This window comes from Copadichromis virginalis, linkage group LG3 (genome assembly GCF_057382275.1).
Source record: "Copadichromis virginalis isolate Kocher_CV1m ecotype Utaka linkage group LG3, C_Virginalis_male_GT1.1, whole genome shotgun sequence".
NCBI classification, from domain to species: domain Eukaryota; kingdom Metazoa; phylum Chordata; class Actinopteri; order Cichliformes; family Cichlidae; genus Copadichromis; species Copadichromis virginalis.
The window spans coordinates 35,524,258-35,807,474 of NC_140620.1; the positions used below are offsets into that span (position 1 = coordinate 35,524,258).

The 283,217-nt window shown below is 40.9% G+C and overlaps 18 protein-coding genes and 3 long non-coding RNA genes across 36 annotated transcripts; 1 reads left to right on the forward strand and 20 right to left on the reverse strand.

The window, feature by feature from the left end:
• Positions 1-4,745: 4,745 nt before the first annotated feature.
• LOC146714358 (uncharacterized) lies at positions 4,746-7,385 on the reverse strand. Of its 2 annotated transcripts, XR_014918804.1 has the most exons (4): positions 7,315-7,385; positions 7,068-7,184; positions 6,425-6,614; positions 4,746-6,003 (listed from the first exon to the last, which is right to left on the reverse strand). It is a non-coding gene; the product is annotated as an uncharacterized LOC146714358 (long non-coding RNA). The 2 variants fall into 2 exon arrangements; XR_014918805.1 differs by lacking the exon at positions 7,068-7,184.
• Positions 7,386-10,458: 3,073 nt separating this feature from the next.
• LOC146714359 (uncharacterized) lies at positions 10,459-13,006 on the forward strand. The gene is made up of 3 exons (XR_014918806.1): positions 10,459-10,516; positions 12,277-12,396; positions 12,479-13,006. It is a non-coding gene; the product is annotated as an uncharacterized LOC146714359 (long non-coding RNA).
• A 3,300-nt stretch (positions 13,007-16,306) lies between these two features.
• LOC146714360 (uncharacterized) lies at positions 16,307-18,258 on the reverse strand. The gene is made up of 4 exons (XR_014918807.1): positions 17,983-18,258; positions 17,574-17,589; positions 16,991-17,180; positions 16,307-16,731 (listed from the first exon to the last, which is right to left on the reverse strand). It is a non-coding gene; the product is annotated as an uncharacterized LOC146714360 (long non-coding RNA).
• Positions 18,259-20,454: 2,196 nt separating this feature from the next.
• On the reverse strand, positions 20,455-38,455 carry LOC146714361 (uncharacterized). Of its 3 annotated transcripts, none has more exons than XM_085450837.1 (9): positions 37,170-38,455; positions 31,501-31,730; positions 30,709-31,073; positions 30,202-30,297; positions 30,013-30,116; positions 29,764-29,872; positions 29,458-29,602; positions 29,351-29,377; positions 20,455-22,920 (listed from the first exon to the last, which is right to left on the reverse strand). In XM_085450837.1, exons 2-9 carry the CDS (start codon positions 31,700-31,702, stop codon positions 22,376-22,378), a joined length of 1,593 nt encoding a protein of 530 aa, XP_085306963.1. In that variant the 5' UTR covers positions 31,703-31,730; positions 37,170-38,455; the 3' UTR covers positions 20,455-22,375. The 3 variants fall into 3 exon arrangements, with proteins under 3 accessions (XP_085306963.1, XP_085306962.1, XP_085306961.1); XM_085450836.1 differs by lacking the exon at positions 37,170-38,455 and adding an exon at positions 33,428-33,865; XM_085450835.1 differs by lacking the exon at positions 37,170-38,455 and adding an exon at positions 32,821-33,209.
• A 5,790-nt stretch (positions 38,456-44,245) lies between these two features.
• On the reverse strand, positions 44,246-48,099 carry LOC146714362 (C-type mannose receptor 2-like). 2 transcript variants are annotated; one of them, XM_085450847.1, is made up of 5 exons: positions 48,045-48,099; positions 47,628-47,737; positions 46,857-47,225; positions 46,365-46,715; positions 44,246-45,649 (listed from the first exon to the last, which is right to left on the reverse strand). In XM_085450847.1, the coding sequence occupies exons 2-5, from the start codon at positions 47,659-47,661 to the stop codon at positions 45,306-45,308; spliced, it is 1,098 nt and encodes a 365-aa protein (XP_085306973.1). In that variant the 5' UTR covers positions 47,662-47,737; positions 48,045-48,099; the 3' UTR covers positions 44,246-45,305. The 2 variants fall into 2 exon arrangements, with proteins under 2 accessions (XP_085306973.1, XP_085306974.1); XM_085450848.1 differs by having other exon boundaries at positions 47,628-47,668; positions 48,045-48,093.
• An 11,431-nt stretch (positions 48,100-59,530) lies between these two features.
• On the reverse strand, positions 59,531-62,849 carry LOC146714363 (macrophage mannose receptor 1-like). 2 transcript variants are annotated; one of them, XM_085450845.1, is made up of 5 exons: positions 62,803-62,849; positions 62,387-62,496; positions 61,856-62,242; positions 61,347-61,697; positions 59,531-60,862 (listed from the first exon to the last, which is right to left on the reverse strand). In XM_085450845.1, the coding sequence occupies exons 2-5, from the start codon at positions 62,418-62,420 to the stop codon at positions 60,519-60,521; spliced, it is 1,116 nt and encodes a 371-aa protein (XP_085306971.1). In that variant the 5' UTR covers positions 62,421-62,496; positions 62,803-62,849; the 3' UTR covers positions 59,531-60,518. The 2 variants fall into 2 exon arrangements, with proteins under 2 accessions (XP_085306971.1, XP_085306972.1); XM_085450846.1 differs by lacking the exon at positions 62,803-62,849 and having other exon boundaries at positions 62,387-62,699.
• A 6,813-nt stretch (positions 62,850-69,662) lies between these two features.
• On the reverse strand, positions 69,663-81,696 carry cbln8 (cerebellin 8). The gene is made up of 4 exons (XM_085439821.1): positions 81,581-81,696; positions 71,214-71,401; positions 70,414-70,545; positions 69,663-70,140 (listed from the first exon to the last, which is right to left on the reverse strand). The coding sequence occupies exons 1-4, from the start codon at positions 81,694-81,696 to the stop codon at positions 69,863-69,865; spliced, it is 714 nt and encodes a 237-aa protein (XP_085295947.1). The 3' UTR covers positions 69,663-69,862.
• A 1,774-nt stretch (positions 81,697-83,470) lies between these two features.
• Positions 83,471-85,484, reverse strand: LOC146714365 (uncharacterized). Its single transcript, XM_085450853.1, has 2 exons — positions 85,305-85,484; positions 83,471-84,471 (listed from the first exon to the last, which is right to left on the reverse strand). The coding sequence occupies exons 1-2, from the start codon at positions 85,457-85,459 to the stop codon at positions 84,165-84,167; spliced, it is 462 nt and encodes a 153-aa protein (XP_085306979.1). The 5' UTR covers positions 85,460-85,484; the 3' UTR covers positions 83,471-84,164.
• A 5,012-nt stretch (positions 85,485-90,496) lies between these two features.
• On the reverse strand, positions 90,497-92,678 carry LOC146714366 (C-type mannose receptor 2-like). Its single transcript, XM_085450852.1, has 4 exons — positions 92,639-92,678; positions 91,847-92,221; positions 91,338-91,688; positions 90,497-90,840 (listed from the first exon to the last, which is right to left on the reverse strand). The coding sequence occupies exons 1-4, from the start codon at positions 92,670-92,672 to the stop codon at positions 90,497-90,499; spliced, it is 1,104 nt and encodes a 367-aa protein (XP_085306978.1). The 5' UTR covers positions 92,673-92,678.
• A 3,066-nt stretch (positions 92,679-95,744) lies between these two features.
• LOC146714367 (E3 ubiquitin-protein ligase TRIM62-like) lies at positions 95,745-104,897 on the reverse strand. 2 transcript variants are annotated; one of them, XM_085450834.1, is made up of 14 exons: positions 104,849-104,897; positions 101,729-101,957; positions 101,351-101,538; positions 101,189-101,270; positions 101,017-101,099; positions 100,834-100,921; positions 100,668-100,756; positions 100,419-100,535; positions 99,797-99,892; positions 99,616-99,719; positions 99,414-99,522; positions 99,129-99,267; positions 99,019-99,045; positions 95,745-97,757 (listed from the first exon to the last, which is right to left on the reverse strand). In XM_085450834.1, the coding sequence occupies exons 2-14, from the start codon at positions 101,937-101,939 to the stop codon at positions 97,213-97,215; spliced, it is 1,878 nt and encodes a 625-aa protein (XP_085306960.1). In that variant the 5' UTR covers positions 101,940-101,957; positions 104,849-104,897; the 3' UTR covers positions 95,745-97,212. The 2 variants fall into 2 exon arrangements, with proteins under 2 accessions (XP_085306960.1, XP_085306959.1); XM_085450833.1 differs by having other exon boundaries at positions 101,189-101,273.
• Positions 104,898-109,204: 4,307 nt separating this feature from the next.
• Positions 109,205-117,953, reverse strand: LOC146714368 (E3 ubiquitin-protein ligase TRIM21-like). 3 transcript variants are annotated; one of them, XR_014918802.1, is made up of 12 exons: positions 117,755-117,953; positions 115,475-115,693; positions 115,288-115,379; positions 114,405-114,624; positions 114,097-114,188; positions 112,892-112,987; positions 112,691-112,794; positions 112,430-112,550; positions 112,150-112,291; positions 112,042-112,068; positions 110,747-111,483; positions 109,205-110,364 (listed from the first exon to the last, which is right to left on the reverse strand). XR_014918802.1 is itself a non-coding variant. In XM_085450842.1 (11 exons), exons 2-11 carry the CDS (start codon positions 115,674-115,676, stop codon positions 110,939-110,941), a joined length of 1,629 nt encoding a protein of 542 aa, XP_085306968.1. In that variant the 5' UTR covers positions 115,677-115,693; positions 117,755-117,953; the 3' UTR covers positions 109,205-110,938. The 3 variants fall into 3 exon arrangements, 2 of the variants coding, with proteins under 2 accessions (XP_085306968.1, XP_085306967.1); XM_085450842.1 differs by having other exon boundaries at positions 109,205-111,483; positions 112,442-112,550; XM_085450841.1 differs by having other exon boundaries at positions 109,205-111,483.
• A 594-nt stretch (positions 117,954-118,547) lies between these two features.
• LOC146714369 (uncharacterized) lies at positions 118,548-130,096 on the reverse strand. Of its 3 annotated transcripts, none has more exons than XM_085450828.1 (33): positions 130,010-130,096; positions 129,544-129,635; positions 128,904-129,118; positions 128,085-128,299; positions 127,660-127,738; positions 127,490-127,572; positions 127,296-127,391; positions 127,113-127,209; positions 126,924-127,000; positions 126,724-126,807; positions 126,388-126,483; positions 126,216-126,312; positions 126,071-126,126; positions 125,891-125,947; positions 125,452-125,527; positions 125,296-125,375; positions 125,128-125,223; positions 124,952-125,048; positions 124,779-124,852; positions 124,565-124,654; positions 124,383-124,463; positions 123,925-124,092; positions 123,649-123,730; positions 123,341-123,381; positions 123,156-123,242; positions 122,269-122,364; positions 121,505-121,592; positions 121,371-121,414; positions 121,109-121,207; positions 119,853-119,945; positions 119,421-119,437; positions 119,274-119,347; positions 118,548-119,169 (listed from the first exon to the last, which is right to left on the reverse strand). In XM_085450828.1, the coding sequence occupies exons 3-32, from the start codon at positions 129,103-129,105 to the stop codon at positions 119,341-119,343; spliced, it is 2,655 nt and encodes an 884-aa protein (XP_085306954.1). In that variant the 5' UTR covers positions 129,106-129,118; positions 129,544-129,635; positions 130,010-130,096; the 3' UTR covers positions 118,548-119,169; positions 119,274-119,340. The 3 variants fall into 3 exon arrangements, with proteins under 3 accessions (XP_085306954.1, XP_085306953.1, XP_085306955.1); XM_085450827.1 differs by having other exon boundaries at positions 125,296-125,378; XM_085450829.1 differs by lacking the exons at positions 119,274-119,347; positions 119,421-119,437 and having other exon boundaries at positions 125,296-125,378.
• Positions 130,097-130,284: 188 nt separating this feature from the next.
• Positions 130,285-139,695, reverse strand: LOC146714370 (zinc finger protein RFP-like). The gene is made up of 10 exons (XM_085450844.1): positions 139,599-139,695; positions 137,239-137,374; positions 136,957-137,021; positions 136,346-136,450; positions 135,485-135,580; positions 135,288-135,391; positions 135,042-135,150; positions 134,748-134,889; positions 134,640-134,666; positions 130,285-134,521 (listed from the first exon to the last, which is right to left on the reverse strand). The coding sequence occupies exons 2-10, from the start codon at positions 137,354-137,356 to the stop codon at positions 133,977-133,979; spliced, it is 1,311 nt and encodes a 436-aa protein (XP_085306970.1). The 5' UTR covers positions 137,357-137,374; positions 139,599-139,695; the 3' UTR covers positions 130,285-133,976.
• Positions 139,696-143,504: 3,809 nt separating this feature from the next.
• Positions 143,505-151,557, reverse strand: LOC146714371 (uncharacterized). The gene is made up of 20 exons (XM_085450843.1): positions 151,502-151,557; positions 151,313-151,389; positions 151,113-151,196; positions 150,777-150,872; positions 150,605-150,701; positions 150,460-150,515; positions 150,280-150,336; positions 149,841-149,916; positions 149,685-149,767; positions 149,517-149,612; positions 149,341-149,437; positions 149,168-149,241; positions 148,954-149,043; positions 148,772-148,852; positions 148,314-148,481; positions 148,038-148,119; positions 147,730-147,770; positions 147,545-147,631; positions 145,732-145,827; positions 143,505-145,050 (listed from the first exon to the last, which is right to left on the reverse strand). The coding sequence occupies exons 3-20, from the start codon at positions 151,140-151,142 to the stop codon at positions 144,931-144,933; spliced, it is 1,527 nt and encodes a 508-aa protein (XP_085306969.1). The 5' UTR covers positions 151,143-151,196; positions 151,313-151,389; positions 151,502-151,557; the 3' UTR covers positions 143,505-144,930.
• Positions 151,558-151,561: 4 nt separating this feature from the next.
• LOC146714372 (uncharacterized) lies at positions 151,562-154,017 on the reverse strand (the record flags this gene model as incomplete). Its single annotated transcript, XM_085439834.1, has 7 exons — positions 153,932-154,017; positions 153,291-153,505; positions 152,464-152,678; positions 152,039-152,117; positions 151,869-151,951; positions 151,675-151,770; positions 151,562-151,588 (listed from the first exon to the last, which is right to left on the reverse strand). Coding segments are annotated over exons 2-7 (702 nt in total), but the record flags the coding sequence as incomplete, so codon positions are not given.
• A 656-nt stretch (positions 154,018-154,673) lies between these two features.
• On the reverse strand, positions 154,674-160,097 carry LOC146714373 (E3 ubiquitin-protein ligase TRIM21-like). Of its 3 annotated transcripts, none has more exons than XR_014918801.1 (7): positions 159,918-160,097; positions 158,050-158,603; positions 157,780-157,875; positions 157,074-157,307; positions 156,796-156,943; positions 154,993-156,712; positions 154,674-154,959 (listed from the first exon to the last, which is right to left on the reverse strand). XR_014918801.1 is itself a non-coding variant. In XM_085450839.1 (7 exons), the coding sequence occupies exons 2-7, from the start codon at positions 158,599-158,601 to the stop codon at positions 156,051-156,053; spliced, it is 1,608 nt and encodes a 535-aa protein (XP_085306965.1). In that variant the 5' UTR covers positions 158,602-158,603; positions 159,918-160,097; the 3' UTR covers positions 154,674-156,050. The 3 variants fall into 3 exon arrangements, 2 of the variants coding, with proteins under 2 accessions (XP_085306965.1, XP_085306964.1); XM_085450839.1 differs by having other exon boundaries at positions 154,674-156,601; positions 156,686-156,712; XM_085450838.1 differs by having other exon boundaries at positions 154,674-156,712.
• A 64-nt stretch (positions 160,098-160,161) lies between these two features.
• On the reverse strand, positions 160,162-162,249 carry LOC146714374 (E3 ubiquitin-protein ligase TRIM47-like). 2 transcript variants are annotated; one of them, XM_085450850.1, is made up of 3 exons: positions 161,731-162,249; positions 160,978-161,205; positions 160,780-160,879 (listed from the first exon to the last, which is right to left on the reverse strand). In XM_085450850.1, the coding sequence occupies exons 1-3, from the start codon at positions 162,244-162,246 to the stop codon at positions 160,856-160,858; spliced, it is 768 nt and encodes a 255-aa protein (XP_085306976.1). In that variant the 5' UTR covers positions 162,247-162,249; the 3' UTR covers positions 160,780-160,855. The 2 variants fall into 2 exon arrangements, with proteins under 2 accessions (XP_085306975.1, XP_085306976.1); XM_085450849.1 differs by having other exon boundaries at positions 160,162-161,205.
• Positions 162,250-166,156: 3,907 nt separating this feature from the next.
• On the reverse strand, positions 166,157-170,335 carry LOC146714375 (E3 ubiquitin-protein ligase TRIM39-like). Its single transcript, XM_085450851.1, has 6 exons — positions 169,757-170,335; positions 169,552-169,647; positions 169,210-169,443; positions 168,869-169,016; positions 167,307-167,333; positions 166,157-167,203 (listed from the first exon to the last, which is right to left on the reverse strand). Exons 1-6 carry the CDS (start codon positions 170,333-170,335, stop codon positions 166,671-166,673), a joined length of 1,617 nt encoding a protein of 538 aa, XP_085306977.1. The 3' UTR covers positions 166,157-166,670.
• An 11,644-nt stretch (positions 170,336-181,979) lies between these two features.
• On the reverse strand, positions 181,980-189,929 carry LOC146714376 (E3 ubiquitin-protein ligase TRIM39). 3 transcript variants are annotated; one of them, XM_085450832.1, is made up of 7 exons: positions 189,848-189,916; positions 187,878-188,821; positions 185,388-185,483; positions 185,075-185,305; positions 184,387-184,534; positions 184,237-184,263; positions 181,980-184,148 (listed from the first exon to the last, which is right to left on the reverse strand). In XM_085450832.1, exons 1-7 carry the CDS (start codon positions 189,885-189,887, stop codon positions 183,595-183,597), a joined length of 2,040 nt encoding a protein of 679 aa, XP_085306958.1. In that variant the 5' UTR covers positions 189,888-189,916; the 3' UTR covers positions 181,980-183,594. The 3 variants fall into 3 exon arrangements, with proteins under 3 accessions (XP_085306958.1, XP_085306957.1, XP_085306956.1); XM_085450831.1 differs by having other exon boundaries at positions 181,981-184,148; positions 187,878-188,889; positions 189,848-189,929; XM_085450830.1 differs by having other exon boundaries at positions 181,981-184,148; positions 187,878-188,952; positions 189,848-189,908.
• Positions 189,930-192,229: 2,300 nt separating this feature from the next.
• On the reverse strand, positions 192,230-202,582 carry LOC146714377 (zinc-binding protein A33-like). The gene is made up of 8 exons (XM_085450840.1): positions 202,508-202,582; positions 200,357-200,799; positions 200,052-200,243; positions 199,846-199,941; positions 196,432-196,665; positions 195,393-195,540; positions 193,400-193,426; positions 192,230-193,054 (listed from the first exon to the last, which is right to left on the reverse strand). The coding sequence occupies exons 1-8, from the start codon at positions 202,509-202,511 to the stop codon at positions 192,516-192,518; spliced, it is 1,683 nt and encodes a 560-aa protein (XP_085306966.1). The 5' UTR covers positions 202,512-202,582; the 3' UTR covers positions 192,230-192,515.
• Positions 202,583-259,958: 57,376 nt separating this feature from the next.
• znf219 (zinc finger protein 219) lies at positions 259,959-282,233 on the reverse strand. The gene is made up of 5 exons (XM_085450855.1): positions 282,086-282,233; positions 272,202-272,286; positions 269,648-271,970; positions 269,340-269,486; positions 259,959-266,380 (listed from the first exon to the last, which is right to left on the reverse strand). Exons 2-5 carry the CDS (start codon positions 272,205-272,207, stop codon positions 265,206-265,208), a joined length of 3,651 nt encoding a protein of 1,216 aa, XP_085306981.1. The 5' UTR covers positions 272,208-272,286; positions 282,086-282,233; the 3' UTR covers positions 259,959-265,205.
• Between the last annotated feature and the right edge of the window lie 984 nt (positions 282,234-283,217).

Genomic DNA, 283,217 nt, shown 5'->3' on the forward strand with positions numbered 1-283,217 from the left:
GCTGTGGAAAGCTATTCTACCACAATACTGAAAATATTTGCAGGACTGTAGGGTATATTGCTTGGGGTTTGGTTCTCATATTTTTGAAAATGAACAGGGAGTTAGAGAGACAGAGACCGATGAACAGGTACAGGTGCTCTAGTCTGTTAGAATTTCTGCACTAAGATTTTCTGTCTTCCTCAGTTAGTATTTTAATTAAGACTAATAATCTTCTCCCAGATGAAAAAACACAATAAAGCTAGTCCAAAATCAAGGCAAGATTTTCTGGGTCAACAATGATCATGTTAACACGATGCACATTCCTGAGGTATGGAAGTCTGGTCACAGAGCACAGCATTACCAACACTGTGAGGCAAGGGCTTGGGTGTGTAGTTGGTAGAATGAAAAGTGGGATTCAGAGGAGAAGGTGATGATTTTGACTTTTTTTCTTGGTATTCGTTCGATTGAAAATTTTGTATTTCATATTGTAGTGATTGATATAAAGATAATATAAGTCATTTCTTAACATAAGGCTTGTTTTGCTAAAAACTATGTAAATAGTTGTCGATACTGTTTTTACTCGGTAGCTGTAGGGGTGAGAAGCCATTTTTCTTTGGGAACCTTTTCTCCTGTTTTTGGTTAGGGAGGCAGGTAAGACACCTATAATTTTCGTTTGGGGTTTTCTGTGAAGGTAAGCCAGCTGCATTTCATTTCTAGAGTTTTTGTTTGTTGTTTTGGCCATGCTCACCCTGATGCCTGCTACCTTTTGGGACTCAATAAACTGACTGGCTGTTGTGAAATCCGTGGTAGCTGTTTTTTGTTGGTTCGTCCTCCTTGAGAGCAGGGAGTGTGGGGGCATTTTTCCTTATTTTTATTTTCCTTATGTCGCACGCCGGTTCCCTGGGCTGGGGTGTAACATAAATGGGGGCTCGTCCGGGATCCCGGGATTAGGCTGGAGGGTCCGAGGGACCGCTTCAGCCTTCGTCTGTCTTCGCTGGAGGGTCCGGGGGACCGCTTCAGCCTTCGTCTGTCTTCGCTGGAGGGTCCGAGGGACCGCTTCAGCCTTCCGTCTCCGCTCGAGGGTCCAAGGGGCCCGTCCGGCCTTCGTCCGTCTTCGCTGGAGGGTCCGAGGGACCGCTTCAGCCTTCCGTCTTCGCTGGAGGGTCCGAGGGGCCCATCCGGCCTTCGTCTGTCTTTGCTGGAGGGTCCGAGGGACCGCTTCAGCCTTCCATTCAGCTGGGGTGTCCAAGGCCCCGTCCGGCCTTCGTCTGTCTTCGCTGGAGGGTCCGAGGGACCACTTCAACCTTTCGTCTCCGCTGGAGGGTCCGTGGGACCGCTTCAGCCTTCCGTCTTCGCTGGAGGGTCCGAGGGGCCCGTCCGGCCTTCGTCCGTCTTTGCTGGAGAGTCCAAGGGACCGCTTCAGCCTTTGTCTGTCTTCGCTGGAGGGTCCGAGGGACCGCTTCAGCCTTCCGTCTCCACTGGAGGGTCCAAGGGGCCCGTCCGGCCTTCATCTGTCTTCGCTGGAGGGTCCAAGGGACCGCTTCAGCCTTCTGTCTTCGCTGGAGGGTCCGAGGGACCGCTTCAGCCTTCGTCTGTCTTCGCCGGAGGGTCCGAGGGACCGCTTCAGCCTTCGTCCGTCTTCGCTGGAGGGTCCGAGGGACCGCTTCAGCCTTCGTCTGTCTTCGCCGGAGGGTCCGAGGGACCGCTTCAGCCTTCGTCCGTCTTCGCTGGAGGGTCCGAGGGACCGCTTCAGCCTTCCGTCTTTGCTGGAGGGTCCATGGGGCCCGTCCGGTCTTCGTCTGTGTGAATCAAACATTTCACTTGGGGGTAAATGTTTGATTTTTGGGTGGGGGGAAATGTTACGATTCGATGTTGTCAGTGTTTTGTTTTACGCGTGTGTGTGCTGGTGTTAACATTAACCTTGGGACTCAAAACCCTGCCCGATAATGTGCTCACAGAAACCTCGGAGAACTGTGTCAAAGTAACTCCGTGAGGGGACGCTACATGGTCATTAATAGTGGAATTGTATCCCCTGGTCTCAGACTCAATCCTCTGAGTAGAGGCGGCAGGGATGGAGGTAAACAGTCCAAAAACACCCTGCTCACGACTGTGGGGAAAACAGAATTTAGGTGGGGACATTTTGCAGTTCGTGTTACCCTGATTAGAATCCCTGTTGTCACCTTTAAGTCCCAACATGAGGTCATGACCAGCATTCTTATTTTTAAGTTCATTGGACACAGAAGCAGCAGGCAAAACATGATCACACCTCGTCTCACCCTCCGTTCTTATATGCTCTGCGACATGACCCTCCTCTAAAAAGTCCTCACTCGCTGTGAAAGCACAAGTGTCTACTTTAAGCACCTCGTAGGTGAGCAGAGCAGACTCAGGAAGGGAGGCGTTAGCCACAGGCAACTCAGCTTTAGATGGAGCCCCAGGCGAAGCAACGGACAATGGAGGAAATTCCTCCCCCCCTCTTGTCACACAATTAGCTTTCAGGTCTGTGGAGGTCTCCCTCCCTCTAAGTATTATACCAGAGGTCCCTGCCAAATCACTAGGTCTGTCTACGGGTGTCTTCGGGGCAAAATCTCTGGGCGGCGGCCCGGTTAGCGCTGTATTACTCAGTTCACAGTTAGCACTGGCTGTCTCTGAAATAATGTCATTGTTTTCGCTGCAAGAAAAACACGGAACAGGGGATTCCCCGGTCGGCTCAGAGGCTGGACCGTCAAACTCCTGTTCCGGTGGCGGTGACGAGAACACAGGCTGAGGTTCTCCAGTGCTGGGATTTACAGTCTGTGTGGGTCTTACTCCCTGTTCATGGAAGCCAGACGAACTGACCACATCAGTCACAGTACTGGAGTCCGCCGCCTCCACACTATGTGTCTCCTTTAATGGCGACCCTTGGATCTGTAAACTTGAATCTAGTTCCTCTTCTACGGCTTCAACGAAGGCTGGTGATGGGAGAGTGCGTTCACTCACCTCCGGTTGTCGCGCAGCGCGACGGGGACGCGAACGCCGTTTCTGCTTGACTGCAGCTCCCGATGAACCAGACAACGGCGCTTCATGCGCGCCGGGCGGCGTCGCAGAGGCTGGTGAACTGGGTGCTGATGGAGCGGTAGATGAGAGTTCCTGGAAGCTCAGGGGACCCCCGAGAGCCAGGCGGGTTCCCCGGAAGATCTCCTCATAGTCAGGAGCTAGCCACGGCTTCCACCGGAGCTCTTCATCCAGTTGATCGCATGCTGCACGCTGCCGCTCCTCCAGGTCGAAATCCATGACCTCCCCCGCATCCTCGTGTGGCTCGTTGGAGGGCGAAACATGCTGTAGCGCTGGGCGACGGCGACGCGAACGCCGCTTCCTCTTTGAGGTGGTCGTGGATGAAACTTCGATTTCTGTGGCGACCGGCTCCTCGTCTTCTGACCACATCCGTGCCAGATAGGAAGCGGAAGACGGGTAGGTCGGTCGAGGCGGTGAGGGTGAACGACTGAGCTGCGACAGCGAAGTGGAAACCGGCGAGTAGAGGGACGGCGCCAGCGTAGAGGAGTGTGGTGCCGTGGCGAACCTCAGCGTGCCGACTTGTATGCTCACAGCAGGCGGAGGGGAGGCTGCGCGGCCACGGGGCTGTGGTGACGCAGTCCGCACACCGGACCGCTGGTTCTGCCGAGGGCAGGCTGGGAGGATGGTGCGGAGGAAGTCCGAGATCAGAGGGGGTAGCGCCTCCCATAACCAGGGAAAAACCGTGACGCTTGTCCCCAACGAGGAAAGTAACTCCTCCCTCTCCTCCTCACTAGAGCTTCGGCTCCACTGGTAGCATAACGACTCCACCGCTTGTATTACGTCTCTGCCAGGAGTCGCTGGGTCCATATCGTGGTCGCGTTCTTCTGTCATGTTTCGGCCGTGTGGCAGGCAGAATGAGGACCCAAATTGCAAACTCACAGACACGGGGGATAAACTCAAAATGCAGCTTTATTGCTGATAAGTGATAAACAATAACGATGATACAAAAGCAATACAAAACTACACTAAACTGGGAAAAGCTAAAGTAACATATACCGGAAGACACGGGGAGAACCACACACGGCATGAGGGAGAACGCGACGCCGAACAGAGGAAGACGCAGACAGAAATACACAGAGGGTTAACGAGGAAAGTGGGAACACACGGGGAACACAGGTGACACAGATAACCATAACGAGACAGGGCGGGGTGAACATAACGCTGACGGGTACAGGCACAGAGGTTCAGACAGGAGGAGAGAGAGCACGGGGAGAACGCAGACATAACGGGCTGGGGAAAACATAGAATAAGGCACAAAGAGAGACGAGGGCTCATAAATACACAGAGGGGCACACAGGGGGTAAGAGTCACGAAGGGAAAACACATAAGGAACAACGTAACAGATCAACCCAGGAAGCATGGCCTAAATAAAGAACAAAATACAAAAATACATGAAAACTAAGAATACTGGGCCCACATGGCCCAGGACCATGACAGTGTGTGTATGTTTCATCAACCATTTCCCTTGTAAAAATGTAAGATGGTAGGGTTAACTTAAAAGTAACACTTCCTCTATGTGTTGAATATACTTCTGTATTTTATGTTTAGTCAGCCAGTTAAGAATATGATACTGATCTCATCTCACTGCTACTGTGTCTTGTGCAAAAATACGACAAACATTTTAACTGCATTTTCCTTCCTTTTTGCATTCAAAGATAACCATAGCTTTTAATGAGCATTAGTGGACAGAAAAAACAACACTGCACCACACCAGATTACACAAGTTTCTGATATGTTTATTTGTGGAACTGTAAGGATATCAGAAGTTCCTGGTAATGTAATGGTAATGAGGGTTTTATATTTAATTGAAATAAAAGCTGGAGAGTCAGAAGAGCTGATGAACATTTTACCAAGAGAAGAATACGTGCCTAAAGTTTAATTAAAAAAAAAAAAAGGAAGTTCAGAGGACGGTCAGAGTAGCTATAGCAAGAAACAGCCTTTAAAACAGAAACTGATTCACAGTAATGTCAAATCCCCAGCCTCAAAACATATGAGCCAAGGCCTGGTCTCGTCTGGTTGTGCTAACTTATTTAACTGACAAACGCTGAAACTTAAATACACCTCATGTATATGTTTCAATTTTCACAAACCAAAATCAACAGTGTACAAATTAAAAATAAATTGGCTGAGGACATAGTGACCACAAACATTTGCATGCGTACGTCTAACAGCAAATATACCGTTTCCTGTTACACTTCTTTCTTTAATAAACAGGAAGAAAGGGAACTCAAAGTTACACAATTCTGTTTCGAGGATACAAAAAAAAAAATCCCTCAGTTTTTCTTACAAGTGGGAGTGGTCATACAGTCAAAAACACAAGTACAAACCAAGTAGCTCCAAAATCCAAATATTAGACAGCTAGTTAGAAGTGCTCATCAATCAGATGTTTCTTTCATAGATTAAATATTAGAAATGTGGAATCAGCATTTGTTATTGAAATCTGTGTGATTATTATTTCAATAATGGACCAAAAAGAAAACTAAATTCATTATTAGCACTAACACCATCCAAAGTCACTGAATTTAGAAATGTATCTTAACTCATCATGAAATTTTAATAATCAGTATAGCAACAAGCAAAGTTTGTCACAGAATCATTGGTCTGACTGTGGAAAGCTATTCTACCACAATACTGAAATTCCTTGCAGGACTGCAGGGTATATTGCTTGCTCTCTGCTGTTCATATTTCTGAAAATGAACAGGGAGACATTGGTTTCCAACCTTGTTGCATGCCACAATCACAACCCTTTTCTTTGCACCAACTGTAATTTTACAATCCTTGTTGCTTTTTGTGGATATGACTTCATATATCAGCATTTCTGAGTTGCTGATGCACAAGTTCCCTGCATAGTTATCCGTCTTGCTTAAGCGTCGACCGTCTTTGCTGCAGATTCTGATCACGTTCTCCAGATCACTTTTATTGAGGAACGATTGCACTGTAGTTCTGCACCAGAGGTGTTCTTTTTTCAAATACCTGCGTTAATAGATCAATAATTCAGTACATATTATCACATCATGGATAGTACGCCAGTTTTCAGCTTGCTAAACAACTTCTGCTTAGTTTTCAATATTTTCTAATGTTCCCAGTGTTACAATTCCTCTAATAGGTAACAATATGCACTCATAAACACTAAGCCTCGATGTGGAGCAGGATACAGAAATCTGTTCGCTTATTTGTAACACAATTCCTCCACAACATTATTACTTTAAACCTTCTAGTTTCTAGACACATAAAATGCTGAGTTTAATGACATCACATGAAGATGCTCATAAAGCAGCACCGTGTGGTGTAGCAGCATGTAACCCTCTGGAGCCTGTAAGCTGTTACTTTAAAGGTTGTTTCCTACTGCACACAATAAAACTAAACTTTTTTGAATGATGTACTTTTAATTTACCTTTTCCAAGCATCTAGGGAATTTCTGTCAAATTCCTCTTGAAGGATGTGTCTGCTGAGAAATTCTTTATAATGACTTTTGGGGCTTTTGTCCTGACACGGTGATGAAGGCTCTGCAATCATACTGCTGCCTCCACCAATAAGGGCTACAGTGACAATGATGGTGATCAAGACAATGAATCTCATTTTATCTGCAGTGAAAAGAGAGAAGGCGACAATCTAATGAGGCTGAAAAGAAGGCAACAGGACTTGGAAGATGTTTCACCTCACTGAAGAGGCTTCTTCAGTTACATGTTTGTTCCATGATAGGGTGAGACAAGGTCTCACAGTGGCTCATTTAGTGATGCACATGATTAAAAGTGGGTCAACAACCCTCTGAAATCCACACCCCTTTACTTTTGTAATAGTCTTTATTTAAGTGTCAGTCTGTCATCGGTTAGCTGACTGCAGCTGGTCCAAAACACTGCAGCATGGTTACTAACTGAACACATGCAAGTGAGATTACATATGTTCCAAACTAACATCCTTACACTGACTGCCAGTCAGTTTTTGCATTAACTTTATGATTCTATGATATTATTATTATTATTATTATTATTATTATTATTATTATTATTATTATTATTATATTAGCACACTCATACCTTTTGAACTGGTCCTGCAAGATCAATGAGGTCTGTGGACCAAATGCTCCTCGCTTTCCCAAGGTCCAGATTAGTGAAGAGAGGAGTGAAGAAGCCTTTTCTGTGACTGCTCCTAAACTGTGGAACAAACTTCGCGTTCAAATCATGACTTCCTTAACATTAGACAGCTTCACAACCAACCAAATCACAACCAAATCAAGAAAAAAGTATCAAGAAAGTATGAGCCAGGAGACATTAGTCATCTTACCTTTCTTTGTTGTTGTGCTGTGGAGAACTGATAATCCTGTTGCTCTACTGTGTTAGAATTACTGCAGACGTCTTTACCCACTTCCTCTTTTTATCTTTTAGTCAACAGGAATCAAAATAGTCGAAAGGCAAAGAAAAGGAAGCAAAAACAGTGCATCATCAAAAAGTACTGCAGTGCAAATGGAGTGATTTCAGGTTATGAGTATATGAAACTGAACCTGTTTAATTTTCTCACATTACTACTGTACCAGACCTCGAGGAGACTAACTAACTGTATTATAGGCATACCAATGTGGGTGTACATATGTAGTTCACCAGTACTGGGATGCGATGTCTCTTCATGCTGGTTCTGCTGGTTTATCAAAACTCTGAAACATATCATTAGTCTGGCTGTGGAAAGCTATTCTACCACAATACTGAAAATATTTACAGGACTGTAGGGTATATTGCTTGGGGTTTGGTTCTCATATTTTTGAAAATGAACAGGGAGTTAGAGAGACAGAGACCGATGAACAGGTACAGGTGCTCTAGTCTGTTAGAATTTCTGCACTAAGATTTTCTGTCTTCCTCAGTTAGTATTTTAATTAAGACTAATAATCTTCTCCCAGATGAAAAAACACAATAAAGCTAGTCCAAAATCAAGGCAAGATTTTCTGGGTCAACAATGATGCACATTCCTGAGGTATGGAAGTCTGGTCACAGAGCACAGCATTACCAACACTGTGAGGCAAGGGCTTGGGTGTGTAGTTGGTAGAATGAAAAGTGGGATTCAGAGGAGAAGGTGATGATTTTGACTTTTTTTCTTGGTATTCGTTCGATTGAAAATTTTGTATTTCATATTGTAGTGATTGATATAAAGATAATCTAAGTCATTTCTTAACATAAGGCTTGTTTTGCTAAACAAGTCTAACAAAGACGTCAAGGTGACTTCAAGAGAAATATCAAGCTGACATCGAGGTCACATCTCATGCTTGGGACAACTTTCATTTTGGAACAATTTTTCAGACATAACAAAACCTCTTCACAAATCAATATGTTATCTTGGTGGAGGGGTTTGTACAATGGTTTGCAAAAGTATTCGGCCCCCTTGAACTTTCCCACATTTTGTCACATTACAGCCACAAACATGAATCAATTTATTGGAATTCCACGTGAAAGACCAATACAAAGTGGTGTACACGTGAGAAGTGGAACGAAAATCATACATGATTCCAAACATTTTTTACAAATAAATAACTGCAAAGTGGGGTGTGCGTAAGTATTCAGGCCCTTTTGGTCTGAGTGCAGTCAGTTGCCCATAGATATTGCCTGATGAGTGCTAATGACTAAACAGAGTGCACCTGTGTGTAATCTAATATCAGGACAAATACAGCTGCTCTGTGACGGCCTCAGAGGTTGTCTAAGAGAATATTGGGAGCAACAACACCATGAAGTCCAAAGAACACACCAGACAGGTCAGGGATAAAGTTATTGAGAAATGTAAAGCAGGCTTAGGCTACAAAAAGATTTCCCAAGCCTTGAACATCCCACGGAGCACTGTTCAAGCAATCATTCAGAAATGGAAGGAGTAGTCAAGTCAAGTCAAGTCAAGTTGGCTTTATTGTCACTTCAACCATATACAGTTTAACAGTACACAGTGAGGCGAAACAACGTTCCTCCAGGAACCAAGGTGCTACATGCAACATAAATTTACAACATAAATTAACAGAAAACACTAAACTAGCTAACTAAGAGGCCTAGTTAGCTGGCTAGCAGAGACAAGACAGACTGACCTAACATAAATGACAACATAAATTAACCCTTTACAGCCGATCGGAGCGGGCACGCTCTGTTTTGCGTAACTATTTTTAAATCCCGGTAGCACTGCAACCACGTAAGCTAGCGCAAAAATTTTTTTTGCATATGAAACCGGAGGAGTTGTACTTACATCTTATGCCATCAGCTTGTCCTAGGTCACGGTTTCCTTCCACATAAAGCTTTGCAAAAACTGCATAAAAAGCGCTTGCAGGAACAAAAACATAATATTCCAGAAACACGCTTTACCGATCTGATCAGCTGTTCATAACACTTCCTATGTTAGAATAGACGTCAGCGCGAACTTTTGCATTTCCGCCATTACCTGCCCGAAACCGGAAGTGACGTCATTTTCGCGGAAATGTAGTCTTTTTTTACTATCAGGGCCTCAGGGCCTATACTCGTCTTTTTAAAAGTTATCTTTGACTTTATGACTTTCTGTGTCGTTTCTGGGATGCTTAGGACTCATATTGCACTGCTGGAAATAGTTTATTTTGATGCATATGCTGCTTTTTTGCAAATTTGCAGTATAATATTTATTTTCGTTTTTCCTGCAGTGTATAAAAATTGGTGTATTTCAAAAATAAAACTATGAAGACACTCAAAATAAATTTCCTGTGGTGGGAAACTATTTTGTGCAACTTTTTTGTATTTACAGTTTTGAGGGATAAGCCTCTTAAATTTCTCTAACTACAAATATATGTTAAAAAAGCAAAAACGATTTTCAATTTTTTTGTAGTTTATTGCACTTTTTTGCAATTTATGTAATTACTATGCACTTAATGAATACATATTATTAAAATCTGGGCTATAATGGTTGTATTGATGTATAGCAACTTGAAATGCTCCCAAAAATGGCACCACAGCAGGTAAAAATATAATATAAGCTCTGGTGGACTTGGTTCTATGGTAGGTCTTAAAGGGTTAACAAAAAAAAAAAAAAAAAAAAACCTAACTGTGTATGGCACAACTGTAAACCTACCAAGACAAGGCCGTCCACCTAAACTCACAGGCCGAACAAGGAGAGCGCTGATCACACTGTAAAAAATCAAACTTGCAGTTGTTGAGCTTACAGTCATTTCTTTCACAATTCAACAATAAAAGTTCAGTTGGCCCATAAACTCAAATACATTAAGGGTTTCAACTAATCATTTAACGTTTTGGAGCAAAAGTTGGTCTCAGATGAAATTTATTGCTGGCAAAATGAATGAATTCAAGTTTTACATGAGTTGAAGCTATTGGCGCCTTTCTGTGCCTGAGTACGCATGCGCATCTCATATTTTTGGATGCTACGGGGTCAACTTTGCGCTTTTGCAAGGACTGAAAGCCACCTGGCCGTCTGCCTTAATGAGAACGTGAGGCTTTTTATACCAGGAGCTGGATAGATCGTTCATCTCAAGTTTCTAAAGGCAAGTAATGTTTCTTTTATTATATCAGACAGTATATGTTTGAACAGTCTCAATTTGTCTTTTAGAAATATCACAACTGAAGTTTTTCGTATTTTTCCGAAACTTAGCATAGCATTACTTTCTTGGCTAAGAGGCCTTGTGGCTTATGGGTATGTGTTTACTATATCATTTAAGATTCCATGTCACAAACTACGTGCCATGTCACAAAACAATGAAAATCCGACAAACTTCGCTACTAAAGAGGCGCGCTCATATCTGACAAGCCTCCGCGACACCCCCTATGCGTATTTCATGAAGTGCAGTCTGTGGCCGCCATACCACCGAACGAAACAAAATAGGCTGGCTCACTCATGACCAACGGCAGCAACCCCCCGCCGCTATTTAAATAAAATAAAATAAAATAAAATCCGGGGCGCCTGCTGCTATGTCTTAATTTGTTCGAATCACATTTAGCCAATAAAATGTGTGCTTTAGTTTCTGTGTGAACGGGGTGGTGGAGTCCTCATGGCCAGCGAGCTCCACTAAATGAACTAAATGAAATATGAGATGTGACAATATCGTTTATATCGATATAGTCTATGTTACATTATAATTATACTCGTGGAGCCGCAAGTTTGCCTCTCTTTCGTCCACTTTTGTCTCTACGCTGTGTTACTCCGCCTCTCTCCTTCACTGAACACAACTCCCCCTCCCCCATCGCTTCACCTGCAGGCAACGACAAGATGGACACGGCAGCTATCAAAGAGGAGCTGGTCGGTAAAAAGAAAACATTTGAAGATTACTATTTTAGTGCTGTCAGCGTAAAGTTAATGCCATAACTGCATTAACGGGGCAAATCTCCGTTAACTAGTTACCGCGGATCACCCCGTGCGTGGGGCTGGGTGGCGTTAGTGAGCTAACCGGGCTAACGCGTTGACGCACGGCCTAAAATCCTTTCATCTCAAAAATCGACAGTCTGCCTTATGTATGAATTCTGGTTGTGCTTACTGACCTCGAACCAATTTTATGTGGTACACAGCTTAAAAAAATATGTCAAATGTTTTGGTACGACTTTGGTAAGCTATGAAGCTGCACTGCTTGATGGATTGTTGGAGCATTACGGCTACCAAGGAGCCTCGCAGAGTGATACGTACTCTGCTTCAACGTAATATTACCATATTATGTGTGTAAGGACCATAAATGGCACCTGTAAGAGACACGGTTACAAAGAGGATTTCAAACTCCAGGCTGTCAGTTGCGCAGTAGAACTTGGAAACAGAGCAGCTGCAAAATCTGTCTTTGTTATTATGCTCAGCATCTTTTATTTTACATTTTGACTGCACAATTGTGAGCTCTTTGTTATGCACAAAACAACATTGTTTTGGTTTATTTATGGAGCACCATTAATAAATGCACTGATAATTTAAACAGATGCTTCAGGAGTTTTATCCCACTCATACTCTCAATCCAATGTTTGTCATTCTAAGTTGTAAAACCAATCACACAAAATTATCCTTTGCTTACATAATACATCCCAGTATACTGTTGGTGCATTCCATGTAGAATACAATTTGTTAATAATAAATTAAATAAATTAAACATTTGATGTAATGTATGTTTTGTAAATTATTTGTTTTACTGTGTTTCACATGGCATTTTACAAGGCAGAATCAGCTCACTTTAGTGAGCCAAAAAAATTAGGACAGGAGAAAAAAATTCTTAAGTAATGTCAGGAAGCTGGCATTTTATTTTAAAACTAATTGCTATTTTTATTTATTTAGAGAATTAAAAGCCAACTCCAGACCACTGCTTGTCCTGATTTATGAGGGACTGATGAGGAGTTGGTAAGGAGAGGAATCAGAACAGGAGTGCCTGCCCCCCCGCCCCAAACACATTATCAGGTAATGTAACTTTGGTAATTTGAGATTAATTCAGGTTTCTTTTGAATTGTTGACACTGTCCTCTCCTCTCTTCTCATTATAGCTTTTGTATGCAGTGCCAGTTCTGCTCTTTTGTCTGTTCAAGCCAAGAAGTACTCTTAAGACATCACCAGCTACGACATAGAAGAGGATTTCATTTGCCCTGTGTTTACAGTGACTGTGTCTGTTCGTTCAGGACACGAGGGGCATTGAAGTCTCACCTCAGCAGATCACACAACAGGGCTAAGAAACCAGATAGAAGTTGTTCACATCCTGCCATCTGATGTTTTGAATCTGTTTGTTAGTGACTATCTATCAAGATAGGTTTGATATTCTGTCTGACAACACCACCTTTAAAATTGGATGAGTAACATTTGTTACAAAAATTTTTTTGTGTTTTTGGAAGGACTTTATTTGTGGCTGAATGTTGTCAGTATGTTAAAAATGGCTGATCTCAAAAGTCAACATTGTCAGTGGTGCAGTTGTGTTTGAACACAAAGTTATTTGAAAATCAACTGTGTAAACATTCATTGGTACAACAGGGAGCACCTCATGAAAACTATGAAAGATACTTTTTCTAAACTTTAGGAAATTGATTGGCAAAACAAAAAAATATGTTGTGTAAACTTTAGGAAATACGTTGCCGAAACTAAAACTAATACCTTGTGTAAACTTTAGGAAATACGTTGCAAAAACAATAAAATATGAGTTGAGAAAAAGGACAATTATTAATTTTGTCAACACAAAAACATTAGCTAAAGCAACTTATCTCCTAAACTTGAAATTATAAGTTATCCATCAGAACCTAAAAACGTAAATGCAGTCGGTTGCCTTGAGTTTTTAAGTTTTAGCAACGTTTTTTTTTTTACAGTGCAGAAATGCAGCCAAGAGGCCCATGGTGACTCTGGACAAGCTGCAGAGATCTACAGCTCAGGTGGGGGAATCTGTCCATAGGACAACTATTAGTCGTGCACTGCACAAAGTTGGCCTTTATGGAAGAGTGGCAAGAAGAAAGCCATTGCTAACAGAAAACCATAAGAAGTCCCGTTTGCAGTTTGCCACAAGCCACGTGGGGGACACAGCAAACATGTGGAAGAAGGTGCTCTGGTCAGATGAGACCAAAATGGAACTTTTTGGCCAAAATGCAAAACGCTATGTGTGGCAGAAAACTAACACTGCACATCACTCTGAACACACCATCCCCACTGTCAAATATGGTGGTGGCAGCATCATGCTCTGGGGGTGCTTCTCTTCAGTAGGGACAGGAAGCTGGTCAGAGTTGATGGGAAGATGGATGGAGCCAAATACAGGGCAATCTTGGAAGGAAACCTCTTGGAGTCTGCAAAAGACTTGAGACTGGGGCGGAGGTTCACCTTCCAGCAGCACAACGACCCTAAACATAAAGCCAGGGCAACAATGGGATGGTTTAAAACAAAACATATCCATGTGTTAGACTGGCCCAGTCAAAGTCCAGATCTAAATCCAATCGAGAATCTGTGGCAAGATCTGAAAACTGCTGTTCACAAACGCTGTCCATCTAATCTGACTGAGCTCGAGCTGTTTTGCAAAGAAGAATGGGAAAGGATTTCAGTCTCTAAATGTGCAAAGCTGGTAGAGACATACCCTAAAAGACTGGCAGCTGTAATTGCAGCAAAAGGTGATTCTACAAAGTATTGACTCAGGGGGCTGAATAACTACGCACACCCCACTTTGCAGTTATTTATTTGTAAAAAATATTTGGAATCATGTATGATTTTCGTTCCACTTCTCACGTGTACACCACTTTGTGTTGGTCTTTCACGTGGAATTCCAATAAAATTGATTTATGTTTGTGGCTGTAATGTGACAAAATGTGGAAAAGTTCAAGGGGGCCGAATACTTTTGCTGTCCACTGTATGTCCCAGGGATCCTAGAAGCAATGTTGTCTGTGGGCTTTTGCCTGGGATAGGGTTACCAGGGCTCCGCCCTGGAGCCAGGCCCAGGGAGGGTGCCCGAGAGCGAGCGTCTGGTGGACGGGCCTTAGTCCATGGGGCCCAGCTGGGCACAGCCTGAAATAGGGACATGGGGCCATCTTCCTGCAAGCCCACCACCCGGAGGAGGCACCTTAGGGGTCCGGTGCATTGCGAGCTGGGCGGCGGCCAGGTGCAGAGGTCCTGGCAGACCAATCCCCAGCTACCAAGACTGGCAATTGTGACATGGAATGTCACCTCTCTGGTGGGGAAGGAGCCTGAGTTAATGCGTGAGGTTGAGGTGAAAGGTACCGGCTTGATATAGTCAGGCTCACCTCAACGCACGCCTTGGGCTCTTGAAACAGTCTCCTGGAGAGGGGCTGGACTCTGTCTCAGTCTGGAGTTGAGGCGGCGGGCTGGGTATTCTGGTATCCCCTTGGCTTGCTGCCTGTATGTTAGGGTTTCTCCGGATCGGGGAGCGGGTCCTGACCGTCGTCTGTGCTTATGCGCTTAGTGGCAGTTCAGAGTACCCAGCCTCAAAGAGATTCTGCCTCGAAGAGATTCTGGCAAACCACCAGGCAACTCAGGAGGGGATTGAAGGTTTTTCAGGGAGTTTTCAGTACAGTAACAGTAACAGCCTCGAGAGGGCAACAAAAAACAAAACAAAATAACTTTCTTATTCGTTCATTACCAGTAAATTAGTGTGAAGGGAAACATATGACCATTTCCTAACACAAGTTGACTGCGGCCAACATCCCAAGTGTTATTTGTGTATTTGAAGAAGTACACTCTTGTACTATATGTGTACTATATGTGTGTGACATTTAAAATCTGGGTCACTGTGGCTGAAGCATAATGCAGAAAAATAGGAAGCACAGCAGACATCAGCTGGTCTTTTGCTTACCATGAAGTAGTCCACACAAATGCCCAATAACATAAAACACTTTATAACTTTTATGACTTAAACATACAAGAGAAGATTGTAACTATGTTTTTTTTTCAAGTACTTATTGCCACTAAAGTAGAGTTTTGTGATTATAAACAAATATGGATGTAAATTAAGTTTAATTAAGCAAACCAAAATCAAGACTGTGTTGCTGTGCTACACTACTTTATCTAATAAACAGGAACAAGGTTACACCATTCTGTTTTTGTGGATACAAATAAAAAAAACATCAGTTTTTATTTTGAATGATACAAGTGGGAGTGGTCTTACTATCAAAAACACAACTACAAACTAAGTAGTTCTAAAATCCAAATATTATACAGCTAGTTAGAAGTACTCATTAAACAGATGTTTCTTACACAGATTAAATACTAGAAATTTGGATGCTGCATTTGTTTTCAAACTCTCTATGATTCTTTTTTCAATAATGTATCAAAAGAAAACTAAAGAAAAATTCATTAACCCTTTATTCACCATTAGCCAGCTGACAGGCCCATTTTCCAAGCTCTGTTTAAATGACTGTAACTATCTCGTCGTTTATGCTAGGGAAAAATGTGAATGGTTTCAAAAAAAGACAAGCTGATGCTAATGCTAATGCTATCTGAACACAGAAAGAAAACTCAACTCTGCCTAGAATTTATCACGTGAGCTTTGTACTACTGTAACTCATCAACTCTTTGAGCTTGAGGGAAGTGATCTAGGTGTAAACACTTTTTTATACATTATATTTAGTACAGTTCATATTTAAACTTGATGTTGTGTTACATTTTGTTCGTGTTGAATATCACTTAACTCGAGATCTGATCCTTTTTTAATTTATTTTTTCCCCACGTAAACTGTTGTTGCATTGCCATAACAATACAGTGATGTAGAATGACTGCCAGATATTGAAAGTTGAGGTTATTCTGAAAAAAAAGAATGGCAAAAGCATTCACATATAATATAGTATGATTTAAGACCCCTTTACAGACAAAATTACCAAATAAGTTACTACTTGGTAAATAAAGGGTTAAAGCACTAACACGATGCAAAGTTGCTGAATTTAGAAATTAATCAGTGGAAAGCTATTCTACCACAATACCGAAATTCCTTGCAGGACTGCAGGGTATATTGCTTGCTCTCTGGTGTTCATATTTCTGAAAATGAACAGGGAGACATTGGTTTCCAACCTTGTCGCATGCCACAATCACAACCCTTTTCCTTGCACCAATTTTAATTTTACAATCCTTGTTCCTTTTCCTGGATGCGATGTCATATATCAGCATTTCTGAGTTGCTGATGCACAAGTTCCCTGCATAGTTATCCGTCTTGCTTAAGCGTCGCCCGTCTTTGCTGCAGATTCTGTTCACGGTCTCCAGATCACTTTTATTGAGGAACGATTGCACTGTAGTTCTGCACCAGAGGTGTTCTTTTTTCAAATACCTGCATTAATAGATCAATATTTCAGTACATAGAGATAATAATATAATAATAATATTATTATTTGTTCTCTTATTTGTAAAACAATTCCACACACATAAAATGCTGAGTTTAATGACATCACATGAAGATGCTCATAAAGCAGCACCGTGTGGTGTAGCAGCACGTAACCCTCTGAAGCCTGTAAGCTTTTACTTTAAAGGTTGTTTCCTATTGCACACAATAAAACTAACCGTTTTTGAATTATTTACTTTTAATTTACCTTTTCCAAGCATCTAGGGAATTTCTGTCAAATTCCTCTTGAAGGATGTGTCTGCTTACAAATTCTTCATAATGACTTTTGGGACTTTTGTCCTGACACGGTGATGAAGGCCCCGCGGTCATGCTGCTGCCCCCATCAATAAGGGCTACAGTGACGATGATGGTGATCAAGACAATGAATCTCATTTTATCTGCAGTTAAAAGGAGAGACGGCAACAGTCTTATGAGGTTGAAAAGAAGGCAACGGGACTTGGACTTGGAAGATATGTCACCCTCAGAGGCTTCTTCAGTTACAAGTTTGTCCCAAAATGCACTGTAAAATAAATCTGAAAAAATACAGTATAGTTTTTATTTTTAACATGACTTAATATTTGCATTTTATTTAATATTACAATTATTTTCTGCTATGATATCACTAGTTTAACCCTCCTATGCTTTCAACTTTTTTGATTATTTTAAATTTATGGCACCTGTAAACAGTTGTTTTTTTTATATATGTGCTTTATAAATACATTTGACTTTGACTTCAAGAAACTTAAAGACGTCCAGTTGCCTTTAATTGAAGGTACTTCCGCTGCACTGACCTGGATGACTCCGAACCTACACAGACAGAGAAGGCAATACTGATTAGCTAACATATTTTAAAAAGGATACACTCAACAAATCATTTAAAATAATGAATATGCTGTGCATTCAAATAAAAAAAAAAAAACAGCATCCAGAAACAAAATCAACATATCATATACGTTTTAACATCACATTGCAATATTGTACATTAGTGTTTGGTAACTCTTATATTACTGTAGGGTAGGATCATGTGCAGAGTGCCACTAATCTGTGTTATTCCTTTAACATCTCAATACGACTCTTATATCAAGAAAAAACGTGAGTACACAAGATTGCAAAATTACACAATTTCATCTGATAAATGAAATTTCAATATCATTAACTGTATAGGAAAATACGAGCCAGGAGACAGAAAAGTCATCTTACCTTTCCTTGTTGCTGTGGAGGACTGATATCACCTGGTGCTCTGGTGGGTTAGAAGCACTGCAACATCCTTTACTTGCTTCCTCTTTTTATCTTTTAGTTATAACCAATCATCTTTCTCCAAATAACAGGAATCAAAACAGTCAAAGGCAAAGAAAAGGGAAGCATAAAAAAAGTGCATCATCAAAAAGAAGTGCAGTGCAGATGGAGTGATTTCAGGTTATGAATAAATGAACCTGAACCTGTTTGATTTTTCTCAGATTACTACTGCACCAGACCTCGAGGAGACTAACTAATAGTATTGTAGACATACCAGTGCTGACATATTTAACCAAACTGACTAAGAATAATAATAATTCATGTTTATCTTTATTAAAAAATGCACAAAAAGAGTGTAAAAAATAATCCAAACTTTCTGAGGACTATAAACATTTACAAGCATTAAATGACAAATCAGCTGGCTGGTCCCTTTTACACGAAATATGTAAACACATTTCAAGAAACTGTGGTTCAGTTTTTCAAAACTCTACAAAACACAACTGAAAAGAGTAAACCACTTTATCAAAAAAAGCACAAAAAACACTCAACAACACTCAAAATCTCATTTTCTCATCTCAAAACTGATTCCATGTCACAAATTCCAGTGTGTGCAAATATCCCATTTCTCCGTTTAGTGTAGAGTTGTTTACCTGCATAGCATTTGCAGTACTACATGTAAGTGCAACACAAATCGTTCTATAGTAAAACTCAGTATTTTCACCTGAAGTGTAGGTGTAAGTGTAAGACTACAAAGTAAATGTGTGCTCAGATACAAAAAAATGAAACAATATTTATTTGGGAAAGGGAAATTACATCTAAACCTCATCTTATTCTCTCTCTCTCTTCTTCTTTGTTGGTGTTGCTTCATCTTCTTGCCTAACACCTGCAAAAGTTATTCTTGGTCTCTTTTATATTCTGACACATGACTGTATTCTCTTTCCAACTGAGTTTGCACATGTTTGCATGTTATATGCTTTGTCTCTTTGCTTAGTTACTTTTTGTGTTATTTTGGTAGTCCTTAGTTTTGCTTCCTTTGTCTCGCTTTGCCACCTGTTGCCTCTCAACCAGCTGCCTCCACTTCCTCTCATTAGTCTCGGTGTGTGCAAATGCCTCGCCTTTACGTTTAAATATATTACATTTATACAATACAATTATATTATGTCTACACTCTGCTCCCGTTGCTCTTGTGGACTTTTTTGATGTCTTCAGATTTTTGGATTTCCAGTCAACATTCAAAGCTCACCTTGAGTTAAGACTCTATCTTAGTGTCCTTTCACTCACTGGTCATTAAATAAAAACTACTAGTGTAAATAGAAATGACCTAAAGGATCCAAATGCAAATCCACCTCTTGTTACTGGTGGTTTTCTGGTTGTCTTGCCATTTTTAAGGAGATACTTCAAAGTTTCCCTTCAGGCATATCCTTCACTAATAACAGTTTTTATAATAATTATAAATGTAATGAGTCTTTGCTGATAATGTAAGATATGCTTACATAACCACTTCTAACACTAAGCATACGGTGCACTCTGAGGTGTAGTTAAAACAAACAAACAAACCTTGTGATCTATTGATTCTGTGGTCAAATCACAAATGTCTCCGAAACACTGAGGAAAGCCACCGACTGAAACATCAGTTTCTTCCTGCTGGTATAAAAAGTATAACTGTGGATTCTGATCTCTAAATCTGAGGTGCCAACAACTGTTATGCTTCATGATTTATGTGGTTTAGGTCAGCTTTTTTAATCATACTGGCCCTGTCATTAACCCAATTTCTGCTTTGAAAATGTGTAAGAGGAGCGCTCAACTGCCATGCTGAAAGAGGAGAGTTTGGAGGGGTCAGTTACCCAGGCATGAGCAGGACACACAGCAGACCTGCTAAAACTTTTTATTTTAATTTCAATATAGTGGATGCTGATGTTGCACACATCTGAGGCAAAATGATTATAATAACACAGAGCTCAGCAGCACCTTCTGTATTGGTCTCACAGCACTACAGTGACTAAGAATGTGGAGCTAATGTCACTGTAAGGCAGAGCTTCACAGAAAAATATAGCATTAATGTTACTAGTCTAAAATTTTCTCTTAACATTAGTGAGTGCTAAAAAGTGTCTGGCCAATTCACTTTCACAGGAAGTGTTTTCTAAACTTTGCTTGCATGGGTGAAATGAAGAAATGAAACAGATTGTAGGGTTCCTCACTGTTATTCTAAGAAAGAGTCAAGCTCCAAAAAAAATCTGAAAAATCAGGTGGCCTTTAAAGCCTTTTGAATTCAGACATAGCTAAACCACAGTGTGCTGTAGCTTATTAACTTTTATTGCACTTAAAAATCTAGCTAATGTAAAATGTATTTTTTTTTTTACTAATGTCAGCTACAAACTTGCTTCTCTAAAATCCCTGCACTCCTAGGGCTGAAGGAAGAGTAAAGAAGACAATATACAGCTGGTTTCATTAAGGTTTGGATTTATTCAAATTACAAAATAAATAAAACTAAAATCTTAAACATATTTCATTCTTTTATCATTACAAACACAGTTAAAATATTAAAAAATATTCCCTAGATAGAAGTTTGTTTGTTTCTTGTGTATATCTGTGTAAAACATATTGCTTATATGCTGTAAATGGATTATTTAAAGTGACTCATGTAGACTACAGTTTACAGGATCTAAACTGCCCAGTGAGACAAATTGTTCAACAGATGTGTGGAGTAACAAGGAGGGTCTGTAGAATTAAGCATCTTGTAGACTAAATGCTTGAGGTAGTGGTTAAAATCAGCTTTTCCCAACCACGGAACATAAGTATGCCATTAGAAATCATCAAGTGTGCCGTGGAAGATTATCCAATTTCACCTGATTGGTACTCTTAGCAAGTGGCGTGTTGTGACAGGCAGAACAATTACATTCTGTAGTAGCGGCCGGTAATAAACCAGTCCTCATAAAGGAACAGTGCTCTTTAATGAATTCAGCACAGACTTTACATCGTAGAGGTAACAGGAAGACACAACAAGTTAACAGTTAGCCGTCTAACTATACTCTAACTCTAAAACTTTACCAACTCCACTTTACTCTTATTTCATGACACCACCCTCTAGTGGTGCAATATGGTACGATCATTACAGGACACAACACATTCTCATCCACCAGATCCACTTAATTGTACTGCCCTTACCACCAGCAAGATGAAGATGAAGAAGAAATACAAAAGTACAAAGTCGAGCTGCGAGTGAGACAAAACTGCAGGGAATAGCGATTACTAAATAACTGAAAACAAAAACCGTCAATCTGGCCTGGGTCCTAGAGAGAATTCCAACCCAGATGGCCCTAGCAATAATAGTGGAAGAAAGCAAAAGAAAAAGTAAAATCATGACAATACAGTTAACATTATCTTGCCTTTGGATTCTCATACACTGGAGAACCAACTGAGCCCATTCTGCTACGCCTGGTTCCAAGCAAACTTAAACACCATCTCCAGACAAAACACCCATCACTTCAAGCGTGTACAGACTGAGACGCAGGCAGCTTTAATGAGGAAAACCACCAATAAGAGCAATAAAGCACTTAAAGCTAACAAGTTGCTGAATTGCAAAAATGCATACATGTTTGCACCGATGGAGCAGCTGCCATGCTCGGGCACACTAAAGGATTTGTAAACGGAGTGAAAGAGCAACATCTAGATGTCATTACAATGCATTATATTCTGCACCGGGAAGTACTTGTTGCCAAGACTGCAAGAATCAAGAACTTAAAGTGTTTTTCACAAATCAGAAGGACGTCAAGTTACTCTCAAGGGACCAGTGGTGTACAAGACTGCTGTATCTGGCAGATATATTTGAACATTTGATTGACCTGAACACACAAATATAAGGCTGAAATAACAAATTGCTCACAAGTAAAATATACGGGATTTGGTTGAAAGGTGCAGCTCTGGAAACAACATGCTTAACGTGCCAACCTTAACATGTTGACACACACCTAGATATGGCAGGGTGTCAATAGTGGTGGATCTTGTGATTTTTCTAATGTGAAATATGTGCTGTGGTTCCAAAGGGTTGGGAAACACTGGTTTGTATGAACACAACCAATAACAAGAGAAGAATCCTTAGTAAATCATCCCTTTGCACATAATCATAATTAACAGTATTTAGAGTGCATCCCCATAATATGTATACATTTGCATTGCTAGCATTGCTATATAGTGCATAAAAGAAAACTCTAAAACCATGCCTTTATTGTACCTTCATTGATTCATGTTATCATTATAAGAAAAGAACATGGAAACCCAGGCAATCAAATTCCCACTTTAATATATATAATGCCTATAACTGATGCATTCACTGCTCCAAAACCAGTGCATGTGATTACTACTGCTTTTCCATAGCAGATATAATCAAAGGATCGCTGTTTTTCTCATCTGGTTTCAGATGGAGACTGAAGTATGGGAGGATCTCACCACCAAACGAACACTCAGTAAATGAGTAGATGTGAGACTGAGACATCACATCATAAAAGGACACGAGACCTTCTTCATAATCTACATACACCCCGACTTTCCGAGGTTTCCCTTTAAATGGAAGGTGCACGGGCGGTGTTGTCCGGGCTGCATATTTTTTGTCTCCATAAAAGACAATAACCCAGTAACCTTTGTCAGGGGTCACTAAAAATTTCCCCTTGCGGTAAGCATCACATCTGGCCACACCCACATCCCACCCAGTCTTGTTGCTGACCTCCACCTCCCAGTATGATTTCCCTGATTTCAGCCTGTTGAGCCCCAGGACACTTCCAAATATATCAGACCTCTGGGGAGAATTAGGATCTTTTGCTGTTTTTCCACCTTTTCTCACTTCTTTCCCATTATCAGAAATTACAAGACTTGAGTGTGCAGAAGTCGGGTCCAGCTTCACGTCCACTACAGTCAAAAGAATACACTTAATTAAAAAAACTGAACCATGTGGTAAGTAGATCTATAAACATCACACATAGGTCAACACATAAAAATCACTCTTTATTCCTTTTTTTAATCAACATTTTTGTTAAAGGGCTCCATCACACCAAGGCACTAAGTATTGATGGAGTCCAATCAGACTGACCTTTCCAGACCTCACCGTAACAGAGAAGACTTACTAAATAAAACGGGTTGCTTAGCCAGCTAGGGCTTTAATTTGTTTTATTGTTAATGTTTTTTAATGTTATTTGTCTAATATCTGTGCTAGATTTCAATTCTCACATTATTCAAATGCAACAAATTCATTTTGTTGAATTTTAGGAAAAAGATGGATGGGTTGCCCACCCAGTTCAGAAACAACATACTTGTGTTATATGGTTTCTCTATATCACCAGCTCTCGGTATCAACAGGATAACAAGTGAAAAATAATAAATAAATTCTGGATAATATTAAACTGATCTTTGCCATTATTTTCTAAACAAACGCAGAAAATTACATGAGAAAATAATATCCAGATTGGGGAAGTGCATACTAAATTGTGCTTAGAAATTACTTAACTTTAGCAAAAGAACAAATTCAACTCTAGAAATTAAAAACATGTTTAAAACTGAAATCAAAGGCTTTTATTCTGAAAACTGACTTACTGTATCAAACTGATGTCTAATTTTGAACATGTCATTATTATTTTATAAGCATATTGGTTTTCCTTTAAAAGGAAAATTTAAAATAAAACAGGGCTTTTATGTTGAAAATCTGGTGCACTGTCATGGTCCTGGGTCATTTGACCAAGTGTTTTTTGTTTTCTATTATTATAATATATTCTGGTTGTGGTTTCTAGCTCATTGGTTTTGGTTTGGTTCTTCTTCAGTTTAGTGTTAGTCATCCCTACCTGTGTGTTTCCCTCTGTGTAAAGTCTGTGTTTCTTTATATGTGTGAGTTCCTGTTTTATTTTGAAGGTCAGTGTCTCAGGTTATTGTATTCTGTTTTCATATCTCTCAGTCTCGTCAGCTCCAATTTTCCCCAGCTGTGTCTCCTCCCGTTTCTCATTTCCTGATTGCCTCTTTGTGTATATAACTCCTGTGTTTTCTGGTGTGCGTAGCTGGTTCGTCTTTGTATTTCCCAAGTCGTGTCACGGCCGGGCGGATCGCACACAGTAATTCGGCGTGCCCGTGTGGCGTGCTGGCTAGACCCAAGCGCGGCGAAGGCTAGCGGTGGGTTTGGAGCAGACACGCAGTTATTCTAGTAATGACCTGAGCACGAAGCGTGGCTTCGGAACGGTCGTTACAGACAGAGAGCGAGCGGAGCCGGGAAGAGGAAAAGGATTGAAAGGGGTTGTAACTCACAGTTGCTGGATCAGGCGGAGACTGATGTCGCAGAGTTTCGGAGCTCGTGACACGAGGATACTGATGTCTGAGCGGCGAACAGGTGGGTGGCGTCTCTCTTTTAACCCCGGCCCCGTGATCAGCTGATCACAGCCGATCACCGGCTGACAGGACCCCCCCCCCCGAGGACCGGCACCCGACGGGCCAGGACGGCGGCGACGGAAATCCGAGATGAGGGAAGGATCCAAGATGAAGCGGGACGGCACCCAGGAGCGCTCATCAGGGCCGTAGCCAGCCCAGTCCACCAAATACTGGACCCCCCGGCCCCGGGGACGGGAGTCCAAGATCCGACGGACAGTGTAGACAGGACCCCCATCGACGATCCTGGGCGGGGGCGGGGCCCGGGAGGGGGGCGCCAGTGGGGAAGCGACGTGCCGCTTAAGCTGCGAGACGTGGAAAACCGGATGGACCTTCATGGCGGGCGGAAGCCGGAGACGGTAAGCCACGGGGTTGAGCCGGGCGGTGACTTCGTACGGGCCGACGAACCGGGGAGCGAGCTTCTTGGACTCGCCGCGCAGCCGTAGGTGCTTAGTGGAGAGCCAGACGCGGTCCCCCGGCTGGAAGGGGTGACCCGGGCGGTGGCGGCGACGATGCTGCCGGGTGTACAGAGCGTTGGCCCGGGAAATGGCAGCCCGCGCCTTGATCCAGGCCTGGCGACAGCGGCGGACCATCCGTTCAGCAGCCGGCACGTCGACCTCCGCTTCCTGATGGCTGAAGATAGGAGGTTGAAATCCATAACAGACCTCAAAGGGCGAGAGACCGGTGGCGGAAGAGATGTGAAGGTTATGAGACAACTCAGCCCACACCAGGTAACGAGGCCATAGCGACGGTTGGGCGGAGACGAAGCACCGTAAGAAGCGCCCCAACTGTTGATTGGTCCGTTCAACCTGCCCGTTGGTCTGAGGGTGATAGCCGGACGAGAGGCTGGGAGACGCTCCAATCAGGCGGCAGAAGGCCTTCCAGAACCTGGCGGTGAACTGTGGCCCCCGATCGGAGACTATGTCCTTGGGGAATCCGTGAAGCCGGACGACATGGTCCAGGAGGAGCTCGGCCGTCCGTTTGGCGGAGGGGAGGCCGGCCAGGGCGACCAGGTGCACCGCCTTAGAAAACCGGTCCACAAAGGTGAGGATGGTGTCAAGACCGTCCACAGATGGAAGGCCGGTAACAAAGTCAAGGCCGACATGGGACCAGGGACGTCTCGGCACCGGGAGAGGGTGAAGGTCGCCAGCGGGTGGCTGGGTGGAGGACTTGGCCCGAGCACAGGTGTCACAGGCGGAAACGAAGTCCCGGGCGTCCCGAGTCATGGAGGGCCACCAGAAGGCACGACGGAGGAGCTGGAGGGTTCTGTCGGGCCCTGGGTGACCAGAGAGCGGGGAGGAGTGAGCCCAGAGCAAGGCCTCCTGACGGCACCGGGATGGCACGTAGAGCCGCCCAGCTGGGGTCTCCGGCGGAGGCGGTTCGGCGGTCAGGGCGTCCCGGATAGAGTCCTCCAAGGGCCACCGAAGGGGGGCAGCGAAACAATGAGACGGTAGGATAGGTCCAGGGTCTGACGTGAAGTCGTCCTGGGTGAACTGCCGGGAGAGGGCGTCTGCCTTGGTGTTCTTGGAGCCAGGGCGGTAGGCGAGGTGGAAGTTGTACGGTTCGAAGAATAAGGCCCAACGGGCCTGCCTTGGGTTGAGCTGCTTGGCAGAACGAATATGGATCAGGTTCTGGTGATCAGTCCAGATCAGAAACGGTTCTTTCGCTCCCAGGAGCCAATGCCGCCATTCTTCCAAGGCCCACTTGATGGCCAGGAGTTCCCGGTCGCCGACACCATACCGTCGCTGCGTGTCAGAGAACTTCCTTGAAAAATAGCAGCACGGGTGAAGTTTTCCATCCGGGCCGTGTTGAGAGAGGACGGCGCCAGCGCCAACATCGGAGGCATCCACCTCCACCACAAAATCTCCGGCAGGATCAGGGTGGAGCAGGACGGGAGCTGTAGCAAACCGACGGATAAGGTCTCGGAAGGCTAGTTTCGCACCAGGGGGGAGGCAGAAGGGCCTGGGCAGGTTAGCTGGTTTAGTGAGGGATGTCAGTGGCGCGACAATGGTGCTGAAATTGCGGATAAAGCGCCGATAAAAATTGGCAAAGCCCAGGAAGCTCTGTAGCTGCTTAAGGCTGGAAGGCTGAGGCCACTGGGTCACGGCTTGGAGCTTTTGCGGGTCCATGGTCAGGCCATTGGAGGAGATGGTGAAGCCCAGGAAGGTAGTGGACCGTTGATGGAAGGCACACTTTTCCAGTTTGCAGAACAGCTGGTACTCGAGCAGCCTGCTTAGCACGGCCCGCACATGGCGAATATGGTCCACTTCGGTGCGGGAGTAGATCAGGATGTCATCCAGATAGGCAAACACCCATCGGCCCAGCATGTCCCGCAAGACATCGTTGATCAGGTGTTGGAAGACAGCAGGGCTGTTGCAGAGGCCGAAGGGCATCACCAGATACTCCCAGTGCCCGTTAGGGGTGATGAAGGCCGTCTTCCATTCGTCCCCTTCTCTAATCCGCACCAAATTGTAAGCGCTGCGTAGGTCTAGTTTGGTGAAGATGCAGGCCTGGGAGAGGGAATCGAGCGCGGTGGATAGCAGAGGAAGAGGATGGCGGTTCTTAACAGTGATTTTATTCAAGCCTCGGTAGTCTATACAGGGGCGAAGCCCGCCGTCTTTCTTCTTTACAAAGAAGAACCCCGCAGCTGCAGGGGAGGTAGAAGGGCGAATGAAGCCCTGTTGGAGAGCCTCAGCGACGTACTCCTCCATGGCTTTGTTCTCTGCGGTTGACAGCGAGAACAGGCGACCACGAGGAGGGACTGCTCCCGGGAGGAGCTCGATGGCCATGTCGTAGGAGCGATGAGGAGGGAGAGCGGAGGCTCGCCTCTTACTGAAGACCTCGGACAGGTCATGGTAAGCCGGAGGGATCCTATCCAGATCGACGGGCTCCGGGGGTGACGCCTCTTCTGACTTTGAGTCCTGTCCAGTCCGGAGGAGAAGGCAGCGGCGTGAACACTGGGGACCCCAGTCCAGGATCTGGCAGGAAGACCAGGAGACGTGGGGGTCATGTCGACGGAACCAGGGGTATCCGAGGATGAGAGGAGAGGAAGAGGCCGAGACTACTAGGAACCGGATCTCCTCCTGATGATCCCCGACAGACATGCGGACTGGCTGGGTCTGGAACTGGACCGGGTAGGGTTGGAGTGGTCGCCCGTCTACTGAGGTCACCGGGAGAAATCGGTCGACGGAAGTCAATGGGATGCGGAGCCGAGAGGCTAGTTTTTGGTCGATGAAGTTCTCGGCGGCTCCGGTGTCCAGGAGGGCTTCGGATGAGAGCTGTTGGTGTTTCAGGTGAAATGTGACCGGTAACAGAAAACGAGAGGGATCAGAGGAGTGGGAAGGGCCAGGTGGGACACCCCCGCAGTCTACCTGGCGTCGTCGTTTCCCGGCCGTAGCGGGCACTGGGGACGGCGGTGTCGAGCTGATCCACAGTAGGCGCAGAGGCCCTCACGCCAGCGTCTCTCTTTCTCCTCTTTGGGGAGTCCACCCAGCTGCATGGGCTCCTCGCTGGATGTGCTGCTTGGGCTAGCCGTGGCTCCATCAGAGGGGGGAGGAGGTCGCGACGACGTGGTCCGCTGAGGCTGGAAGGGTTTTAAGGCCCGAGGGGCATGGCGAGGCCGCGACATCACGCGTTGGTCGATCTTCAGGGCAAGGTCCACGGCCTCATCCAAGGTCTTTGGGGCCTCACGGCCGGCCATCTCGTCTCTGATGTAATCAGCCAGCCCCTCTAGAAAGATGGAGCGCAGAGAAGCATCTCCCCATTGAAGCTTAGCAGCCAGGGTGCGGAATCGGGAGGCGAAGTAACAGACTGGTCGGCCGCCCTGGCGTAGATGAAGCAGCTGTGACTCCACTTCCACTTCACTGCTGGGGGGAACGAAAGTCTTTTTTAACTCCTCCACAAACAGAGCATAGTCATTACACGCTGCAGACTTATTGTTGTAGAGAGCCGCGGCCCATTCCTGAGCCTGGCCAGACAAGAGAGAGGTGAGCATCGCCACTTTTGCACGGGCAGTGACGTATTTAGTGGGTTGACATTCAAACATCATGTCTAAGGTGGCGAGCAGTCCATCAGGCCGGCCGTCTACTCCGTTCCACTTGTCGGGTAGTCCGATCCGGGGTTCAGCGCTCACCGGCGCTGGCTGACGTTGCAGCGAGGTGACGGAAGAGGAAAGCTGGAGGACAGTTTCGGTGAGAGACTCCATCTTTGTGCTCATCCGATCCACCACACCGCGGAGATATAACACTTCGGCTTTCAGCCGTTCGAATTCCGCTGGGTCTACATGCGGCTCAGACATCCTGTCACGGCCGGGCGGATCGCACACAGTAATTCGGCGTGCCCGTGTGGCGTGCTGGCTAGACCCAAGCGCGGCGAAGGCTAGCGGTGGGTTTGGAGCAGACACGCAGTTATTCTAGTAATGACCTGAGCACGAAGCGTGGCTTCGGAACGGTCGTTACAGACAGAGAGCGAGCGGAGCCGGGAAGAGGAAAAGGATTGAAAGGGGTTGTAACTCACAGTTGCTGGATCAGGCGGAGACTGATGTCGCAGAGTTTCGGAGCTCGTGACACGAGGATACTGATGTCTGAGCGGCGAACAGGTGGGTGGCGTCTCTCTTTTAACCCCGGCCCCGTGATCAGCTGATCACAGCCGATCACCGGCTGACAAGTCGTTTCCCTGAATCTCCCTGCATCTCCACTTCTGGTTTGTTTCTGTTAGATTTCCAAGTTTAGGTTTTGCTTAGTTTCCATGGTCACCCTTGTCATATCTGTTTGTATCACAAACTCACTTGCATCTGAGCTGCCTGCCTAAAGGGTCCTTTAATAATTTACGCACGGCTTGCCCAGCAAACTGTGACATGCACACCTGTTCCCTGTTTTTACTCACTGTTAACATTGTTTTTATACTGCTGTAATTTTTTTTTTTAAATACACACCTGCAAATGTAGAAATCCTCTCGAGGTCTGTGGAAACACACATTTGAGTAAGCTGCAGTATGTCTAAAGTTAAATTAATACAAGTCACGAGAGACCAAAAGACTTACCTTTGGATGCGAGTTTTTCTATTTCCTGGCCAATTTGCTTCATCATGGCTGAAGTCGTACCTCGCAGTGTCCCGAAGAAGAGTGAAGTGTTGTCACATAAAGTTTTCCAGTTATCAGATTCTTTCAGGCCTGTTACAGGAGAAAGCTGTGCATGTGTGCAAAGGTAAAAGTTAGCTTACAGCAGGCACGATTAAATTGAATGAATCAGAAATAACACTGAAAATGCACAGATGTTGTAAATGAAATTTTTCCTCTTTTAAGGGAATTTATGCTCCAGTAGATGGATCTCAGATCCTTGAGGTTCACCTCCAAGTCTGGGTTGTTGTCTAGGTCATCAGTGGCTTTTTTGAGCACATCAATTTCTCTTTGCAGCTTGTGGGTGAGATCTTGTGCTTCTCTTTTCACTTTCCGTCTCCTAAAGATAACAGAGAGGGCACGTGGGAATCCATTTTATTAAAACATAATGCACCAAAGGAGCACAAAGAATCCTTGCGATGTTAAAATGTTCTTCAACGATGCTGACAGACTAACTTCTATATGCCTCACAGGACCAACCTGTCGTCCACAGTCTGGCATGCTTTCTCTTTAGCATCCTCCGCAATTTTCATCACCTCTGAGAAGAAACTGTTGATCTCCAGCCATTCGGCATCCAAGCTACCCTGAATAGCCATAAGAGAGTAACGGCGTCAAAGCAATATCAAAATAAAGGATTTTCTTTTTTTTTTAAAATGTTGCGGTCTTTACATTGCAGTTTATTTCAGATGATTTGACCTCGGCCATCTTGTGGTCTCGGGAATCAATTTTCTGCCGTAAATCAGCTTTCATCTTTTCTTGTCTTTCCTTGAAAAGGGACAATGGAAAATGTTAAAATACTCAAAGTTTATACAGGTTATAAGTCTTATACTAGCAGTCATGTCAGCAGCTCTATGAGTCACTGCGTAGTTTGGATTTGCCAGTACTAGAGTCACACATTTTTCAGGTTTGTCATAAAAAAGCATTAGTTACCTGAGCCATGTCACAAATGTTAACCTCCTGGTGAAGCTAGACAAACAGCCAGTTCATTACCTAACTGTTAATGTGTTTATTTCAGGCTTTACCTCAAGTAATCTGAGTATTTGAACTCCACCTCTGTGCTTTTTCTAATGGAATTATCAGACAGGATTGTCTGTGAGGTACTACCTTGTGCTTCAGTTTTGGAGGATGAAACTGGTAATGAATGACTGTATATTCACTGTGTTGAAACTGCAGTACCTTTTGTCGCCTTTTAGCCTTCTCTCTCTCCCGTTCTCTCTCCCTTTCCCTCTCTAGTTCTCTCTCTCGTTCTTCTCTCTCTCTTTCTTGTCTCTCTCGTTCTTGTCTTGCTCGTTCTCTCTCTCGTTCTTGTCTCTCCCGTTCTTGTCTCTCTCGTTCTTGTCTCTCTCGTTCTTGTCTCTCCCGTTCTTGTCTCTCTCGTTCTTGTCTTGCTCGTTCTCTCTCTCGCTCTTCTCTCTCTCGTTCTTGTATCTCCCGTTCTTGTCTGTCTCGCTCTTCTCTCTCTCGCTCTTCTCTCTCTCGTTCTTGTCTCTCTCGTTCTTGTCTTGCTCGTTCTCTCTCTCGGTCTTGTCTCTCTTGAGCCCCTGTAAGAAAAGAAGATCAATGTTATCATGTTGTTCTTCAGAGTCTTGTTCCTGTCATGAACTAACTTAAACATCTAACTCTGCATATTACTGTGGTTGTCTGACTGGAGGATCAGACAATCCTCCAGTGATCAGTTATCAGCTATGTGTTTTTGTCTTTGTTTTTTCAGTGCAGAAACTGTAAAAACCAAGCCATAGTACATATTAAATATCGTAGGAGATGGCAAAAAAGAAATCATGTTTGATGAAACTGTAGATTTAATTGATGTAAGTTTGACAAATATGGGGCAAATATTCTAAAAAAAAGTAATTATCTAAAACATGAAAATAGATTATCACTGTAAACCAGTGAGTTTTAGTTAGATAGTCACTCCCCGACCCTGTAGCAACACAAACTGACCACTGGTAGACACATTGGTAGACTCACTATAATCCAGACTCATACACATGCCCATCGAAGGCTCTCGTCTAATTAGAGATCCCATAAAGGCCGGCATAGGATGGAAACTAGATTGCCCACTTTCAGGGATCCTCATTCCCTTTGGTGTGCAGCCCTTCTTTCCCTGGTGAACTCTCAGGCCATGGTAAGTTGTGAAAGACCGGCCGCAGTGACAGAAGTGTTGCTCCATGTTGGATGAGTTGAGTATCTGTAGGGGACTGATAAGGTACAAACAAGCAGGTATAAAGACATGCACTGTCCAGAAAATGTGATCAGTAGATTTTGACTTACAGTGTATTATTTTTCGTTGTGCATTATTTTTTCAATCTTAATGGAGGAAGAATTAAATAAGCAATCTGTGATCCACCCATGAGGGTGATTCAATACAAATTCATATAATAAAAAAAAAAAATGAGCTAGAACTAAAGTTTTATGTCTTGGGGAATTTTGAGTTTTGAGGATTTTTTTTAATTACAGCTATTGTAAAATGTCTGAATTTAAATCTCTAAATCACTTATATTGTAGTCATGGAGTATTTGATGTCAATCTGGAGATGTGTGGACAGTGATTAGGCACCCTCTAGTGTTACAGATTACATGTTACAGTCTTGCACACAGAGCCAGATGAAAACAGGAATTTAAATAGGGAAAGTTCTGTTTCTGTAACATTATAGCTTCAAACAGTTTTCAGTAATAAACTAATAAATGCCTAGTAAAATAAAATTAAAAGCAACAATCAAAATAACTTGTGGTTTTATAGTAATCCAAATCAACTTGAAGTAGCTAACAGCATATTTAGACTACATTTAGCTATATAATGTTATAACACAATGTTTATTAAGCATATATGCAGAATTTGTTTTTTAATTAAGTTGAGTTACTGATTGAATCATCACAGTTCTAATACACACTATACTCACAGTGTCTGCATAATCTATTTTTAGAGTTCGACAATGGATATTATTATATTTTATTTGAGTCAACCCAAGTTCATTTCTCTACACACCTACACACATAACTCATGCATAGCTGTGCACATACCCTATACCCTGGATCAGGATCAATGATAACAACTTGCTGTTCTACAACTTGTGAAACACTAGACATGCAGTCTAAAGTTATGAATTTTAATTTACGTGACTTTAGATAACATCTAAGCAAGGCCCAAGGCACAATGATTTTTCTTTTAAACACATTCTTAAACACATATATACCACTGCAGCATGTCATTCACTTGTCTTTTCTTTTGCAGCCTGTGTTTTGTCCTGTCTTACGCTCTCTTTCTATTTTCCTTTCACTTTCTCCTCACCTCTCCAACTGGTTGAGGCACTTCTTGCCAGGAGGACTGGTTCTGCCGGAGGTTTGTCCTGTGGAAAGGGAGCTTTTATTTCCCACCATTGCAGTAGTGCTTACAAATGGGGAATTTCTGGATTATTGAGGTTTTCTCAAGAATATCAAAGTCTTTACCTCACATTGTAAAATGAATTCTTATTTATTTATTATTAATTCTTTAGTTTATGCAGGAATAAAAGTGAGTTAACAAGCAATTAATGTGATGATTAAAAAGTTGCTGATTTACTCGATATTTCTTTGTTCTGTTTTATGAGTGAAACTTGAATCAATGATTAAAATCCTAGGAAATGTTGTCTTAAATGAAACTCCAAGTTTTCATGTGTCAAGATGCATCACAGATTTTTTTTTTTTTTTAAATTCAATCTAGTGTCAAATGCTTGAATTTTAATCTCTAAGTCACTTATATTTTACTAACGGAAAAATAAACCTGGATGTTTTTATAATTTGTTATATAATATGTATATATATATATATATATATATATTTTTTTTTTTTAAAGAACAAAAAAAAAACAAATATTAAATTAAAGACGCTTAAACACACTTATCTGCCCAGCAGCCTACCTGTGCTCCTGACAGCGGTGCTCCACTGTGTGACCTGTCACCTGTTGTTGCATCTTTTTAATGCATTGTCAGTTTTTCAGTTTCATTTCAGTCAAACCCGAAACTTTTCCACCAATGCACAAAGGTGGAGCTACAATACATTTCTCTGATATACTTCTGTGTTTTGGAAACACCATTAAAAGTAAAGCTGTAATACAGAAAAAACTGAACATCTTTATTAAAACTTTTAAAAGTGACATACAAATAGTAGCAGTGAATATACATTTTGTTTCCTCAAATTTTACTCTACTTGTACTTAAAAGAACTAAAAATATCACAATTCAAAACTTATCCAAATCCAATGCAACCTGTTAGATGACATCAATCAAAGCGCACGATCTGATATCGTCATGTTGGTGTTGTTCCCAGATCAACATAGTAAATGTTGTTCCAGGATCAAAATTGCAAGTGACCAATCAGAATGTCATAATTTTGCGACTTCGGAAAAAATCGCCGTAAAACAAGAATCTGTACTTAAGCTGCGAGAAACCGCCTCTGTCCGCCGATCAATGGACCCTGACCCTAACCCTTTAATAAACGCTAAGCAGAATTGATATTGTCCTTGCAACATTGGAATTTCATAAATGCACGAATGGCTTGGCGCGCCAAAGAATAACGTCACAACAATGTGATTGGTCACTTGCAATGTTGATCCCGAAACAACATTTACTATGTTGTTCCAGAAACAACACCAGCATGACGATATCAGATCATCCAGTCAAAGCTATTCAATGGTCACTAAAAATATCTGACAGATTTAGTCAGCCACTCTGTGGAATCTGAAGCTAAATTCCTTTTTGTCACATGAATGGAGGTCATCAAACACGCAAGGCTTGGTGTGCAGACACTCCTTATTTTTTGAGCGTGACAGGAGGTTCATATTCTCTGGTCCAATTAAACGTTGAACACAAAAGTGTGCTGTGTGTAACACTGTGTGAAAATGGTCTCTGAGAACAGACTGGACATTAAGATGCACACTGAAATAGCAGTAGAGTTCCCGAACAAAGTAAAGTGAAGTAAGACTTAACAAACAAACAGTAATTGTTAGAAATGAGTCTGAACTGTGATATTGTAGAGTGACACAAAACTTCCACATTAAAACTAAAATGAAATAAATAAAACCTACGACGCCACAATAGAACAAAACATAGCAAATGTTTAAACTGAGAAAATGTACCATACCAAGACAAATATTGGCTCATTTTAAGTTTGATGACATGAACAAGCCTCAGAAAAGTAGGGACAGGGCCGTGTTTACCACTGTGTAGCATCCCATCCTCCTTTAACAACAGTCTGTAAATGTGTGGGACTGAGAAAATATGATATAAATATGATATAGGATTCTAGCTGCTCAAGAGTCCTCGGTCTTCGTTGTTGCATTTATTGTTTCATGATGCTCCAAACCTTTTTAGGAGGTAAAGGGTCTGGACTGCATGCATGTCGGTTCAGAACTCAGACTTCTACTCTAGTCGTGCTGGTGTAGCTTATGTGTAAGTTCGATGAGGAAGATCTGAAGTCTACATCTGTCTGCTTTCCCAGGTGTTGACAACTAATCTAAGCTTTAAGTCACTTTCACTTTCCAATGCTGTCAAGCTAATTGTGACATCACCGATCTAGTCCAATCATCTTTCTGCCAGCTTTCTTCAGCCCAATCAGCCTTCACTCCGCCTACTTTAAATCTCACTTTCACATGACATCTGACATTCTCCCTTGCAGATGCCTTCGTGCAACCCAGCTCCTCTTCGTCACTGCCTCTCCCTCATCACTCAGGCTTCATCCAAGCCTCCATAAAAATTCCTTCATGCTCTAAAACCTGTATATACCTTTCCACATTAATAGTGCCTTTCCAAAACAGGCTGGTAACAAACAAGGCGGGATAACAAAAAGAATGCTTTCTCTAATCAGGGTGAGTAGAAACACCTTGGAAAAAATAAAAGTTGAAAATAATTGAAGGTAATGAGGGAGGATGCAATTCTAAAGACAAAGCACAAAGGACACATAGCTAATAAAATGAAAGAGAGAAAATCTAAAAAGGGAAACGTCTAACGCAGAAAGTAAAATGTGATAAAAACAAAAGGACTTTGGAGAGGAGACTGATCCATGAAAAATGGTAGAAACAAAAGGTAAAAAATCAACACTACTACCAAATGCAGCTATAATCATATAACAATACCAAAATCCAACTTCGTAGTTCAAAACTAACAATGAATACTGTGAGGAGAAATTGTAGAAGGCAAAGGAACTCAGACTCAAGATATCTTTTACATGTGCACACATGGACGATCCCCCCCCTCATCGCCCGATCCATCCTGCAGCAACATGTGCAGGACAGATGTGACAGAGAGGAAAGACCGCCCAGGGCATCCAAAATGTCCTTTATTTATACTTAAAGCAAGTTTCCACAGCAGTAGGAGTGGCATGTATGGAACTGATAATTTTCCTTAAAAGGAGAAACTGTTCGCTTGTCAGCTGAAACAGGAGATAACTTGGTATGTATAGAAATGCAGACATTCCCATAAAAGGAGAGAAAGAGAGGGAGAGCGCCAGTCTGTCTGTTTAAAACCGGATGTCACCGCATTCCTCTTACACATATGGCTTCAATCTCTCTTCCTGTGTTGGCTCCAATTCACAACCTCTTCTTCCTTTAAATGAAGCTACAACTAAGCATAATCACAAAATTAAAAATCTTTCATCAAATACCAATGAAAGCCAAATAAAAACAGATATCATTACAGCAAAGTGTTGCAGCTTTAAGGCAGGGATGACTCCGGGAGTTGCTTTCTCACTGCATATGCTTTATTTCACAAGCAGATCCATGACAAAAACTTACAGCAGCTTCTCTCCAACTCCTAGCCCTTGGCTGCGGTGGAAAAAGAAACGACTCCAATCCCTTTCAAGGAACATATGTACAAAAAAGTTTTCCTGACACACCAATGGGGCGTTCAATGCCATCTTGTAAATATGAGTACTCTGGCAGAATAACAGTTCAAATGAAAAATACACCAGAACAAACAAGCAAACAAAAAAGATGTGTGGGGTACCTTTGAACCAATGAACAAAGTATAACAATTTATACTTTTTAACATAACCCGACCCCGTCAATATGTGTATCTCTCACAAAAGCTTAAAATGAAAACTATGTTTATATGGTCTTATTTATGATGGTATCATGATGAGGTTTCATGTATTTTTCTCTTTGTATAGCTGCAAATAAACTGTAGCTGAAAGTGCATTTAGAAGAAATGTAACTGTTCCTTTTACATGTGGATTACATTTAGGGACCAGTTGATCAAATCCATAATTCCTCATTTAGGTTTTAGAGGACTGTGATACAGTGTTCCAGGGAAAAGTAATACAAAAAACACGAGACTAGACAAGGAGATAAGAGGCTAAGCAGGGAAGCTAAGGGAGAGGAGGAGGAGGAGGAGGAGGAGAGGAGAAAAGTGCGACTGCCTTCGTCAAGAGCAAGAGACGAAGCAATGTTGAATATTATTACACAGGAAATAAACAACTGCACGTAAAATAATCACACCGTGACACCTCTGCCTTTCTAAATGGAGGGACAGTAACTGCGTGTGTGTGTAAGTGTGTAAAACCTGCAAATAGTCATAGTAACAGTATTTTGTCTCTATCTGCCATTCTGCAATTCATCTCATGTAAACAATAACGTGGCGCACAGCGTGACGTGAAAAAAGGCACATACCTTTGACGTTGCGTGATAAACTCTGTGTTCCTAATTGAAGGAAAAAAATGTCCATCCCGGTTTTCCCTCCAAGGCACGAGCGATAAGCAGAGTTCTGTCCTTTCCTTCTAAGATTCCTAATTATTTAAAGTAACACTCAGGTATGCCATTCAGCGTGTTAGTACGAGCTCGGGAGCAGCTTGGGAGAACAAGAAAACAGAGACTGCTTTAGGTTGCCTTCCCAATCGACTCAAAGGTTTATTAAGTATACAACAGCTTATATAGAGAAAAAAAGGTTCGTGTGTCAGCAAGTTCCGGTACAGACCAAATAAGGAAACGTCTTCCTGCCTTGTGAGCAAAGAAGTATCCTGTGTGTAGTTTATCAGTTCAGCTACAATTTATGATCATCCCAGCAAAATACACTCCTAGACATAGAATACAGAGTTCTTTCATTAGTGAATTCTGAAACAAACCACCTGGCCTTTAACGAGCCTTTTTCTAAGAGATAAAGAAAAAGGGAGGATGGGAGTAAGGAAGTGGTCTCGTCTCTGTGGTGTTTTCGACCTTGGGGTACCAGCCTGTGAGTCTTACACATCAATTCTTGGGTCAGAGAGAAAGAGAAAAACAACTATTAAATGGGCCTTATTGAGTAACTCTTTTCTGTATAATATCACAATAAAACAATATCCTGTAAATGCTACCATGGTATCAAAATATCACAACACTCGTTATTAAGATATTCATTGTGTGTACTCATGTTGTACAGTGTTTAACTGCATTATGGTTACTGTGGTTTAACAGAGACAGTATTTTAGTTGTCACCACAAGGAGGCACTGTTTCATTGTAAGAGCACGGATGCTGCGTCATCACGCCCCTAAAAAAAAAAAAAGTAGACCACAACGAAAATGGCACCCATGAGAAAAGTTTTGCCGCGTGTTGATGAGGAATAAAGTTCCCAAAATATTAAGGACATTTTTGCCTCCGTCGTCATTTTCCTTCGAGTTGATCGCTGTCGATGCTGCAATACTCAACAGTTTATGGGCCCAGGGCCGACTCGAAGAAGAGTTTTTTCTCATGAAGATCCGGAGCCACAACGGATAGCGGGCTAACGGCTAAATAGCAACATGGATCAACGAGGAGCAAGCAGGCTGCCTCGACTCATGTTTGACGGAGATGAGACCAGATATGAACTTTGGGAAACTAAGGTGCTAGGATATTTGCACTTGTTGGGATTAAAAGCCACTGTTCTGAAGGAACCGAACAGTGAGGCTGAAGTAGCAGCAGACGGTAAGAAGAACGCTGACGCTTACGCCGAGTTAATCCAATTTTTGGACGATAAAAGCCTCTCACTGATTATGAGAGATGCCCCTGATAATGGGAGAAGAGCATTAGAAATATTAAGGGACTACTACGCTGAGAAGGGGAAGCCCCGAATCATCAACCTGTACACCATCACTTCAGAAAAAGAGGGAAGAGACTGTCACAGACTATGTCATTAGAGCAGAGGCCGCCATTACAGCACTGCGCAATGCGGGTGAGACTTTAGGTGATGGATTATTGATTGCTATGGTTTTAAAAGGACTACCTGAAAGTTTTAAGCCATTTGCAATACACGTTACTCACGATAAAGACGATATGACATTTGCCGAGTTCAAAACAAAGCTACGGAGTTTCGAAGACACTGAAAAGTCAAGCGCTTCGGGGTGTAGCGACAACGTAATGAAAACAGGAGGAAGCACCGGGCGTGAGCACACGAGATCCAGCGCACAATGCAGATACAAGAGCGATGTGGACATTGTGTGTTTCAAGTGTGGACTAAAAGGCCACCGAGCAAAAGTGTGCAGATGGAGGACGTGGTGCAGTCATTGCAAAAGCAGCACACACAGTGATACCACATGTAGACATAAAGACAAACAAGATGGCGCGCGGAAGGTCGCAGATGAGAGCGGCAACGGATCCAAAGCAGAAACGCCAGATTATGCCTTCAGGATTAAGGGCGTAGACATCAAAGTCCAGCAGTCAGCGTACAGCATTGAGGAGAAAGGCCTGTTGGTGGACACTGGGGCTACCTCACACATCATTAACAGCATCGCCAAGTTCAAGAGCTTCGACGACGCGTTCAGACCGGAGTCACACAGCGTAGAACTGGCAGACGGTACCCAGTGCAGAGGCGTCGCCCAACAGAGGGGGGACGCAGAGGTGTTCCTGATTGACAGTACAGGCCAGCGACGCAAAGCAACGCTGAAAGATGCGCTGTTTATTCCATCATACCCCCAGAACATATTCTCTGTAAAGTCAGCTATTGCATTAGGAGCAACAGTCACCTTTAAACAAGGGTAGGACATGTTGACCCACAAAGACGGTACTAACTTTAACATTCATGTGTATGGCAAGTTGTACTATTTGCAGACTGAAGTTGAGGGTAATGATAAGTGTAACACCTGTCACAACATACAGGCATGGCATGAGATATTAGGTCATTGCAACTATGAAGATGTAGCAAGATTGCAAGGTGTGGTTAACGGTATGCAGATTAAGGGGAGAACCGATAGACCTGAAAAGGAATGTGAAGTGTGTATCCAGGGAAAGTTTGCACAAACCCGAAACAGAGATCCTAATACAAGAGCAAAGGCTCTATCCCACAACTTAGACATTCACATTATTCACACTCTCATTACACATACATATAGGATCTTGGGGGTGGGCACAATCACGGAGTCCAAATCACCATCAGGGTGTATACCTCACCCCTGACGTCGTTGCCCACCTCTCAATTTTAAATACACTTAGTCATTGAGGGCTAGCAGGAGGGACTATGCGCTTACCTGCTGCTCCTTGGCAGGTAGCTCCATGCCCTCCTGGGTTTTAAATGCACCTTAGAACACATATGCATCAACATTACAATGAGCGGGTGGAGGGAGGTTTGGAGTCTTCTCCCACCCCCATTCTCTGCGGCCTGCTGGAGCGGGAGGGCTAGTAGGAGGAGTTGGCCGTCCGACTGCGGTCTGGGGTGTGGGGCCTCCCTGCTGCTGCGGAGTCGGGGCGGTCTGCCTCTCCCCACCGCAGGGAAAAGGGTAACACCACCTGGGTCTGGGTGCAATTCCCCCCTCCAGGGGCAAGGGTACCTAGACCCGGTTTGTAGAGTACGCTTGGGGAGTGTGATCGTGTGTACAGCGTCTCTTTATGTCTGTCTCCACGTTGGTTGAGTGTGGAGTGAGTGCATATGAGAGCATGAGGGTGGGAATGGATGTTTGTGTCTGTGTGTGCCTGTATGTCTGTGTCTATATGTCAGGTTGGGTATCAGACGCCACCTCTCTGGGGACACCTCAGGCCCTCCAAGGTTTGGAGGCCTATCTCCACCCACCACCACTTCCCCTGCCGGTGGCGGACTCCCTCAGGTGTCGGTGTGTTGGTGGTTCTTTGTGTCTGGGGGTGGGCGTCCGGGTACACACCGGCTCACTCCTTGGCGGCCGCTTGTCGGGGCCTGGGGCCTGGGGCTCGCTCGGGCCCCTTTGGAGGTGGGGTGCCCCCGGCCTCTCGGCCTGGGGCTCGGTCACTCAGGCACAGCTGGGGGCCGGCGGAGCTCACGGGCGCGTCACTGCAACTCCCCCTGACTTCTGCTCCGCGGCTGCTGGGCGAGCCCTCATCTGGGACTCTCCTCAGCTCTTACTGGGACAGTGGCGCGGCTGCCCCTCTGTTGGTCTTCCATGGTCTCTTGTGTTCTGGGGGCCTCTGGATGTCTGGAGTTTTGATCTCCTCCATACCTGCTTCATGCCCTGGAGGACGGGGCTGTGGCCCCCCCACACTCCCTAGCAGATCATTACATGGAGAAACCTTTGGAATGCAAGCATGCTGATCCACACAGGTATGCACACATGGGTATTCACAGACGCGGACTAAAGCTTTCTTGGCTGCTGCCTCAAAGCACACTGTGCGCTGTCTATCTTGCGTGCTGCACAATATCGTTTATTATTTAGTAAATATTGATATCTATGACTAGCTAGTTTATTGTGATGGTGCTTTGTTTTCTCTATTATTATGTTACTCTTTGTTGTTTGCTGTCTCCTCTGTTTGTTTTTTTTGTTTGTTTGTTTTTTTTTTCTCCATACAGGTGACCCAGGAGTTCTTTTTTTTTTTTTCTCTCTCTTCCCCCCCCTTCTCACCGTCTCTTCTCCCCTTTGGTTTTCTTTCTTTCTCTCCCCCTCTTTCTCTCATTCATTCCCCCTGTCCTATTTATTAAAAAAAAAAAAAAAAAAAAAAAAAAATGACAAAGGATGAACTGAAGCTCTGCCATCACGTAATGTCGCATACTGCTGTTTCTGATGTCATTTAAAAAAAAAAAAAAAAAAAAAAAAAGAACAAAGGCTCCTTTACAAATGGTACACACAGATTTAGCAGGTCCGATAGCCACTGAATCTATTGATGGGTACAAATATGTCCAGTCATTCACTGATAATTATTCAAACTCAGTGTTTGTATATTTCTTGAAGACGAAAACTGATACAGTGCAGGCAACAGAGAAATTTCTAGCGGCTGTTGCACCATATGGCAATGTAAAATGCATTAGATCAGACAATGGGACAGAGTTCACATGCAGAGATTTCCAAACCCTGTTAAGGAAAAATGGCATTAAGCATGAGATATCAGCCCCGTACTCACCCCATCAGAACGGTACAGCCGAGAGGGGGTGGCGTACTCTTTTCGAGATGGGCAAGTGCATGCTAATTGAGAGTCAGCTACCGAAATTGTGGCGCCCTGAGTATTTTGAGCATTAAGAACAAGTCTCAGATGTGTTCCTTATGTGTTCGTGCCCACCCCCCATCATCTTTTTTTGCTATTTGTTGTGACAATAGTTTGCATCATAACACAGAGTGAAAAGCTCATTTGCTCCCACCTGATGTGATGTTAGGGCGATATTTAGTTTCGCCAGTAGATGGCAGTGGCAGCTCAGCCAAACAGGTAACTGGCAAAATAATCCTTCACAAAAGTAACGCAGGCCAGTTATTACAATGGAAGCCGCCAGTAACGAATAAGGGAGTTGTTTCACGTTATCTGTGGGTAATGCTAATAACATTTGTGCGCTAGCTAAGTCATGTTAGCCTCCTGCATTAATCTCTGTAACCGTGTTGTTCCATCAGTAAGGTGAAAGGAAACTGTTAGCTGGTTTCAGTTAAAGTTATGGGAAATGGACCAGCCAGTACATGTTATGTTGTCTATTGTTTACTGGTCATTTTCTCTGTGTGTTAAGGGCTGATTAATACATGGCCAGTGGGAGACTGCGGCACCCACGGTGTGGGACGGAGAGATTTCGCAGGTCTTTCCTCCCCACTGCTGTCAGACTCCACAACAAAGACTTTAACTGAACAAACACACACATCCACACATGTGCAATAACACTAAGTGCAATAATCTTTTCTGGCATCGTTGTATTTTTACTCAGTTGTATATAGCATTCGTATTCTATTTTTATCTTATTGTATATTTTTATTCTATTTTATTCTACTGTATATAGTATATTATTTTATTCTATTCTGTACAGCTGTGTACTGTATTTATTCTTATTGTAGTCTAATTTTTGCGTCATAACTTTTGCACTGTCCACTTCCTGCTGTGACAAAACAAATTTCCCACGTGTGGGACTAATAAAGGTTATCTTATCTTATCTTATCTTATTACACGTAATGCTACAAAAGTAACGCAGGCCAGTTATTACAATGGAAGCCGCCAGTAACACTGAATTGTTTTGCTGTGTTTCAGCGCAATAAATCTTCATGTGCACCTGAATGAACCCTGTCGTCCTTCAGTGTGTAACAAAATGCCTATGGAACTATGCCATTCAAACTGCTGCTGTAACACGGAACAGATGCTTTAATAAGCGAACAGGGAAAACACCCTGGACATTAAATATCATTTTGTAAGGAACATTGTAAATGAAGAGAAAATGTGTCTGTTATATTGCACCACTGAATAAATGGTTGCAGATGTTATGACCAAACCTGTTTCTAAGCTAAAACTTGCTAAGTTTGCTAACGTTATGTTTGGTGCTTAAAAGAAAAAAGAGAGAAAAAGAAAAAAGGAAGTGTGGTTGAGATTGTACAACTTTTCTTTAGATTCCAGCAACCTGAGTACAAGAGGGGGTGTTAAGATATTCATTGTGTGTACTCATGTTGTACAGTGTTTAACTGCATTATGGTTACTGTGGTTTAACAGAGACAGTATTTTAGTTGTCACCACAAGGAGGCACTGTTTCATTGTAAGAGCACGGATGCTGCGTCATCACGCCCCTAAAAAAAAAAAAAAAGTAGACCACAACGAAAATGGCACCCATGAGAAAAGTTTTGCCGCGTGTTGATGAGGAATAAAGTTCCCAAAATATTAAGGACATTTTTGCCTCCGTCATTTTCCTTCGAGTTGATCGCTGTCGATGCTGCAATACTCAACACTCGTCCACACGTAAACGCAAAAAAAGAGTTTCAAAAATCTCAGTTTTCGGTGATTCGAAACACGGTTTACGTGTGGACGAAACAGCTGCGTTTTTCAAAAATACCCGTGTAGGTGCGTAAAAGAGTTAGTAGTTTATTTTATTACTACCTGTAATTTATTGCAGATTACTTGTATTTGCTTAATTGTTTACTAAATGTTTGAGGTGTGAAAAAAACCGCAATGGAGCAAAATATGTGTGTGTGTGGTTGGAGGATGTGTTTGTGCGCGCGAACATTTTTCTTGTAAAACAAAGGGGGGCCCAGCAAAAAAAAAAAAGTTTGGGAACCGCTGATCTAAGTGCATGATGATAATGCTTGACATGTGACACTCAGAGGTTTAGGCTTCAAATTTCCTCATGATGTACACAAAGGAAATCATTCAAATTTCATCAGGCACAGATGAGTGGGTCTCTTCTGCTCTATCTTGGACTGTAAGGACATTTTTAATTGCAAGTTGGAGACTGATCACTTGGATAATGCCAAGAGTTCTCAGGTCAATGAAGCAGTTTTTGAGAATATGACTTTTTTTTCATTAGGGTCGAACTATAAAGAATTTCCTGTATAAATAAATGTACCAAGAACTCTTGTAAGGAGTGTAGACTGTTACACTTGCAACTGAGTATTTATTTATAATGACAGGCAGATCATCGGTTTACAGCATGTCACTTTAAACAGGAGATCATTATGACAAAAAGTAGTTACATGGTTTTTGTGACAGTTTACAATATAAATGATAGGTTTGTAGCATAAACCTATTCGCTGGAACGTTAAGGACAATTTAATTACACAGCAAAGCAAGACACGAGTAGGCAAAGTTCTTCATGTTTCTCGTGCACGGGAGAGAACCGGACAAACGCCGTTCCTTCGCTTGACCCCAGTTGTTCTCGCCCGCTCCCCCGTAACACTGCTCTTTTATTGAGGTTACATGAATATGCATAGGTTCATTAACATATGACGTCTACATACAAACAAAGAGTACCTTGCCTGTGTGTGTGTGCGTGTATGTGTGTGTGTGTGTGTGTGTGTGACCCCATAAAGACTTCCCTAACCCTGCTGGTCTGGAAGTCCAGCAGTTCATTTAAACAAAAGGCACTTAGACTAAAACAGATATAGCTACATTTATCCTACCGTAAAACAATAAGACAAGGTACGACCTCTCCCATGCTCCCAGAGTGCTCTGGAATGCACACAAAGTTTGCAGACTATTAAGGATCAAACCTCTACCAATCTAAACTAATTATAAAACTCTAAGCATATATGACAATCAACAATACAAATCTAACAATAAATGCTCTGGTTTGTTGGATTAGATTTTAATATTTAGAAATATTATCATTAAGACCAGTTTATAAGTGTAAGTGCACAAAGACAAAAATATTGCAAAGATAAAAAATAAACAGCAAATATGAAAACCAAAACTAACATCGTTTCTGACATCCAACAACAAAAGTGCAACAATGGAGTAATGAAGCAATAATAAAGAAAGTAAGTAAATATGATATCACTGAATCAGGCAGTCAAAAGGAAACTATATTTACTTTAGTGAATATCAGATATTGCCAATTTTTTGCTGGTTACAACAATGTTTGTTTGTTTTTTTTGTTTGTTGTTTTTCTATTAGTTGAACTTTTGCCAGTAAAAAAAAAAAAGAGCCAGTGACACACATCAGAAATCTTATTTAAAACAAACAAAATTATATGTCTCATTGTCTCTCTGACTGACCCACTCATACTGTCCTCCACTCTGCATGCCCACAGCCCTGCCACAATCCTCAGTCTTTCCCTCTCTGCTCCACTTCTCATAGCAGACCAGCTTGTCATTGACCCAGAACCACAGATCCAGAGTGCAGGAGTAGCGCAGGCCGAGCCAGACAAAAGGACTCGAGGCATTCTTGGCTTTGTCTTGGACCCATCCCTGCTCTTGAAGGTTAGTGATGGAGACCAGTCCCCTGTGAGACTCTCTGCAGTAATCCAAGGCCTCCTCCCAGGTCTTGTTTTCTTTGATCAGGATCAGTTTATCTGCCATAAAGAAAAAACAACACATTCAGTTGAATCTAGTGAGCTGTAAACATGAGAAACTCTCTGTGCTGTTTATTTTGTTCCAATTAAAAAAAAAAAAACCTAGAAAAAGCGTGTGTGTTACTCTGCCCTCAGTAGAAACCAGTATAATAACAATAATGAACTTTGTGCAGACAGGTCGACAACATCCTGAAATATTTGTGTTTTTAAACTTTTAGGAATCCAAAACAACTTCTCTCCATATTTACAGACAACAGAGACTTTAAAACGTTGGTTGAACATAAAAGTAGCTCAAAGTTATCCCACAGATATTTAAAGTCATCTGACTGTCAACTAAGTGTGTTCATGTTTATGAGATTAATTCAGCAAACATGCAGATGTAGGAGGAGGAAAACTATACAACATGTTCAGCTGGATCTTGTCAGTGATTCCAGTGATCCTCCTTTTAGAGCAGGGGTGCCCAATCCCAGTCCTCGAGAGCTACCGTCCTGCAGCTTTTAGATGCATCCTTGTTCCCACACACCTGAATCAAATGAATGGCTTGTTATCAGGCCTTTGCCAAACATGATGGCATGCTGAAGAGATCAAACCATTTGATTCAGCTGTGTTGGAGTAGGGATGCATCTAAAAGCTGCAGGACGGTAGCTCTCGAGGACCGGGATTGGGCACCCCTGTTTTAGAGAAACCAATCAGACACATGTTGATAAAAACTCACCATCATAACAGAAGAAGGGTTTTTCTTTGTCACATTCATCAGAGCTCCAGTTTCCTGATCTGTTTAACAGAGTCATAGCACATTTCTTGTTGCTTTGTTCATCATTGAATAACTGCATATCCCAGTATCTGAAAGAGAAATTACTCCCATCTGACCACCTCCAGCTGTCTCTGAACAGACCCATCCACACACTCATGCTACGGCCAATGAACAGGGCCTTCATTTCTTCTCCATCTACCTGATCGAGTCCACTGGCCAAGTCAGTGTGATGGTATCTGCAGTAGCTCTGAGCCTCTGTCCAGTTCATAGGTGTTTCAATCAAATACAATTTTTTATTGTCTTTCTTCTTTTCTGTGAAACAAACAGAAAAACACACAAAGACATCCCCCAATAATTTGTTTGTCTTTTTTCTCAATTTACAATTATGTGATTCAATTATATTTTTATATCATGATTTTATAATATTATTTAATATTATGTACATCTCCTCACCATCATAGCAGATGAACCACATAGTACTGTCACATGAAACATCTACCAGCTTGTCTCTTATCCTCCCACAGTTTCCAGGCAGTTCTCTAGTAGTTCTTCCTTTCAGATTCCAGCTGCTGTCATTATGAATGTATTCCACTCCTGGCAGAGACCAACGCCACATCCTGTTTCCACCTGTGTTGTTCAGTCCAACCCAGGCTTCTCCTTGATTCTGTGCGGAGTTACGGAGTCTGCTCATGTCTGTCATGTCAAACACTTTGGCCAGGTCTGTATATTTCTCTCTGCAGTATCTCTGTGCTTCATACCAGCTCTTGTTTTCTTTAATAAAGTGGTACTCATACAGGCGGCATGTAAAGAAGCAACACTGACCTGAAATACAGAAATATGATAAACAAAAAAGTCACATTAGCAAATCAAACATAAGGTTGAAACTGTCACATAAATGAGACTCTGACTGCAGTGATTGTGCACATATGAGAAGACTGAGTGAATCTAAGCTAAAGTCCTTTATTTGCCCCTTTCATACATACAATAGGTCCAGGTACATTGGAAATCTTATGCAGAACTGAGAGTAACAGTCAAATAAGTACAAATACACACATACATATAAGGTATAAAACAAAGTGCCTGCAGAGGTATTATATAAGATTTTTTTTAAAACAGAAATTAAAAAAAAAACATGTCAAGTAGTAATCAGTAGTAATTAAGTAGTAATCTACAGTCATTTTATTTAAATTAAAAACCGTATATTTGACTAAACAATCCACTTACCCATCAGAATAAGCAGATACAGACTCCACTGCATCTTTGATCTGACAGATGAAAGTGATGTTTTATTACTCAAGGAAACAAAGATTTGAACAGAACTTCTTCGATGCACACTTTACGTCAGGAAAGAAAAGATGGATTAAACAGAAAGCTAGATAAAGAAAAATAGTGTGAACATTATGAACCAGAACAGAAATGAATTCATTTTTAATAATTCAGCAGCTCATGGAGAAGGTAATGAAACCATTAATGTTACTCATCTTGGAAGTTCTTGTTATTTTAAGCTCACAAGTCTTTTCAGTAAAAGTTGTGCAAGATAAAAGTTTCTTTTTTGTAACACATCACAAATTATTTTAAATATTCTCTACACATCACCTCTGTATCACAATCATGAAATGATATTACAGTTTTTAAACTTACATGTGATAATTTCTTCTCTATCCGATGTGTTCATAAAGACAGCTCTCAGGTAAATATTGAAATACAGTATAGAGAGCTCTTTTTGTCCTGGTCAGGATTTGAATATTAAAATAAAAGTCTGACTTTCCCTCTGAATGAATGATCCACTGATGTGAGGGATTTTTATATTCCAGTTATGAAAGATGTCATTTACATTATGAGAAAGAGAGACAGAGACAGATTCATCATGTGCTTGGTGAAATGATGCAGGACTGTTGGATTACCAGGATAAAGTTTCTGCTTCCTACATTTGAGTCATTTTAATAAATTTGACTATTAAGGCACACCGAGTAGCTAACTCTACTTCTGCTTTCGCTCATAAACAAATTCTGTGCTGTGAGTGGGATCCAAACATCATGCTCAGTGAAATGATGTCTATTTTTGTGTAAGGCATACAGACTTTAACACGTGACCATCAGGCAGTGTCATAGAGGCTGAGATCTCTCGGCTCAACTCTGGCCAGAAGTGAAGTGAAAAGATGTTTTATCTCTGTTGTGGGCCGTGCTATCCTCTATGCTGTTGCATGCTGGGGCAGCAGGTTGAGGGTCAGAGATGCCAACAGACTAAATTAACTGATCCACAAGGCCAGTAAATTTGTGGGGATGGAGCTGGACTCCATTAAGGTGGTGTCTGACAGGCAGATGTTGTCCAAGAAAAAGACAATGTTGGATAATACCTCCCACCCACTCCATGACGCACTGGCTAGTCACAGGAGCACATTCAGTGAGAGACTGAGATTACCAAAAAGCACCACAGAACGACACAGGAAATCATTCCTGCCTGTGGCCATCTCCCTGTACAACTCCTCCATCTAACACACTGTAAACACTGCAATAGTTACACCCTGGCCACTTTCTCATTACTTTCATTGCATTACATCCTGCAACACCTCGACCGCCCGGGAACTTATGCCAGGGTCCTGTTTGTGGACTTTAGTTCGGCTTTTAACACCATCGTGCCTGAACTTCTCTCCTCCAAACTCTCCCAGCTCAGCATGTCACCAGCTACCTGTCAGTGGATCACCAGCTTCCTGACAGATAGAAAGCAACAAGTGAGGCTGGGGGAGATCACCTCTGAAACTCGGTCCTTCAGTATTGGTGCCCCTCAAGGATGTGTCCTCTCACCACTACTCTTCTCCCTCTACACTAACTGTCATGAATCGCTGTGCGGCAGGCAGGAGTTGGACCCAAAAGGCAGGCACTCAGGCACGAAGTTTAAACACAAAGAACTCAGCTTTATTCGCTGGCAGGAGAAAGTCAAACAAAGCAAACTAAACTGGAAACTCACAAACTAAACCCACAGAGAGACACAGGGAGATCCACACAGCATGAGGGACGACGCGACACTGACTCAGAGAAACACAGGGTTAAAATACACTGGGAAGTAACGAGGGGAATGAGACACAGAAGGAGGGCACAGCTGGGAGAAATCAGGACTGACGAGACAAGCAAAGCAGGACACATTCACATAAGACACGGACCTTCAAGGTAAAACAGGAAGTATCACACAGAGACGCAAACTTGACACAGTGGAGACAGCAACTAAGAAACACAGAGACATAAACCATAAGGCAGAGGACTCTAAGAACCGAGAGACACAGAGGGGAACTCAAACATGCAGACACAGACTTACACAGAACAGAGGGGACACAGAGAAACATGAAGGGCAAGGGATCGAAACTAGAAACCATAGAATAAATCACACAAGTACAATAATACAAACATCACAAGGAACTAAAAATGCTGGGTCAGGAGACCCAGGACCGTGACAGTACCCCCCCTAGTAAGGGCTGGCTCCAGACAGCCCAAAACCAGAAAAACAAAACCAAACAGAAAACAACCCAGGGCGGGCGGCGGGGGTCCAGGACGGAGGGCTCGGAACAGAAAACAAAAGCAGAGCACAGCAAACACCGGGCAGTTCAGGGGGCCGACCATGCGGACGGCAACGGCGGCGGGGAAACAGTTCAGGGGGCCGGCCGCGCGGAAGGCAGCGGTGGCGGCGAAGGAGACGACGGAGCAGTTCAGGGGGCCGGCCGCGCAGAAGGCAGCGGCGGCGGCGAAGGAGATGGAGCTGTTCAGGAGGCCGGCCGCATGGAAAGCGGCGGCGGCTCTCAAGTGTCAGGCGTACTGGCCGAGGCTCGGTGGGCACAGGACCAGTCGAGGCAGGACCAGACGGGAATGAAGACTCGGAGGAGGCCGGACCAGACGAGGATGAAGACTCTGAGGCTGCAGCTGGCGAGGATGAAGACTCTGAGGCTGCAGCTGGCGAGGATGATGACGCTGGTGGAGCGACAGGAGGCTGAACGGGCCCCTCGGACCCTCCAGCGGAGACGGGAGGCTGAACGGGCCCCTCGGACCCTCCAGCGGACGAGGCGGGTGGCGGCGCGGGAGCCGCGGAGTGCTGGATGGACTCCTCTGAGCTTCCAGCAGGGGCTGATGTAGAGCCAGAGGGTATTGGGACCCCTGGCTGAATGTTAAGCTGACCAGAAGACTGTACTGCTATCGGGGACTGGGCCAATGGTTCAGGTGCGAGCTGAGCTACTGGAAACACGGGGAGCTGAGCTACTGGTGGAGGTGAAGCAGATGACTGCACGGGAGACTGATTTGAGGGCGTCTGTACTGATGTCTGTAGTAACGGTGGTGGTGAGAGTGGAGTGGGTGGTGGAGTCGATAACTTCACAGGGGAATAAACTAGAGGTAGTGGGGACGGTTGTGGTGCTGGTGGTTGAGTGGATGACTGTGCTAAGGGAGGCTGCACTGGGGACACTGGAGACTGCACTGGGGAAAGCTGAGCTGCAGGAGACTGCACTAGAGACTGCAGTGACGGTTGTGGTGAGAGTGGAGTTGGTGGTTGAGTAGACGACTGAGCTAAAGGCAACTGAGGAGGTAACTGAGTGGCAGACTGAACTGAGGGAGACTGAAGTGATGGTAGGGGTGAAAACGGAGCTTGTGGTGGAGTTAACGACTGTGCTAGCGGGGACACAGGAGACGGAGCTAGCGCTTCTGGCTGGGCAGCTAAGTGAAAAAACACAGCCCCGGAATAAACAGTCCCAGAGTCAGGAAACTCCTGATTGTCCCTTCCACTCACCACAGCTGGCAACTCAGAAGTCTCGGGGTCCGGCTGTGGCGGTGGGTGTCGGCGGCGGGAACGCCGTTTCTTTTTTGATGATGGCTCTGACGGGCCGAGCAGCTCCACGTCCGGCCCTTCAGGCAGGTGGGCAGTAGCAGCTGGGGGATGAAGGTGGAGCTCATTTTGGATTAAATCCTGTTCGAGTGGGTGGAGCGCACTGAGTAGCCAAGGAAGACCAGAGATTAAACGCTGTAGTCTGGTTTCCACAGCACGGCGAAATTCCCTCCCCTCATGTTCGAGCCACAGATGCAGGAGTCTTTCCACGGAGTAGATTATGTCCAGACGCAGTTCTTCTGGTGGGTTGAGTGCTGCTGGGTCCATGTCTGGTCGCGTCGTACTGTCATGAATCGCTGTGCGGCAGGCAGGAGTTGGACCCAAAAGGCAGGCACGAAGTTTAAATACAAAGAACTCAGCTTTATTCGCTGGCAGGAGAAAGTACACAGAACAGAGGGGGACACAGAGAAACAACCATAGAATAACTCACACAAGTACAATAATACAAACATCACAAGGAACTAAAAACGCTGGGTCAGGAGACCCAGGACCGTGACACTAACGACTGCACCTCCAAGAACTCAGCTGTTAAACTCCTAAAGTTTGCAGATGACACCACTGTCATTGGCCTCATTCAGGATGGTGATGAGTCTGCATACCAGCAGGAAGTTGAGCAGCTGGTACTCTGGTGCAGTCAGCACAATCTGGAGCTGAACACTCTTAAAACTGTAGAGATGACAGTGGACTTCAGGAGACATCCCTCAACTCCCCCCCTCACCATATCAGACAGCCCTGTGTCAACTGTGAAGACCTTCAAGTTCCTGGGTACAACCATCTCCCAGGACCTGAAGTGGGAGACCAACATCAACTCCATCCTCAAAAAGACCCAGCAGAGGATGTACTTCCTGAGACAACTGGGGAAGTACAGTCTTCCACAGGAGCTGCTGATCCAGTTCTACACTGCAGTCATTGAGTCTGTCCTTTGCTCCTCCATCACGGTCTGGTATGGTGCAGCCACTAAACAGGACAGGAGCAGACTGCAGTGGTCTGTACGGGCAGTAGAAAAGATCATTGGCGCCCCCCCCCCCCCCCCCCCCTGCCCTCCATCCAGGATCTGTACCTCTCAAGAACCAGGAAACGGGAAAATCATAACAGACCCCTCACACTCTGGACACAGACTTTTTGACCTGCTGCCCTCTGGCAGACGGTACAGAAGCCTGGAGACCAGGACCACCCAAAATAGGAACAGTTTCTTTCCCCTTGCCATCTCCCTCCTAAACAGTTGACCTGTCACACTGCTCCCACTGCCAGACTGCAGCTGCACCTTATGTACATTCTGTAGTATTCATTCCACCTCATTTCTGTATTCTATGCATATAAGTTTAGATTGGTTATTTATAGTTTGTTTACACAGCTTTGTGTATGTATGTGTATGCATGTGTAATGTATATATAGACACGTGTGCGTGTGTGTGTGTGTGTGTGTGTGTGTGTGTGTGTGTGTGTGTGTGTGTGTGTGTGTGTGAGATTTACATTGCTGTGCTTGAGAGCCTCCATCTACCGGAACCAAATTCCTTGTATGTGTCTGCACATATACTTGGCCAATAAACACGATTCTGATTCTGATTCTGATTCATATATTGTTTTAGTAAGTATCCAAAACATACAAGTTTCATTTATATAATTTTTCAAGGAATCTTATATCTGTTTTCACTCTTGTATGCTTTTCATACAAGTTTCACACAAGACAGATACAAACTTAATAAGATTTATATACATCTTTTCCATATGGGTGTGTAGCTAGCACATCATTTAATACCAGCTAGCCCAACTACAGTAAACCTACAAAAGCCACTGCTATTATGTTTTCTGTCTTCGTTTATGCCGGAAGTGATAGCAGAGCTCAGGCACGTGCAGAGGGGGGGGCTAGAGGGGCTTGAGCACCCGCCCCTTTCCTGATGGGTGCCCAAAGTGCCCTTTTGTTGAGGCAACTTTTTAAAAAAAAAAATTATTATTATTATTTTTTTTATGTGTGTGTGCGTGCGGAGTCCTGTCTGTGCCCCTCAACAATAATATTTAACTATTAATCACAGTTTTGCTAAATAAAAGGATCTGGCTTGCATCAGTCACATGATCACTATTAACCAATGATCGCCCTTGACGGCAGAACGCGCTGGTTACGAGCCGGGAACGAGCTCACAAAGAGCACGCGCATTTGTTGCGGTCCGGAGCTGTAGGAGAAACACAAGTTAACTCAGAGACACAGACTGATGTGACAAAACCAGTAAGTAGGTGTACAGCGTACACTGTAGTGTGTAGCACCAAGGAGTATTGGCTTATTACGTACACGTTGGTAAGCTGTCTTGTTGCAACTGACGAACTGAAACAAACGAGCGTGCTGTGTGTGCAACAGCGCGACAAACATTACCTGTCCTTTTATTAACTGCACAAGTAGTGCTGGTCATAGCTGCTGGCTACCTGTGTAAGGCTGTCATGGGTCTGTAGCTCTGTCACCGTTTTAGGGAACATATTTAGTTTTAAAGTATTTAGAAACATATTTAGTTTTAAAGTAAGTTTCCGGGCTTTTCCTGCCTTTCTGAGGGGATTATATTTCACTAAAAAACGATCTAATATGCATGTCCACATAATTATGCATTATTATAATTATAATATTTTAAAAAACACACGCTGTATTTTAAAAAACATACATTAAGAAGCAGATTATATTAGATTTATATTTTAAATAAGACAAAAGTTGGATTTTACAGCAGTAAAATTATTGTATCTCTACAGTTTAAAAATGTAAACGGTGGCGCCAGTGTCCGGCAGCCTCGCCTCTGTCAGTGCGCCCCAGGGTGGCTGTGGCTACAATGTAGCTTGCTATCGCCTGTGTGTGAATGGGTGGATGACTGAATGTAGTGTAAAGTGCTTAGGGGTCCTTAAGGACTAGAAAAGCGCTATACAAATGCAGGCCATTTACCATGTACCCATCAGGTAAAACATTGGCGACGTTTGCTTTGCCTTGTTGCCCATATTAGATTCTTGATGAATGTGTGTTGTTGTTATTCAGCCTGGTTCAATGTGCCCCTTTTTAACTTTGAGCACCCGCCCCTTTTAACCTCTCTGCACGGCCCTGGCAGAGCTGTACGTTTTAATTTTTGCTGTGGCGGTTAAGATGTCGGATTTTTGGCTTCACGACCCTCCTTTGTGGTTCGTACATGTCGAAACTCAGTTTGCTTTTCGTGGCGTTTCGGCCAACGACACGAAATACCACCATGTGGTTGCCTTGCTGGATCCACTGTCCACCCGCCATGTGATGACCCTCATCTGGGATCTCAAGGGAAATACACCGCTGTCAAGGTGCTGCAGCGTTGCTACTCCCTCTCTGATGCAGAGCGGGCCAAGAAACTCCTCTCTCTCCCAGGCCTGGGTGATGGTACCACTCTCGAGGTCATGGAGAGCATACTGTCCTTGCTAGGAATGGATGACGGCAGATTCCTCTTCACTCAAGAATTCCTCCAACATTTGGTGGTGCAAGCTGGTAAGCCTGGTACTTTTCCCATGAAGTATTTGTTAGTGCTCATTACAAGGCAAATGAGTCAATGTAAAGGTTTCTTTGACACAAACTGATACCAGATGTTACTGTTGTTTTAAATCAGGGATGTCGAACTCCAGGCCTGAAGAGCCAACAAGTTTAATATGAACAACGGAATTTTTTTCAGCAGTATCACTCAGATGTGTACAAGTGTCATAAAATAGCAGATTCACTCATTGCACTCCTTTGTATGCTTACATATAAATATAATATAAAAATAATATAAATAATATAAATATAAATGAAGAAGTTCACTCTTGTGAAGTTTTCATTGTTTACACACAATGGGTGTAAAACAATAAAACTGAAGTACAAAAAACAGAAAAGAAAACAAAGAGCACCAGTCACGGAGCTAAAATATGTCACTGCACTGTCAGGTATCACCTTTATTAATAATTCATTATATTTCACATCATTGATCATTAATAAAATAATCACAAATATGCAATCAATAAATAAAATATAGTTGAAGTATTTTTCCCTTGTACAGCATTCACACTGAGTTACTAAGTTTAATGTGAACAACTGTCTGTGAAGGTCCTCAGTCATCCAGGTCATGGTAGTCTAAGGAGCTTGGAGAGAAAAGCGTCTGGACTTCTTTAAGTTGTTTGAATATGTGAACAACTGAATTTTTTTTCAACGGTATCATGAAATAATACACACTCACGCATATGTGTACAAATGTCATAAAATAGCAAATTCACTCAGTGCACTCATTTCTACACTTTACATATAAAAATAACTTTCTTCTCTTTCTACAGGAACTAAATTCTTCTCATGACTGATGTGTGACAGAGTCATTGTGGTAGCTACAAACTTGCAGCCACTTGCGGCCCACGTCACCTCTACTTGATGTGAAGAAATATAATGCAATTTGGCCCTTGAAGTTTTTTTTGTTGTCGAGTGCGATGTTAAAATAAGTTCTTTAACCCTTTAAGACCTACCATAGAACCAAGTCCGCCAGAGCTTATATTATATTTTTACATGCTGTGGAGCCATTTTTGGGAGCATTTCAAGTTGATATACATCAATACAACCATTATAGCCCAAATTTTAATAATATGTATGCATTAAGTGCATAGTAATTACATAAATTGCAAAAAAGTGCAATAAACTACAAAAAAATTGAAAATCGTTTTTGTTTTTTTTAACATATATTTCTAGTTAGAGAAATTTAAGAGGCTTATCCCTCAAAACTCTAAATACAAAAAAGTTGCACAAAATAGTTTCCCACCACAGGAAATTTATTTTGAGTGTCTTCATAGTTTTATTTTTGAAATACACCAATTTTTATATGCTGCAGGAAAAACGAAAATAAATATTATACTGCAAATTTGCAAAAAAAACCCAAACAGAATATGCATCACAATAAACTATTTCCAACAGTGCAATATGAGTCCTAAGCATCCCAGAAACAACACAGAAAGTCATAAAGTCAAAGATAACTTTTAAAAACACCAGTATAGGCTCATGAGGCCCTGATGGTAAAAAACTACATTTCCACGAAAATGACGTCACTTCCGGTTTAGCTGATCAGATCGGCAAAGCGTGTTTCTGGAATATTGTGTTTTTGTTCCTGCAAGCGCTTTTTATGCTGTTTTTGCAAAGCTATATGTGGAAGGAAACTGTGACCTAGGACAAGCTGATGGCATAAGATGTAAGTACAACTCCTCTGGTTTCATATGCAAAAAAAATTATTGCGCTACCTTACGTGGTTGCAGTGCTACTGGGATTTAAAAATAGTTACGCAAAACAGAGCGCTCCCGCTCCGACCGGTTTTAAAAGGTTAAAACCCCAAAAATGATTTCATATATAGGCAATATGTCACAATGTTTGAAACGGACTCACGTGCAGACCAGGTATCCTTGATAAAGAGAAAGTGCGTTTATTTACAGTGAGACAACAGGTGAGAATATATATACAGTGTGGCGGGGGAAAGGGTCCGGGGCTCCAGGGTCCAGGGGGAAGCAGGGATTAATCCAATAAACGCTCTCAAAACAATAGCAGAAGTGCTGCCACGTGTCTGCCAGAAAGAGAGGACCAATTTGTTTATTTGATAGTTCAATGAAAGGCTTCAGTTAGTTAAGAGTTAGGAAAAAACAATTTGCATTCATGTTTGCAGTTTTGTCTTGTTATACAATATTTCAATTTTAAAAAACAAACAAAACACTGTTTACGGAAATGTTTGTGGGTGTTTTCTTGTTTGTTTGTTTTGTACACAAAAAAAGAAAAAAAAAAGAAAAAGAAAAACACTAAAGTGGCCCTCCAATGAGATGACAGTGCCAGCAGTGGCTCACACCTCATTAAAGTTTGAGACCCCTGGTCATGTTATTGAAATCACACAGTAAAGTGATCTTTGCTTACTTTTTGATGTTTTGATCATTTTATTTGCCTTGAAGTTCTCTTTCAAATCAAGCACCTGGGGCAGATTCTTCTCATATTTTGCAAAGCATCGCCTCATCATGACACTGACACACATTTTTATATAAACCTGGAAAATACTGAAGGTTTTAGGATTTAGAAACAAAGCAAGGTATGATATGCAAAGTTGGAAACTCATTTTAATAACTGTCTAGTCAAAGGGTTTGAGAAATGTCAAAAGAAAAACAAATAAAAATAAAGTGATTGTGGTTAAGGCTGCTAGCACATTAGCAGAAGTAAAGAACTGTAGTTCATGCAGTTATTTGTAAATACAAAACAAGCTTTTTGTATCTGTGAACAGAGGGTAGCTTTGTAGATTGTGATCCTTCACTGCCAAGTAACTTCTGCTTTATTATTTATATATTTTATGAAGGAAGATTAAAGTGATCTTTGCTTACCTTTTTTTTTGTTTTGTTTTTTAAATGAATTCTGTTACACTATTAGAGATGTGTTTTAAATCCAAAACCTCGAGCAGATTCTTCCCATATGCTACAACATTGTATCTTTATTACACTGAAACATAATCTATGTTATTTTTATATAAACCTGGAAATAATCTGAAACTCTTAGAATTTAAAAACAAACTTTTTACTCTCTGCAGATTTTCTCATATCTACAGTGGAATTATTTTAACCTGCACAGTGTTTTCCTTTAACTTTACAGTAGTCAGTGTGTGCACACAGGAAACACAGACCAGTTGTGTGCATTGTAACTCATTAAAAGTGACAGCCCTCAGCCAAGCAAGTCATTTCTTCAGATCGACTTTAAAAATGTGCTTAATTTAAAGATAGCTTTTCATATGAATTAAAAAGAAACATGTTGACCCTCACTAAGAGTTCTGCCTTGTGGTTTGTGGGAAAAACTTCATAATGCAGCAGAATAATGAACCCAGTCACACCTTACACAGCTTTACATGTTTAAAAGCAAACAGTGCTGACTGTGATGGACTCATTACTGACTTCCCTTACAGTTAACTGAACTCAGCAACACTGATTATTCACAGGGGTGCAGAGAAAGGCAGCACCATTCTCACATACATGACTCACAGTATCAGGTCTGCACAAACTCGTGGGGTCCATGCATCGAGAGTGTTGCTGTCAGTACCGTAAAAGTGGGAGTGGGGTCAGGGTGGGTGTTTGGAGTGGGTACTTTATCTGACTTTATATAATGAAAGTAACATGAACATCCCATTCATTATCCAGAACTTTCTTCCATATAGCACAAAGTGACACACGTTGGAGAAAGTGTGCAGCAGGAAGAAAGTCAAACACACTGGCAACATCTAGAGGACAAATAAGGAATAACAGTCTGAAAAACTACAACATCAAATACATTTTACTCTTTTAGGCTACGTTCACACTGCAGGTCTTAATGCTCAATTCCGATTTTTTGATCAAATCTGATTTTTTTTGTCTGCTTGTTCACACTACAGATAAAATGTGACAGCAAACGCGCTCTAGTGTGAACGCTCAAAGCAGCCCGCATGCTCAACAGAAGATGTCACACACAACGCGCTCTGTTTAGACCCAGAGCAAACAGTATTGTTTGACTGATGGCCCTTAATATAAAGACTTCGGACTTCACCTTTCCCAATTTTTGCTGTAAGTTATTTTGTTATTTACATAATAATGTAGATAACCTAATAATGATCCTTATTGCTGTTTTAGAGGAGCGGTGCTTCAAAGGACAGTTGCAGATTTCTGTCAGAATTTGCAGATTATGCAGTACAAATAAAATGTTCACGTTTCTCCAACGTTGTCTTCCCAGCAGTTTCACCGGATGGCCAGGAAGCGTTCACGATGTCTTCTCGGGCGCTTCTCCGGCGCTGATAATTGGCGTCTGTCTTGTGTCAGTGACGTAAAAGACGGATTTAATGCGATTTGACCGTTCACACAGCAGTCGCTTTCTAAAACATCAGCTATGTATCGGATTCAGTGCCACATAGAAGGTTAGTAGATCGGTCAAATCTGTGTGTCAAAGTATCTTTGGGCAGGTGCTGAGCACTGAGTTGCCCCCAGTGCTCCCACTGGAGGGTGAATGTCAGGTTAAAAGAGCTTAGGCAAGAAAAAAAAACAAAACACTTTTGTCAATGAATGAATGAGGCTTGTAGTAAGAAAGTGCTTTTTGTCAGTAAGTCACACGTGTAAGGATTTTAAGGGTTTTCTGTAGAAATAAATGTACCAAGAACTACTGTAAGGAGTGTTGATTGTTACACTTGCAACTGAGTATTTATTTACCTTGACACACACAGATTGTCAGAGGTTGTGTGTGGAGGCGTGGAAGAGATGACCCAAATGCAAGACTCACGGTGCAGAAATGATGAGGATTTATTGGAGTGGGTGAATGAACAACGCAGGAACGGCAGAACTGACAAGCTGACTGAAAGACTGAGTGGCTGGCTGAATAACTGAGCACTAACGGGAACGACTACATAACATCACACAAACATCAATGACACGACAAGGGCTGAAGGGAAGAGAGGGCTTATAATGACAATGATTGGAGACAGGTGAGTGAACAGCTGAACCTAATGAACTAATGATAAATGGGAAGAGGACTGAACATAATGGACACAGACCAAGGCTAACACAATAAAACAGGAAGTGGAACAGGCAGTACATAAACAGTGAACGTGAACTGAAAATACTGGGTCAACGACCCAGAAACCCTGACACAGATCACTAGTTTACAGCACATCACTTTAAATAGTCATATGAAAAAAATAGTTACCTTGGTGAAAGTTTACAATATAAATGCTCTGGTTTGTCGCATTAGTTTTAATATTTACTAACCATTAAAGATTAGAAATATTATCACTAAGACCAGTTTATAAGTGCACAAAGACAAAAAGATTACAAAGATAATAAAAATAAAATAAACAGCAAATATGAAAACTGAAACTAACTTTGTTTCTGACGTCCAATAAGAAAAGTGTAATAATAGAGTAATGTAGCAAAATGAAGCAAGTAAGTATAATATCGCTGAATCCGACAGTCAAGAGGAAAATAATAAACCATATTACTTCAGTGCAGATCAGACTTTATCAGTGTTGAGCCATTTACAGCTAAAGATTTGATTTTTGCTTCTAGCTGAAATTTTGTCATCACCAAAAAAATCAGGCATCATGACTGAATCAGGCAGTCAAAAGGAAACTATATTTACTTTACTGAATATCAGATATTGCCAATTTTGTGCTGGTTAAAACAATGTTTGTTTTTTTTTGTTTGTTGTTTTGCTATTAGTTGAACTTTTGCCAGTAAAAAAAAAAAAAAGAGCCAGTGACACACATCAGAAATCTTATTTAAAACAAACAAAATTATATGTCTCATTGTCTCTCTGACTGACCCACTCGTACTGTCCTCCACTCTGCATGCCCACAGCCCTGCCACAATCCTCAGTCTTTCCCTCTCTGCTCCACTTCTCATAACAGACCAGCTTGTCATTGACCCAGAACCACAGATCCAGAGTGCAGGAGTAGCGCAGGCCGAGCCAGACAAAAGGACTCGAGGCATTCTTGGCTCTCACCTCTGCCCATCTCTGTTGGTAAGGGTTAGTGATGGAGACCAGTCCCCTGTGAGACTCTCTGCAGTAATCCAAGGCCTCCTCCCAGGTCTTGTTTTCTTTGATCAGGATCAGTTTATCTGCCATAAAGAAAAAACAACACATTCAGTTGAATCTAGTGAGCTGTAAACATGAGAAACTCTCTGTGCTGTTTATTTTGTTCCAATTAAAAAAAAAAAAACCTAGAAAAAGCGTGTGTGTTGCTCTGCCCTCAGTAGAAACCAGTATAATAACAATAATGAACTTTGTGCAGACAGGTCGACAACATCCTGAAATATTTATGTTTTTAAACTATTAGGAATCCAAAACAACTTCTCTCCATATTTACAGACAACAGAGACTTTAAAACGTTGGTTGAACCTACCAGTAGCTCAAAGTTATCCCACAGATATTTAAAGTCATCTGACTGTCAACTAAGTGTGTTCATGTTTATGAGATTAATTCAGCAAACATGCAGATGTAGGAGGAGGAAAAATACACAACATGTTCAGTTGGATCTTGTCAGTGATTCCAGTGATCCTCCTTTTAGAGAAACCAGTCAGACACATGTTGATAAAAACTCACCATCATAACAGAAGAAGGGTTTTTCTTTGTCACATTCATCAGAGCTCCATTTTCCTGATCTGTTTAACAGAGTCATAGCACATGTCTTGTTGCTTTGTTTATCATTGAATAACTGCATATCCCAGTATCTGAAAGAGAAATCACTCCCATCTGACCACCTCCAGCTGTCTCTGAACAGACCGACCCATGCACTAAAGGTATAGTCGTTAAACAGGGCCTTCATTTCTTCTCCATCTACCTGATCGAGTCCACTGGCCAAGTCAGTGTAAATTGATCTGCAGTAGCTCTGAGCCTGTGTCCAGCTCATAAATAACGTTATCAAATTCAATGTTTTCTTGTCTTTCTTCATTTCTGTGAAATCAACAGAAAAACACACAAAGACATCCCTCAATAAATTTTCTTGTGAAGTTCTGTCTGTCTCTATCTTCTTAAGTTAGTATTATGATATTCCATTATATTTTTATATCATGATATTATAATAATATTTAATATTATTCACATCTCCTCACCATTGTAGCAGATGAACCACATAGTACGGTCACATGAAACATCTGCCAGCTTTTTATCTCCTTTATCGTATCTTTTCCTCCCACAGTTTCCAGGCAGTTCTCTACCAGTTCTTCCTTTCAGATTCCAGCTGCTGTCATTATGAATGTATTCCACTCCTGGCAGAGACCAATGCCACGTCCTGTTTCCACCTGTGTTGTTGTTCAGTCCAATCCAGGCTTCTCCTTGATTCTGTGCAGAGTTACGGAGTCTGCTCATGTCTGTCATGTCAAACACTTTGGCCAGGTCTGTATATTTCTCTCTGCAGTATCTCTGTGCTTCATACCAGCTCTTGTTTTCTTTAATAAAGTGGTACTCATACAGGCGGCATGTAAAGAGGCAACACTGACCTAATATACAGAAATATGATATCGAGATTATATGAGATTATTGAATTCACTTAAAAAAGTAAAAAACAACAACAACAACAAAACGTGTGAGGTCATAATCTGCATTAATTTTAATTTTAAACAAACAATAAACAATCCACTTACCCATCAGAATAAGCAGAAACAGATTCCACTGCATCTTTGATCTGACAGATGAAAGTGATGTTTTATTACTCAAGGAAACAAAGATTTGAACAGAACTTCTTCGATGCACACTTTATGTCAGGAAAGAAAAGATGGATTAAACAGAAAGCAAGATAAAGAAAAATAGTGTGAACATTTTGAACCAGAACAGAAATTAATTCATTTTTAATAATTCAGCAGCTCATGGAGAAGGTAATGAAACCATTAATGTTACTCATCTTGGAAGTTCTTGTTATTTTAAGCTCACAAGTCTTTTCAGTAAAAGTTGTGCAAGATAAAAGTTTCTTTTTTGTAACACATCACAAATTATTTTCAATATTCTCTACACATCACCTCTGTACTACATACATTAAATATATTACAGTTTTTAAACTTACATGTGATAATTTCTTCTCTATCCGATGTGTTCATGAAGACAGCTCTCAGGTAAATATTGAAACACAGTATAGAGAGCTCTTTTTGTCCTGGTCAGGATTTGAATATTAAAATAAAAGTCTGACTTTCCCTCTGAATGAATGATCCACTGATGTGAGGGATTTTTATATTCCAGTTATGAAAGATGTCATTTACATTATGAGAAAGAGAGACAGAGACAGATTCATCATGTGCTTGGTGAAATGATGCAGGACTGTTGGCCTACCAGGATAAAATTTCTGCTTCCTACATTTGAGTCATTTGAATAAATTTGTGTATCGAGTCACACCATATTGAGTAGTGTCGCGAAATCGATCAATGTAGAGCAGTGTCACAAACCACGGAGGCCCCAGAACAGTGCAATCAAACGTTGAGTTTATTAACAGCCCGGAGAAAACATCAACATATGTCTTCTGACCAAAATACATGTTGTGGACACTTATAAAGCAGTGGGGTACACGCCCATGGCGTCAATGACAGATTAAAATAGGTTCCAGACATTAGTCACAGTTAATCGTACATCTTGTACATCTTTAATAGCTATAACCAGACATAGAACTTCTCATTTTGATAACACCTTCAAGGTAATAATAAATAATAAAGGTAATAATCTTAAGCCCAAGGGCTGGTTATAACCTCCAGTCATCTGTTACCAAGTAGAATAAAATGCAACAGGTTTGCAACAAGAAGCTGGAAACATTTGGGCCTCTGCTCAGGCCTATTCCTAGTTTATATGTATTATATGTACTGTAAGCATGCATTGCAGTTATCCTTCTATGTTCTAGTTTCCCTCAGCATGTATCACCTGGACAGTTACGCCAGTGAAGCTTAAGACCCTTAATGAACCGAACATCAACTCAAAATAGGCACAGATATGCAATGTGTATAAAATACTTCTAACCATACTTGTAATAAAAGTTAACAAAATGGAAGGATCCTCAAATGGACATCTTCAATAAACAACTGTAATGCAGTATCAATACTGTGAGAAATATTATTAGATGAAATAATGCTGTAAAGAATGTTATTAATGCAGGTATAATGATGCAGATTATATGGCAGCAATAAAAGAATTTCTGTATCTCCACAGTAGCTAACTCTACTTCTGCTTTCGCTCATAAACAAATTCTGTGCTGTGAGTGGGATCCAAACATCATGCTCAGTGAAATGATGTCTATGTTTGTGTAAGGCATACAGACTTTAACATGAGACCATCAGGCAGTGTCATAGAGGCTGAGATCTCTCGGCTCGACTCTGGCCAGAAATGAAGTGAAAAGATCAACATCCAGTCTTATATGTGATTTATAGATTATATAGATTAAGGAAATTGTGATTGACAGACCCAAAGTTTTAAAGAGATAGTAATGTCAAAGTGCAAAGTGACGTGCAGAGTGATGTCCTTTACAGCATATCTCATTTTTGGGGGTTCAACTGTGGTCCACAGATGGGGGAGAACTTTTTTTGACTCTACTTAATCTCTTGTGCATTATAACATCAGTGTTGTCATCTGTAGACCTCCATGGGGTCATTGTGGACGTCAAACTTTGACTCATTTTGGATGTTGTTTGTATACTGCCTCTGTAGGCTCTGTATTCACATGTTTCCAGAGGGTGGAGGACATGTTTTCTACATGCTAAGAGTTCATTTTTCTGTAGCTTTGTTTACATCTTTTTATGCGTCCCCAGTTATCATATGTGGCTGAGACAAACAAATGAAGTCATTGGAGAATGATCTGGAACAGCATGGCACAGTACGAAATGGGCTAGATTACAACAGTTATGTGTGAAGGAATGCAGAGAGATCAGCGGACATCTACAAGGTAGCGCAGACTCTTGACACTAAGACAAAAGTGAGCAGCTGCTCGGTGGATTTCGCAGACATGTCAAGTTTCTCACAGACAGTTTGTAAAATGTGCGGATCAACAAAGACTGTTGAGCAGACAGTTCAGCAGACGTGCACAAACCTCACAACCACATTCGTTTCCTCTTACAATCATCAGCTCTCCACAATAAATCAGGAAACTTGTAAAGATGAATCATATATAATTACTATATCTCTTAAACTTATTAAACACATTGTGCTCCTTTTAAAAGCAATTTCAAGAATTTTCTAAACACTTTAATTATTCTCATTTTACATTTTAATGGATTTTAACATTTTTAATATTTCAGTGCATTTTAATTTGTTATGGTCCTTAGTGTTTTCCCGTTTTGTATTATTTATCTTTGACTTCATTGTTACTGCCTAGGGTTTTGGAACATACGAGGCAACATGTTTTCCTCCAGGCAAATCCAAGTGTGTCAGCCCTCGTAGGTGATTGGCCAGCTTGAGCCCTGTGGAAAACCGGGAAGCAATGAGTGGCTGATTGAGCTCACCTGCGTCTATAAAAGACTGATGATCTGTGATTCGGCGTGGCTGCTTTAGACTGAGAGCACAGTCCGCCATTTCGGCCCACTTTGTGTTAAACCGTGTGTGTAAAGCCGAGCACTGTCCATTCCCTCTTGCTTGTTCTGGGGAGGTTAGCTGAGTAGGGTTTATTGTATTGGGTGAACCTGGGACCATTTTGTGGCCTTTGCGTTTTTTAATTTCACACTATTTTCACTGTGTTGAATGGAATATAGCCAAAGTTCCTTAAATGAGCTTAAACGGCTGAGATACAGACATACATCCTTTGTCGAACTTCATGGTCGATTTCTGCCCCATTGAAAACCATTATAAACGCTATTTTTCATTGCACAATTATTATTATTATTATTATTTGTTGTTGTTTTTGTCCCGTTTGGATCTTTAGCCATCAGAATTGTTGTCTTAAGGCCAAGAAAGATGCCAAGCGGATTTATTTTACCAAGTGGATCATCATGGCCTTGCCATATTGGTCCATTTGATTGACCTTTATTATAATTATGTATTTATTTTATTTTCGGTTGCTACAAACGGGACAGACATGACTGGGGGATAGGACAGGGGGAAAGAATGAAAGAAAGAGAGGGAGAGAAAGAAAACCAAAGGGGAGAAGAGACGGTGAGAAAGGGGGGAGGAAAAAAGAAAAACAAACAAAACACCTTGATCACCTGTATGGAGAAAAAAAAACAGAAGAGAAAGCAAACAACAAAGAGCAACATAATAAAAAAACAGCACCATCACAATAAACTAGCTAGCAGTAGATATCAGTAGATACTAAATATTAAACGATATTGTGCAGCACGCAAGATAGACAGCGCACAATGTGCTTTGAGGCAGCAGCCAAGAAAGGTGTAGTCCGCGTCTGTGAACACCCGTGTGTACACCTGTGTGCACACCTGTGTGGATCAGCATGCTTGTATTCCAAAGGTTTCTCCATGTAACGATCTGCTAGGGAGTGTGGGGAGCCATAGCCCTGTCCCCCAGGGCATGAAGCAGGTATGGAGGAGATCCAGGCCCCAGACATCCTGAGGCCCCAGAGTACGAGGACCCGAGGAGGACCACCAAAAGGGGGGGAACCGTGCCACCCTCCTGGGAAGAGCTGAGTAGAGCTCCAAACGAGAGGTCACCCAGCAGCTACAGAGCAGAGACCAGAGGGGGTTGCAGTGGCGTGCCCGTGGGCTGTGCCAGAGAGGACCGAGCTTCAGGCCCTGAGACCAGAGGCCTGAGGGCACCCCAACCCCCGGAAGGGGCCCAGCTGGGCCATAGGTGCCCGGCCTTGCCAATTGGCCACCAGGAGTGAGCCGGTACATACATGAGCGCCCAGCCCCAGTCGACAAGGACCACCAACACACCAACGTCTGAGGGCATCAGCCACCAGCAGGGAGTGTAGTGAGGGGAGATAGGCCTCCGTACTTTGGAGGGCCTGAGACCCAACCTGACATATTGCACAATTATTTTAACTAGGGTTAATGCAATTCTCTAAGTGAGGGTGACAGTCCGGGCCTTACAATCTTAAGGCCCAGAGGCGCAAAACAAAGAAGCGCCGGGGGAAACGTGCCGGCGTTCTGAACTTTTTTGATACATTTCACTGTGTGTTGTACTTGTACAACTATGCATGTGACAAAAAAAACAAAAAAAATGAATCTTGAATCTTATTATTCACATGTGCTATGTGACCTGTCATGCCAAATTAGACAGAACATGTTTCCACTGGGTTGGGATTATTCACGAGGTGTGGTGTCTTTGTTTCGTGAGAAACAGAAAGAGTGAAAAATTAGTGTTGTTACATTCAGTGTGAAGGCTACAACAAAGAATTATATATTTGTTTTCACATGGTATTGTATGTCTTGTGTTGGGAACACTGACACTGGGACCCAAACACTATCCCACCGCTGGAGCCGCTGGCAGCAGCCGGTGGAGCTACTGGCAACGGCCGCCGGACACCGGCAGCGGAAATCACAACTTTCCCCGATTCCCAGCAACATAAATGTTCATGTTCATCCTTCTAAAATAAATATTTTTCTGGTTCAAAGTGATCTTGTATTGTTATTTAGACAATTTTTCTTTTCTTTTCTTTTAGAACACAACAATAACAAACGTTTAGTGTAAGCAAAAAGTGAAAAACATGATATAGCACAACATTACATTTAGTGTGCTTCTGCAAAAAAAATAGTATTTGATCAAAATGAATATTGGTGCCAATCTTTGGACCATCTAAAGGCCTACTTATAATAACAATCAAATATTACTTCACCACTCTCACATACATGACTCACAGTATCAGGTCTGCACAAACTCGTGGGGTCCATGCAGCGACAGTGTTGCTGTCAGTACAGTAAAAGTGTGAGTGGGGTCAGGGTGGGTAATTAGAGTGGATACTTAATCTGACTTCATATAATGAAAGTAACATGAACATCCCATTCATTATCCAGAACTCTCTTCCATATAGCACAAAGTGACAGTAAATGGAAAAAGTGTGCAGCAGGAAAAAAGTCAAACACACTGGTAACATTTAGTGGACAAATTAGGAAAAAAGGTCTGGAAAAACTACAGCATCAAAGATGTTTTATTGTTTTATTTGTACCAACATCCTGACAAGTTTCCAAAAGATCCCTAAATTACGGTTTCATTTATTTACATTCATCTAATCTGAGCTTTCCTCTTGCTGTGTTCTTGTTGCGCCATCTTCTTGTCTAACACCTGTATAAGTGATCCCAGGCATCTTTTATACTTGGACACATGACTGAATCGTTCTTTGAATTGTTGGACATTGTTGAATCTATGCCATGAAAAATGAAGGCATTTCTGAAGGCAAAAGCGGGTTTAACTTTGTACTAGCAAGTCTGGACACTTAAGGTAGAAGTTAAGTCTATTGTTTTTTTGTTTTGTTTTGTTTTTTTCTTTTGGGGGGGGGTTGGAGTGACCAATAAACCTGTTTACTTCTATATTCATTTGTACCCCAACAATGAGTTAGTCTACATCATGTTGACAATTCTGTCAAAAATAGTGGAACAATGACGGCAGGAAAGTACTATCATATCTTAATCCATAATACGTCATGCACAATTCCAGATGCTGTCTATCCAGAAAGCATCTGCTTGCGAAAGTGTTATGGGTCAGAAATTTGATTTGTTTCTGGGCTGTGCATTTCTGTTCCTTGTATTTTGTGGTATGTCTTCATTTTTTGCTTTGTTTGTTGTTTTGCCTTATGAGATATTTAGCCACAACGGAAAAAAGTTTCCTTCAATCTGTTTCCATAGATTTCACTTTTTCTGTCATGGCCCTAAAATCTTTCAGGAGGTTACACATGTCAGGATAATATTAATTTGTTTCAGTAACTTATCACCACTGTGGCCCATAAATTGTTAAAATTCATTTTCTAAGCTGTTTCAGCACCACTCACTCTCCAGACCTCCCATTAATATGATCAAACTGGCTGTTTGATGCTGTTTAATAATAAACTGTTCTCTTGTCTGCATCTCTGTATCGCCTATCTATCTGTATCTATCTGTACCAGTTGAACTCAGCATGAGAGCAATGAGGAAACAGTAATACATTTGCTAGCAAAAGAATTCCAGTGTTGCTGTCAATGTATAAGCTCAGACACTAAAAATACACTATTAAAAAACAACTGTGCCATCATATCATTGAAACAGCTCTGGCACATGAAGGCACAATTAGCAGAAAAGAGGTGAAGTGAGACTCTGTTTTGCTATTTCCTCAAAAAGAGGCTTCATTGGTGGACAGCTCAAGATCTTGAACATTGTTAGGTAGGCTGTAAAAGTAAAGTTTATTTGAATGGCATAAATACCCTGCAAAGCACAAAAACTATGACAAGGCTGGAACTTTTCATCTCCTTTTCATTTTATGCCCTGGCCCCTAGACAGGTCATAACATGAATATAAAGATCCTCTGTTTTTCTTGTATTTCTCTTCTATGTTCACTAATTCATTCTGTGCTTATAATTCAAAGTTATATAATGTTGACAGGCTCGAAACAGAGGGACCTCCACATAGGTGTAAATACATGGCTCCTTTTGAGAAACGTGGCATTTTTTCAGGTATCAGTTTGTTGACGAATGCAGTTTAAATGCCCCAGTTTATCCTCCTCACTCCTAAAAATGCTTATAAGTTACTCCTATTTATTTGCACCCCAACAATTATTTAGTATACATTGTCAACACATAATTGTGAAGTAGGAATGGAGGTGATCCCTGTATGCTTCAAAAGTCATACATTATGGTACGTAAATTATTTACTTCAATTTTATTCATTGAGCTCACATTTTGATATTCACGATCAAGCAGAAAAAAAGCAAAACAACGTTGTTTATAAGGCAATAAACTTGAACACAGAGCTCATTCAAACTATCTTACTAAAGATTTTTTAAAACGCTATCAAAATGCAGTTAATAATAGGCAATGCAATGAAACTCAAATCAATTAAATTAACATGAACATACATTTTAAAATTATATCAAATTCAAGAGTGATAATAAAATTAAAGCACAAAATTCTTAAGCACATTTGAATGTTACAGAAATTGGTTTGATTTGTGTGAAGCATCATATTTAAAAGAAGCTCTGGCCTCTCATCCTAAGCAGACATACATTTACTTTTTCTTACGTTTCCGTGACCAAAAAGCCACTAAAAGTTGTGTGGTCGTCTCCCTCAACATATGTGTTTGCAGCCATGCTCACATACACTTGGTCTCTTTGCTGCAGCTGCAGGAACACAGCGTTTCCTCCATTATCAGCTCCGTCGCTTTCTGTCTTATGATCAGCTGTAAAGACCGTCAACTCATTATTCTTGAAAATACGCAGATAATGTGGGTAGCTTCTTCCACCGTGATAGAAGATGGTAAAGTAATAAACACCTGCAAGAGGTGCTGTAAAGACACCTGAAGAATAAAAGAGTGTTGGTCACATCAAAAAGAAAAGGAAAAAGTAAGGGAGATTTGATCATTACGTCTCATCCTTTAACTACATATAAATGTCAGATTTGTAAATTGCTGTTGAAATTTTTAATAATTAAGTTTAGTACATTTAATTTTACAATAACAATAAATATAATTTTCCAAAACTGAATTGCAAACATGTTTTTGTCTTGCACTTATATCTCTTTTACTTTGTGAAATAAAACAAATGAGCATACAGGAGGCTGTAAATCTTACCTGTGACTGGACTGTAGGCACTGCCAAAGTTTGTAATTACTTTCTTATAGTCTATAATTATGTCTGTGTTGAAGGGTCCGATGTGTGCATTGCCTCTTCCTGCTGTTGCACTGAATATTATTTTGGTTCTTTCTGTGAAAATCAAATCATAAACATAAAATTGTTGTATGTAGGTTCCACACTGACTGATATTGTGACTTATCTGTAAGGACACACAGACGATCAGGTGTATCAGATTTCTTTGTATCAGCAGATAAATGTGACATTTAGCTTTTAATTTGGATAATTACTATGGTATTATTAATGAGCTTTCAGATAACATGGACATTATCCGGTCTTCAAAATGTCATTGTTTTAAGCTTTTCATCTTTAATTAGACAAACAGTGTAATTAATTTTGCATTCTAATATGACAATGTAGGGTGGTCCTACCAAATTTCCACGTTGTTAGAGAGGCATAAACTCTTTGTTTTTTACTCAGTACACGATTTCCCGATACACAATGTTTATACATTTTAATAAATCATTCCAGCTTTTTCCAATTTTTGTAAAAATAGAAACAAGGCGTAGCTCAAGATTCTTTTATTTTATTTTTTTTACAGCACTGAATTTCAGGGAGTTGATGCTCTATTGTCAGGTTTGAAAACATCAAATAAGAGCAACAACACCTTCCATCTTCCTTCCTATACTAATATTTTTGAAGATTGTTAAAGTTGAGTCAAATTAATTGTGAGTATTCAGCCACAATGAAAAAAATGCTTAACAGTTTAATCAATGAAATCTCACTTGATTTTGTTTTACCTTTGCTTTGCAGCTCCAAAATTTGGTTTTCGCTGTCTTTCAGCTTGGTTACAGCCTCCTTTAGGCAGATTTCAGTTTCCTTCAGTCTTGTTTCCATAGATTTCACTTTTTCTGTCATGGCCCCAAAGTCTTTCAGGAGGTTACACATGTCAGGATGGTATGGATTTGTTTCAGTGGTATTAGCACCACTGTGTGCCAAAGTCAAGCCACAAAACAAGAAAATAGATCGTAAAATGTTAAAATTCATTTTCCAATTTGTTTCAGCACCACTCACTCTCCAGACTCTCTGATGATTATGATCAAACTGGCTGTTTTGATGTTGTTTAATAATAAACTGTTCTCTTGTCTGCATCTTTATATCTCTTATCTGTTTGTACCAGTTGGACTCTGCAAAGCACAATGGGGAAATTGTTTTTCTACTTCCTGACACAGAGGCTTGATTGGTGGACAGTTCAAGACCTTGAACATTGTTAGGTAGGCTGTAAAAGTAACGTTTATTTGAATGGCAGAAATAACCTGCAGAGCACAAAAGCTATGACAGGGCTTTAAGTGGTGTTTAGGAACTTTTAATCACTATAAGGTTAATCTGCTTTTTGCAACACTACAGAATTCAACAAATCTGGTCTACATAAAATATATCACATATTATCTTATTCTCACTCTTTGGGTAATCTAGGAAGGTCAGACTCAGTTTTAGATTTATTGTTTTATGAGGTTATTTGTGTTCCTTGGAGCTCAGTTCTGTGTTGTTTGTTGTTTTGTTCGGCTAATTTACACCATTAAGCCCTGGGCCCTATTTCAGGAAGCCAGTTTAGTGCAAACTCTGAGTAAGTATACCCTGAGTTAACGAAAACTCTGGGTTTTCGGTTTCACAAAGCGAGTTTAGATTAATTCTGAGTGAGTTACTATGACGACACACTCCGTGAAGCTAACCTGCCCCCTAGCAGGTTTACTTCAACTAACCCTGACTTTCTCCGCCTCTTTGTCGGAAACCTGACTGTAGGAAGTGTCAGACATGGCGTGCTCCTTCCTCGAAGAGCCAGTAGATGTTGAAGCCCAAATTCTCCGCAGAGCTCTCCGCCGGGAGAGAGTGATTAGAGCGCGTTTGGACATTTTATCATTTCCTGATGATTTTCTGTGTGAACGTCACCGTTTTTCAGCACAATCTATAATTTATTTGAATAACATCCTCAGGCCTAATATTGCTCATGTGACACATCGCGGACATCCTCTCAGTTCTGTACATATTATTTGTATTGCACTTCGGTTTCTTGCAAACGGGAGCTTTCTGTATAATATTGGTGACGCTGAGCACGTTTCCAAGGCTACCGTCTGTCGGGCAGTCAGGAATGTTACAGTTGCACTGAAACGTCTCCTGTACTCGTTTGTGGTGTTCCCCGGTCACAGACCCACAAGATTCATCAAAGAGGGATTCCACAAAATTGCAGGTATCAGGATGAACGAAACTTAATCCATGATGTGGTGATACTTGAACTACTACTTAAATGTTACATTTATTCTCACGGTTCCCAGGCGTGATTGGCTGTATAGATGGCACTCACATTCCAATCATTGCTCCTTCAGTAAATGAAGGAGACCATGTGAACAGGAAGTCTTTCCACAGCATTAATGTACAGGTACATAGTTCCCTGTAGCATTTCAAACTAACAAATTATTTCATTATTAGTAATGGATGCTAATTTGTGTTCTCTGCACTGTGAAGATCATATGTGATGCTGCCCACATTATCACAAATGTGGAAGCCAACTGCTCAGCCTCTGTGAGTGGTGGTGGTGGAGGACCCCCACCTGTTTTTCGGGCCTCCGCTTTTTTTTCTGTTGGCTATAACGGGTCACATTTGAGCATACAGAGTAAGCAAATATGTACTTGTAATGTGCTCAGATAATTTCAATAAGTGCTTACAGAGGGGAAATTAATGTAGCCTCTAACTGCAATTGATTTACATGGGACAAACAGACCAAGCACTATGGCTCATAATACAATTACACCTCACCTGTTTGGACTATATTTTTATATTTCATTTTTACTTGCTGCCAGGAACGTTTGGGGCCTGTTGGGTTGCACCTGCGCTCAAATCATGTCACAAAATAAAATGTATGAAATAAAAAAGAAAATAAAATATAATAAAATAACGTGTTAAATGGGTGGAAATCCCTAGATCAATGTTTAAATTAACACTCACGCATTGACTCTGTCGGCTATGTTTTGCCATGCATGCTCCCTTTCTTTTGCAGCTGAGGCTGTGTTACTTTTTTTCCGCAAAATTTGCATGTTATCGGCATATGCTGCCATCAGAATTTCGGCCTCAAGCGCTGTAAGATACATTGACCCCGCCTTCTTTCCCTCCGTCTCCATGGTGACTCGCTTAATCTGTGCTCCACTAATCAGGGCTTTATGTATCCTCGTGCGCGCGCTTAACTTGGGGTTAAAGCAACTCCGCGTTGACTGAACTAATTGTTATCAGCCTTTCTGAAACCGAATATTCCGAGTTGGACAGTTCGGGGTTACTCAACCCTGAGTATCGTTTTTCACTCTGAGTTTTCTAAACCGGCTTCCTGACATAGGGCCCTCCTCTCAAAAACTGGCAAGGGTGTAACTCTGTCTGTGAAACTGGATTTAAGAAGTAACTGTTATAGGTCCTGTGTCTTATTAAACACCATTAATTCTGTTATCAACCCTTCACCTACCCCACACTTACCAGTGTCTCCAGCCACCTGTGAAACCTTTTTACAGTTTCTTGTTAAAGATAAGATAAGCCTTTATTAGTTCCACATGTGAGAAATGTGTTGTGTCACAGCAGAAAGTGGACAGTGCAGAGTTACAGTAGCAACAATTAAGAAAAACACTGGAATAGAACAAGAGAAAAAAGAATACCATATGTCACAACCCGGCTCAAAGGATGTGACAAGTAAGTGGGAGACCGCACACAGGCTTTTAAATGCTGTCAGATATTTTAATGAAATAAAGTAAAGAAACTCAAACACAGGTGAAATTATACAACCGTCATAACTGAACATAACCAAATGAGCATAATGAGCCCCAGATGAAGAGAGACAGAGAGACAGAGGTTCAGTCAAGGTAGCTTTATAACTGGGACTGGCCTTCTCAGGTGTGCTGTATCTATAATTGGGTCAGCTCCACCAACCACATATCTGAAAGAGACAGTCAACAAGAAATCAAGGCCAGCCCACTGACACATGCTATATGCAACAGAATAAAATGCTACGTTGTTTGAAAAAAAATGCACTTAGTGTTATTGCACATAATAATAATAATAATAATAATGGATTGGATTTATATAGCGCTTTTCAAGGCACCCAAAGCGCTTTACAATGCCACTATTCACTCACACACTGGTGGAGGTAAACTACGGTTGAAGCCACAGCTGCCCTGGGGCAGACTGAAAGAAGTGAGGCTGCCATATCGCGCCATCGGCCCCTCTGGCCAACACCAGTAGGCAGTAGGGTAAAGTGTTTCGCCCAAGGACACAACGACCAGGACAGAGAACCCGGGGATCGAACCGGTGACCTTCCGGTTACAGATACGCTTCCATGTGTAGATGTGTGTGTTTGGTCATCTGCAAAGTCTTTGTACTGGCAGCAGTAGGAAGGAAATACCTGCAGAGTCTCTGTGCCGCAGCCTGCCACTGAAGGTGCTGCTCAGTGCTGTCAGAGTCTCCTGCATGAGGTGGGAGATGTTGTCCAACAGAGATGACAGCTTAGCCACCATTCTCCTGTCACTCACCACCTCCACTGTATCCAGAGGGCATCCTAGAACAGAGCTGGCCCTCCGGATCAGCCTGTTCAGTCTCTTCCTGTCCCCCAGCCAAGTTGCTGCCACCCCAGCAGACCACACGTTAAAACATGGCTGAGGCCACCACAGAGTCATAGAAGGTCTTCAGGAGTGGGTCCTTCACTCCAAAAGACCTGAGTCGCTGCAGCAGGTACAGGAAAGGGCTGAGTCCAGTCCAGTTTATTGTTCAGTTAAACACCAAGGTACCTGTAGCTGTCCACAGCCTCAATGTCTATACCTTGGATGTTTGTGCCTGCGGAAGTCTACCACCAGCTCCTTTGTTTTTCCAGTATTGATCTGGAGGTAATCCTACTGGCACCAGTCCACAAAGCAGAGGCGGAGCCAGACATCTGAAACACCCGGGGCTTAGCCCAAAAGGGTGGTATGCATGTGGGATTTTCTTTTCTTTTTTTTCTTTTTTTTTTGGGGGGGGGGGGGGGGGGGGGGGGTAGAAATGACTAAAAGATTAATTGTCTCTGTTTTGAGTTTTGTTCAAAAAAGAGTGACTTCATATAGGGAAAAATATATATCACATGTGCAGGACACCTTAAACTAGTTTTTTAATTAAGCAGCAAGGCAGAACAAGGTCAGGGCTGTATCAAGACATGAGGACTAAACCCCAATTCAACCAGACCCAAAACTGATCCAGAATTAAAACAGGACTACAACAGTTCAAAATCAGGACTACTTAGGATTTAACCAAGACAGAACCACAATCAGAACTAGATGATAGGAGCACTAAAAATCATCATAGACCTGCACTATCTTCTACCAAAGTACAATATTTAGACTGAGAAAAGTTTATATAATTATTTAGCCTTGTTGTGCAAACAAGCCTGCATAACTTAATAAATACAGAATTTGAAAAATAACAAAACAAAAGTTTACTCTAAATTGATGTTGTACAGTAAAAATGTTTTATGTTTTCTCCCTAAAGTGTAAATATCTGGTTACAAATGTGAATATCCTGCTGTGTACTGAAATCCCTCTTGTTTTGCATACAAATATACTGAACAACATACAAAGCATAATATATAAAATAACATTTACCTGAGTTTTTTCTTTGAAAGAACCCTCTAATGTCCATTCTTATATTTCAGTACATAACTGAAACCGATTTAGTCGGGGAGGGTAAAAACTGAAAATATGAAATAAACACACGTAAGCTAAGACTCTCTAAAAAAATAGCATTGTTGTTGTTCGGCTTTTCATTTCGCCATTTGTTGATTCACTTGAAGAGCAAGTAACGTAATATTGGTCAAGTGATCAGTTTCATATCAATCTTTGGTGATGCACCGTCATATTTACATTATTTGTACCGTATGAATGATTTGCTTTGGTACCTGGTCAAACTTAAGCTCTCCTTAGTATGGCTGGCTCCGTTTCTCCAACAGCGCACTCACAAGCAGCAGCTGCCCCGCCCTCTCGCTCAGTCGCTTAGTGCCTGAGCTCGGATCATACCAATATCAGGGGGGATTCACGCACAGTCGTAAATTCCCACAGTGTGCACTATGTGCTTCGAATATTGTGTGTACTTTTTGTTTTATACAGTTGTCAGCCAGGCATCTAACTATGAAAAAATTACACTCCAAAAGACCCCGGGCTTCTGACAAAACAACCCGGGCTTAAGCCCAGTAAGCCACCCCCACGCCCCGCCCCTGCCACAAAGTCTTGCGTCAGTTCTCTGTACTCCCTGTCATCCATGTCAGTGATGAGGCCGACTATTGCAGAGTCATCAGAGAACTTCGGGAGGAAGCATCATCCTCTCCAATGGATGGTAGGCAAACTGAAGTGGGTCCAGTGATGAGCTCACCAGGGGCTGAAGCTTATGATCCTTCTGTTCCCGCGTTTTCCTCAGCTGTTTTTGATCACTTTGAGCCTGTTTCACTGTGCACTTTGGCTGAAGTAGGGCTCTCTGGAAAAGTCCAGAACTCCCATTGCAAAAAAAAATCTGTGAGTGTTCTTTGATGGCAATTTTTCATTTGACAAACAAACAAATAAATCCTGTTGTAAAAGCCAGCTTCTTCCAACTATGGGCCCTTGCAAAAATTAAGAACATGTTGTCATTTGCTGACTTCAAGAAAGTGATTTATCTATTAATTTCATCCTGGCTTGATTAGTGTAATAATCTTTATTTTGGTATCAGCCAGGCTCTGCTCTCTTCTTCAGCTTGTTCAGAATGAGGTTAGGGTTAGACAGGCACTCGTGAATGAGACCATATTTCCCCAGTCTTGGCTCGTTCACACTGGCTTCCAGTACGTTATAGAATTGATTTTAAGATTTTATTGCTTGTTTTTAAGTCTCTAAATTGATTAGCTTCCCTATACCTCTCTGATCTTGTAACTAAAAATACTCCAAATAGAACTCTTAGGTCAGCTGATAAGTTGTTTCTGATTGTTCCTAGCAGCAAACTAAAACCCAGAGGAGACGAGGACTTTGTGATTGCTGCGCCTAAACTTGAATAGACTGCTTCTTCAAATTAGGACCTCTCCAAAACTCGACATTTGTAAATCTCATCTAGAAACACATCTTTACTCCCTAGCTTTTAATTGTGACTGTGTCTTGTTTTGTTCTTTTTGTGTGTATTTGTTTTCCTTTTTACTAAGTACAGCAGCTTGGTCGACCTGTGTTGTTGTTAAATGTGTTTATAAATAAACAGATTGATTGAAAGTGACCATCATGAGAGTATTCCAAAGTGGAGTGGATATTTCTCTGATTTGTGTGTGGACATGAAGTATTTACTTTAATTTTCCATTCATTATCCAGAACGTTCTTCTACATAACAGAAAACAACAATGGGTGGGGACATGAGAACATGAGAATGTGTTCATCAGGATGGAGATAAAACACACTAGTGGCATCTAGTGGACAAATAAGATATGACAGTCTGGAAGTAATTTCTATATCATTATTATTATTAATGATAATAATTGATATTATATGTGTTATTTATATTTTAAAATCTATCTACAGATTTAAAATATATATAAATATATATATAAATATATATATATATATATATATATATATATATATATATATATATATATATATATATATATATATATATATATATTTATATATATATATATATATATATATATTTGTGGTAACATCATGACAAAAAATGCACAAAATTATTTTTTTCCCTAAATGACAATTTTATTCATTTCTGTCCTTTTGATGTCATAAATATATTACACACATTATTAAATGGCATATGGTGACTCCTGAAGACCACAATATAAGAAGCCTGAGTAGCAAACAGATGGAGATGGTTACAAAAAGGATCTGTAAAACAGAGCTACAGAGAGAAGTAAACATTTTGTTGATACAGTAAGTGATGGAGAATGAACAAGACACAACAAACAAGCAGAACCCGTAATTCATCCTGTGGTATACAGTTATAGCAAACAGCATTTATAGTCAGAGCTGTGGGAAGGGAGTGCTGAAGTGTCTGTGTTTGTGTGTGTGTCTGCACAGGGGTGGAGGGGACTACCACACTCCTCTGTGCACAGCAGACAAGAATCAGCAGACAAAAAAATGTCACAGATACAGAGAGTTCAAGTATTCCCGTCTTGCAACTCTTAGGACAGCAGTCAAGACATATAATTTAAGCATATTCACACAAAGTTAACTTAATATTTTAAAGTCCTGTGTGGCTTAGTGGGTAGAGCAGCCCATCTGCTAATGGCAAGGTTGGTGGTTTGATCCATGGCTCCCCTTAAACTGTGTGTCATAGATCCTGAGCCCTAAATGACCTCCTTATCCCCCAAGGCTTGAAGTATAAGAGGCAATCTGCTCAAAATGAGTAGAAAAGCACATACATACACTTATATTATTTTCTTAAGGATTAATAAAGTATTCTGATTCTGATCCATACATACACCAGTCCATGCACAACAAAGTCAAGTTCCCTGTTGCAGCCAAGGGATTAATGTCAAACTACTTCTTAAAGTTACTTTCATCTAGGTGCAAGATTTTAATGCTCCCAAAAATTGGCTAAAAGCTGATTTTGAATAATGCACAACCTCCAGCTGCTGGTGATCAGTACGTAACATCTAGGGGTGCAACGATATTCGTATCGATATTGAACCGTTCGATACAGTGCTTTCGGTTCGGTACGCATATGTATCGAACAATACAACATTTGTAATTTATTTTATCAATTTTCCTTCTGACGATGCTGTCTGTGTTGAGCGCTCAGTGAATCTGTGTTCGACTACTCCGCCTAGGCTGCACTGTCGAGCGCAGGTCCACTGAGCGCTCAACACAGACAGCATAGTCAGAAGGAAGAGCGCAGGGCAAGCTAGCGAGACAGAAGTTAAGCTCCCCTTGCAACATGGACCTCCCCCACTCTCATTCAGATCTGGCGTTTGGAATTATTTTGGTTTTCATGTGACGTATGACCCTGAAGGTAAGCGAGTCATGGACTAAAGTAAAACAGTATGTTGGATGTGCCATGCAATGCTCAATTACATTGGTGTGAACTAGTGTGTTAGCGCAGTTAGCTCGTTAACGTGTTGGCCGTCTAGCCCCATGCACGGAGCGATCGGCGGTAGCTTGTTAACGGAGATTTGCCATGTTGTGGCGTTAAGGTCATTTCAACGAGATTAACCTGAAAGCACTAGTGGGAACACAACGAATATGACTGCACATTTACGCCGACATCATCCTAGTGCAAAGACAAGTGGAAGCAGACAAAAAAAAGCAAGCATGCTACTAACTTTAGCCGAGTCATTTAGACAGCTGTTAGCACATGATTCTCCTTATGCTGCTGAGAATATAGCCCAGAAGAAGCGGATAGTATAGCTTTTATTTTGGAAAGAGCCATTTCTCTGTAATAAACTCTCTTTTCCAAAGATCAGTGATTCCTCAATCAGATACAGGGCTTGCAATATCGCTAGCCCGACGTCCCGGAGCTAGCGATTTTTTTCAGTCGGGCTACCAAAATCTTTCTCTTCCCTGCCCGTCGGGCTATTGTAGGAAAAATATATGTCAATGCTTTTGCATTTTTTCAGAAATGTAGCTGGGTAATTATGTCATTGGCATCGGTGAGCCACTGTCAATATGTGACATATTGAAGTCGCGTTTGAATTTGCGCTTGTTTTTTTGCTTTCACTTTGCAATCGCGCGAACTGTGTATAGAGAGCGACAGCACTGATCTGTGAGTGATGATAATTTGTGCACCAATTCCTCTGACATCGTCTTATTAATCGTTAGCTTACTATGCAAACATGACAAGTGAAATCTCCCGCAGCTTAAACATGTGAGAGGTTGATCGCGCAGAGAATCGCTGAGCTTATGTGAGTGCGTGTGTAAAAGCAGCAGGATATATATTTCAGTTCTGCTGAGCCAAATAAGACAGGTCAGGGTGAAGAAGTGACAGCCAAAGAAAAGCTTACCACAAAACGGAGAAGTTATGACAAATCAGACTATAAGGCAAAAAGAAAGTGCAGCTTTATGGTTTCATGGACAAAAGAATTTCTGTGGCTGCGATATGACGAGCTAAATAACCAGGGCTGCACATAAGTGGTCCGCAGGTGCGCATTCGCTGTCAAAATAAAAAACACGCACAAGGGTTAGGGTTAAATTTAAAAACTGTACTTTTGAGTTAAAATATATATTTATAATTTTAATAAATGACAAATTAAAAATGCATGAACATTTTTTTGTATCGAAAAAATATCGAACCGTGACACCAAAGTATCGAACCGAACCGAACCGTGAATTTTGTGTATCGTTGCACCCCTAGTAACATCATTTGATCATAATATGTCCTAATACTTTTTTCTTAAAGAAATAACAGGAATCGTGTTCGACGTGTTTTAACAAGTTGATCTTTAGAATATATTTTGTCATTTCTGTCTTTTGCAGGTGTTTCACCACACCCAGACATCCTAGTTCCCAGCCTTGTTTTTGTTAGTTATTTTCTGTAATTTCATTGTTCATATTGTTTCTGTAAAATCTATACATTTCCACTGTTGTATGTATGACCTATTTTTTACTTTTCAAATGTTAAAATCTAGAAAAATAGTACATAAAAGATAAAACTTTTTGATGCCTCAGTCAGAGGATCTTCATTAAGGCATGTTATAGTAAAAAATGTTGAAATTTGGCAGATGAAATGCCCGATGGGCAGGTAAGCAAACTGTTACTGCACACCTAATCATACATATTGCCAACCACATTCAGTGCATGTGATTACTACTGCTTTTGCACAGCAGTGATAATCAAAGGATCGCTGTTTTTCTCATTTTGTTTCAGATGTGGACTGAAGTATGGAAGGATCTACCCACCAAACGAACACTCAGTTAATGAGTAGATGTGAGACTGAGACGTCACATCGTAAAAGGACACGAGACCTTCCTCATAATCTACAAACACCCCGACTTTCCGAGGTTTCTCTTTAACCGAAAGGCTCACAGGTGGTTTTTGTCAGGGCTGCATATTTCTGGTCTTCATAATGTACAACAACCCAGCAACCGTTGTCAGGATTGATTGAGAGTTTCCCCTTGTGGTTTGCATCATGTCTCATCAGATCCAGATCCCACCTGGTCTTTTTGCTGACCTCCACCTCCCAGTATGCCCTGCCAGAGGACAGCCTGTTGAGCCCCAGGATACTTCCAAACATATTAAACCTTTGCAGAGAATCAGGGTCTTTTGACATCTTTCCACCATCTCTCACTTTTTTCCCAATTATTAGAAATTTCAAGGCTTTGGTGTGCGGTATCACATAAACATTCACAGCAATGACAACAATCTCTTGAACTGAAGCTTCTCCAGGTTTGCTCAACAGAAAAAAATGCTGGCACCATGAACATGCGGGCTGATCTGTGCGAGGGAGGAGGACGGTAGTGACGTGGCATTTTCAAACCATATCGTTTTATCCTTCTGCACTGAGAAGCAAAATTTCTGACTTGCTTACTTTTTATAAGTTAAGACAACTCAAATAAACTGAGTTGATCAGCTTTTGAATGAAAAGTGCTGTAACTTACTTAAACTGAGTTCTAATAACAAGTTGATAAAAACTGGGTTCAGTCTACTTAATATTTTGAATAAAACAAAATATTAGATTTTACAGTGAGGTATCTGGCAAATGTCTCACAGAGAAGCAACACATATTTCAATGATGATTAAAAAAAACGTACCGACTTTGAATATTTTTACAAAATATTTTTAAACCATCTAGGCAGTGCCTCACACAGGAAACCAGGCAAACTCACTCAGCATTCAATGCTTGTCTTTACAGGAAACAAAAAGCAACAACAACAACAACATCATCTTTTCTTCCCACGAGATATGGCGGAAGAAGCGGTAATACTAGTAAACAGTAAGTATTGTGTGTACATGACAGCTCGTTATAAGATTTGATTCTTTAATAATTCCTCTTCAAGAACAGTTTCACGCTTTGAGTTTTACAGATAGAATATTAGAAAGGTGAGGGGAGTAACAATAGCTTAGTGGAACTTTAAGGCAATATTTCATTTTTCATCAATCAATTTTCTGAAAACTAAAGGTAGTTACTGTCTAGACACAGGGATTGAGAAAATTGACAATAAAATAAAATAAATGATCAGCGACTATGGTTAAGACTGCAAGTACAATACCCGAATATATGTGTGATATGTGTCTATGATTCATACATTTTTGTGCATATAAAACTATTTTCTATAAGGTCTTTTACAAGCCTGTGCTCCCATGCACAGGTGGTGTTTTGATATATTCTCCTATCCACCACCTGTAACAGCACTCATGCCTGACTAGAACATGTAAATATAAACTTGACCTCTTATTTATGTTTGAAGCCAATGTTGCAAAAGTGCAGAAATCCTGAGAGAAAGCAACTACAATCCAATAAATTCAAAAACAGGCTGGTAACTGAGGTGAGCAGATCGATCCAAAAATCAATAGTATTGATACCAACACTAGTATTGGTATTGGATCAATACTAGCACAACTGGGTCGATACTTGCTTTTATCATTCAAGTTCAGTATGTAGCCTGCTGAACTGTGTTAACTATTTCTTTGGAAAAAATAAACCTCAAACATGCACTATGGTCTCCAAAAGCCCAATTTCAAAACACATGAAAAGCTCAAAGGTGTGTTTTGTTGTGTTAAGTAATTATTGTGGAAAGTTACAATCACAGTGATATAGTGGTGATTAAAATGTGTTCAGAATTTGCAAATTGAGAATTCATCTTTCACTATACCTGTATTTACTTGGTATTGGATTCATACCCAAATTCCAAGTGTGGCACAGCACTACTGTGAATGAGGGAAAGTGTGAATGTTGAATGTTTTTGTTGAAATGTCCAGGAAAGTATAAACATGTTAAATGACAAGATATATGTGTTCAAATAGCGTCAATTAACGCACAGCTTCAGGTTTTTTATTTCTATTTAATTCTTCATAATTAAACAATAAGAATAAGTAGCCTGACATCCTGTAATCAGTATGAAGCGATAATTTGATGAAGCTAAAATACAATAACACAGTAAGTTTTCGTACAAAGTATCGGTATCGGACGAGTATCGGCGATACCACCCTGAATTTTACTTCTTCTCAATTTCTCAATAGTAACCACAAAACTCAAAATATGTCAACAAAAACCCACAACTCACTCAGACTGTTTATTTTGTTCATAACAAAATGACATAACAGAGTGAGTTGTTTAGGTGCCATAAAATAGAAACCAAAAACTATGTTAACTTCCAAAGAGATTTAGTTTTAATGTTAGCATATAAAATATAAAAAGTAAATAGGTTTAAAATATTTGCGGGACCGTATGGAAAAGACTGACAAATAAACACAGAGAGGATCACAACGAAGCTTAAAATGAAAACCATGCTTATAAAAGACATTGTCTTATTTATGATGGTATCATGATGAATTTTCATGCGTTTCTCTCTTTGTATAGCTGCAAATAAACTGTAGCTGAAAGTGCATTCATAAGAAATTTAACTGTTCCTTTTATATGTGGAATATAGTCACATTTTTGATTTTCTCACTGAATGCTATAGGACCAGGATTTAATGAGATAAGCAAAGGACATATAACAAATAATAATATTTAATGTAGCAAAGAGCAAAAACATACAAGGAGATTGTTTATCCAAGCAAAAAAAATAAAAATTAGCTAACCATGACAGCGTTCATCTGTTGGCTTCTGGAACACATATTTTTCAAAGTGAACAGGACGACACTGGTTTCCAACTTTGTCACAAGCCACTATCACTTTTGTTGTGCTTTTCGTAATTCTTGTAACGCTACAGCTGCTGGTGTTCACTTCAACATCATGTATCTTAAAGGTTGAGGTACTGATGCATAAGTTATCACGAACACGCCTGCCGGAGCCATTACAGATCTTCACCACACGTTTCTCATCCTTCTTCTTGATGAAGGACTGCAGAGGTCTTTTGCAGAGTCTTTCATTCTCCAAGTACCTGAAGAGTCATATCAGTGTCCTATGTTAATGTCAGGACATTAACCTTTTTTCTTTAAAAAAAACAAACAAAAAAACCCCCATAACACTTACATTAATATAAATAATATCAATAATGTTATAGTTATTTTTAGTAAATGCTAAACAGCTCTTACTGGCTATTTTGTTGAGTACACCTGTTCAAAACAAATATAATCAGTCAGTCACATAGCAGCAACTAAGTGAATTTAAATATGTAATATGGTCAAGATGATGCCCTTAAGTGCAAAACAAGCATCAAAATGGTGAAGAAAGGTGGCTCAGAATGTGGTAATGTTGTGGTTGCCAGAATAACTGGTTCAAGTTTAAAAAAAAAAAACAGTGCTACAGGTGTTTTCTCATACAACCATCTCTATGGTTTACAGAGAATGGTCTGAAAAAGAGAAAATAACCAGTGAGTGTCGGGTCATTGCGCAGAAATGCCTTATTTATGTCAGAGCTCAGAGGAGACTAGTCAGACTGCTCAAACTAGATTTTTGAACTAACACTGAGTTCAGTGGGCTTAAATGTCCTCCATAATCACCACATCTCAATCCAATATTACCTTTGGGATTTTGGTGAAACGGGAGATTTGCATTATAAATCTGCATCCACTCTGATGCTGTCATGTCTACATGGATCAAAATCTCAGAGGAATGTTTCCAGCACCTTGTTGAATCTATGCCAAGAAGAATGTAAGCATATGGTTTGTTGAAAGCGTACTTGTGTACTGGATCCCATTGTGTTTTGCCAGTTGCACTGTTAAGGAAAAGGCAGCATTCTATCGATCCACCTATCTATAAGCCTTTAACTCACATTTGCCATGCCTCCTTTGATTTTCTGTTGAAGTTTTGCTGAAGGATGTGCTTCTGAACAAATCTGTTGAATCCATTATTGTTCCAGGTCCTCTGACATGGGCGATTGTTGTACTTGTTCCGTGGGTTGGAGTTTCGGCTTGGATTGTAAACCATTGCATTCCATCCATGCAGAAGTGCGAGAGTGCACAAGATAGTCAGAAGGACAGCGTTCATTTTATCTAGTGTGTATGAAAAAAACATTGTGAGTACATTTATTCACACATTCAGAAACAATGTAATACATGTCTAACACTACAAAGGTCTGTATTAATCAACGTTTTCTTGTTGTTTTTTTAATCAAGCCATTATTTGACTATTAATCAAATTATAGACAAAGATGCTGACGTGTCATGTAACTACTAATTATAGAGCACTAAAGGTTCAGCAATAACCAGTTTTCATACATATATTTAAAGGTGGTTATATTTGGCATAAAGCTTGCTGCTTCCCTTCCTCTTTTCATTCTATATAATAATAATAATAATAATAATAATAATAATAATAATAATAATAATAATAATAATAATAATAATGGATTGCATTTATATAGCGCTTTTCGGGGCCCTCAAAGCACTTTACAATACCACTATTCATTCACTCTCATATTCATACACTGGTGGAGGCAAGCTACAGTTGTGGCCACAGCTGCCCTGGGGCAGACTGTCTTTATCTAAGTGTGCATGAGTGTTGGGCTTTATGTCTTCCGCCAGTCTTTCAGTGCACATGTGTGACACAGTCACTCACAAATTATTGGAAATCCTACTGGTGCTACTGTAAAAGCTCCAGTGCTTCCCATCATTCTTCAGCAGATCATCCTGCCAGTTAAAACACTTAAACTGTAAACTTAACCATCTCAGGTATAAAGTAGTTCTTTATTGCTTATTGTGAGATTTATGTAACAAAACTGGTGGAAATAAATTAAAACAAATCCACTGTAAGTGCACTGTAAGTCTAATATCTACTTTTTCACATCAGGGTCATCATTATCATTGTAGTGGTTTTACTAAAATGTCGGAAAATTAAAGGTTTTCAAAAGACTGTTACTGCTACTTGATAAATTATAAAAGATTGTCTTTATATGTATTGTTAAAGGCAGAAACTGTGCGTGGCGTGTGTGTGTGAAGAGGTCTTACCTGATCACATGAACTTCCTATGTTGTCAGTGTAGCTGTTTTAGTATGGAGGAGAAAAACAACTGAGGTTTGAGTCTATGAAACGTTTCCCTCTTTTAAACCAGCATCTTCTCTGGTGTGAACTATAACAACCAATCATCTCAAATTTCCACTTTCTATAAAGTATAGGTTAATGATCATTTCAAGGCAAATAAGTAATGTGTAAATGTTTTTTGACACAAACTGAGAGCACACCCTTCTGTTTCTGTAAATGAAGAAGTTCACACTTGTGTCTGGTGTTAGTGTGAAATTTTCCATTTTACACCCACAGTGGGTGGACAACAAATAAACTGAAGTATAGAAAAACAGAAAAAGAACACAAAGAGCACCGGCCACGAGCTAAAATATTTCACTAGACTGTCATTGAACACCTTTATTATGAATCCATCATATTCCACATGATTGGCAATCAATAAGCAAAATATGGTTGAAGTGTTTTGCTTTGTACGGCATTCACAGTGAGTTACAACAAATTTAATGTGAAGTATTGAATTGTTTTTAACATGATCATGAAATAACACACGCTCACTCAAATGTATACAAGTCACATCAAATAGCAAATTCACTCATTGCACTCCTTTCTAAACTCATGTTTTATATATAGAAATAACTTTTTTTACAGCAACTAAATTCTTTTCACGAGTAACGTGTGACAGAGTCATTGTGGTAGCTATAAAATGAATTGAGTAAAAATGTCTAACATGTTATTGAAATCACACAGTAAAGTATCCTTTGCTTATCTTTTGATGTTTTGATCATTTTGTACAATTTTTAGAGCTCTTTTTTAAATCTAGTACCCGGAGCAGATTCTTCTCATACTTTACAAAGCTTTGCCTCTTCATAACACTGACACAATGTAACAATCTGTCTTATTTTTATATAAACCTGGAAAAAAATCTGACATTTTTAGGCTTTAGAAACAAGCAGAAAGCAGAAAGTCAAACTCACTGGTTACATCTAGTGGACGATTGAGGAATAACAGTCTGGAAAAACTACAAGGTCAAACATGTTTTATTGCATTATTTGAACCAACATCTTGACAAAAAATATAAAGTTGAAAAAAAAGGTTCTGTAAATGACACTTTTATTGATTTAAATACATAATATATAATGATCACAACTGTTGTGGACTTTAAATGAAAACATTTAAGAACAAGAGAAGAACTCATTCATCTTTTTACATATAAATATAATGAATAGTATTTATAGTCAGAGCTTAGAGAAGGGCCTTTAAGGAACAGTTGCTCAAGTATGTGTGTGTCTCTTGTGACTTCAAAAGCATGTCAGTCTTGCAGCTATGAGCTCTCCTAAGAAAGGGCAGACAGTACAGTATAACCTTATTTACACAAAACTGTGTTTCTAAAACATTTTTGTAATTCTCACAATTATTAGGAGGTAGAGCAGGTCAATTAATTAGAAGGTCAGTAGATTGATCCCTGGCTCCTCAAACCTGTGTGTCAACGTATCTTTGGGCAAGATGCTGACACCTGAGTTGACTCATGTGCTCCCCCTGGAGGGTGAATGTCAGGGTTAAAGAGCTTAGACACTGGAAAAAAAAGCACTTGTGTCAATGAATGAATGAGGCTTGTAGTAAGAAAGTGTTTTGAGCGCTCAAAGCAAGTAGAACAGCACGTTATAAGTACAAAATGGTCAAGTGCCCTTTTGTGTCAAAGGTGTTAATGTGAAATTAATTTACTGCTAAAATGTCACCTTCATCTATGCATGATGATAATGGTTGACATGTGACATGGCACTCAGAGGTTTTGGCTTCAAATTTACTCATGGCATTTACAAAGGACATTCTTCAAATTTTATCAGGGACAGGTGAGTGGGTCTCTTCTGCTTAATCCTGGAGTGTAAACACATTTTTAAATCCAAGTTGGAGAATGACCGCTTGGATGAAGTAAACACAGGGGTAATGCCAAGCAAGGGCGTAGATTTGGTATGGACGGAAGGGACATGTCCCCACAAATATCCATCGATTATTGAATGTCCCCACCAATAATTTGATCCCTTCGAGTAAAGAAAAACAAAACCCATAGAAATAAATAAAAAAAGCGATCTGTCAGCGTCTCATTCACCCAGCGGTGCAGAAAGAGTTAAATTACTTCTCTACTGGAGTCCTACGTCATGTGACAAATATGGCCAATGTGATTGGCTGTGCCTTTCAGGGAGCTCTGTTTAGTTTTAGCAGCGGCAAGCCTGCGCTGCCAGGACCTGCAAGGAGGAGAGGAGGATGGCAGCAAAAAGAACCTGGATATAAGAAAGTATTTTTCAAAGAAACCTGTAAGTCCCTTAAAGTCAAGTTCACTCATAAAACCTGTCCATCATAATAACGTTACAGGCTATGCAAGGCAATACATGCCAACCCTCCCGTTTTTTCTGGGACAATCCTGAATTTCAGTGCCCCTCTTATTACCCTTTCTGGGTTGCAAAATAAACTTTTACAAATTTTTCAGGCGAGAATGTAGCTGTGCAAACTTCAAATATCTAGAACAGCAAACCCCCGGCACATCGTTTTAGGCTTTGGCCCACATCAGTCTAAAATTGTATGTAACCATGAATAACGTGTTACCATGACCACCAGGAGAGACTGGACAGTATAGATGTAAAACAAATATGCCAGCAGTTTACCTCAGTTAATGAGAGGAGAAGGCATGTGTGTGGCTCCTTCACATACTGGACATTGAGTTGTTGTGTGGGACACCAGTAGCCAATGTCTGTTGCTGTAACAGTAGTTCATGTTTAGAGTAAAACATCCCAGCCAACTGATTTGATCGGGGCAATAGTGCCTAAAATGTTGCATAATTTTGCTAAGAGATCTGTTACTTTGTGGTAATCTTAGATGAGTAGTTTTATGGACAAAAACCACCAGGTCATTCAGTGTTCCCTTAGTGCTAACGTATAAGAGATGTTGGTGTAATATAACTGAAGTAATGTTGTTAAGTCCTTAAAGTCATATTCTTTTATTGTCATGACTGTATTTGAAGCCATTTTTATGTTTGTATGATATCTGATTTATATGGAATATGGTTGAAGTAAACTAAAGTATAAAATACTTAGTCAGTCATTTGTTTAATAGTAACTTAACATTATATAATTCACATATAAAACTATGAATTGTAATTTTAAATGGTTTAAAAGCATGTAGAATAGCATATGTAGGCAAGTATATTTCTCCTCTTTTTATCAAGAAAAAAAAGGAAACAGGGCAGGGTTCGGTGGTTGAATCATCCGTCCCCACCAATGCCAAAACCAAATCTACGCCCTTGATGCCAAGAGTTCTCAGGTGCATGAAGCAGTTTTTGAGAAAGTGACATTTTGTCTCATTAGGGTCGAATGGGTGAGAATTTTAAAGGATTTCCTGTATGCACCAAGAACTACTGTAAGGAGTGTCGACTGTGACAGACACAGGTCATCGGTTTACAGCATGTCACTTTAAATAATACATCATTATGAAAAAAAGTAGTTAAGTGGTTTTGTGAAAGTTTACAATATAAATATTCTGGTTCGTCACATTAGCTTTTAATATTTATTAACCATTAAAGACTGGAAATATTATCACAAAGGCCAGTTTATAAGTTCGTAAAGACAAAAAGATTACAAAGATGAAAAAAAAATAAACAACAAACATAAAAACTAAAACAGACTTTTTTATCTATCAACAAAAGTGTAATAATGAAGTAATGCAGCAATAATGAAGAAAGCAATTATGATATCACTGAAACGGAATGTCAAGCAGAACATGAGGAAACCATAATTACCTTAGCGAATATCAAATTTTACCAATATTGTGTCGTTTACAGCTATAGATTTGTTTTTCACTCTTAGTTGAAATTTTGCCATCACCAAAACACCCCAGTGACTCACAGCAGAGAACTACAAAATCCCAATTCACTCCAGAATGAAATCTGTAATAAATGGAGATGAGATAAATCTTACTTTGCCTCGTGTCTAAATTCTAAAATAGTTCTGAAGTCTTATTTAAAACAAACAAAATTATATGTCTCATTGTCTCTCTGACTAACCCACTCATACTGTCCTCCTCTCATCATGCCCACAGCCCTGCCACAATCCTCAGTCTTTCCCTCTCTGCTCCACTTCTCATAGCAGACCAGCTTGTCATTGACCCAGAACCACAGATCCAGAGTGCAGGAGTAGCGCAGGCCGAGCCAGACAAAAGGACTCGAGGCATTCTTGGCTCTCACCTCCGCCCATCTCTGTTGGTAAGGGTTAGTGATGGAGACCAGTCCCCTGTGAGACTCTCTGCAGTAATCCAAGGCCTCCTTCCAGGTTTTGTTTTCTTTGATCAGGATCAGTTTATCTGCCATAAAGAAAAAAAACAACACATTCCGTTGAATCTAGTGAGCTGTAAACATGAGAAAAACTCTGCGCTGTTTATTTTGTTCCAATAATAAAAAAATAAAAAATAAAAAAACCTAGAAAAAGCGTGTGTGTTACTCTGCCCTCAGTAGAAAACAGTATAATAATGTTAATGAACTTTGTGCAGACAGGTCGACAACATCCTGAAATATTTATGTTTTTAAACTATTAGGAATCCAAAACAACTTCTCTCCATATTTACAGACAACAGAGACTTTAAAACGTTGGTTGAACATAAAAGTAGCTCAAAGTTATCCCACAGATATTTAAAGTCATCTGACTGTCAACTAAGTGTGTTCATGTTTATGAGATTAATTCAGCAAACATGCAGATGTAGGTGGAGGAAAAATACACAACATGTTCAGCTGGATCTTGTCAGTGATTCCAGTGATCCTCCTTTTAGAGAAACCAGTCAGACACATGTTGATAAAAACTCACCATCATAACAGAAGAAGGGTTTTTCTTTGTCACATTCATCAGAGCTCCATTTTCCTGATCTGTTTAACAGAGTCATAGCACATGTCTTGTTGCTTTGTTCATCATTGAATAACTGCATATCCCAGTATCTGAAAGAGGAATTACTCCCATCTGACCACCTCCAGCTGTCTCTGAACAGACCCATCCACACACTCATGTTACGGCCAATGAACAGAGCCTTCATTTCTTCTCCATCTACCTGATTCAGTCCACTGGCCAAGTCAGTGTGATGGTATCTGCAGTAGTTCTGAGCCTGTGTCCAGTTCTTCTTCTCCTCAATCAAATACAATGTTTTATTGTCTTTCTTCTTTTCTGTAAAACAAACAGAAAAACACACAAAGACATCCCTCAATAATTTCTCACCTGAAATTCTGTCTGTCTCTATCTTCTCACTTCACAATTATGTAATTGCATTATATTTTTATATCATGATATTATAATATTATTTAATATTATTCATATCTCCTCACCATCATAGCAGATGAACCACATAGGATGGTGACATGAAACATCTACCAGCTTGTCTCTTTTCCTCCCACAGTTTCCAGGCCCAGGTTCAGTTTCTTGTCTTCCATTCAGATTCCAGCTGCTGTCATTATGAATGTATTCCACTCCTGGCAGAGACCAACGCCACGTCCTGTTTCCACCTGTGTTGTTGTTCAGTCCAATCCAGGCTTCTCCTTGATTCTGTGCAGAGTTACGGAGTCTGCTCATGTCTGTCATGTCAAACACTTTGGCCAGGTCTGTATATTTCTCTCTGCAGTATCTCTGTGCTTCAGACCAGCTCTTGTTTTCTTTAATAAAGTGGTACTCATACAGGCGGCATGTAAAGAGGCAACACTGACCTGAAATACAGAAATATGATAAACATAGTCTGACTGAAGAAATTAAATATTACAGGTTAACATCGTTACTTAAATGAGACTCTGACTGTAGTGAATGGGCAGATGTGAGAAGACTGAGTGAATCTAAGCTAAAGTCTTTTATTTGCCAGTTGCATTCATACAATAGGTCCAGGTACATGGGCAATCTTGTACAGAGCTGAGAATAACAGTCAAATAAATACAAATACAAAGACACACTTACAGATATGGTATATAACAAAGTGCCTACAGAGGTATTATATAGGATTATTGATATTGTTTTCTTAACAGAATAAAATGGGGAAAAAAACATGTCAAGTAGTTCATTTATATTCATAAATATTCTATATTCATTTTATTTAAATTAAAAAGAGTATATTTGGTAAACAATCCACTTACCCATCAGAATAAGCAGATACAGACTCCACTGCATCTTTGATCTGACAGATTAAAGTGATGTTTTATTACTCAAGGAAACAAAGACTTGAACAAAACTTCTTTTTTTTCACTTTATGTCAGATGAAAGAAAAGATGGATCAATACAAGATAGTAGGACATATGAAGTACATGTGAAAAAGACCAACATACTTAAAGAAAAATAGTGTGAACTATTATGAACCAGAACAGAAACTGTTTTTTAAATAATTCAGCAGCTCATGAACAAACTGATAAAATTAATGATATTACTAATCTTGAAAGCTCTTTTTTTATTTAATGCTAGTTCATCTTTTCAGTAAGAGTTGAGGTAACATATTTTTTAGTTTTGTTTTTTTTAGTATCACACCTGACAAGATATTTCAGATATTCTCTACACATCACCTCTGCACCACATACATAAAATATATTACAGGTTTTAAACTTACATGTTATAATTTCTTCTCTATACGGTGTGTTCACGAAGACAGCTCTCAAGTAGATATTGATATACAGTAAAGAGAGCTCTTTTTTGTCAAGGTTAGGATTTGAATATCCAAATACAAGACTGGGACTATTTCCCCTGAATGAATGATCCACTGATGAGAGGGATTTGTATATTCCAGTTATAAAAGGTGTCATTTACTTTATGAGTAAACAGGAAAAAAGGGGAAGAACGCACTGCACTACTAACTGTCCACCAAGCAAGAACGTATAAACATATCGTCCTTATCTGTGTTGCTTAATAACTTCATCCATTATGTTAAACTGGGTGTGAGGCACAGTTAGAACTTGATCTGCTCTAGAAAGTACAGGATATCACTGCTTCAGCTGCAGCTACTCAGACATCACAGCAGGAGACTGCAACCAACAAATGAAGGCATTTATCCAATCCAGTCTACTAATTTTTAATCCAAACCACACCTAAAACTGTCTTTCTGGGTACATTATTTTTTTATATACAGTTACTGGTGTTATCAGTTTATTCAATTTAGGTTATTAGCCCCATAGAAATGAGTCCGATAAGATCTAAAGCAGGTGTATGTAACGATCACTGCTGAGTGATTGCCACTCTGTCAAACAAATCACAAAATTAGTTGAGCCAGCAGATTGACTCATAGACCCGAATAAAGAAAACTGAATGGAATTTCTGCTCTGCTTCAAGTTTTCAGGTTTGCTTTGATTGAGATAATCATCTTGTACTTGGTGAAATGATACAGGATTCTTGGATTACCTGGATAAAATTTCAGCTTCCAACATTTAATTTTAATAAAATTGTGAATGGAGGCACACTAGACTGAGTATCTAATTTTACTTCTGCTTTTGGTTATGTGCAAATTGTAAGCAAATACTATTCTCAGTGAAATAATGACCTTATATTTTGTGGCATGCTTTTATTATTGTTTTGTTTGTTGTTTTGACTGTGTTGCTGTATGGACTATGCAATGGAAATGTAAAGAGTGATGAGTGGTGAGAGTTTTGCCTGGGCGTCGATCCATTGGTAGTGCCTCAAGGTAATGCTTCGCGCGTCTCTTCCTTCACTCAATACAGACGAATGAGAGCGAGAGCTGTGTGTCAGTATTATTCATTCATTTCTCCTCACTGCTTCCCCTGTTTAAGGTAACTGCCATCCACAGAATGCTATAAACGTGGCAGTATGTGTTACTGTTAACTGTTAGCCCATTATCATTGTTCATCAAAAGGAAAGAGGTGAATTGTGGACTGTTTTTGCTGAGTTGAACTCCGTTGCTGTGTATGCTTGCTTTCTCTATTGCTCCACCATATTGTGTCATGATTTTTCTGTTACTACTACTTTTCTACCACCAGCTTGGCCTTGGGTCAGTTCTCTGTACTCCCTGTCGTCGATGTCAGTGATGAGGCAGACTATTGCAGAGTCATCAGAGAACTTCTGCAGGAAGCATAATCCTCTTCAATGCCAGGTTGGTAGGCAAACTGAAGTGGATCCAGTGATGAGCTGACCAGGGGCCGAAGCTTATGATCTTTCTGTTCCAGCAGATTTCTCAGCTGTTTTTTAACACTTTGAGCCTGTTTCTCTGTGCACTTTGGCTGGAGTGGGACCCTCTGTCCAGAAGTCCAGTTGCAAAAAATCTGGGAGTGTTCTTTGATGGCAATTTTTTTATTTGAGAGAAACAAATAAATCCTGTTATTTATTTGGCTCAGGCTCCTTGCAAAAATTAAGAACATTTGGTCATCTGTTGACTTCAAGAAAGTGATTTATGCATTTATTTTATCCAAGTTGACTACTGTAATAGTCTTTATTTTGGTATCAGCCAGACTCTGCTCTCCCATCTTGTTCAGAATGCTGCAGCCCGACAGTTTACAGGCACTCTTAAACACAACCATATTTCCCCAATGTTTCTCATTCACATTGGCTTCCAGTATGTTATAGAATTGATTTTAAGAGTTCATTGCTTGTTTTTAAGTCTCTAAATGGACCCTCCTACCACTTTGATTTTTAAACTAAAAATACTCCAAATAGAATTCTTAGGTCAGCTGAAAAGTTTCCTAAACTGGAATAGTCTGCTTCTTCAAATTATTACCTCTCCAAAACTCAGCATTTGTAAACCTCGTCCAGAAACACATCTTTATTCCGTAGCTTTTAATTGTTAATGAGCCTTGTTTTGTTTTTTCTCTGTGTGTTAGTTTTACTTTTACAGCACTTTGGGAGACCTGTGTTGTTGTTAAATGTGCTTATAAATAAACTGATTGATTGACTGAAACTGACCATCATGAGAGTATTTCAAAGAGGACATGAAATATTTCCATCCATTATCCAGAACTCTCTTCTACATAGCACAAAACAACAATGAAGAATGTGTGCATCAAATTCACTAGTGGCATCTAGTGGACAAATAAGAAATGACAGTCTTGATGTCATTTCATTATTATTATTATTATTATTATTATTATTATTATTATTATTAATGATAATAGTTGATATTTTACGCTCTATTTATATTTTATATTTTTTAAATCTAGTTATTGATTTTAAAGATATCTACTTATCAAATATATTTGTGGTAACACCATGACAAAAAATGCAAAAAAAAAAAAAAGTTCCTAAATGATAGTCTCTTTAATTTCTATCCATTTAATGTCATAAATTATATTACATACATCTTTTAAATGGCATACAGTGACTCCTGAAGACCACAATATAAGAAGTCTGAGTAGAAAAAATACAAAGTGAAACAAATGGTTGAACAGAAGGAAATAGTTACAAAAAGGATCTGTAAAACAGAGCTACAAAGAGTAAGTAAGTAAACAGTTTGTTGATACAATAAGTGATGGACAATCAGCAAAAACACAACAAACAAGCAGAACTCGTAATCCATTCTTTGGTCAACTATTATAACAAACAGCATTTATAGTTAGAGCTGTGGGAAGGGGGTGCTGTATGTGTTTATACAGGAGTGGAGTGGACCACAGCTGTACACAGCAGAAAAGAATCAGCAGAGTCCAAATGTCACAGGCACAGAGATTTCAAGTATTCCAGTCTTGCAACTCTTAGGACAACAGTCAAGACATATGATGTAAGCTTATTCGCACAAAGTTAACATAACATTTTAAAGTCAACTTTCAACAACAGGGCCCCTGTGGCTTAGTTGCCAGAGCAAGCCATTTGCTAATGGTAAGGTTGGTGGTTTGATCCCTGGCTCCCCGTGTGTCATAGATCCTGAGTCCTGAATAACCCCCAATCCCCCAAGGCTTGTAGTAAAAGTGAGTAGAAAAGCACATATATACACTTATATTATTTTCTTAAGGATTAATAAAGTATTCTGATTCCGATTCATACATACACCAGTCCATGTACAAGAAAGTCAAGTGCCCTGTTGCATCCAAGGGATTAATTTGAAATGACTTCCTGAAGTTCATCTAGGTGCATGATTTTAATGCTCCAAATAATTGGCTAATAGCTGATTTTGAAAAATGCACCACCTCTAGCTGGTGATCAGTACGTAACATAATTTGATTGTAATATGTCCTAACGTTTTTCTTAAAGAAACAGGAATAGTGTCTAAAGTGTTTCAACACGCCCAGACCTCCTAGTTTCCAGTGTTCTGTTTTTCCCGGGTTAATAATTTTCTGTTATTTCATTGTTCATATTGTTTCTGTAAAATTTATACATTTCCAATGCTGTATGTATGACTTATTTTTTACTTTTCAAATGTTAAAAGTGAGAAAATATAGTACATAAAAAATAAAACTCTAAAATTGATGCCTCAGTCAGAGGATCTTCATTAATGCATGTTATAAGAAAAATGTTGAAATTTGACCGATCAAATGCCCGATGGGCAGGTGAGCAAACTGTTACTGCACACTGAATAGAAAATATGGTACATAAAAACCTGAGTCAGGTGATCTTCGTGCATGTTATAATGAAAAATGTTGAAAAATTAAAAATGTTGAAATTTGGACAATCTTGGAAAATCTAAGAAAACTCATCAGAAAAAACATTAAACTGTTACTGCACACCTGGACACATATATTGCTTACCAGTGATGCATTCACTGCACCAGATCCAGTACATGTGATTACTACTGTTTTTGCACGGCAGTGATAATCAAAGGATTGCTGTTTTTCTCATTTTGTTTCAGATGTGGACTGAAGTACGGGAGGATCTCACCACCGAACGAACACTCAGTAAATGAGTAGATGTGAGACTGAGACGTCACATCGTAAAAGGACACGAGACCTTCCTCATAATCTACAAACACCCCGACTTTCCGAGGTTTCTCTTTAACCGAAAGGCTCACTGGTGGTGTTGCCAGGGCTGCATATTTCTGGTCTTCATAATGTACAGTAGCCCAGTAACCATTGTCAGGACTGATTGAGAGTTTCCCCTTGCGGTTTGCGTCACGTCTCGCCACACCCAGATCCCACCCGGTCTTTTTGCTGACCTCCACCTCCCAGTATGCCCTGCCAGAGGACAGCCTGTTGAGCCCCAGGATACTTCCAAACATATTAAACCTCTGTGGAGAATCAGGATCTTTCGACATCTTTCCACTATCTCTCACTTTTTTCCCATTATCAGAAATTTCAAGGCTTTGGTGTGCGGTCGCCGGGTCCAGCTTCACGTCCACTGCAGTCAAAAGAACACAAGTGATTAAAAAAACAGGACCGTGTGGTGGGTAGAAGTGTGGAAGCATCACAAGAGTTATGGATAAACTACAATAGAAGACTCCCCTTACTTTATTTACTTTTTCTATTAAACATTTCAGCCAAAGCTGACCCAAACATGGTGGTAAGTATTGCTATGGAAACATTAGTAACAACAGGTTTGTCCTCAGTAAGAAATAATATTTGTATATGAAATCTTAAGGAGATGAGATATGAGCATGCATGATACCCTAACCGTTCCCTGAACTTTTTTTCACATCTTCCTCCGGATAAAGCAATAAAGAGAGGTTTCACACTATCGACAAGCAGCTAGGCTAACAAAAGAGCATCAGGGCATTGTGTTCGCCATGCTGACCCCTTGAGGTCTTGTCATCATAACAAGTAAACACTACTTACTTATGTTAGCTAACTCACTATTTAATTTTTTCATTGGTAAATAAACAATATATTAATATTTTTTAGCTAATAACTGTGCTAATTTTCCAATATTTTATTCACATAACTCCTGAAATCTTACAGTACTGAATCACAGTGCATTAATTTTGTTGAGTTTGCTGCTCGCCAAGAGGTGTCAAATATCGTTCACGTGACAAAATTTGAGAGTAATAAAATGTGCCCGAGCTAAACGTGTTCATATCCTTAAAAATAATTATTCATGTTTTTCCATAGACCCTTTTTTCAGGGGGGGAAGTGATTGCAGTTAAGTGAGCAGTTTTAGAAATATATAAGCAGACAAATTACTGTGGGGCAATTTGTTTCCACAGTGACACAGTTACAGTTGAGGAGGAGAAACTTTATGCCCGATGACCAATCATCACCATCAGCTAGATAATGAGTGAAAGTAATCGCTACAGGCAATGTTAAAACTTATCTCTGCCATTTGTTTCTTAAATAACTTTGAAAGAGTACATTAGAAAATTATGTTTTATTTTGGAAATCTACATATTAATTTTGACTGCATCCAACTAAACCTTAACAAGACGAGTTCAATTCTGGCAAACAATAAGAGCTGAAGGCTTTTTTTATTTTGGAATTTGAGAGAATCCTGCTAAATTTCTATAAAGCTTTGGTTTTTATTTTAAAAATTTCACAACTTTTAAAGCTTATTAATTTTCCATTACAAGACCTACTGCTGTTCATCAGTATGTATCTGTATTAAACATCAAAATGCAAAACAATCACATTTTTTCATTTAAATAAGGTTTTCATTTTGAAATACACACCTGCAAATTTTGTAATCCTCCTGAGTTCTGTGGAAACAAACATTTTAGTAAGTGGCAATAAATCAGAAAATACAGATTTTAATATAAGTATAACAAAATGAAGGGCGCACCAATGGATGAGAGTTTTTCCAGTTTGTCGTGAATTTGCTTCATCATGGCTGAAGTCGTAGTTCTCAGTGTGCCAAAGGAGAGTGAAGTGTCAACATTTTTCCAGTCAGTAGATTCATTTAGGCCTGTTAGTGGCGAAACCTGTGTGTGCACACAGTAAACATCAGCATATGACAAGATTAGATTTAATGAGTTTAACGAAACAGAATTTCCAAAGTGCAGAAATGCACTTTTATGCTGAGATGTTAAAAAGACCAAAAGATGGACTTCAGGTCCTCAAAGCTCACCTCCAAGTTTGGGTTTTTGGGTGCTTCAGCAATGGCCTTTTTGAGCACATCAATTTCTCTTTGCAGCTTCTGGATGATATCCTGAGCATCTCCTTTCACTTTCTGTCTCCTAAACAGTATTTAAGAGAGTAAAATGTACAGCTCTATAACAGCACACTGGCAATGTTCAGCTGCTCTCCACTGATAAACTGACAGTACTAACCTCTCCTCCAGAGGCTTGAGGGCTTTCTTTCGAGCATCTTCCACAACTCTGATAGCCTCTGAGAAGAAATGATTGACTTCCAACCATTCGGCATCCAGAGTACCCTGAAAAGAGAGTGGATGTGTTAAAGTAACATCAAAGCAAGAAACCAAACGAATGAAAAATAAATAAACATCCTTACCTTGCAGTCTATTTCCGATGATCTGACTTCAGCCATCTTGAGCTCTCTGATGTGAATTTTCTGCTGCAAATCAGATTTCATCTTTTCCTGTTTTGCCTTGAAAGAGGAAAATGGCTCAGAGTCAAAGGTCTCATGATAGAAGGACACATCCTGGTCAAAAATGACTCCAATGTTTCTCACAGTGCTACTGGAGGCCAAGGTAATGCCATCCAGAGTAAGAATCTGGTTAGATATCATATTTCTAAGATTTTCAGGGCCGAGTAAAATAACCTCAGTTTTATGTGAATTTAGAAGCAGAAATTTAGAGGCCATCCAGGTTTTTTGTGTCTTTGCGATATTTCTGCAGTTTAACTAAATGTGGATACTAGGGAGGTTTAAAGCTAGAGGTGTGGTGGCTTTGACCGAAAGGTGTGCAAACACATGCAGCAGTAGCCTGTAACACTCTGTGAGGCTTTACTTCCACTACTATGAGTGTCTGAACTGGACCTCCAAGCAGTGTTTGTGCTGTTGGCACTTTTTGGAGCATTTTTAGAATTTTTTCAGTTTTAGTGACTGAAAATTCTACTAATTATTACATTGTTACTCAGAACCACTATTTTAACAACTATTAAAACTGCATTACCTTTTGTAGTTTTTTAGTCTTCTTCTCTTTCAGCCTGTCTATCTCCTTTTCTTTTTCTTCGGGGCAGATTGCTGCGTGCTGGGCTGCTTTCCCAGGAAGCTCCAAGAGTTGTACCACCTAAAATATGAAAGCAGTAAGTAATGAAATTAATCTTTATACAGTTTAACTCTTAGCAAAATTGTTTCACATTTATACTAAAACCATATTTTACATGCATCTGAATAACTGTACTTAAGAAATCTGCAGTACCTGCTGTCCACCAGTAGAGAAGTCCAGAGCTCGACGGGCTTTGTCTGAGCTCACGGTGCTTTGATGAGAGCGCTGAGGAGTCTCAAAGACTGCAGAGGAACAAGAGAGTTATTACCAAGCAAAGCTGGCTTGAACTATCATCAGCTGTGAAGATTGTAATGCGTACATGATGTGTCTGTCTCCATCTTTGTGGTTGTGTTGTCTGTGTGATCACTGTGGTTGCTGAAGGTCTGTGACACAGACATGAACACAGACTGTAAAAGGAAAGTAGAAGTGGAGATTCAGTGGGTGTCACTTGACAAGTTGTCCTAACACTTCTTTGATATGTTTGAAAAGAAAATCTGTGTACCTGTGCACCAGAGCCTAAATCAAGCCCCTGATCTTCGCCCATGTTTGAACCTGTTGGCACAGACTGTTGCTGAGTTTCAACCACTGTAACAAAAGAGGATTAATGGTTAAATTAAGCCACCTTGCTTTTTTGGAGTGTTGTCATTATGAACTAACTAAATTAAAATGCATACATGATTTAATTATCTCTACTGCAGAGGCTTGTCTGGCTGGAGAATCGATTTGGGGGATGAAGCTTGATGGCAGAAACATATTCTGCTGGAGAGAACAGATGTGATTATACAGTTCGATGCTAATCTAGTGTAATTTCTCATATTTTGGTGAAAAAGCCATACCTCCTCCTTGACTGAAGGACTGAAAGTTGGTCTGCTGCACTTTTGATGAGATTCTTCTTGATGATTTCTCCAGAGTTGAACTTTGTTCTCTTCCAGTTGATTTTGTGTAGATCTCATCCCTCCCTGGAGATCTCCGAGGTCCTGATCAACTGTGATTCTGGGCCAGCTGTAGTAGCTTGAGTTTGAATCTGTTGTGTTTGTGTGACACATTAAGGAACGATTATTTTAACTCTTCCTGCATATTCTTTGTTTATTTTTTAGTAAATCATTCCTTAACAATGTGAGAATACACTGTAACGAACTGTCAAAGTGACAAATTTATCCTCTGCAGCTGCACAAAGTGTAACTATAGGGCAGCAGTACAATCAGCGCACTCACCAGACTTCACAGAATTCTTGAAAATATCCATAAATGGGTCTGTTAATTTGATCTGAGGACTCAGGATAGTCACTGTAGGAAGGTAACTGAATTGTTCATGTTCAGGGATCCTCATTCCCTTTGGTGTACATCCCATCTTTCCCTGGTGAACTCTGAGGCCCTGGTAACTTGTCGTTTTGGACCAGCCACAGTGGCAAACCTGAAGACTCATTTTGGATGAGTTGAGTATCTGAAGTAGACATAAAAGGGTGTAAACAACAGGGAAACCAGTAAGAGTTCAATTATTAAATGCACTGTTTAGAAAATGTGGTTTTAGATTTTAGGAATAATATGAGTAATGTGTGAATTATCAGTGAGGGTAGTTTATCACTAGTTTGCTTCAATAATTGATTCTAATGCTATTCTTTCCAAACAATTTGGTTATTATTGTTTGTCTTCTGCTAATGAAATTAAAAAAATATTTTTTTTTCTTTTCTCATGATCCTAGAGTTTTGAGTTTTGGGGTGTTTTGCAGGTTTTTAATTTATTTATCTGTATTACAGTTCTGTATTGTTGACATTCTGGCTTTTTTATGGTTCACATCTTAGTCCTGTTCTCAGTGTTTGTTGCCTCATGATTAGTTTTGATAGTCCACGTATCAAGAGTGTTTTTTATTCAGTTTTGCTTCCCACTTCCCAGCCCGTTAGTCTGATTCCATTCAGCTGTGTTCCCTGGTGTTTTGCATCTCCCTGATTTCCTAGTATGTAAACAATGTCTGAGTCCTCCTTTGTTCTTTGTCATTTTCTCCCTCAAGGTGTGTTTCCTGTGTGGTTCCAGCTTGTCTTGTTAAAGGCTTGTTGTGTGTTCATAGTTTCTGCTATGGTGTATACTCTACTTTTAGAAGAGTTTTTTTTTACTATTAAAAGTTGTGCTTTTCAGGTTAAAAGTAACCTTTCAAGGCATTACTGCATGATGTCCTGATGTCCTTATATCAGAAAGAAATGATGACCATATTGTTTTTGCCCCTCAGTTACCCATCATTTCTCTGTTCCACTTTACAAGACAGACATATAAAATACTAAGACAAATATATTACCCCTTATATATAAAAATACTTTTTTTAAAAAAAGTGAAACTGTCAAAAATTACACCTCGGACTCGCTTGTGTTGCACAGTGATTAGGCGCCCTCTAGTGGCACTGAATGTGCAACAAAAAAACCCCACTGATATTACAGTTTTGTGTCTTAGTGTGGAGAGTTCATGTCAGTAAAGATATACATTAAAACTGTCACCATTCCACTGAGATTTTAAAAACCATTATCAAGCTACAACATATATGTACTTATACATAATATTGAATAATTTAATTCAATTTTTATTTATATATCACAACAACAGTAGCCTCCAGACACTTTATATTGTAAGGTCTACATTATGAGGTACAATAATACATACAGAAATCAATCATATGACCCCTACGAGCAAGCACTTTGGCGACAGTGGAAGGAAAAACTCCCTTTTAACAGGAAGAAACCTCCCACAGAGCCAGGCTGGGGAAGGGTGGCCATCTGCCTAAATAAAGCATAAATGTGGTGAAATATCGATCCTATACATAACACATAAATGGTAAAGCGTAAATGGTATAGCGCTTTTCTAGTCCCTAAGGACCCCAAAGCCCTTCACACTACATTCAGTCATTCACCCATTCACACACTGGTGATGGCAAGCTACATTGTAGCCACAGCTGCCCTGGGGCGCACTGACAGAGGCGAGGCTGCCGGACACAGGCGCCACCGGGCCCTCTGACCACCACCAGTAGGCAAACATGGGGTTAGTATCTTGCCCAAGGATATTTGGCATGCAGCCAGAAGGCAGCCTGGGATTGAACTACCGACCTTCTGATTAGTGGCTGACCTGCTCTGCCACCTGAGCTACAGCCACATAAATGTAATTAGTGTTTTATTATTTTTAATAAGCATTAAACATTCATTTTAAAACTCATCTCCCTTTCAAACTTTGACCACACATATAACACATAATTATAGGCAAACACTCACGCCCTGACATTTAATCTGTAGCTACTAGAAGGAGTTAAAATGACTCTCCAAGAGTAGTATTTGCATTTCAGGTTGGATTTGTTTATTCCTGTCATGGAAAGAAAAGCAGCCTAGTGGAAGAAAAGCTTAGCACACACCGTGCAACCTGCGGTTTAATTTTATAGCCATGACAGCTTCCTTATCCTGAAAAGATCTGTGTAATTAACAGAAGTTTTGTTGTATAAGTTTGTATGCATGTGCACAGATTCGGCTTATATAGGGTTTTTTTCTGGGATTTCGCGCAACCCAGGAAAAAAATAATTAATACATAATGGGCTTGGAGTGACAACATTATGAATGAAATGAGCTTTATTTGGAAGCACCCCCCTTCGACAGGTTGTGTGTGAGACTTCAGCACAGCAGCAGCAGCAAGTAGGCGCACCGAGGGCCCTCGCGCTCAATTTTCGAGTATATCTGTGTGATAGAATTTAGAAAACACATCGGTGCAAATTATAAGTCTGGTGTTTTTGTGTCCGTTGGTTTGTTTTTGTTTCGTGAGCTGGTTATTATACCGCTACACCGAGCCAGAGAATACCTCGCCGCCCCGCCCCTCTCCTCCCTGTGCAGCAAGCAACAGGCGCACCTCGCAAACGGAGGGCGCCCTTACTCGCCACAAATGGGCAATAGAAAACTGACTGGTACCCATGCAAGCACAAAAATGCGTTGGCAGCATTGGTGCCAGCAACTATTTTTGCCGATGCCCATAATCCCGCCCCCACCATGTCGCCTATATCAAAACCCCCAACTGTATAACGTTGTGTGCTGCACTCTACAAACTACGAGTTAACTAACAACTTTTTAGATTTTATTTCACATGCAAGATGACGTCACAGCATCTACACAAAATAAAATACATATAAAACATATATATAATACTTATAGTATTATACAAAGGAGTAATGATTTAATATAATCTGATTCTTCTACAAACAAGGCTTTCATTCATGCAGGCACGAGAGTGAGTGGGTCAGTGAGACTGTCGTGTTATTTTATCATGAAGCATTTCAAAAAGTTCAAAGTAACACCAAAGTGCAGAGCAGCCTACCTGCGCTCCTGCGTATCTCGATGCTCCTCTGTGAGATCTGCTGCTTTCTCCACACTCTGCTCCTCTCTAATAAAGATTCAGCAGTTTCACTTTCCTTTCGGCAAAATCAATCCCGAAACTGTGAGGAGTTGCGACATATCACTGCGAAATACTTGGTTACTGAAAACGTCATGGAAAAGAAATAAACAAATAAACGTCATGAGGAAAAAAAGGGAACAACGTTCATTCATTCTTTAAGAAAAACGAGAGAGAGAAAAAAAACCCAAATACAAACAGTTGACATATAGATGCTAAAATCTATTTTTGATACCTAAAGTGTAAAAGTAGAGGTGTTTGTCACACAGGTGGGGCTTTGTGTGCAAAGGACACTCCTCATTTAGCACGCAGGTCATTTAAAAAAATGTTTTTTTAAGCTAAACACATAAAAGTGTCATATCCTCCTCACTGGACAATAAAGAAGAGAGAGGCAGAGAGATAGATGAGTTTATTTATTTTCCATTTCCAGCATGAAGCAAAAGCAATATGTGACAGCAGACTGGGACTGAATGATTTACCATTAACACCCGGGTAGAACCCCTGCACCTGCTTCAAACATGGCACTTAAAGAAAAAAATATAATAATAACAAATGCACATATACACAAACCAGTTCACAAAAAATACCACACCCATGTATACTGATGGCTAGCAGTGGCACCATCTTCTTCAACATGCAAACTGAGATAGGGGTGAAGTTCCCCAGTAAACAAACACTCTTTGATTTGTAGAATGACACAAAACCTTCCTCGTAACTCAAAAAAACTCCAACGTTTGTGAGGTTTTCCTTTGGGCAAAGGAAGCAGGTGGTTCTGTGAGGACTGTGCAGACTTTGTCATCTTTGTGCGAATCATTTTTGGGGTTTTGTGAGAGGTTCTCCTTATGGCTTGTGCTTGCTTTTATTACACCCAGATGCTTGTGTTGCTAACCTCCACCTCCCAGTAAGGTTTCCCAAGGATTTTCCAGTAAGATTTCCCCTTGCCTCTTGTTTTTGTACAGAGAAAGTGATCAGGCTTTTTCTTCATTTCCTGACACCAGCTGCACCGGATCTTCATCCTTTTTCACTCAGCGAACTCTTTCCTTGTGTTGGTCATTGCTGTGCAGGAAAAACAAAGTATGTGATCACAGGTGAAATAAGGGATTGTTTTCCCAGTGCAGGTTTAGAGTGTTTCATTTTGTGATAGCCATTGATCCATTTTTCAAATAATCTCTAAGGATCTGACTTTTTAAGAAAGACAGAAATATCTCTGCTTATTATTTGGCTAACAGCTTAAAATAGACATAGCATTTTATAATAAGTTAACAGCATTCCCACAAAGCACCCCTGCACACCAGCATTGCACTTAAATTATACTTTAATTAAGATATAGTGATGATTTAATCACAAAAATATGACTGGCTCAGCATTACATGAATCAAATTTTTAAACTGATGTTGGAGTGAGAACATTGTTACAGGGAAAATGTGTCTGTCTGCAGATATTAACTAAACATCTGTATGTAGTACGAAATGGACATAATAATAATAAATATGCTAAAGTGAAAATAAACTTAACTGAAACTCAATACTCTTACAAACTAAATAGTTCCCAGAAATAAAAAGAATTAAGTAAAGCTTATTTAAGATGACTATGTTAGGACAACTTATTCATTGCACGTATACAGTACTAAGAACAACTTGATGTTTCTGACTGTACAATACTAATTGTTTACTGACTGACAAACATTTTAAGTTCCACTAAATTAAAAAACAATTTGTGGTCATTTTTTAATCACATTTCTTTATTATCCTTAAAATTTCTAGTACAATACTTAAATTAATATAACACTGTATGCAAATATTAACAACAACATTGCCACTATTGTTATAATCTTACAATGAAACAAAGTCTCAGATTTAATTTCTGTAAAACTAAGTTTAGGCTTTCTACAACTTTGTTTTTCTAGTTACATTACTTATATTTTCAAAATAAAATGTAATTATTGTGTAGCCACAGGTGCTTGTTTCCAGGCCAGGCATTACTGCCTGAATGACTGTCATGGATTTAGGTGATCCAAACGTAAGTGGAACACAAATGGGACAAATATGACATAGTGAGACAAAGGAGGAAGAAAACTAAATACACTGCACACAGGACAGGGACTATCAAAATAAAACAGGACACATGAGACATGGACTGAAACGTGGACTTGACACTGTGACTGGGTAAGAACAGACATGAGAACACAACTAACTTGAACACATGGAACACAGACGAGGCAACAAAGCCTAAAGACTAGAAACTAACAAATATAACAGGGGAGAATTAAGGAAAATAGAAATACAAATAACAATGCCAAGAACAATGCTAAATCAAAAAATTATTCAAAACCAGAAACACATAAACACTGGGTCCCCAGACTCAGAGCAATGAAAGATTTGATCTGTGTTAACTACAATAGGATTATCACTTGCCCCTGCATACACTTCAAAAATTTTATAGAGCCCATAAGCCAATGCTTCCTTCTCCACTATCGAGTAGTGTGGACCGCAGAAGCCACCACAGCCCTACAGGACTGTTTTGACAACACGGTTTGGGGTATATTTGCAGAAGGAACAGAATTGGAGGGCCACACACCTCTCATACTCTCATACATACTGAGAGTGTAACAACAACAAAGACTGTTAAAGTGTTCTCATCACCATCTTCAACCTCTCACTGCTACAGTCTATTATACCATCCCGCTTTAAGTCAGCCACTCCAGTGCCCAAGAAGAACATGGTGAGCTGCCTGAATGACTATCGCCCAGTTGCATAAATGCTTTGAGAAACTTATCGGCGGCCTAACTCCCAGCAAATGGGTGATAGAAAACATGAGTACGAGCAATTTTTTTTACATTTTGTTTTGCCGATGCCCGTGACACCCCCCACAACGATGCCGCCCCAGGCAACCGCCCGTGTCGCCCGTATCAAAAACCGCTACTGCCTGCATCTGAACACAGCCAGTAACCTTTTAACAAGTCAAATTTACTGACAAATTTTGCTGAGACTATCCCGTCCACACAGTCATTGACACGTGACAATGGAAAGAATCCATCTTTGTGACCTGGTTAACTTTACGACAATCGGTGCAGGGTTGAAAGGTCAGATCTGGTTTTTGTACAAGCAAGCATGGGGATGATCAATTTGAACATGAAGCAATATTATCAACATGTACTTCACTTCAGACTTCAGTTGATCCTGTTTTTCCAGTGAAGTGTGATAGAAACGCTGCCAAACATTCCTCCCCAGTTTCGACCCTCCCACTAACCAACCCCTCTGAAAGAGCTGCCACAACAATTGAATTCACATCCTCTGCACCACATACAGGAACATGGTAGAGATTTAACAGGTTTACATTAAAAAGTTGTGATTTCCTTCTGCGTTCAAGAGTAGCAACCAGATAATTTTGATCTGACACCTGCTGCAGTACAGAATATGGACAAGTTAATATCAGGAAGCAGTACCAACACTTTGTCCCCTGAACTAAACTCAAGTGTTTCAGCTCTACAGTAAAACTGATTTTTCATCTGTGTTCAGTTGAACTTTTGCCTGTTTTACAGCTTCATACAACCTCCTTCTAAAGCCATTAACATAGTCTGCCAGATTTACAGGAGGTGGGAGGGTCTTCCAGTCATCCTGTAAAACTGCTCCTGGACCCTGAACAGTGTGAACAAAAACCAATTCATATGGGCTGAACCCAGTACTACCTTGGGTGACTTCTCTTGCTGCTAGCATGAGCCACGGCAGTCTCTCCTCCCAGTCAGGATCCAGTTCTGTATAATAAGCATGCAACAAGAACCTCAGGGTTTGATGGAATCTTTCAATAGCTCCCTGCCTTTGTGGATGGTTCTGAGGAGAACCTGCTACACGATAATAGAGGACCAGGTGAATGGGAACTGTTTGATGAGAATCACAGGTCAGAATGAAGCTTATAATGGTTCAAGAAGCCTTATTCTAGTCACATCTGATCAAGCAAGATATCTAAAAAAAATAACTATGAGAAAATTAGGTGAGTGTTTGTGACAGAAACAAATAAAAGTGCAGTAAAGTCAGAAGTGAATCTTGTAAAGATAAACTGTGGTTATTGGGACACATTTCAACTCAAAGGAGATAAAAGCAGCATCACCCTGTTGTTACTGCCACATTCACCTAAATGACAAATAAATAATAATATCAATTATTATTATTAGTAGTAGTATTAATAATAATAATAATAATAATAATAATACATTATATGTATATGCCACAAATTTATTTGTGGTAACATCATGACAAAAAAATGCAAAACAAATGTTCCTAAATGACAATTTTATTCATTTCTGTACATCTGATGTCATAAAATATATTACACACATCTATTAAATGGCATATAGTGACTCCTGAAGACCACAATGTAAGAAGTCTGACAAGCAAAACTACAAAATGAAACAAATGATTGAGCAGATTGAAATAGTTACAAAAAGGATCTGTAAAACAGAGCTACAAAGAGTAAGTAAGTAAACATTTTGTTGACACAGTAAGTGATGGACAATCAGCCAAACACAACACGAAGAACTCGTGATCCATCCTTTGTTATACAATTAAAACAAACAGCATTTATAGTCAGAGCCGTGGGAAGAGAGTGCTGAGGTGTCTGTGTGTGCATGTTTAGACACCTTTTTAGCACATGAAATTGGCATGATGCTGTACTTGTGGGGACCAACAGATCACTCAAGGGGTCAAAATGCCCAAAGCACCTAGGATTTGGTATTAATTTTTCGTGGTTATAAATAATTTTTGATTTTTTTATATGAAAATGAGTATGTGTGCATGTATGGTGGTGGAAGGGATCACAGCTGTACACAGCAGAGTCCAAATGTCACAGGCACACAGAGATTTCAAGTACTCAAGTCTTGCAACTCTTAAGAAAGCAGACATTTGATATAACCCTAAATGCACAAAGTTAACTTAACATTTTAGAGGCCCCTGTGGCTTAGTTGGTAAGCCAGGCCATCTGCTATTGGCATAGTTTGTGGTTTGATCCCTGGCTCCCCTGTGTGTCACAGATCCTGAGTCCTGAGTTACCCCCAGTACCCCAAGGCTTGTAGTGAGAAAGCAATCTGCTCAAAGTGAGTAGAAAAGCACATACACACACTTATATTATTTACTAAAGGATTCAGATTCATACATACACCAGTCCACGTACAACAAAGTCAAGTGTCCTGTTGCATTCAAGGGATTCATATCAAAATTACTTCTTATTGTTACCTTTATCTAGGTGCATGATTTTAATGCTGCAAACGTGACATAGCACTCAGAGGTTTAGGCTACAAATGTCCAAATAAGGGGCAGTGAAAAAATTGGTCAAAGTGTTTAAAATGTCTGTGAAGACATTTATCCGAGACACGTGAGTGAGTGAAGGAGACCAACAGTGGGATAATCCAAGAGCTTTCAGAGGAAGTTCCTCAGTCTGCTGGTTGTCTGCAATTTGTTTTATAAGGGATTAGAAGATAAATAAAACAAAACTTTAAAAAATAGTGTTTTCATGCTACTGTGATAGGAATTGGCTAATAGCTGATTTTGAAAAATCTACCAGCTCCAGTTACTGGTGATCAGTACGTAACATCATTTGATCATAATATGTCCTAATGTTTTTTCTTAAAGAAACAGGAATAGTGTCTAAAGTGTTTTAACAGCTTTATCTTTAGAAGAGATTTTGTCATTTCTGTCTTTTGCAAAAGGTGTTTCAACACGCATGCTAACAATTGTTTCTGTAAATTCATACATTTGCACTGCTGTATGTAAGACTTAGTTTTTACTTTTCAAATGAAAATAAAAGTGAGAAAATATAGTACATAAAAACCTGAGTCAGGAGATCTTCATCCATGCATGTTATAATGAATAATGTTGAAAATTGGGCAAGCAAATGCCTGGTAGAGAGGTAAGAAAACTCTGTTTAAACACAGAAAAAACATTAAACTGTTACTGCACACCTGGACACATATATTGCTTATCAGTGATGCATTCACTGCACCAGATCCAGTGCATGTGATTACTACTGCTTTTGCACAGTAGAGATAATCAAAGGATCGCTGTTTTTCTCATTTTGTTTCAGATGTGGACTGAAGTACGGGAGGATCTCACCACCGAACGAACACTCAGTAAATGAGTAGATGTGAGACTGAGATGTCACATCGTAAAAGGACACAAGACCTTCCTCATAATCTACAAACACCCCGACTTTCCGAGGTTTCCTTTTAGGTGACAGGCTCCCTGGTGGTGTTGTTAGGGCTGCATATTTCTGATCTTCATAATGTACAACAACCCAGTAACCATTGTCAGGACTGATTGAGAGTTTCCCCTTGCGGTTTGCGTCACGTCTCGCCACACCCAGATCCCACCCGGGCTTATTCCTGACCTCCACCTCCCAGTATGCCCTGCCAGAGGACAGCCTGTTGAGCCCCAGGACACTTCCAAATACATCAAACCTCTGCAGAGAGTCAGGATCTGTCGACATATTTCCACTATCTTTCACTTTTTTCCCATTATCAGAAATTTCAAGTCTTTGGTGTGCGGTGGTGGGGTCCAGCTTCACGTCCACTGCGGTCAAAAGAACACACGTGATTAAAAAGATGATTTAATTGTTACAGTACGACCAGAAAGAGATCATCAACAGAAAAAATATAACTCATGTCATACAGTTTCAACATCTCACCAGCTACTTGTATTAACTGGATAAAAAGATAACAAGTGAGAAAATATTAAAATTGGTTATCTTAAAATGATCTTTGCCATTGTTTTCTAAATGACCTTTGAATATTACATTAGAAAATTAGATTTTAGTTTAGTAAACTACATTTAAATGCCGGAGTTTAAAGAATCTAAATACCTATACTGTAAGTATCATGGGGATTTTATTTTGAAATCAGTTATAACTTAGGTCAAACATGATAATTTCCCAAAGGATTTTTTCCAATAAGAAACTGAGGATCCATCCTTTCAACATTTGAGCCGCACCTGTTTCCTTCTGTTAGTCAATGTCAACATCTGGGACTTGTCTGTTGTCCATCAGTGTGTCTTGTATGTATTTACAATGAAAATGTGGAACAATTGCCATTTCTTTCTATTTTAATACTGTTCTTAATTTGACATACACACCTGCAAATGTAGGAATCCTCTTGAATTCTGTGGAAGTAGAAATCTGAGTAAGATGCAGTATATCAAGTATAGATTTTAATACTAGTCATGATGAATCAAAAGACTCACCGATGGGTGAGAGTTTATCCAGTTCCTTGTGAATTTGCTTCATCATGGTTGAAGTCGTAGCTCTCAGTGTGCCGAAGGACAGTGAAGTGTCAACATGTACGTTTTTCCAGTTAGAGTCATTCAGGCCTGTTAGAGGAGAAACCTGTATATGTGTACAGACATCATTAAATGTAATGATTTTAAATGAAGCAGAACTGACACAGAATAGAAATTAAATGTTTCCTCTTTTAAGTGCTTTTATGCTCCAGTATTCAAAAGACCAGAAGATGGACTTCAGGACCTTGTGGCTCACCTCCAAGTCTGGGTTTTTGATTGACTCATCAATGGCCTTTTTGAGCACATCAATTTCTCTCTGAAGCTTCTGGAGGAGATCCTGAGTGTCTCTTTTTACTTTCCGTCTCCTAGAGTGTGCACAAGAGAGCCTATTTTATTCAAATGTACTGCACCATAGCAACACAAAGGATCTCCGTGGTGATGTTAAGCTGTTCCTCACTGATGAACTGAGAGACTAACTGCAACATCATAATCTCACAGGACCAACCTTTCCTCCAGAGGCTGAAGGGCTTGCTGCCGAGCATCCTCCACAACTTTTATTATGTCTGAGAAGAAATCGTTGACTTCCAGCCACTCTGCATCCAAACTAGCCTGAAAGCCGTCAAACAGAGTGGAGGGTTTAGAGCAAAGATATTAAAGCAAACAAAACAACAAAACAAAAAAGTCAAACATATGTTACAGTCTTTACCTTGCAGTCTGTTACTGATGATCTGACTTCTGCCATTTTGTGCTCTCTGATATGAATTTGTTGCTGTAAATGAGCTTTCAGTTTTTCTTGTTTAGCCTTGAAAGAGGACAAAGGACACGTATAATATTTACAAGTTATAATGAGATTAAAAAAAAAGAGTCGACTGTTATGCTGAGATTTGCTGGCACGAGAGTTTTGTGTTTTTCAGGTTTGCGAGCATTTTTTTTTTTTTTGCCTGTATTTGTATAGCGCTTTTAAAAGAGTTCCTGCTTTGAGCTTGTACCAGAGATGATAGCACACATGAAGCATGTCACTGGACACTGCAAATGTTAATGTAATGGTGGATAAACAATCCAATTATTAATCAACCTGGAGAACTGATTAATATTGGGCTGGAAAATGAATTCTCATAAACAGCAGTTCCTCTAGTGGCCACTGGAGGATGGCTCCGAAAGGGATTCAGTCCCAACAGACAGACTCTAGTGTCAAAATGTCAGGCTAAATAGGATTAAAATACATGTTTAAAACCAGGTACAAAAAGTTTTACTGTCAAAAAATTGGCTATATGATCTATCTATGTGGATATTAATAAAGGCCTAAAGTTAGGGGTGTGGTGGCTTTGACTGAGCTGTATGCAAACACAGAGCTTTCTGTTTAAGACTGATTGCTGCTTACTGAGCTGTGAGCTGTGCCAACCATAAGCTACAACAAGAGCAACAGAGCGCAAGCGTCAACTTTGACCTTACGCTCAAACAAAGAAGGTCAAGGTAAAATGCTTAGTCATCCTAGGTGCTCATGTCCTCCAAGGCCTATTGTAGTGAAGTTCTGTTCACCAAAATGAAATCGGCTGGAGTTGTTATTGGTATCAAACATCACACAAAATTTGAAAATGATATTGAAAACTAACATCTTCCTAAGAAACAGAAAGACAGGCAGACAAACAAACAAATGGAACTCGTTACATTTTCTTTACCTTTGGAGGAAGAATGAAACTAATGTTTATGTAGTTTTACTTTGAAGTCAGCAATGAATCTGTTGAACGATGCAGCCAAAGGCTTGTTAAATTCTTAGCAAATGAGCAAAATGATGCCTTTGGCCACCTTGTGCTCTTTATGAGGAGATTTATTTTGGCTTCATAATGTATACTTCAGTATGGGTCCATTTTACATGCATCTGAATGGTCGTCCTTAAGAAATATGCAGTACCTGCTGTCCACCAATAGAAAAGTCCAGAACTCGGCGAGCTCTGGAATCTTCAAGTTCAGTAGTTAGATGAGAGCGATGTGGAGTCTCAAAGACTGTAGAGAAAGAAGACTGTCACTGTAAACTGTTCTATGCCTGTTATCAGTTATGAATGGTTTAAGCGTGATGTTGGGGTCACTATACTGCTAAAATACATAAAATGCTGAAATACATCAACGGTTACTGTAAACTGGGATGATAACAGCAGTTTTAGTGAGGACATTTTTCCTGGTCCTGCATCAGCACAAATGCTGTACCATCGGTGCACTCACCAGAACTCTTTAAGTCATCCACAAAAGGCTCTTCTATTTTGATTTGAGGTTCATTGTAGCTCGGTTTATGGGAGAACCTGGATTGTTCGCTTTGAGGGATCCTCATTCCTTTTGGTGTGCATCCCATCATTCCCTGGTGAACTCTCAAGCCGTGGTAAGTTGTATATTTGGTCCAACCGCAGTGGCAAACCTGTTTGTTCATGTTGGATAAGTTGGGTGTCTGCAACAGAATATTATCAACATATTTGTCAGTGAAGCAAAAATGAGCAGCGTATGATTTAAGGATGTAGTTCGTGTCTAATTTAGTTTAACAACATCCTTACCTCTATGTCTATCTTTCCCTAAATTTCACCACACCTCTACACTCCTCTGGTAAGCAGTTTCTATTTCATCTGTTTCTTTTCATTTTTGTAGGCAGGCGATCAATAAAACTTAAATTAACAGCTTTATCATTTCTATTTATTTTTTGTGACCATAGTAGTCGTGGTATAGACTGCATACTGGCTGTATTTAAAACCGTCAGAAAAGTAAGTGTTGTTCCAAATTATTTGAAGTATCTTGCTTTTGTTAACATTTTGAACCAAACTCAGAATGTGATACTAATGGTACAGTAGTTGAATGGGTTTAATAAGGGTTTCAGGTTACATACTCTTTACCTTTGGAGGAAGAATAAAACTAATGTTTATATAGTTTTACTTTGAAATCAGGAATTAATCTGTAATGCAGGCAAAAGGCCTGTAAATTCTTAGCAAACTGGCAAAGTGATGTTTTCGGCCACCTTGTGCTCTTCATGAGGAGATTTATTTTGGCTTGATAATGTATACTTCTGTGTAAGTCCATTTTACATGCATCTGAATTGTCGTCCTTAAGAAATATGCAGTACCTGCTGTCCACCGATAGAAGATTGCAGAAAATTACGAGCTCTCAAATCTTCAAGTTCAGTAGTTTGACGAGAGCGCTGTGGAGTCTCAAAGACTGTAGAGAAAGAAGACAGGCACTGTAAACTGGGATGATAACAGAAGTTTTAGTGAGAATATTTCTCCTGGTCCTACATCAGCACAAACACTCACCAGAACTCTTGAAGTAATCCACAAAAGGCTCTTCTATTTTGATTTGAGATTCATTGTAGCTCGGTTTATGGGAGAACCTGGATTGTTCACTTTGAGGGATCCTCATTCCCTTTGGCGTGCATCCCTTCATTCCCTGGTGAACTCTCAAGCCGTGGTAAGTTGTATGTTTGGTCCAACCGCAGTGGCAAACCTGTTTGTTCATGTTGATAAGTTGGGTGTCTGTAAAAAAATTTTGTCAACATATTTGTGAGTAAAGCAAAAATGAGCGGTGTATGATTTAATCATGTCTAATTTACTTTAACATCCTTAACTCTATGTCTATCTTTCCCTAAATTTCACCACACCTCCACATCCTCTGGCAAGAAGTTTTTCTTTCATCTGTTTTCTCATTACTGTTTCTCTTCATTCTAATAGCCAGGTGATTAATAAAACTTAAATTGAGAGCTTTATCATTTTTATTTTTATTTTGCGTGTGACCATATAGTTGTGGTGCAGACTGCATACTGGCTGTGTTTACAACTTTCGGAAATGTAAGTATTCTTCCAGATTATTTCAAGTATTGTGCTTTTCTTAACATTAGGAACCAAACTACTTGTACAGTAGTTTAATGGGTTTAATGCGGGTTTCAGGTTAAAAATAGCTTTTTCGGTTCAATGCTGTCATAGTTACTAACACAGATGTCCTTATATCAGAAATACATATCCATATGAGATTAATGAGATATTTATTTATTTCTCTAGCCAAATGAAAACAGGAAGTTAAAGAGTTCTGTCACAGTAAGATTACATTGTGATTACATCAAGAGTGACCAGGGCTTAAGATTAAACAACATGCAACATGATTGACCTAACATGTCTGTGACCTCCTGACCCAGTATGAACCTTCCAGATCCCTCAGGTCATCTGGATCTGGTCTTTTATCAGTTCCCAGAGTCAGAACCAGACACGGAGAAGCTGCATTCAGCTTTTATGCTCCTTATATCTGGAACAAACTCCCAGAAAGCCTCAGATCAGCTGAAACACTCAGTTTATTTAAATCCAGGTTGAAGACTCACCTGTTCTCAGCTGCATTTGAATAAAGCACCAAATCCACACTTTTAAGCTTAAATTTCAAAACTTACATTTTAACTACTGATTTTATCTATTTGTGATTTTATCTGTTTTGATTTTATATACTGTTTTGTTTGTTTGTTTGTTAATTAGTTAGTTAGTTTGTTTGCTTGTTTTAATCAATTTTAAATCATGCTTTTTATTTGTTTTTGTTTCTTATGGCTCTGTAAAGCAGACCTTGTTGTTGAATTGTGCTATACAAATAAACTTGCCTTGCCTTGCCTTACTGTGGGAGGAAATACCCACCCAGGCACAGGGAGAACATGCAAACGCCACACTGTCCCCAGCCTGAATTCAAATCTAAGACCCTTATACAGTGCGACAAAAGTACTATTCAGTGGTTCATGTGTAACAGTGACTGTTACACATGAACCGTTTGGAGTTGTGTTGCATAAGTTTGTGTCTAATCCCAATCAACTTGGTGTAGGAGAAAAAATGAATGTTTATGTGTGGTTATAGTGTACATGATGTTTAGTCAAATATAAATGTACAAAGACATGGGTCGTGTACATAACACGGGGATCTACATAAATGCAATTAGTAACAATAAAACGAAATTAGTTTTATTGATGCAGGTCACCATAAAACATGAATTTATGGTTATATCATGTCTCTTTATATAAACCCATACATAAATCTACCTTTCAGTGTTTGACTATGCGTGAAGAAGGGGGAAGTGACATTTTCCTTTGCACAGCACAAACACTCACACCATGTCTGCTCTGGACTAGAAGGAGTTAAAATGACTCTCCAAGAGTAGTATTTGTATTTCAGGTTGGATTTGTTTATTCCTGCCATGGAAAGAAAAGCAGCCTAGTGGAAAAAAGTAGTTTGAGCACACACCCCGCAGGTTGTAACAGCTTCCTTATCTTCAAACGATCGACGTGTAATTAACTGGAGTTTGTGTCTATATAACGTTGTGTGCTGCACTCTGCAAACTACCAGTTAACGATCAACTTGTTAGATTTTAATTCACACACAAGATGACTTCACAACATCTACACAAAATAAAATTCATATAATATATAATATTATACAAAGTCGTAATATTTTAAAATGATCTGATTCTCCTTCACTCATGCAGGCACGAGAGGGAGTGTTAGTGAGATTGTCAGGTTATTTTGTCATGAGACTTTTCAAAAAGTAAACACCAAAGTGCTGAGCAGCCTACCTGCTCCTTCGTATCTCGCAATGTCTCGATCCTCGGCTGTGCGATCTGCTGCTGTCTCCAAACTTTGCTCCTCTCTGGTTCAGTTTCAGTTTCGTTTTTTTCCATATTAATCCCGAAACCAGCCCTTTAAATTCAACTGTAAGGAGTTGCGACACGTCACTACGAAATACTCGGTTACTGGAAACGTCATGGAAAAGAAACAAACACACAAACGTCATGAGGAAAAAAAGGGGAAAAAAAGAAAGAATAACGAGAGAAAATAAATACAAACACAGCTGACATCTTCCTGATCCTGATATTTTGAATATTTTTAACTGATATTTTTTATAACAGTATTTAACGTAGCTTACAACAGTAGCACAATACATATTAAAACAAGCTTCCGATAAAAGCCGTTTAATGTGGAAGACAGGCAGTCAAGGTGAAATTATAATGAGTTTAATCAGTTAATTAGTTTTTTATGCCGACACTTTTTTTCGTGGTTAGAAGTGGATTGTTTTTTTTTTTACCAATATTATAATCCCCCAAAAAATTAAAGTTTAAAACTGACGGGAAGCCTGATGCGATCTTTTACATGACAGTAAGTTAGAACGATTAGGTGGGTATTTAATATATTTAATACTTTTAGACAGTAAAGTGTAAAGGAGAAGGTGGGGCGTAAAAGACACTCCTCATTTAGCACGCAGGGCTTTTTTTCATGCTTTTCATGCTGAACACTAATAAAAGTGTAGTAGCTGCACTCTGTAATTGTCATATCCTCCTCACTGGATGATAAGGAAGAGAGAGACAGAGAGATAGATGAGTTTATTTATTTTTCATGAAACAAAAGCAACATCTAGGCTTATACATGACAGCAGACTGGGACTGAATGATTTACCATTAACACCCGGGCAGAACCCCCGCATATGCTACCAAACATGGCACTTAAAGAAAAAATATAATAATAAGAACTGCACATATACACAAACACCCATGCATAGTTACTGATGGTAAGCATCTTCTTTAACATGCAAACTGAAATAGGGGTGAAGTTCCCCAGTAAATAAACACTTTGTGGTTCGTAGAATGAAACAAAACCTTCATTGTAATCCACAAAAACTCCAACGTTTGTGAGGTTTTCCTTTGGGCAAATGAAGCAGGTGGTTCTGTGAGGACTGTGCAGACTTTGTCATCTTTTTGCGATCACCCAGGAATCATTTTTGGGGTTTTGTGAGAGGTTCTCCTTACGGCTTGTGCTGGCTTTTATTACACCCAGATGCTCGTGTTGCTAACCTCCACCTCCCAGTAAGATTTCCCATGGATCAGCCTGCTGAGCCCAAGCAGATTGCTGAATTACGTCTAAACCTCTGGAGCTTTCTGCTTCTCTTCTCTGGCTCTCACTTGCTTCCCTGTGCCCGGATCCAGCCTTATATCCACTACAGTTACAACAAAAACAACACATCTGTAAATATAACAATGCCAGGAAACAGGAATCATACCTGCTATGAATACAAATGAGACATGATCAAACTGTTTTTACTTTTTTTTTTTGGTCCCCCTCTCCAGGCAAGACCTGACCTCCCTTAGGGGGACCAACCTGCCTCCACTCATGCTTGTTGCAAGTGGCACACATAATTCTGTTTAAACAAACTCCATGACAACAATGATGCAAACAAATAAATGTAAACGAAAGGATTCATCCTTCTGAGAATAATAAGAAAGAAGGAAAAAGAGGATGAGGAGAACAAGGCAACAACAGTAGTGACGGGGCACTGTTTAAAAAAAAGTTTGGAGTTGCAGCACCGCTTGTTAAAAGCTATAATAATATTTCATGGTCTTCAGCTACCTACTTGTTAGCTTTCACAGCTAAAAACAACCAAACCAAAACACAGTTACCTAGCTGCTAACACAAACCACAACTGCTCTTTCATATTAAAAGCATCAGAAAATGTTAAAAAGGATTTTATTTTGAAACAATAAGACATGTTTGAGACTTGAGTTTCCACGTTTCCAACAAATCAGCTGCTAATCGAGCACTGGCTGCAGTTCTAAAACTCAGGACTAAAAGCTTGAGGAAAAATCTGAAACAGATATTTTAAATATGAAATATGTGCCGTACCTTTGAGTGGTTTCGATCCTTCATGTCTGGGTCTTTCTCTTTTTGATGATCTTTAGTTTCCCTGGCTGAAAGCTTCTGGATAAGCAGCTTCACCTGAAAGATAGTAGGCACTCAAGTATCCATCGAATTATCACCCAACCATGGACTTTGTGGTAGAGGTGGGTGGATCCAACTAAATATCGATGGTATGGATACCAACGGTGGTATTGGTATCGGATCAATACTTGTGTGATAGGATTGTTACTTTGTTACTAATAGTGTTGAATTTTTTTTTTCTTGGAAATGAAAAAAACCCTTGAACATGCAGTATGAAACATGTCTGAACCTTTTTGTGTTGACTACACATCTGTTTTATTGTTAGCTTACAGCACAGCGACCAGAAGTCCTTTAGAGACAGACTCGTTTACGGGTCCATGTCTCCAAAATAATCCAGTTTCAGAACACATGAAAACCCAAAAGGTGTGTTTTGTTAACTCATTATTGTACAAAATAAAAATCACAATGATTTAGTGTCCAGTAAAATGTGTTCACAATGTTTCAATTAGTGATGATCAAGCTCATAAATCATGAGACACTGCTCTCTCCTACATAAGCTGCCTTTATAGGTTGAAAGCATCAGTATTGGCAGTACTAGTATTGTATTGGATCAATAGCAAAATTTGTGTTATTACAAAGCACTACTTTCTGATCGGTGTCCAAATGTAGTCCCAGACGTGTTCTGGTCTTATAGAATTGGGGAGTTGGAAGAGCTACAACAAAAGTCCAGTTTACTTTCTAGCAGCTGCTTAACAGACGGTCATTTTGTCTTTTGATAAAAAAGGTCAAAGTCAGCAGTAAAGATGATAAAACAACATCTTCTTTCCCACTTATGCCACATCAGGTCAGCCGAAGGAGAACATGAAAGCTTCACACAGAAAGTGTAAAACTAGAAAACATGTGCTAACCCCGGCACAGTTGTGCTATCTCAACATGACTTTTAGCTCTTTTTTTAGACTTCTTGGTCAGATTGTGGTGAAGTCAGCGCAAAACGATAGAGGAAACAGAATTTGTTAAAAACTAAGAATCACCCTCTTTGGTGGTTGCATAACCCAAAAAGGGAATATATGTTTCTGTTTTCACTCATACCAAGAATATCATCGGAAGAAAAACCAACACTTCCTGCTTTAGCAGCATTTCCTGCTTCACCCCCCTACACCCTCTACAGTACAAACCACATTATGCTCTCTGCTTTCTAAATGACATTGACTGTGGTTTACCCCATTTGCAGGTTTCTGTTCTTCTCTCCGTTTCTCTTTTAGTCCGATTGTTTTCTCCTGTGTTGTATTGGCTGAAAACATCCGGGCCAGATCCTTCACCTAAAATGCAGCAAGCAATAAGAACTGAAAACAATCAAGCAAAGAAAACAGATAAAACCTCTCCTGTAGTAAAGAAACACTCAGGTGCAGCAGCTGCAGTGAAACAAGCTGTCAGGTCTGGCTGAACGAGTGTCAGATGTTTTTCGTGCACAGGAAGTCGTACCTTCAAACCAGAGGAGAAATCTGAGAGTGGTGCATTTTCACACGCTGTAGAAAAAGATGATAGTAATCATCAGCCATGTTTTTTATTGTATTTTTCTCAATTTTACATATAAACATTCTCATATTGTGACATACATATTTTGGGATCCTTCTCTGCTGTTAGTGATGCTTTCGCTGCTGCAGAATTGATTTCAATGGGATCGCTTTTTGAATCTGTCACCATCTGTCAGAAAAGGTGGATAATAGTTTATAACGCATGAAGAATAACAACACAGCTCCCTGTATTTGTCTCCTGTGATATATTGCAAACATATATGATATATGTTTGCTTCATGATGGATTCATCTAGCTCATGGTTTTCTGTGAAACGTGCTCGCAGAGGGGCACGGTTCTGGCTCAACTGCAGGAGGAGGAGTGGTGCAGTGCGGTGCAGAGAGTAGGTGGAGTATTTGGGACACTGGCTGTGCATTCCCTAATTAACCTGTGCTTATTAGGCAGTTTGCCCAGACCTGGAGATGGACACATGCCCACACTTCTGTGCTGTAGCTGATCTGCATACTTGACAGTGAGAAGCAAGAGCCACTGCTTTGAGAGAGAGAGCACCCTGAGGCCGGGCGCATCGAGAGTAGCGACTCTTTCCTCTTATAAATGTGTGTGTTCTGTAAATAAAGAGTGCGTGCCTGATGATGCTGCATCGACACGGACACAAGGTCTTGAACTACAGAAAGAAAAACAATGAACTCCAACATAAAAACTTTAAATGTAATATTTTGCTCAACCAGCAGCTTGAAGCTAAAACAGGATCCACTCATGAATTATTTGGGTACTTCAGGCTGGATCAAAGAGCTAAATGACTTTTCCACTGATGGAGGAAAGGCAACAGATCACTCGCCCTGCACCTGTGTGGGTTTCTGCTCCTCCCCGTGCTCCTCCTTTGCTTTGGCTGCTGTTTCCTGGGCAGAAATGACTGAAAACCTTTGAGCCAGCAGTTTCACCTGAAAGATATTGAACATATTAGAAAGCCGTGATTCATTAAATGGTGTTTGGGGTGGGGGGTCATCGTAGACATGATTAAAGATTCTATATTTTGTGTATTTTAGCCTTCAGGCTCGAGCACAGGTGTTGGTCCGTGATCATGATCATGTCCCATGTTTTACATATTTGGCTCCTCCCATTAACGTATGTGTGGGTTTGTGTTGACTGTTGAGACAGGTGGAGACTGCTGATTGGCTGCTTTGAGTGCGTATTTGATGACTGGATGGACAGCAGCCTCTCAACCTCCAGCTGGCAGCCAGCAGAGAGCCAGCTGTTAACTGGGATCTTGAAATGTGAGGACTGAGCAGCAGTGAGGAATTGATTTGAGAGCTGAGAAGCTGAGAGAACATTCTGAATTCTGTTTTCAGCTGAGTGCATTTAGGAAATAATGAATTGTAAATAAATAAATTGCTGTACATATTGAGCACCTCAAAGCCGTAAGATCCTTTTTTTCCTCCTTTTCCCCCAGTTGGAAACCGAGGTTAAAGGACTGTCAGCGCTGCTCTTTGCGTGAAAATTGTAAAAAATAAATTGCAGAAAAGGTTCTGGTAGCATAATTCACAGACCTGTCTGTAGTTATAAAATAAAAAGCTTAAAATATATGACCTCCTTCACGTTTTCCAAAAACATCCAGTGGGCCAGATTGAAGTCTTTGCCAGGCCCATACAGGACCCTGGCCCTTATGTTTGACAGCCCTGTTCTAGGTTATCCCTAACTTGGGGATGTACTACAGGATATAAGAGGGTTTTACCTGAGATGGTTTTTGGTTGGCTCCGTGTTTCTCCTTTGTTGAAATCAGCGTTTCCTTGGCTGAAAACATGCGGGCGAGTTCCTTCACCTGAAAAAACATCCATAGCGACAACCAAACTCAAGCATTCCCATCAGAACGCTCTGCAGTGTCACAACTGTGAGTGAGAGATATGCAAGACTCTGTACCTTCACACCAGTGGAGAGCTCAGCCTCTGCAGCGTGATCCACTGCAAACACAAACACAACAGCTACATCATTGAGCATGAATGCATTAGCCTGAAATCATAGAGGGGCACCTCAGTGTCAACTATATATATGTTTAATTTTGTGTAATAAGCTAGGATATTTATAAGTAGAGCTATTTTGTTATATGTTGTAATATTTCATTTAGTTCAGTTAGTTACTCTTACTGTCTTGGGGCACATCATTTCCTGTGGGATTAATAAAGTATTCTGATTCTGAATGTTTATCGCCTGAACCATACGATCACATACACTGTGTTGGATTGTCCTTCGGTGAGACGTCCGCTGCTGCAGGACTTGTTTGTGTGTTTGCACTCATTACATCTGAAATGTTCTGTCAAAAAACGAGAGGATCGCTGTTAAAATTTGAGACATTTCAGAGTACAAACTGTATCTCAAACATTTGTAAGATGTTTTCAACGACAATACTTAAAAAGTCTTAGATTAAAAGTTCAAATGTAGCTAAATTAATTAGATTAATTCTGATCAGGTGCCGTTGGTGACTACATGCTACAGCTTCCTGTTTACCTCTGGTCTGCAGGCTCTGACTTCACAGTTCTTCCCCTCTGTCATCTGAAGTTTTGGCTGTAATTCAGCTTTGAATCTCTCCAGCCTTTCCTTGAATAAAGCCGAATGCTTCTTCTTCGGCGGGACCGGAGGTGGTGCTGTCGGGTGGTCTCTGGCTGATTTGCTTGCCTGGAGGTTTAAAATTGAAACATTTGCCGTAACGTTCAAAACAACCAGAAATAAAGTGAATGAATAAAATAATGTTCCTAGTATACGTCACAAGAGGCTCAATTTTATAAAAGAAAGGACTACACTGGCTTAAAAACATGCATAAAGCTCATTCATCACTTAAAGGGGGAGCTACTTTTTTTGTTACAGTGGTGGATGTTCATTGTAGATACGGTTGAATTTTCTGGCAATTCATATTTCAGGCCTTAAGGGGTTAAAGGTCATCAGTCTAATGTGTTAAATTGCAGTACCTGTGAAAATGTTTGATTCTGTGTGTGATTTTCCTCAGCTTGGCCTGCTGGTGCTGGGTTTGTGGTTGCTGGACTCATCATCTGCAAGATGTTATGCACTGTAATGCAAATGTTGACTGCTAATGACTATGATTTGACTAAATGCCTGAACAAAGGTCGGCCTCGTACAGTCTATTCAATACCTGTCTCTGATCCTTCGTCTCTTTCTTTTCTAGCAGCTCTGCTGTTTCCGGTTCTCGAGTACTTGGAGGTTCTCCGACAGATCTTCTAACCTGAAACATTTTTAGAGAAACACATGTTATTCTTGTTTTACCAAAACACTGCTTCATGACACCAAACTCTGGTGGTTTGTTACACAAGCCGAAACATTTCTTTGAGAAAGTCACAGGACTCTACCTTCAAACCTGTGGAGAATTCCTGCTGCTGGTCACTGGTGGCTCTTTGGAAAGATGGTTGTGAGGTTGGGGGTGCTGTGAGGAAAAAAGGATTGCTTTAATGTTTTTTTTCCCAGACAAATTTTTTAAAAATAATTTGTCTTGAATAAACTTTATTTCTTTGGTCACACATACGTGATTTTGGCTTCTCCTTGATTTTGGCTGCTGGTGTTGCATAGTCTGTAGATGGGTCAATGTTTATATATCCTGTCATTGCACTACTGTCTACTGCCTAAGAGAGACAAAACGTTTCTTAAACTGAAGAAACATGTGTAAAACCTAAAGTCCTAAGGTCTAAAACAGTGACATACATGTGATAATGGTTGTTGCTTTATTTGTTCCTCCTTAGATTGGATTACATTTCCTGGGTATGGTGGTGCTGAAGGCTCCCTGGCAGGTGCAGTCACCTGTAAAATATGGATTCCATTTACATGCTGCTGTTTACTAATTTTAAAGTACTATGAATGGATCCATTGTACCTGTGGAAGGGTGGGGAACTCGTAAAGTTGATGGTCTGACTTTGAGTTATTGGCTCTTTGGGTGGAGCGTTGTGCAGAAGCTGCTGTAAAAAGATCATAGTTCCAGCTTTCGCTTCTATTCAAAGTCATACTCTTAGATCGTAGCTCTGTACACACCTGATTCGTATTCATCCTCTCTGAACGTTGCTGCAGAGCTGTTACTGCTGCTTGTCTTTGCTGGTCCTGGTGAATTCTGTCAGGTTAAAATGAAACTATTTGAAAACTAGCTGCCGTTATTGAAGACTTTTTACTATAGAATGAATGAAAAAACAACAGCCACGCTAACTGCTCATTGATGCTGTCAAAGAGTAGACTAAGATGGGCTACATGCATGTTAATTATGATGATCATGATGCCAGCTTGGCTAACATTTGCTGCTTAGCATTAAAGACAAAGTACATGAGGATGATGTGATTAGTTGGTTTGGTGCTGGACAGTCCTTCACCAAACTCTTCCTCTGAGGGATGTTCTGCAGTCAGTAACTGTACTATAAATGTGAGATGCTAAAGATTAAATACTAAAACAAAGGTTCTGCTTCAAGCAGCCCGTCTGGTACCTGTGTTTGATCCTTCCTCTCTTGATTTTTGAGCATCACTGCTGCTTCCAGGGGAACCTGAAACATAGAAAAAGAAAACACAGCTTCTTCCTCTTTTTCAAACCACAGCGCTACGTGATACCAAACTCTGCTGTTTTAGCGCACAAGCTGGAACACTTAGAGAAAATCACCGCACTCTACCTCCTGCTGCTGAACGCTGGTGGCTCTTTGGAAAGATGGTTGTGGGGTTGCTAGTGCTATAATAAAAAGGAGGGTTTTTTCAGACAGGTTAAAAAAAACCATCTTCTTTTGTATACATTTTGTTAATTTCTTTGTTTATACATACGTGACTTGGGCTCCTCCTTGATTTTGGTTGTTGTTGTTGGATAGTCTGCACAGCAGTCAATGCTCAGATATCCTGCCACTTCTCTACTGTCTTCTGTCTAAGAGAGACAAAAAGTTACTTAAACTGGAAAAAACAAAATACAATAACCTTAAAATCTAAAACAGTGAGGCACCTGTGAAAATGTTTGCTGCTTCACTTTTTTCTTCTTAGGCCTGACTATGTTTCCTGGGTATGATGGTGCTGAAGGCTGCCTGGCAGGTCTGTTCATCTGAAAAATATTGATTCCACTGACATATTTAATCACTTTAAAGTTATTTGAGCAGATATTTCCATCCTGAATCTAAATAGCAAAATACAATTTAAAAAAAAAAAGGCAATGCTAAATCTTAAACTGTATTACCTGCTTTTCCCGGTGTTTTACCGTAGCTGGGACTGATTATGTGGTTGTTTAAAGAAGTCAAGGATAACTAAAACACAAAAGCTACACTTCAAACAATCTGTTTTGTACCTGTGTTTGCTCCCTGCTGTCTTTTTTCATAGGCAGCACTGTTTGTTCCCGTGGTGGAGGAGTTGGAGGCAAGGATCTTTGTACCTGACATACAGAAAACACTTTAATTCCAGTGATATTGCACTTTAAAAAAAGCGTCAGCAGTAAACTTTGGTGGTTTGTCACATGCTTAAGCATTATTTAGCAAAAAAACACAGTACCTCTAAACCAGGGGGGAACTCCTGCAGCAGGCGACGGCTGGCTCTGTGGAAAGATGGCTGTGGAGTTGTGTGAAGTGCTGTAATTAAGAGCAGATGATTTTTTATCACACTTTTTTAATCTATTCCTAATGATTTGAACAAAGCTTGTCTTGAATAAACTGTAACACTTAATTCTTTGTTTGTACTTACGTGATTTGGGCTCCTGCTTGATTTTGGTTGCTGTTGTTGCATAGTCTCTACAGAGGTCAACACTCAGGTATTCTACCATCGTGCTGCTGTTTTCTATCTAAAAGATAGAAAACAGTTCTTCGTTTAAACTTTCTTTTAAAGTTTAAAAGAAAAATATCTTAACTTGTAAAAACAAAAAGGTACCTGTGATAATGTTTTCTGCTTTACTTTTTTCTTCTTAGGCCTGACTACATTTCCTGGGTATGGTGGTGCTGAAGGCTCCCTGGCAGGCCTGCTCACCTAAAAAGTATTGATTACATTTATATGTTACTGTTTACTCACTTTAAAATTGGCCGACTATTAACTCTAACTATCATTATTAACGATAACTGTAGTACCTGTGGAAGGGTGGAGTGTTCCTGCAGCTGATGCTGCGACTTTCTGGCTCTTTGGGAGTAGTGCTGTGTATATGCAGAAGCTGCTGTAAGTAAGAACACAGCTCCATGTTAGCCTCCACATTTTGTTGTATGAGAATCATGTTTTTACTAAATTCTAACTGCGTACATACTCAGTTTGTATTCTTCCTTGAATATGGCCGTTGCTCCAGAGTTGGCATAGCCGTACACGCTTGGTGACTCTGGAAAATTCTGTCAGGTTGACGGATAAAGTTGAGAAAAAGTTGATATGTAATGAAAACACTAACATGGAAGTTTTTGTACAGTGATCAAAAGTAACACAGCCAGCTAGGAGCATTTAGGGGGAGCTGCAAGTTACTACACTTTCGGTGACCTTGATTATCAAAATGTCGGGGTCGTCTGTTCACCACGTGATTTAACGAAACATCAAGCAACTAAAGTCATTAAGTCATCCTTTACTTTTATAAATTATTATTTTGTTATTTTTCATTCTGAAAAAAAGAAAAGGTGGTGGTGGTGGACAAAGCTTAAAGTGCTTCCTGTCACTCATTTATTGGCCTAAAAAGCAAACTCATACCTCTTCCTTTACAGTCGCCTTCTTAGCTGGTTTCCAGTATTCCGTGTCCTCCTCCCACTGATTTTTCCAGTTGTACTGCTCTTTTTGGGGGATCCTCACTCCCTTTGGTGTGCATCCCATCTTCCCCTGGTGAATTCTTAATCCCTGGTAAGTCGTAACTTTGTTCCATCCGCAGTGACAAACCTGGAGGCTCAGGTTTGAATATTCTGTTGTTTCTGTTTGTCACGTAATTCAAGAGTCAAATGAAGATTTTAAATAGTTTTAAGCAAAAATAGAAATTTATAGCAATGAAAATTTTTTTTTTTTAACTAATTCCGGTTTGGTTTGCTTTAATCTGCTGATATGGGATCCCGTTCTCACACCTGAGGCATAATATACGTCCCACGGCATTCCTGAGGAAAACGAAAGGTGACCTTCCGTGTTTTTATGGTAGGCGCCAGGTTATGGAGGAAATCCAGGAGAATGACGCTCCCTCAGTAATAGACATTTAAACCATGTATTCCAACCCTAACCCTAACCCTAACCCTAACCACAACTTTAATGCTGTTAGATAGTGTTAGATAGTAAAATAAAGGTACATGTGTAGATTCATTCCAAACAGTTCTCATGTTTCCTCATTTTTCTCATGATATAGGGATGTGTTGGGTGCCCAGAAGCGTAATATACTGATGATTTGTCACCTAGCATAAAATGTTACACTTTGGGAGTGAGAACATGTTGGATCAGGTCTTTTCCTATTGGGGTGTTTTTATCAGTTTGAAAGAAAAGTTATAATCTTGAACTCACACAACATAATATTTAAAAAACAAACAAACCTACCAATCTTGAAAGAGGTGTGGACATCTAGCCTGAGGTCCATTTGAGTTTTTGTGTGTCCCACATAGCTCTGTGTGTAATGCTGTGGAGGGTCTGAAACCCTCACACCCTTCGGGGTGCATCCCATCTTCCCCTGGTGAATTCTCAGGCCCTGGTAAGTTGTCACTTTGGACCATCCGCAGGAGTGACAAACCTGGAGCTCCATTTTTGCTGCGTGTCTGCATTACACACACAACAAAAGACACACAGAGGATGCTGTGTGACTTCCTTTTTTGCTCTCAAAATAACTGTGCTGACTGCACAGAGTGATTCACGAAACACTATCAAGAACGTAAACTTTCTGTGATTGTTATTACAGTGTTCATTTTACCTCAAATGTGAGAACAGTTATCTTTTACCATTTTCTTGTGTTGTACGCACAAAAACTATGATTTTTTTTTTCTTTTCAAAATGTGCATTAACATCTGGATCATCATATAAACGTTTAAAAACATCCAAGCTACAACAGCTGCAGCGGCTCAGGTAGCGAAAGTGACACACTTCCCCTTATCCACAGCTGCTGCTGCGGGTCCATCTTTTCTACTGTAAGTCGTCACTTCCCTAATATTAGAAAACTAAATTTTTAATTGCTAATATTATTTACCTAACTGGCTTGTGTTGGTTGCAGACCTACTGCATTAAAAGCAGCAGGCTGGCATCAAAAGGCAGCCACTGGGTCGTCTTCCAGGTAACTGTCTGATGATAGACAACAGGAAAGCACCGTAAAACATCAGTTTCATTGCTTCCCTTTTCAATTTTGACGTGACTACAGCTAAACCTCTACATGTGTCTTCTCCATCACCTACTTCTATCATAGTTTAAACAAACTAAATAATAATAATAATAACAATAAAGTAGTCAATTCTACTTTTTTAAAAATTGATTACAATTCCTGGAGTACGTTAGATATCCATTTGTAGCATCACACCGAAATAAGCTGTGACTTGATGATGTACAGGCTCCTCATTATTTAGGGCACCGTGGATTCTTGATTTTGCTCTCCTCTGTTTTCTATCGTAACAAACAATAGCAAAGATCAGCTGGATAAATCTGCTCTCTGTGTTACTTACAATAGAATCAGGGCGATGGATGCATGTGGTGCCTCTACTGTGCACTCTTCTCTTCCTTTGTCTACCGTTACCTCTGTGCTGACATGATGTTTGGTATGCTTTGTTTTGTGCTTTTACTTTCGTTTCTGGAAAAAAGAAAAAAAAGGAGGAAAAAAACCCGCCAACCGCCCCTGATAGATTTGCCCAGACATGATTCAACTGCATATTATCACGGCACACAAACATGGTCACAGCCATGATGAATAAAAAAGGAGAGACAAAGTTATATTTTCAAACAGGGATTTTATTCATTACATGCTGTTTGACATTGCCTGACAACACTGAATGTCATTCATTTAGCCTGAAAGTTGACTACTTTTCTGGAAGCAAGGCAAAATAAGGAAAGGAAAGCGGTTTACATTTTTATGTTGTTTTCAGATGATGCATTGTTCTGTACACTGAGGCTTTTAGGAAACCTTGAAACTGTAAAAGTGTACATTTGATATTTGTGTGTACTTTTTATGGGACAGTGGTGACACAGCTAATTATGGACCTTGACTCAGTTACAAGAACTGTCTGTGCTCTGCTTTAATTATCTCAAGTTCCAGACTGACCTCAGTCACTGCTTTGCCATAAAAAAATACAGACGAGTTTGCAATGTGAAAAACTTCAAAATAAAATTAAACACAATACAAGTCTGTGCTAAAGAACAGCCACAAAACACCCCAAAATAATTAAGTGGGATACATAACTGAAAAACTGGGAATATAATTAAAGTATATGTTTTGAAAGCCCCTTATAACATAAGATTTTATTGCTGATCTTTATTGCTCATACATTCACTTAAACACAGACTGTTGTTGCTGTTGCAGCTAATCAAGCTAGAGGTAGGTTGTGTTCAAGACTGCAACAAATCATTATAAGTTAATCTGCTAACTTCATTTTCAACTGATCAGCTATCTGTTTATAAACAAATCTATTAAATGTTCAGGATTGTTCTAAGAAAAAATAACTTTCTGGATTAAATTGTGTAAGCAATTTAATTGTTTCATCTTTGGATATGTTATCGAATAACCTTTCGTAAAAAAATACAGAAGTAACTACTAAGCAAAACTGTCACAATGTTGAGTGCAAGTACGTGTAGTTTTTAATAGTGTCTGATTCACAAAGTTCTAGGATCCATTTGGTCCTCCAACATGGTGTAAAAACAAAACCACACACTCTTCTTACTAACTACAGTATTTTAAGCTTCGTCTAAATTACAGTTAGGTCAAGAGTTTGTGTTCTGGCTCAGGTTGTAAGTCTTGACTGGTTCACATGTTGAATAGCAGTGTGAGCACACTGTAGCAGCATTGTTTTGTGTTATGATTGTGATTATCTCAATTAGTAGATTGGACCAAACCAGGGGTTACAAAGACTGCTTTAAAGGCTTTTGAGTAATAAAGCAAATAACGGAGAAAAGATAAACGGTCAGTACTTGCTTTACTATCATTGGTCTGTTAGTAGCTGCTAAACGTAAAGATATATATGAAAAAAAAAAGTCTAAGGTAAATGAAATGCCTGATAATTCCCATTTTCCTGTATCGGAAAAAAGAAAAACAGGAAGGTTGTGGACCAACAAACTTTAGTATATTGTAGTTAAAATGCATTTCTTAAGACTCCATTGGTATCTCTCTACAAATAATCAAAGGCTCAGAGTTTTTCTCTTCTTGTTTCACGTGTGGGCTGAAATATGGGTAAAGCTCAGCTCTGAATGAACACTCAGTGAATGAGTAGATGTGGGACTTAGCCTTCACATCGTAGAAGGAGACGAGATCTTCCTCATAGTCCACAAACACTCCCACCTTCTCAGGTTTCTCTTTTAGGTGAATACGAACTGGCGGTTCTGTGAGGGCTGCATACTTTTCTTCTTCATAATGTACAATAACCCAGTACCCATTATCTGGGCTGAGTTTGAGCTTCCCTTTGCGGTTTGCACCGCCGGTTTGCTTCAGCACCCCCAAAAATGAATCATAGCACCCTCAGCTCGCCTCTCCCGTACTCTGGCTGTAGCGCCGTTGCTGCCAGAGCGATGGTGGCTGAGACGCAGCGGAGCGGAGGTGTAAGTGCCTGGCTTAAAACAGGACATATTAGCTGCATTTAACCTTCAGTTACGCTTTATATAGTTAGGTAGGAGTCAAACCATGTTTCTTTTTAGCTGAAAAACAGTACACCAGGTAACCTGCAGTGTTGGAAACGTGTTTTCCGACAATGTTTGCTACTCTACAATCCGTCCTGCTCTGTATTAAAATCAGCGACATTTGACCGTCCTGTTGCTAACATTGAAATGTATATCGGCTATTTAAAATCTAAAATCTAAAACTTTAAATTGTCCACAGCCTGCTGTTGTTACCACTGTCCTGTTTGAAATGGAATGAGAGAAGTTGGTTATTTTGTCATATGTGCCGATATTAAACCACATTCAGCTAAAAGTGTAAAATCAAATGCTCCGTCAATCAAGAATAATGTTGGATCAGTGTTTCAATATTTATATCTTTTATTAGATGTTCATGTGGTTTGGTTATTTATCTTTTGGTTGAAAGTACACTGGGATAGGACTTTTTTTTTTATTAGTGATCTTAATAGTATTTGTTTTTTCATATTAATGTATTTTTTTAATCTAATTGAATACAATCTATTTAATAATAATAATAATGGATTGCATTTATATAGCGCTTTTCAAGGCACCCAAAGCGCTTTACAATGCCACTATTCAGTCACTCTCACATTCACACACTGGTGGAGGCAGCTACAGTTGTAGCCACAGCTGCCCTGGGGCAGACTGACAGAAGCCAGGCTGCCATATCGCGCCATCGGCCCCTCTGGCCAACACCAGTAGGCGGTAGGTGAAGTGTCTTGCCCAAGGACACAACGGCCAGGACAGAGAGCCCGGGGATCGAACTGGCGACCTTCCGGTTACAGATTCTATTTTTGGAGTGTATTTTTAAATTAAATTGTGTTAAAATGTACAAAACAGTGATGTCATGTTTTGTGACGAGGACCCAGGCACAGAGGGACTTGATGAATTTAAGAATCTTATGATTTAATAAAGAAATTTGCAGACTTGCACAGAGAGGGTAAAATTATGATGACTGATAACGGAGATGAAGACAACAGACGATCAGGGACAGGGAGCAACAGGGGTTTAAATGCACCAAGGAGACAGTCAGAAGGAACTTGGGACAACTGGAGACATTTAGGGATGCAGGGACTGACAGACACGGGGAAGACGTGTCATCGTGCTTTGCCTTGTTACCCATATTAGATTCTTGATGAATGTGTGTTGTTGTTATTCAGCCTGGTTCAATGTGCCCCTTTTTAACTTTGAGCACCCGCCCCTTTAAACGTCTCTGCACGGCCCTGTTGTCATGGTAAAAAAAAAAAAGGGGAGAAAAAAGATTCTTCAGTACTGTGCCCAGATGTTTTCACTATGTTCCACTTGGTCAGAAGTTTGGGACAGTTATTGTCCCATCCAAGAGTTTTGGCATTGATACGTGAGCAGAAGAATTACAGAAATTTGTATTTATACAATATCAAAGACGGAGAACACATGAAGTCTCACCCTTAGGGATGGTTACTGGTATCCGGTGCCATGATGGCACCGGTTCTGACATAAACGGTAGTAACCAGACCGAAAAGCAGCGCACATTTTGGTGCTTTATTTCGGTGTTTTTTTTCCTGAGCTGTGATACACTTTAGATTCTAGCCAATTATTTTACGTTTCCGAGGATAGTAGGCGGGACCTGGTACGTACGTTCTGTTAGAGCAGAGCTACAGATTAAACTAAAAAATCAAAATTGTTGAAATTTGGACAATCTTACCTGCTTGATAGACAGGTGAGAAAACTCTGTTTGCACAAAGAAAAACATTAAACTGTTACTGAACACCTGAACAAATAAATTGCTCACCAGTGATGCATTCCCTGCACCAGATCCAGTGCATTTGGTTATTACTGCTTTTTCACAGCAGAGATAATCAAAGGATCGCTGTTTTTCTCATTTTGTTTTGGGTGTCGACTGAAATATGGGAGGATCTCACCACCGAACAAACACTCAGTAAATGAGTAGATGTGAGACTGTGACGTCACATCGTAAAAGGACACGAGACCTTCCTCGTAATCTACAAACACCCCGACTTTCTGAGGTTTTCCTTTAAGTGAAAGGCTCACGGGTGGTGTTGCCAGGGCTAAATAGTTCTGGTCTTCATAATGTACAATAACCCAGTAACCGTTGTCAGGATTGATCGAGAGATTCCCCTTGCGGTTTGCGTAACGTCTTGCCACACCCAGATCCCACCCGGTCTTGTTCCTGACCTTCACCTCCCAGTATGCCCTGCCAGAGGACAGCCTGTTGAGCCCCAGGACACTTCCAAATACATCAAACCTCTGCGGAGAATCAGGATATTTCAACGTCTTTCCACCATCTCTCACTCTTTTCCCATTATCAAAAATTTCAAGGCTTTGGTGTGCAGTAGTTGGGTCCAACTTCACATCCACTGCAGTCAAAAGAATACAAGTGTGTGTGTTTTTTTTTTTTTGTCCATTCACAATGAAGATGTAGAACAATCACCATGTTCTTCTATTTAAATACTGTTTTTATTTTGACATACATACCTGCAAATGTAGAAATCCTCTTGAATTCTGTGGAAGCAGCAATCGGAGTAAGATGCAGTATATCAAGTATAGATTTTAACACAAGTCATGACGAATTAAAGGACTCACCAATGGGTGAGAGTTTATCCAGTTCCTCGCGAATTTGCTTCATCATGGTTGAAGTTGTAGCTGTCAGTGTGCCGATGGAGAGTGAAGTGTCAACATGGTCATTTATCCCATTAGATTCCTTCAGGACTCTTAGAGGAGAAACCTGTTTGTGTGTGTGCAGACACCATGAAATTTATTGATTTTAGTGAAGCAGAACTGACACGGCACATAAATTAAATGTTTCCTCTTTTAAGTGCTTTTATGCTCCAGTATTTTTAAAAAGCAGAAGACGGACTTCAGGCCTTTGTGGCTCACCTCCAAGTCTGGGTTTTTGATTGACTCATCAATGGCCTTTTTAAGCACATCAAGTTCTCTCTGAAGCTTCTGGAGGAGATCCTGACTGTCTCTTTCAACTTTCCATCTCCTAGAGTGTGCAAAAGACAGCCTATTTTATTAAAATGTACTGCACCATAGCAACATAAAGGATCTCCGTGGTGATGTTAAGCTGTTCATCACTGATAAACTAAGTGACTAACTGTAACTTAACATCACAGGACCAACCTTTCGTTCAGAGGCTGAATGGCTTTCTGCCGAGCATCATCCACAATATTTATTATGTGGGAGAAGAAATTGTTGACTTCCAGCCACTCTTCATCCAAACTAGCCTGAAAGCCGTCAAACAGAGTGGAGGGTTTTGATCAATAAACAAAAAACAACAACAACAACAACAACAAAAAAACATATGTTACAGTCTTTACCTTGCAGGCTAATTCTGATGATCTGACTTCTGCCATCTTTTGCTCTCTGATATGAATTTGCTGCTCGAAATCAGCTTTCAGTTTTTCATGTTTAGCCTAGAAAGAGGACAAAAGACACGTATAATACTTACAAGTTATAATAAGTTAAAAAAAAGAATGTCAGCTCTGTACGTCTGCAACTAGAGTTATGCTCAGATTTGCAGGCAGGAGAGTTTTGTGTTTTTCAGGTTTGCAAGCATTTACAAGATTTTCTGCTTTGAGCTTGTACCAAAAACGATGGCATGTCATCTAACAAGTGTTAACAAGGGTATGTCACTGGACCCTGCAAATGTTAACGTCATGGTGGAGCTAGAAAAAGAGCCCAGTTATTAATCAACCTGGAGAACTGATTAATATTGGATGGAAAATGAAATCTCAGAAACAGCAGTTCCTCTAGTCGCCACTTGAGGCTCGCTCCTAAAGTGATTCAGTCCAAACAGACAGATTGTAGTGTTAAAATGCCCAGCTGAACAGCAACAAAAGACATGTTTACAACCAGGTACAAAACTGTAATAGCTGCCCCCTTCATAATAGCTTTACTGTCAATATATGGCTATATAACCAACCCATGTGAATATTAATAAAGGCCTAAAGTGAGGGATGTGGTGGTTTTGATTGAGCCATATGCAAACACACAGCTGTAGCCGTAGGTATCTCCAAGGCTTTATTTCACAAGCTACAGTGTTTCTGATGTTTTTGCCTTTTGAAGCATTTTCAGCTTTTCTTAGGGTTTAGTGAGACAAATTCCAGTTATTATTACTCTGTTACTAGGCACTAGTAACAGTAACTGTTACTGTAGTAACTGTATTAAAATTGCAGAACCTTTTGTAGATTTTTGGCTTTCTTCTCTTCCTCCAAGGCTATCCCTATAAGACCAATTGCTGCTTGCTGAGCTGCGGTCCTAGGACTCTCCAAGAACTGTGCCACCTATAAGATACAACAAGAGCAACAGAGCACAAGGGTCAAACTTGACCTTAAGCTCGAACAAAGAAAGTCATAGAAAGGTGTTTAGGCAACCTTGGTGCTCATGTCCTCCAAGGCCTAATATATTGTAGTGAAGTTCTGTTCACCAAAATGAAATCTGCTTGAGCTGTTATTGGTTTTTACCATGACAGAAATTTGAAAATGATATCTTGAAAACTAGTTAAGAAACAGACAGACAGACAAATAAACAAATGGAACTGATTACATACTCTTTACCGTCGGAAGAAGAATTAAACTATTGTTTATATAGTTTTACTTTGAAGTCAACAATGAATCTGTTGAACAATGCAGCCAAAAGGCCTGTTAAATTCTTAGCAAATGAGCAAAATGATGTATTTGGCCACTTTGTGCTCTTGTAGAGGAGCTTTATTTTGGCTTGATAAGGTACACTTCAGTATGAGTCCATTTTACATGCATCAGAATGGTGGTTCTTAATAAATATGCAGTACCTGAGCTCTGGAAACATCAAAGCGGGCCAAAGTAGTTTGATGAGAGGATTGAGGAGTCTCATAGACTGTAAAGAAAGAAGACAGGCCCTGCTCACTGTTTTGTGTCTGTTATCAGTTGTAATTGTTTTAAATGTGATGTGGGGGTTGCTATACTGCTAAATTCCATAAATTGCTGAAATACATTACCTCTCATTGTAAACTGGGATGATAAGAGAAGTGTTAGTGAGGATATTTCTCTTGGCCCTACATCAGCACAAACACATTACAATCGATTGCACTCACCAGAACTCTCTATATTGATTTCAGGTTCATTGTGGCTCGGTGGAAAGAACCTGAATCCCTGGTGACCTCTGAAGCATCTACATTTGGTGAAACCACAGCGGGAACACTGTGCATTCATGTTGAATAAGTTGGATGTCTGTAACACAATATTGCCAACATATTTGTGAGTGAATCAAAAAAAAGCAGTGGATGATTAAATTTACTTTCACAACATCCTTAACTCTATGTCTACCTCTCCCTAAATTTCACCACACCTCTGCACTCCTCTGTTAAGCGGTTTCTTTCATCTGTTTGCTTATGTTTCTTTTCATTTTAATAGTGACAAAACAAAACTTAAATTGAGAGCTTTATCGTTTGGATTTTTTATTTTGTTTTTTGTGACCATAGTAGTCGTGGCACAGACTGCATAGTGGCAGTGTTTAGAACTTTCAGAAAAGTAAGTGTTGTTCCAAATTATTTGAAGTATTGAGCTTTTCCTAACATGAGGAACCAAACTCAAAAAGGGATACTACTGGTACAGTACCCCCAAAAGGTTGATTCTCTTCATCTGGACGTAACTACCTGGATGATTGAACATGCATCAACATACTGGTACAGTAGTTTCATGGGTTTAATAAGGGTTTCAGGTTAAAAATAGCTTTTTTGGTGCAATGCTGTCATAGTTATTAACACTGATGTCTTTATATCAAATATACATATCCACATGAGACAAACAAGATATTTATTTATTTATTTTTCAAGCCAATTGACATCAGGAAGTTAAATGGAGAGTATTGTCTCAGTAAGATTACATTTTGACAGGTCAGCATCTCAGTGAAATGAAAGTTATTTTTTCAAGAATGACCTGGGCTTAGAGGTGTTAAGACTGAACAACGTGCAACACGATTGATCTAGCATGTCTGTGTACTGTGGGAGGAAATACCCAAGCAGGCACGGGGGGAAAATGCAAGCTCCACACTATCCCCAGCCTGAATTCAAATCTAGGAGCATTATAAAGTACAACAACAGTACTATAGATCGATTTGTGTGTGTAACAGTCACTGTGGTTTCTAATCCTAATCAACTTGGTGTAGGAGAAAAATGTATTTATGTGTGGTTATACTGTACATAATGTTTAATAAAAGATAAAGGTAGAAATAAATTGGGTCGTGTCCATAACACAGGATCTACATAAATTTCATTAGTTTTATTGATGCTACAAGAATAAAACATTTGTGTTATGGTTATATATAAACCATTTATAACCACATATTTATAAACTTAACTTAACTTAAACTATAAATATAAAACTACCTTTTAGTGTTTGACCACGCGTGATTATTGGAAAGTGACATGATCCTTTGCACAGCACAAACACTCACACCCTGAAATCTACTTTGGACTAGAAGGAGTTAAAATGAGTTTATAGGAGTAGTGTTTGCATTTCAGGTTGGATTTGTTTATTCCTGCAATGGAAAGAAAAGCAGTCCAGTGGGAAAATATTGTTTCATGTGTAGCTGAGCACACACCCTGCAACCTGCGGTATAACCATGACAGCTTCGTCATCCCTTATCCTTGTGCCTCGCTATAACGCCTTTCAATTGTGTTCTGTGTCCTGATTGGCTGTATACCACTGTCAATCAATCTCCTCCGTGCAGCGTTTCCTTTACAGTACAGAATGCGTAATGCTCGTCACATTTACATAAATCTTTTCTACTTAGGTTCTAGGGTGTTTAAACAAGAGAGAAAAGTGTGAAAATATTCATGCCCGTCTGACAAAAGACCGGCATATTTAAGGTCTTCACAGCCCTAAAACATCTGTAATAATTGTTTTTTGTTTTTTTTTTGTGTGTGTGTGTGTGTGTGTGTGTGTTTAAGCTATATACTTCGCGTATTTCGCCTATTGCAGGTTAACGGGTTGGATTTGCGGGTCATTAACAGGTTGGATTTGGTTATTCCTGTCATGGAAAGAAAAGCAGTGTAATGAAAAGAAAAAAGTTTCGTGTGTAGCTGAGCACACACCCTGCAACCTGCACTTCACTTTGATAACAATGACAGCTTCCTTATCTTAAAACGATCCGCATATAAATAATTGGAGTTGTGTTGCACAAGTTGGTCTCTATAATTTTGTTTAGCTACACTACAATCTACCTGTTAACTATGAACTTTTTAGATTTTAATTCATACACAAGATGACTTCACAGCATCTACACAAAATGAAAAACATATAAAAACACAATATTATACAAAGGCGTGATATTTTAATATGATCTGGTTTTCTTTCGCTCATACAGGCATGACAGTGAGTGGATTAGTTAGACTGTCAGGCTATTTTTATCATGAAACGTTTCAAAAAGTTCAAAGTAACACCAGCAGCCTACCTGCTCTCCTCCGTATCTCGATGCTGTGCGATCTGTTGCTTTCTCGACACTCTGCTCCTCTCTGGTAAAGATTCAGCGGTTCCAGTTTCGTTTTTTCCCGAAACCATCCCTTTAAATTCAACTGTAAAGAGTTGCGACACATCATTGCGAAATACTGGAAACGTCATGGAAAAGAAACAAACAAACGCGAAAAAAATGGAACTGCGTTTATTAATTCTTTAAGAAAAACAAGAGAAAACAAACACAAACACAGCTGAGATCCTCCTGTGACTGTACATGGCTGGTCTGTCAGTAAATCGGATACTAACATCTTTTTTTATACTGTAGTGTAAAGGAGAAGGTGTTTACCACACGTGTGGGGCTTTGCGTGAAAAAGACACTCGCGCAAGTCTTTCTTTCATGTTTCATGCTGAACAACACAAAAAGTGTACTGGCTATACTCTGTAATTATCATATCCTCCTGCGCTCGACTAATTGGACGATAAAGAAGACAGAGACAGAGAGAGACAGATGAGTTTATTTATTTCCCATTTCCAGCATGAAACAAAAGCAACATGGAGACTTATGACAGCAGACCGGAGCTGTGTCCCAATCCAGCGGTCTACGTGGACTAGGTAGGCAGGGTATGGCGTTATTTTTGTGCCATGTGAGCTCTGAGCACACGTAAAAAAAAAACCAAAAAAAAAAACCCAAATAAACCAAACCAAAACAAAAGAAACTTTGAGCGCATGTAACAAATACTGGGCTGGGACAAAAAAAAAATCGGCCCAGTATTTTGACTAGAGACCGACCCACCAGGTATTAAAGCCATAAAGCCTTTAAATGAAAACGAATGCTGTTGTAGTCAAAGGAGCTTGCAAAGAAAAGCGTCTGGACTTCTTTAAGTTACTTGAAGACGTTTCACCTCTCATCCGAGAAGCTTCTTCAGTTCTAAGGTCAAATGGTGGAGAGTCCCAGATATAAACCTAGTGGGAGTAACCCCCCACAGAGGGACAAAAGGACCCCCTAATGATCCTCTAATCGCCTGAGCCAAGGTGTGAAACTGGGTGTGGGTCCCAATCAGCCAGAGTTTCGGGTGAGTTCATTGTGAAATCGCCCCTGCCTTATAGGTACAATGTTGCTGTTGAGGGGTTTCTGCTGCTCCTGCTGCTGATAGTGCTGGAGGGCAGGGCTGTGTTGAGCTGAGATTGTAGACATTAAAAGTCCATAGGAGAGATGGTGGCTGATTAAACAAGTATCATGAGATAATAACAAAATGCAAAGATTGGTGACAGCACTTGGAACCATAAGGCAACAAAAACTGTGAGAAATAATTTAGGCTCTGCCTGTGAATCACTCTTTGCTTCTCTTCTTCCTTCCATCCCATCATTTCATATATATCTCTCCACTTGCTGTCTATCTGAGAACAAGGCACAACTTGCTATTGCACTAAACTATAATTTAATTATCCACACCTAACAACTCTTGCACTTAATCTATAATAAAATGATGACAGAAAAATGTTATAGCCCTGCCTTTAGTAGCCTCACACAGCTCCTACTGTTTCCTCCTCATGTCCTTACCAGGCATGTCTGGACAATGTTATATCAAGAGTACTAATTTAAAAAAATCCATATACATATGGATATATACGTGCTCTTTGTGAGCTCGTTCCCGGCTCGTAGTGAGCTCGTTCCCGGCTCGTAACCAGCGCGTTCTGCCGTCAAGAGCGATCATTGGTTAAATGTGATTATGTGACTGATGCAAGCCAGATCCTTTTATTTAGGAAAACCGTGATTAATAGTTAAATATTATTGTTGAGGACTCTGCACGCCCACACACATAATATATATATATATATATATATATATATATATATATATATATATATATATATATATATAATTTTTCTTTTTTTTTCTTTTTAAAGTTGCCTCAACAAAAGGGCACTTTGGGCACTCATCAGCAGTGTTGGTCAAGTTACTTGAAAAAAGTAATTAATTACTTAATTACTTTTTAAAAACACGATTTACAACCTGAATAGGTGATAAAGTGATAGATCTTTCAGCCCAATTCTACTTTTTCTACATAATCCATCATACAAAATGTAATCAAATGGAAAAGTCTCTTTTTTTAACTTGTTTTATCAGTTTTAATCTTTTAACTTTATGCATCAAGCAAAAATTTAATTATATGCAACATTCTCTGAATTGAATAAATTAGTTTAACATTTAAACCTATTTTCTGCACATTCCAGCACATAGAATAAAATATTTTTTGTGTTTACACTCAGTCTTTCAAATAGATGCAAGTAAAACACAGCAGAAAATAAATAAAGTCAAAGACTCAGCGGTCCTGTTGCTCTATTTTCACCTGTAAAGCAGGACTGCGGTAGGCAAAAAAAAAAAAAAAAAAACTGCGGTAGGCAGAGGTTTACCCTGGTGCAGGTGTGCTGTGGTCAGTTGAAGAATCCGCGAGTTTCTCTGTGAGTTTCCCATTACGTGGTAGCTACTCGGTGCTTGCTTGGAAGTTTAGGGTTTTTTTTCGCTGTAAAAATAAGTTTTCTTCCCACGCACGATGGACGCTAATGTTTCTGTCACTTTTTATGGAATCAAACTCAAAGTAAGGTCAGTGCTTCCACGCTTTAAACGCTGCACGCTCATACTCTCTCCCACAATCGATATGCGATCCATTGTTGATCTGCACACAGCTGTTGTCACTAACGGCGCTCGCTTACGTCACTGTCATGAGACATTCTCGCAAAAAAATCACAGTTTTAGTAACGCAGTAACGCAGCGTTCATACGGAAAAGTAACAGTAATCTAATTACCGTTTTTGCAATAGTAATCCCTTACTTTACTCGTTACTTGAAAAAAGTAATCAGATTACAGTAACTCTGTTACTCCGCTCATCAGGGAAGGGGGCGGGTGCTGAAGCAAAGAAAACAGGTAAAACCTCTCCTGAAGTAAAGACACATTGAAGTGCAGCAGTTGCAGTAAAAAAAATAGGCTGTAAGGTCTGGCTGAACGAGTGCGTGTACAGGAAGTCGTACCTTCAAAACAGAGGAGAAATCCCGCACCGCTGCCTACAACACGGGACTCACGACGGGGGACATGGACCCGTACAAAGCCGCGTCATATAACGTGCGGAGGGCGGTGAAAGAGGCGAAGCAGCGCTACGGGAGGAAACTAGAGTCACAACTCCAACAGAGTGACTCTAGGAGCCTGTGGACTAAGGACAATAACGGACTATAAAGCACCAACAACCGGTATGATGAACGCGGCCGTGACTCTGGCAGACGAGCTGAACACTTTCTATGCTCGCTTCGAGGCTGCAGCTAAGGACTCCAACGATGCTAGTGTTAGCGGCGCTAACGGCTGCAGACAGGAAGATACTGCCAGCACCGGAAATGTGCTCGTCATCTGCGAGCATGAAGTAAGGAGAGCCTTCAGAAGAGTGAACACCAGGAAAGCAGCAGGACCAGACGGCATCCCAGGTCGTATCCTCAGAGACTGCGCATACCAGCTAGCTCCTGTGTTCACTGAGATATTCAACATCTCTTTATCTCAGTTGGTGATCCCCACATGCTTCAAAGAGTCCATCATTGTTCCTGTCCCGAAGAAACCCCACCCTGCTTCTCTCAATGACTATCGCCCTGTAGCCCTCACCTCAGTAGTGATGAAGTGCTTTGAACGCCTGGTCAGAGACTTCATCATTTCTTCACTACCAGACACACTGGACCCACTACAGTTCTCTTACCGTCCAAATCGTTCCACAGACGATGCCATCTCTCATCTCCTCCACACATCACTCACTCACTTGGACACTAGAAGGGGGAATTATGTTAAAATGCTCTTCATAGACTACAGCTCTGCATTTAATACCGTAATTCCCTCCACACTCACCACCAAGCTGGAGCATCTGGGACTCAGCTCATCTATGTGTCAGTGGATCTCCAACTTCCTAACTGGCAGACCACAGGCAGTAAGGATGGGCGGACATGTCTCAGCCTCCACCACTCTCAGCACTGGAGCCCCCCAGGGGTGTGTTCTGAGCCCCCTGCTGTACTCTTTGTACACATATGACTGTGTGGCCACTACCAGCTCCACCACCATCATCAAGTTTGCTGACGACACCGTTGTGGTGGGCCTGATCTCTGATAACAACGAGACGGCCTACCTGAAGGAGATTAGGAATCTGGAGAACTGGTGCCAGAGGAACAACCTCCTTCTAAACGTCAGTAAGACAAAGGAGCTGATAGTGGACTTCAGCACTAAGCAGGAGAGGAACTACCAGACCCCCGTCATCAACGAGTGCCCAGTGGAGAGAGTGGACAGCTTCAAATACCTCGGAGTTCACATCACGCAGGACCTGTCATGGTCCTGTCACATCAACACCGTGGTGAAAAAGGCCCGTCAGCGTCTCTACCACCTCAGACGCTTGAGAGACTTCCAACTGCCCTCCAAGGTGCTCAGGAACTTTTACTCGTGCACCATAGAGAGCATCCTGGCGGGAAACATCTTAACCTGGTTCGGAAACAGCACCATGCAGGACAGACAAGCTCTACAGAGGGTTGTGCGGTCAGCTGAGCGCACCATCCGCTCCGAGCTCCCTGACCTGCACTCAATCTACAGCAGGCGGTGCTGGACCAAGGCCAGGAAGATCGTGAAGGACCTCAGCCATCCCAACAACAGACTGTTCTCTCTGCTGAGGTCAGGAAAGCGATTCCGCTCCCTGAAGACCAACACAGAGAGACTGAGGAGGAGCTTCTTCCCGCAGGCGATACGGTCTCTCAATCACACCACCACACAGTACTGACCCACACATATAGTTCTTACACACACACTGGACATTCTGGACATTGTTTTCACTTCATTACTTAAATCACGCTGCTGTTATTGTGTATATATTTATTTATATTTCTTCATACATTCTTATATAGTTCTATATTGTGTATTTTGTTGTACAGTTATTTTATTTTCAACTTTAAGTTATATATTTTATCTTATTCTTTCCCAGTTAAATTTACCCTTCATTCTAATTTGTGTTGTACAGTTATTTCATTTTTAACCTTAATTTATATTTTATTCCTTCCTAGTTAAATTTACCCTTTTTAATTTTTCATATTTATTTCCTATCTTATTCATAGCCTTTTCCTTTTTTGTTTTCTTTAGGTCACGAGCAGTTGTCCAAGCATTTCACTACATATCGTACTGTGTATGACTGTGTACGTGACAAATAAAATTTGAATTTGAATTTGAAATTTGAAATCTGAGAGTGGTGCATTTTCACAAGCTGTAGAAAAAGATGATAGTAATCATCAGCCATGTTTTTTATTGTATTTTTCTCAATTTTACATATAAACATTCTCATATTGTGACTTACATAATTTGGGATCCTTCTCTGCTGTTAGTGATGCTTTCGCTGCTGCAGAATTGATTTCAATGGGATCGCTTTTTGAATCTGTCACCATCTGTCAGAAAAGGTGGATAATAGTTTATAACGCATGAAGAATTTCAACACAGCTCCCTGTATTTGTCTCCTGTGATATATTGCAAACATATATGATATATGTTTGCTTCATGATGGATTCATCTAGCTCATGCTTTTCTGTGAAACGTGCTCGCAGAGGGGCACGGTTCTGGCTCAACTGCAGGAGGAGGAGTGGTGCAGTGCGATGCAGAGAGTAGGCGGAGTATTTGGGACAGGGTTAGGGCTGTGCATTCCCTAATTAACCTGTGCTTATTAGGCAGTTTGCCCAGACCTGGAGATGGACACATGCCCACACAGAGGTGCTGTAGCTGATCTGCATACTTGACAGTGAGAAGCAAGAGCCACTGCTTTGAGAGAGAGAGCACCCTGAGGCCGGGCGCATCGAGAGTAGCGACTCTTTCCTCTTATAAATGTGTGTGTTCTGTAAATAAAGAGTGCGTGCCTGATGATGCTGCATCGACACGGACACAAAGTCTTGAACTACAGAAAGAAAAACAATGAACTCCAACATAAAAACTTTAAATGTCATATTTTGCTCAACCAGCAGCTTGAAGCTAAAACAGGATCCACTCATGAGTTATTTGGGTACTTCAGGCTGGATCAAAGAGCTAAATGACTTTTCCACTGATGGAGGAAAGGCAACAGATCACTCGCCCTGCACCTGTGTGGGTTTCTGCTCCTCCCCGTGCTCCTCCTTTGCTTTGGCTGCTGTTTCCTGGGCAGAAATGACTGAAAACCTTTGAGCCAGCAGTTTCACCTGAAAGATATTGAACATATTAGAAAGCCGTGATTCATTAAATGGTGTTTGGGGTGGGGGGTCATCGTAGACATGATTAAAGATTCTATATTTTGTGTATTTTAGCCTTCAGGCTCGAGCACAGGTGTTGGTCCGTGATCATGATCATGTCCCATGTTTTACATATTTGGCTCCTCCCATTAACGTATGTGTGGGTTTGTGTTGACTGTTGAGACAGGTGGAGACTGCTGATTGGCTGCTTTGAGTGCGTATTTGATGACTGGATGGACAGCAGCCTCTCAACCTCCAGCTGGCAGCCAGCAGAGAGCCAGCTGTTAACTGGGATCTTGAAATGTGAGGACTGAGCCGAGAAGCTGAGAGAGCATTCTGAATTCTGTTTTCAGCTGAGTGCATTTAGGAAATAATGAATTGTAAATAAATAAATTGCTCTACATATTGAGCACCTCAAAGCCGTAAGATCCTTTTTTTCCTCCTTTTCCCCCAGTTGGAAACCGAGGTTAAAGGACTGTCAGCGCTGCTCTTTGCGTGAAAATTGTAAAAACTAAATTGCAGAAAAGGTTCTGGTAGCATAATTCACAGACCTGTCTGTAGTTATAAAATAAAAAGTTTAAAATATATGACCTCCTTCACGTTTTCCAAAAACATCCAGTGGGCCAGATTGAAGTCTTTGCCAGGCCCATACAGGACCCTGGCCCTTATGTTTGACAGCCCTGTTCTAGGTTATCCCTAACTTGGGAATGTAGTAGAGGATATAAGCAGTGTTGGGGAGTAACGGAATACATGTACCGCCCTTACGTATTTAGAATACAAAATATGAGTAACTGTATTCCGTTACAGTTACCGTTTAAAAAGGTGGTATTCAGAATACAGTTACTTTGTTGAAATAAATGGATTACACTGCGGTACTTTCCTGTTTCATTTTGTCGCGGGTCAGGACTGTTTGGGTTTTGTTTGACAGCTACGTTCTTTCGTTCCAGGCGGCAGCGTTACGGTTGCCATGGTTACAGGGCGACGCTCTCTCTCTCTTTCTGCGACTGTGTGTTTCCTGGGTGAGAGAGCGCCTTTTCGTTGTTGTTGTTGTGCTAAGCTAACAGGCAGAATGCTACAGTCCGTGTTGCAGGGAGAATGCACTGCCATACACGTTATGTGTCTGTGAGCGTGAGGAGGGAGAAAAAGGGGAGTGGAAAGGTTGGAGTTGTCATCGAGGAAAAACGGGAGCTGGAAGCATGTAAATATAATAATAACCACTGCAGCCAAGAAGAGTGCCTGACGAGCCCAGTTGTAATTAAGCTATTAAGACTCGACTGTACACCGTGTTCGTGTTTTCCTCCGAAAACAATAAGTTCCGTTGGAGCAGTCTTTCAACGCCTCTCTCTGTCTCTCGCAAGAAAAGTTGATCCACACAACAAAGTAAAGCTATTTTTCGGCTACGAGCCGACAGGGACCCCGCTGTATTAGTCAGAGGTCCCTTTACTACAGTTCGGAGTCGCGGACCTTCAGTAATAGTAATAAATCACACAGCAATAGTACATTCACGTTGTTGTAAAAAGCACGATAATATATTAAGTAATCCAAAGTATTCAGAATACGTTACTGTCATTGAGTAACGTAACGGAATACGTTACAGAATACATTTTGGGGCATGTAATCTGTATTCTGTAACGGAATACATTTTAAAAGTAACCTTCCCAACACTGGATATAAGAGGGTGTTCTACCTGAGATGGTTTTTGGTTGGCTCCGTGTTTCTCCTTTGTTGAAATCAGCGTTTCCTTGGCTGAAAACATGCGGGCGAGTTCCTTCACCTGAAAAAACATCCATAGCGACAACCAAACTCAAGCATTCCCATCAGAACGCTCTGCAGTGTCACAACTGTGAGTGAGAGATATGGAAGACTCTGTACCTTCACACCAGTGGAGAGCTCAGCCTCTGCAGCGTGATCCACTGCAAACACAAACACAACAGCTACATCATTGAGCATGAATGCATTAGCCTGAAATCATAGAGGGGCACCTCAGTGTCAACTATATATATGTTTAATTTTGTGTAATAAGCTAGGATATTTATAAGTAGAGCTATTTTGTTATATGTTGTAATATTTCATTTAGTTGAGTTAGTTACTCTTACTGTCTTGGGGCACATCATTTCCTGTGGGATTAATAAAGTATTCTGATTCTGAATGTTTATCGCCTGAACCATACGATCACATACACTGTGTTGGATTGTCCTTCGGTGAGACGTCCGCTGCTGCAGGACTTGTTTGTGTGTTTGCACTCATTACATCTGAAACGTTCTGTCAAAAAACGAGAGGATCGCTGTTAAAATTTGAGACATTTCAGAGTACAAACTGTACCTCAAACATTTGTAAGATGTTTTCAACGACAATGCTTAAAAAGTCTTAGATTAAAAGTGCAAATGTAGCTAAACTAATTAGATTAATTCTGATCAGGTGCCGTTGGTGACTACATGCTACAGCTTCCTGTTTACCTCTGGTCTGCAGGCTCTGACTTCACAGTTCTTCCCCTCTGTCATCTGAAGTTTTGGCTGTAATTCAGCTTTGAACCTCTCCAGCCTTTCCTTGAATAAAGCCGAATGCTTCTTCTTCGGCGGGACCGGAGGTGGTGCTGTCGGGTGGTCTCTGGCTGATTTGCTTGCCTGGAGGTTTAAAATTGAAACATTTGCCGTAACGTTCAAAACAACCAGAAATAAAGTGAATGAATAAAATAATGTTCCTAGTATACGTCACAAGAGGCTCAATTTTATAAAAGAAAGGACTACACTGGCTTAAAAACATGCATAAAGCTCATTCATCACTTAAAGGGGGAGCTACTTTTTTTGTTACAGTGGTGGATGTTCATTGTAGATACGGTCGAATTTTCTGGCAATTCATATTTCAGGCCTTAAGGGGTTAAAGGTCATCAGTCTAATGTGTTAAATTGCAGTACCTGTGAAAATGTTTGATTCTGTGTGTGATTTTCCTCAGCTTGGCCTGCTGGTGCTGGGTTTGTGGTTGCTGGACTCATCATCTGCAAGATGTTATGCACTGTAATGCAAATGTTGACTGCTAATGACTATGATTTGACTAAATGCCTGAACAAAGGTCGGCCTCGTACAGTCTATTCAATACCTGTCTCTGATCCTTCGTCTCTTTCTTTTCTAGCAGCTCTGCTGTTTCCGGTTCTCGAGTACTTGGAGGTTCTCCGACAGATCTTCTAACCTGAAACATTTTTAGAGAAACACATGTTATTCTTGTTTTACCAAAACACTGCTTCATGACACCAAACTCTGGTGGTTTGTTACACAAGCCGAAACATTTCTTTGAGAAAGTCACAGGACTCTACCTTCAAACCTGTGGAGAATTCCTGCTGCTGGTCACTGGTGGCTCTTTGGAAAGATGGTTGTGAGGTTGGGGGTGCTGTGAGGAAAAAAGGATTGCTTTAATGTTTTTTTTCCCAGACAAATTTTTTAAAAATAATTTGTCTTGAATAAACTTTATTTCTTTGGTCACACATACGTGATTTTGGCTTCTCCTTGATTTTGGCTGCTGGTGTTGCATAGTCTGTAGATGGGTCAATGTTTATATATCCTGTCATTGCACTACTGTCTACTGCCTAAGAGAGACAAAACGTTTCTTAAACTGAAGAAACATGTGTAAAACCTAAAGTCCTAAGGTCTAAAACAGTGACATACATGTGATAATGGTTGTTGCTTTATTTGTTCCTCCTTAGATTGGATTACATTTCCTGGGTATGGCGGTGCTGAAGGCTCCCTGGCAGGTGCAGTCACCTGTAAAATATGGATTCCATTTACATGCTGCTGTTTACTCATTTTAAAGTACTATGAATGGATCCATTGTACCTGTGGAAGGGTGGGGAACTCGTAAAGTTGATGGTCTGACTTTGAGTTATTGGCTCTTTGGGTGGAGCGTTGTGCAGAAGCTGCTGTAAAAAGATCATAGTTCCAGCTTTCGCTTCTATTCAAAGTCATACTCTTAGATCGTAGCTCTGTACACACCTGATTCGTATTCATCCTCTCTGAACGTTGCTGCAGAGCTGTTACTGCTGCTTGTCTTTGCTGGTCCTGGTGAATTCTGTCAGGTTAAAATGAAACTATTTGAAAACTAGCTGCCGTTATTGAAGACTTTTTACTATAGAATGAATGAAAAAACAACAGCCACGCTAACTGCTCATTGATGCTGTCAAAGAGTAGACTAAGATGGGCTACATGCATGTTAATTATGATGATCATGATGCCAGCTTGGCTAACATTTGCTGCTTAGCATTAAAGACAAAGTACATGAGGATGATGTGATTAGTTGGTTTGGTGCTGGACAGTCCTTCACCAAACTCTTCCTCTGAGGGATGTTCTGCAGTCAGTAACTGTACTATAAATGTGAGATGCTAAAGATTAAATACTAAAACAAAGGTTCTGCTTCAAGCAGCCCGTCTGGTACCTGTGTTTGATCCTTCCTCTCTTGATTTTTGAGCATCACTGCTGCTTCCAGGGGAACCTGAAACATAGAAAAAGAAAACACAGCTTCTTCCTCTTTTTCAAACCACAGCGCTACGTGATACCAAACTCTGCTGTTTTAGCGCACAAGCTGGAACACTTAGAGAAAATCACCGCACTCTACCTCCTGCTGCTGAACGCTGGTGGCTCTTTGGAAAGATGGTTGTGGGGTTGCTAGTGCTATAATAAAAAGGAGGGTTTTTTCAGACAGGTTAAAAAAAACCATCTTCTTTTGTATACATTTTGTTAATTTCTTTGTTTATACATACGTGACTTGGGCTCCTCCTTGATTTTGGTTGTTGTTGTTGGATAGTCTGCACAGCAGTCAATGCTCAGATATCCTGCCACTTCTCTACTGTCTTCTGTCTAAGAGAGACAAAAAGTTACTTAAACTGGAAAAAACAAAATACAATAACCTTAAAATCTAAAACAGTGAGGTACCTGTGAAAATGTTTGCTGCTTCACTTTTTTCTTCTTAGGCCTGACTATGTTTCCTGGGTATGATGGTGCTGAAGGCTGCCTGGCAGGTCTGTTCATCTGAAAAATATTGATTCCACTGACATATTTAATCACTTTAAAGTTATTTGAGCAGATATTTCCATCCTGAATCTAAATAGCAAAATACAATTTAAAAAAAAAAAGTCAATGCTAAATCTTAAACTGTATTACCTGCTTTTCCCGGTGTTTTACCGTAGCTGGGACTGATTATGTGGTTGTTTAAAGAAGTCAAGGATAACTAAAACACAAAAGCTACACTTCAAACAATCTGTTTTGTACCTGTGTTTGCTCCCTGCTGTCTTTTTTCATAGGCAGCACTGTTTGTTCCCGTGGTGGAGGAGTTGGAGGCAAGGATCTTTGTACCTGACATACAGAAAACACTTTAATTCCAGTGATATTGCACTTTAAAAAAAGCGTCAGCAGTAAACTTTGGTGGTTTGTCACATGCTTAAGCATTATTTAGCAAAAAACCACAGTACCTCTAAACCAGGGGGGAACTCCTGCAGCAGGCGACGGCTGGCTCTGTGGAAAGATGGCTGTGGAGTTGTGTGAAGTGCTGTAATTAAGAGCAGATGATTTTTTATCACACTTTTTTAATCTATTCTTAATGATTTGAACAAAGCTTGTCTTGAATAAACTGTAACACTTAATTCTTTGTTTGTACTTACGTGATTTGGGCTCCTGCTTGATTTTGGTTGCTGTTGTTGCATAGTCTCTACAGAGGTCAACACTACCATCGTGCTGCTGTTTTCTATCTAAAAGATAGAAAACAGTTCTTCGTTTAAACTTTCTTTTAAAGTTTAAAAGAAAAATATCTTAACTTGTAAAAACAAAAAGGTACCTGTGATAATGTTTTCTGCTTTACTTTTTTCTTCTTAGGCCTGACTACATTTCCTGGGTATGGTGGTGCTGAAGGCTCCCTGGCAGGCCTGCTCACCTAAAAAGTATTGATTACATTTATATGTTACTGTTTACTCACTTTAAAATTGGCCGACTATTAACTCTAACTATCATCATTAAAGATAACTGTAGTACCTGTGGAAGGGTGGAGTGTTCCTGCAGCTGATGCTGCGACTTTCTGGCTCTTTGGGAGTAGTGCTGTGTATATGCAGAAGCTGCTGTAAGTAAGAACACAGCTCCATGTTAGCCTCCACATTTTGTTGTATGAGAATCATGTTTTTACTAAATTCTAACTGCGTACATACTCAGTTTGTATTCTTCCTTGAATATGGCCGTTGCTCCAGAGTTGGCATAGCCGTACACGCTTGGTGACTCTGGAAAATTCTGTCAGGTTGACGGATAAAGTTGAGAAAAAGTTGATATGTAATGAAAACACTAACATGGAAGTTTTTGTACAGTGATCAAAAGTAACACAGCCAGCTAGGAGCATTTAGGGGGATCTGCAAGTTACTACACTTTCGGTGACCTTGATTATCAAAATGTCGGGGTCGTCTGTTCACCACGTGATTTAACGAAACATCAAGCAACTAAAGTCATTAAGTCATCCTTTACTTTTATAAATTATTTTTTTGTTATTTTTCATTCTGAAAAAAAGAAAAGCCGGTGGTGGTGGACAAAGCTTAAAGTGCTTCCTGTCACTCATTTATTGGCCTAAAAAGCAAACTCATACCTCCTGCTTTACAGTCGCCTTCTTAGCTGGTTTCCAGTATTCCGTGTCCTCCTCCCACTGATTTTTCCAGTTGTACTGCTCCTTTTGGGGGATCCTCACTCCCTTTGGTGTGCATCCCATCTTCCCCTGGTGAATTCTTAAACCCTGGTAAGTCGTAACTTTATTCCATCCGCAGTGACAAACCTGGAGGCTCAGGTTTGAATATTCTGTTGTTTCTGTTTGTCACATAATTCAAGAGTCAAATGAAGATTTTAAATAATCTTAAGCAAAAATAGAAATTTATAGCAATGAAAATGAATTTTTTTTAACTAATTCAGGTTTGGTTCGCTTTAATCTGCTGATATGGGATCCCGTTCTCACACCTGAGGCATAATATACGTCCCACGGCATTCCTGAGGAAAACGAAAGGTGACCTTCCGCGTTTTTATGGTAGGCGCCAGGTTATGGAGGAAATCCAGGAGAATGACGCTCCCTCAGTAATAGACATTTAAACCATGTATTCCAGCCCTAACCCTAACCACAACTTTACTGATGTTAGATAGTGTTAGATAGTAAAATAAAGGTACATGTGTAGATTCATTCCAAACAGTTCTCATGTTTCCTCATTTTTCTCATGATATAGGGATGTGTTGGGTGCCCGGAAGCGTAATATACTGATGATTTGTCACCTAGCGTAAAATGTTACACTTTGGGAGTGAGAACATGTTGGATCAGGTCTTTTCCTATTGGGGTGTTTTTATCAGTTTGAAAGAAAAGTTATAATCTTGAATTCACACAACATAATATGTTACACAATATGTTACATAATATGATACAAACAAACCTACCAATCTTGAAAGAGGTGTGGACATCTAGCCTGAGGTCCATTTGAGTTTTTGTGTGTCCCACATAGCTCTGTGTGTAATGCTGTGGAGGGTCTGAAACCCTCACACCCTTCGGGGTGCATCCCATTTTCCCCTGGTGAATTCTCAGGCCCTGGTAAGTTGTCACTTTGGACCATCCGCAGGAGTGACAAACCTGGAGCTCCATTTTTGCTGCGTGTCTGCATTACACACACAACAAAAGACACAGAGGATGCTGTGTGACTTCCTTTTTTGCTCTCAAAATAACTGTGCTGACTGCACCGAGTGATTCACGAAACACTATCAAGAACGTAAACTTTCTGTGATTGTTATTACAGTGTTCATTTTACCTCAAATGTGAGAACAGTTATCTTTTACCATTTTCTTGTGTTGTGCGCACAAAAACCATGAAGTGTTTTTTTTTCTTTTCAAAATGTGCATTAACATCTGGATCATCATATAAACGTTTAAAAACATCCAAGCTACAACAGCTGCAGCGGCTCAGGTAGCGAAAGTGACACACTTCCCCTTATCCACAGCTGCTGCTGCGGGTCCATCTTTTCTACTGTAAGTCGTCACTTTCCTAATATTAGAAAACTAAATTTTTAATTGCTAATATTATTTACCTAACTGGCTTGTGTTGGTTGCAGACCTACTGCATTAAAAGCAGCAGGCTGGCATCAAAAGGCAGCCACTGGGTCGTCTTCCAGGTAACTGTCTGATGATAGACAACAGGAAAGCACCGTAAAACATCAGTTTCATTACTTCCCTTTTCAATTTTGACGTGACTACAGCTAAACCTCTACGTGTGTCTTCTCCAACACCTACTTCTATCATAGTTTAAACAAACTAAATAATAATAATAATAACAATAAAGTAGTCAATTCTACTTTTTTTAAAATTGATTACAATTCCTGGAGTACGTTAGATATCCATTTGTAGCATCACACCGAAATAAGCTGTGACTTGATGATGTACAGGCTCCTCATTATTTAGGGCACCGTGGATTCTTGATTTTGCTCTCCTCCGTTTTCTATCGTAACAAACAATAGCAAAGATCAGCTGGATAAATCTGCTCTCTGTGTTACTTACAATAGAATCAGGGCGATGGATGTATGTGGTGCCTCTACTGTGCACTCTTCTCTTACTTTGTCTACCGTTACCTCTGTGCTGACATGATGTTTGGTATGCTTTGTTTTGTGCTTTTACTTTCGTTTCCGGTAAAAAGAAAAAAAAGAAGGAGGAAAAAACCCGCCAACCGCCCCTGATAGATTTGCCCAGACATGATTCAACTGCATATTTTCACGGCACACAAACATGGTCACAGCCATGATGAATAAAAAAGGAGAGACAAAGTTATATTTTCAAACAGGGATTTTATTCATTACATGCTGTTTGACATTGCCTGACAACACTGAATGTCATTCATTTAGCCTGAAATTTGACTACTTTTCTGGAAGCAAGGCAAAATAAGGAAAGGAAAGCAGTTTACATTTTTATGTTGTTTTCAGATGATGCATCGCTCTGTACACTGAGGCTTTTAGGAAACCTTGAAACTGTAAAAGTGTACATTTGATATTTGTGTGTACTTTTTATGGGACAGTGGTGACACAGCTAATTATGGACCTTGACTCAGTTACAAGAACTGTCTGTGCTCTGCTTTAATTATCTCAAGTTCCAGACTGACCTCAGTCACCGCTTTGCCATAAAAAAATACAGACTAGTTTGCAATGTGAAAAACTTCAAAATAAAATTAAACACAATACAAGTCTGTGCTAAAGAACAGCCACAAAACACCCCAAAATAATTAAGTGGGATACATAACTAAAAAACTGGGAATATAATTAAAGTATATGTTTTGAAAGACCCTTATAACATAAGATTTTATTGCTGATCTTTATTGCTCATACATTCACTTAAACACAGACTGTTGTTGCTGTTGCAGCTAATCAAGCTAGAGGTAGGTTGTGTTCAAGACTGCAACAAATCATTATAAATTAATCTGCTAACTTCATTTTCAACTGATCAGCTATCTGTTTATAAACAAATCTAAAGCTAAATCTATTAAATGTTCAGGATTGTTCTAAGAAAAAATAACTTTCTGGATTAAATTGTGTAAGTAATTTAATTGTTTCATCTTTGGATATGTTATCGAATAACCTTTTGTAAAAAAAAAATACAGAAGTAACTACTAAGCAAAACTGTCACAATGTTGAGTGCAAGTACGTGTAGTTTTTAATAGTGTCTGATTCACAAAGTTCTAGGATCCATTTGGTCCTCCAACATGGTGTAAAAAAAAAAAAAACCACACACACTCTTCTTACTAACCACAGTATTTTAAGCTTCGTCTAAATTACAGTTAGATCAAGAGTTTGTGTTCTGGCTCAGGTTGTAAGTCTTGACTGGTTCACATGTTGAATAGCAGTGTGAGCACACTGTAGCAGCATTGTTTTGTGTTATGATTCTGATTATCTCAATTAGTAAATTGGACCAAACCAGGGGTTACAAAGACTGCTTTTAAGGCTTTTGAGTAATAAAGCAAATAACGGAGAAAAGATAAACGGTCAGTATTTGCTTTACTATCATTGGTCTGTGACTAGCTGCTAACCGTAAAGATATATATGAAAAAAAAAGTCTAAGGTAAATGAAATGCCTGATAATTCCAATTTTCCTGTATCAGAAAAAAGAAAAACAGGAAGGTTGTGGACCAACAAACTTTAGTATATTGTAGTTAAAATGCATTTCTTAAGACTCCATTGGTATCTCTCTACAAATAATCAAAGGCTCAGAGTTTTTCTCTTCTTGTTTCACGTGTGGGCTGAAATATGGGTAAAGCTCAGCTTTGAATGAACACTCAGTGAACGAGTAGATGTGGGACTCAGCCTTCACATCGTAGAAGGAGACGAGGTCTTCCTCGTAGTCCACAAACACTCCCACCTTCTCAGGTTTCTCTTTTAGGTGAATACGAACTGGTGGTGCTGTGAGGGCTGCATACTCTTCTTCTTCATAATGTACAATAACCCAGTACCCATTATCTGGGCTGAGTTTGAGCTTCCCTTTGCGGTTTGCACCGCCTCTTACTAGGCCTATATCCCACCCCGTCTTGTTGTTGACCTCCACCTCCCAGTAAGACTTCCCAGAGGATAAGGTATTTTGCCCCACAACGCTGCTAAATATATCAAATCTTTCAGAGACACGGGGTAGTTCCTGATTCTCTCCTCCATCTTTCACTTCCTTCCTATCTTCAGACAGCACGAGGCGTTGGTGTGCAGAATCTGGATCCAGTTTTACGTCCACTGTAAAATTAAAAACATGTAAAAAAAGTCTGTATTTTAAACAAGTCACAGTTTCTAAGAGAGCAAATAATATGAACCACATACCTGAAAACTTTGGGATTCTCTTCAGTTCTGTGACGAGAAGAAAAGTTTTAGATTGATTAAGTCAACATTTTAACTTTTAGTTTTCACTGCTCTTAACTAGCTGCTCTTACCAATGGGAGTTAGTTTATCCATTTCTTGCTGAATTTTTTCCAGCATTTTTGTTGTAGTTTTCCTGATGGTGCCAAAGGACAGCGATGTGTCCAGCTTTACCTCATCCCAGTTTATGATGTCTCCAGTGTCTGTAAGAGATGGGTACTTCTGCAAAACAGAAATACAACCTAACAGTTTGATAGCTGTGCTGAACAAAATGTCAGTAGCTAATCAGATATGTTTATCCTTCAGACTGATTATGAATGTGCCACATATATCATCCCAAAGTTTTCTCTACCTGCAGGAAAAGGATGTGGTCCTCGAGAACAGAAATGTTATCTAGTTCAGAGATGGCCGTTTCAAGATTGTTGATCTCTGCTTTCAAATCATGTTTAAGGCCTTTTGCTTCTTTTTCCAACACCTGCCTCCTGTCTGTTATTGGCTGAAGGGCTCTGGCATGGGCTTCTTCCACAATGGCGATCACAGCGTTGAACACATTGTCAATATCCCACCACTCATTGTCCAGCTGGTCCTGAAAATGGAATGAAACAGGAATGTCTATTTGACTGTTCACCTCTTTTTTCTGTATTACATAGAGTCCCACACAACTTTTTGACTGGTTTAGTTAGGGAAGTTAATTCTGAGAAAGATTTAGCATTCAGTCAGTTACCATAAACACAATTTTTATCTTTGAAAAACAAACTGACATGGTAGATTTTCACTTTGACTCGTCTGATAGCAGCTGGATAGTGTAGTGGTAAGACTACACACATTCGGAGTGAGTGTCACAAGTTTGATTCCCACCTGGTATCCAGTAAGGGTCCTGCCTAGACCCCCCATGCTAAAACCAAGCCCTGGAATGGCACAGCTATGTCTGCAGCCTGTCCGCAGCTCGGACTCAAGAATTTCACTACATGTTGTACTGTGTATAATTATGTATGTGACAAATAAAGGTTTGTTGTTTGATTGACTTTTCTCTAAAAGTCAGTTTACTTGCTGCTTACCTTGCAGCTCTTGAAAGCTTCATCAATCTCAGCAGTCTTTGTTTTTCTCTTGTCAATGTTCTCATTTAACTCTGTCTTGGTGTTGTCAAGTTCAGACTGTAGGAGAAACATAAAATAATACTTTAAAAATGTATTTTTTCCACGTGTACTCATTTTTTGTGCACTTGAAAATTCTTTCACATGCCACAATATAGTCAGTATAGTAAGTAAAATATATACAATGCTGTCAAGACTCAAAACACATATTCAGAGGTTGTTATGGTAACTTACCCTTTTCTTCTTCCATTCATCTTCAGTTGAGACAACCTCCTCCTGACCTTCCATGCAGAGAACACAAATGCATGCCTGCCGCTCCCTGCTGTACAGCTCCAAGGGGCGTCCATGCTTCAAGCAGGCCCTCGCATCCAAATTCTCCACCGGCTCCACCAACTTGTGGCCCTTCAACCTTTCTGTTGACAAATGTTTGTGGAGGTGAACTGAACAATACGATGCAAGACACACAAGGCAGGACTTCTTGGCCTTCAGCTTTTTGTCACTGCAAACATCACAGGCCACCTCCCCTGCAGCTCCAGTGTATTTCTCTTTCAGTTGTTCAACAATGTCTCTCAGGACTATGTTAACATCAGGGATCCTGCTTATATAATTCTTGCATAGTGGGCACACACTGTCATTGACATGACTGCTTCGGTCGAGACACAGCTTGCAGAATGAGTGACCACAAGCTGTAGTGACAGGATCCGTAAATGTGTCCATGCAGATGGAGCAGTGGAGATGCTTCCCCAGCGAGCCGGGCTCACTGGGTGATGCTGAAGTTGGGACCATATCTGCTTCAAGAGAGGACCACAAGGTTATTCACTAAGAAAAGTAACAGTGACTTTTATTTTGTCAAATAAATTTTCCTTGAAATTCTTGTTTTGGATTCAAATGTTAGAATATGCGTTTCGTGAGCTGTTCCTAACATAAAGGAAACTGTAACCTTGTAAGGGGTCATCGACTTCATAATGTCCTTTATTAAAGAAATAATAACGATAGTGGACAATATGTACCAGCTCCACCCACAAATCCCCGTACACTTCTATGTAAAATTGCTCAGCTTTGAAGCAAAAACTAAATTTTGGTGTATGCGGCTTAGGTAAACCTTCCTTGCAGCTTTAAAGCACTTGGTTGATATGACACTTTCTTAAATTACTTGAGGCTTAAAGCTATGCATTGCTCGGGGTGTGTCTATTTCCAACTAAGCCACATGATGTATAGTCGTCACCTAAACAAACTGAGCTAACTGAGCTGGACCTCCCAGCTCCCAGAATTAATTGTACTAACCATTCAAAGAGTTTGTGGTCACGATTTGATGTATGAAATTCTGCCATGTCATGTTAATTAGCACTACTTTCTGTGTCCATGTGAGACACATGGATTACCAAGCTTGCTAGCATTATCTGATGATTTAGCGCTCTAATCTCTAAACGTGTAAATACGGTCTCTTACACAGAAGAAGGTGAGCTGAAACAAAGGCTTCAGAATCAGTTTACAAATCCACTTCTAGTTACTTCTAGTGGAAGTACGCCTAACAAAAAAAAAAAAAAAAAAAAAAGGAAGTACGCCTAACTGAACAAGATTGAGTTTATTGCTTATTAATTCCACTTTGTAATATCATTTAGTTAAAGTATTATGATTAATATTATTTACCAGGACTTACTTAAATTCAACAAAAGTTATTTGCTAATATTTAACATGTGTGCAGGTCAAAGTATTCACTTTATAGTTAATAAAGTCAGCAAACAGTCAAACTAAATAGAATTGCATACACTGTAATTTGTGGGCAATAAGTTGGATACAATGACGATTTATTCTCTGAAACTTTCTACTGGCCCCTCTTAAAAGTAAGAAGTAAAAACCACTGAATACTAGTGACACACCCTGTAAATAAGCCTCACAAATGGGAGTGTTGAAGATTGGAGGAGGAAACTCGACACCAAATATAAAGTACCGGTACACACTGTAAGTTTCTATTACAGTACAGTTGATCACACACATTTGATTTAAATCTATTGCTGTAAGCTAACTGTATATTACATGTAATATCTGTCATTTAACATCAGTCTTTTTATATGAAGTTCATGCAAAAAGTACAGTATTACCTTTCAGCTAATGAGATCTCAAAGGCATCTGTCTCCGTTTCCCTTTACTCCCGGTGTGTGTATGAGTGTGTGTCCTTCCTTTTGGACTTCCTCCTAGAGTTTAAGTTTCATTTCTGTTCATACTCCCAACCGTTCACATTTTTTACTCCAGAGACGAGTTGGCATGCAAACGCATAAACAAATCATCTGTGTGCCTGCAGCAGGGCGTGTTGTGTGTGCTCAGCATGTTCATACAGATCAAGTATCCAGTTTCACAAGACCTTTTTATTGCACAGGACTTCGGTCGAAATACTGCCTATTGCTCATCATAAGTTTTATTTTACATACATTTTATTGGTTAATCAAAAAGGAAGACAAAAGCATTTTTGGCACTGAATAGCAGTTAATTGCATCACCCACCCAGTAATAAGTTACATTCATACAACCAAGTTCAACGTCCCTGAGGTTTCTAAACTTCACAGTTTCTTTAAACCCGTATAAACGATTCATTTTTTAAATATAAAAATATAAAATATAAAATTCAGTGCATACATTGGATTTCTGGCAGAGTGATACATGAGATCAATACCATTTACATTAAATGTATGACCACAGCCACCGGCAGCTTAGTTTAGTTTAGCTTAGCAACAGTTTAGCTTAGCTTGGCATTGGAAATCCTGGGAATTAGCTAGCTTTTCCTTTTTAAAAGTATTATTGAGGTTCAAAAGTATAAATAGTTCAAGTTTGTGTTTCACTGTAGGCTAAAAGTCAGCTGGTTGTATCCTTACATTAAATGCAAAAATAATTGAGTGACACTTCTCATCTCTTTCTCATGAATCAGAGCATACTTTTCCTTGAAAGCTAACACACCCACCCAGCTGAGATTACATAATCATTTTATAGCTAAAAAAACAAACAAACACATGAATAAAGATTTGATGATCAGCATGTTTCTTGAATCACAAAGCACCATGGAGAGATCTCTGCAGAGACAAGAGAGACACAACACTGAAATTAGTGTTGTGTTTTGTGTGCATGTGTTTAATGCTGCAGTTGGTGTTAAGTTTACCAGGAAGCAAACCTGTAAGAATAAGAGATCATCTTCAATCTTCAAGAGCTGTTCTAGCTCAGCATTTCTCCTCTGGAGCTCAACGATTTCATCTTCCAGCTGTTCGAGCTCTTTATTTGTTTGCCATTCCTCTTTTGGACTTTGTCCACTGAGATCTACACTGAGTTTGATTTTCTCAGCTTCACTCAGTCTATCTTGAACCTCTTGCTGAAGTTTCATCCTCCTTCGTTTTACAATAACCTGTGGGGAGACACTGCATTAGCCCAGCTAAGCTGACAAACTGCAGGCACACTTGTACCATGTTTTGTTAAATCAAGTCGTCGTATGGTCTCCTGAGCTTCTTCTGAAGTATGTTGCAATCCTGTGCACCCCGTGATGACAGTTTCTTTTGCTTTGATGGATGACACAAAACAAAACTCCATCAAGAGCTTCAGTTCACTTTTTGATTACAAAAAGAGTCAATTTTTTGACCCCCATCCAAATTTACAAAAGTAATCAAAAAGGGAATGAAAAGGCAAGAAATGGCTGCCAAGATGTAAGCTAATTCTTACTTTTGTTGTTTAATTTGTTAACAAATATAACTTACAAAACAGCTTTAACACTAATTGTCTGAGATTATTATGGGATAGCATGTGAATCCAACTGAGTGGCAAGTTTTTTAGTCTTTTTTTAAGCTGAAATTAGAGAATACTTATTACATTATTGCCAACAAAAATTATTTGTAAATACTTTTTCTAAAAAAAGCTTTAGCAGAAATTTCTTTACCTTCTTCTTAAAGGCTTCCCGGCTAATAGAAATGATGTTGTGGCTCCAATGCTCTGTCTGTGCACACATAGCACAAATGCACGCCCGGTCACTCCTGCAGAACTTCTCCAACTTCTTCCCATGCAGTTTGCACACAGAATCCTCGAGGTTTTTTACCACACTGACCAGTAGATGGCGCCTAAGCTCTTCAGTCTGGTAATGTGCTTCCAGATGAGTGGTGCAGTAGGAAGCCATGCACATCAGGCAGGATTTGACTGCAGGACGTTTTGCTGAGCAGGAGTCACAGGGAACCTCTCCAGCTTTTAAAGGTTGAGGTGCTTTCACAGTATGTAGTGTCTGGTCTGTTTTGAGCTGTGGCCTGGTAGGAAACAAAGTCTTGCAAAGGGGGCACTGGCAGGCCTCGTTGATTTTCCAGTATTCTCCAATGCATCCCAAGCAGAAGACGTGTCCACAGGGGATGGACACGGGGCTTGCGAACTCATCCAGACAGATGCAGCAATTAGGAGGGTCTGACATCGCGTCTTCATATGCCTGTGCAAATACAAGCAACCTGCGGCCTGTTTCAGTTTGCTTTTTGCACAGGTGATGATTTATTTGAAGCAGTACGTCTGACAAGAAAAGAGAGGTTTTATTAGCACACATTCAACATCGTTCTTCACAAAGCTTGACATATCAGAAGGAAACTACACAATTACACACTGCACAGAAAACAGCTTCTGGTTTAAAGCTGTCCAGAGCTACTGTCATTACGAAGACTGTCCACTTTTTGTGCAAAATACCATAATACATATACCTGTTTGTGACTGACTTTGGCCCTGCAACCCTGATAACAATAACTGAAGGAGAATGGATGGATGGACATAACCATACTGATTGCTTGAGCCATCGATGCCCATCAATGGACTGGTGTATCACTGACTATATGGAAATGCACAGTTCACCAGGCTTCAGTCTTTATTGCTTTGGTTATTCATTAGAATTACTTTAATAGCTAAATATGGCAACAGATGCCAAACAAACACTTTTTCTCCTCATGTTTCGTATCACTTGGCAGGATCAAACAGTAGCTGGCATTTGAATAACACTTACTCCATCTTTGTATAAACTGCTTTGTGTTTCCTTACTGGGAGGATTAATGTTAAGATCACATGAATAGAAGAATGTTTTTACAGGCTTCTCTACTTAAGTACAATACAGAAAACTGGTTGGCTTTAGCAAACATCCATTCTCTTCAACTTATCCATACCTTTGTCTGGAGCCTATCCCAGCTACCAGAGGGTGAGAGGCAGGGTACACCCTGGACAGTTGCCAATCTGACGCTGAGCTTACACACAGAAACAGGTAACCATAAACACTTATAGGCCATTTAGAATCACCAGTTAACCTAACCCCACTAACCGCATGGTTTTGAACCCACAGACACATTGCAGTCTAACTCTGGACCTTCTTGCTTTGAGGCAACAGAGATCATCACTGCTCCACAGGTGCTGCCCAACTTTAGTAAACACATTAATAAAAAGTAACATGTAGTGCAGTGCAAATATCTTAAGCCATTCCTAATTTCTTTGGATGCAACAGTTTGCTGAAACGTGTGCAAGCATTCATGTAAGGCAAAAAGATTTTTTTGTTTTTTTTGTTTTGCCTCTTCCGTTTGGTTCTTTACCCATCAGAAATACTGTCAGAAGGCCAAGAAAGACGCCCAAGAAAAAAAAAAGGGAAAACAAGGTGAAAAAGAGAGCAATATAATAAACGCAACACCATCGCATTAATCTAGCTAAGTGTAAATAACACTAGATACTAAGTATTAAATGTTATTGTGTAGCACGCAAGATTGACAGCGCACAATGTGCTTTGAGGTAGAAGCCAAGAAAGGGGTAGTTTGTGTCTGTGAACAGTGAACACCCATGTGTACACCTGTGTGGATGAGCATTCTTGTATTCAAAAGGTTTATTCATGTAACGATCTGCTAGGGGGTGGAGCCATAGCCCCATCCCACAGGGCATTAACCAGGCATGGAGGAGATCCAGGCCCCAAACATCCAGAGGCCCCCAGAGTGCGAGAGTCTAAGAAGGACCATCGGAGGGGCAACCGTGACACCCTGCTGGGAAGAGCTGAGGAGAGCCCCAGACGAGGGGTCACCTAGCAACCACGGAGCAGAGGCCAGAGGTTTGGGTGGATCAAAATGGTACCTTTCTTCATCCATGATTCCATCAATGTTCACAAGATCTCCAACACCACTGGCTAAAATGCAGCACTAAACCATGACAGAGCCACCACCTTGTTTTACAGATGTCTTCAGACTCTCGCTGTTGTACCTCTCTCTCGGCCTTCTCCCTGAAAACTGACAATGATTTGAACCGAAAGTTTTGGATTCATCGCTCCATCAGTCCTGATTTTCTGTTGCCAAATCTCACTTAATTTGGTATACCTCAGCCTTCTTCACGGCTGCCCTTCCAATGATATCATTTCTGTTGAGGCTTCAGTGAACAAGAGATGTATCAACTAAAGGGCCAGATGCTTCTCTCAGGTCCTGCGTCAGGTATTTTCTGGATTTCTTTTCCTATTTCTAAAGGAGTTCTAGATACTGTTCATCTGCTGGAGATAGTTTTTTTGCACACCATGCCAAAATATGCCAAGTTTTGACCGTTGTAAAATTAGATTTTTTTGCACCAATAATGGGATTACCATATTGCTTTATCTTTGGCATTTTTAAGAGATTTGTTTAGTGACAGGGCGACAGTAACAAAGTGCCCAAAGATACGATTTAAAATGAGATCTTTACAAAGATGTTATGTGTAGACACAAGACTGGTTCATTCCTTGAGTTACGTTTCTGATTGAATAAATGATAGGTCTGTTAAGTGGCTTGACAAAACGACTACTTCCTGTAAAAATAGTCAGGTATGAAGACTGGACTGAACATGAGTGAAAAGCAGCCAGTGTCCAAATAAAAACCTAAAAGATCTTTAGACAACTATTGCTCAAAATCACTCTGAAGTAAGGCTGGCTCTTTGGAAGTAATATATTTAAAAAAGGTTTGTTGGCACAAAACATTTGCACAGTATTAAATAAACGACTTCAGTTGGAGGTCAGTCAAATATCCCACAAAAATCGATCTGAAATGTTATAATGAAACACTGTTCATGAAACAAAGTCTGATAACTTTAATATAAAGACAAAAACAAACATTACCATTACCAGCATTTTGTCACTGATACAACAAACAGCAATGTGGAAAAGAAAAACCAAATATGTATATAAGGCAGTTCAAGAGAGCAGTAAGAATATAACTCACATGTAACCATATGAGGTAATGAATGAGTTTATAGGCTCAAGAGCAAAGGTATGTCCAGTCAATCAAACTGTTGATCAGACTTGTGTGCAATGCCATATTTGTTCTGAAGTGGCATGCCACCGTAACAGTTTGTTCAAAAATTCATGCAAAACTGGATTTTCCTGCTTTCATACGAGCATATCTGCACTAGAGGGGGAAAAGGTTCCTGCTCATTGATACTGAGAGTGAAAGAATTCTGAGTGTACGTCACAAAACATCTGTACTACATCAGAGCCATGCAGGAATCTTGAAGTTTTGCGTATCCTCCAGCCACTCAGCACTGAGTATTCTCTATGAACGTAACAGCATTAATGGCTACATTTGTCACAATGACACAGCCATCAAACTAAACTTATTTTAGATTGTGGCTTTTCACTCCTGAGCCTGAGAGTAATACGCATAACATGAAAATGACTCATTCACCGCTCACACGAACTATGAACAATGTAAACAAGTTCAACTCAGCTGTGTACCTCCACAGAAATCTCATGTAATGGTCAAAAGCTGTCTTCAAAATACCAGAAAGAAAAGAAATAATTCATAAAAAAAATACTTACAATTATTTTCTAACTGCCAGCTTGTGTATCCTCAGGCACTAACAGCAATGAGCTACACTCTGCTCACTTGGTTCTCCTGACATAGAGATAGACACACCCACCACTGCTAGGAAAGGGGCTGGCCGTTCTAGACAGCATACACCCATAAACTCGGGCCCTGTTAATAAAGCTCAAACCCTGACGAAAAAAGCCCCAAATAATTAAACATATCAGAGTTAAATAAACGTGTTTCTTTCCTGCCTGAGTTACTTAATAATTTGTAAGGTACTGCAAATAATAATATCTTTATATTTTAAGTTGTTTGCCTTCATTTTAAATGGGTTATAGCTATTTATCACTGTTTTCTCCTTACTTATATAAGATTATGCCAAAGTTGCTTGGTATGTTAAAGACTGAGACTGGTTAGAATTTGTTATTACATCTATACATTGAAAAAAACTGCAGAAAAAGAACATTTAAAGTAAATATCTAAAAAAAGAAAAGACAAGACCTTTCTCTATTAAACAAACCTCCTAGCCATTCCCATGAGTTTACGAGGTTAACTTAATGCACCATAAAGTTCCTGTTTTTACAGAAGCAGCTGTGGTGACTACCATACATGGTGCTGTACTCCGGAGATCCTACGTCAAAGATTTTGACCCCACTCGAGTAAAGCTAAATAAACAGGATGCGTAATAACAAAAAATTGATTCAAGTCTTTCAAGTTTCCTTAAATGAAAGCTCTGAAACAGACAGAGGATGGAACTAACACTACATAATACTGATTAGTTTGTTATATACTGTGCACGCACTCTACAAGCGCATATTTAAAACATCATTTGCATGGTTCATAGCCTGGCATTCTGAACAATTTGTACGTGGTATTTTTATCTGTGTCATAGTTTATCACAATGTAAAAGAAGGCAACAGGAACAACAGTCGATGTTAATTATTAACCTTAAATTGGTCATTTCCGAATACGTTTTATTGATGTTCAGATTGCGCAGCACTCTGAGTTCTAAACTTTGATCTTATTATTCATTTATCATTTTGATTGTTGAAGGAAGTGAATTAGAAATAAAGACAATCCTTAATAAGCAAAGGCTCAGATTTCTTTGCCCTACTGTGTAGATAAAAGTATGGAAATAGTTTCTCTGTGAAAGACTCTCCTGTGAAAGAGTAAATATGCAAGTTCTCGTTCACGTCAAAAAATGAGACTCTGCCTTCTTCATAGTCCAGGTACACTCCTATTAACCTTGGCCTAGGGAAAAGGTAGAGAACTGTGGAGGGTGCTGAGTGAACTTTATAGTCCAAAAACCTTTTTCCTATGGCAAAGAATCCATTTTCTCTTTTCAAAAAAACCCTTCCTGATCTGTTTACACTTTCCTTGGCAACACCCACATCCCAGTTGTTTCTCAGGCCCACTCGGACTTCCCAGTAGTGTCGGCCAGAGGTGAAGCCCTTCGTCCCAAACACCATGGGACAGTCAAACCTCCCAAACTCATCAGACGAGGGGCTTGCTGCTCTGAAGTACTTCAGACGTTTCCCAGATTCAGTCACCACAAGGCCCTCGCCGGCAGTGGAAGGGTTAAAGGCGACTGATTCTTAAAGTAAAAAAGACATATGGTCAGTTACATATATATATTAATAGTTATGTTGAGCTTTTATATCTTGGAAAGTAAACTAAATATAAATCTATGAACTCACCTTTATATTGCCTCATCCTGGTCAGTTCTGAGAGGAAAAAACATCACAGTGAGGCAAACCTTAAGTGTAAAACACGTGTGGTGTTTCAAATCACATACTTGTACTGTGAGATTTGCATCAACAAATTAAAAGAAAACTCTTCTTCAATGGCAGCCGAGAATATGAATATACAGACAATTCTATGGGTGGTGTAACTTGTGACAAATCAATGACATGCTAGTGTGAACGCAGGATAACAACTACAACTACGTGCGGTAGCATGAGCAGATATCGCCGTGTTAGTGTTGTTCCTGGATTAAAACTAAAGAGTTTTGCATTGTAGAAACACCATCACACTAAACACCAGACTCTAACCCTAACCGTAACCCCTGTCACCCTAACCTTACTGTGATATCCCAGCAATGTGATTGGTCACTTGGAGCATTGAATCTGGACCAACATTAGTTTTAATGATCCAAGAACAAAACCAACACAGAGATATCAGATGCAACACAGGTAATACTGGGATTAAATGAGATAAACTCTTCTTTATTTATCCCACAGTTAGCGAATAGCTGTTTCACTTGCCTAAACATAAAGATGTGGAGTACTCATAACTATGTAAATGTAATCTGGCAATTTCATCACATTTGCTGAGTTGAGCGTTTTGACCATTGCCGTCTTGCTGTTTTGAAAGAGGTTGTCACAGTTGAAGGTTGGATCTAACTGAGAAGTCAACGGACAGTGAATGCTTAAAGAGTAACTTCCTGTCAGTCAAAAAGGTCACCTCTTTAAAATTTATGTATTTAATAAAATGTAAATGTAGAGACTAAGACTATAAAAGTCTTTAGGAAAAGCTTTACAAAGGTCATTCATCTTGTACGAGGTCATGTTTCCATAAATGTCAAGTGAACTTTTTGTAACCAGACAAATTCGCCCTCTGCTGGCCATTTAAAAAAAAAAGGAACTTCTGCTTTGGCTGTTTAGTTTCATGTCATTTCTTCTAAATAATCCCACGCATCTATTCATTTCCTGCCATTTATCCAGTTCAGGCTCACTAGAGTCAATCTGAGCTGTAATGGGGCTGGAGCACGACCTATACAATTGTTCATTCACACCTACAGCCAATTACCAGTTAACCCTAATGCTGTGGGAGGAAGCTGGACTACACAGAGTAAACCGGCACAGGCTCAGTGAGAATATGCAGGCGTCACACAGAAAGACACCAGCCAGTGGATTAGAAGACAAGACCTTCTTGCTGCCCTGAAATTATTTATCCCTCTTATGAAGAGTTTTCACTCAGCTGGCGGAAGCTATATTGTCCATGCAGATGGCACTGACCAAGAGCAGCATATTTTTCCAGGCACTGACGTTAAATGTGCTGTGGTGTCGTTTCGTGTTTGCACACACTGACTTGTCGGCTTCACAGCAGAAGAATTGACTTTTGTATGTGCACAGCAGCCTCCACGACAATCAGTCAAATGCCGTGATCATCATTTTAATATGCTACGTTAACGTGTACAAACAGAAGTATCCAAACTAGAGAAATCCTCACACATAAAACAAACGCTGCAGATATTTACCTGCTTTTGTGAGAGTTTTCAGTTCAGTTTTGAAAGTGTGCACAAGATGAGCCATGGCTCTCCTTGCCGTCTGCACACACAAGTCTGAGTAAACCTTGATCTTGGACCAATCCTTGGAGGCGGAAATATTGCTCAGAGCCTTCAAAGTCTGAAATGATTCATAAGGACATGATAGTGAGTAGCAGCTATTTTCAGTTGGATCTTTTTTTGGATTGGGGCAGGGGTGAGTGAGGAAAAGATACAAAGCGATGGATAAAAGATGGAGAAATTTGTTGCACCTGGCTTTAAAAGAGATATATTTTATTATAAGATGCTTATAGGTCATAGTCTGTACAACTTACCTGTAAGAGCCACAGGTGGTCCTCATTTTGTGAAAGTTCGTCCAGCTCTGAGTGTTTTCTCTGCAGTTCTGCGATTTCGTCGTGCAACTCCTGAATTACCGCTTCGTCTTTCTCTTGTGACTTTCTGAGCTTGATTTGAATGTTTGATCGTAGTTTAGCCTGCATCTCTTCTACTTGGTTTATCAGATTACTGAATAGTGTATTGTTCTCCTCAATCTCTTGGTCTGCTTTTACCTGCAGGAGAAAGAAAAGGGCTCCATTGGTAAACATGTAGGTGTGCACTGAACACTGTAAAGCTTAATGTGACAAATTTTACATTTGGAAATTTGCCTCAATACTCACCTTCCGCAGTTCGGAGCCCTCATTAAATTCCTTTATCTTTTCCATCCTCTCCTCAATCATCAGTTTGATCTTTGCTTTTTGAGACTCAATATTTTCCTGAAATGTACAATTTTAAGCAATTAAATTGGGTGAAGTGGTCATTTTCAAGGATCCGCGTTCTCATTTTAACAAAAATGTAACAAAATAAAATTCAGCATCGTCTTACTCTCTGCTGAGCCCCTTCTTCTTCAACAGGTACTGTCTCATGGTCTTTGTGGTCTGTCTCACTGCACAGCAGACAGATGCACACCTGATCATCTCTGCAGAAAAACTCCATTATCCTCTCGTGCCTCCTGCACATCCTCTCCTCCAGATTCTCCACTGGCTCGATCAGCTTGTGTCTCATTAAAGAGGGAACTCTCTGGTGAGGCTCCAGATGGGCTTCGCAGTACGACGTCTGACACACCAGGCAAGACTTCAAGGCTTTGAACTGTAAATCAGTGCACACGTCGCACGCCACTTTCCCCGGTGCATCCATGTCTTCAAGCGTCTCCACCTTCCTCTTCTTGATTTGGCCTGAAATCTCTGCGATGACGGTGTTTGTGGAGAATTCGGGCCTCACATAGAATCTTTTACTGCACGTTGGACAGTGGCATAACTCACTTCTGTCCCAGTGCTTAGTGAGGCAGGTCCTGCAAAAGTTGTGACCGCAAGGTGTAGTGACCGGGTCACTGAAGACGTTCAGGCAGATCGTACAGACGAAATGATCCTCTGGCAATGAAGCGAGGAAACCAAAAGCTGACATGATCTCTGTAGATGAAAATATCATTGATATGCTTTACATTTCTGTTCTTTCAGGCTTTTTATATCATATGAAATATGATATAAAGGGAAAAAATAGCTAAATAGATAGAAATAGATTTGGCACTAAGTGTGTGTTTTGGCTGTTCCCAGTGAGAGCCCTGACACACCCAATGAGTCATAATCATATCAATCTCTTTCCTTGTTTTAATTTTGGATCACATACTTACAGTTATGCATTTACAGTAGAAGCAAAAACAAAAGAAAAACAGCTCAATTTCATTTTAACTTGACTCACCTTATTTCTAGTAACTCGGTAATTCCAACAGACTAAACTCCACGTTTGCATGCAGATATAAAACCTGCTGCAAACAATTCACCACTCGTCTCTCACACGGGAAGTAATATGAGTGAACCTTGAAGAACCGGGGAAGCTCCAGTCACTTCAGTGGGCGTGGTCAAACTACATCATTTGGCTGAAATGAAACTTAATGCTGTAGCAGGAAAATAGCATCATGTGGGCATATCTGAAAAAAAACCAAACATTTATTGGTGTAAACATTTCTCCCAAAGCATGTTCGCAAGATCAGTCACTGTAAATAGCAGCATGCAATCATGAATTCAGATTAAAACAAACCACAATCTCTTCTTTTTTTTTAACATGATGCATTTAAAATGAATGTCTCATTTGTGTTATACATTTTATATTTTGCCAAAACCCATATGAGAAGCTCAATACTACTCTGGTGGACTGACTGTGGTGGATTGGAATCCATCTGGCTGCTATTTTTGCAGATTAAACCTAAATATTGTTTTAGGTCAATTCAAATTTTTAAAAGCATTCAACTTCAACTTTATTGAATTTTTTCTCTTTTTTGGCAAACAAATCATACTTCATATCAAAGAGTTGGAGGTAGTGTGCAATCATAACTTCATAATAATGCAAAAAGTACAATTACAGTTATTTATCATATGCCGACTATTATTAAACGAGTCAATATCAATGGGTATTTATCCCTAAGGAGAAGAACTCATCCATTAGCCAGTTTTGCCAGATCAGTCTGCTGAACGTAGAAGGAAACATCTTCTTCAGCGCCGTGGCCCAAAGGCTATCTGCTTTCCTGCAAAGAAACAACTATATTGACACATCAGTGCAGAAGGCCAACATCCGGGCCTTCTCAAGATATCTAAAGCATGCCAGCATCGTCTGGCACCAAATTCAAACTGCCAAGAAAGACCCTCATGTGGTGTTTTTAGAACTTGCCAATGCCTTTGGGTCAGTTCCGCACGAGAGCTTGTGGATGGCCTTCAACTATTTCAGCGTACCAAACCACATCACAGGACTGGTCAAGACCTACTTTCAGGATCTACAGTTTTGTGTGACAGCTGAGAGCATCACCACAGCTTGGCAGCACCTGGAAATTGGTGTAATGGCAAGCTGCACGATTTCCCCTCTGGCATTTATCATGGCAATGGAGTTGGTCATGTGGGCATCCCGGTGGGTAGTGGGAGGTGAGAGACTCAGGAGTGTCCGTCTTCCTCCTATTAGGGTCTACATGGATGACATGACCATAATTACAACAACTAAACTATGTGCTAGGCGATTGCTACAGAAGCTCCAGGAAAACATAGAATGGGCAAGGATGGAGTTTAAGCCGAGTAAATCTCGCAGCATCTCCATCATAAAAGGAAAACCGACAGCCGAGCAATTCTATATCAGTGAAGAACCAATTCCAACAGTCTTAGAGAAGCCCATAAAGAGCCTGTGACGGTAATATAATGCAGACCTCAACGATACGTGGCAACTAGAACAATTAAGGGAGAACCTGGCTGATGACCTCAAGTGGATTAACAACACTGCACTCCCAGAGAAACTTAAGCTCTGGTGCTTCCAGTTTGGGTTATTACCCAGACTACTGTGGCCATTGACAATCTACGAGGTCTCACTCAATCATGCCAATTGACTAGAGAGGCTAGTGAGCTCCTACGTTAAGAAGTAGCTCTGACTTCCCAAGTACCTCAGCAGCGTTGGACTCTACAGCGACGGGATACTGTCATTGCCTATCCCTAGCCTGGTTGAGGAGTTTAAATGTGCAAAAGTGAGGCTGCCTTTCCTCATAACAGCCATCCCTCAAGAGTCTCTCCATCTAAAGCAATGCATTATCAGGGACTGTAACATCTAGTCCTTACACCCCTAATCTTGATTTAATGATAATGATTTTAATTTAATTTAACTACTTATTTTTCTGCTGTATACTTTTTCTTTTTTTTTTGCCTGTCCCGTTTGGCTCTTTTGCCATCAGAATTATTGTCTAAAGGTGCCCAACGGATTTACTTTACCAAATACACCATCCCAGCCTTGCTGTAATGGTCTATTTCATTCATCTTTTATTGTTTATTTTATTTTATTTTCACTTGCTAATTATGGGACAGACTTGACTGGGAAAAAGAAAGGGGAGAAAAAAGAGGGAAAGAAAAACAGTGGGGAAGAGGGACGGTGATAAAGGGCAAAAAAAAAAAAAAAAAATACATAATAAGCAGACAAAAAATACATATATCAATCACCTGGATCACCTGTTGAGAAAGAAAAAAGAAAACAAGCAGAAGAAAAAAAGAGCAACATAATAAAGAACATCACGATGATCTATGGGAATATAACAGTAAATACTAAATATTAAACATTATTGTGCAGCACGTAAGATCGACAGCGCACAGTGTGCTTTGAGGTAGGAGCCAAAAAGGGTGTAGTTTGTGTGCGTGAGCACCCGTGTGTACACCTGTGAGCATGGACGCGCTTGTTTTTAAAAGGTTCCTTCATGTAATGATCTGCTAGAGGGTGTGGGGGGCCACAGCCCCGTCCTCCAGGGCATGAAGCAGGTATGGAGGAGATCAAGACTCCAGACATCCAGAGGCCCCCAGAACACAAGAGACCAAGGAAGACCAACAGAGGGGCAGCCGCGCCACTGTCCCTGAGGAGAGTCCCAGATAAACATTTAGATGTCAAGTTAAACGGGATAAAAGGGGGTGTTTTACTGTTATTTTAGCATCAGCATTATTATTGCACCAGAATCATATAATAAGCATTGCATTAAACATTTATTGAAGCTTTTGACATTGTCCTAACATTTGTGTTCCAGTGATTGTTATAATCGCAGGTTAATCTTCTATTCTTAATCGTATATTCACAGGTGTCAGGATAATCATATGATCTTCTATTGCAGGTGTAACCATGATCATTTTTATACATATTGCAGTTTGTTGCTCATTATAGAGTTGTGCTCAAGTTAATAAGGGTTAAAAGCTACAGCCAATGCGATGTTTGGCTGATCTATGGTGTGGAGTGACTTCGAGCATAGAAGGCCGCACGCGCTTACATAACACTGATATCATGGTATTCTTTGTGATCTTTTATTCAATTATATCTTTAAGTTAAGTTTTAAGTAGTGGTAGTTGATTAAATGACATTCTTTTAAGATTATATACTTGAGTCAGAGCATTACACGCAGATCAACTTAACAACCTGGGAGACCTTGTAGCTGCAATATTGTGTCTCCATAAGGGACAGTAGGCGGAAGCAAACACATGATTTCTTGGGGGGCAAATGTGAAGATTAAAAATGGCTAATTTGTTTTTGATGTCTCTTCTTAATATGAGTGGTTTTAGTAATTTTCAGACACACCTTGCAAATGTACTTATAATGAGTTGGCACTCGGCCTTTTGAAGGTCATAAGCTTCGTTCGGCGTGATGGTCCGGACTGATAAAGTGTAGGAAAATGCCTTGAGTGCAGAGGGCATAATGCAAACACGCTTACACACACATAGGATATGATTAGAATAAGTCCCTGGGACATTCTGAATATTCTAAGCCAATTCTGAATCACTAGAAGATCAGTAGATAACAACATTAAATTATTAGAGCTAGGCAGAGAGGTGTTTTGGTTTTCTGTCTCTTACAGAGAAAGGAACAGGCACCAGACGAGGTCACAGAGATACGAGGATCCTTCGCAGCAGAGATAGACACAGTGACTGCCGAGACACCAACTGGGTCCAAGTGTCATGGCGTTTGGACTCCAGCTAGTCACTCCAAAAGGATGGATCCCATAAACACAGCAATAACCATGAAGGGGTTGGCGGAAATCCAGGAACACCAGACCAACGAGGTTCGAGAGGCTCTTGGGCAAAAGGGGGACGCGTTCCTGATCTTTTTCTGGAGGACACACAGGACCCGAGGATACACAGATCGTTGTTTGAAATCGGGGCAGAATAATCCCCTGATCTGTGCCACGACTGAAGGGTTGTCTAACCCCTGAGGTTGAAGAAAGAAGAGCAGAGGATCACCCAACTGGACGACACTGGTAGCTGCAGCAATAAAATAAAGGCTAAAAGCTCCTTGGACAGAGGTTCTAGTCTGAGTACGTCTGAAGGGTATAAGGTAGCACCAAATAAAGCTGTGGGAGAACTGGGGAGTGTCATATGTACCTGATATTGTTGTAATAATAGTTTGTCTTGCACCTGAACTGTGCAAACACAGAGGTCATCTCACGTATGGTTCGCCCATCAGGGGGACAAAGGACCTCAGGAGTGAGAAGAAATGAACCCGGCCACAATGGATTATAGGGTGTTGGTGAGCTCATTATTCTAACGAGCTCATCAGGGGGAGTGTTAAATTATAATATTATTTTATGCCATGTTATACCCCTAATTAAAGATTGTGAATTATTATGTAGTTTTAGTTTGCATTATTCTCCTGAATTAGAAGAAGCTGATAACTATTGCATTAGTTAAACTGATTTGCATTACATTAGACTGCTGATTTATTGTGGATGAATGATATTGTTTTATGATGTTATAAGAAATACTATTTGCAGAAAGTCATCGCCTTATTTGTCTGAGTAGAAGAGAACAGAGCATACTGGAGTTTTCTGCCCCAACTCAGCAGGAGCAGATAAACGGGGAGCCAAGGTCGTAGCTTAGGCGCCGTGTGAGAGAAAAGCATGTGAATGTTTAGGCTTTTATGATAAGGTGGGAGAACCAGAGGCTATAAGAGTTTGATTAATGCTCCACCATTTTGAGATCTGAGGCTGTCTGCATACAGTGTCCATCTCCCACGCGTGTGACTATTAAAATCATCGTTTGACTTAACCCGGCCGGACCAGTGTTGTTATTGTGGTTTTTTCTCTTGTCTCCATCCCCAATTTTGAACTCGTAACAGGGCTCACTCAGCAGCCGCGGAGCAGAAGCCAGGGGGGGTTGCAGTGACGTGCCCGGGAGCTCCGCCGGCAGCCAGCTGTGCCAGAGTGACCGAGCCCCAGGCCGAGAGGCCGGGGGCACCCCACCCCCGAAGTGGCCCGAGCGAGCCCCAGGCTCCAGGCCCCGACAAGCAGCCACCAGGAGTGAGCCGGTGTGTACCTGGACCCCCATCTCCGGACACAAAGAACCACCAACGCACCGATGTCTGAGGGAGTCCGCCACTGGCAGGGGAAGTGGTGGTGGGGGGAGATAGGCCTCCAAACCTTGGAGGGCCTGAGATGTGCCCAGAGAGGTGGCGTCTGATACCCAACCTGACATATAGACACAGACATACAGGCACACACAGACACAAACATACATTCCCACCCTCATGCTCTCATATGCACTTACTCCACACTCAACCAACGTGGAGACAGACATAAAGAGACGCTGTACACACGATCACACTCCCCAAGCGTACTCTACGAACCGGGTCCAGGTACCCTTGCCCCTGGTGGGGGAAACTGCACTCAGACCCTTTTCCCTGAGAAGCAGACCGCCCCGACTCCACAGCAGCAGGGAGGCCCCACATTCCAGACCCCAATCGGACGGCCAACTCCTCCTCCTTGCCCCCCGCTCCAACAGGCCGCAGAGAACGGGGGTGTGTGAAAACGCCAAACCTCCCTCCGCCCGCTCATATGTAGTGTTGATACATGTGTGTTCTAAGGTGCATTTAAAACCCAGGAGGGCATGGAGCTACCTGCCAGAGAGCAGCAGGTAAGCGCATAGTCCCTCCTGCTAGCCCTCAATATCTACGTGTATTTAAAATTGAGAGGTGGGCAACGACGCCAGGGGTGAGGTGTACGCCCTGATGGTCTTTTGGATACCGTGTAGCGTGCCCACCCCAAGATCCTATATGTATGTGTAATGAGAGTGTAGGGCTTTGTGATATAACCAACATTTCTATCTATCGCCCCGATAATGATATAAATCACAAAAATGTAACATTTTCTGTAAATTCTGTGAATCTCGGGCAGCTCGACTTGCGTGAAGTGTTTCCAGCTGCGCGTCATGTAGCTGGAGTCGAGTGTTTTAGCCGATGCATGAAACGATACATTTTTAGACATAAAGTTGTAACAGCCGCCGTTTTCTTTGTGAGTATTTATTACACAGGGTGCTGCGGGGAAAAGCTTGTTCTAACATTTGAGTCTAAGGTTTATTTTAGCGGGGGAGCTACTGAGGTCAGCTCCCCCGCTGACCCCAGTAGGCACCCCCATACTCCGCAACCCGCCAGGGAAAGGGGGCCCAGGCCCATCCGGACCGGGGCCCAGTTCAGCAGCGCCGCCTGTCCACACAGAGCCCAGGACAGTCCACCCGACCCCACCAAAGAGAAAACTGCACCCACCCTGTCATCCACTCATCTTCCAGACTACACAAGACAATAGACGCCCAGGCTGAGATCTTCTTCCACCTCTCCTATATCTCCCCCTCCTGCAGAGTGAGTTCCTGAAGAGAGGAGACCTCCTGCAAGATGTAACAGCCTCCCCCACCAGTTGAAGAGCCCCCCTAGGTGGCTCAATGAGCTGGCGGCACCTTGCGCCAGGGCTGTGCCCCCATACACCCACCCGCCCACAACCCCGGCAACACACCAACCAGGACCCAGGCCCAGCCAGGGCCCCAGCCCAGAGACGGAGCACCCCCAGAACCTCACGCCCCTCCCGGCTTTCTGCTCTATGCTTATCTGAGGGCAAATATATGCAGTTCATGAAATTGTTACCATCAACAATTTTATTCAAATATTTTTGTGAGTCAAAGTGCCCAAAGATACTATTTAAAATGAGATCTTCGCTAAGATGTTAGGTGTAGAGACAAGACTAGTTCCTTCTTTAAGTTACGTTTCTGGTTGAATTATTGTTAAGTGGTTTGACAAGAGAAAAAAAAAAACACATATCAACACAACACACTCCTGTGAAACTAGTCAGGTATAAAGACTGAACTGAACACAAGTGAAAAGCAGCCAGTGTCCAAATAAACACGTAAAAGCTCTTTTGACAACTAATGGTCAAAATTACTCTGAAGTAAGGCTGGCTGTTTGGAAGAAATTTTTTTGTTAGCTCAAAACATTTGCAGTGCTAAATAAACTTCCATTTGGAAAATCACACAAAAATTGAGCTGAATGTTTATAATGAAACACTGTTCATGAAACAAAGTCTGATAACTTTAATGTAGAGACAAGAAAAAACAAAAACGCCAAAACCCAACACCACCAAACATTACCATCACCAGCATTTTGTCACCGACACAACAAACAGCAATGTGGAAACGAAAAACCAAAATATGTATATATGGCAGTTCAAGACAGCAGTGAATAGCGTATTTACACTCGCATGAAAATATATGTGGCAGTCAATGAGTTTATAGGATCAAGAACAAATATATGTCCAGTCAAACTGTTGATCAGACCGGTGTTTTCCCAATCAAAACCAGGTTTGTTCTGATGTAGTATACTACTGTAACACTTTGTTCAAAAATTAATTATACATGTTACGTATCTGTGTCAGTATCTATCACCATGTTTATTTAAAAAAAACAAAACAATTATTAATCTTAAATTGTGCATTTCCAAGTGTTTTTTGATGTTCAGATTGTGCAGCACTCATCTGAGTTCTAAACTTTGATCTTATTATTCATTTAGATTGTTGAAGGAAGTGAATTAGAATTAAAGACTCTCCTGTGAAAGAGTAAATATGCAAGTTCTCATTCACGTCAAAAAAGGAGACTCTGCCTTCTTCATAGTCCAGGTACACTCCTATTAACCTTGGCCTAGGGAAAAGGTAGAGAACTGTGGAGGGTGCTGAGTGAACTTTATAGTCCAAAAACCTTTTTCCTGTGGCAAAGAATCCATTTTCTCTTTTCAAAAAAGAAAAAAAAAGAAAAAAAGAAAAAGAAAAAGAAAAAAAAGAAAAAAAAACCTTCCTGATCTGTTTACACTTTCCTTGGCAACACCCACATCCCAGCCATTTGTCAGGGCCACTTGGACTTCCCAGTAGTGTCGGCCAGAGGTGAAGCTCTCTGTCCCAAACACCATGGGACAGTCAAACCTCCTAGAGTCAGACGAGAGGCTTGCTGCTCTGGAGTACTTCAGACGTTTCCCAGATTCTGTCACCACAAGGCCCTAACTGGCAGTGGAAGGGTTAAAGGTGACTGATTCTTAATTGAGAAAAGAAAAATGGACAGTTTAAAAGAACATGTATGCACATTTTTTAACAGTTAAGTTGAGTTGAGTTATTTTGTCTTGTCAAGATTTATTAAAATCAAATATAAATCTATGATCTCACTTTATATTGCCTCATTGTGGCCAGTTCTAAGAGGAGAAAACATAAGCAAGCAAAACTTTAGTGTAAAGCGTGTGGTGTTTTACATGGCACACTTATTCTTAGATTTGCATCTGTTGGCCTTCTTTCTTGGCCTTTAGCAATCAGAATAATTGTCTGAAGTACCGAACAGGACGGGAAGAAAAAAGAAATCTTTGTTTTATTTGTTGATGCAAAACTTTCAATGGAAGCCAACAATATGAATATGCAGACGACTGCATGACTGGGGTGATTCATGCCAAGTCAGTCATAGTTGTTCAAACTAGCTTATTTGCAGTTGCATGAGGAGATCTCACCATGTTGGTGTCGTTCCTGATCATCAAAATTCCCATTGGGCCAGGTTCAACGTTACAAGTGACCAGTCACATTGTTGTGATGTCATAGTTATGCATTATAGAAATACCTTCAGACTACACACCACACTTGAGCCCCCAACTGTAACCCTAACCCCTCTGTCACAATACAATGAAACACTTCACATGGGATTGAATTCACATTAGTTTTGATAATCCAAAAACAACAACACAGGGATATCAATGCACCACAGGTAGTACTGGAATAAAATGAGACTATATGCCACAGTTAGTGAATAGCTGTTACACCTGTCCAAATGTAAAGATGTAAAACCAAATCTATATGACTGAAGACTTTTTGGGTTTTTTTTTTTTTTTTTTTTTTTTTTTTAAATAAACAGAAAAGAAAAAAGGAGATTGGCACAAAGTCTGTTTTTGCTCCTGCAGTGCCACCACATTAGCTGAGTTGAGTATTTTGACGATTGTCATCTTACTGTTTTGAAAGTGGTTGTCAAAGTTGAAGCTTGGATCTGACTGGGAAATCAAGGAACAGTGGCTACTTAAAAGAGCAACTCACTGTTAGTAAAAAAAAAAAGGTCACCTCTTTAAAATATATTTAAGAAAATTTAAATGTAGAGACTGAGTGTAAGAGGTCATTTTCCCATAAATATCAAGTGAACCTCCTTTTGTAACCTGACAGTTGCCCTCTGCAGCCCATTAGAAAGAATGCAGACCTAAAGACTACAGCCATTTCTTCTAAATAATCCCATGCATCCATTCATTTCCTTCCATTTATCCAGTTCAGGGTCACGGTTGGACAAGAGTCAATCTCAGCTGTAATGGGGCTGGAGCACGACCTATACAATTGTTCTTTCACACCTACAGCCAATTACCAGTTAACCCTAATGCTGATGTCTTTGAACCGTGGGAGGAAGCTGGACTACACAGATAACCGGCACAGGCTCAGTGAGAATATGCAAGCGTCAGAAAGACACCAGCCAGTGGATTAGAAGAAAAGACCTTCTTGCTGCCCTGAAATTATTTATCCCTCTTATGAAGAGTTTTCACTCAGCTGGCGGAAGCTATATTTTCCATGCAGATGGCACTGACCAAGAGCAGCATATTTTTCCAGGCACTGACGTTAAATGTGCTGTGGTGTCGTTTCGTGTTTGCACACACTGAATTGTCGGCTTCACAGCGGAAGAACTGACTTTTGTATGTGCACAGCAGCCTCCACGACATAGCTGGACTGGCCATCGGGCATACCGGGCATTTGCCCGGTGGGCCGCTGGCGATTTTTTGTTTTTATGGGCCGATGTTTTTTTTTTTTTTTTTAGGGTATATATAATGAAAGGTGTTGGATTGGCCAATTGGTTATGATCGACTCTGGGCTGGACCAATTACAGCCGAGGAGGCCGGATGCACCCTCCCCCTTGTTTAGCAATCACGTGATTTTCGCACATTGCATGCTGGGAACTCGTGGCAAAACAATCCAAGTACCGCATCAAATGCAAGCATTTGCAGCACCGCAAAAAGTTCATTCTCCGGTTCCAATACCTTCCTGTTTTTTATTTGCCGCACAACAAAGGAATGTACAAAACAAAAGGAGAAGAATGGAAGAATGCCGGTCCGTACAAAGACAGACTCGACGAAAAGACAAAGAAAAGATACGAGGAAAAAATCAAACCAGTGAAAGGGTTAGACCCTTACTAGCACACAGAGTGGACAAAAGACGTTAGCGTGCTGCCCAACTTTCACCAGATTTATAATTATACGGTTCTTGGAGTGAGTGCATACACTCATGAAGTTTAGTAACTTCAGGTCACTGCAACAAGCCCAGGTACAGTTTACCGACGGATGGGTACAGGACCTTGAAATGCACCGTGTAGAACGAAAGACCATCGTACGAACAAAGGTAAGTTTACCAGTTTCACAAATCGTCGTCATAAATACACATTCGTTAACCGTTTATTAATAGGACCGTTGAGCTCAACGGTAATTAATTAGTAGTGGAAATAATTTCTGGTTCATTACAGAAATGTAGCAGTGACAATAATATTGTATGCTGTAATCGTACTGGGCAATTAGTGATACAAAACAACTGTTTTATCCTGTGAATAAAAGTATATGTTTTTGTCAATGTACCATGGTTATAACAGAAGCGAAACACAATATTGTCTGACCCTTTCACTGGTTTGATTTTTTCCTCGTATCTTTTCTTTGTCTTTTCGTCGAGTCTGTCTTTGTACGGACCGGCATTCTTCCATTCTTCTCCTTTTGTTTTGTACATTCCTTTGTTGTGCGGCAAATAAAAAACAGGAAGGTATTGGAACCGGAGAATGAACTTTTTGCGGTGCTGCAAATGCTTGCATTTGATGCGGTACTTGGATTGTTTTGCCACGAGTTCCCAGCATGCAATGTGCGAAAATCACGTGATTGCTAAACAAGGGGGAGGGTGCATCCGGCCTCCTCGGCTGTAATTGGTCCAGCCCAGAGTCGATCATGACCAATTGGCCAATCCAACACCTTTCATTATATATACCCTAAAAAAAAAACCAAAAAAAAAAAAAACCATCGGCCCATAAAAACAAAAAATCGCCAGCGGCCCACCGGGCAAATGCCCGGTATACCCGATGGCCAGTCCAGCTATGGTCACAGGAGGGTGATGTGGAGTGAAATGAGTGGTGGAAGGGAACTTACGTTTGAACGAGTGGTTAAAGAGTTAAGTCATGGTGAAGGGAAAGTGGTGGTTTTTCGTTTTTTGAGAAATACTGGTCTCATCAAAAGGATCTGAGGATTCAGGAATGACGGACGATTAACAGCCAGGAGGTGGCAGTAATGCAACAGTTTTGGATGCAAGCTGCCGTTAAACTTGACTGAAGAAGAAGAAGAAGCCTATGGAAACGCTTGAATATGTGTTTATTAGTTGCAGGAAGTATGTTAGTCAAATGAGAATGTTGAGGGTAGAAACTGTAGTTTGAAAAGGTGGCTGAGTGGTTAAGTCATGATAAAAGGAAGTGTGTGGTTTATTGTTTCTGTTTTATTTGTTTTGTTTTTTTAGAAATACTGTACTCATCAAGAGGATCTAAGGATTTGGAAGTGATGTAACAGTAAAACCCAGGAGATGGCAGTAGTGCAACATCTTTGGATTCAAGCTGCCATTAAAAATGAAAGAAGATTTGGGCAGGTCAGTTTGAGTTATGTTTTGTTGTGGCTTTTGGGTAGAATTTTGTTAAGTTGATCTCTTTTATGGACCCACTTGGGTCTTAAATAGTTTGTCATTTTAAATATTTGTAATAATGTTGTCCTTTTTGGCTATACTACAACCCATGTGTGAAGATTACACCTGTGTTTTTATGTTCTTGGCTGCCATGATAGTCTTTTATTCCTTATCAGTTCTTTAGTAAACAATATTATTCCTTCCCACTGTCTTCAAAGTGCTTGCTCACAGGGTGTCATCTGGTTGGTGGGGTTTGTCTATATATTTTAGGGTCCTTGCAAATTAAAGTACCTTGAGGCAACTGTGACTTGGTACTATAAGTAAAACTGTCTTGAATTGAACTGATTATCTCATTCTGTATGCCTGGTATGGTTTTATAGATTAAACAAGCTTAGCATAAGGCCTGGGAACAGGTAGAAACTGCTTTCTTTTAGACAATGCTTGTGGTGGTCAGAGGGCCCGGTGGCGCCAGTGTCCGGCAGCCTCGCCTCCGTCAGTGCGTCCCAGGGCAGCTGTGGCTACAATGTAGCTTGCCATCACCAGTGTGTGAATGTGTGTGTGAATGGGTGAATGACTGAATGTGTAAAGCGCTTTGGGGTCCTTAGGGACTTAGTAAAGTGCTATACAAATACAGGCCATTTACTAATGCTTCCAGTCCTGCTAAAGTAAACCCAGAAACATGCATAAAACTTCTGAGGTGTAACATACTGTTGAGCAAAAGACCTCCCGTCAGTAGATTTTGGGACTTCTAAACATTTTGCTGCAATCTTTAGAGAAACAGCTAACTGAACTTAGATCAAGATCTGTTTCTACCATGCTTACATTAATGTAGTAACTAGCTTTCCATTAAATGTTCAGCAAGAAAATAATTGCACTTACTCACAAAATAAAATTACTCTATTGTTATGATTTGTCTTCCTGCACACCCAGTTTTTAATGCTAATCAAATCACAATGTATTTAATATGCAAACAATCTTGAAATACAAAATTTGTCAACACTGTTTCTTTTTACCAGAACGTCATTTGAGGTTTGTGTTTTACAAGCATGTTGGCTACAAATTCACAGGATGTATAATTAACATATTTAGCTACAGTTCACATGTAATTAAATCGGGTATAGCTACAACAACTTTTGTTTTTATGTCCTTAGCTTTGCTTGATCAGATGTTTCTCATTCACAGGACAGATGACGATGGTGTCAGAGGCTTTGTCACAGCAGTACAGGTAGAAAAATGGAAGAATTTTTTCAGTGAAGGTATCCTCAAAGGTGTAAATATGGGTCCGTGCTCTCACATCATAAAACGACACTTGGCCTTCTTCGTAGTCCACATACACGCCCACTCTCTTGGGCTTAGGGTCGAGGGAGAGCAGTGATGGTGGGGATGTTGACGCTCTGTATCCCTGGCCTTTCTTCATGGCCAGAGCCCAATAGCCTTGGGTGGTGCTTACAGAGATCCTGCCCTTTCTGTTAACAGATGACCTCGCCACACCAAGGTACCAGTCATCCTTTTCCCCCACCTGGACCTCCCAGTAGTGTCTGCCAGAAGTGAAGCCCTCATGGGCCAATACTATAACCACCGTGTCGAAGCGATCGGGGTGGTCCGGGAGGTCCTGCCAGGCACCCAGGTGTCTCACCTGATGTCTATCCTGAGAGAGCTGCAACCACGGGTTAGCTGTGTCAGGGTCAAGAGTGACATCCACTGCAGAAGAACGAGACAGAGGATATATTTTGTTGGGGAGTTTAATGATGAAAACACAGGAAAGAAAAATAAGTAAAAAAAGCTTTACCTGTATATTTCAGAACTTTTTTGATCTCTGTAAAAACAAAATACAACATTCTCTTAAGATATGTTTCTTATACATCTTTACTTTTTTTAAAAATAAAATGAATAGTCACACAGTAACAAAGGTATTTTTGAATGTTTATGGAAGTCCTACCACTGTCAGACAGTTTGTCAATCATTTCAGTCAACGTCGCCTCTAGTTTGGACACTAATTTTCTGATCATGCCAACACATGTGTCAGTGGGAACACTGGTCTCAGACCAGTCTTTAACAGATGGTGGAGTGCTGAGGGCCGGGAAGCTCTGCAGAAAGATACAGCCCAAGGGGGGGCAACAACTTAGAAACACGTTATTGACTAAAATAAGATGACCACAGTCATGGTTCTTTTCAAATAACCACAGATCACAAAGATTTTAAGGCTTCTGAACTAAGAAACAAATATGGTTGTAGAATTATTTCCAAATTAAGAGACTCAAATGCTCAGGGTTGCGTCAGAATGGGCATTATTTATGAAACACTGCCAAAAAAAACTTGCAAAGCTACTCTTTGATTGGATTGCAGGTATTGGAATGCAATACAGTGTAGAGCAGAAAGAGGGCGCTGTTGTCATTTAATTTAGCTATTAGTGAATACTGTAAAAGGCACCTGGTTTCACTGGAAAACAGGGTTAACAAAATGCTGGAAGTGTCATTTTACCATAAAAATCCTTTGAAATGAAGAAAAAAATAAGGAAAAATTAGAAAAATATCCATGAACTTGTACACCTTGCAAGGTAAAATATCAAGTACCACAACTTAAATTTGGCTCCCCGACACTGAGCACTGAAACAAAGCCTCTCTCACCTTTAAGAAATGAATGTGGTCAGTCCGAGCAACGGTTTCCAGCTCTGTGTTCCTCCTCTTTAGCTCAGTGATTTCCTGTTCCAGTTCAGTAATGAGGCCTTGAGCCCACCTCTCCGTCTGCCTCTGCTTCTCCTCGATGACCAAAACCAGCTCGGCCTGAGTTTTCTGGATGGAGCGCACCAGCTCCGAGAAGACCTGCATGCTTTCCTCAATCTCTCTTTGAGCACTGGCCTGAAAGTACAAAAAGCACATGTATGTTGAACAACCATGTGAGTGTAGATTGTGACGTGGCCATGCAAAGGTAAAAACTCACTTTATTGAGCTCCACAGAGTGTTTGATCTCCTCCACCTTTTTCACTCTGTCCTGGATCATCTGCTGAACGTCTATTCCTGTCCTCTTAAGCTGTGCCTGCACAGTATCAGATCACACGGGCATGACTTGTGGTAAATATAAACTTGATGATGTGAAAAGATTATTAGTCTTTAGTTGTAATCAGGCAACAGAGAAGATAACATCATAAAGACACTGTGGACCAGCCTGCTGTACAAGGCGAGGTCTGTGCAGCATAGTTGTTCGTGTTAATGTTTCCTTAAAATCCTGGAAGGTTTAGGTTGAATCATTAGTTTAGTAAAAGTAAACAAAAAAACAAACAAAAATTCAACTCATAGACTCACAAACAACAGAACCTGTTGTATCACCAAACCTTTCTGACATGTTAAGGGCACAATAGGTCAAAGCTTGGTGGTGCCAAGGGGTCATTTAGTGCTTAATAAATGTATTAGACCACCACCCAATATAAGGTTTATGCCACAGCTGCCCTAAATTAACAGTACTTGTAATTATGAAAATATTTTTTATATTTTTGTAATGGTTAATCCACCAATATGTGCAAGTTCTATTTAAATCTAAATCAGAAGTATGCAGCTCCAGGCTTCGAGGCCCGGTGTCCTGCAGCTTTTAGATGTGTCCTTGATCCAACTCAGCTTATTTAAATGACTAAATAACCTCTTTAACAAGCCTTGAAGTTCTCCAGAGGCCTGGTAATGAACTAATCATGTGATTCAGGTGTGTTGACCCAGGGTGATATCTAAAACCTGCAGGACACTCCCTTAAGGCCTGGAGTTGCCTACCCCTGATCTAAATGGGGCGACCGTGGCTCAGGGGGTTGGGAAGCCTATATGTAACCGGAAGGTCGCCGGTTTGATCCCCGGGCTCTCTGTCCTGGTCGTCGTGTCCTTGGGCAAGACACTTTACCCTATCGCCTACTGGTGTTGGCCAGAGGGGCCGATGGCGCAATATGGCAGCCTCGCTTCTGTCAGTCTGCCCCAGGGCAGCTGTGGCTACAACTGTAGCTTGCCTCCACCAGTGTGTGAATGTGAGAGTGAATGAATAGTGGTATTGTAAAGCGCTTTGGGTGCCTTGAAAAGCACTATATAAATCCAATCCATTATTATTATTAAATGATATATCTAATACTAAATTTAGCCATAAATCTTAAAATTTTGTCAGGACCCGAGTGACAAAACGCTTCTCCCACTGAAATCAAACGTCTAAATGAACAGAATCAACTTTCTGGGGTTAAATGTGACACTTAATTAATTTCTGACTTCCCAGTGAAGTCCAGAAATGTCTGTATACAAACATTTTTGACAAATTTCAAAAATATTTGTCATTTCTGTCACAGCTGATCTTATAAATCTGTTAAGCACTCTACATAATATTTTTTTTATGTGGTTGATCTATCTACAGTGCATTACTAACGATACGATTAACAATTAACAATGAAAAATGTGCATCATAACCATCATTTGAATATCTTTCACCATTTTGAATGTGGGAATCTGTGAACTTATGACATTAACTAAAGATGAACAATTAGCTGACTATAAATAGCAGAGAGGGTGTGTACTGGGTGCCATCTGAGCTGATCCTTTTTTCTTGATAAGACAAAAAAAAGAAAGAAAAAGAAAAGAGAACTTCTTGCTGAGAAATGAGGGTGCATAAATAATTCAATGAAAATATCTTGCTCTGCTTCCAGCGCATACAGTAGTATGCATCTCCAAAAAAGGTCATATTTATTCATATTAATAACTAAAGAATCCTTTTGAAGGAGTCAACAGAGTCTGGCAAATGAAACTGGAGTGTTGTGGAGCCACAGATTGAAAGGCTCTGTCCCATCCTAGTCTTCAACCATGTACAAGTAACAGTAATACATTTGAGCCTGCAAACAAACACTTCAAGCAGAAGTGTGTTTAACGAAAGTCTGAAGCTTTTCCATTTAGTCCTCCGTGTGTAAGTATGAGAGTTTATCTGTTTTATCTTTGGCACCAATCACCTGATTTAAACTATGTTAAAAAATACTGCGTAAATCGTACATGACAAGGTGTAAACAAAATATCAGTCTCCTATCTGTATAACTGTGCTTTCTGCAGTTCTCCAGATCTGCTGTCAGCGATCGTGACTTCAAGCATCCATCATTTTACGTTAACTCTGGCTGCACTCGCAAGAGTCCATATTTATAGAACAGTGATACCAATTTTTTACTCTAAACATTTTGAAGGGCCTAGGTCAAGTGGTTTTTTAGATAATGGATTTGAAACTATCCCTCCAACAAAAAAGAGAACAGCGGTAGTAAGACATGAATCTTTCCACTTGAGTTCCTTTAGCTAAGTCTGAGCTGGTCCGGGGGGAGGCAGTTGATGAACCGGCAAGAATTGACCCGCAAATATCTTGAAATCTTTTCCAGCACAGATAAACATTTGGTCCCTGTCCTATATTTGGATGGCAGCGCATCTGTCTCACCTTTTTCTCTGTCCATTCTCTCTCCACAGGGACTGTGTAGTGAGCCCTGTGGTCCGTCTCGGTGCAGAGGACGCACACGCACATCTGATCCTTCTTACAGAAAAGCTCCAGGAGCCTCTCGTGCTTCGGACACATCCTGTCCTCCATGTTGGCAACGGGCTCCATCAGCTTGTGCTTAGTGAAGCGGGCTGAGTGACATTTCAGATGCTCCTCGCAGTAGGAAGTCAGACACACCAGGCAGGATTTGACCGCCTTCGGCCTACCTTCTCCAAGGCAAACGTCGCACAAGACTTCCTCCCAAGATTGAGATTGGAGCGAAGAGAAAGAAGGAGATGGTAAGGTCTGAGGAAGTTGAGAAGCAGAGATTTGAGGTGAGGGTGGGGGTGATGTTTGGGGAAGTGGAGGCGGTGGCTCTTGTGCTGTGGCTTGGTGTGCCAGTGGAGGAGAGGTCTTTCGAGGTGAAATTGGAGGGATTAAAGGTGGTAAGTCTTCTTGCTGTGGCCTCTTCTCTCCTTGTTTCTCCTTCACTCCCTCTTTCTTTCTCTTCTCCTCTTGTTTCAGCTTCAGCTCCTCCAAAAGCTGCTCTTTCTGGTCTTTCTCCAAAAGCCTCTCCTCATCCTCCCTTTTCCTCCTTTCTATTGTCCACTTCCTTTCTTTCCCTTCTCCCTCTTCCTTGCTTCCCTTCCCTTCCATGCTTTTAATCCTAATCTCCTTGAACTGCTCTGCAATTTCCCTCAAGACAGTGTTGACACTAATATCGGGCCTTTTGTAGAAGGACTTCTTGCACATAGGACACTGATACAAAGGACTGCTTTTCCAGTATCCCAGGATGCAACTCTGGCAGAAGTTGTGTCCGCAGGGGATGGACACGGGGTTGGTGAAGACGTCCAGACAGATGGAGCAGTGCACCTGCTCTTCTGAAAGGTTCCCAGTAGTGGCCATTCCTGCACGGCGGAGAGGCAGGGTCATTTTCAGTGCAAGCAACCAGCCTTTGAATGGGTCATCAAACCTGCTGTGATATCGAGGTCGCTAGGATTAGATGGCATGACCTTAATGATGTCGTCTACAAGCAGATCTACAAAGCAAAGCATGGCGGGACTCATTTATCATTACATGCTTTGAAATTACAGGTCATAATGTTTTAGGTAAACATTTAGAATAATGACAAATGAGTCCCGATTAGTCCCGACTCATTTTAAGAGCTTACATGCATATGTCAATATTTAAATACAAAACATAGTCAACATCTTTCATAATCATTATTTATATTAAGATATTTTGAAAGTATTTAAATATTGATACTGCCCTCTTGTGGCCACATATTGTAATAGTCACACTGCTTTTAATTTCTGACCCAAGAAATTTATAGATAAATACAACTATAACTATAATAAGTTTATCAGAGGACGGCAATTAATAGAATCATCACATGAATTTTAACTCCTAATCTTTTCTTTTTAAAAGCAAACTCCATATCACAAGCTAAAGATTATTATGTCTCTCCTGTACGCTGGTACACTGCGACACAAATGTATCTGTGAAGCTGCAAGTAAGCAGGTTTGACCTATAAGACAGGCAGCTTCAGGCCTAGGTGTTCGTGACAGACCAGATTAAGATTTTTCCAAAAATACTAGCGTACCGCATGACCTGTCTTGCAGTGCTGGCAGCGCTTAATCTTTCTTATTTTGATAAATGAACACCTAGTACCTAAAAATATACAAACTTATAACTCTACGATTGAAGTCTTCTCTTGAACTATTTTAATCTATAATTCCCTGCCTGCAATGGAAAGAAAGTCCATACCACAGGTCAGCACTCATTAGAATAAAAATGTTATTAGAAAAAAAAATCCAACAACAATACTCCCCTAAGAGTTATGTCTGTGTACAGAGAAGCAGATGATACCCTGTGGAAATTAAAAACACAGGAGGTGAAGGGAGAGACAAAAAACAGAGATCTGGGAAACTCACCAGAGAGCAGCTGCCTGGAGACTCCACAGTGCACTGACATATGAGACAGGCTGTAACCGCTGCCCCTTACAGCCGCCCCCCACACAAACACACACTCAACTCAGACCCAAAATATACCCCGCTCCCTCAGTCTCCTTTTAACCTAGATACAAATATTCTCTGGCCATGACCCTCAAAGCTCCAGGAGGAATAGCTTTAAGTCTTCAGAGAATACAGCACATTAGCTAGGGTCAAATTCAGGAGTTTGACAAAGAAATTAAAATAGCAGAAGTAACACTAAAATCTGAGAACGCTTACATGTTGAGGATTTAATTTTTTGTGTTAATAATTGTAGGATTTTCAAATTGGCAAAATTTAAAACACAAAAAAATATTAGACTGTTAGCTTAGCACAAAGATTAGAAGCACAGACCATATAAAAACATGGATGTAATATCCAGGTTTTAAAAAAGAATAAGTCAACGTGGAAGTGTCTTAAACCTGCATTCTACCTGAAGGCCACCAGAGAGCGATAGCTGTGGTTGTAAAAAAACAAACAAAACCTTTGGGCCTGATAGAAGGCCATGCTTTCTGCAAACAGTTTGTGGACTCAGTCACTGATTTCTGGTTATACTGAATCAAAAATGAAGTCGATTTATAAAGCTTTATAGTTTTTGTATCATTGTATATTTCAAAATAGAGCCTTAACCATGACCACTGTTCACCAGCTAATGACGTATGACTGGTAAGTAGTTTGCCAACTAGCATGTAGTTTCACAGTCAAACCCGTCCCTCTTCATATCATCCATTCTTTTAAAGATGGTGATGGTAAAAATGCCAAAGTTGAGGCTTCAGAAAGACATGTCAGAAACCAGTGGATGACACGACGGTAGCTACTACAGTCTATCTCCTTCATGCTGTCTATGACTAAAAACACTTTCTTCTCTCTCTTTGCTGGCATTGCTAAAGTTCAACATTACAAGTGTAGTAAAACAGACAGCTGACACTAAAATAGTTCTATATTTTGTGGAGATTATACATGATATAGATCACTGATATTTTTTTTTAGCTATGCTAAGCTAAAGGGATCCAGAGGATGCCTTAGTCAGAGGCTTTTTTTTTATCTTCTCTTATACCAGAGGCCTATTTAACCAACCCCAAAGACAGAGCTCACATTTCAAGGTTGCTTTTGTCGATTTATAACAAAAGTAAGTTCAGTGTAATTCAGTCTCCTGACAGTTTTTTTTTAATGTTTTGTCTACATAAACCCTTGAAGAAAAAGTAAACAATGTGATAACCACTGCAAAAAAAGTGCAGGTGTTTTAATTATGTTATGACTCCATCAGGAGAGTTCATGTTTTTTGTGTAATCTTATTTACTGTCGTGACTTAATGGACAGTTAATATGAGTGAGATAAAATAAAACAAGATATATATTTTTTAGTTTCTAGATCAAATGGCTTGAATTGTCCAATGACATAGGTTTAAAAACAAAACAGACTGTTAGGTTACCAAACATGGGTGTGTCTGAGGCCCTGAAAAGTAGGACACTGCCACTGATAAAATGACAGGCATGGTTAAGTGAAAACTTGAGTTATCTCAAATTTATTGATTCAAACTGCTGAGTAAGTAAAAAAAAAAAAAACTTGAGATACCCAACTGGAAATTTTGAGATAATCACTTCAAATTTTGACCTATAGGCTTTTTTTTCTTTGTCTGTTGTTGGTTACCCTGAAAGTCCAAATTAGAGGGGTAATAAGTTCAGCAGGAAATTCAGCTTAAGTCACTTAAGCTACAGTAAATATTTTTTTGACATGACTGTTTTTGTGATATATATATATATATCAGTTGAGTTGGTTTCTTCGTTAACAGGAAGTCATGCATTTTGTGCCTTAATCAGCTTTATTGAACAAGTTCAGTAGACGTTACAAAAGTATGTGATTCATGTAGAAACAGAGAACTTTTCCATGGCCTTTAAACAGGTGATCCTATCATTTTTTTTTTAAGTAGTGGAGATCAAAGTCATTAAATATATACAACATTAATACAGATTCTGTTATATGAAAAAAGCAGATAACTGTGTTTTATATTACTTTTGATGTGCAAAATAGTTACAGTAACTAAAGCTGTAAAATGATTGCACTGGTCTCCCCATGCTATCCCCACTTAATCTGTCTATATTGGTTTTTACAATAATGTCCATAGGATACAGTCTTAATTACAATAGGTAGGTACAAGTACAAGAAACCTTGATTCGATTCCCCAGGCAAAGTCTAAATCACTAGAAACGAAGTTTGCATCTCTTAACTTCATTACTTGGCTCTCTGAGCCTTAGAGTTGCAGTTACACAAAGACTTACAGAGTAGGGAAAGTGCCAGCTTTACTCAAACTCATCTATCATCAAGTAAGAAACAAAAAAAGAATGATTTATTGTCCTTCACATGTTTTCACATCACTACATATTTCTTCTTTACTGTAATCCAAGTTTGAGTTAACAGATGATAGTGCAAAGAAAAAACTGCCTACATTTAAATAAATTGTAAATGTACCATTATAATACATGTATCAGTCAATAAAGAATTTACCTCAGAAAATAGCCAGTATTATGCTGAGAAAGTGATGGCGGTGTGTATAAAAAAGATGTTTTATATATAAACAGAATGCATAACCTAATGCCGACTGACTATACCCTCAGCTGTGTTTAACATGGGTTATGATGAGTGGGGCATTATTCTTCCCCTCCTGGGCGAGACAGGGGCTGAAGATCGGGTACAGGTTCTCACTGAAGCTATCGATAAAACTGTAGATATGCAGACGAGACTTCACATCATAGAAAGAAATCTGGCCTCCTTCGTAATCCAGAAAGATTCCTACTTTACTGGGTTGGGAAGGCAGCACTAGAGGCAAGCGGGGCGATGCAAGCACTTTCACCTCCCCGTTCTTCAGCCACAGGCACCAGTACCCACCCTCGGGACTCAGCTTGATCTCACCCTTGCGTCGGGCAGAAGCGCGGGCCACGCCGAGCGTCCAGGCCGTCTTTCGCGATACGTCCACCTCCCAGTAGTGTCGCCCCGTGCTGATCCCCTCCCGGCCCAAGACAAAGAGGGCCGGGCTGAAGCGCTTTGGACCCTCACAGTGAGTGGATTTGCGCTCTTCATACCTCACCTGCTGACCATCATCAGTCACAGTCAGGTTCCTCTGGGCTGTGGCAGGGTCCAGAATCACCTCAGCTGAAAAGGAAGGAGCAGAATATGAGACAGGGAGAAAAATCTGCATTATTTATTGCCACTTCTGCTAAAAAAAAATAAATAAATAATGGGCTCCTTATTCCTGAACATGCCACAAGGGTGTCTGTAAAATGGCAGCATGCTACGGGAGCAATCCCATCTCTGCTGTGAAGAATTACTTCCATTTTGTGGGCATTTAGAAGAAATGAGCATCATCATTTACTCAAGAGAGGCCTCCTGCTTTACTTTAACACCCTTATGTACAAGTGGCACGAATGTGCTCCCTAGAAGAATTATAGCTACAAACCATGGATGTCACCCAGCTAACACAGTAGAAGTGTTACTCACATGCGTAGTTCTGCACCTTCCGGAGCTCTGAGAGAGAGAGAGAGAGAGAGAGAGAGAGAGAGTGTCAAAGTCACAGCAGATGGCACGTGTGGGTGGTAAACACACAGATCTGAACCAGAGCTCTAAATGCTCGATGCATGTGCCGCTGTCAGTCAGCTGCCTCTTCCAGCGATCCCAAGTGGATGATCTGCGGCATCAACACTATCTCCATCTGTCCAACCGTCTTGCATGTGTGACCGTGTGAGTGTGGCGCGATGATGAGTCACTTTCCATTCCAAAGTGTGCGTACAGTGACCTACATATCACCGATTTGGATTTTGCACAGGATGTGTGGTTTGTATTAGACAAGGGAGGATGGATTGTACTAGAACTTTGCATTCATTATCCCATGCAGGGATCCCAGTGAAGCCTGCTGCGAGTTTGATTTTCAGTTTAAAGGGGTACTTGAAGCTGCGGAACTGTATGCAGCGTACGCAGAATGGAAAATACTCATTGTGACTATGAACATTTTTCAAAACACTCTTCCAAATGATTGCAGACATGTTGATTTGCATTTAATACATAAAACATGAGCCATTTCAGATCGCTCATTTTTAAAAGTGCTTTCAGAAAAAGGATTAAGAAAAGATTTTGCTGAATATGTGCTAATATTATGTAAGGTATTTATTTAAATGTATCTAGCCCTGCATGATATGCACTAGGGTTTAAATGATGCTCTGTTGGAACTAAAGGGCTAAGATCCATGCGTTCATATTGTTTGCACCTACAGTCTGAAATCATGACTTATCAGTTTAGGCAACATTTTTTCCAGTTTTCTGTTGTCTACTTTTGATGAGCCTGTGTCAGTCATAGCCACATGGACCTGGTATGGTCTTCTGCTTCAAGCAGTGGTGGTCCTAGCCTGTTTGGCTGACGAGTTATTGTGAGTTATTAAATGCTGCTCCAGCCACCAGAAACTCCCCCGCCGCCCCACCCTCTCCTCCCTGTGCCGCAAGCAGCAGGCGCACCTCGCAAACGAGGGCGCCCTTACTCCCAGCAAATGGCCGATAGAAAATCGATCGGTGCCTATGGCATTCCCAATATGCGCTGGCATGACGTCGGGGCAGCATGAGTATGAGCATTTTTTATTTTTTTTGCCCATGCCCGTGATGCCGTCCCCCACCACTATGCCTCCCCGGGCAACCGCCCGTGTCACCTGTATCAAAAACCGCTACTGGCTTCAAGGTTTGACTTGTTGCTACTCAGACATGCTCTTCTGCAAACCTTGTTTGTAATGAGTGTTTTTTTTGTTGCTGTTGCCTTCCTATAAGCTAAAGGCAGTCCAATCATTCTCCTCTGACATCAACAGGCACAAGCCATTTCTCCCAGATAATTGCTGCTCACTGGATAATTTCTCCTTTTCAGACTTTTCTCTGTAAACTGTAGAGATGACTGTAGATCAGCTGTACTAATATTGAGCGCATCTGGCAGCATTAACCAAGTTGCAAGTCGCTTCCCCATTTTGATCTTCATGGTTTGAAGCTCAGCTGACATGTGATTGGCTAATTGGGTATTTTCAATTAATGAGTATTTGAACCGGTGCACCTAACAATAATAATAATTCCACAGACCCGCCCGCATCGCATTTCTGTGGAACCCAAGGAATGGAAAGAGACGGCGAGGAAGACCCAAAATAACGTGGAGGAGTACTTTCCTTGAAGAATTATGTTCGGTTGAACTGTCATGGGATGAAACAGTAACCGCCGCGATGGACCGAGTTCAATGGCGTTCTCTTGTCGCCCGATGTGCCGATCGTCGTGGGAGGATCTAAGTCTAAGTAAGTCTAAGTAAGCACCTAATAAAGTGGTAAGTCTATATGTAAACCATGCTCTGCTTCTAGCATTGTAGGCATGGTAATGCTGCAGCACTAGTTGTTTTGTACAGTTTCTCAAATACAATGGTTTTAATAGCTGCATAAGTGCATTAGGTCACAAGTTTGGCTAGCTGCCCTTACCTTTCCCATATATTCTTTTAAGCTCATCCTGGAACTTATCAATGAGGCTGCTGACCGAAGACCGGATGGTTCCCAGATAAAGGTCAGTATTGATGCTGACCGCTGACCAATCAGTGGGCTCGGGTAGGGGTGACAGTGATGTCAGGTTCTACGTGAAATAGAGAGGTCATGCAAGGTAAGATGAACGGTGCGTCAAAGGAAATGAAGTCTGTAAAGTTTACAATGAAAAGAACACACTAAATATGACGCCAACAGTGTGCTCAGTGCTGTCCTATTTAATTTTGTTAATGGGAAACACAGAACAGAGACACATTATTGCTCTGACGGGAAAAGAAGAGAGCACTCAGTAGAGGGCATTGTCCAAATGTGGTAAGTAAATTCCCTGTCTATCAAAAAGAGATGCACTGGTCTGCTTACTCTCAGCTTTGATGTGTCTGGGTATTCGAGGCTTCATGCCTTCACTTCCATTGATGCTATGTAGAAAACCTCTAAAGTAGCAACTTCAAAGACATCTATTCATTCACATGGGGAAATGGCTATAACAGGCTCGGTCTGCTCATGGAGGCTTTTGATGTTGTGTCTCAAAATCTCTGAGCAAACACAGCTGGTGCAGCCACAGAGGTAAATAATTGGCTTTGCAATTAAAAGTAAAGTGTGTATACAGTTTTCAGAACAGGAAAACAGAGATATGTTCAGTATAATACGATCCATATGATATTGTTCAGGCTTTTCTGGTGAAATCATAAGGGTAGAAAGTCTTGTGTTTTAGATGCCTGTGAGATTTCCATTATTGTGAATAGCACAGCTTATTCTGTTAAATCTTTAGCCTTCTAATAAAATGCTCTGCCCCAAATGCACAGTAATTGTGTTTTCAGTATGTAGGCCAAGCTGGAAAAGCAAGAACTTTAAAGGCTAGCTATAATTAGTACAGAAAAATAAAGTTAGCATCCAAAGCATCCAAAGCGTGAAGATACTGTCTCAAGACCTGGACCTGTCTGCATGCCAGTGTGTGTTAGACCCACATGGAGCTCTGTAGTACCTGAAGGAAAAGCACTTTGTCGTGCGTCTGTGCATGGGCTTCTAGCTCATTGCTCCTCCTCCTCAGTTGGCTGAGTTCATTCTCCAAACCCCTGGCCATTTCCTGGGCGTGACGCTCCGCCTCACGTTGCCTCGTGGCTATCAGCTCAACCAGCTCCGCCTGACTCTGCTCCACCAGACGCTGCAGCTCTGCGTACACCTGCCAGCTTTCCTCCAACTCCTTCTGAGCACTGGCCTGTGAATGTGAGCGCCACATGGCCAGTGTTACCAGTGTGAACATGAGAAAAGCTCAGAGTCCAGATGAGATCGTGTTCAAGACCGAAGACCGGGTTTAACGAGGAATGCCTGCGTATTCTTAGCAACAAAGTTCTTACAGATTAACCAGAGTCTAGAAGTTACTGAGTAACACGGCTCCTTTTACAGGGGAGCTTGGAGGACAGGTTGAGATAGTGCTAATCCTGTGGAAGAAGTTATTTATTGTCTTGTACGTGGCGTTAATGAGGTAGAGAACATTCTATACAAACATTACATAAACTGCATTGTGGGAATGCAGGATCTTTGAGATTAACTTGAGCCACAACTCTGAGAAACACATGAAAATGCAAATGTTTGATGCAGCCGCATCAGACATTAGCCTTTAAAATGCCAGCTCCTTTGCACAAAGTTCCAGTTATATTGGCTTGAATAGACGCATGTTTGTGTGGGGAACAGTTGCTGTGAGTATGCATCATACATGCCACCTTCTGTGTTCTCTACCTAGACACCACCCTACATTTTTAGGACCTCATGTTGTGTAGGAAATTTTAGAGAGTGTCCGAACCTGATTTCACATGTGAAGTCAGCTTATGCTGAATTATTTCCTTTTATTGTTGCACTTTTTTTTTGTTGAAAATGATTTTCCATCCACACCCTTCTTTTTGCTCCCTGATAGCATCGCTCCATTTGAACTCTTTTTTTCTTCCCAATGACAAGAGCATAGGGTCACATTTCATTTAAACATTAAAATGTGTCATTTGTTTGAGGTGAAACGCCTCAAAGGTTCACTTAATCACCAAGGCTCACTTTGGGAGTCACTTTCTGTCTGCAGACCCTTCGGCTGGTGTGTCCTTGTAGGATCTTAACTGTTGTTTTACACGTGGAGCTTCACAGCATGTTATTCTGCACCTTTAAATCTTTGACAAGAAAAACTAAGTTCCCCATTAAATGATCTTGGTTTCCACTCACAATTACGACTTTCCACAGAACAACTCTCATGTTGCAATTTAGATGACTGGCATCTTTATTTGTTTGTTCTCTTCAAAGTTCAGGGTTTGACATGAGTAATTGCACCTTATTTAGGCAGTTAGAGTGATAAGAGAGAAGTATTGCATAAACATCTTTATGTAACATACAGATTTTTACATACCTGGAGCAAACCTCTGGAAATTTTACTTTAAGTTTTCTGCTACTGTTTCTAAATGACACTAAATGTGGAATTGCTCCTTTATTTATCACACGCTAACACAGCATTATCTTTATTATTACTATTGTCCTGCACATTTAATGCTAGCATGAAGTTGTAGACTTTTTAAAGTCCTGATAAAATGTCATTTTATATCAAAGGTTTCTTGTTTAAATATTCCTTTTTTTAATGAGACTCTTGTCCACACTCACCTTTGGCCTAAAGTGTTGATTGTTGTATATATCTTTCTATATGAGTCTCTATTTGTTTGACGTAATGATTGACAGAATTGGAGGCATTAAATAAAACTACCATAATGATTCTAGCAAATTAACATGTAAGTACTGCAGTTTAAAAAAAACAACCAAAACCCAGATGTTTACTTAGTCAGTTGCCTCTTAAGTGTCTTTGCGCACCACTTGTCTAACTGGATTGACAGGTTACATCTTCCATTAGACGCTGAAACCACCAGATTTTCCATCTCAAACTGATAAGTTACATGCATGTTAAACTTACTCAATAAATTCAGTGTGTTGTTTAGTCTGTCAGCAGCATGTAGCTGGACACGAGTCCATGTGTTTGTACAGTAAACACAGAGGGAACTGTGGGGAAAAAGGTTTCCAGAAAGAGGAAACCAAGAGTAACACTGAAACCAGGAAATTTCACTCATGAATGTTTTGCATATGTGTCATCAAATTCAAAACTACCCAGGTGTGACAAGATGTGAAAACCTAAACATAGGACAACTGATATATTTAGTGTTACCCTGGTAAAACCTGTTACACTCCCAGCATTATTAGTGTAATTGTCCTGGAAAACCACTCAGGCTTGTTATCTTTTCATTTCTTATTCCAAAGTAGCATTTTACTGCAGGGAGGCTGTGGCTGGAAACAGGGTGTGTGAGAAACTAAATGTAAATGTTTACACTGGTCTCACTGGTTGAACAGCCTCAGACATGGATCTGAGTGTGTGTACACAAGACAAAAACAAATGACATTAGTGCTCCACCTTATCTGCTACTGCAGAGCATGAGAGGTATGAGATGTGGGTGGCATCCCGCCTCAAATATGTCCTGCTTGTACTGGAGCATAGGTCTTTTAGTTGGCTCACCTTGCTTCGATGACTAATAAAGATGAATCTACGTTATTAGGGGTAAAACTTAAGTGTCTGTTGGCTTTTAATAAACTGCTGCTGGTCGTCTTACAGCTGCCCTTGAGCAACAGCTTTTTCTGGATCACAAAGCTGCTTAAAGTGCAAATAAGGCTTTTGAGCTTCAGCTAAAGAAAAACATTATATGAGAGCAGACTGGCAAATATTTGAAATGCACTTTAAACATATTTACAACAGCAACGATTAGGCTGTTTCTCAAATACATGTACAAGTGTAAAAGGACTGGCCTGTTTGTATCAGCCACTTCTGATAAGATGCCTTTGGAAATGCCGCACTGGTGCGACGCTCAAGAATTCAGCTTGAAATCTTTCTGAGATAACAAAACGTGAGTGGAGTTTTAGATTGAAAACAGTATCGTGGACACAAATGTGTTTCTCGAATCATGCTCCAAAACACAGCACTTGAAATGCTTATCCCTAGTTAGACTTCGAAACACAAGCAGATAAAAATCAGTGGCATACAAAATGTATCAGGAAACAGACGCATTAAAAAATACCAGACTCCAAACAAACTCAAACAAGACCAACTCCAGTTATAATGACACAGCATAAAATAGAAGACAATAGATTATTCACAACTGCATGGTTGATTCTGATTAAAAAAATGTTTCAGTTTGATTTTAAATGATCAGTGTCCAGCTTAAGTTCTGAAGACAAACAGCTGTACATGTTAATGCATTCCTGAAAAGAAAAATCCCAACAGATGCTAGTTCGATGAAGGCTCGAATACTTAAAATTGTTAAGTTAATCTCTGTTTCTTAGTAGCTTAACCATGATGTCACATGCAGGTTTTTATTAGACTTACCTTTATGACCTTGATGGACTGTTTGATCTCGTCAAGTTTCTTGGCTCTCTCCTTGATCAAATGTTTCAGCTCTGATCTCTTCTTTCCCATGTTACCCTGTGAGACAAAAAAAACCAGAGGTGTGTCTTACCAAAATGTTCCTGCTTTTATATCATAAAAATATCTCAGGAGTCATTTTAATGATCTTGTCATACAGGGATACTGACCATCTTCTTCTTAAATTCATGGTCAATGGAGACAATCTCATGGGATTTGTGTGTGGCATCAGCACAGGCAGAGCAGATGCACATGTGGTCGGTCCGGCAGTACACATCCAGGAGACGTTCGTGTTTCTTACAAATTTTGTCTTCCAGGTGGAAAGTTGGTTCAATCAGACGATGAGACATCATTGCCCTGACCTGGAGGACAGTATGGGCATGAGTGGTACAGAGACATAAATACAGTTGCTCTTAAAATTTATAGAAATATTTGCTTTTAGGTTATTTAATTAATTAACATCTAACAAACCCACCTTCTTATGATGCCTGAGGTGGGACTCGCAGAAAGACCCAGGGCAGTTCACACAAGATTTCAGCGCCTTTAACTTCCTTCCAATACAAGCATCACAAGAAACATCCCCAGGCTGGGCAAACTCTCCGGTATCCTTCACTGGCGAGCTGCTCTCGCCCGTATCTGAGCTCAAATTCCATCTGGATCCGTGAGAGGCGGTGTTTTTAGCCACCACTAGCCCCTGAAACTGGGAGGATATTTCAGCCAGGACCCTGTTGACGCTCATCTCAGGCTTTCTAGAGTAGCTCTTTTTGCACATTGGGCACAGGAACTTCTTGCTGTGGTTCCAATAGCCCTGTAGACAGGCCTTGCAAAAGCTGTGGCCGCATGGTGTGGAGACGGGCTCCACAAATATCTCCAGACAGATGGAGCAAGTGAACTGCTCCTCAGAGAGAGAATTAAAGCCTGGAAGACAGAAGGAAGTGTGAGAGGCTTAGTACATGTGTATTTATAATATAATTAGAACAGTCAGTACAGACACCGTTTAAAGCAGATCTTAACATTTGACTTTTATCTTCTTTTTTTTTTTAAGATATGTGGCACGTGACTCACTTGAGTCGTGTGGAAGCCTAGACAGAAACCTGCATAGAAACAGCTGTGAAACTCACTAGGAAGGGACCTGAGGACAGCAGTTTAATCTTCTTATAAGTGACAGCTTTTCTCTGGAGACTTTACATATTACATCATTTTACATCCTAAAAATGATTTGGTTAGGTTTAAGTTGTTCGTATCTGGTTTATCCGTCCTTATTGGATAAAAATGAACTTGGAGCAGTCAAATTAGGGCAAAAGGAGCCACAGAGGAGATGAGACAAAATTATATGTGTAATGAGGTCATTTTGTATCGTGACCTGAAAGATCTACAGTGCTCAATAAATTGCCCACCTGTCACAAAAACTAGAAGACACAAATATTTTAGAAATCTATTTAAAATGTTCAGTAATACCTGTCAATAACTGTAATTGGATAAATAAATACATTTAAAAAATTCTAATTTATTTTACTTTTTTCTGCTTTTTTGTATAACAGTAAAATATAAAATTCATGGATAATATATTTTAACATGAAATATATTTCTATTAAAGGTCTTGTACAAACTGGTGGATTAAACATTACAGAAACATTAAAAATGATTCATTATCAGTACAGTGCAATATCATTTAGTGCAGCTGTGACATAAACCTGACATTTAGTGATTGGCTGATAATTTCTTTCTCTTTTTTTGACCTCTGTATATCTGTCTGAGGTTTATGTCAGGAGGTGGTAAATTTCCATTCAGAGGTAGGGGAAAAGGGCTAATTCAAGTATTCTACTTTTTTTGTGTTTTTGTAAACTGATTAGAATTTCTGAGCTTTCTATATAAAAAAAAATGCAATTCACCATTTTCTTATTCATCTAAGATAATAAACTGCAGTGGATGGGGAGGCAGTGGAATCATCTCCCACCCTCACTTTTTTTTGTCCAATGTCCAACTTCCAGAATACACTCCCTAATTTTGCTGTTGCTGTTACCTCAAATTCAAAAACTGATTGTTCAAAGCACCAAACAGTAAAAATGAAATTAGAATTCCTGATTACAAGCAAAAAAAATTGACCGCCACTTTAAATCTAGTACAGGTGTCAAACAAAAATAAGGCCTAAACTGATCCACAGCTTGTCCTCAAAACAAAGTAAGACAAAGCCAGGAAGACACTTTTTCCAGTTAACAGTTATGTGACATCCAGTGAGAAAGTATCACCACAAACAAGGAACTATCTGCAACAGTGTCACTGTGTCCTGTTGAGGGCGAGAAACTATCTGAGGAATGCAGATATTCTGGACCTTCTGCACCTGCATCATACGTTTGGCTTAGGCATGAGCCAAATGAACTTTTCCACCAAATCTGCTACGAGAAACAACCTCTATACGTCACGACATCTGCACTGTTTCAGTTTAACCCAAATCTAAAATGTTTTTTTTAACATATGTAGTTTTAAACTAGGCAAGTAAAAAGTCAGGTACCGTCAATTCCAGACATCTGTCTGTCTACACCTCCTGTAGTGTCAGCATGGATAAAGTTCCTAACATTTGATAAGAAACTAGCACTAAGATTATGTTAAAACAGGTACAACTCACTCATGTTTTCCTTTGACCTCGAGCGGTGCGCTCCTTCACCTCACGTACTTTGCTGTGAATCACACAGCTCCGGTGTTGAACTCTTCCTGAAACTTGCAGTGGACCTCCCACTCTCAGTGGGACACACCCAGACTCTCACATAAACCCTCCTTTTGTTATTGCTCAGTGATTTCTCCTGCCCTGCTCTGCGCATATGCAAAGCTCAACAAAGGTGTTGCATTTTCATCATTGCAGAGATCTGCCCCTGCTTTCTGTGGCTTTCTGCCACTGTATCTTCATAAAAGTCAAGAACACAAAAGACTTGCTCTTCAAGAAGTCTCAGACAGAGGTGATCACTAGCACTGTAATAATACTGAGACTGATACTAAGGTAAAAATGCTAAAGAAGTTAAAAAACAACAACTATTAACTCAGAGGGTGTATTTGGTTTTGTTTTGTGTCATTTTGGGGGGTTTTGGTCTATATTATACTGTACATACATCATTTGGTAATATTATCTTTCCTCCCATTACTGTCTGTGTGTGTGTGCAGGTCTCTCTCTCCTACCTTTAGGCTCTGTGTTTGAACGTTTTTGTATGATGCAGACACAGTTGGAATCATATGATTGGCTCTTTCAATGAGTTTGCTTTCTCTGGATTGGATCGTTGGTTGATAGCAGACTTTTAAACCTCTTGAAACAGCTGACATCTACTAGTTCCCAGACATCTACTAGACCTTCGCTGATCCCAGCAAAGGTCTGCAATTTAGATCTGTGTATTGTCTGGAGAGATTCGTGTAAGTGCAGTCATAGAGTTGGCGGATTATGGTAGTCTTGTTAGCTGTGAGCTTATACTTTTATTTATTATTGTTTTGGTGGCTTAGAGTAGAGACTTGTCCTTCACTGCTGGTGGAAAGTAGTACTTATTAGCAAGATTATGTTTGTTGTTTTGGTCCCTGAGGACCCTGAGGCTCTCAAACTGGTCCTGGAACTCAAAAATCTCACATCAATTGAAGGCGAACTGGTACTGTGAAGATTAGTATTTGAGTTACAACGTTTTGATACTTGTCAAACCATTCAGTGACCCAGTCGTGCCATATGGAAAATTCCTATGGACCTTGCAATGTTTAATCAGAGAATAAAGGCCATAAGTCAGAATAACTCCATAAGCTCCTCAGGCCTCAGGGGCTCAGATTACTGGAGCAAAATGCCCTCAACAACAAAACAACACCAGCAGATTCCAACAGTGTAGACATAAAGAGCTCAGATTTTTCCTTTAAATCTAGAGCCTGTCTGTACACACAGACATCAATTCACCTTTTTAGGTTTGTTTTAATAAAGATGTTAGTTAGAGTCTGTCTCTTTCTAGTCGTATTGCTAAGGTAACCAGCTGCTGGTGGCAGCTTCATAGGATGTATGACAATGCCTACAGTCCATTAGTCCATTTTACACGCCCCACTGAAACATAATGCTCAGTTCAAGCTTCAAAAGACATTAGCAGAAATATTTTATGTCATTTTTCATGGATAAGTTTTGCGATTTGAGATAAATTGATAATTGATTTCTACAATCTTTTGCTTGAGCTGTTCAAACTAGTTTTTTACTTGTTTTGTTTTATTTTTATTCAAAACTCTTATCTTTTCTGTGACCCAGCAAAGGTCATATATGGATTAAACCTTTCCTGTAAAGAAGAATGACACCTGCCTCTCTTCATAATCCAGAAACACACCCACCCTCTAGGGAGGTGGAGACAAAAGTGAAGGGTAAGTCTTTTGCATTATTGCAAAAGTGCTCGCTCCTTCCCTGTGACTAACTGTGACTAACAGTTGTTTTCTGGGCTGGGAGTGATCTATTGTCTTCTCATCAAAGAGCCAGAAGCAGATCCCAGCATGCAGTTGGATTTCTCCTTCATTCTGGCCTCCCAGTAGTGCCTGCCTGTGGTTCGGCCTGGAGTTGCAACAGCAAAAGTGTTTTCTGTGAACCTTGCTGGACTAGCTGGAACTTTCTGACTTGCAGATACAGCATCGATGATTATGTTGTTAATTTCTTTGCATCACACATTGTATTCTAAATTTAATTTGAACATAAAAATCTAAACTACTGTAGGGGTGTTCAGGAAAAAAAGGTGACGAACCTGCAAACTTCATCCCTGCCTCAAAGTCTGTGGGTGAAGACGGGAGATAATAACCAGGGTGCTAAATTATACTGTTGATGTTTTCAGTGATACATGGCGGGGAATAAATTGCCAAAAATAGCTCTATTTATCAAATCTCCTGCTGTGCTCAAATCACCTTTCATGACAACATAGTTTATTAGTTCCTTCCATGTGCATTTCCATCAAATCCCCTTCCACCCATTACACTGTCAAAGACATGGGGTCAGAAACAGTCTAAAGCCACCATTTTTCAGCCAGTCTTTAACTCCTTCTGTCATTTTTTAAACCCCATTTTAGGAAAATCAGCATGCTCTGACCAAGACAAAGACAGGGACCTACTTCACATAGACAGCGTTGCATCTTAAGTTCATCCAATTTGTATGTCTTTACATTTGATGAAAAGACTGAATAGAAGAAGCAAATTTTGTATTATAGCTCCTGCTAATGTGATGAAGTGCATATGCTTGTGTAATGCCTGTTTAATGAGAATGGTGTTAAAGTTTTAACTTATTCTAACCAGCAAACTAGCTAATGTTAACATATCGAGTATGTTCACCTGTTGTGAGATAAAGACCCCACAACGCCATGCAAAGAAACTCCAACAATCCAACAAGCTCAGCTACATTTAAGAGAAAGAAAACTCAAGAGAACAAGGCCATCTGCTCAAACCAGTTGGAGGTGAAGGGAAAGAAGTGAGGGGGGAAAGGAGAAGAGAGAGTTGACAAACTCTCGGGCTAAATTTCCCACTCTTGAGACTTTTTTAATCGGGTTTTGTCAAGCCAATATTTTCTTGTTTTCTAATGTGTTAATTATTTTTAAATGGCACTTTAGAGCTTCTCTATTTGCAATCCAAGAACTTTAAAACAGAAATTGTGCTCCCCTCAGTTTGCATATTGGGTGGTTGGAAAATGTTGGCGTTAATTTTGGTGGCGGGCACAACATAGCACACCAGTGGGCTTATTGAGGCCTCAGTCACACAGGCCTGGAGACAGGTCAGCAACTGTTATCAACCACTGGCTGCTAGAGAAAAATGTGTATTGGATAAATGTGTGGGTGAAAATGGTTGCAAAGAGGGCACTACACCAAAAACGTACTTCTGATTCTTTGTTTGCTAGCAGATTGCTGTGATCGCCCATAGTGTGCATGCAAGTCTTTGCCTGCAAAAACCATTAACAGTTGTAACCTATTACTGAAACCAAGGCACAAATTTTACTTTGAAGACAAACTCCTTGCATTTCCTGTTTCACCACTGTGCGTGTGCAACTGGCGAGTGTGTGCAGACAAATTGCCGACAGTTATGGATGCCTGCGACTACCTCCTAGTGCAGGGTTTCCCAACCTTTTGGAGCCATGGCACATATTTCACAATAGAAACACACATTGCACACCACCAAACAAAAATGTCACAAAAAGCATATTAATCGTTTTTCCCTGTGCATCAGGTATAGCGGAAATGGTTCGGTTTGTCCCCAGTATACCTTTTTTACTTTCTTCCGACCACTACTCATGCTAGGGCCTTTATCTGGGTCAGAATTTTTTTCAGGGCCCAGGTAAGATTGACTACTACTACCAACTTAACTACTACGTAATTTCTTCTGCAGGTAGTTGTACTGCCCTCTAGTGGAAGAGAATGTAATTATTCTGCCTGTGACTCACACCGCTCACTTAGAGCAGTAATCAGGTGGAACCAGATCATCTTCCACGTCACCTATGTGCCGTGATACAGTGGTTGGGAAACACTGTCCTAGTTTTCTCCTAAGGAACAGTGGGTGCCAACTGGTTTGTAGGCCTATGTGACTGAGGCTTAATCAGATGCCTGCTGCAGTTGAAATCTGCACCAGTGAAAACAGTCACAGTGAACTACAGAAGCTCAGGTAAAAGTGCAGCTCTTAAACCTCAAAGATGATGATGAACAGCAGAGTATGGGTAAAGCTTTTTTTCCCTTTCCATTATTCATAGCAAGTGTCTTAAAAATGATTAAAGTTTAAAACTGACCTGTCACATTTTCTGATGTGTAATGAGCTTTATAACCTTGCATGGCTGCTTGGATGAAAATAGACTTTCCATCTTAGCTGATGCCTCAATACAGGGTATACATCCACTGATGATGGTGTAAAGTCAGATATTAAAGACCAGGCTGTATCACTAGTGCACTAATCTGCAGGATGTAGTCTTCGCTTTGTGACAGCTGCTGCAGTTCATTGTTTCTCTTCTCCACTTCTTCAGTCTCTTGCTTCCGCTCTTAGATAAGTTCTTCAAGCCTCTTCTGTTCACCAGCACCCCTCACCTAATTCTACTCTATCAGCTCTCTGTGGGCTCTTTCCATGGACTTCATCACAGACTTGAATATCTGAACACTTTCCTCCATTTATTTCTGTGCATTCTCCCAAGAATCATTCATAAAAACTACCGGATAATTACAACAGAGACCATGTGGACTAAATCAGCACTGGAAGAGCTTCTGACAAACTACAAAAGTGGACAATTTTTACTTGAGTCTGTGATATTCTGGATATTTTTAATTGAACTATTTGTATATATTAGAGGTATTTCTTATATTTTGTAACTTTGTAATGTGTTGTATTATTTCAATTAGTTCAGTCTGTTACTGTGTTTGTTGTCTAGAGTAACAGTGACCACATCCATAGGGATTAATGAAGCATTGTGATTGTGAGGATGATGAAAATTCATGATTTGTGATGATTAATCACACTGCCTGTAGGTGTGCCTGAGCTAAAGCAGATGTGTACAGCTGTAACAGGTGTTAGCTGCTGCCTGTTATGCTCTGTTTCCCTCATCTGAAGGCCAAAAAGTTTTTTGGCAGTGCTGATAAATGAGGAAAACTTTTCTATTTAAGTTATTCATAAAACAGGCATTTTGTTTAAAGCTGCCCTAGTGTGTTTGCTCAGGTGGAGGATTTCTGCATTTTTCCTTTATAATAACCTGTACATACAACTCCTTCCTCTACAAAATGAATCTGAATTGCAAGGGATGTTAATATGAACTCTTAATTATAGTGACTACACTGTAAGAAATAAAATCCATAACAACAACAACAAAAATAATATTCTGGCAGCTAGAGTACTGTACTGTAAAATAAAAGAAATTTTCCATTTAAAATTAGAAATTTTCCATACTCATTATACAGTTTGGTAGCTTTAATTTACATTAGAATTTATGTATTTTTACAGATGTTTTCTGTTTTATGAAATAATACAAATACTTGGGGTTAAAATTATAGAGAAGTCCTCTTGTATTAAAATATTATAATAAGATGTTGTGCATTTAAAATTTCATTTAATATAATAAACCATACACCGCCCATTAAAAAGGGTTAAAATATTAACAATGTAACATAGTAACTGGGTTTATAATTAGAACAAACCAACATTTTTGATTAGATCAAAAGTAATTTTGTACAAAAATCATCTCCATCTTTACTCTTAAAAATGTATTGCCACATACCTTTTTAATGCATGTATTAAAAAAAAACAAAAAAAAGGACACTGAAGTATGAAAGCTTGGTCACACCAGAAGGTAGCGCAGCAAAAATAAGCTTGGTGATGTTCTGACTCTTTGGATTTTGAGCAGATGCTGAGCTAACCTCTAAAATCTAGTGAAAGTATGTTACTGACACGATCAGTCCCAGTAGTTCACTCACTGTTTTCTTATTTCTTCTGTATTATGTGGTTTGATCTCTCCTTTGAAGAGTTTTGTTGGAAAAGAAAGCAAACTGATAAAATGAAAATGATTCTCTACAATCAAGTTCATGGTAAATGGCCTGTATTTGTATAGTGCTTTTCTAGTCCCTATGGACCCCAAAGCGCTTTACACTACATCCAGTTATCCAGTCATCCACACACTGGTGATGGCAGCTACAGTGTAGCCACAGCCACCCTGGGGCACACTGACAGAGGTGAGGTGCCACCGGGCCCTCTGACCACCACCAGTAGGCAACGGGTGAAGTGTCTTGCCCAAGGACACAACAGCCAAGACTGTCCAAACCAGGTCTCGAACCAGCAACCTTCCAATTACAAGGCGAACTCCCAACTCTTGAGCCACAATCGCCCCTCCTTTGTATACAGAAGTTTTCCACCTTGCTGGCTGTCATCTTTAGTATTATGTTTATTTCCCATAATTAAATGATAATTTCATGCATCTTTTAAACATAAATAAAACTTAAAGTTACCATTTTCCCACCTATGTATGTGATCGGCGTCGGCACAGACCTGACAGCTGATTTTGTCATGCTTCTTACACACTCGCTCCTCCGGGTCCCTGACTGGATCAGTGAGCTTGTGCTGTCTTATGAGTCTCACACTGAGACATCATACACACCACACAGGACTTTGTGGCCTTTACTTCCACATCTGTGCAGATATTGCTCATCCTTTCCTGCTTATCACTGGGCCTGCATTTGTGCTACTGAAGGGATCTTAGCTGAATTCAAAATGATTCACAGCATAGAAATGATGTGACAGTGAATATCAAATGCTGCTTGTACTATAGTGAAATAGCCAAAGAGTGTCTGTGTTGTGCTATGTTGCTTCATGGAAATGTAAACTAAATAAGTCTTTCCCAAATAAATGAAATCCACATATCTACTAAAGTGTGGTAAACCAATCTTAAAGTTTCTTTGTCTGAGAGGAATTTGTGAATAAACTAAAATACCGCACAAATGAAAGTTTGAGCCTGATGGTGGATCAAGGTGAACCACAAATACAGATGTGTTAAATAAACCTGTTTACAGCCTGGAATAATTTTTCTTTCGTGACAACTGTGCAGGAGGTGAAATCTTTAGTTAACTCACCCATTTTATTGTGTTAAGGCTTAAAGTTGTGTAGGAGTGTGGGTGCGCTGAAGGGGGTTTGGGACGAGTTCTTTGCTAGGCAAATTTAAGTCATTTGAAATCAATCAATTCATTGATAACTTTATTCCCTCCTCTACTGTACATACGATCTGGCATATATCCCATTTTTTATTCCTATTTATTCTATTTATCCCCTTTGTATATTTTATTTATATTTGTCTCTGTATTTATATATGTGTGTGTGTGTGTGTATATATATATATATATATATATATATATATATATATATATATATATAACAATTCTGTAACTGTAACTTCGGTCGTTGCTGTGCTTTTTGGAAGTCGAATTTCCCAGAGGAACCCACCCGAGGGATTAATAAAGTTCTATCTTATCTTATCTCTTATGTTGACAGTTGTAATGCTAAAATCAAGGAATTAAAATAGGAGCTCACAGAACAACGGTTAACATCATGGTGATTATGTCCATCTTTCATTTACAGTCTATAGCAATTACACTCTTTATTATGACCTGAAGAATCTTTGTCTGTGTTACTTAATGTGCAACAATGGCAAAGCTTCACAGAAACACAATATTTTTGTGATTTTCTTTTAAGGCATTGAATGTAATTTAAAATAACTTTTCAGTTTTTAAACATAACATTTTTATATTTATTCTCTTTTAAACATGATTTGTGTGGTCTTCAATGCAGATACATATGTACCTCCCCTAAATGCATTAGAAACTGTCATGCTCTATCGCATCCACTAGTGGGCGGTCTTGCACTAGCACTGAGGAAACATCCCCCCCCCCCCCTCCCAAAATCTAGCAGATACTTTACATTCATCATGCATTTTTAGTATATATGCTGTCACCCATAGCAACGTTTGAGCACAACAGCGGCTGAGAATGGTCAAACGGTGCATCCAGCGAGCACAGCTGAAGTCAAAATGCAGTTTGTATACTTTAGCAGGACATTCTGCTTTTTGGATTCTGACCTCGAATCCACAGACACGGCCAAGGTCTCCCAAAAAATATTTATTTCTTTTTTACACTGCAGCATATTGACAGAATTAGGGTCAATAACGCTCTAAAGAGGGGGGCTCTGCTCCAAAAAAATGACCACCCCAGGTCTCTGAGATGATATTGATCCCCTTTCCCTTCCAGCAAATGTCACAGTGTCTCCATTCATCACATTTTACTGAACCTCTTGTGTTTTCCTTTGACCATTTTCTCCGGAGGATCTGTCTCCTGCTCGTCTTGCTTTTACCGCACCGCTTACAGCTCCTTGCTTGGAATTTGTGTCAAGAGGAGTCGTCTCATTTTATTTGAGCTATTGCAGCAAATCGGCTCTCACGTGTGCTTTGAGATGTCCCATATGATCTGCGCTGGTTTCAAAGCAGATGTCTCATATGCAAAATTGCAAACATGTGATTATCTGTGTGTGTGTTTGTAAATGAGGGCATGCATCTGTGCATGTTAAAATATCATATTCAGTGTGGCCCTACAGCAAATCCACCACAGTGATTATGTTGCATGATGTTATGGAGCTAGAATTTCTTTGAGTTGGGGGGGGAGTGTGTGTGTGTGTGTGTGTGTGTGTGTAGTGGGGGGATTCTGCTTTCTCTTACTCTCTGTCGCAGTGTCAGTCAAGGTAAATGTATTCCTCCTCCCCTCCTTTCCTCCCCCCTTTCTCTTTCTCTCTCTCCACCTCTCCTTTGTATCCATCCATCTTTTCATCTTTCACCCACCTGTCTGTCTCCTGTTTTATTCATCCTCTTTGTTCTTCCTCACATTGTTTTATTTTCCATTACTCCATCCCTGTGTTCTTTTCAGGTTTATAAATAGAAGCTATACCCTTCTCTTTGTCTTTGTCTGTCTCTCCCTCTCTTATTCTTCCCATTGCTTCCTGTTTTCCCTTTTCTTCCCTGCAATCCGGCACTTAGCCGAGTCTCATCTTGAAGCTACACTACGCCGTTTCCCCCCACACCCCCCCACCTCTCCTTCTCTCCACACCTCTCACTCTAAATTCTCTTCGTGTTGCACCTTCGTCTCCCTCTTTCATGCTTTAATTTGAAGAACTCTTAAATTTTTTTTAAAAAAATAGCCTGCTTGCAAATAGACACAGTCCTCAAGAAAAGGGAGCTTTAGGTAACCCACTCATCTACCTTTCCCCTCTCTTCTCGCCTTGCCTCTAAAACACAGATAATGAAAAGGGGGGGGGGGGGGAAAGAAAAACAGCTCATTCTCCTTATAGTTTTCTCAGCATGGTGCTGCTTCCCCTGCGCCCTCCCTCCTCGGGCTCTGTCGTCTTAATTCCACCCTCCTCCTCCGCCTCATGCTCTCTGGTTTCTTAGAGGTGGTATCAGTGCTCTCACCTCCTTCAAGTTGATACGGGAGCACCAGCGAGCATTATTGATAGTCAGTGCAGATAGTGTCACACTCTCTGTGTTACTGATAACCTCGCCGTGCCCCCAGAAACCAGAGGACAAAACCCTCAGATGAACTGACGCCTCCTAGATCTGATCATGTGACATCTCTCAGTGGAGTAAACACACAATTGCGCTCCACCATCAGCACTCCCTGCGAGGCTCGTCATTGTTCTAGATATTCTCCTTGGACTTTGTAGAGGAAGCAAAATCAAGAGTTCATAAAGTGTCTTGCTTAAGGGCACTAAAGCAGAGCAAGCTGACTTGAAGGTTTGATTATTATTTTTTGATTTCCTGAGTAATTACCTAACCCTGCTGCCATATGGTTATGTAACAGGTGCAGACAGATTGATTGTTCCAAGTGTTGTGGAACCAGTGATTTGTTAATTAGTGACATAACATGTTGCATTAGGAGCTCCGACACCCGACGGCTTCATTATGCAGATCACCCCATGCTGAGTGCAAATCTGATGTCTAAAGTTATTCACTCATGCTGAGAGTCTATCATGTATCCAACACCCTGAGCGATTCACTTGCTTCGTAAAAGGAATTAGTCATAGCGAGGCGCACACAGCAGCTGGTTAGTTATGGTAAACACTGGCACCAATTATTAGTGTTCAACTCCGAGGGCAGCAACTGATCTGCAGATACTGGATGGGTGATATCGAGGCCAGGACTTTCTGTTCCTGTTGCAGTGGTGACTATTACTACAGATACATGTATTATTTCCACATGTTTACCTGCATGCAGCGATTGGATGGTGCACCTCATACTAACAACACAAATCCTAAAGCTTCTCTGAGAAATTTCTCTGAGAAATGAATGAAAGCACCTTCATTGCCGCTAAAGTCTAAGGCTACGTCCACACGAATGCGTTTTTGTTTGAAAACGCATCGTTTCTCTCTGTTTTGGCCTCTCGTCCACAATGAGACGGCGTTTTCGCTCAAGGAAAACGCAGCGTTTTGAAAACGCTCTCAAAAACGAATGCATTTGAAAACGGTGCTTTCGTGTTGCAGTGTGGACAGCGAACCATTTCGAAAACGATGACACATTGCAGTCATGCCACCAATTAAACTAAGATAGCGGAGGGCATTATACAGCAGTTGTTTTGTTTGCGTTCAATTTTGACAGCCCTATTAAAGATGAATATCAGTCTGTACACGCTTCAGATAGCTTTTCTTCAAATTCTTTAATTCTCACTCGCTTTTGCAACTTTGTACTTTGTGTTACTCGCAGCAACAACTCCACCTCATTGTTAGTCCATTTAAAAAACTCGGTGCTTTTCCTCGACATTTTGCTGCGACGTTTCAGAGAGCCGGAAAGTAAATAAACGGCTGACAGAAATGAGGCAGGTGGAATCTTCTTGCGTTTCACGCATACGCAGTACTGGACCGTAAGCGCTTTTGGCTGTTTCAATTTGGACGCACAACTCTGTGAAAACGACTGAAAACGCTAGTGTGGACGTGGAGTGTTTTTAGATGAAAATGCAGTTTTCAAATCTATCCAGGCGAGTGGGAACGTAGCCCAAGATTTCGACATTTTCTCAAGAGGTGTGGCTTCTTTACACTGTAACTTCAGCTAATATTCTGTATTGTACTTCATTTAACTAGATAGATAGATAGATAGATAGATAGATAGATAGATAGATAGATAGATAGATAGATAGATAGATAGATAGATAGATAGATTTAGTCCTTTATATTTCTTACACTGTCTTCTTAGTTTTATTTAAAACTCCAGCTCTCTTTTTAACTGTAAAATATACAGAAGATGATATGAAAGAGAAACACGTCATCCATGTTTTAAGACAGCAAGATTGAAATCTTACAGCAGCGATGAAGAAAACAATGCGCAGAAATATTGGCAGCTTTTCTGCTCCACCACTTTGGATCCCGCAGCTTCAGCAGCCAGACGCATGCGGCTGAAGAAAAGCTACAACACTGCAGTGCTTCATTCACATGCGGCACTCAATCCGTGAGCTGCTCCTCTTCCTGCTGCTGCATGCTCTCTCTCTCTCTCTCTCTCTCTCTCCCTGTGTCTGTGCAGTCCCTGGACAGAGAGGGGCTGACTTCTTTCACTCTAATATGTGTATCACACCCGTATCAGGTAATACCTTTTCATGCATCATATGGCTTTTGTCCCTTTCATGACTTAATCTTTTTTTTTTTCAGTGTAATTGAGACATGCACACACGGGCCAATGAAGGATTTTCTTAAAACCATATTCTGCTTGAACTGCCAAACACAGCTCGGTGGTTGACAGCGCCATTATCCCCTCTCCCCCTCAAAATGTGATCTGATCTCATCTGATGTCGTCTGATCTGATCGCTCGTTTCATCATCTCGTGCAATTCCACGTATTATTCTCCCCATATGTCTTCGTAAAGACACTGAAAGCCATGCAGCATATCTTATGATTGCGCCAGGCGTTTTGAGGCCAACAACACGGCGCTCAATGAAATCCGAGGCTTAAACGATGAAGTCCAAAAATAGGACTATTTAGCAATGATGCATTTCAGCTGCAGGATTTTCTCTTTAAGCTGAGTGAAGGAATACACGATCAAAGAGCATCTCAGGTTGGAGGCAACAGGCTCACATGGAAGTCCGGATATTTGGAAACAACTGTTTTCTTTTGATTCTTCCTTCTCTGAGTAAGTCGGTGTGTATGAAGCTTCACTTTGTTGGCCTACCGCCAAGAGCGCACTTTACTTATGCTCTCCTGCCTTTTACCTAAATAAAGAGGATGACCTCTGACCTCCTATAGTACTCTTTCTTTTACATTACACTGTATGCACTGACCACAAAAAGGTCTAGAGTAGCACGAGCCTCTCTTATTTCCTTTGGCAGAAGCCTCTTGCTTTTAAATCCTCATACAGAGTCTGTGAAAAGGAAGCAACTAATTGCACTTTGCATGTGAATAGAAAGCCACTGCAGGCAGTATAATCTCTGCTTTAAGGCTGAGGTGAACCTGACCTTTTTATCTTTCAAGGTTTTTCTTCATTGACAGTACAAAAAAAAATCATCTATCAGTTTTTCAAATTCAGGGGATGGATGAAGACTTTCCAGGCTGTCATTGGGCAAGGATTCATCCCGGACAGGCTGCCATCCACCAAAGGGGTAAAGTTCAGAGAATTATTCATGCTCACATCCACATCCACATCCACACCTACAGCCAGTTTCAAAGGTTTTGCATACCTTAGTGAAAACAGGAAATTGATCTGAAATTGATCTTGAAGTGGCTCGAGAGGGGTGAAAACTCAATGAAGAATTGATGGGAACAAACAACAACAGATGGAATTCAGTACTGAGTTTATTAGCATTTATTGACATGTGGGTTAAGTTAAAGTCACCAGTTAAAAAAAACAAACAAAGCCATTTTGTGTAAAGAAATGAGACAAACCTACATTGGATTTCTTGCATTGGATGCTTTTAATTACATATTTTTATGGATTTTAATCTGTTTGTAGACTAAGACTGTTGTCTTTTTTAAAACACAAGACAAATTTGCATTCTTTTACTCGCTGCATTTTTTTTTTCATGTTTTGTCTTCAGTTCACTAAAGCATAGGATATGTAAAGTAACCTTTGGCTGCATCTACACACAGACACATATACACTGTATTGGTCCACCTACACCTACAGGAGCTGCTCATCCAAGCAAACCTTGAGGTCACGAAGCTCCCGGAGGTCAGTCCTTGTGCTGATGTTAATGCCAGAGCAGGTTCTGGAGCCGAGTCAGCAAAGCGTTGGAGACTTTTACAGCACTCAGTGACCGCACTCTGTCACTTTTAGTTATTAAGTTATTTACTGAACAGGGAAAAAAAGTTTTTGGATTTGAATGTCACAATATGAATTTAGTTTGTTATTTGCTTAGTAAATAAGCAAATATTTAGGCGATCGTGGCTCAAGAGTTGGTAGTTTGTCTTGTAATCGGTTGCTGGTTCGAGCCCCGGCTCCGACAGTCTCGGTCGTTGTGTCCTTGGGCAAGACACTTCACCCATTGGCTATTGGTGGTGGTCAGAGGGCCCGGTGGCGCCAGTGTCTGGCAGCCTCGCCTCACCAGTGTGTGAATGTGTGTGTGAATGGGTGGATGACTGAATGTAGTGTAAAGTGCTTTGGAGTCCTTAGGGACTAGTAATGTCATGGTCCTGGGTCGTTGACCCAGCGTTTTGTGTTTTGTGATTATTTCCCTCTGTTCTAGTTATTCTGTGTCCTCCCCCCTTGTGTCCGGTTCGGGTTCTAGATTTCCTGTTTTGTTCTGAAAGTCTGTGTCTGTTGTCATTGTGTTCAGCTTGTGTCCTCCAGTCATCATGTGTATTCAGATCAGCTGTTCTTCCCTCCTGTGTGCGATTACCCGATTACCTTGTGTGTGTGTATATATAGTGGGTGTCGGTCTGTGTTCGTTGTCGGCTCGTCTGTGTTTCTTGGTATCCTGGTCCTTGGTCTGCGTCTCTCTGCTCCGCTCTCCGTTTTGTAAGATTTCAGGTTTGCTCTTTAGTTTCTCCCAGTTTAGGTTTGTCATTACTCATGCTTCATTGCCTGTTTTTGCCACTGCCACCGTGTAAATAAACTTCACTCGTATCATCAGTTTGCTGCATTTTGGGTCCTCCTTTTCCTCCACTCCACACGGCTCACTCCGCCAGCCGTGACAGTACGAGCCGACCAAACATGGACCCAGCGGCATCCGCACCTCCCGAGGAGCTTCGGGAGGAACTAATTGATTCTGTTTCCAGGTTGGTTAACCTATGGCTCGAGCATGAGGGGGAAGAGTGTCTCCGCGCTGTAGAAGCCAGGCTACAGCAGCTCATCTCTGCTCACTCCTGGCTGCTGGACTCTCTTCACCCGCTCGCACAGGACTTCATACTCAACGAACTGCACCTTCACCCACCAGCCGCTACCGCTTCCCAACTCAGCCCGGCGGCGAAGATTTTGCCCGGCCCGCCGGAGGTTTTGCCCGGCCCGCCGGAGGTTTTGCCCGGGAGGAAGCGACGATCGCGCCGTCGGCGCATCACCCCACAGCCGAAGACTAGGACTTTGGAACTGCCAGCTGTGGTGAGTGAAAAGGACCCTTTTTCTGTTTTGGACTGTGTGTCTGTTTATTCCGGGGCTGTGTTTTTTGAGTCGGCTGCCCTGCCGGTAGCTCAGTTAGCTGCCCAGCAGCCACTAGCTCAGTTAGCCACTCAACCGTCACCCCCATTACAGTCACAGCCAGACCTATTAGACACTTGGTTACAATCCATAGCTCAGTCAATAGCTCAGTTGACAAGAGACTCATCCGCCTTATTATCACCTATTCAGCCATCGTCGTCACCAACTCCTCCTGCACAACAAGTTAAGTCCATCCAACCCGGAAAGAACTATTTTTCACCTGTTCATGTCAAGCAGAGAGACACACCACATAATATTGTAATCAGTCCTCAAAAGCTGGCCAGCCCAGAGACTGTGACACACTCCAGGGCCTCCCCAGAGGCTGGGTTCCAGCCCCTGGCCGACTCTGGAGCCCTGGAGGTTAAGAAGCCAGCTGAGGACTGCATCCGGCTGTCGCTGCCTGAGCTGAGTCAATGCTCCGTGCAGCTGCAGTCTGCCTTGTGTTTGCCAGAGGCCCGTGCGCCTGCTGGTTCTGACCCGTTCCTGCCAGAGGCCCGTGCACCTGCTGGTTCTGACCCGTGCCTGCCAGAGGCCCGTGCGCCTGCTGGTTCTGAACTGTGCCTGCCAGAGGCCCGCACGCCTACTGGTTCTGACCTGTATGTTCCAGGGGCCCCGGTGCCCACTGGTCCAGAGACTGTTTTCGCTGGGGGGCCCGAGGAGCCCGTCCAGCCCCCTGCTGCAACATCATCATCATCTGCCTCGCCTGGCCCGGCTGCAGCATCATCATCTGCCTCGCCTGGCCCGGCTTCAGCATCGTCATCTGCCTCGCCTGGTCTGGCCTCTGCTTCAGCCTCGTCTGGTCCGGCCTCTGCTTCAGTCTCGTCTGGTCCGGCCTCTGCTTCAGTCTCGTCTGGTCCGGCCTCTGCTTCAGCTTCGCCTGGTCCAGCCTCCGCTTCTGCTTCAGCTTCGCCTGGTCCAGCCTCCGCTTCAGCTTCAGCCGCGCCTGGTCCAGCCGCTGCTTCGGTCTCGTCTGGTGCTGCGACGGCCACGCCACCTTCGGGTCCCGAACTGCCGCCTCGACATCGGCGGTCATCTACCAGGCCGCTGGTGGAGCGTCATCGTCAATATGGACGACCTCCTAGACGCCGCCGCTGCCTTCCGCGCGGTCGGCCTCCAGACTTGTGTCATCGTCACCGTTGCTGTCCGCACAGTCGGCCTCCAGACTTGTGTCATCGTCGCCATTGCTGTCCGCACGGTCAGCCGCCTGAACGGTTTCCTCGTCGCCGCCGTTGTTGTCCGCACGGTCGGCCGCCTGAACGGTTTCCCCGTCGCCGCCGCTGCCGTGTGCACGGTCGGCCCCCTGAACTGCCTCCACTCCGCCACCGCTGCCTTCCGCTCGGTCGGCTTATGGATCTACGTCGCCGACGTGGCCGGCCTCAGAAGATGAACTGTCCTGGACTTCTGAGTTGTCAGCCTCCGGGCCGGCCTCCTGAACTGTGTTTTGTTCTCGTGCTCCAGCATGTGTGTTTTTGTTTTGGACAATTCTCTCGGTTCGCTGGAGCTTGTTTTGTTCGGTGTTATATATATATATATATATATAAGCGGAAGGAAGGGGGCACTGGTGAGTGTCAGCTCCACAGTCCAGGATGAGACAACGAACATCCAAGAATACATTGGGAAGATGACCCCAACTGACCGAGTGCTCAGTGAATACCTCAGGCAGCAGAAACCCAAGAAAGAGGAGAGAGACGAGGAACCATCATGGAAGGACAGGCCCCTGCACGGTATGTACCACCGGCAGATAGAGGAGGTGGCTGATATCCAGAAATCCTACCAGTGGCTGGACAAAGCTGGACTGAAAGACAGCACAGAGGCACTAATCATGGCAGCACAAGAACAAGCTCTTAGTACAAGATCCATAGAGGCTGGGGTCTATCACACCAGGCAAGACCAGGTGCAGGCTGTGTAAAGATGCCCCAGAGACAATCCAGCACATAACAGCAGGGTGCAAGATGCTAGCAGGCAAGGCATACATGGAACGCCATAACCAAGTGGCCGGCGTAGTGTACAGGAACATCTGTGCCGAGTATAACCTGGAAGTCCCAAGGTCAAAATGGGAGATGCCCCCAAGGGTGGTGGAGAATGACCGAGCTAAGATCCTGTGGGACTTCCAGATACAGAAGGACAAAATGGTGGTGGCTAACCAACCGGACATAGTGGTGGTAGACAAACAGAAGAAGACGGCCGTAGTGATCGATGTAGCGGTTCCGAATGACAGCAACATCAGGAAGAAGGAACACGAGAAGCTGGAGAAATACCAAGGGCTCAGAGAAGAGCTCGAGAGGATGTGGAGGGTGAAGGTAACGGTGGTCCCCGTGGTAATCGGAGCACTAGGTGCGGTGACTCCCAAGCTAGGCGAGTGGCTCCAGCAGATCCCGGGAACAACATCGGAGATCTCTGTCCAGAAGAGCGCAGTCCTGGGAACAGCTAAGATACTGCGCAGGACCCTCAAGCTCCCAGGCCTCTGGTAGAGGACCCGAGCTTGAAGGATAAACCGCCCGCAGGGGCGTGCTGGGTGTTTATATATATATAGATAGATAGATAGATAGATAGATAGATAGATAGATAGATAGACTCTTACTCAGGCAAAGCAATAGAATGACAAATATGCTGTGAAATTTTGTCCCTGTGTTTACATGTTTAATGTAAAAAAAATGTGTCAAGGGGATACGCAAAGACATGGAGTCCTATTTATTCTGTGTATAATTGAGTGCTCCCAATTCCTAAATTCCAGTTCAGTAATGAGCAATGCATTCTCTGTCGTGTCATCCATGAGTCTGTTTGAACTGGAACAGCACCCAAAGGGGGCCTGGATTGAAACTAGCTTCTAGGGAGACTAGTGGCAATACTGGCATCCCCTGAAGAAACGGGGTCAGAAAGATCTCCTTTAAGCAACTGAAATTACTTTTGGAGCTGTACATACAGATTTCATGTTTTCTTTGTTGCTGCTTCTGTTTATGACACAGCAATAAAAACACTGTTAAATTACAGTAAGGTGCTGCTAAATAGATTTGACATCACAATGCTTTGCTTTCTGTAATCTTACAGTAAAAATGTGTGGTAGTGTCCTGTATAGAATCCATTCTTAATAGTAAAATACTCCCAGTTTATTTTGTATTTTAGTGTTGCCTATAATGTGTGTATTTGTTACATATAGAACCACATGACTTTCCATTCCCCCTGAACTTTATCAGTATAGTCAATTTTCGTGATGAAATTTCACGAGCTAAACCTTAACTAAACCACATCACACCTCTGCAACATTCACAATATTGGATAAAACACACACACACACACACACACACACACACACACACACACACACACACACCATTTACAGAGCATGTTACATAATTATGCACAATCTCCTTGATATGATACAGGAATTTGTTGCAGGGAATCTATTTTATAATCCGTCCTCTTCCACTTACTATTCACACCTGTGGAAAATTTAGCATAAGCACTAATTGCATGTCTTTGGACTGTGGGAGGAGGCCAGATTACCCGGAGAGAGTCCACACAAACTCACACAAAATTTGAATTCAGGACCTTCTTGCTGTGACGCTACAGTGCGTATACCATTACATGACCGTGCTGCCCTAAATGTATCTGACAGAATCGCTTTGTTAGCCTGCAAACATTTTGGATAATTCTCAGCATTTATGGAAGCTTTGATGCAAAATTCAAAATTATTTGATATTTTTTATTTGGAGGTTTAATTAGGAAATCAAATTTTTAGACATTAACACAGAGTTTTGTCCTATGGGTGGAAAAAGAAATGTATTTTTTCTTTTTCAGTGGTGGAAATGCTTCTGTATTTTATTGATTAGAATACTTATTTACTTTAAATTTAAATAATATCATTCCTGATTTTATGATGCTGCCATGGCAAACAGATGGGGTATAATTTTAAGTTTATCATGCAACAAATGAATTATAATGTATATGTACAAAACTGTAAATAGCATAAAAGTCTTGTTTATTTATTCATTTAAAACACAGCCACCGTTTGTCTGCTTGCAGAAGACATTGTGGGATGTCTGTTCATAGCAATGCACTAACCATAGTAGTTTTCATTGTTTTAATGCATGTACTTTTTTTTTTTTTCAATAATCTGATCGATATTTCTCACTTTTTTATAACAGATGGTCTAGCACAGGCCCGACCAGTGAAACTCCATTTTCTGTCGGTATAAAGAAGTTTAATTGCAGACATAATCTCTGAGATAAGTGCATGACAAAGTAATCCTGCTTTAGCAAATCAAAGAACATTTCTCAGCATCAATTTGCTTAAATTGTAAGATATAAATGTGCATATTATTTTTAAAAAGGACAGAAAGAAAGAAAGAAAGAAAGAAAGAAAGAAAGAAAGAAAGAAAGAAAGAAAGAAAGAAAACTGTGGACACAATAAAAAACAGACATTTCTATAGTTGTGAGAAAAAAACCCCAGGAAGTCTTCTGTTATTAATTACTTATTTATGGCTTTGGTATAATAAGAATAAATGAATGGCCATGGTGGAAGTTTGTGTGAGCAAAAAAAGTTGTAAAAATACAGTTAAAAGCAGAAAATCTATGCTCTCCTTCACTTCTTCCACAGCTCTTCAGTGGGCCAGATTGGAGTCTTTGCCCCCGGGCCTCATGTTTGACTCCCCTGGTCTAACATGACCTTTATTGGACACCTGCATGGTTCAGTTTTTTGGCATTGACCAGTTTTGACCAGTGAGGTGATTTTAGGGTTTGAACCATGTTTGTTGAGGGTCTTTGAAGGTTTAAAAAAAACAAAGAAGAAAACAGTTACACAGTTGTTAGAGTTGAAAGCAGTACGCAGCAAATTTTATTTAGTGCAGAAAACACAATACAGGGAGTGTTCATGTGCATTCTCACCTCAGTTACCACTTCTGAAAGTCCAACAGCACAACTTAGATTGCAATGGCAAAATACGCAGAGGGAGTTCATAGTCTACAACATACAAATATGGATTCCACATGCCTCGACATAAGAAACACAACAAAACAAGTCGGAGAGGTTCACAACAACATAGGCAACTATATAAGTTACACAAACATAATTCAATAAATAAAGCCTCAATCGTCATGGTAGAAGAAGTAAAGATGCATTAAGAATATTTGTGATTTGTGGAATGGGGCCCTGTAGAGCTTCCTGATTGGCAGATGCCTCCCTGAAAGGACAGTGGTCACCGATTGGCCACGCTGTGAAGGGTAAGCCAAAGCCTCGGTGCCACGTTGTGAGCGTACAATCATCTGAAAGACGAACTTAAAACCTACTTCTCGTGTTTTCGTCATAGTTGGGGACAAACTGCCTGTTGAAAGCATGCTTTTTGGAGCTTGCTCATTACAGTGAGTTATATTAATCATTTCGGGTGCTTTCACTGTTGCTTTACGCAACTACAGATAACATAAAGAAGGGATCTACACGAAGAGATTATCTAAATATGTGTTTTTTGATCTTGAAAGTATGGCTTTGATGTCGTTTCTAGGCTGTAAAGCTGAGCCCAAATATCTGCACCAATTACTTCCCTCTATTCAGCACATTATAGTCTTGTCAAGCATAAGAAGTGGATATAGATAAACATATGCAAGCAGGGGGGAATATTGAGTTAGCAAGCATGGATTTAGGGAGACACTGTACAGATGATGCGATGTGAATGATATTTACAAAAGCTTTGGCCGCTGTTTGCCAAGCTCTTGTCTGCCGTGACGTCAGAAAGGGTTTTTAAGGAGAACGTGGGGACTTCTCTTAAGCCAAACTATATGCAGCTTTGCTCCATTCGCGATCACAGCAGTGAAACAAGCTTTTTATTCCACGCATCTTCCCTCATTCACAGCGAGCAAGCTGTGCTCGCCGAGCCCCGCATTCGGTTGCCTTCGGGGAAAGTGAAATGAGGTCAGGCTAACAAAGCAAAGCGAAAAACACAGCATTGGCAAAGAAAGAAATAAAGAAAGAGAGAAAAACCAGTGTCTTTACATATGCTATGCGTGCAAGGAGGAGGTAAATATCTAGCCAAACACTGGTTTGGAACACGGGTAATAAAACAAAAATATGACATTTGATATGAGTGACAAATCTGACCTGAAGCATCCTGTTGAGGCATGTAGCCACACTTTGAGCAACGCGCTGAAGTCAACATAGCAGCATCAGTCATGTGATAACTGTAGTAAGCAAAGTCCATCCACACGAATGGCTTAATAACAGTTTAATAATAGTTTAATAAAGAGCAGGTTAGTGAATTAGTAAAGGTTCTGGTGTTTGTGATATCGCAAAGAAGGAAAAAAGAAAGGTGTGATCCCTGCCTGATTGTAGGAGAAAGTCATACATAGAAAGAATGGAATTGCATTGAAGATTTGACAACATGCAAACTCATGACCGACCACAGAGAACTGCAACTTCGATGGCTTTATCACCTTTACCTGTTAAGCTGAATTTGTATCAAACTGCTTTTTCTCCCCCATGAAACTTTTACGAGTCGAGGCATTTGGGCTCCTGCGCGTAAAAGAACAGATGTTGCTCGAGGCCAAAAGACGCGTGACCGTTAACTCCAAGGAGGATCAAACCTGCAACCGGTCACGTGTCACCTCTGTCTCACAGCCTCAAATCCACAGGGATTTTCTCAAGTCACATTTCACATTGAAATGACCACTTTACTCTTACTTTCTTGAATCGTGTCTGTTGCCAAGCAACATTAATGCTCTTTAGTTTCTGACAGGTAGCTATTTACAGCCTCCAGACTCTGTTTCCAGTTACATCTGGCCCCTGAACAGCTCCTACAGTGACAATTCAGACAGCTTACCTTTTTATTTTATATGTACACATAAGCATGCGTCACAAGGTTATTCTGACTTATTCTTATGTTAGTCTTCTGCATATGTGACTGTAAGGAAAGTTACATGTGTGTTACCATTATGCGTATAGAATTCATATGTATTGCCTTCCTCAGAATTAAAGGAAAAGCTTACTGAGAGCAGCTGGAGCTGAATGTTTTAACTTTGCTTTTAACAGCGAGCCGTGAGAAAGAAAAAGAGAACAACTATCTGATTTCATGTTAAGTTGTCAAAATCGGCTACTTTAACAAGATGGCTCTTAATTGGCATCGGTAGTATTTGCGTTTTAAAAATGTTCATCATAAACACTTCATGCACAAAGTCACAGTCTGATTTCATTTTTATTTCATTTTCTCCTTAGCTTTAAGACTAGGCTATGACGGTGTAAACGGCCTCCAACTATAGATATCCACTCTTTATTATTGCAGCACAATTTCATGACTGATTCTGCAGACACTTGTGTTTCATAGTATCCACGGCTTTCACCTCATTGGGAGAATTTTGGATCCGCACTGCAGTGAATCTGGATTTTACAGTGTAGTCTATAAATTTCCAATGCAGTCATTTCAGTGGAAACTGGTTATTTTAAACAGCCTCTTTTTCCATTGAGTTGTTGGGACATTTTTAGAGGGTAAAATGCATGAAATTATTTAACAGGAACAGCAGAGTATAAGCACTAATTGCATGTAACAGCAATTCAGCAGACTGATTAGGCGGATGCTTTTCTGTACTTTCTCCTTCCCATTGGAAAGATTACAAATTTTCCAAGGATGGTGTTCTCAAAGTAAGCGGAGCTATCAAATGAATGGTTTCCATCCATCATGTGATGGTAACAGATCATTTAGTGGGCAGTTAAGAGTCTTGTAAAAAAAAGTTTTAAATTCCCTCAATTATTCACTATTTGTCTGAAGCCATCACTCACATAGTAACAAGATTACACAGAAAATAGAGAGCTTTTACAGCGCTCAGAGGATATACTGGACAGCAATATTTTCGGACAACATCTGCCACTCAAATTCTTTCCTAAAGCTGGGTAATATCTCACAGGTACACATAAAGGAGGATGAATCCCAGTGCTGTCCACTAAGCTCAGCTGTGCTGTATTTTTAACTGGGTAATCCCATCAGGTGAAGCGCAAATGCATTTACACTGGATATGCCCAAACAGATTTAAAAGAACAGTATTATGTGAAAGCAATGTTGATGCTTCATGTGTCTATTCAGCATGCCTGCCAAATCAAATCCACCTAAATCCGCATTACTACATGTATGTCAGGTAATTATTTGAAAACCGTGTCCAATCCAGTTAGGGGAGAAAAGGGGGTTTGATATCAAAGTCAGGTGATGACATCAACATATTTCCTTTACGCTGCTGGGGGTGGTGGGCAGGAAAGGAAAACGGCGAGGCCGTGATAGAGAAGAGTGTTCGCGCAGCAGCTTGTGCCGGTTACACTGCTCAATGTGCTCGAAATAGAAAAGAGGTTACATTCCAATAATAATTCTAGTAATTAGTGGAGATTATTATTATAGCGATGGAGAGAAAGTCTGGCTTTAGAAGCAGTTCAGTGTGCTACATACATTGAAGAGGAAAGGGGAGGGTACATGGATGTGTGTGTGTGTGTGTGTGCATTGACCCATTATATATATAAATATGTGTGTCACATCATAAACTGTACATGTATGCTGAAGGAATGATACATTTGCACAGTGTGCTTATATAATCGCCATAACTGTGTTTTTTTCTGTTTTTTTCTCTCTCTTGTTTGGCGTCTTTCTTTCCATCTCTGCACAGTAGCTGCAGTGCGTCTGATCTAAAGGTGAGAGGGCTCAGGTTCACGGCTGGCATCCGTTTCGAATCATTATCAAGAGTTTATTTAAGGATGCAAAGGTTTAGGTTACTAAGGGACACTCAGTAACCCAACACTTAGCATGGTTGAAAGGCGGAGACAAACTCCTTAAATGCTGTGAATGTGACAGCAACACGATGCTTGTTATATAGATGAGCGAACGTCTTTCAAGACAAGTGACACGAGACCTGGTTTCTGACCTGCTGGCGTTCAGAAAATTCTTGGCTGTTCAAAGACACTAAATCTGTGGTGATGACAACAACAATTTATACTTTTTACTACTTTAAATATTAAATATTAAATTACTTTTTAATACTTTAAATCAATATAGTCACTTGTTACAACATTTGCAGAGATTTGAACTGCATCTAGTCTTTCTCGGTGGATGGAGTGTGATCATTTTAAAGCGCTAGCATATAATGTGGTGGTCAGTACTTAAGTTTTACATTTAACTTAATCAAAATGTCCTCAAAAACGTTATTTTTAGCCTTTACGTATTTTCTTTATGCCTCAGCTTTAAATCTTTACATGTAAAACTGCCTAGCAAAAAGAACAACAATTATTTAAACATTTAGGAGTTTATCTAGGCCTATGTAGTGCATAGATTAAATATTTAGCAAGCTTTTAAAGAAGTGAACTACTTTAAAAGTGAGCCTTTAAGGGTGAACTCTATGTGACACTAACGTTCCTTTGTCTAAAACTTTTTAAAAATCTACAAATTTCAAAATACTGTTGGTTTTAGCTAGCTAGCTAGGGTCACAAGTTTTAGCTAACACATCAAAAGAAAACATCTTACAACTAAAATGTGAGAAAAAGTCTGACCATAGACCTTTATTTAAATTAAAGCAGTGACAATTAGCCTTTTTTCTCTTTGCTTTTAGTCCTTGGATTCAATAAACGAGGAACAAATTGTGACATTAGCCACAAGCTTAATTTCAAGCGACATGATTTCTTTTTTTAATGAGCATGTATGAATATTTGAAATCATTTCCACCGGTGGTGCAGTGCTCGATGACATTTCACCGCATCATATTTCACTTGGAGACTGCCAAAAGCTGAAATTGTAGTCACCTAAACATTCATGAGCATGAATGTCACTCATTAGCGGTGATGCGTGTGAGGGGTATTAGCGACTCGTATTATCAAGCGGTGTGCCAGCTCTCCATCACATATTGATCTCGCCTGCAGCAGACTGCCTCCAACTGAGCGAGTTAGTGGCCTTGTTTCCATGACCACCACCTCAGTCACCTTTGAGATCAGACTTGCTATTCAATATCTGGGCTACACAAGAGGCGATCCAGAGGTGATTTTACACCTGAGCCAGTTACTCGGTGTTATTTTCATCCTCGCTGAGAGAGACGCAGCGAAAGGAATAAAAGCCTTGTGACGGCAAAGGAGGTGGAAAGAAAAGAACCTGGAAACTAGAGAGTGTGCTTCCCTTCTGTTTGTGCATTCCTGTCTCGCCAGTGTTGAAGGATGTGTGCTTATTCTGTCAGTCAGCAGTCAGTTTGCCTGTTTGTGTCTCTGTGTGCTGGGCTGCAGGAGGAGCAGGGTAAAGAGCCTGGGGGGGAGTTTGCATGTTTGGGAGCATCGAGGGACAAACAGGTGGCATGTAGGGACATCTGCAAAGGTTAATGTGGTGACGGGAGGTTACAGTATTTCGTCATGCTAGATTATAAATTCCAAACCCCACCCCGCTTTTTCCCCCTTTCCCTTTCTTTCCCCTCTCAAAGCCGGCCAATCTATCATGCAAAAAGGTATTTAATGACACTTTGCATAATAAGACAATAAATCCAGAACGATTTCAACCCCTGCTCGAACCCCCCATCCAACCGCCCACCCGCTCTCAATCATTGACTGTAATTTTGTATATCTGTGGAAAGATTTTTTTTGTTGTTTGTTTTTTTTTCTTCTTTCTTTCGTTCTTTTCTATTATAATCATTCAGTCACTCTACTTCTTTTTCTTCTGGAAGCGCCTGAACTGGTTCTGGATGGCAAGCGCTGCCTTCTCTGTCTCCGGTGCCTCCAGGTCAATGTCGATCTCCTCCTCCTGCTCCTGAGGCTTCGCTGCTGATGCCTTCTCTGGAGAGGGTTAGAAATCAGAGGGGAGGAGTTAATAATAAGCAGAAAGACTGGTGAGCAACTACCTGTTTATTACAAAGATTTTCTTAGCCGCGCTTTGATTGTACAGTAAGTGGAGAAATTAAAGGCTATAGAGGAGATAAAGGGAGTGATTTCAGAGAAGTAAAGTGCCTATTATCACACAATGCTCCAAAACCTTCTATCACAGAAGAGAAAAGCGACAACAAAGACTGAAAATGTGCTCTATAAACTGCACTGCACGTTGGCCTGATCTGCAGCGAGTGGATGAACAAACAGCACATCCAGCAGCGAGGCCTAGTGGAGTAGAAAATCTCCTAAAATACAGTGTTTATTAAAAACCTAGGAACATGATGTGAAACCAATGATGTTGCTGTTATTTTTCTGACACAAAGAACAGCTCATTCCCCATTTAAAAAGACCGTAGCATACAAAATGTCCAGTCAACTATTAAATGACTTTGTCGACAGAGGCTGATTGGTACACTATGAGACTGAGCTGTCCTCATCTTTGCAGCGCTTTAGGACTGAATGGTTTTCAGTGAAATTAAATAGTTGTTATTCATGTGAGGGAAAAATTCTCTCGCAGTCAACAAATCCAGGAAATGCCACCTGGAAGTTAATTGCTTGTCAATGAAATGACAGTAATCTGGGGAAATTTAAAACCAGAAGCTGCAGCCAGATAAAAAAAAAGTTTCAAATGTAGAACACCTTTCTCTGTGTTAGTTGTTTGTCTTTTTGGTTTTAATTTAAAGATGAACTTTTTCATCTATCTTATTTTACTGTCCATCCTTTGGGAATGTCTGTTCAGCATGCCCAGGTTGCTTTTCCCTTACATGGATTCATATCCTGTAATACTGGCAAACAGGGGTCACACAAAGCTGGTTAGCAACTTGATAAGTTAACCCAGGGTTTCCTCAGCGCATTAACATGACAGGGATGGCAGCAGTTGACTAATCACAATATGGATACACGCACTGGCAAGAGAGCAACTGATTTTATAGATGAAGCTAAAACTATACTGTGGATAAAATTTTGAAGAGGTTAAATATACAAAACAGGCTAAAAGCAACACAGCTGCTGTATACATGGCAACAGGTTGTATGAGGGAAAAGCTGTGTACAGTTGTTCAGTGTGTGCACTTTAATCATTTTGTTTAGTCAAACTGGAAAAGAGCTACTGTGTGGCCAAAATACCAACTGTAGGTTAACAGACTTATTAATATCACAGCTGTATCATTAAGGCAAAGGAGAATGAATGTTTTATATCAAGTAGTTTATTAAATTAATGTTTAAAGACAGTAGGATTTGATGGTTTGGAAAAAAAAAGAAAAAAAAAAGCAGAAATACAAAAATCAAATTCAAATGTGGGCTAATTCGATATAAAGTCCAGATAGGTGTCCTGTTTTAGGATCTTGTAATAAAACATATATAACCATATTACTATTGATGCTGCCAGGATCACTATTAAAAACCTCGTTCTGTTCAACTCTCCTACAATCTGTCAACAGAGGTTAGAGAGGTCTTCTAGGAATGGACCTGATTGGTCAGTAGGCGATGATTTCATATGCATCGATCTCTAATTTGGACTGAACAAGTTATCATAGATGATCTACACCAGTAAGAAGAAAACCACCGTTGTTGTAGAGAGAACACAGGGTTACCCTGAAGCTACCTGGATAAGTCCTGCTTTGCAGCACAGACTCTGAAGCGGTGCATCTTTGATGTTACAAGTAAAACTAAAGGCTGAAGGACTACGAAACAGGAATTGAGCTAATCCAGGTAACATCATAGTTAGCTTAGGACTCTTAGTATTACGAAGGCAGCCCACCTCTTACTGTACTTGAGCTTGCGGGTCTTATGTCAGATTTGTATGTAGACAAACACTAATTCGGTTTTTATTTTTATTCTCTGCTTGCTGCCGCAGTGTTAAAACACTAATGTGGCTGCAGCTGAAGGAATTCAAAACTAAAACGATGTTACGCACATCTAAAAATGTATTTGAATAAATAGTAATCCATTGTGCCATATCTTAATAACAGACTACTGGGAACTCCAGGCCTCAAGGGATAGTGACCTGCAGGTTTTAGATATCCTCCTGGGTCAACACACCTGAATCAAATGATTAGTTCATTAGCACAACTTCAAGACAGGTTGAGGAGGTAATTAAGCCATTTAAATCAGTTGTATTGGATCAAGGACACATCTAAAACCTGCAGGACACCAGACCTTGAGGCCTGGAGTTCCTCCACCCATGACTTACACTGTCAGCATTTTTGCCAGCTTGCCGTTTTGGCTTCAAATGTGCAAAAGTGTATAGCATGGGGTCCCCAATCCCAGTCCACGAGGGCCGGTGTCCCTGCAGGTTTTAGATCTCACCCTGCGTCAATCACATGATTAGTTCATTACCAGGCCTCTGGAGAACTTCAAGACATGTTGAGAAGCTAATTTATCCATTTAAATCAGCTGTGTTGGATCAAGGACACATCTAAAACCTGCAGGGACACCGGCCCTCGTGGACTGGGATTGGGGACCCCTGGCGTATAGCTAGCTAGACTGATAAACCCTGGACTAACTTACTCAAATAGATAACCACATTTGTGTGACCGGTTAGCCCAGTTGTTAATGTTCGGGTGAATAAAGCCAGATAACAGAAAGATATGGGGTATATTGAGCTTGTTTCCTGGTACACAGCCCTGGGAAAGGACTGTCTGACACAAACCTAAGCAGTAGAAGCACTTCAAACACAGTCTACACTTAAACTGATTATAGTAAAGAAAAACAGAATTGTTTATTAAAAGCTGTGAGAGATGAAGTCACGTCACTCTAAACTGCCCCGATCTTAACCAGCCACTCGTGAATTTTACTACTTGCTATGTTCAATTTCAATTCAATCCAGCTTTATTTATATAGCACCAAATTACAACAACAGTTGCCTCAAGGCGTTTTATACTGTGACGTAACCACCCTACAATAAAGAAAAGCCCAACAATCCCCTATGACCCCCTGTGAGCAACAATTTGGTGACAGTGGGAAGGAAAAACTCCCTTTTAACAGGAAGAAGCCTGCGGCAGACCAGGTTCAAGGAGGAACAGCCATCTGCTGTGAGTGAGGAGTGAGGAGAGGGAGATGGGATGAAAGACACACTCTGGAACAGAGCCAGAGATGTTGCCAATAGGAAAAGGGCTAAAATGTGCCCATGCTGTCCTTGTGCTGCTAACTTCACACTGAAACTGTCGACACAATCAGCTGCAAAATGTAAATCAGCCAAATCCAGTTTGAATGTAGGCCATGTTTGAAGTGCTTCCACTGCTTCGTGTTCTGTCAGGAAGCCCTTCCTGACCTTTCTCTGAAGCCTTTCTGTTGGTCTCATCGAAGCCACCAGACTCCTGACAACAGCTGTCATTTTACGTCACAGAGCGCGCCACCCACTGGTTTACCGTCGCCCGCTTCGGTTAGTTTTTACGGTGCGACTTTGGGGTGTGAACACATTAGTCGATGCAAGCTAATACACCAACATCGCACAGCTTCAGGACAGCAACCACACTGTTCTGCGAGGTAAAATTAGCGTTTCTCTCAGTGGTGTCTGGTGGCTTCAAGCAGCTCCAGCAACATTTCAGAACGGGCTGTCTGACATCAAGAGAAGCAGTTAAAAGAAAAAGTATTACAACATATCCATCATTTGACCAAAAATAGAGATCATGCCACTTTCATTGTGTACAGAGACATAATGATGCAACAAAAGGAAGAAAAAAAACTGAACTGGGTTAGACTCCACTGTGCAGCGTGACTACAGACTTTATATAAGCTTATACCTTCTCCCGCTGCACCTCTGTGTGTGTCTGATTAAGTATGAATCAGAGCGCTATGAGTAGCCCTGGGGCATCTACATCATCTGTACATTCCCGCCATACTGTATATCTGTGTTAGCTACAAGATACTACAGTCATTAGAGCTGGGCAACCTTGCCTCAGGGCTAGAATGGAAAACCCTTATGTGAGATTAAATTTAGGTGCATTCAAAAAGAGAGAATGCAGAGAGATTAGAATGGCAGGGAAATATGAGAGAGTAGCACAGTGAAAAATGAAAAATGGAGACAAGACAGGAGACATGGAAAAATGGAAACTCTAAGTCGCTGGTTTTGATATTATGGAATATTTTATAGGATAGAAGAGAAAGACTCGGGGACATGATGGAAGGAACAGAAGCTGATCACAGGTTTTGTTGGTGCAAACGTGATCGATTGTGCATTTCCCAGTGCTGGAATTAGTTATTGATGAGCAACATTGGACAAAAGTTAAGCTGCAGCCAACTTTTTTTTTCTTGCTTGACGCACTGCTGATCGGGTGGCTGTAGCTCAGGTGGCAGAGCAGGTCAGCCACTAATCAGAAGGTCGGTGGTTCGATCCCAGGCTGCACCCTGGCTGCATGCCAAATATCCTTGAACAGCAAAAATCTGCTGATGCATATGAATCTGAAGTCACTGCGTTTGACTCTAAGGTCCCGAGAAACCTTGTGTCCAACCAAATCCATATAGCATTATTTTAAGGAACCTCTGTTTTGACCAGAGTATGTCCTTTATCTCACACACTCCAATATATATCATTACTCATATGATGAACAAGCATTAAGCGTCCTTAATGATTCTTAATGATCAGGTCTCATCAGCACCATATTATCCCAGTTCCTTAGGCTTACTTGGGGGTTCTTTAAGAAATGAGAAACAATGGAAGGTGGAGGCCTGCAGATCAGGCTCTTCTCCTGTGGCACCAGCTCCCAGTGTGGATTCAGGAGACCCTCTTTACTTTTAAGATCAGGCTTAAAGTTTTCTTTCATTTATAAGGCTTACAGTTAGAGTTAAACCAAGTGACCTTGAAGTATCTCTTAGTTATGCCACTGGAGGTCAGCGCTGCTGGAAAATATCTCCAGTCTCATCCTTTTTCTTTTCACTCCCCACTGATTATTGACATGCTTGCTTTGCGTCTTCTTTATGGTTTGTGCTTATTTCTGTTCTTCTTCTTTCTCTTATCTTTCTTCTCACACATCCGACTGGTGGCAGCAGATGGCCGCCCCTCCCTGAGTCTGAAATGAGGGTTTCTTCCTGTTAAAGTCACAAGTTCTCGAACTGCCGCAGTGTTTTTTTCTTTCTGTTTTAAACTCTTTACCACATAAAGTGCCCTTGGTTACCTTTTGTTTGGATTTTGCACAGATAAAAGTGAACTGAATATGATGAATGCAATGCATACAATAACATGCAAATGCTGGAGAGCAGGGGCGTAATTTCCAGGGGGGTTAGGGGGGTTATGACCCTCCCCAATAATCAGACCCAATCAATATGACCCCTCCAATAAAATTATGACTTATCTGCATAAATAGGCTGTTGATTTTCTTTACTTGTTTCAGGTATTACCAGCAATATAGCTGCATGTTTAATCATCTGGGAGTTTACCCAGATTTATTTAGACAGAGATCTTGACCCCCCCCCCCCTCCCAATGTTCAGCACAAAGTTACGCTGATGCTGAAGAGCAAAAAAATACATCCTGAATTTTATATAAAGGAAAACATTTTAAACCAAACAAAACTAAGACCTACCTTTGTTGTCAGCTGCAGTTGTCTGACTGCTGTTAGCAGAGTTGGTGGATGCCAGCTGTAGAGGAAAGAGAGCACTTTAAGCATTTTGTACTATAACTGCATGCATTACATGTGTATTTTAAAGAAGTAAAACACAAGCTAAACCACGGGACAGTCGAGCAACTGATTTTAGGTTCGATTTTAAGTGTTTTGAGTAATAAAGGAATCTTCGGTCGGTATTTTATTCAAATAAAAATAAAATTTTGCCAAACTGCACAGTGTGATAATCGTATATTTGTTGCTCAGGAGCAGTTCCTGGCAGACTGAGATGAGAAGCAGAAGATGGCACGAAGTCTTCTCTGCGCTCTTTATATGACTAAAGGCTTCAAAATGACACATTCACTGTGCAGAGAGAGCAGAAAAGACGAAGCTGAATGAGCGCGTGCATGTGCGGGGCTCTTCAGCAGCTTGTCACATGGCACGTTGGCCTCGTTTGGGCGCTCAGCAAAAGCAGCGCGAGGCAGATGCATCTCATTCTGTTTTGTTTCGCTAAAATCCAGTTTGTTTTGCAGCCGTCTGCCTCGCTTCCCTCTCCTTCTTGTTTCCACTATTTGGGTATTTTTGCTTCTTTGCTGAGCTGTGGTGCTGTATGGTTTTTGTTTTTCTTATCAAGCACATGACCCCAGTTATTTAACTGTCACACTTTTTTCTTTCTTCTACACTTCCCTTTTTCCCCTTGTTAAGACATTAGTCGTCACATGTCTCTGACATACTTCTCTTTCTGGTCTTTCTTCTTGCATCTCGCCTTTTTTTTCAGTCACTTGCATGTCCTTAAAGCCATCAGGAAATAGCGAGTCGGGGAAAGTGACAGAGGAGGAGATGGCCAGAGAGAAAGGGGGGAGAGATTTAGACAGATTTTGAGATTATGCAATGCTGTTTCTGACAGAGAACAAAAAAAAAATTAAGTCCATGCCTGTGCCTGAGTTTGAGTGCGTATGTGTCTGTTGCTGCTTAACTCTGTCCTTATTGCACTTTATGATCCATGTAACAAATGGCCCGTGCATAACCCAATATTCAGCAGAGCGTGAATGAGTTGGTGAAGCGGGGCATGTCACTCCGGCCCCGCCAATAACTCAGTCTCCTGCCTTGTCTTCAAGCACGCATGAGTGTATGCGTGTGCTGTGTGTTGATTTGTGTGGGAGTTCTTCTGTGACCGTACAGTGTGCAGGCATGACGCGTAAAAAGCCGTCAACAGCCAACCCAGGGTCAACGCCAGACTCTGAGGAAAGCTGTGCAAAATGTCCAGACACTGCGGGTGTATACAGTATGTGCCTGGTGACTTTGGGGAGAGAGAAGCAAAGGAATGAGAGATATAGAGGAGTTAAGAAAAGGAAAAAAGAGCGAGAGGGTAAGGCAAAAGAAGAGCGACAAAGCATTGGAGGGAAGAAATTCAAATGACAGGCAAGGAGGCAGCAGTAGAGACGGGGATGTTACAGACCAAAAAAACAAATGCATGAAAAGAGTGAATGTGTCTGGGAATATAATCACTTTTATACCAAAGGTTTTTCAATTTTCAAGGTATAAAAGCTGAAATCCCATAGCAAATGGAGTAGTATGTCTTAATTACAGCACTTGGCAAATTTATTAGACCGCCACCCAATGTAAGATTTATGCCAAAATTGCCCTAAGTTCACATTATTGGTAAATTATCAAAATAATTTTTATGTTTCTGTAATGGTTAATCCAGCAGTATACAATAGCTCTCAATAAAAATTATATTTTTATTGCTAAAAGATATTTATTGTTGTTATCAATGCATTTCAAAATTCACTGTTTTACAAAAAAGCCTGAAAAAATAGTAAAGCACTTTTTTTTATTACAGTTATTTATGTCCATTTCTGAACAGAAAAAAAAATGTTTTCATGCTTGAATGTTACACTTGATTAATTTCTCACTTCTCAAAGAAGTTCAGTGTGCCGACTTAAATCTGAGCGTTAAACGTCAATTCAATTCAATTTATTAAAAAGAAATCTGGATACATTTTTAATATATTAGCATTCTTTATATTTGTATTACATGTGTCTAATACATGTATTAAACACTGTATAACCACAGTGACTTTACTGTAACAGTATTACTTCCTCCAGCAGGAAGTAGGCAAGGTAGTGCAAGCAACTGTTATAACACAGTTATTAAATTCGAGTGAACCCAGTTCACAACAGTGTGTAATAGATAGAACTGAAGTGTTCTGTGCAGAGTAGTACTCAAGTAAAGAACAACGTCATCAGAATATCTCAACACGGCCATTTTATTTTTCAGCTGTTAATCATTAATCAGCTCTCTCTTTCTTTACAGACATTTATGAAACAATAGGTAGTTCTAAAGAGGTCACTGAAATTGAGTGTGTTACTATAATTGTGGCTGTCGCAACTATGTCACTAGAATTGATACTTAGAGTACCATTCTATATCAAAATGTTGAAAACACAACAGTAGCTTTATTTGGGTTTTGTAGGTACTTTAGGAAGTGTATGTACCAAGGCATCAATTTCTCCAACCCTGAAGGGGGCAGCATACAGCTACAAGCATTCTAATCTAGAAGAAGAAGGAATCCAATAAGCACAGGAAAAACTACAAATCGCACATGAAAAATTACACATGCAACTAGTACAGCTATTGCGATAGCTCTGCTCCAACTCATTGATCAGAAAAGGAGTCGACTAGAGAATATAATACAGTGGTTCTTTGTTTATCGTGGGTGATATGTTCCAAAAATGACCCGCGATAGGTGAAATCCGCGAAGAAGCCAACTTTATTTTTTACAATTATTATAGATAAAACCCCTCAGTGCACAGTTTATACACTTTTCTCAGACAGGTGTGAACATTTTCACACTCTTCTCTCTTGTTTAAACACTGTCAAAGTTCAAACCTTCGTAGAAAAATAAGTCCAGTATAATGGAATGAAACCGAAGGCACCCGTGGTTGCCTTAGACGGTGCAAAACGTTTCATCGACATTGTTGTGTTTGTTGAGGAGAAAACATACAGTGCAGCACTTCAGAGTCACACTGCTAGCGATCGAAGATTTATGTAAATTTGACAACCTGAACGCATTCTGTACTGGACAGGAGACACGGCACGAGATTGATTGACAATGGTCTACAGCCAATCAGGATGCAGAACACAATGTGCTGTAAAAAAAACAAAACAAACAAAGAAACAAAAAAAGCATGTAGAATTGCACACAAAAAAATCAGCAAAACAATAGTGAGGGACCACTGTATAGAAATAGGGAATAGAAATGTCCAAAGAGAGGAAATACCTCTAATTTACCAAAGCAGCTAAAAGCTATATGCTAATGTGATGTAAGCGTAACAATAGTAACCATCCTAACATTTCACTCTGCGTCTTATCAACAAAATATAATGGTAATTTTCAATACATGATTTGCCACCATAGCTGTGCTTTAAATGTAGGATGATCAGTTTGTTTCGGTATCGAATTTGGTATCAAGAATCATGTAAGTCTATTGGTACTAACTACTAAATTTCTGGTATGTTGATATCCCTAATTGTTGCAGATGACTTTCTAAAATTGCCTCCCTCCTAAATATTCCACAATGCAAATGGTAATATTCTGAAGCGGATGCATTTAGGATGCATCACAGTAACTCAGCCACAAAGTGTCAGACAACGTAAAGTTACAGAGCGGGGCTTCAGAGTGCATAAAAGTCACCAATGCTCTACGAGTGTACACTGATTATTTCCAGCAGTGCAGCCTTTTTCATTTTGTAAGACAACTACGGAAAATAAGATAACCCGATTCTGTCTGGAGTTTACATGTGAAATCCTTTATTTCTGCTGTGCTTACTGTCAGTTACAAGCCACTGATGTTTCATATCATTGAGATCAGAACTGAGTGTCCACAGGGGCAGCTCTGACTCAGGAGGTAGAGTGGTTTGTCCAGTCTGTGTGCCAAAGTGTATACGCAGGCGAGGCATTGAACGACAAATTGCCCCCACTGCATTCATCCCTGTTTGTGTGTGTGCATGATTGAAAATAAGCACTTAAAAGCATAAAGCAGTGTACATGTGAAAAGAAGACACTTCTAGTTAAAAAGGTGCTCAGTGTAATAGAACACTATAAATAAAACACTGTTGCATTTCTTTATAATCCAGCAAAACAAACATTATTATTGTCAGTGAGTTTCAAAATAAAATGAAAATTGTCTGAGTTTTATAATAAAAGACTATCTCTGTTCATTCCTACATTCATATTATAGCTGCTAATATATACTGTTTGTGGGGGTAAAGTGGCTTTTTTTCAATGAAGATGAGTATGAGTATTTTTGTGCTACCTTTGCAATGTCTAAAAGCAAAGAGGTATTCTGTAGAGTACAACCAAAACAGTTTGAGAGAGCACTCTAGCCAGTCAGAAGCTGTGATGTTGGAGCCACTAATGAAAACAACTTATTTATAACTATATAAACCACATATAAAGCTATTCAATTTCAATAACATAAATCCACCGATCAGACATACCATTGTGACCACCTGCCTAATATTGTATTGAGCCCCCTTTTGCTGCCAAAACAGCCATCACCCATAGAGACATGGACTCTACTAGATCTTTAAGATGTGCCTCTGCTGTGGTACCTGCCACCAAGATGTTACCAACAGATCCTTACGAGGTGGGACCTCCATGTATTGGTTTGTCCTGTATGTCCCACAGGTGCTTGTTTGGATCGAGATCTGAAGAATTTGGACACCTCAAGCTCGTTACATTCCTCAAACCATTCTTGAACCACTGTTGCAGCTTGCTTTCTTCCTGTAGTGTTCTTCAGGTAACCAATGCATATGCACCCAGCCATGATGCAAAAGAAAGCATGATTCATCCATCTTTCATGGCTCCGTGGTCCAGTTCTGATGCTCATATTTTTGGGGCTTCCAGCAACGGGTCAGTACGGGCACCCTGACTGGTCTGCAACTATGCAGCTCCATATGCAACAAACTATGATGCACTGTATTCTGACAGCTTTCTATCAGAACCAACATTGACGATTTTCAGCAATCTGAGTTACAGTAGATCGGACAACATGGGCCAGCCTTCGGTCCCACTTGCATCAGTGAGCCTTGCCTGCCCATTACCCTGTTGCTGGTTCACCACTGTTCCTTCCTTAGATCCCTTTGGATCAGTACTGACGACTGCAGACTGGGAACAGTCCACAAGACCTGCACTTTTGGCTCTGACCGAGTCGTCCAGCAATTTGACCCTTGTTAAACTCACTCAAATCCTTCTGCTTGCCCATTTTTCCTGCTTCTAACGCTTCAACTGTGAGGACAAAATGTTCGCTTGCTCCCTAATATATCCCACCCTCTAACAGGTGCAATGATGAAGAGATAATCAGTGTAATTTACGTCACCTGTCAGTGATCATAATGGCAAGTCTGATTGGTTTAAACTGTGGTCCAAAACACTGGCATAAGATGTCTTCTTCAACTTATTTTGCTCCATTTTACAGGGAGAAAAAAGCCCATTTAAAGCCGTACACTGTACAGCATTGCTGCAATAGTGGTGAAACATCAGCAATAAACTACAAAACCTGAAAAACAAAAGTGAAACAAAAAGAAAAGAACAAGGCGGTGAAACAAATAAAAAAGGCGATGGGGAAACATAAAAAGGCGAAATGAGGGAGAGACTGCAGAGATATGAGTGTTTCTGCAGCAAGAGGGTGAAACACTGCAGAGAGAGGGGAAGGCTGTATGTTCAGCATTAACACACATTGCACAGTGAAGTGCAGGAGCTTTTAGCGAGGGCGGCACTGAAACAGGCTTTTACTCAGAAAGAATCCCCTCCTAACGGTGTGTTTGATAAGCTGAGCGAGAGAAAGCGAGAAAGAGTGAATCTGGCCTTGAAAATATGACTATGAAAACCAAAAGTCAAAGGTTTGAAAGAGGAAGCAGGGAAAAAAGCAAAAGATAAAATGACAAAGTGTGGGTGACAAATGAAAAGAATAGCGTGAATAAATGTGTGGAGGAAGGGTCACTAAATGGCTTGAACATTTTTCAACCGATTGAGCCAGTGCAGTCATGGCTTTTTTTTCCTGTGAATGTCTGGCAGGATGTGGCAAGCTATTTGAATGAAGAAATTAAAATGGTTGAAACTTGATTAGAGTTAGAGCATGATGGACCTGTTACGATAACAAGAGTACATCTTTATTATCTCATTTGGATCGCCTCAAATTCCCATCCTTTTCTTTCAGACACGTGATTGTCCGAGGTATTCAGGCTTCTAACTGCAGCTAAATGGGATGGAGGAACTCATAAGTGACAGAGTCAGAGAAATTCAAGTACAAGAAGAGAGAGAAAATTACACGAGGGAACACTGTGGTAACACTTAAACTGAGAACGTGAGACATAAAGATATAATTTGACAGATCTTAACTGTGAGTTGAATTTAATCTGACCTAAGGGACTTCTTTATGAACTTGTTAGCTGGTAAAAAAGATACATTTTGGCACAACAAATCACTTATTCTATTAATAACAAGAGTAGCTGAGTGATAAGTAGTTACCAAATTGTATCAGAGTAGGTTTTTAGTGATCCAGGCCACAGTAATATAAAATGCTTGAGTCAACGGCACGTGGGCCTCTTTTAAGTTCTTGAAGGTTCAGGTTCTGTTTCATCTTCAGAACTGAAGAAGCTGTCTACGTGAGTGGTAAAACATCTTCGAGAACCTAAAAGAGCTCAAGCTGTCTTTGACTGAAGCACTTTAGACGTGTTACCAAAAAACTGAAAAGTGCTTAGACAGCAAAAGAGCATGAAAATGTTTGCCAACTAAAAATGGCCCTAAAACAGACCGCAGTGAGTTGCAGTCATAAGCCACAAACCAGAGGTTGTTGCAGTTAAGTTGGCACTTGTTACCATGTGTTTTTCTTTCTTTTCAAAGCCTCAGCTTGTACTCATTAATACGCAGTCTCAAGTGTACGCAATGAAAGGATGCGTACCTTCTGTGGCCTTGAGAATCGAGGAATTTCCAGGACCATGATGTAAATCAAAAGCTTACAAATCTCGTGGATGATGAAAGATATAATTAACTACAAATACTTGGCCCCTTCTCTTGGCCTCTGGTTCTTGAATTAAGCTTTGAATAGACAGTGAAAGATTTTCCTTGGAAGCACACTGAAACGTACAGTCACTTGCTACTTTATTAGTTACTGGGTTTGACCGTATTTTTGTTTCAGAACTGCTTTAATTTTTCATAGCGTAGATTCAACAAGGTGCCGGAAACATCGATTTTGATCTGCACTGATGTGACAGCATCACATAGATGCTGCAGATTTATCAGCTGCACATTGACGATTTAAATTTTGTGACATCATGTTTTGTCCTCTTGGTAGCAGTCAATAGAAGATGTGATCATAAAGAGAGAGGTTGTGGTGTTTAAGGGATGATAATTTGGTGCTAAGGAGCTCAAAGTGTGGCAACAAGATATCCGCCACACCACCACAACAAGAGTAGCAAAGTGAAAGATTGATACAATTCAGGATGGCTCTATGCTTTCATGTTCTTTTTACGCCAAATTCTGACCCTCCATCTAAATATTGCAGCAGAAATTGAGACTTTTCAGACCAGGCAACATTTTTCCAGTCCTCTATTCTAAACCCATGCAAATTCTAGCCATAGGTTCCTGTTCATAGCTGACAGCAGTGGCAGCTGGTGTGGTCTTCTGCTTCAAGGTTGTCTCTTAACAACTCTTCTGCATACCTGGATTGTAATTAGTGTTTACTTAAATGACTGTTGCCTTCCTATTTGCTTGAAGCAGTGTAATCACTCACCTCCAACTTCCGGAATCAACCAGACATTCTCACCCATAGATCTGCTGCTTATTAGATATTTTCTTTGTTGCACCAAAAACCATGCCACTTAAATAGTGTTTTTTCCCAATTTTGATGCTTGGCTTGAACTTTGGAAGCTTTTTTTGACTATGTCTGAGCTTCTGAGCTTCATTTGGCTGCTCCCTTTTTTGCAAGGGCTTGCCACAGCAGATAAACTGACATATTTGGCACAGATTTTGATGCTGGATGACCTTCCTGATGCAGCCAGGGCTCTTTGGCCACTCCACTGTAGAGCCCCCTCATCTTTAACATGCCTTCGTGTCACTGCACTGTTGCTTCAGTGTGACTGACTGATTAGATATTTGGATTAATGAGCAGTCAGACAAGTGTACCTTATAAAATAGGCATGAGTGCTAGTATGTTTTCCATTAAGAGCTTCCCTTGCAAAGATGCTGGATCATTTCTTGGAAATAAAAGTTGAAAAGCGTTGAATAAGAAGCTTGCTGAAAATTTTGGTGGAGTTCTAGTAGTTAATGTGAGGGAAAAGGTAGAGAAAGGGTAACTAAAGGGAAAGTTGTTAATTCGTGTCACATACTTGCTGGGAAATCCCTGCTGAAAATGGCATGTGAGAAACACTTTCCCCCTGCACTTCCTCTATTAGTTTTGAAGGGCACTTAACCCCCTTTTGCTCCAGTGAAGCTTCTCTGTGACAACAGATTAGTGTTACTGAGCAGAGCAGCTTCCTGTAGGAAAGTAAGTGAATTAATATGAAGAAAAGCAACTTTTTTTTTCATTTTTTGGCTTCTGTTTCAGCACTTTCCTCTACACCATCAAGCTTCTGTTCCTAAGAGTGTCACAAATGAACTTTCTGAATGGGCTGAAACCAAATTAAAAGCAACCTTCCGACCTCGATACCCTCAGATAGTAACTCTCATGTCATCTGCTCGTCCCTTTATCCCACCCTTCTCCTCCTTCTTCTTCTCTTGTCCTTGTCTCCTACTCTCTCTAGATCACAAAAGAGTCGCTGGCTTTAATTCCCCCTTGAGATATGTCCTTATCACCCCCTCCACTTTCTGCTTTTAGTCAGGGATTTCCCTCTTTTACATGTAGTAGTTAGCGTTGTGATTCATGAGCGCCGAGCCTCGGAGAACAGCCTGAGAGACAGAGAGGAAGGGAAAAGAGGGAGGGAGGGTAAGGATGGAAGACAGAGACAGATTGCAGCATTTAACAGGCTGCCCTGGGGAGCCACTGAAGGTGATAGAGAGAGAGAAAGACACATATGGAAGGAGAGGGACGCAAGAGAAAGGGAGAAAGAGACACGCACTGTAGCAGGAGGGAGGCTAGAAAAAAACTTGAAAATAACGGGCTCCATGACAACAATTGGAACATACAGTGTCTATTCAGAAAGGATTCGGCCGGCCTAAACAGTGCAGATGGATGCACAGACTCATACTGTACACACATATACAGAAGCAAGACACACACACACATTCACATTCACATACCCTCCTCTCCCAGATCTCTTCCTCTCACACAGTGCGATGCACTTCATTTACGGCACAGTTTTCCTTTGGGGAATACACCTCTCCAAGCTGTTTTTCTCACACTCCTGTCACATTTCTTTATCCGTTCCCAGCTGGTCCTTCTCTACCCTCTCCTGTTCTCAAAGACTAGTCTTCGTGGAATAAACACGATAAATATTAAATTACTTATATAAGGTCCTCGAGAGCTGCCTGCAATTGTCAGAGATGATAATAATCAAAAGCAGCCCACTGTTCCCATCTTCGTTCCAAGTGTTGTTTAATTTTGGGGGGGAGATTTGGGGCTTTGTGATTGCCTGTGTGTGTACATAGGATTTAGGGTTGTATCTAACAGTTACTTTTGATTGTTCACCCAATTAGCTGATTAATCATTTGTTCCATACAGGACTAGGTATCCAAGTCGGCAATGGTTAAGCTTGTTTTGGTCAGTGAACAGTCCTGTATTCAAAGCTGTTCTGCTGCTTTCATTAGAAGAAAAAAAAAATAAGAGAAGCTGGAGCCAATTAATTCTGGACATTCTGAGAAATTTATTATCAAATGATGTGTTGGTTCATTTTGTGTTGATAGATTAATAAACTAAAACCTTTGTAGACCAAATGTTTTTTTGTTGGCAGCACTGAACAAAAAAAAAAATCCATGATGAGATTTCATTGCCGCCTTCAAAGTGATCCGAGGAGGAAGTCGGCTCCTGCAATGAGACCTTACTCCCAGGGAAAAATCCTGGGAGAGTTGGGTCTGAGTCATGAGTGAAGTCAGGATTATTTATTCTTAGCCCATATAAACAACAACTATATGCCTGTGCTTGTACGGTCAGAGGGATGCTTATTTCAAGTTCTGGCAATTTTGTTCTTTTCCCCCTTTGTTCTCATAGACTGTATGGCAAAGATGGACAGAGCTTTCGGGTCTAAAAAGTCAAGGCCATTAGTGCCTTAGACCTGTGTTCTTTCTAATGGGCAGCAGGGGGAGACTTCTGTGGTTACAGATTTAAGGGGAAACAGGCCTAGTTTTATATTTTGTACATGGCCGAGGGTTTGCTTGGGTTCCAGTGAAATACATTTTATCATCGGACAGTGACTGCGAGGATCTGTGTGTACATCCACGTGCCTGACTGTGTTTTGTGACTGCGCTGACTCATCCGCAGAGAATTTACATTACAATGCACCAACTATCCATGTGCCCAGGGAGCGGACTTTGAAGAAGCATAACAGGAATAACCACTCGGCCGTCTAGTCTCCAGCTGGATCCGCAGTATAATCCAGGCTTTTTTCTCGGACCTCATTAAACACATTCCTGTCAAGAATATGATCTCAAGTATTAGTTTTAAGTAATGCTTAATATAACACAATATTTTGCAAATTATTTTTCATGTAAATAAAAAAAGTGTCATTTCCTAGCAAACAATAATGAAACAAGCCCAGGCATGTTTGGATGTTTGAGAGTAGCTGTCTGCTGTTCTTGCTGTGATGAGCTCCTTCAATTGCCTCCAACAAAGCACAGTACTTTGTAAAATATGCAGGAAACTGAAGGTGGAAACAAACTTGTTTCACCACTTGACATATAGTAGAACCAGGCTACGATGAAAGAGATGCTAGTAAAAACGAATAAAGGACTCAACCGAGTATTTCCGGAACATTCGATAGCTGCACTAGCTGACAGAAGAGCAAAATGATGGATGGAAATTACTGATGTTAACATGGTGGTTAAGAAGCTCGACCTAAGATACGAAGTATTATTATTTCAAATTTCCTTTAAATATCATGATAGAATTTTGGGGGTATATCAGTCACCACTGCTTCCCAGTTGATCAGCTCTTTAACAAATCACAACTGTGTTCACTGCCTTCATACTCGGGCTTCCTCCCACAGCCCAAAGACTTGCTTGTTATGCTATCTGGCGATTCCAGATCATCCATATACAGTGGGGCAAAAAAGTATTTAGTCAGCCACCGATTGTGCAAGTTCCCCCACTTAAAATGATGACAGAGGTCAGTAATTTGCACCAGAGGTACACTTCAACTGTGAGAGACAGAATGTGAAAAAAAAATCCATGAATCCACATGGTAGGATTTGTAAAGAATTTATTCGTAAATTAGGGTGTTGGTTCATACTTCAGTTTTTGACTGTTTTATTTTGTTTCTATGGATAAGATTAGTTTTGCGTTTTATAGTATTTTAGTTCACAACTTGTCTACTATGTATAGTAGTGTCTGTAGTAATTGCCTTGCCTGTGTTTCTGCCTGTGCTTGACTTTGGCATTCAGGCCATATTATTTCAGAAATTAAGCAGTATATCAGCTTCTTAGGCTCTTCTGTTCAATTGAGTCAGAAATTTGGGTGTCAGTTTAATGTTGCTTGAGCATCACTCCAAACAACTACTTGAACTGTTTTTATCATCTAAGGCAGGAGTGGGGAACTCCAGGTCTCATGGGCCGGTGTCCTGCAGGTTTTAAATGTGTCCTTGATCCAACACAGCTGACTTAAATGGCTACATTACCTTCTCAACATGTCTTGAAGTTCTCCAGAGGCCTGGTAATGAACTAGTCATTTGATTTAGGTGTGTTGACACGAGGTGACATCTAACACGTATAGGACACTACCCCTTGAGGCCTGCAGTTCCACACCCCTGATCTAAGGAATATTTCTAAACTCAGATTATTATCATCTCAAGTTTAGCCTTTGTCTAAACTTGAGATGATCATTCATGGTTTCATCTCTTCCTGTTTGGATTACTGTAACAGTCTATTTACTTGTTTCAACAAATCAGCTTTGGATCGCCTTCAGACTATACAGAATTCTTGAGCAACACTTTTACCTGGCACTAACAGGGGATCGCACATTACTCGAGTTTTGGCTTTTCTTCATTGTTGCCAGTAAATGTTTGGTTTCACATTCAAAATTTACTTTTTACTTTTAGGGGCCTACATGGTCAAGCTCCCCAGTTTATCTCTGACCTGTTGAAACTACATGATTCCTTTGGTCTTCAGGTCAGGGGTCACTGCTGGCCCCATGTACTGTTTAGGACGTGGTACCAAGGCCGCTGTCTTTAAGTCATACGTTGACTTTTAAAAAGCATCTGAGGGCAATTTTATACAGACAAGCATTTAATTAATTTGTTGTTTTATATATGTTATTTTATTGTTTTACATTGTTATGGTATGTTATATTTTTATTTTTTATTTTATTGTGTTTTATTTACTTACATTGAGAGCTAGATTTCTGTTGTGTCTATTTTTGGTTTGAATTCCTGTGTTTTTCCATCCTTTGTTTGCTCCTCCATGGTTGTTTTTACCCTGTTCCCTGTTAATTAGTCCTCTGAGTACATCTACCCTTGTGTTTCCCTCTTTTGTTTGCTAGCTTGTCTGTTCTACTACCTCCTTTGTGTTCCTGTGACTCACCTTTGCTTATTCAGCCTGTTCTTTGACTTATGTACTTCATTTCCTTTGAACTCAGTTTGTCCAAGTGAAATATTTGCCGTCATGCCCAAGATTTGTGTCCTCTCCTTGCCACTACCCAAGGCTGTTTAGCTAAAACTCTATATATCGTTGAGCTTGACATTAGCACTCGGCAAAGAATCACAACTACCAATCTAGGCTTACCAACATCCAACCAATGTTATTGAATCCAATAAATCCAAAAGATTAATCCAGTAAACAAACACGGCTCCCACCAATACCAACCAACAGCACTGAGCAGAATTATCATCACACATAAAATGATGAGAAAATCAGATTCAACTCTGACTTTAAGTCGACTCAAGACGGCCATTTGATTAAACGATCCAATATTTCTTTAGACAGTAGCGAGGATTTTAATTGCTGGGAGGAATACCTTCATGATGAACAAAAGGCTCCGCTCTTGCTCTAACGAAACACCAGCAGGACAATAAAGAGGTTATGAAGTGGCTCAGCCTCGTGCTGGAGAACATATTGGTTCTATGTCGACATAATCATAAAATTAAAACATTGTTGGAAAACCAGCTGAAAGGATAAATGAGCCCCATAAAAGTGGTAACTAGTCCAGGAGGGATGCAATAATTATGCGTCAAAATACTGGATTCATTACTACTCGGTCCAGAGGGAGGGTGCATCATCGGTAAGAGGCGACATTGTTAGTGACTTTTATTTCTTAATTGTGCCAAGAAAAAAAAGAAATAAAAGCGAAGCTGCATTTAAGCTGGGGCTTTCTTTGTCCAACTATCCATCTTTCGTTTTCCTGCCTCTTTTTTTTTTTCTTTCCCTCTCCTCTTACATAACACATGCCATTTGGTGGGCTGTTTTTATCCATCTTATAGTTCTCCCATATGCTTACTTTAGCCTGGGTGAACTCATGCTCTCGCCTCCCTCTTTTTATCTCCTCTTCTGTCCTCTCCTGCACTCTACCCTTCAATTTTTACGCCCACCCGTTTGTTTTCTCCATCTCCTCTACCCTGTTGCCCCCTCAGTGTACTCCTCCTCCTCGTCCTCTCTCCATCCCTTCGCTGAGAACACTCGTCTAATGACCCGTGTTTTGGCCGGCTGGCCAGATGTGCGTTGGTGCTGAGTGTGTGATACTGTGCGAGCTCAACATCTGCTCAAAGCTGCTCTTACTGTACATTAAGTGGACGAAGCTGCTCATATCCCCAGATGCTTCAGCCTGTTCAAACCACTGCTTATAATTGCTGATCTTAATGGACTCTGATGGGCTTCAGGTTCTAATGAACTTTAGGCTCTAATACAATTACAGCTGGAGCTGAGCTTGGAGCTGTAACTGACTCTGACTTACAAATAGAACAGAGGTTTAATGGGTGCAACGATCACAAGATTATGTTCTTATTGTGGATGTACTGTTTATTAAATGTACAGGCCAGACATCATCAAGCTTAAGAGCTTAACCTGTCTGGAGTACATGTGCTTATAGTATGTATATGTAATCCGTCTGACCTGAGAGTAAACACTGTGCATCCAAGTAAACATAAACACGATTGTCAGGCTAATAAATAGTAATGCAACGTAAGCAATAAGAACATTTTAGACTTTTGGTGCATAAAACCGCTTAAATGTATTCAACCCTTTCTGTTGACTTTGTGACCACTTTTATTTTTAAAACCAGAGCCCAATCCTCCATCCATTAAATACTGCAGCTCAGCCACCCTCGGCCTCTGTTCTCGAGTCATAACAATCTCATGCTGTAACACATTGTACCTGCCCACTAAAAATAGCACAATGCCAGTTAATGGCTTTATATAAGTCAGTGGGTGGGGGTCTGTGCGGTGAGCGAGAGATTCAGAAATAGTTGGGATTCCTGGAGGCAGATGGGGATAGCAAGTGTGTGAGAGGACATACTTGTATCCTCTCACATCCTGGTAACAATGAACCAGAGAAAAACAACACTGTGAAGATTAAGGTATGTATCTTTTACTGATACATAGTTTTATCTGGCTTTTTAAAATGAGTTGAAATATTGAATAATAAACATTTTTGTGCTTATAACTAAAGCTAATAATATTAATGAAAAAAGCAAATATCTTTAACAATCTGACAAAAGGTATGGAGACTATCTGTAGAGTGACTTCTACAAGAGAATAACCAATAATCCTGGACTGTTGGACAATATAAAATCTTGTATAGTAAAAGATTTATAGCATTAGCTGTCGGTATATTTCTAGAGGGAAAGTTGTTAGGGCTTATCCCCTGAGAACCATGAGTGTATGTATAAAACTGCACAGCAATCAATCCTCAAGTTGTTGACATATTTCAGTCTGCACTAAGGAGGTGAACTTATAAACCTTTAACCATTAAGTTTGTTTCAAATCCTTTAAATAACAAACAGAGCAGCGAAATCAGAACCATTACCATTACGGGCCTATCATGGCGACACCACAGGGAAACAGTGATGTCACCACAGTGCAGTAACCATTTACACCAGCACTGAGGGCGCAGGTACCCACTGCAGTATTCTCATAAATAATAGGTGTCGTCACTCAGGCAAAACCTCTGCATCCGCAGTGCTGGTACATACAAGAGGAGGAGAAGTTGAACCTCCTCCAGACAGCTCATCTTTCGAAATGGTTGCAGTTCTCCCTTTGTATTATTTGAGAATCTCTGAACATCTGCACTGCTGCAAAACTGAAGTGGCAGTATAAACTGACACTATTGTGCAGATGTGTCTTCAACCCAACCCATGGCCCCCCGTGAGAGGTTACAGAAAGTGACAGGTGTGGTGTGCACCCGGCCAAAATGACAGCAAAGCAAAACTCGAGCCAGCAGCTGTGACATCAGTGTTGGTGCAAGCTGCTGTTTGCAGGACAACCACTTAAATGTCCACCCTTACAGGTGGACATTTAAGTGCTCCATAACATTACAGTACAGTAAAATGCCATCAAAAAACACCGGATCATCCAGATTTGTTTAACAGATCATCACTGTGCTAGCAACTGATTTAGATGTTACTAGTTGAGTACATATCACCAACAGGAGATCTCTAAGCATGTGGTTCTGGCTGGTTCAATGGGCTCATTTCAGTTAGTGATAAATAAGACTAGCATTCATATCAACAGAGATGCACTAAACTACCAACCCTGACCAGTGACCAGCCAGTCAGCCTCACAAAGCATATTTCATGCATGCGCAACATGTACACAACTGCAGGCACTGACAGCCACATGCTAACATGTTTTTAGCATGGCGCTCCTCAGAGTGATTGTAGACAAAAAGTCTACCGAAGTAAATTGCGAGGAGAAATTGCGTTTTGTAACAATAAACCTAATAAGACACTTAAATCATCCTCACCCAGCTGAACACGAACATTTTAAAGAAGCTAGCTAAGGCAAAGAGGCTAAAGCTAGCAAGAGTGCAGAGCCAACCACAAGCTAGCAGCCTCGGTTTGAGCAAATAATAAAAGCAGTTAGAAGGAAAACTACGGAAATTGTTTATCTCTACATATAAATAAGTGCATACACTCTAAAAGAGTGCATTGTAGCCCCACTGAGTACTGTTAGTTTCTACACCTAACACTACACAAACACTCAAACTCATGTCACAGCTGAGAAGCAGAATAGGTTAAGCTTTAATTTGAATTTGATTTCTCCACCCCCTCCAGCCTCCAAATATGGATTTTTATTGTTTATTGTTGCTTTTCATTTGAAAACATATGGCTTGTTGCTTCTATTTTACAATAAGGGCTTTCCACGAGGCTGGTAGCACTCTAAATGGGTGGTAGTGGAACCTTTCTAGGATCTCTGTGCACAGTAACTCTGCTCCGCCCTGATGGTGACAGTTTATATTCCCGAAGAGAGGCCGTGATATATCACTGAAGAAGGTCGACCCTTTCACCGCCACTCAAGTTTCAAATACAGCAGTGGCATATCATAATCGTAGTAAACTCCAAATCAAATGATGGCATCCCCGGGCGTGTTCTCAGAGCGTGTTCTGGGGAGCTTGCAGGAGTGCTGACAGACATATTCAACCTGTCCTTGGCCCACGCCGTGGTACCGGCCTGCTTCAAATCCACCTCCATCGTCCCGATACCCAAAAACTCCAACCCATCTTGCCTCAATGACTACCGCCCAGTAGCACTCACCCCCATCATCACTAAGTGCTTAGAGCAGCTGGTCCTAGCACACTTCAAATCCTGTCTCCCCCCCACCCTGGACCCCCACCAATTCGCATACCGCCAGAACAGGAGCACAGAGGATGCAGTCTCCATCGCACTGCACTCTGTCCTCTCACACCTGGACAACAACAACACCTACGCCAGAATGCTGTTTATAGACTTCAGTTCAGGGTTCAATACAATCCACCCCTCACAACTCATCAGGGAACTGACAGACCTGGGCATCAGTTCCCTCATCTGCAAATGGTTACTGGACTTCCTGACCAACCGCCCCCAACATGTCCGGCTGGATAACCACTGCTCATCTACCATCACAATGAACACCGGTGTACCACAAGGCTGTGTGATGAGCCCTTTCCTCTACTCCCTCTTCACCCACGACTGCAGACCTGCTGATGGTTCCAACACCATCATTAAGTTTGCAGATGACTGGCCTCATCAGTGACAACGATGAGGCCGCCTAGAGGGAGGAGGTGGATCGTCTGGCTGAGTGGTGCGACACAAACAACCTGCTGCTTAACACCGAGAAGACCAAGGAGCTCATCGTCGACTACAGGAGGAATGCTGACCCACATACACCCATCCACATTAAGGGGACACCTGTGGAGCGTGTGAGCGGCTTCAAGTTCCTGGGAGTCCACATCTCTGAGGATCTCACCTGGACGACCAACTGCTCCAAGCTGGTCAAGAAGGCTCACCAGTGCCTCTTCTTCTTGAGGACTCTGAGGAAGAACCACCTGTCCTCAGACATCCTGGTGAACTTCTATCGTTGCACCATCGAGAGCATCCTGACCAACTGTATAACAGTCTGGTACGGGAACTGCTCTGCCTCGGACCGGAAGGCGTTGCAGAGGGTCGTGAAAACTGCCCAGCGCATCGCCGGAGCACCACTTCCTGCCATAAAAGACATCTACAGGAAGTGGAGTCTGAAAAGGGCTGGGAAAATCATCAGAGACCCCAGTCACCCATCACATGGACTCTTCACCCTCCTGCCCTCTGGGAGGCACTACAGGAGCCTCCAGACTAAGACCACCAGGTACCGGAACAGCTTCTTCCCCACAGCTGTCAGACTCCTGAACTCTGCCTCCTGACAACTAACCCACGTTAACACACGGACTGAACATACACACACCCACAATGGACAACTGTACCCTCAAACACACAATAATAACATGGACTGAACCACCACTCACAACCACTACCACTTTATATAGCCTCTGTAGAAATTATCCACATATCTCACTTATCTTAACTGCACTACTGTATAGCTCTGTATAAATAATCATTCTGTACATACGATAATTTTTAACCCTACAACTGTTTACAACTTGCATAGTTCCTATTTCTGTATAACTGTATATCTCAGATTTCTGTAAAGTTATTTATTTCATATTCTGTATAGTTTTTCATATTTGTATCCTGTTCATAGCCTGTACATAGCTTGTACTCACTACAGCCTGTACATACTTATAGTTATAGAATATTCACAACATACTTCATACCGTGTACATTATAACATACCATAATAGACCCATTTCTGTAATATACTCACATATCTATATTATTGCTAATATATATTGTAATATATCTATATCACTAAAGCACTTCTGGATGGATGCAAACTGCATTGCGTTGCCCTGTACCTGTGCATGTGCAATGACAATAAAGTTGAATTCTATTCTATTCTATTCTATTCTATTCTATCACGCCAGACATACTGACAGTCTTACTGCTTTTTTATTTTTTTTTTTCAAACTACAAACATTAGAACAATACCTTAAACACATCTGCGTGGCTAAAAACACCTTTGGCTTCCCAGTTTTTTAAAAAGTGTGAGAGTTTACGGCTTTTCTCTTGCAAGACACATCCTTCACCTCTGTAGACAAGGGCTCAAGACAGTTCACGAAAGGTAGATATTCCACACTATTCAACTATCCACGCATTCAAAGTAATTTGCCATTGAGCGTACGTATTTGCATTTCATCATTTGAGCCCGAGTCCCAGGAGAAATGGAGAAAGATGATTGGACAAGAAGAAGAAGAAAAAAAGATGGCTAAAAAGAAGGTACAACAGCCCAGAGACAGATGGCACATTTTTAGGTTTCCTTTAATAGAAGGACACATCTCTTACTGGTCCCTTCTCTCAGCCTGCGCTTGTCTCTGCTCAACTCTCAACAGTGTCTCCTTTGAAAAAAAAAACATAGAGTACATTTCTTAAGCCATACACACTGATGGGGCTTAGTGCTGCACTCCCTGTCAGAGAGGAGGGAAGGAGGCAGTGGAAAGCCTCTAAAAGCTCAGCAGAAATGTATTTATAGACAAAAATAAAAGGATTATACCTCCATGAAGGAGTAGGGGAAAGCCAGTGATTTCCAAACATGCCAGATGCAGCACAATCTGAGTTGAGGCGGGAGGGGGTGGTGGTGGTGGTGGTGGGGGGGGGGGGGGGGGGGGGGGCAGGAAGAAGTGGAAGTGAGGAAAAGGGACTGACAGATGGAGAGAGACACACTGACAAAGAGAAACAAAGATTGGCGCTTTCTCAGATTTACTTGACTAGCTTGAGATTGGCCTTGGAGCCGCATCAGACCCCGATAATTATCCCCTGCCAGCTTGCTAGGAAGAGGGTGGCTTTTAGGGAGGGGAGGCGAGGGAGGGTGAGTGGGTGTGCTGCATGCTCAAGTGTTAATTATCAGCATAATGAGAAAGCTATACCTTCCTCTTGCGAGCGTGCGCGCATGCTCTGCTGAGCCCCTTTGGATTACGGGATTTTGTTTTCAAAGTATTAAAAAATAAAAATCTTGTTTTCTCCTCTTAATGCCGACCTGGTTTCAAGAGGGAGCGAGGATAAAAGGGAAAAGCCAGCAAACAGCTGTCAAAACTGGAAACGGAGCCAAACACGAATTGCGTAATGTCCCCGAACTCGTTCCAATGGCCGCGTTTCCCATTCATATTCCCGCAAAATTTAAAACTGTCTGCCCCTCTTCACCACCCCACCCCCATTTCCCGCCTCTCTCCCCCGCCGCTTCTTCTCATTCTGACTCCTTCAGCGCCTCCTGCTGTGCAGATGTTGGCTCCCGGATGTGTGCGCGCAAGTGTTAATACCCTGCCTGAGTCCTCTTGCTGTTGCTAAGGAGAATATGGCGAAGCCTTTAACGAGGGGAGGAAAAGGCGAAGAGAGAGGGGGAGATGAATAGAAGCTCATAAAAAAAGAGACAGAGAGAAAGGGAAAGAGGAGGAAATGAGGCAGCGGGCGACAGGATTTCAGCTGCAGGAGACAGTTTGTCAAAGCAGTGAGAAGGTGCGCTACGATAGCTCATCGGCATTACTTCAGTGAGGCTGAGCGTAGCTCACACACATCAGGCTGAACTCGCTGTAGAGTTAGCACACACGCCCTCATCTTCTTCCGCTACATTTAAAAAAAGGGGAAGTGCACATTAAGATAACGTATGTTCTTGTAGTCATTAACCAGTTGTTAAATGTGTGTTATGCATGTGTTCCTTACTCACACTTTTTTGTTATCAAGCTCAGTGTTTTGACGCTCAAACGTCAGAGAGGAAGTTTAAAGCTGAAATTTTAAAAATTCAATTTAAAAACAGAAAAGAGAGAGAGCAAGAGAGAGAGAAATGCCTTTTTACACCCCACTTAGCGCCTCATCCTCTGGGATTGCGCCATGACTGCAGCCTAATGCACAGGATCACGGGTTCAACTTGTATCAGTCCAAATGGGGTTAGAGGTGGGACGGCCGCCAGAGGTTATAGGCCGGTTACAAATAACACTGTGTCGGCTCATTTCAGGCAGCTGCATTCATGTAGTGTGAGAAATGTAACATTTAAGGCCAAACGTGCTTCTGAGATGTCAGTTTTAACTTGAAGGACTAGAATATAAGCAGGAAAGTGAGCGGGTATCGGCTATAGTCGAGCATCAGCCTCTTAAATTAAAAACAAAAAGAGGAAGTGCTAAAAACTCAATCGCCACAGAGCCCTGTGTTCAAGAGAATCAAGGATCAAGGAAATCACGAAAATCAAGGAAAGCAGAGGCTTTGTCCATTGTGGAGTTCACCAGGAATGGGAGAAGCAAGACAAGTGATCAAAGCTCAAAAGTATGCACAGTACAAACAGTGGTTACAGTGGACACTTGCCACTGTTTCAGTTCAGCTCTTTGTATGTTAGAACTTTGCTCGTCACTGCGGCTTGGCTAGCTGACGGACTGCCTCCATCTGATGCTCTCTGCAGGTAGACGGACAGTCCGTACCTCCCTACAGTCTGCCAACGAAAAACATGGAGCACCTTAAGCTGAGTCCACACTGGAAGCGATTCGCTTATCGCACATCGCTTTGATTAGTCTCTGGGTGGCTAAATAACTCCAGTGTATTTACTATCAGCAGTGTCCTGCACTCTTATTGGTAATCACTTCAGTGACTCACCTGGAAGTTAAGTTCTCGCCCACTGCAGTTACTTCACCTTTAGTCACTGAAGCTCGCTGACTTTCTCTCTGGTTTCCACATCACTGTGAACTGCTTCCAGTGTGGACACTTTACACTCGCTAATTCCAGTTACTAAAACTGGAACCTTCACCTGCTTCTGTAGCAATGTTGGCTTTGGGACTATTTTAATACGTTTTATGGAAAACAATGCGGTTTGTGGTGCTATGAATATATTAGTACCATCTTTTGGGATGGTATTAGCGGACCATCCAACAAATAGCAACAGGTATGTGGGTCTGTTATGAATGCATCTTGTTAATTAGCTAGTCAGCGTTAGCTGATAGCTTAGCATTCAACCTTTTTGTCAAAACATGTTCACTTGTTGTTAAAGACAACAACAGATATAATAATTTCAACTCTTTAAAATAGGAAGTCTTTATACCCAGTCTGACGTCAAGCACCATTTTTATGCCCATCTTTTATATACAGTCTATTGTTGTAATGCAACTCTGTACATCTGTAATAAGACTATTAACTATATCAATAAAAGTTATTGTTTTTTGTTTTTCTTACATTTTCTCTTGATTGGGATCATGACTGAAGCCCAGGTTCATTATCAGCTCAGGCCTTTTAGGCACTGTCTGTCTGTGCAGACAGATGGAAAAAAAGTGCATTTTTTCCATCAGCAGATGCACTTTTTAAAATCTAAATGGCTTCACAAAGGCAAACCTCCAGTTCTTCTTTCCTTTTTTCCCCATTTATGACGCCACTAGCTTCAGCCCACAACTTTGCACACATGCAGGAGACAGGCTTCGGAAATCTAGTGATTTGCAGAGGTAACCGGCAGATGCTCTGTCCTTCACTGTGTGTGTTTACATTTCAAATCCCCCCATGTGCAGCAGTGGCATCATCTGCTACGTATCAAAAGACAGTGACACGTCCCATCTGCCCCGGGCTGAAGAGTGAAATACATTACACATACAGAAGGAACAGTCCCACTGGACCATTGCTCCACTTCTGTGACAGAAGAGAGGAAATAATCGCTCCACAGGGAGGCTATTTTTATCTACGCTTGAAGTGATCGATTCAGCGACAAATCTCAGCACCTCCTGACATGACACTCCACTGTACAAGCTGGTAAGTTACGTAACATGGCTATCTTTTAATCTGCCTGATTATCATTTCCATTCCACCGCCTATGGAAAGGGAAGTCACGATGACTCCACCTCAGATGAATATCTTAGATCATTTAAAAAAAAAAAAAAAAAAAAAAAAAAGATGAATATCTTAGAGATTATGCACAAGTAATTAATATGAGGTCTAAGGAGGGTGACTGTTCAAGACCCCTACAAGAGTAATACATCATTCCTTTCTACTTCTAAGTCAACTTGCAGCTTAAAGCTTTAAGGATTATTTCCCAGAAATAATGAAGAACTGACACGCGAGCTGCAAGTAGAACCCGCTCCGACCATGAAAAACCACTGGGAGAGTGATGCATTTCAATAATAAAGCTGGTGAGCTTATACCTACAGACAAGGTATGCATACTTTTAATGCTTCCATGGATTCTCCCCCAACACCACCACACACATTTCCACACCAGAAAACCACTTCATTACACAAAGGAGAAAAAGCAGCTTGAGAATGAATCACTGAGTGGTTCTGCAGTAAATATGGAACTTTATGTACTGCATGAATCCTTAAGATAAAGCCTGAAAGCCCTAGCTTTGGAAAGAACTGTACTGCAGAGCGGTTCATTTCACTCGCTAAATGAGAAATGATTCACATGCTGGAATTTCATCATTTGGATGTTATGAAATCCCTCCCTCCCTGCCTTCCACAAGCCCCGACATCCCGGTTTTGGGAAAACCCTTCTGCTCCATCACCATGTCCATAGTGCCCACTGGCGATGTGAGCTGGTGCCACTGCTGCTGCTCTCATTGCAGCACTTCTGTCAGTCTCGGGATCAAAGCCAAGCAGGAGCAAAAAGCGCTGCGCTAAGACACGTTGTTCCGATTCTTAACCGCACCTCGCCGTAGCGGGATTTGGTGAGGGGTGGGGGGGTCTGGACAAACGACAAAAATACCAGCAGTTTGATCTGATCGGATGTGATGCACCCGTGCGTGCTCGCGGGGACGAGAGATAACACGGTTAATTCCACACAGGTGCAGATGCGGACACGCGTGGAGGAAATTACGGCTCAGCACGGAGGTAGAATGCGCGGACTGCAGCGCGTAATAAAACCAAGTCCAGGAACTGCACTTGTAGACCGTGCGCCGCTAAAAACAGAAGAAAGTGATCGAGTCCCAAACACCGAGCACGAGCTGTAGTTTGTAACATACTCACCTCACTCATGTTGGGAAGATGCGCGGAGGGAGTTCTGCAACTGAAGAAGAAGAAGTGGACTTGGGTCTTTCTTGCTCTCCGTGCTCAGTCCTTCAGCCAGAAGCGCGCGAGAGAGTGCTGCAGTGTGTGCTTCACAGACTCTGGGAAAAAATAAAAAATTAAAAGATGAAAGAGTGATGGAGGGGAGGGGGTGGTGGGCTGAGTGGACTGTGGAGGCTCCGAGACCGAGTGAAGCAGGTAGGCTGACAGAGTGAGGAGATGCTCAGCTCTCCGGTGCAGATGATGGGAGGAAGCTTTAGTGACAGCAACGCTGCGGTTTATGGGCAACAGGAGCGCTCTCTCTCTCTCTCTCCCTCCCTCTCTCTCTTTCTGTCTCGCCCACTCAGTCTCAACCAGTCACCAGGGAGCACACTATTGCCCTGGTACAGACATGTAGGCTAATAGGCAGGTAATAAGAAGTATAACCCTGGAGCATTTAGATACGCCTTTTACATAAGCGTGGTAATTGATGTGTTATAGTTATGATTTTTTTTTCAGCTTTGAAATGACCATGAGCTGAAAACACGTGTAGCCTGCAAACACACGAATATACTGCAGTGACATCCTGTTCTAAACTTTTTATGTGGGGTGGGGGAGGCTTCACAATACAAGGATGCTATTTTCCACATCCCACTCAGAATAAATATCCGATTTCCTGTCCAGAGTTTCAAAATAAACCACGTTTGCAAAAGCAGAAAGTGTAAATTGTGTTTTTGCAGCATACTGCAAATATTGGTATCGATCTGAGACCAAGTTAAATGCAGGAGCATTATTGCTGATACCAATGCCAATACTATTCACTTATAAAGGCCGTGTATACATGATAGAGCAGTCTGTCATTCATTTATAGATGAATCATCATGCATTTGCAATTCTGAACACATTTTAATGACCAGTGAATCACTGTGATGTTTATTTTCCCACAATAATTAATTCTGACAACAACACACACCTTTAAGCTCTTGGTGTGTTTTGAAACTGTGGGTTTTTTCCCTGTCTCTTAACCACTTTGGGTCAACTTCTGTTGTTTAAATGTGCTATCTATAGCCTATAGGCTAACACAATTCAGTGGGCTACACACTGAGAGAACAGAAACAAAGTATCAATCCAATACCAGTACCTTTTGTGTCAATACCATTGGTATTTCTGTCGATCTGCCTGGGGGTGGGTGGCGGGGGTTCTATTTAAACAATCTTAAACTTACAGTTGTATGTGTTTAAATGTTAATTTGATGTAATGTCATGTCTGATCATGGTCACTTAACTTTAAAAAGGGTGTTTAGAATTTCTGAATCTATTTTAAGAGCTACCTATTTTTTTTCTAAGGCTTGGAAGTAAGCAGACATAACTGGTTAGTGTCAGGGATAAGGGAAGAGGAAACACAGAAGGACATAAAACAGATTCCCTTCTGCTCAACCCTGCCAAGTGTCTCCACTTGATGGTGCTGTTGTCATTATGTATCTCATTTGATCCTAGCCTGCACCTGGCCTGGGGATTTCATAGCTGCTGTAAATAATAGAACCCTTTCCATGTTCAAATAATACTATTAGAACACATTAGGTACTCAAAGACATTGACATAACTGCAGTAGTCGTTGTTGTCCACATCCTCCTTCTGGAGGAAAATGTCAGCACCAGTTATGACCCACATGTGCAGTTCAAATGTGGGCCACACACTCATCCTTGACTGACAGCACTGACTCACGGTGACTGCGGCTGTGTACACTCAGCCACAGGTCAACCCTTATTGGCCCAGATGTCAGGGGTGCCTTGACATTTGGGTCGCATGCAACCCACGCAACATTTAGAGTGCTGTAAGTAGGCCTTAAATGCCAAATGGAGCCCAAATTAGAGGCTAACATGAAATCAAGGAAATCACGCAGCACAAGCACAGATGACAGAATATGCATGATGCAAAAAAAATCTACCATAAATGCCAAAAACATCACAGTTTTGTAAAAGCTTCTTTCTGCCACTGGAAAAAATGTAAGAAAACAAAACAAAACAAAAAACCCCAACATAAATCAAAATGTCGACTTGGTAAGTCAAACTTATGAGAAAATAACCTGAAATTTCGAGTTAAGAAGTAAATATTTTGAGATCATAATCCAGATTTTTTTTATTTATAGATGGCAAAAATGTTTTGTTTTTTTCAATAAGGGAAAAAACTTCCATAAAGATAAGCTTAATGAATAAAAAAAAAACCCAAAAACGAACAGATCCTATATGTTCAGATTACTTTGTATTGCTGTCCTTTTGTGAATATACAGTAACATTTCTCATTTCCCAGCAGGACATGCCAGTACAGCGGTAACTGTGCAGCTTACAGGTTAAATAAATTTAAATCTTCTTAGTCGGGAAATAGGGAAAATTCAGTCTTAGCTGCCCTTGCTATTCAGTTTAAACAGGCAGAATTTGATTAGGAACCACTGCTGTAAAACACAAATGAAATCATAATTAATGGATATACATTTACAGATCTCTAATATTAGATTTGCTAAGTTATCAGTCTTTAAAGCAAACATCTCTGTGACCTGTAAGCAGAAATGAATATCAAGACTGAGGGAAGCCTGTTTAAATCCCCTCAATATCGGCCAGGAGGCCACAGGAGGGCTCCCTTTGCAACAAGCTCAAGCTTTCTGTATTTCACCCACTTCAACCAGATGCAGCATCTCAACATCTCAAATTCTGAAGTCACAAACACGTTCTTATAGAATGCAGATAAACATGCAAAATAAAGCTGTCTCACTGAGCGTTTTCACACTTTAAAGAACAACTGCATCCTAAATGAACAGGTATAAAAAAGAGAGAGACAGGATTTGTTTTGTGTTTATTTATTTCTAATGTGTTTTATTTTTATTTATTTTTTTTTATCTGTCCACAAAGTTATATTAGTCACTACTATGTTAGGTCAGTTTTCCCTCACTGCAATGGCAGTAAACTACACAAGAGCCCAAACCCAGCGTGGTCCCCTCACCTCACAAAAGATTTGTCATATTACAAAAAAAAAGAACAATACCCTTTGAAATGACAAATGTATCCTTTCTGGAGAATTTTCTGATTTACAATCAGGATATAAGGTGCCGTTTTCACATCTATTTGTAAATTACAAGCGAGCAAATTGAAAATTGTGCAAAAAATTCGCTGATTTTTTAACAATTGTTTGGCAAAAAAATTAACTGAAGTCAGACAAACACAAGCAATCTTCTTGGAAACATTTGAATACTTTGTTAAATTGTCAGCTGATTTTGTCTCTATTTCTAATTGTGAATTATTCTAAAAATTGGGAATGCACCTTAAAAATCTGACAATACTCTTAATAGCTATTACAAAATTACAGTTTACAACTATTTAATTAAAAACAGAATTTGTAGTTGCTGCTGATACACAAAACATGATGTAATCTTATTTCTTCAGGGCAATAATCAACTTTGAGAACATTTTTTAAGCAACTAATGAATAAATACCAGACAAGGGTAAATACCACAAGAAAAGAGGGCAGACTCTACTCGGTAACAAGCAGTTTGAACTTAACAGTAAAGTTTAACCGTAACAATATAGACGAGCTAGCTAACACAGGATGTTATACACTCTTTTTGCTTCAATAATCTTTTGGCAAATAAACTGTTACATATTAAACATGTCAATCTGCTCTGATGTCTTAGTATCTCAAGACAAAGGTAGGCCTGTTTGTAGTCTCCTATTTGGCTAAATGTACTTTTAAATTTAGACTAAACAAGTTTAATAGAAGGAAAACCTGTAGCTACCATTAGCATTGCTAGCATGAGTAGTTTTCTTTCCTTGTGTTTACTATGTGTGGTTGTTCAGCACTCTGACAGTGATTATATAAATGACAGAGGACATATACAACCATATTTTTTATTTTCTAGATCAAAACACTGCCCAACAAGATGCCATTGTTGGTTTAAAATATCAAGGCATTACCCAGGGTCAGTTAGTGGATAACGTCTTCCTCAATGCATTAATTATAACTGATTTCACTGAACAGCAGTACTATTTTTTACACAAACTAGGCACATATCTAATGACACAATAGCAGCTTAGCTTTTAGAAGTCTTTTTTTCTCTTTTACACCATATATAGCTTATTTATGTTTTGCAGTCATGTCATTGCTAATAACATGATGGCTAACATGATGTTAACTTGTGTGCTATTTCGGATGTGTGACACTGCAGGGTGACTAAGGCCCCAGACACACAGGTCTAGAGATGAGGCTGTGATCATCTGCCAACCACCAGTTGCTAGCAAAAAATGTTTATTCACTGACTAGTTGGTGAAAGCCTTTATTCCTAGAAAACTGCTACAGTCGCCCACGGTTTACAAGGAACATGTTGACTTATCTGCACACACTTGCCAGCTACTCTCAGAGCAGTAGTAAAACTTTTGCCTTCAAAGCAAAAGCCACATCGTTTAAAATTACTTGGCTTTTACTTTGAAGGTGAACATTCTCTGTTTGTGTTGCAATTTTTTTCAAGGTTTAATGCCACTGAGGAAGCAGTTTGCGAGTGTTTGCAAATAATTCACCAACTTGTGTAGAAACTACAGGCAACCACAACAGTTTGTTAGTGGCCAAAGCAAGAACAACAAAATCTTCCTTATACCACTCTCTTTGAGACCACTTTCAACTCGCAACCTCCAGCAACCACTTGCCAAACAGTCTGGGAACAGTAGCTACCAGTGGTTGTATCACATCCTATATGCAGACAACTTTCATGCAATGTGTGTATGACGCCATGTAAAAAACTGCTACACCTCAATGAAACAGTAGGAAGGTGTTCAAAGTATGAAAAAATAGAAATTGCTAAACATGTTAGGTACACCAATTGTGCATCCTTGGAATGTAATTGTGCATTCATCAGTTTTCAGGTAAGCACATCCTGGTTTCCCTGTTTTCAAGTCACTACAAAGCCGTGCGTGTGTTTGTCTTACTCCTACTAAACTACACCTTCAAAAGAGTAAAATGATTAGCTTAGGTACAAAGATGATTTTTGTTTCTTTGCAATCAATTTGGAAATAATGAGGCCTTGGCTTCATTTTTACATTCAAATCTTTTGTTTCTTTTGAAAACATGCCACAGCTCTGGGACTTTTTGTCATTAGACTTTTATGATGATTGGCAGTCCATTTTATTCCCATCTGCCAGCGGGAGGAGTTGGAGGGACCATTGCTCGGGTTTGTGCTCTCCTTAAAAAAACACAACATCTCTAATGCTATCTGTACAACATTCAACAACACATTTCTCTTGATTTTTTTTTAACCATAATGCTAAAACAATAATACTTATCATTATAAGAGCATTTTTCCATCTCAACGGCATTGAACAAACACCACACAAACTGAAATAAAAATCTAATAAAGGCCTCAATACCAGATAGTACACGTCACCTTCAAGTGGTGCTAGAGATAGACTGTTTACAGAAGAGAGCAGGACATGGAGGGAGAGCAAGCATGACGAGGGGAAAAAGAGAGAGTAAAAGGAAAACGGTGAATTATTTTGTTTCCTCTAGTGTATTTGATTTAGTGTCACATCAGACATGTTTTGGCACCTCATGAGATTAAACACAACGTATATGTGTCTTAGACTTGGGCTTTGGTTTACCAAGGGTTAGTATTATGACCCGAAGTTCTCTAACCCTACTTCTACAACAATTTTTACTTGTCTAAGGGTAGGTAGTTCATTCTTTTAAGAGTCTAGCCATGCTAGAACATAAGGCCTAGTGACCTTGTTTAAGGCCCAATGGGCCTGAAAAAATGGCAAATAATAAAAACAAAAACACAAGAATAGAGGGATCAGGAGGTGAACACAGGAGAAGATGATCAAGAGAATGGGCTGATGTGTTGAAGGGGAATAGGAAAGAGGAAAGAGAGTGTGTCGATATAGGCTAAGTGCTTTTGGTGAGTTTTACAAAATATACCAGGAAGTGCTTGAAACAGAAGGCACGGTGGCATTGACAGTAGTTGTTAAAGGAGACACCACTAAGGGACTTTCACTACAAAACTCATAAGGTGCTCTAAAAAGGGAACTTAATCACATTAATGCACATTAAAGAGTGGTCACAATCATAAATTACCCCATCAATTTGAGTCTTAGCAGATAAATAGAGGCTGTTAACCAGTGTAAGAGAATATTAATGCCTCACATTCATAAATATACCTTCAAACTAGGATAAAGAAATGATTACTGGATGTTTCCACATAAAAAACAAAATGCACTTCATTTTTTTCCTAACCACCAGTTCAGTGGTCGAATATCTGATACACTGACAACCTAGCTGACTGATTTTGCTAATCGATGGGGTAAATCTACTGAAACCACACATTTACACACTTAAAAATGACAACCGAAAGTGACAACTGCCATTGAAAAAACGTTTGGTCTATTGATAAAGTCAAAATGAAAACAACTACTTTGGGAACTCAAAAAATAACTTGCACAGTGCTCTGTATAGACATTCCAACTAGTCTTAGCTCACAAACATTATAATCAATATCACCTATATTGATAACCTTTTTCTGTAAGCATCTTGAAAGGAAAATAAACAAAAGTCTGCTTTTTTTTTTTTTTCGTCTTTACAAAAGCTACACATATTCTACTGGGATGCCTATGCGTTTGTTAGTGTTTTAATAATTACTCCTACCATTGTCTTTTCTTTTCTTATTAAAACAAAAAAAAGAAGAAGAAGAGAGGGAAACTACTCATCTAAAACACACCGTAACCCAAGAGTACAGTTTGTTTCTTAGATTTAGTCTTGTCTGGCAGCTAGACTGCTTTCTTTGTCGTTCTCTACCTTGTAAAAAGTTAAAATTTTCCTTTTTTTTGACACAGTCGTAGTCTCTTCAAAACAATGTGTCAGTTGATTGTATTCAGGAGCTCAAGCGTCGCCCCTTCAGCCCTCACACAGACTCTCGCTCTGTGTTCAGTTGGTGCCTTTGCATCCCCAACCAACAACCGCTACCATTGTAAACACTGAATGTTGAACTCTGACCTCCTTTTTAAGCGCTCAGCTTTTGACCTTTCCTCACATTATATGACATACTTTTTTTTGTTCTTTTCAAGCTGAGCCACAAACAGCTACAGTCTGTGTCAAGGACATTACACTATGATGTAGCATTTCTTTTACAACTGAACTATTCACAACACCCTAGAACCACTTTTAACAAATATATTGTACTTAAATCGTTTAAACTGTATATTCAGATAAAATGAACGATCTATCAGAGCCTCGATGGGCAAGGATACCAGAGACTCTCTCGACGACATACATGAACAGGCACTAACTGAAAACAAATGAACAAAAATATTACAAACTTTCTGTTTTTCTTTAGCACAGTCATCAAGAAACACTTTTCTGACAAACAAGGCAGTGATACATACTTGAAGGAAAGCACATGGCCTGTAACGGTTGCCTCATGCCTTAAATTAATAAAGAATAGCTTAGCCGAGGTTTGCAGCTTGAAACTTTTAGACTAAACTTTCCTCCATGTCTGTTTGTTGTAGTTTGAGGAGGAACCTGAAGCTGTTCAGTGGTCAGTCCGTCAGGAGAGCATCTAGTCGCAGCTGGCTCCAGCATGGTCAGTGTTGTAGTCTGGGATTTACCAGTCCATTATAAGTGTGGGATAAACGCACGACTCTAGAATGATGCAGGACTTTGCCCTAGATCTTTCGATTATCAAATTGGAGATCATCGTAAAAATCACCCATCTTTCGGTGAAGTCTGAAAAACAAATAGAAAATGTGGACGACAAAATCCTGAAAAGATGCGTCCATGCGCTTTCTTTTTACAGGAATTTTACCGTATTTTGTGGTGGACCACAAAGCCAAGGAGACAAATAATGACAGAGGAAATACCATAGCTTTGGCTCTCCTCTTTGTCAAGACTCCTCAGGACTGCCCAGAAATGAAGGTATGACAGGGCAAAACCATAAACAACTTCTCTCTATGTAATACTTTCTGCCCTTTCTTCAATTCTTTGTCAAAATTTGTTGGAAAACAATAAACCCAACATTCCAATTTAAGCGGTGTCATTGAAAACATTTTAATCTCCTCAGACTCTATCCTCCTCCCCTCCAACGTGGTTAGAGCTCAGGGCTGGTGAAAGAGCGAGGGACATCCTCAGGTCTTGGTCTTGTGAATCCTCCAGACTGCTATTCTCCAAATTCTCTTCAAATTCTTCATCTTGTTCATCTCTCTCTTCATCAATTTTGCCCTTGAGTTCAGGAACATCTGTTACATTCTTTGACACTGAGGACATGGAGTTTGGGTGTTCAAGAGCATTACCCAGATGTTCTGCTGTGTGCTCAGAGAGACCATTAAGAGTTTGGGACTGAGTTAAGGACCATTCTCCCATGGAGGCCTGGGACTCGGCCTCACTTACGTGCCTCCATATTGTCAGAGGGTCGAGGTCAGAGGGATCCATCCTTGGCCTTGTGGTCTTTGAGGTTCCATCATCATCCAAGATCACTGAAGAGCTTCTTTTGCGCCTGGACTTACTGGTGTGGTTGACCTGGAGATGCATGGCCATCAGCTCTGCTGATGATGTTCGAAAAGGACAAAACAAACACTCGCTCAGTTTGACCCCTGTTGAACTATCCTCTACGGCATCCTCACCACCTTCCCTTACACTCATGCCTCCATCCTCCTCCATCCCTCCAAGACCAGGAGAAGTGCGACGGGACAGATCCAGTGGTTCAAAACCACCCTCCTGAGTTGATGGCACGGATACTTCCTTGTCACTTGATGCTTGAACCATTCGGCTTGTAGTAAGGGGCTTACGTCGTGACACCTTAGGTGCCTTTGGTGGAGGAGACTCCCTGATCCAGCTTCCTTCCATTCCACCTTGGTAAAGAGCGCCCATTACTCCAGACAGGTACCTGTACTGGGTCTCTAGGTCAACATCCCTTAGAGCTGCTAAGGCCTTTCGATGCTCCCGCTGGTCTGGAAGTCCCAGGAGCCAGGACTGCTGGCTGGGTCGAGAGGCGGGGTTGTCTGTTGGAGCCCGGTTGACCGGGCAGTGGTTGGGTTGAGATCGGCGCTGCTTGACCAATCCAGAGGTTCCAGAGGTCAGACTGTTGATAGTGGAGGTGAGACCAGAGGAGGAGGAATTTGAGGCAGCTGATAAGGCATTGCGTTGCTCCCTGTGGTGCCGCTGGAGATGGTACTTCAGAGAGCCAGATTGAGTACCCGCATAGTCACAGTGGGGGCATTTGTAGGGTCTCTCACCTAGAGAAAACACAATGAAGAAAGTTTATTTATAGAACAGTAAAAATAAAGCTAGAAAAATCTTTTAAAAAACAGTGGGACTCATTAGATGCTCCAAAATGAATGCCCCAAAATGGGTGTTCACTGGGTAAGAAGGAAAAAAAATATCCTGGTGATTTTAAGTATTTTTATATTACAGTTAGTGAAATACCTTTGTGTTAGTATTAATGATATCATATACCAGCTATTTTATGGCATACACAATGTTGATTTCACATACAGGATGTTTTTTTTTTTCTTCAGTAGAAACCTGATGGTACTCACCTTTGACCCTGAAAAACAGTTGCCTCTTATACACACATATACAGTCATGCAAAAAAGAAAGCTTTCACAGGTCCTTGAAGCCACATGATAAACTATGAATACTCTTGAGACTTCCATTGGAATTAAATACTTAAGTAGTACCCAGGTGCTGCTAATCAAATATGCTTGATTAAATGATCATCAGCAAGTCTGAGCATTTCTATGAAAGCAGAATTTTTAGAAGTTTTCTGGTCTGGCAGGTTCAGGAGTGTGTTAATAAAAGGACACAATCTTCCCAGGAGTGGACGTCTCTGCAAAGTCCCCCCAATTCGACACTGTCCAACAAACCGCAAAGGACCTAAGAGCTGCATCTCTGACTCTACAGGCCTTAGTTAGCATGTTAAATATTAAAGTTCATGACAGTACAATTACAAAAAGATTGAACAAATATGGCTTATTTGGAAGAGTTACCAGGAGCAAGCCTCTTATTGCTAAGAAACACAAGCATACAAACTGTTGAGCACAGTTGTGAAACAGTGATCATTTGGGCTTGTTTTGCAATCACAGAACCTGGGCGCCTTACAGTCATTGTGTCGACCATTAACTCCTCTGTATACCAAAGTAATCTAGAGTCAAATGTGAGACCATCTGTTTAATAGTCAAAGCTTGTTTCAAACTGGGCCATGCAACATGAGAAAGATCCCAAGCACAGCAGCAAATCTACAACAGAATTGCTGAAAATAAAAATTCAAGGTGCTGCAGTGGCCTAATCAAAGTAAAGATCTCAACCTGACTGAAATGTTGTGGTGGGACCTTAAAAGAGCGGTTCATAAGCCAATAAACGAATCATGTTTTTTCACAGGAAAGCCAGTTTTGCAAATAAAACAAGGTCAGATTGATTTTTTCCAATATCAATATATACTTGTACTTTTTTTATGGCAGCTAAAATTAAATTTCCCTGCAAATAATTCTTATTTTTTTAATCAGTTTTACTCCTATTTACTGAGGACTATCTCATGGGTACACTCTGTGTGAAATGCAGACCTGAGGACAAATTTCAGCAGTCTAAATCGTTTCATGTGTAAAAGATACACAAAAAATGCAATCATTTTTAAAATAGGTTAAAAGTACTTTCACTATGCCACAGCACTTATTGCAAAATCGTAACATTGCAAATAAGTATGGCAAGCAAGTATTTTGCAAAATTGCAGCAAGTATAAGCTGCTCAAAGGTCATTTGAGCAGTTCTGAGTAGGAGGTGCAGTTACATGTTTTAAAGAAAGATGGCAGTATTCCATTACTCATTAAAAATTACACAGCTGGGAAAGATAAAGGGGATGATGTTGAACATTAACATCAGGAAACGTTAAACATATGAAAAACGTAAATGATCTTATTCCCAAGAGTCAAAAAAGAAAAAACTGGTCACATAGGAGGAACGCAGGCGCACGTACAGATGCAGGGACAACTTGATTGTGTTGGTGAAACAAACACTAAAGACGGGATAAAACTCTCGATGGGAAACGAGATTCTGAAGAGAGCATTATCATAATTTGATGCATTTGCTTTAATTACTGACCATGTGATAATCACTTGATGGAACAGAGGCAGTAGTGTATGAGAAAATGAGCAGTGCATGATTGGGAAAAATATAAACGCATTGAGATAAGTCCTTTCAGCTATAAAATGAGTAATGATAATGGCAACTCTTAAAAAGACTTCACACTGTGCATTTTTTGGCTGCTGTCTTTATGGGAGGTTCTCCAGTTAGTAGTGATAGGTGGCATCGCAAAAAATGAGAGATGGGTTTTAATTTTGATCAAATACATCACCTGAAGGCAAATAATGAAAAGTGACGATGAGTCATGCTGATAAAGGCTTATGAATATGGAACATTAATTAATAGTATGAGTGTGAGTGGTGTTTGAGATTCTAACTTTCATTAAAGTCCAACTAGTTGGTTGTCAGAAATCCTGTACTCAGTTTTTCCTCTTTTTTTCTTTTTGTCCTAAAAAAGTTTATTAAAATGTTTTTTCTCTTTACAGTATTTAAGATGGATGTTAAAGATTTTTGTTACAGATTCTTGTTTCAAAGACAGCGAATTCTCTGCAATTTTTCATGCATTTAATATGTGCATTATTTAAGATAAGATAAGAAGATTTAGTATTTTTATGTAATTGACAAGAAATAAATGTGTCTATAAAAATAAATAGGTTATTAAAAAAAAACATCAAACCACACCAGTTTCATTTAGCTAAATTTTGCATTATACAAATCGAAATAGAGACATGAGGATTACTGTTTAATTAGTGGAGAAGACATGAAAAGGTTTTCTTTTGTACCGTTTACTGGTAGCGATGTTAGAGGCCAGTAAGAGAAGTGAGCAATTTCCCTTTTTAATCCCTGGAGTGGCTTGATTTTTTCCCCCCAGAAACTACTGTTAATATACGCTCAACCAAGGCACTTAAGCTGGAGTTGCTCTGGTGGAGCAGCTCAGTTGCCTGCAGTAGAGGGCTATGATTAGTGCTGGCCAGGCCTCTGGGGTAAAATCTTTTAAAAAAAGAAAAAGAAAAAAACTGTAGTTCTAGAAAAGCAACGATGCTCAATGCAACCTTTCCAGGGATTTATAAAGGTTAAAAAAGTAAACATGGTTTGTTAAACTCACAGCAGTATCTCACCTGTGTGAACTCTGAGGTGCACTTTGAGATGGTGTGAAGAGCGAAAGGCTTTGCCACAGTAGGGGCAGTCTTTTATCCCTCTGCCACGCACTCGCTCCCTGGTGGGAACTGAAGGTATGGAGGAGACTGTCGTCAGCCCATTTTCTCCTGCAAGTAGGGAAGAAGGGAAAAAAGTGGAAAATGTAAAGATAGCAGCTAAGATTCTAATGACAATAGAAAGTTGAAAGTTGAAGTTGAAAAACAATGTATTCTTATATGATAGCAAACAAACACAAACCAAAGAACTAGAAAAAACACTCATGTCACACCTTTGAAGCTTGAGATGACAGAGTGAAACCCTGCAGCCCCTCCAGCTTGTTGTGATCCACCACCCATCAATTTTGATTCCTGTCTCAGTTCTGCCATTTGTTGGGATCCACCGCTGTGTAGCTGGGATTCTTGTCTCACTTCACTGCTGCCTCCTCTTCCCAGCCCCACTCCTCTATGATGACTGCTCCCTTCCTCTTCGCTGCCACCTCCTTTCTGGGGCCTCTGAGTGTGAACTCGAGCATGAACTACCACCTGCTGTAGACTGCGGAACAGCTTTCCACAATCTGGGCATTCCCATGGCCCTCCTGGTCCTCCGGTCTCTTCTCTAGGATCCAGGCCTCCAAGGTAGGCTCTGACTTGGTCGACCTCTGTAATCACTGAACTCCGCCCCGGGCCTCGTTGCCCTTGCTGCTGGCCTCGCTGATGAGGCCTTTGTTGCTGAGCTACCGCCAAGCTGCGAGCCACCAGCTGCCACCAAGTTGCCTGATCTCCTCCTTCTGAAACTGTTGCTGGAGTTTCCCCGGTTCCCCCTGCTCTAGTCGTTCCCCCTCCTCTTCCCGAGTCTGCTCCCCCTGCAGTACCACTGCCACCACCGTTTCCCATCTCTGCTACTTGAGCCACTGCTTGAAGTCTCTCCATGCAGCTAGCCCCACTGCCATCACTAGGCAAACCGAGATAGCCCAGGATGGCTGACTTACTCAAACCCATCCCAATTCTGCCTCCAGTTTCTCTCTCTGGTCTTCCCTGACCTCCTCTGGCACCACCTCCTCGCTGAGTCAGAAGGAGACTGGAGTAGAGGGCGTTGAGGGAGCTTTTAGACTGCTGCTCAGCACTTCCTGGTCCCCCAGGGTTTCCCAGTCCAGCCTTGAGGCCAAGTTTGTTGAGATGAACTTTCATGTGATTTTTTAGGAACCAAGGCTCCTTGAAGCCACGGCCACATACCTGACACTTATGGTCCAATGAGTCCTTGTGCTTTCGCATGTGTCCCTTCAGAAACCATGACTGCGTAAATCGCTGTCCACAAGTGTCACAGCGAAATGCTGGCAGTGGAGAGGACCCGCCCACTGCAGCAACTGATGTCAGCTGTGGGTTGCTCGGGGTTGGGGCTGGCGTGTGGGTTGGCGTGGGTACTGGGGTGTCGGGGGTTGCGATGATGGGCCTCGAACTGTAAGCTGGTGGAAGAGCAGGTACATCGGGAGAAGGGTGGCACTCCTGTAAGTGGGACGCCAGGCTTTCTTCTTGGCTGGCAGAATAGGGACAAAGAGTGCATTTGTATGGATTGTGGAGAATGCGTACATGCCGCGCCAACTCTGAAGCTGTTCGGAATTTTCCTTTGCAGGCATGGCAGCGAAATGTAGGCGTGATGGAAGCAGATACGCCCTCCCCGGTGGCTGAAGAATAGGGAGAGGTCACGGACACAGGGTCCTCTGTCAGCGGAGGGGTCAAGGGTGTGCTGTCATCCAGTAAAAAACTGGGGTTCTGGTCTGTCTGTAGTCCATCATCAAGACCTTTGACCTCACCATTGACTTCATCGTCTTCTGTGAGATGCTGGATGAGAGCCCCAGGCAGTAAACGCTGGTTTGGGTGACTTCTGTGATTCGGAATTAGGTCTTTGTGGTTCTGCTGGATTTTGAGGTGCTGCTTTAGTGGAGCTGAAGGGAGCCCAGTCCTATACAGAGCTGAAGCTCGCCGGTCTCTGTCCAGACTGTGAGCTCGTGCATGAAGAGACAAAATACTTTGGAATCTGAATCTCTTTCCACATACATGACAGGGATACCTGAGTGCAGGCCCCGAGGAGGCCCCTCCAACTCCAGGTGTGGCCCTGGTAACAGTATCCTTCTGGAACAGCTGGAGGTCTAGTTCATCACTACAGTTCCCACTCTGTCCTGAAGACAGGGCCAGCTCCAGGGCACCACACCCGAGTAATGGTGCTGATGGTGTATCTGGCGGAGAGGAGTCCAAACAGGGGCTGCATCCAGCTTCTTGTCCCCCTCCTCCTGGGAACAAAGCCACTGCCGGCGTTGGGGATGGAGGTACTCCATCCAGCCCTTCCTCATCATCTTCTTCATCAACATCATGGTGATTGCTGTTATTACCCTCGTGGAGGGGGAACGGAGAGAGGGGGAAATAAGGCGCAGTGTCCGGGCTCTGGGGGGAAGGTTCGGAGCTGTGAATGGGCAAGACAACAGGGCTATCGGGGAGAGAGAGCTGAGTGTGAGGAGAGGAGGTCTGGGGGCTGTGGTCTAGAGACGGCAGCGTTGGGGGCGACTGGGTCTGCTCACAAGAAAGAGACAACACACACTCCGGTGGAGAATCCATCCTCTATCAGAAAAAACACAAAGAGAGGGAGAGAGACAGATAATGAGCGGCAACCAGCGACTTAAGAAGGAGTTAAAAGTTAAAAACCTCAAGAAAAGGTTAAATTTGCATGTTGTGCATAATTAGCTTTTATAGCACAACCTTGGCCAGATTTTAAAAACTGCACAAACTTCGAGGGTATGAGTCTTTATATGTTGATGCATGCGCATATAAGAAAATAGAAAAAAGTCCTACCAGCATTGTGTGTGATGTTATGCCATTCTTTAGTGTCTCTGCTGAGGGGGGACACAGTCCTGTGGCAGTCTCCTCTTGTAATTGTCTGAGGACAAAAACAAGCATAGAAAGCTCAGAAAATTATTTGCAACCAAAAATCTAACAATTACTGCACTTGAAGTTGTTCCCACCCTTTTTTTTAAAAGCATGTTAAGACAATTATCTAACTAAAGACTTTAGGTAAATTAGGAATAATAGTATCAGCGTAATGCTTTTGAAATATCCAGCGATGAACTGCAGGTAGCAGAGTTTTGCCGAACAGGATTAAAAGCTATTTACACTAAGACCCTTTGAACAGATTTCACCCTAAATTCTGATTGCAAAGCACCAAATGCACACTCAACAATACATTTTAATGCACGTGCATGTTTACTACGAAGAAAATCTGTATTTGATCGTCACTTGCTCCTCAGCCTGCGTTGGTGTGCGCATTGAATGTGTAACAGGTGTGCACCTGTTCTGCCTCCTGCATGTGTTCAGCGTACATGCTGGCATACTGTTAGCACATATGGGATGATTATCTGAAGTGTGAACGTGCATTGGTGTGTGTGTGTGTTTAGGAGTTAAGGGCACCACCACAGGACACGGACTGTCCCAAACAGGATGGGCGCGCAATGTTTTGACTTCCCCACACACCCTTCCTGAACAGTCATACAGTAGCAGCGTTTTTTGCTTAAATCAGGCCCGGACGCACTCACACTCACAAACAAACACACACACTCACATATGGTATGCATGCACCTAGCCAGAACAATAAATCTGCTGTTTGGGTGTGGTGGCATTCACCCATACATTGCTTAGTCATGCTTAATTGTTGAAGTCATTTATATATGTGAGCTTATTCTGCTGCTGCCGCCGCTGCTGCTGTTGTCTCGACTGTACTGCGACTGTCACCCCAGATAACAGAGTCAGCTGAAACGTGAAGTGTGATACTGCGCATTGAACACGCACAAGCATTTTGGCAGGGCACGCTCACACGCCCAAATATTTTGAGAGCGCAGCACTTCGCCTCACTTCCACCGAATTTGTGTGCGCCGTGGCTGGTTTTTGTCCATCATTTTTGCAGGAGTTGAGCACCCACAACACAACAAAAAGGTCATAAATCACTGTGGCAAAAACAATGGAACATCTGTGCTCGCAGGTGTGTCACCCACATTTTTGTTCACATGGCGGTATGGTCACATATGTGTTTATATGGATTTGAGTATTTGTGTGTGTGTGTGTGTGAGTTACTGAGGCTTGATGACAAAGAGATTCTCATGTAGCCAGTTGACATTTTAGCTCAGCTATGACTCACAGGGATATCACACCATATCAATCACATAAACACACACACTTACACACACACACACACACTCTCTTACACAGACACAGACAGTCCTTTCTTAATCCACCATTATTGTTCTTTCTCTCACCATATTCCTCTCCCTTCTGTCTTTCTTTCTCTCCCTGATTCATACTTCTTCCCATCCCCCTCTCATTCTCTCGTTCCCTCCCTCCCTCCCTCCCTCCGTCTATTATTCACTAATTTTCTTTCATTCTCTCCCTCTCCCCTCTCTCTCTCTCCTCTCTTTTTTCTCTCCTGCAGTGTTGCCAGTTGGCAGAGTGCCAAGGAATGCTGATATCAGCTGGTAGATTGGGCCCTGCCAACATGGCGAAGAGCAAAGAAAAAAAAATGAGAAAGGAGGCAGACAGAGAGAAAGAAAGAGGGAGACACAGACAAATAGACAGAGCAGTTACAAACTGGGCAGCATTAAAAAAAAGGAAACAGTCTCAGAAGCCATGTGAACGAAAATGATTTAATTTGATTGGCAACATGGTGTTGAGGGTAAAAGCAAAGAAACCAAAAAAAGAGAAAGCGACATGCTAGAACAGAGAATAGCAGAGAAATCAGAGTAGTGATAGTGGCAGGCTGGGGCATAACATGAAGAGAGAGCAACATTTAAAAAACCATTTTGAAAGTCAACACAGAAATACACATGCAGACAGAGACGGGGGGGGGGTGCAGAAAGGGAGAAGGAATAAAAAGCAGGAAAAAGAGGGAGAGAGAGCGGCTATCTAAATGTATCTGCTGCAGTATTAAGTCTGATGGCATTATCATATGAATATCACCATCACAATGCATTGTTCCACCGTGACGGTGGCTGTCGCCAACCACCGGCCCTGTCATGCCAATAAAGAAAATTTGGATAGATTGAGAGAGGGAGATAAGGTGCAGCAGAGGATGCATGGGAAAAGGGGGCTGGGGGTGACTCGGGGAGAGGGTGGAGTGGGGAAGAAATCATGCTGGAATCAGGTGGGGGAGAAACACATAAAAAGCAGGTGTAAATTAAGCAAGAAGCGCACCGAAGACGACATTCTCACATCATCCACAAATGCTGCTCATTCCCAGTGTGTCCAAACACACACACACACGGCGAGCTATAAAATGGATTGGGGTAGGTACTCAAAGCAAGGGTGAGAGCAGCGTACAAAAATGTGACACCTACGTGTGTGTGTGGTGGGTGTTTTTAGTTTTGTGAGGGGAGGGGTAATAATCTGATTTTAAATGTGCGTCATGGCAATGAATATTTAATATTAGGTAATGTGATCCACGTAGGAGATTCACAATGATATTACAGACCAGCAAGTGGCCCACTTGCAAACCAGAAAATGGGGTCTCACCCAATCTTAAATCTTCACTCTTATCAAAATACAAGAGAAAGTGATGGATTTTCTTGAAACTTTCATTCAAACCACATGAACAACACGGGTTGTTGGCTATACACAATAATACATACTCATTTTAAACTGAGCTTAATACTGCAGCCCACCTGCAGTACCTTTGCAGCCCAACAGGGGGCCCTGGCCCATACTTTGGGAATCAGTGCTATAGACTTTACAAAACAACTTTCTGGTTTGCTTTAGATAAACACAAAAACTGTATATAAACAATGGTCTGGAGCCATGAGTGTAGCATAATTTTTGCCTTTTACACTAGCACCTCAACTAGACTACTCAACGAGGTTTTGGTCGTTTTCTATTACCACCTCAATGTGGGCGGGGTCGTTATAGCAAGGCAGCCCAAAAGTCCAGTGACGCTGTTTGCCTGCAATCCAAAGACAACACAACAATGGAGGTCGAGGCGATGGTACACCTGCTTCACGCACTTTGGCTTTTTGTCAGACTCAGGGTAAAAGAAAGAGCCAAGTAGGTGTGAGGCCATTGCCCAGCAGCCGTTGCCGGGTTTGAGTCTTGCGAAAGAGTTGCTCTCATGACTCCCTCAGTGACCTCATTTGTGGGCCAATCAGTGGCATGCGATCTTCTGACATCACTTTTTCAACTTGACTCAGGTCACTTGGAAAACAGTCAGAGTAAACGCTAATAAACTGCAGAGTACCCATAACTACCACCTAATGAAAAAACCCTAAAAACCAAGTTGAGTTTAGCTGAGCAGGTACTAGTGGAAAAGAGGCTTAATAGCCACTGTAGACATACATGCTAGCAGCTTGTCAATCACAGGATAGCCACACATTTAATCAGGCCCTGATTTATCGCCTAAATGTGATCACAATTTACAAAATAGACATCATGACATCATCATTAAAAAGCGAACCGCTGAGACCCTAAATTGCTCAGGAAAGCGTTTGCTGAGATCACAAATGGAGTGAAACGCAGGGTTTCTGAGCAACCTGGTTTCCTGTCGCAGCCACGGCCTGCGGGCCGTTACAAAGACTCCACGTAAAACGCACTTAAGCATTTGTTCCACTTCTCAGGCCCGGAGCTATAGTTGACTGCTGATATGCAACACATAATGGATTTTCCCATCCCTTCGATACAAACTGGATTTTCCTGCACTTTCACTGGCTTTTCCTATTTTTTCCCTTTCTTTTTTCCCCTGATCCTGAAATTTGCAGTGCATGAGCAGGAGTGTAATGACACAGTAATTCGCAAGATGACACCAGCTTTAAAGCGTCCCAAAGTTGACATTCCAGCAATTGAAATGCAGCTTTGTGGGTCCTGAATTGCCTTGACTGGAAATGAGGTTTTTTTTTATCATCAGGGTCACTATGTTTTGTTTTGTTTTTTTTAAACTGCACTGTTTAAATACTGATAACTACTCCTTGACTCAGATCACAAGGAGTGCATAACGATATGGCTGAATCATACGTTGCATACCTGGTAAATACTAGCTGAGGGAAATTTGCACAATATGTTCAGACAAGTTTTTTGTTTTTTTTTCTTTTAGCTGGGGGTGGGGATCGGGGGTGTCACTGTGTAAATATCCACCGAAGTGGCAGAGTTTTATTGTGAAGGCAGTCAGTGCAGGTTTGCACATGCACATGAGAGATACATGTTGTAATTGTAAATATATATCAGGGTGTGAACACCTTTCACCTAGTGTTCATAATGGTAACCGTGTGTGTGGGATAGAAGTGTTATACAGCTTCATAATAAATAGTGTTAATGTATCATAGGTTGTATATAAGAAGGGTTTGTGTATTGTGATTTGTAGCCTCATGAAGCTAAACAGTACTTTGAATGCCTCGTCACAGTTTGTGTAATTAAGCCTGACTTACAATGATCCCTTCATTCATTTCCTATCAGTCTGTGGAGGTAAATGTCAAAAGATTTAGAATAAATCTGAGTGTATGCTCTGCTCTCCTTGACCCCTTGTGACCCCTTGGGGATCTCGCTCTCAGTTTGGGAACCAGTGATCTATAGCAACAGCGACCTTTGTGTTGTTTGAAAATTAAGTCCTCCTCCACGTACCTAAAAATAGACATCTTCAAGGTCTCAGGCACCGGCCTTAAGGCATAAAGTAAGGACTGTGCTCATAGTCTGTGTGTATTTCTGTGAATCCCTACAAGTGCATCTTTCTTCCCGCTGCATTACTTGCACTCTCGTGTGATGAAGCCAGCGCGAGGTGAGGTGTCCTTTGGGGATAAGTGGGTGTATGAGAGACTGACCACAAGGAAGGGGGGAAAAAAACAAAGTGTGTGAAAAAGAGAAGATGAGAGCGAGAGGAAGTGAGGGGAGCCCGCTCCCTGTGCGGTACAGTATAATTTGGCCCTGTGGTTTTTATCGCGTGGTCACGTGGCGAACTTCCCCACAGCCGGTATTCATTTCCTTTACTTCACCTTTCCCTGAACCACCACTACCACCTCCTCCCTCCCCACCGCCGGCTTCGCTTCAACTTTGCCTGCCTCGCACTCTCGCTCTTCCCTCATCTTCAGCTTCAACAATGATAAGGGTGAACATCTCCCGCGCAGTCTCCGCCACCGACCGTTAAAGATGAGTGTTGCAGATTGCTTATACGGGGAAAAATGCTACTTCATGTGTATCGTTTTGATCGCAGAACGCAAGTGAAACGGCGATCTAATGGCTCGCATCTGTTACGCCGTTGACCTTATTCGAAAGGTACTTTAGCGGAGTTGAAGAAAAAGTTACATTAAAAGGAAGCGTCCCAACTTTTACCGTCTTTCATCTGCGCAAAGTCCAGCTTGAGCCAGCATTTCCTGCCTCACTGATGTGTTTTATGTTCCACTTCTCACAACCTTACTCCTTTTTGCTTCTTCCTGTCTAACCTCTCCTCCTCTAATGCACCATCCCCTCTCGAGCTCCTGCTTCTCCTCTTTTTGAATGAATTACTCCTCTAGCGAGAGAACACGAGCTGATGCTCGAACTTGGAGGCAACGTTGCAGTGCCAGACCCGAGCGGGCGAATCCCGAACACCGGAAAGCATCTCGGCAGAGAAAAAAAAGAGTCTCACTCCAACTCATACAGGCCGCGCCGTTCCTAAAACCAGTGAGTGGAGGGGGAAGGGGGGTGCTGAATGACTCGTCTGACTCAGGATTACGAGACTGATGCTTTAAAAGAAGAATTGGTTGGAGCATGTGTGTGGTTGTACGCATTCTTCCTAAAAGGCTTATGTGTGCACACCGAGGATCAGTTGCTAGGTTGGAGACAATCCTGCAGGTGAAACAAACATCCACCTGATCAATTTTCTCCCTACTGTCTGGGAAAAGGTTCAGAAACCTTTCTTCCATGAATGACGCCCCTTCCACTTTAGTGTCCTTAAGCAACACACTACTTTCGACCCCCTCAGGGATGCTCACCACTCACTGTGACCTCCCTGGGGTATTTATGTATATATATCAGATACCTAAAACAGCTTTAGTGTGGGGGGGAAAAGGGTAAGTGTATAATAGTAATGGCTTCATTCTTTCTTCACCCTGGGGAAATTTGCAGAGCATGTGTTCTCTTTCTTAGGAACATCTTGTTTGAAACACACTCTGTTGCACTATATTTTATAAAGACACATATAAATGGGAGGTGCCAGTACTTAAATCAACACATCCTGGTGTAATTCTGGGTGACTGATTGCACTCAAGGGCTCCCTGACTCTATGTATAGGCTGGAATGTAACATTTTATTTCTATTTTTTTTGCAGGGGATTTGAGCTGAAGAGTGAGGATGCACTCCAACAATGACTTTATGTCTTCTTCCCCACAGTCGCCGAGTACTTGCTCACTGGGGACTGTGGGGTTCTCTCTCTATTGCACAGTCTTCAGGTTACAGTATAAAGTGCTTTGATGCGGTGTCCAGAATGTTTTCAGACTAAATTGAGGCCAAAATAGTTCACACTTTCAGTTTTTCATCTGGGAAGGCATCTGTTGTGCTGATCTCAGCAGGTCAAATGAAATGCAACCAAAAAACACAAAAAGAGTTGTATTGTAACTTTAAAAAAGATTTGAGGGAGAAATTCAAATACTGCTTGCTTTCATAACATCGCACACCTTGCTGAAAAGCGCAGTCACGGGACTGCCACTAATGGAAAGTTGGAAAAATGTTTTGCTTATCAAATTGTCGTGTTTGATTTTTTTGTTTTTTATTCAGACAGTCTACCTGTACGCCTCTGCTGCAAACGCTGATTTCAGAGCTGGTCTTCCAAACTAAATGCGAGCGACAAAAAGTGGCAGACTATTTAAGTAAGACCCTAATGCTCTAAATACACTCTAATCCCGAGCAGCCTAGCAGAACTCTCAACAGTCTCAAAATGTCACAATGCAGTAGATTCTCCCTAACTGAGGGCAAGCAGGTGCCTCTCCCGCAGCGCACTAATGACCCAATTATATCAATCAGAAGCCTTGATTGGTGCTACACTCCTTTCCCTTTTACTCTCTCTCCCTCTGTCTCATTCTCCCCTCACATACAATCTCTTTCCCAAGAGCCACCTGGATGGGGTGGATGTGCCCCTTCAAGTACAGTACAGTATGTACAAAGATGGGAAGTAGGCGGCATTGAGGGTGACAGAGGAGGTGGAGGAGGAGGTGGATACTATTTGAACACAACAAGCAGACAGAGGTTTGAATGAAGCAAAAACCATTAGAGCCTTTTTAACATGGGGCCAGTGTTTTATATTCATTAGTACAGCTGGTTGCAGATGAGTATCTGCCAAGGGTTTGACATGAAATCAACGCCTTATATCTAATGGCAAACAACCTGTAGAGAGGCAGGGGAGGCTTTTTTTTACTAACAGAATAATAATTAAAAAAAAACAATGCTTGCGTTATTAGTTTTTGATCAAGCCCGGATAAGGAAAAGTAGCGTCTTGTTGCCAAAAGTCACTCTTGCAGGCGATGATCCAAAGAAAAACAGGGATTTGGAGTGAAGTCATTTCTTTTCTAATTGTCTCAGCTTTCTTTTCTTTTTTTCTTTTTCGCAGAGGGATTATGAAAGTTAATGTGCATAAACCCGTCTTGAAAAATGCCAAACCCTCCAAAAACATGCCTCATTTTAGGACACGCAAGCAATGTCAACCTACTTCCACTGTGCACAGGCTCTCAAGAGTGTGACATTTTGGGTAGATATGAAAAAAAAAAAATAGGGCATTTCAGGATCCCTAAACATATTCCATTGGATATAGAAAAAGGCGACGGGAGTGTCTTTGGTCAACCCAGATGACACGTCTGCGCCTTATCTCAAGAGGAATTTCCTCCTCGCCCCTGTGATGTGCGTCAATAACGTGCAACCATTTTCAGTACGCTCCTTTCCCCCCTCTCTCTTCTCTCTCGCGGCCATCTCAATTAGAGGCACATTAATGAAATAAATAACCATCAACAAACAATGCACTAATAAACACCCCCTCACACACACTAAAAATCAAATTAACCCTGCCCGCAGATGGTGTCCGCGCACAATCCCGCTTCCAAATAGAAACAAGAACAACAACCAAAAGAAAAAATGCGATTAAAAATCATGAACACGGGGGATGCAGGGTAGTCGGAGAAGTCGGAGGGTGGCGTGTGTGTGTCATGTCAGCCTATCTATCGCTCTCTCTCCCCTGCTCCATTTTGTTCCTAAATTTTCTATACAAAAGATTAAGGGAGGGGAAAAAGACGAGTGAGCGAGCAAGGAGAGGACGGGAGGGGGGAAAAGTGCCATCATGGATTTCATCTTGAATCCCTCTCTGCCAATCTACCACCGACATCAGTGCCCCCCTCACCCCCCTCAAAAAAAAGAGCCATCGTGTCCAAAAACGCACATTTTTGGACGAAAACCGGTAACTTATCTTTACTGAACACAATCTGGCAACACGCGTTTTGCACGCACACGGCCCCAACATTGCATGTATTGCCACACTTGCTATGCTACTTTCTGAGCGCTGAGGTAACGTTAGGACAACTAAACGGGTTGTAGTAAACATTGTAGTAAAAGGTGGCCGAAAGTATAAGGTTTATAAAGCACCGTTAAACAGTCTTTTCTCTTTTTTTGCGCGTATCCCACACGAAAAGTGGCGGTGCTTATCTCGGAAACAACGCACAACACAATGCCTAATGTGTGTCCAACAAAAGAATTAGTCAAGCTAATCGCATCTACCTACAAATTACGCTTTGTAAATCAACTTGCTAACATGCAAAAATCCACTTTTACGCTTGGACAATATGTCCGCGGCTTATCGAAATTCTCCGTTACGCACAGAGAACTTGGCTCTTCTTTAAAAAAAAAATACACATATATAATAAATAATAAAAATATAACCTACTTAAAAAAGAAGAAGAAGAAGACGCCGTTCTTTTTCAGAGAGGTTAAAGAAGAGCTGCCAAATTACCAAACTGCTCGCGCGGATAAAAACAAAAATTAAGAGCTAGCTTGCACAACTACTTAGCTGAAGTTGTGTCCAATTTTTAAACAAAAATAAACCTCCGAGTGACTTTTCGTGCACTTGCGAGCATTTTTAAGTCGCATTTCATCTCGTGCTGACTGTTCGAGTCGACTTGGTTTAACTGTTACACCGAGTATTTCCTCAGTTATGAGGGAAAACAGTGCATTTCTCAGCTTTTTTTCTTTTCTTTTTTTTTTGTCATGTCACGGCTTAGAAGCGGAGCTCCGACTGCTACATGCTTGTCGACCACGCGCGCACATACACCGGCTTACATACATGACACACACGTAAAGTGGTCCGGAGCGCGCGGTTACATGTATACATACATACATACATACATGCATGCCTCGTGCCAATCACTCACATGCGAGCACGCGCACACACACACACAGCCAAAGCTGCCAATGAAATAAATAAATAAATAAATGTGAAAAAGCGGAGTGAAATAAAACACATCAACAACTATGTTGGCCATTATCCCGCGTGTTGCCCGTGACAGAAGAAGAAGAAGAAGAAGAGAGAAAAAAGAGGCAACAACAGTCGCAGTAAATTAAACAATTTTGGAAATGTTTCGTCGCCGGTGTTTCGTGCCAGCACGCATAAAAGTGCATATATGTAAACATAGTGGTAAATAAAATGTAAGAAGATAAATGAAGATATAGGATATATGTTGAAAGTAAAGACTCAGTGTACTTACGGGAGAGGCGGCGAGGAGATTAATGACACGACACGTCATGATTACGTTTCACTTGAATTAAATACATTACGAGTTGGGAAAAAAATGGAAATCAGGGTTGTATACAAGCATACGCCGTTTCCCCCTCCCTCCGTTTGGTCACCCTCTTCTCTCTCTCTCTCTCTCTCTCTCACACACACACACACACACACACACACTATCTCTCTCCTCCTCCTTCTCCTCCTCCTCCTCCATCTCCCTTTTCTTTTCCTTCTCCCCTTCTCTCCTTTCTTCTTGCATTTTTGCCCATTTATTACACAGGAGTGAGTGAATGGGGGGGAGTGGTGGGGGGAGCATAGGAGAAGTGGGAGGGAGAGTGATGTAGGTTGGAAATGTTAATTATAATCTCAGCACGGGCACCATTTTACAACGCTGTCATCTCTTCACATTTGTATCCTAAATATGGCATCTGGGGTGGCGGGTAGCTGACAGTTAAGAGACATTTTTTTGGGGTGGCAGGAGAAGAAGGAGAAGAAGAAGAAAGTTTCACACCAACAGAAGTGAGATAAAAGTGATGACAGAGGCAAGAGGCAGCTAAAATGTTGTGGTGAGCCACCCCGGAAGCACATGGCCGCTATGAGGATGGGAAGAAACAAAGTGCACAAATTTCGATGTGTTGAGGAAGAGGAGGGGTTCCCAACATGAGGCTGGGTGACCAATAGGAGTCGCCCAGGGGTTTTCCAAAAGGTCCCAAACGAAAGTGTAGAGGTAAAGAGAAAGTGATGATAAAAGTACAGAATGAGTTTTAAAAAACTAAAAATGTTTCTGTCGAAACTGAACTTGAGGTCAGGCAGAGTTTCATTTCTAGAAAATGTAACAACAACATCAAAGGAAAAATAACAAGTCTGAGTCATTCTTTCTCTGTCTTTGAATGTTCTCCACATCTCCTAGCCAATGCACACTACTGTGTATTGCTGTACCCACTCTAATAGCTAAGCCGCAGCAGGTGCACCATGTCCACACCATGTACCAGCATCAATAGAGTTTGCATGAATAAGTCTCTGGAACACCCCATTTGTTTTGTCATAGACAGAAAGGAGTTTAGGAGTTTCTAATCATAGATCGCCTCTCCACCAAGTCACGCCAACTCCAG

What these genes read in the sequence shown, in the direction of transcription:
- LOC146714361 (XM_085450835.1), bottom strand. Translation starts at nt 32,909, where the DNA reads ATGGTGGGAAATAAAAGCTCCCTTTCCACAGGACAAACCTCCGGCAGA. An exon ending in CATCTGAAATAAACTGCAAT is followed by an intron (nt 30,117 to 30,201) that starts GTAAAGACCGCA and finishes ATGGCTATTCAG; the next exon opens with GGTAGCTTGGATGCCGAATG. An exon ending in ACAACAACCCAGACTTGGAG is followed by an intron (nt 29,603 to 29,763) that starts GTGAACCTCAAG and finishes ACACATGCACAG; the next exon opens with CTTTCTCCTGTAACAGGCCT.
- LOC146714362 (XM_085450847.1), bottom strand. Translation starts at nt 47,661, where the DNA reads ATGCAGTGGAGTCTGTATCTGCTTATTCTGATGG. An exon ending in GTATCTGCTTATTCTGATGG is followed by an intron (nt 47,226 to 47,627) that starts GTAAGTGGATTG and finishes TCTGTATTTCAG; the next exon opens with GTCAGTGTTGCTTCTTTACA. An exon ending in GTGGTTCATCTGCTATGATG is followed by an intron (nt 46,716 to 46,856) that starts GTGAGGAGATGT and finishes TTTGTTTCACAG; the next exon opens with AAAAGAAGAAAGACAATAAA.
- LOC146714363 (XM_085450845.1), bottom strand. Translation starts at nt 62,420, where the DNA reads ATGCAGTGGAATCTGTTTCTGCTTATTCTGATGG. An exon ending in GTTTCTGCTTATTCTGATGG is followed by an intron (nt 62,243 to 62,386) that starts GTAAGTGGATTG and finishes TCTGTATATTAG; the next exon opens with GTCAGTGTTGCCTCTTTACA. An exon ending in GTGGTTCATCTGCTACAATG is followed by an intron (nt 61,698 to 61,855) that starts GTGAGGAGATGT and finishes TTGATTTCACAG; the next exon opens with AAATGAAGAAAGACAAGAAA.
- cbln8 (XM_085439821.1), bottom strand. Translation starts at nt 81,696, where the DNA reads ATGTCAAAAGACCCTGATTCTCTGCAAAGGTTTAATATGTTTGGAAGT. An exon ending in GAGGTCAGCAAAAAGACCAG is followed by an intron (nt 71,402 to 81,580) that starts GTGGGATCTGGA and finishes TTTGGCACACAG; the next exon opens with TGGTGCTAATACCACTGAAA. An exon ending in TGCCTACAGTCCAGTCACAG is followed by an intron (nt 70,141 to 70,413) that starts GTAAGATTTACA and finishes TTTATTCTTCAG; the next exon opens with GTGTCTTTACAGCACCTCTT.
- LOC146714365 (XM_085450853.1), bottom strand. Translation starts at nt 85,459, where the DNA reads ATGGTTTACAATCCAAGCCGAAACTCCAACCCACGGAACAAGTACAAC. An exon ending in TCAAAGGAGGCATGGCAAAT is followed by an intron (nt 84,472 to 85,304) that starts GTGAGTTAAAGG and finishes ATGACTCTTCAG; the next exon opens with GTACTTGGAGAATGAAAGAC.
- LOC146714366 (XM_085450852.1), bottom strand. Translation starts at nt 92,672, where the DNA reads ATGCAGTGGAGTCTGTATCTGCTTATTCTGATGG. An exon ending in GTATCTGCTTATTCTGATGG is followed by an intron (nt 92,222 to 92,638) that starts GTAAGTGGATTG and finishes TCTGTATTTCAG; the next exon opens with GTCAGTGTTGCCTCTTTACA. An exon ending in GTGGTTCATCTGCTATGATG is followed by an intron (nt 91,689 to 91,846) that starts GTGAGGAGATAT and finishes TTTGTTTTACAG; the next exon opens with AAAAGAAGAAAGACAATAAA.
- LOC146714367 (XM_085450833.1), bottom strand. Translation starts at nt 101,939, where the DNA reads ATGAGTCTTCAGGTTTGCCACTGTGGCTGGTCCAAAACGACAAGTTAC. An exon ending in TCTCTACTGGTGGACAGCAG is followed by an intron (nt 100,536 to 100,667) that starts GTACTGCAGATT and finishes TTCATATTTTAG; the next exon opens with GTGGTACAACTCTTGGAGCT. An exon ending in GGAAAAACTCTCATCCATTG is followed by an intron (nt 99,046 to 99,128) that starts GTGCGCCCTTCA and finishes TTGTTTCCACAG; the next exon opens with AACTCAGGAGGATTACAAAA.
- LOC146714368 (XM_085450841.1), bottom strand. Translation starts at nt 115,676, where the DNA reads ATGAACAAACAGGTTTGCCACTGCGGTTGGACCAAACATACAACTTAC. An exon ending in CATCAGTAACAGACTGCAAG is followed by an intron (nt 112,795 to 112,891) that starts GTAAAGACTGTA and finishes GACGGCTTTCAG; the next exon opens with GCTAGTTTGGATGCAGAGTG. An exon ending in CTTCAGCCTCTGGAGGAAAG is followed by an intron (nt 112,551 to 112,690) that starts GTTGGTCCTGTG and finishes TGCACACTCTAG; the next exon opens with GAGACGGAAAGTAAAAAGAG.
- LOC146714369 (XM_085450827.1), bottom strand. Translation starts at nt 129,105, where the DNA reads ATGGAGCTCCAGGTTTGTCACTCCTGCGGATGGTCCAAAGTGACAACT. An exon ending in AGCAGCAAACATTTTCACAG is followed by an intron (nt 126,313 to 126,387) that starts GTGCCTCACTGT and finishes TGTCTCTCTTAG; the next exon opens with ACAGAAGACAGTAGAGAAGT. An exon ending in AGAGGAAGGATCAAACACAG is followed by an intron (nt 125,528 to 125,890) that starts GTACCAGACGGG and finishes TTAACCTGACAG; the next exon opens with AATTCACCAGGACCAGCAAA.
- LOC146714370 (XM_085450844.1), bottom strand. Translation starts at nt 137,356, where the DNA reads ATGAATGCACAGTGTTCCCGCTGTGGTTTCACCAAATGTAGATGCTTC. An exon ending in AATCAATATAGAGAGTTCTG is followed by an intron (nt 137,022 to 137,238) that starts GTGAGTGCAATC and finishes CTTTCTTTACAG; the next exon opens with TCTATGAGACTCCTCAATCC. An exon ending in CATCAGAATTAGCCTGCAAG is followed by an intron (nt 135,392 to 135,484) that starts GTAAAGACTGTA and finishes GACGGCTTTCAG; the next exon opens with GCTAGTTTGGATGAAGAGTG.
- LOC146714371 (XM_085450843.1), bottom strand. Translation starts at nt 151,142, where the DNA reads ATGAAAAAAGACAGCAGGGAGCAAACACAG. An exon ending in AGAGGATGAATACGAATCAG is followed by an intron (nt 149,768 to 149,840) that starts GTGTGTACAGAG and finishes ATCTTTTTACAG; the next exon opens with CAGCTTCTGCACAACGCTCC. An exon ending in AGGAGCAGAAACCCACACAG is followed by an intron (nt 145,051 to 145,731) that starts GTGCAGGGCGAG and finishes CTTTTCTGACAG; the next exon opens with ATGGTGACAGATTCAAAAAG.
- LOC146714373 (XM_085450838.1), bottom strand. Translation starts at nt 158,601, where the DNA reads ATGGTCCCAACTTCAGCATCACCCAGTGAGCCCGGCTCGCTGGGGAAG. An exon ending in AAGCTTTCAAGAGCTGCAAG is followed by an intron (nt 157,308 to 157,779) that starts GTAAGCAGCAAG and finishes TTCCATTTTCAG; the next exon opens with GACCAGCTGGACAATGAGTG. An exon ending in ACCACATCCTTTTCCTGCAG is followed by an intron (nt 156,944 to 157,073) that starts GTAGAGAAAACT and finishes TCTGTTTTGCAG; the next exon opens with AAGTACCCATCTCTTACAGA.
- LOC146714374 (XM_085450849.1), bottom strand. Translation starts at nt 162,246, where the DNA reads ATGTCAGACCCTCCTAATTGCTGCATCTGTCTGGATGAGTTCGCAAGC. An exon ending in GGGAAGCCTTTAAGAAGAAG is followed by an intron (nt 161,206 to 161,730) that starts GTAAAGAAATTT and finishes GTCTCCCCACAG; the next exon opens with GTTATTGTAAAACGAAGGAG.
- LOC146714375 (XM_085450851.1), bottom strand. Translation starts at nt 170,335, where the DNA reads ATGTCAGCTTTTGGTTTCCTCGCTTCATTGCCAGAGGATCATTTCGTC. An exon ending in ACCACCTGTGGCTCTTACAG is followed by an intron (nt 169,017 to 169,209) that starts GTAAGTTGTACA and finishes GAATCATTTCAG; the next exon opens with ACTTTGAAGGCTCTGAGCAA. An exon ending in GAAAACTCTCACAAAAGCAG is followed by an intron (nt 167,334 to 168,868) that starts GTAAATATCTGC and finishes TTTTCCTCTCAG; the next exon opens with AACTGACCAGGATGAGGCAA.
- LOC146714376 (XM_085450832.1), bottom strand. Translation starts at nt 189,887, where the DNA reads ATGTCAGTGCACTGTGGAGTCTCCAGGCAGCTGCTCTCTG. An exon ending in ACTCTGTGGAGCTCAATAAA is followed by an intron (nt 185,306 to 185,387) that starts GTGAGTTTTTAC and finishes TTGTACTTTCAG; the next exon opens with GCCAGTGCTCAAAGAGAGAT. An exon ending in AAAAGTTCTGAAATATACAG is followed by an intron (nt 184,149 to 184,236) that starts GTAAAGCTTTTT and finishes GTTCTTCTGCAG; the next exon opens with TGGATGTCACTCTTGACCCT.
- LOC146714377 (XM_085450840.1), bottom strand. An exon ending in ACCTCAGGCATCATAAGAAG is followed by an intron (nt 200,244 to 200,356) that starts GTGGGTTTGTTA and finishes ACTGTCCTCCAG; the next exon opens with GTCAGGGCAATGATGTCTCA. An exon ending in AGTCCATCAAGGTCATAAAG is followed by an intron (nt 196,666 to 199,845) that starts GTAAGTCTAATA and finishes TCACATTCACAG; the next exon opens with GCCAGTGCTCAGAAGGAGTT.
- znf219 (XM_085450855.1), bottom strand. An exon ending in TGTCATCTCAAGCTTCAAAG is followed by an intron (nt 269,487 to 269,647) that starts GTGTGACATGAG and finishes CCCTACTTGCAG; the next exon opens with GAGAAAATGGGCTGACGACA. An exon ending in GCACCTCAGAGTTCACACAG is followed by an intron (nt 266,381 to 269,339) that starts GTGAGATACTGC and finishes TGTTTTCTCTAG; the next exon opens with GTGAGAGACCCTACAAATGC.